Consider the following 244658-nt stretch of genomic DNA (forward strand, 5'->3'; position numbering starts at 1 on the left):
ATCCAAGAAGCTCACTCCTCACCAGCATCCCTCTCCAACCCATGGTCCAGTCCAATCCACGTCTGAAGAGTTGGCTTCGGGAATGGGTCCTGACCTGGGGCAACAGGTCTGGGGGCCATGATCACCGGGGTTCTTCCAGTCTCAGTCAGACCATTAAGTCTGGTCTTATGAGAATTTGGGGTCTGCATTTTTTATTCCACTGCTCTCCTGCTCCCTCAGGGGTTCTCTGTTGTGTTGGCACATCTTATTAAATCTTACCTTTTGCGTATGAAAAAACCAAGACTCAGGGAGGTTAAGTAACTTGCTGAATTAACACAAGGTGCTTTGCACATAGAAGGCACACAGTAAGTATTCGTTGAATGGACGCGTTTGTTTCCAATTTTTCACTAGTACAAGGTTGTAATAAATATCTTTGAACATATATCTTTCAAGGTTTTGCCAACGTTTCTAGAGGATACAGTCCTTTCTATAAGTGGAACTGCCGAGTCCAGACAATCCGGCATATTTAAAAAACTCCTAGTGCGACTTGCATCCGGTCCTCAATAGATACTTCTTGGGCCAATTTTCTTCTCGCGATGTCTTTCGAGAGCTGTAGTCTTTGCGATGCTTGCTGGGAATTGTGGTCTGAGATAGTTCTCAGGAAGCGGGCGTGAACGAGCATTTCACACCGGCGGGCTTTAGGACCTGGAGTGGCACGGCGAATCCGGGTCGGGGGAGGTCGGGAGCGCGCCCGTGAGCCGGGAGTAGCGGCAGTGTTGGTGGCGTCGGGAGCGAGCGGGCCCGGGAGCGGCGCGGGTGGAGGAGGAGGAGCCCGGGGCTCGGTAAGCGGCACTGGCTCGGGCTGGTCCCCGAACCTGGCCACCCCCTGCGAATCTTGCCCTACTAGGCCTTTGCCCCGAGGAGGCTCTGTGGGGCGGCCTGGGGGCGGGGCCTGCGTTTGCAGAAAGGAAGACCGGGGTGATCCGGTGGGTGGGGACGGCAGCTGAGGCGGGCCAAGGCTGCCTATGGCGGCGAGGGCTGACCTGGGGGCGACTAAACTGAGCGAGAAGCCGCACACCCCCCTCAGGGGCAGTCCCTCGGAACACCCGGTGTCAGTCAGTTTCCTCCAGCACAGCGCCTCTGATGGGCCCTTCCCGCACCCGAGGCTCTGACATTTGACCCCAGCACTGGGCTGACCGTGAGCTCTCCAGCTGCCTCTCCTCCCAGGTTGTTTCCGCTCCTGAGTGGACTTCAGCCCAGCTTGGCCGAAGAACGAGGGCGTGAAGCAAGACCTGTGAGGGGTAGAGGAAGGCGTTTGTCTGAGGTCTTCAGGTGGCCCAGAAGGGCCCCATCTCACCACTCTTTTCAGTCTCTGTCTCCACACAGACTCAATGAAGCTACCACGTTTTTTGGGGGTTAGTTGGTGTGATTTAGGGAAAGGAACCCGTTTCCGGGCAAGTATAGGGATGAAGCAAGAGGAGACAAAACTGGCTCCCCGGAAAGGAGACCTATCAGTTGCTGAGGAGTGCTGCTGTTGGAGAATAGGGAAGTAGAGACTTGGGCCAGGCCCCAGGTATGTTTCTGGATCATCAGACCCTCCTCAGTTCTTACCCCCAGAAAAAGTTTTTAGCGTAATGAGATTGGTTTCTTTGCTGTTCTGTGCTCTCAGTGACTTTGTAAACTAGGGCAAATACAGTTTGCGTCTGTCCTTAACTTTGCAGGAGTTAACTGAAATTGTATTGGGTGTGCCATCAGTTGGATTTGTGTCCTCTGTGAAGGCTCTGGGAATATAAGATCAGCCAGAGTCCAGGGAAAGGATTGTTAGGATCCCTCTTGTTAGGCTTGCAAAGGGGGAATTCTCATTCTTCGCTTGGTGAATAGGGGAGCCTTTGGCATTTTCACTGAACTTTTAGCATTATAATTCATTTTCTTGTTCAGCATTTGTATAATGAAAGTAAAACTTGAAAACTCCAAAGCAGCTGTGTGAAAGTTGAAATTTCACATGGGGTCTATCTGGTTCAGGAATCCATAATTTCTGGGAAAACGGTTCAAATAACAAATTGATTCGTTTTGAACTGATCCAAATTGAACTATTTATTCAACACACATTTGTTGAGCACTTACTATGTAACTCACATTGGGGTTAGAAATATGAATACTTTTTCTCAAGGACATTAGAGAGACATATTCAGATGAAAATTTGTAGTGCTCTGTGCTACATATCTATATAAAGAAATTGACACTGAAGAGAATACTGCGGAAGGGCCATTGTCTGGGAGAGTCAGGGAAAATAGTCACAGGGAGGAGATACTTGCATTGAATATTGAAGGTTGAGTAGGAATTTGCACAAGTAAGGAAATGCATTCCAGTCAGAGATAACAATATAAGCAAAGACATGCTAAAAGTGTTGGGGGGGGGGCGGGGAATGGTGTTTAAGTCTCAGAAATTTGTCCAAGATGTGTGTTGGTGAAATTGCTAGGAGTTAAGGCTGTGGGAATGGGGAGCCATCGGAGCTTTCTAAGTTAAGGAGCGACAGAAGGGCAGGTTAAAGTAATGAGAAATAAGGCAGTAAGATTCATTAGAGTTGTCGACGTTGAAAAGTGTGGCAGTGGTAACAGAAAGAAGGGGAATGGATTTTAGACCTATTTCTGAGATAGATGCAACAGGGCTTAGTGACTATTTGAGGGGAGGGACTGTGTAAGGTTTCTAACTTGAGAGACTGGTGGATGAGGATTTCATTGATTAACGAATGATTAGGAAAAGTAGACCAGATTTTTAAAGGGTTGGAGTGGGCATGGAAAGAGATATAGAGGAGATAATCACGTATGCTGAAATCATGTTTGCAGATGTACACATGGAGATGTTAGCAGGCAGCTAGAAGTAAGGAGGCCAGGTGAGCTTGATATTTTGGCAGCAGCTCTAAGTGGGGCATGTATGAATAAAATCTTTGGAAAAGATGTTTATTTGGTTTGTTCATAAAGAAATCTCAGAGTATGCACTCCTCAAGGCAGGGACCGTAACTTAGTAATTAGAAAGAAGTCCAAGCTGCACTGAAGGCATTGGCAAAAAACAAGGCTCCAGGAATTGATGGAATATCAGTTGAGATGTTTCAGCAAATGGATGCAGCGCTGCAAGTGCTCACTCGTCTGTGCCAAGAAATTTGAAAGACAGCTGCCTGGCCAACCGACTGGAAGAGGTCCATATTTATGCCTATTCCCAAGAAAGGTGATCCAACTGAATGTGGAATTTATCAGACAATATCGTTAATATCACACGCAAGTAAAATTTTGCTGAAGATCTTTCAAAAGTGGCTGTATCAGTATATCGACAGGGAAATGCCAGAAATTCAGGCTGAATTCAGAAAAGGACTTGGAACCAGGGATATCATTGCTGATGTCAGATAGATCTTGGCTGAAAGCAGAGACTACCAGAAAGATGTTCACCTGTGTTTTTTTGACTCTGTAAAGGTATTCGACTGTGTGCATCATAACAAATTATGAATAACATTGCGAGGAATGGGAATTTCAGAACACTTAATTGTGCTCATGAGGAACCTGTACATAGATCAAGAGGCAGTTGTTTGGACAGAACACGGGGTACTGTGTGGTTTAAAGTTTGGAAGTGTGTGCTTGAGGGTTGTATCCTTTCACCATACCTATTCAATCTGTATGCTGAACAAATAATCTGAGAAGCTGGACTATATGAAGAAGAATGGGGCATCAGGATTGGTAGAAGACTCAACCACCTGTGGTCTGCAGATGGCACAACCTTGCTTGCTGAAAGTGAAGAGGACTTGAAGCACTTACTGATGAAGCTCAAAGACCACAGCCTTCAGTATGGATTGCACCTCAACATAAAGAAAAAAAAAAAACCCTCAAAACTAGACCAATAAGCAACATCATGATAAATGGAGGAAAGATTACAGTTGTCAAGAATTCTATTTTACTTGGATCCACAACCAACGCCCATGGAAGCAGCAGTCAAGAAATGAAAAGACACATTGCATTGTGTAAATTTGCTGCAAAAGACCTCTTTAAAGTATTGAGAAGCAAAGATGTCACCTTGAAGACTAAGGTGTGCCTGACCCAAGCCATGGTATTTTCAATTGCATCATATGCGTGTGGAAGCTGGACAGCGAATTAGGAAGACTGAAGAAGAATTGACACCTTCAAATTGTGGTATTGGAGAAGAATATTGAATATACCATGGACTGCCAAAAGAATGAACAAATCTGTTTTGGAAACAGTACAACCAGAATGCTTCTTAGAAGCAATGATGGTGAGACTATGTCTTACATACTTCAGACATGTCAGGAGAGATCAGTCCCTGGAGAAGGACATCGTGCTTGGTAAAGTAGAGGGCCAGCAAAAAAGAGGAAGACCCTCAACAAGATGGATTGATAACAGTGCCTGCAACAACGGGGTCAAGCGTAACAATGATTGTGGGCATGGCGCAGGACTGGGCAGTGTTTCGTTTTGTTGTACGTAGGGCTGCTTTGAGTTGAAAGCGACTCGACGGCACCTAACAACAACAACAAAAAACAACAACAAAAAAACCCAAACCCAGTGCTGTTGTGTTGATTCCGACTCATAGCAAACCTATAGGGCAGAACTGCCCCATACAGTTTCCAAGGAGCAGCTGGTGGATTCAAACCGCTGACCTTTTAGTTAGCAGCTGAGCTCTTAGCCACTGCACTACCAGGGCTCCTGTCTTACACTAAGGCTGTATTATTATAAGATCTTCATAGGTGTTAGATATCAACCTAGCATGAAATCAATTTATTTTGCATGATTGCAGTTACCATTTCAGCTTCCTTTAAGAAGATTATGGGAGTCTGTCTTATAATTTTCATTTTATACTTAGGTGGTATTCATGAGGCTTGTATGCTTCAGGAGGAAAGGAAATGAGAAGATATGAGTGACATTATGCTGCTTGAAGAAGTGCAGGACTTGAGCAGGAGATAGACAGTAGTAATTTACAAGAGGCTCCTGTTTACTGAGAAAAGGATCTTACAGTGAATTCTCATTTTGGGAGGTGTCAGAAAGATGTGGTTTTCAATCACAGTTTCCTGAAATCTTGTCACCTTGGGGTTGGTTCCTCCTCCTGAAGGTGCAAGTGTGTTCCTTCTTATGTAAGATAATTTGAAAAGGAAGCTGAGATAGTCATGTTTGTTTAAACCTCTTCATCTGTATTATTAGTTTGTGAAACTAGGCAAACCCAGTAGATACTGATGGGACTGGTTCCAATTCTCTGAAGTTAGTTCACATCTAGTATACAGACTTATGGGTGATATACCTAGAGTAGAGATTTCTTCCTGGTTTTCCCACTTGCTAGTCTTGGGAGTCATCGAGTTACTTCTACTTTCAAGTGTTGGTTAAACACGCACTCTGAGATGAGCATTATCTAGAGCACACATAAGATATGGACCCTGCCCTCTAGTAGCTCATGTGCTCACCTTGTTAGTTTGGTTCTCTCCTAACATCCAGAAAGTAGGGGTGATGCTTGTCAGGCCACATTCTAAGTTGACTGACTTTTGAATAAAGTGGGAATGCTAATATTATGGATATCAGCTTGGAGTTTCTGTAGAATTGTAACTAACTGAGTTTAGAATTTGAATGTTCTGTTAGTTAGCACTTGATTTTTTGCACTAATAGGACATTCTTACAGGGCGAAAGGCCAGCGGAGAGAAAGATTTAGTAGTTTCACCAATCACTAGCTGTGTTACTTTGGCCAAGGTAAAATCCTCATAGTAAAGTAATAGTACCTGCTTCATCTGGTTATTACAAGGTTTAGATGTTCTTTTTGTTAGATGCCGTTGAGTCTGTTCTGACTCAGCAACCCTATGTACCACAGAACAAAACACTACCTCATCCTGCACCATCCTCACAGTCGTTATTATGCTTGAGCCCATTGTTGAAGCCACTGTGTCAGTCATTCTCACTGAGGGTCTTCCTCTTTTTTGCTCACCCTCTGCTTTACCAAGCATGATGTCCTTCTCCAGGAACTGGTCCTTCCTGATAACATGTCTAAAGTACATGAAATGAAGTCTCTTTGTCCTTGCTTCTAAGGAACATTCTGGCTGTACTTCTTCCAAGACAGATTTGTTTGTTCTTCTGGCAGTCCATGGTATATTCAATATTCTTTACTAACACCATAGTTACAGTATATGTAAAGCACTTTGAACAGTACCAACTATATAGTGAGTACTCAGTAGTGTTATTTATCATTATTATCATCTTGGATGGGAGTCTGTGCTCTGAAAGATTAGGAGGAATGAGTGATGAATTCCATCCCCAGGAATTAAAAAAAAAAAAAAAGATGTTGATCTCTTCACAGAGGGAATTCAGACAGGTGGCTTCAAGAATGCAGGCCCCACTCTATCTTCATTTTGGAGATATATAAGACTTGGTGTGACTAGCAGTAAAAACCATTACAGTGGAAAGGGGTTATAGGCTTGTTTTAGAGCCAGTCTGTGGGATGGAATTGGGGGAACCGTTGTCTCCTGCTACTGAGAGAAATCTCAGAGAGAAACCATGTGGAATAGTTGGATGTGAATCCAGTAAGTGATCCAAATCACCGATGCCTTCAGAAAATAGGAAAGAAGCATATAAGGAGCTAGCTTGAGAAATGAGGGGTTGGAGGCTGGAAATAGAAAAACCCTGCATTCTCTTAAATGCTTATAGTGCTAGTATTTATCTCCAGAGAGTGTGGTAGGCCTTGCAGAAGTACTTGAGGATTGGGTAACTTCTACCAAAAGAGGTAAGATTAAAAACAAAACAAACCAAACCCTTGTACCTAGAGGAACTAGGAAACTTTTAGGAGAGTCAGGGCAGGAGAGGGGAGATTGTGGCCATCACGTTTCAGTTTCTGGCTTGATATAAACATGTTACCTTCTCTTGGGTATTGGCTCATGTCCAGGCAATGGCAATATTTGATTTAGGCACAAGTCCTGGGCAGATAGCTACATATGATTTTTATCTCTTTCACTAGGCATTCCATAATATACTATAGTCAGCAGTCTTGTAGCAATCTCCTCTCACAGATAGTCAGAGTGGCTAAGATCCCAAAGGAAAGGATGCCCACTGGTGAGTTAATTGTGAGAGAATGAGATGCGGATAGGTGAAGGTTGCTCCAGTGCCTTTTCTAGAGACTGTAGAAGTTTTAGTCATCCTCTTAATAATCTTCTTTTGTCCAGATGCTTCTTTCCTTTCAAATTCTGGTTTAAAGCTTAGGTGAGTAATTCTCAAACCTTAGTGAGCATGAGAATTACACGAGTTAGGGTTTTTCAACCTTTGCACCATTGACATTTTCAGGTAATTCTTTGTTGCAGGGAGAGAGAAGAGAGGCTGTCCTGTTCATTATAGGATTTTTAGCAGCATCCCTGACCTCTACCCACTAGATGCTAGTGCCGTACCGCCTCCTGTCCAAGCTGTGACAATCAAAAATGTCTCCAGACATTACAAGATGTCTCTGTGAGACAAAATTGCTCCGGTTGAGAACTACTGACCTAGGGTGATTGTTAAAAATGTAGGTCCCTAGTTATGGTTGGTAAAGTAGAGGGTCAGTGAAAATGAGGGAACCTCTCAGTGAGCTGGGTTGACACAGTACCAACAATCATGAAGATAGCGCAGGACTGGGCAGCGTTTTGTTCTATTATACAAAAGGTCGTGAAGAGTCAGAACCAACTCAACTGCAACTAACAGCAACAACAAAAATCCTTATCTTGAAAAGTCTGGCTTAGTAGTTGGGTAAGTTGGCTTAAGAATGAGCATTTTCAGGAGGCAGGCATCCCAGGAGATTCTGAAATAGTTGATAAAGGCTGTGCTGTGGTAAATCCTATGTTCTCCTAAGCTGGGGGCTGTATAGCCTTGTACTTGACTAGCTCTCCATTTCATTTCATGTTTCTGCTTATTACCAAGTTTCAGTGCATTGACTGGGCTCAATTAAAATACAGTAGTATCAATTAAATCCTGTAGTGGATATCAGTGTTTTTTAACTTTTTTTTTTTAATACCGTATTGGACACATATATCAACTTGCCTAGGTGCTCAGATTCTCCCCTTTTCCTCTCCAAGTTTTCTACCACTTCATCGATTTATATGTCCTTCTCTATTTCACTTTACCATTACCTGTATTTATATACATATGTATACATCAGACATTTATCTTTTACTATCTACCGTGGCACCTCTACCCACTGACCAACTAGAGTGATGAATCTCAGGGTAATCTGGACACACCGAAGTTTGTTCATTAAGGTTAGTGATTATATACTCTTTCCCCTTGCTCACCTGGAACTTCTTTCATAGTTTCTCTGCAGGTCCCCAGCTCTGTTTTTGGTGGTGTTTGTTGTGTGCCGTCGAGACGATTCTGTCTCATAGCGACCCTGTAGGACAGAGTAGTACTGCCCCATAGGGTTTCCAAGGAGCGGCTATTTGAACTAGGTTACTCTTATTTCTGCTCATTCCTCTGCGTTTTGAAAGACAATATACCATAGTGGTTAAGAACAGTGAATTTAACATCAGGCTGTCTGGGTTTGAGTCCCTGCTCTGTCCCTTACACGGGGCGAGTTTTAAACCACTCTGTGCTTCAGTTTTCTTCACGTAAAGTTCCCGGGTCATAGGGTTGTTATAAGGATGAAATGAATTAATGTATGTAAAGTACATAGAACAGTACCTGGTACATGTTGTTGTTAGCTGCCATCAAGTCAGCCCCTGACTTATGGCTACCCCTTGTACAAGGGGATCAGACCATTGTGATCCGTAGAGTTTTCACTGGCTGATTTTTGGAAGTAAATCACCCAGTCTTTATTCCCAATCTGTATTTCTCTGCTGAAACCTGTGCAGCATCATAGAAACATGTAAGCCTCCACTGACAAATGGGTAATGACTGCTCTTGAGGTTCATTGGCTGGAAATCAAACCCTGGTCTCCTGTGAGAATTTTGCCATTGAACCACTACTGCCCCCTGCCTGGTACATAAACCCAATACCATTGAGTTGATTCTGACTCTTAGCAACGCTATAGGACAGAACTGTAGTTTTTTTTTTTTTTTGTGATAAAATTTTATTGTATTTTCAGTGAAGGTTTACACAGCAGTTTAGGTTTTCATTCAGCAATTTCTACACAAGTGATTCAGTGACATTGGTTACATTCTTCACAATGTGTGAACTTCTCATTATTTCCATCCTGGTTGTTTCATTTCATTGTACCCTTTCTTACTGTCTCCTTCTGGGTGCAGTTAAAAAAATAATTATTATTATTGTGCTTTAAGCGAAAGTTTATAGAGCAAATTAGTTTCTCATTCAACAATTTATATAAATTGTTTTGTGACATTGGTTGCAGTCTCTGTGATGTGTCAACACTCTCCCCTTCTCTATAGTGGGTTCCCTGTTTCCATTCATTCGGTTTTCCTGTCCCTTCCTGCCCTCTCATCTTTGCTTTTGAGCAACTGTTGCCCGTTTTGGCCTCTCACTGGCCCTTGGCTTCTGCCCTGCTCGAGCAAGTGTTACAGAACTCTTTTTAGGTCCGCCAGTAAGTACCCTGTTCCTCCAGTAAGCCTCGACCCAAAGGAGCTCGGCTCTAGCTCCACCAAGTGCCCAGAGGTACCCTATTCCGCCAGCAAGCTTCCTGCCCCAAGGCACTCAGCTTTCTCTCTGTGGGCTCCCAGCCCTCTGCGCTGTCTCCTGCTTATCTCCTGCCTCTGCTGCCACTGTTTCTCTGCCAGCCATTGCTTCTCACCATCTTCAGTGTTACAGTTCTCTCTGTCTCTCTCTCCTGGTTCCGGGAGTTTCTCAGTACAGGGACCCCGGGTCCAAAGTATATGCTCCATTCCTAGTTATCCTTTTTTGGTGGTGGTGAGATCCTCTCCTCCCTCCTCTGGGATGGCTCATTTTAAGCCTAGCAGGATGGCAAAACTGACCAGTCCCTTCATTAGGGTTCTATAGACCTTATTTGCATGGTCCCACCTACACATGGGTGCTATGAACTTTATTTGCACTATTAGCAAACTATCCAGTCCCCTTGGTATGCTGTGATTACCTTATTTGTACAGTCCCACCCAGTCACTTGGATGGGAGTTACAAGACCATGATGAGAAAGACCATATAAAAGCCCAGACCACCCCCTGGCTTTTCTAACCATGGTTCTTTCATACTTGGAGGTTTACTTCCCCCTTGCAAGCATTTTACCAGTCCAAAACAGCCATAAACAATTAGTGCTTCAATAGGGCAAAAGAGCCCTAGGGTGAGGTTACTCAGGTACCAGCCATTCAGTTCTGCTGCAGGTGTCCATCTGATCTGGTCAGGTTCTCTAAGAGTTATCTTGGCTCCACCCTTTCTGGTGTCTTTTAAAGTTTAACTGAGAGAATATTATTCCGTTGCTTTGAGCCCCCCGAGGTATCAGCATAGCAAAACTTTTAAGGGACTTTAGGTTCGGCTACTGTACACAGTCTACCCTTTCATAGTTGCAGTTTTTATAATCATAATTAATCCTATTAACAGTCATTACTCACAGCTGAATCATATAATCCTATCAACATCTTCCCGCTCCCCCAGTTCCCTAGACCCAACCGGGAAAAAAGGAATCTGTTCAGTGGGGATCCTCCCTTGTCCCCCTCATTTTAAGTATAAGCACACCCATATAAGCATGTAAGCCAGCCACTTCATGCCTTTATCTCCCCCAGTTTTAGATAGCCAAAGTTTTAATTGCCCGTCCCCATCAAACCAGTGGAACCCTGGTGGCACAGTGGTTAAGAGGTCTGCTGCCAACCAAAAGATTCAGCAGTTTGAATCCACCAGCCGCTCCTTGGAAACTCTATGGGACAGTTCTGTTCTCTCCTACAGGATTGCAGTAAGTTGCAATCAACTTGACAGCAGTGGATTTGGTTTTGTTTATCAAACCAGTACTTCGAGGAGACAAGCATATTTGTCAGTCTTGAAGAATCTCCTGTTCTGGTTGGCACTTTGAACATCTGGATCTCTAAGCAAAATGCAATCCAGAGCAAGCCATCAGATTGCTGCAGTCTGCACCAGTTCGTGGTGTCAAACGTCTTTCTCTTCATTCAGTTGGGTTCTGATTAGCTCATCCCTACCCATCTAGGCTAGGTTACGATAGGTACCAGCTGTTGGCTTATACGCACCTCCTGGCTCTTCAGACCAGCCAGCCCCTTCTCTCTCTCTCTCTCATCCCCAGCCCCCTTGGGCTAGGTCAGCCGGCTCCGCCTATAAACTCAGGAGTCTACACAACTCCCTGGACTTCTGAATGGCCAGCCCTTCCTCTTTCTCTCCATCCCTAGCCACTGTGGGTTAGGTCAATGGGTGCCAATGGAACATGTCCAAACTCAGCCCCTCTCTTCATTGCTATACTTTCTGCACTTCTACTCGTGAATTGAACCAGATGGTCACCACAAGTGAATATACCAAGCCGTCTAATCACCGGCTCCCTTTAACTTCCAGTTCTGGAAGGGAATTCCTCTTGATGGGAACTGACTTTTCCTGCTTCACTGCATCTAAAGGCAGATTGCTTACTTGCTTGAAATTAAAAAAGCAAAAAGGTAATTTTTGTTCTTCTCTGCAGGTCCTTCCTTCAAATGCAAATTTTCTGTTCTCTCAGCAGGTCTGGGTAGGTCTGAATGTCTTTTCAAATGTAAAATTTCCTGACTCTCAAGGGTAGGGCTCAGGTATATACAGGGTTACTGCTTTGAAATGAACAACCTGTGTTTCTTTAGGCAAATCTTAGTTCCCTTTTTAGCATATCCAATCAAGTATTGGCTGAAGTTGGAGTTACATGCTTTCTGTAACCTATAATACCCAGTATTTGTTTCTATCATACATTTAGGCTTGTTTTACAGTGCTAGGTGGGGAAAACATTCATTATTCATAGTACATTCAAATAATCCCAAACACATAACCCTTTTTTAAAACATTCCAGTTTCATCTTCTCCATTCCTTGGCTGTCTTTCCCTTCATATGTATATGGCCTTGGGCCTGTGGTTGGGTAGAACCAGAAGACCTTGGCCCCCTATCAGTCATCCTATTTAACTGGCCTGGATTTTGCCCCAAGCTATTCCAGAAAAGGCTTTTCTTCCCTCAGCTGCAGCATAATATTTCTTACTTTCCTTTCAGCCGTTACGGATAACAACCAAACTAACCATCTAAGAATCCAAAGTTTCACTTTCTACACCCCTTCATTCTTTCTCTTCCCTAAGTCCCATGCCCCCATGAGTCTGGAGCCATTACAGTGATCCCCACTTGTTACACCAGCTGTAAAAATGGCATGGCGGAGACATTTGACCGCCTCTGACTTCACGAGAAGGAAGGAGAGTCAAGATCAACAGCCCAGGGCTGACTGCTATGAGGCGGAGGTCAGACATGTGTCCTCTTTTCACCATCTTTACTAATTCTGACACCAACTGTCCCTCCGACAGCACTCTCTCCTTCTCTGCTGAGTTCGAGAATTCATTGCAATGGCCACACAGAACTCATAGACAACACTCATGATTTTGGGGTTTATTAGGGAAGTAACAGGTTACAACTCAGGTTCAGGAATGCTCAGGATACAGTTCTTCTATCAGGACAACCTCTTCTCAGCCATGCCCGCAGGCACACCTCTCACTGGCTCTTGGCCTCTGCCCTGCTTGAGCAAGTGTTACAAAGCTCTTTTAGCTCTGCCAATTAAGTGCCCTGCTCCACCAGTAAGCCTCAGCCCAAAGGCACTCAGCTCTAGCTCCATGGGTCGGCAAGCCTACTTCCACCAAGTGTCCAGAGGCACCCTACTTCTCCAGCAAGCTTCCTGCCCGTCTCCTGCCAGTTTCCTGCTGATCTCCTTGCTAGTCTCCTGATTCTGCTGCCACAGCTTCTCTGCCACCACTTCTTGCCATCTTTAGCGTTACCGCTTTCTCTCGGTCTCCTGGTTGCAGGAGCTTCTCAGCACAGAGATCTTGGCTCTAAAAGGATATGCTCCACTCCTAGTTTTTCTTTCTTGGTAGTGGTGAGATCTCCTCCTCCTGCCTCTGGGATGGCTGATTTTAAGCCTAGTGGGATGGCAAAACTGACCAGTCCCTTCATTAGAGTTCCATAGACCTTATCTGCACGGTCTCATCCCCACATGAGTGCCATGAACTTTATTTGCATTATTAGCAAGCTATCTAGTCCCGTAGGTGTGTCACAATTACCGTATTTGTATAGTCCCTCCCAGTCACTTCGGTCGGAGTTACAAGACCATGGGAAGAAAAGCCATATAAAATCGATCCATCATACCACACATGTTGAGGGAGTTCCCTTCTATTCCTAGTTTGGTGAGTGTTTTTATCATGAAAAGATGTTGGATTTTGTTAAATGCCTTTTCTGCATTAATTGAGATGATTGCGTGGTTCTTTTTCTTTGTTCTATTAACGTGGTGCGTTATATTGACAGATTTTCTTATGTTGAACCACTTTGCCTTGCTGGGAGAAATCCCACTTGGTCGTGGTGTATAATCCCTTTAATACGCTGTTGGATTTGGTTTGGTGTAATTTTGTTGAGAACGCTTGTATCTAGTATATTCATAAGGAATATTGATCTGTAGTTTTCTTGTGATGTCTTTATCTGTTTTTGGCATCAGGCTAATGCTCACCTCATTGAACGAATTAGTAAGTGTTACCTCCTATTCTGTTTTTTGGAAGAGTGTGAGAAGGATTGGTATTTCTTTAAATGTTTGGTTGAATTTGCTGGTGAAGCCATCTGGTCCTGAACTTTTCTATATTGGGAGGTTTTTTATTACTGATTCAATCTATTTCCTACAGGTTAAGATTTCCTATCACTTGTTGAGTCAATTTAGGTATTTATGTGTTTCTAGGAATTTTTCCATTTCATCTGGGTTATCTAATTTGTTGGCGTACAGTTGTTCATCATATTCTCTTATAATCCTTTTTATTTCTATAGGGTTGGTAGTAATGTCCTCACTTTCATTTCTGGTTTTAATGATTTGTATGTTCTTTTTTTCCTTTAAAGTCTAGCTAAAAAAAGTCTAGCTAAAGGGTTGTTGATTTTATTGATCTTCTCAAATAACCAACTATTGGTTTTGCACTAAAAACTTTTGTCTCTACACATTTGGACATGTTTTTAAAATTGAGGAATAACTTACATAACGTGAAGTGTACAACTTGACTTTTTACATATGTACGTATTTGCATGAATTCCACTTAGGTCAAGATAGAGCATGTTTATAAAAAAGTACCCCAGAAAATGTCTTTGTGTTCCCTCTCATTTCCCCACTGAGGGTAATATTCTGACCTCCGTCACCAAAGATTAATTTTACGTTTTTTGAACTTCATAGAAATGGAATCATGCAGTTCGTACTCTTTTTTTTTTTTTTTTGGACATTTTCTATTCAGCATTATCTATGAGATTTATCCAAGTTGCTTCATGTATCAATAATTTGTTCTTTTTCATTTCTGTGTGGTATTCTATTTTATGAATATATCATAATTTATTTTTCCATTCTATTGCTGATCCATATTTATGCCTATTCCCAAGAAAGGTGATCCAACCGAATGTGGAAATTATAGAACAATGTCATTAATATCACACACAAGCAAAATTTTGCTGAAGATGATTCAAAAACGGCTGCAGGAGTATCTCAACAGGGAACTGCCAGAAATTCAGGCCGGTTTGAGAAGAGGACGTGGAACCAGGGATATCATTGCTGATGTCAGATGGATCCTGGCTGAAAGCAGAGAATACCAGAAGGATGTTTACCTGTGTTTTATTGACCATGCAAAGGCATCCGACTGTGTGGATCATAACAAACTGTGGATAACATTGCGAAGAATGGGAATTCCAGAACACTTAGTTGTGCTCGTGAGGAACCTTTACATAGATCAGGAGACAGTTGTTTGGACAGAACAAGGGGATACTGATTGGTTTAAAGTCAGGAAAGGTGTGCGTCAAGGTTGTATTCTTTCACCATACCTATTTAATCTGTATGCTGAACAAATAATACGAGAAGCTGGACTATATGAAGAAGAACGGGGCATCAGGATTGGAGGAAAACTCATTAACAACCTGCGTTATGCAGATGACACAACCTTGCTTGGTGAAAGTGAAGAGGACTTGAAGCACTTACTAATGAAGATCAAAGACCACAGCCTTTAGTATGGACTGCACCTCAACATAAAGAAAACAATAATCCTCACAACTGGACCAATGAGCAACATCATGATAAACACAGAAAAGGTTGAAGTTGTCAAGGATTTCATTTTACTTGGATCCACAATCAACAGCCATGGAAGCAGCGGTCAAGAAATCAAAAGACGCATTGCATAGGGTAAATCTGCTGCAAAGGACCTCTTCAAAGTGTTGAAGAGCAAAGATGTCACCTCGAAGACTAAGGTGTGCCTGACCCAAGCCATGGTATTTTCAATTGCATCATATGCGTGTGAAAGCTGGACAATGAATAAGGAAGACCGAAGAAGAATTGATGCCTTTGAATTCTGGTGTTGGCGAAGAATATTGAATATACCATGGACTGCCAAAAGAATGAACAAATCTGTCTTGGAGGAAGTGCGGCCAGAATGCTCCTTAGAGGCAAGGATGGCGGGACTGCGTTTTACATACTTTGGACATGTTGTCAGGAGGGATCAGTCCCTGGAGAAAGACATCATGCTTGGCAGAGTACAGGGTCAGCGGAAAAGAGGAAGACCCTCAACAAGATGGATTGACACAGTGGCTGCAACAATGAGCTGAAACATAACGATTGTAAGGATGGCACAGGACCGGGCAGTGTTTCGTTCTGTTGTGCATAGGGTCGCTATGAGTTGGAACCGACTCGACGGCATCTAACAACAACAGTTGCTGATGGACATTTAAGTTCTTTATATATTAAACTCACACGCGTAATCACAAAACACCCACTTTAATAACTTTTATAAAATAATTTCAGAAAGAGAATGTTTATGCTGTAGTCTAGGCACATTGACTATTTCTTGAACATAACAAGTTTGTTCAAATCTTGGGGCCTTTGCACCTGCCATTACCTCTATCTGGAATACTTTCCCCAAGTTTTTCACATGGCTGATTCCTTCCTATTAGCCTGACCTCAGTCCAAGTATCACTTCTTCAGAGAGGCCTACTTTAACTTTCCAATCTAAAGTAGTCCACCTAGGCAATTTGTCTTCAAAGCACTTAGCAGTGTTTCAGTTTACCTTGTGTGGTCTGTCTCCCCTCCACTAGAATGGAAACTTGATGAGAGCCGGGATCTTCTTTGTCGTGTTTACTGCCGCATCCTCAGTGCCTGACACATAAAAGGTGCTCAATAAATGCTTGTTGAATGAGTACCTGATCTGTGCACATTTTTTCTTTCTAGATTATGGGCATATTTGCTTTTATTCATTTTCCTTCTGTCCTCTTTCTTTTCGCTTCCCTCTCCTTTTCCTTTTCTTACGCATTGGTTCAAGTGTTTTAGGGTGTTTACCTCAGCACCTAGCTACAGCAGCATTTGGAGTCTGTCTCAACAGTGAAGAGAAAGTAATACTTGCCAACAGTCCATTACAAGTGTGAACCTAGAACCCCAGACCATTAAATTTGGAATCTCAAAGAGCGGTGTCCCATGTCATCTTTTACAGATGGGAAATTGAGGCCGATGGAGGAAAAAGTAACTTAAGATTATAGAACATATAAGCGCTTGGCCTAAAAGCCAAGACTTCTGATAGATTAACTGTGTTAACTTTCTGGAAATTAAAGTGAATTTCTGTTAAATCAGTTTTGCTGATACTGGAGTTGGCATGAAGTGTGCGCTAGAGGACAGTAAAATAAATGAATAACCAACTAGCTAAGTGTAACTAGCATTTCTTGCATTTTAGATGTTGGAAGAGCTTGGTTTTAGGTTTTAAAATCTTGACATTTGGTCACTTCATCCTGCAAGGATGTGAAGTGATGGGCATTTAAGAAGTGTGTGGCTGGATTGCTTTAAGATGTACATCTTGAAAATTGTATGACTTGAGTCTTCCAGAGAGAAGTTGTGGTGCAGGTCATGGGACCAGCAGTCCCTGAGGTTTAGGAATAAAAGGTTTCATTGATATGCTGTCCATCGGGGTAGGGGGAGGGTGTTTGAAGCCGTTTGTAAGTTTGGTGGTCGGTGAAATTAGTATTAAAGAGTCTGATTCTTTTTTATGCTCTGCCTGTGTCTTATTTCTGAGAAACTATGTTAAAGCCTAAACTGACATTTCTGTGGAATTACTGTGCCTTTGCTGTGATTGCTTCTTTGCCAGAAGAATTTAAAAGCCTGGATCAACAGAGGTCATAGCCTAGTCACAGAATGATTTTTTCCCTCTGCGGTGTCTCATAGCGTTTTCTTTGTACCTTTATTTCTCGTGATTTGCCTTGTGTTATGGGTTATTATGTGTCTGTCTCTGCCAGTAGACTGTGATTTCCTAGAGGATCGGGTCTGGATTTTCCTCTGTGTAACCCTCTCATGCCTCGACTAGTGCTTGACAGTATTTGGATGCTTCTTATATATTTGTGGTATTTCAGTGATGTTGAGGGAGATGGTAGATGATATGTCTAATCCAGTTCCCTTGTTTTGCTTACGTGTAAAGTGAGAAGCACAATGACTTAGTGTCATGTAGTTGGTTGGGAGACCTGTGTGCCAGTCTCAGTTCTGCTGGCCTATCTTTCCATTATGCCTTGCAGCTCCAGCTGGTGCTGGTTCTCTGAACAACGGGGAAGGGATGTTAAAGAGGAGAAAAGCTCTGGGAGAATATAAACAGATTACACTCACATTATTGTATGCTAGAATTAACTGCTCGTCAGTCAAGTATTATACTTTTACATTTAGAAGCACAGGTTAATTTCTGGGACCCAAAGAAAAACTTCTGTAAGAATTCTACACTTCTCCACCTCCATTACCCCAGAAAAACCCTTGCTTGCTCTAGACCTTGCGGTAGAACATGTCAGGCAGTTTGGGTAGCAAATTCCAGTTGCCTGTGAGGATGACAGAGAGTAATGTGTTGAGGCCCTTGGCTGAATTTCCTCCTGCTCCAAAAGGAAGGAGAGTGATGAAAAGAATTTAATTTCTTAGGAAATTTGGTACTTTGGATTGGAATTGTTTTTCCCCCTCTCCTGTTCCTTTTTGCTTATTAGAAAGTACTGATTCTGAAGTAGGGAAAGTGAGCTTATTAGATTTTGGGTGGGCATTGATTAGCTGTAACCCACTTATAAATCCTCAGAGGGCGATGTTTGTAAACATGTGCATTTCACACCCGGCAACTGGAGATTCCCACTAATCAACTGGTTGAAGCTGGGCACATGCAAGATCTATATCCACTAAGCTTAGAATTGCATTGCTTTTGATTTATTTTAATAGAATCTTCTTGATTTCCAATTTATTTTTCCCGGGTAAGGACATCTACCTCTTTACTACCTATTTAAAAGACACAGGACTATTTTGAACTGAGGCTGTATTTCATGCTTTAAGGCAAAGCCATGATCAATATAGTGTAAATTGCCCAGAAGTGTTTTCTCTTTTTTGTTGTTGTTATTTTTTCTTTTAGTTTTCTCTGGACCATAATTGAATTTGAGGACTTAGTGAGGCTGTGATAGAAATAGGTCTTATTATAATTTTAGGTCAAACCTGGGATTTTTCACTATTTTTTTTTTTTTTTCCTTATTTCAGAAATCACTCAGCGAACAGCATACACTGGGCATTTTCCATGAGCCAATATTTATAGAAATAGTGTAAGATATAATCCCTTCCTTAAAAAACTAAACCCATCGCTGTTGAGTTGATTCTGACTCATAGCGACCCTATAGGATAAAGTAGAACTGCCCCATAGGGTTTCCGAGGAGCAGCGAGTGGATTTGAACTGCTGACCTTTTGGTTGGCAGCCTGAGCTCTTAATCACTGCACCACCAGGGCTCCAGTCCCTTCCTAGATATGCTTAATATCTAGTTGTGTTTTGATATATGTTTGAAGGTGAATCTCTTTTTTGGATGATGTATTAGAGGAAGACAATGCCTGAGGTATAATTTTTTGTGCTTTTGGGTATATCTCTGCTTTCAATAAGATTTTGATTTTGATTTGAAAGATAGTATATATTTTCTAAAAGTCATTGAACAAAATTAGCTTTGTTGCTTTGGATTTATCTGTAAGTAAAACCAGCCACCTCTTCCCCTCCACGCCCAATAGTTGTCTTTGGATGAGATTAAGTTTCACAGCTACAGCCTAGGATTTAAGAAAAGAGAGAGAGCCTTTGTCAATAATATAAAGAACCTGGGAGGTAAGGGAATCTGGTAAACTCACAGTGGAGACCCATGGGATTTTGAGTTTTCACTTGAAAAATTTTTTGAGAATTTCTTGAAGCAGGATGGGAAAATTTGGGCATGATTCATGGAACTGCTTTTATATAGAATTGAAAAATACATTGAAATTTGATCTACAGTAGGGTTACACATATATACAATTACATTTGAAAGGAATATGTTATTCGGTTATTTTGAAATCACATTTAATTTTTGGCCTTTTAACTGCTATTTTCTGCCCTGGGTCTCTTTCCAGAGGAATTTCTGAAGACAGTCAAGTGCAGTGTGATTTATGAGGCAGTGAAGGCCAAGTACTTCGCAGTGATGTGGACCCACTTACTTTGGGGAAATCAATGGAGCACATCAGTCTGCAGCACACTTCCTGCCTTAATGGTCCTAAGCTAGATCAATACTTGAAATTTAACTTTTCCATCAGTCTGTGGGCAGTGTATGTTTTGCAGCCTTCCTTCCATCAACCTCAAATATATGGCCAAACATTATAGATGGAGCTAGTTACATTTTCCTGCTTTGCTTTGGATCTGCTTTAAGCCTTGTCCACTGGCATGTTTTAAGGATGTAAAATGTGTTGTGCTGTAGGCCAAGTAATGATTTAAACCCAGGCATTACCCGGTGGAAGGCAAGGGTTGGACAGATGCACAAGATCCATAGCATGATTGTTTATCATTTCTTCTTCCTGAAATATTTCCCATTCAGAGGAATTTCAATAGACTGTCCATCCAGCATCTTGGAAGGCATTCTGGCACTGACTGTGGCTTTCTTTTCACAGATTGTGTAACCATGGCACAGGTAGAGAAACGGGGTGGCTTGCTCCGGAAATCTTCAGCCTCCAAAAAACCACTGAAGGAAAAAGTGGTGCTGATGTATGATGAGATCTTCATGGTAAGGCCTGGAGCCCTGTCATTCTGTACAGCTGTTTCTTGACTCCTTAGTTTTTTGTTCCAAAATGTGAAATAACTTCACCCCTGCCTGCCACCTTCATGTTCTTTAGAGGGGGAGAGAGTGAGTCTGAGAGTGAGCTCTCTCATGGTAGGGATTATAATCGTGTGTTAATGAATATAGATTATTGTCATATTGTTCTTACAGTTTGTTGCCGTGAGCTGGGTATAACAATTGAAAGGAGAGAAGAAGGCAGGGGAAGCTTCTTCTCTAAGTATCCTTAAGGCAGACTTGTATTCCTTATGATCTGGCTTAAGGATGCTTCTGTCTTAGATATTCCATGAAGATCCTTTTGGCCCTAAAATTCTGTGATTCAGATATTTTTAAAAGATGTGTTATTATTTTCCATCTGAAATTGTTGGTAGTCAGAGCAATTGCTTACCCTGTCGTATTCTCCAACTATGTGGCATAACTGAGGAATTATTAGCAATTTTATTGGAGTTTTATCTGGGTCTTCAGAACTGCTGATTGATCGTGGTCCAATCCTGTGCTGTAAAATATGAAAGTTAGGGTTATTACGTACCCTTCAAGGATACTTGCCTTCTGAAATTCTGGTTTTAAGTAGGACATGTAAAACAAAATAATACTTACAAGAAGAGTTACCATATATTACATTCCTACTATGTTTCTGGCACTATTCTAAATGAACCACTACATACATTAGGTCTAATTTTGATGGGAACTCTGCAGAGGTACTGCTACTGTCCTCATTTTACAGATGAGGAACCGGGATCACGGATGGAAGGTGATGGAGCCTTGATTTGAACCCAAGCGTCTGACTTCCAAGTTCTTACTCTTTCAACTTTGTCACATGGCTCAGAATAAGTAATGTGATCAAATAAAACATTTAACTATTGACAAGCATTAGAGAATTAACTCTACAGGTGAACTAGCAGATTTTGACAGAATTTAATACAGAATTTCCCAGCTTAGTATCAGTGGTATACAGAGAAAGTGAGTAGGTACTAGGATCTTATTAGGGCTCTTTCTGTGTTAAGCAAGCTTGGTATACATACAACTCCTGCTTGAGTGAGCTTTTGTTATAGAAAGTGCCAACTCCATGAGTTCCCTGAGTCTCATATGTAGAGAACAAAATGATATAGCAAGTGTGAGTGTCAAAATATGACCCTTCTGGGGAGCAGGACTTGAGAGAAAGGGATAGAACTCAATAATTGAAGACCTTATAAGAAGGTCAGAAGTGATGCGTCTGTATAGTAATGCTCCTGTATGCCACCCTCAATTAAAGATTCTTAGTACATTATTTTCTTATTAGATAAGGCGGTCTTAATTAATGAAGACATTAGTTCTTGTTAGTAATTGAAAAAGGTCAACTCAAGGTAAGGTGATGGTGGGCCGTTGATCTACTGATTTTATATCATTAACCTTCCCATGAAGTATGGATTCTCTTTTCTTATTTCACCCGTTAACCAGAAACTTCTGACTTCCTAAAATTTCTATTTGAAAATTATTGCTAAGAAATTTTGGATCCTGGTAGCATAATTTTGCTCATCATTTGGACCAATTTGAATTAAGAGCATATAAAGGTTCAGTATAGAGGACTAAACATAAAAAAACCCAAACCTGTTGCCATCAGGTTGATTCTGACTCATAACGACCCTATAGGACAGAGTAGAACTGCCCCATAGAGTTTCCAGGGAGCAGCTGGTGGATTCGAACTGCCAACCTGTTGATTAGCAGCCTGAACGCTTAACCACTATGCCACCAGGGCTCCAAATACATATAGGAGGACAAATAGAAATAGTCAACACAGGATGTTATAAAAACCATTGCTGTAGTACTTAGGTGACCTGGGTTTTGGCTCCTGCACTTGGGCACATCACTTAACTTTGTGGACCCTCTTTCCTAAAAGGGGGTTGATAATAATATCCATCTTACGTGGCTCACCAGGCCACTGTATTTAATGTATTTAAAAGGTCTTTGAAAATTGAACACCATAAAAACGCAAGGGGGGGCATGTCACAATGGGACTAACTTATTTAGTTGTTTAGGTTCACTGCTTGCTAGAAGAGAAAAGTTTGAGGGTAATTCCTTGAACCATTATGTAATTTTTGGTTCAGGGAATATGTATTCATGCATAGTGTCTTCTGTTTGAAAAAAAGACTTGTTTTCTTTCCCCCTAAGGCAGTTTAGAATGACTAGGCATTTTCGAAGTTAATTTTGAAAGGTAAGATCAACTATATAATGACCCTCCTAAATGTACATTTAATGCTTTCGGTGATAGCTAGGGTTGTTAAACTTGATTATTTTCTGATTTCAGACAGAGGACCCCAGTAAATGCAGTCCTCGGTTTTGGGAGGAGCTCTTCCTCATGAAGGTAAGACTTGGTGGCATCTGTGGATTTTCCTGGTAACTGATATTCTTCTCCTATAACTTCTCATGTGTTCTGGGTACTACACTAAAAATGCACTAAGGCCTTTGTTGTTTCCTTGGCAGGTGAATTTAGAGTACTTAGAAGGCAAGTTGGAATCTCTTGATGGTGAGGAGTTAATGAAGATCAAAGACAATATTAATTGCTTATTTCAACACTGCATCCAGGCTCTGGGAGAGGAGCATCCAATTCGAGTTGTCAATGCATTGCAGGTACAAGTCTGGGAGACTGGGGAAGTCATGTTTAACAGGAGAAAGGAATTGTAACAGAATGTGTTGGAGCCTGAGGAAATTAGAATTGCCCTTAGATACGAGGTTTCCTTCTTTTCTGGCCTCCCCCCTCCCCTCCCTCCCTCCCTTTTCTCATTCCTCTCTCCCTCCACTTTCTTTTCTTTTTTCTTTCTTTCTTCACTCTTTCATCAAATATTTAATGCCATGTGTTTTTAGCCATTGACTTGGTTTAAACAAATTGATGCTTATAGTAGTAATCTTGTCTGTTTATATAATTTGGTCTAACACCAAGGTAGATTGTTTGACAGAATTCTTCCTCTTACTTGAGGAAAGGAAGATATAGAGAGAAAAACTAAGGCAAAGGTGCTTAGTCTACAGCAAAATCCTGAAGAGATTCTTAGTACAGTATTTTCTCACTAGATTAGGAGTTCTTAATCTGAGGTTTCGGGGAGTCCTTGTGCATATGTATGATATTTTATGTGCATATGTATGATATTTTATGTGCATATGACCATTTTTTTCTGGAGAGAGGGCTTTTGTCAGATTCTGAAAAGGGTTTTTAACTCAAAAACCACTAAGAATCACTGTTCTTAGTGGTAAGTGGTATGACCATGAGTAAGATTCATTCAGCAACTATTTCTTGAATGTGCCAAGCATTGAGCTAGGTGGTGGGAATATGTATATTAACGACTTTGATAGTTTCATTTAGTACTTTATTTCTAGGGAATAGAACAAAGTCTGGCGTATAGTTGGCATTCTGGAAGTAAATTATTGTTGAATAAATGTTGAATAAAGCTTCTAGAGTTTATAGTCTAATGGGTTCAGTATAGCCCATGTTGTACTTTGGGCAGTTATTGACAAGTTTAAAATATGAAGAATCCATGGCAGATAAAGGATTTTATTGGAATTTTTGTTAGATTGGGTTTAGGTTTCTAATTTAATGGTTAAGCAAATTGCTTTGTGAGCCTCAGTTTTCTCACCTATAGAATGGGAATAATATTTACCTCTTGAGTTGATGTCCCAGAAAGATGGACCAGGTTTATCCTGTGGCTTTGTTAACCTTTCACGCAGTAAGTTCCACATTGTGAGCATCGCAGTGGTAGGGACTGGATGAAAGTTGGAAATTGTACTTCCAGTAATTGCAGTGGCCTCCTGTGGGGGCAGGAAATGTAAAATGTTGTTAGTTCAGTGGAAATGAATTGACTTGAAGCCACTCACTTGGGCCCCCCAAAATATATTACATTATTATTACGTAAAAAATATAGTATATTATTCTGATATTATAAATGTCTTTACAGTTAACACTTTTCGAGCCTTAACAAAGTTCCTGGAAGTGTGTTCAGGGGCTGTTTGAAACTGTTCAAGTGCTTTACTGCCTTAACTCACATAATCCTCATAGTGTCCCTATGAGTTGGTTTCTATTATTTGTCCTTCTCACTTTATAGATGAGAAAACTAAGGTATTAAAAGTTTACTGATTGGACTTACATAAGTGAAAGAACATACCTTGCTCGTGGATAGGAAGACTTAACACTATAAAAATGTCTATTCTACCAAAAGCGATCTATACATTTAATGCAATTCCAATCCAAATCCCAACAACATTCTTTAATGAGATGGAGAAACAAATCACCAACTTCATATGGAAGGGAAAGAGGCCCCGGATAAAGAAGGCATTACTGAAAAAGAAGAACGAAGTGGGAGGCCTTACTTTACCTGATTTGAGAACCTATTGTACCGCCACAGTAGTCAAAACAGACTGGTACTGGTACAACAACAGATACATGGACCAATGGAACAGAATTGAGAATACAGACATAAATCCATCCACATGTGGGCAGATGATATTTGACAAAGGCCCCAAAACAGTTAAGTGGGGAAAAGACTGTCTTTTTAACAAATGGTGCTAGCATAACTGGATATCCATCTGCAAAAAAATGAAACAAGACCCATACCTCACTCCATGCACAAAAACAAACTCAAAATGGATCAAAGACCTAAATATAAAATCCAAAACGATAAAGACCATGGAAGAAAAAAATAGGGACAACGTTAGGAGCCCTAATACATGGCATAAACAGCATGCAAAACATTATAAAGAATGTAGAAGAAAAACTAGATAACTGGGAGCTCCTAAAAATCAAACACTTACGCTCACCCAAAGACTTCACCAAAAGAGTAAAAAGACTACCTACAGACAGGGAAAAAGTTTTTAGCTATGACATTTCTGATCAGAACCTGATCTCTAAAATCTACATGATACTGCAAAAACTCAACTGCAAAAAAACAAATGACCTAATTAAAAAATGGGCAAAAGATACAAATAGACACTTCACTAAAGACATTCAGGTAGCTAACAGATATATGAGGAAATATTCATGATCATTAGCCATTAGAGAAATGCAGATCAAAACTACAATGAGATTTCATCTCATACCAACAAGGCTGGCATTAATCCAAAAAACACAAAAGAATAAATGTTGGAGAGGTTGTGGAAAGACTGGAACACTTTTACACTGCTGGTGAGAATGTCAAATGGTACAACCACTTTGGAAATCGATTTGGCACTTCCTTAAAAAGCTAGAAATAGAACTACCATACGATCCAGCAATCCTACTCCTTGGAATATATCCTAGAGAAATAAAAGCCTTTACATGAACAGATATGTGCTTGTTTATGTTTATTGCAGCACCGTTTACAGTAGCAAAAAGATGGGAGCAACCAAAATGCCCATCAATGGATGAATGGATAAATAAATTATGGTATATTCACACAACGGAATACTACACATCGATAAAGAAGAGTGAGGAATCTGTGAAACATTTCATACCATGGAGGAACCTGGAAGGCATTATGCTGAGTGAAATGAGTCAGTTGCAAAAGGACAAATATTGTATAAGACCACTATTATAAGAACTTGAGAAATAGTTTAAACTGAGAAGAAAACATTCTTTCGTGGTTACGAGATGGGGGAGGGGGAGGGTGGGAGAGGAGCATTCACTAATTAGATAGTAGATAAGAACTACTTTAGATGAAGGGAAAGAGAGCACACAATACAGGGAAGGTCAGCACAATTGGACTAAACCAAAAGCAAAGCAGTTTCCTGAATAAACTGAATGCTTCGAAGGCCAGCGTAGCAGGGGCAGGGGTCTGGGAACCGTGGTTTCAGGGGACGTCTAAGTCAATTGGCATAATGAAATCTATTAAGAAAACATTCTGCATCCCACTTTGAAGAGTGGCATCTGGGGTCTTAAATGCTAGCAAGCAGCCATCTAAGATGCATCAATTGGCCTCAACCCACCTGGATCAAAGGAGAATGAAGAACACCGAGGACACAAGGTGATTATGAGCCCAAGAGACAGAAAGGGCCACATGAACCAGTGACTACATCATCCTGAGACCAGAAGAACTAGATGGTGCCCGGCTACAACCGATGAGAGCCTTGACAGGGAACACGACAGAGAACCCCTGAAGGAGCAGGAGAGCAGTGGGATGCAGACCCCAAATTCTCATAAGACCAGACTTAATGGTCTGACTGAGACTAGAAGGACCCCAGTGGTCATGGCCCCCAGACCTTCTGTTGGCCCAGGACAGGAACCATTCCCAAAGCCAACTATTCAGACATGGATTGGACTGGACAATGGGTTGGAAAGGGATGGTGGTGAGGAGTGAGCTTCTTGGATCAGGTGGACACTTGAGACTAGGTTGGCATCTCCTGCCTGGAGGGAAGATGAGAGGGTGGAGGGGGTTAGAAGCTGGCGAAATGGACACGAAAAGAGAGAGTGGAGGGGAGAGTGGGTTGTTTCATTAGGGGGAGAGTAATCGGGAGTGTGTAGCAAGGTGTATATGTGTTTTTGTGTGAGAGACTGACTTGGTTTGTAAACTTTCACTTAAAATACAGTAAAAATTATGAAAAAAAAGTTTACTGATTGGCTTAAGGTCACACAGCTAGTAAGTAGCAGATGGGGATTATAATGAATTTAAGATTTGAAGCAACTGGCTGTTACCATATAGGGATGTATATGACTTTTTAAATTTTTAAAAATATAGTTACTAAAAGTGATAAGTTGTAATGTAAATACTAAAATTAATTTTAAACAAAAGAACACACCATTAATCCCATAATTCTAACTCAAGAACTGTTTTTAAATTTTGAATATCACCTTCTAGTCCTTGTCTGCAGTATAATTTTTAAAAAGAGAATGACAAAAAAAATTAATAAAAAAGAGGATATTAGGAGTCTCAGTTGCTGTTTCTCTCTTAATTTCTGGATTATGCACATATTAAGACTCAGACTGTGTTGGAGCTCAGAGCAACAGAAATTAAAATGTCAGCTGTCTAAGAGGTAAGTTGTGAGGTTGCAATATGAGGCTACAGATCCAGTGTCTTTCTAATTTTGAGATTTCCTCTCTGGAAAGAATTCTTTCTCTCATCTCTGCAGACCTTGTGTGCACTCATTCGAGGAGTTCATCAGAAGAATAAGTCTACCTCTGGGTTTGACATTATCAACATGCTGATGGGCTTTGATAAGGCAGAGCTGTGCATGAAGGTGAGGCCTCAGCTGCAGATGTGCCTGTGAATGGCTGCTTCTGACAGCTGTTCATGGATACCATCTGCAGACAGTTAGATGTACAAAAAGATTTGGACTCAGAATTAGATGATTGAATCTGGCATCACATTGAATATTTTGCAGGCTTGGCTTATCTGAATAAAGGGAAATTTCCGAATTCAAATTTGAATTTAGGCATCCTTTTCCTGCAGGATAAAGACTGAGCAGTTTTGTTTATTATTTGTATCATTTGATCATACATTCTCAAAAACATTTATAAATATAAGTACAATATAGCAAGTTAATATGCAAGGGTATCTTTAGTTCTAAACTTTTTTAAGTTTTTTGATTTAACACAGTGACTTAAACTATCTTTAAAAAACTAGTTTTATTGATATGTAATTCACATACAATTCATCCTTTTAAAGTGTGCAATTCAATTAATAGTTTTTAGTATGTTTACCGTTCTCTAACTTCAGAACATTTTCATCACCCCCTAAAGAAAACCTGTACCTATTAGAAGTTATTCCCCATTCCCTCGGCAGCTCCAGGCAGCTGCTAATCTACTTTATGTCTCTTGATTTGCCTATTCCCAACATCTCAGATAAATGTAATCATACAATATGTGGCCTTCTGTGTCTGACTGCTTTTAGTTGACAAAATGTTTTTAAGGTTCATCCTTGTTGTAGGATGTATCAATATTTCATCCCTTTTTATTGTCAAATAATATTCAATTGCATGGCTATGTATAGTACTTTTTGTTTATCCATACATCAGTTGATGGACATTTGGGTTGTTTATACTTTTTTGGTTATTATAAATAATACTGCTATGAACATTTGTGTATAAGTTTTTGTGTAGACGTGTGTTTTGAATTTTCTTGAATATATACCTAGGAGTGGAATTATTGGCTGTGTGGTAACTCTTTTTGACATTTGAGGAACTGCCAAGCCATTTTCCAAAGTGGCTGCACCATTTTGTATAATTCCATCGGCAATGTATGAAGGTTCTGATTTTTTCATATCCTCACCAGCACGTTATTGTCTTTTTTTTTTTAATTTTAGCCTGTTTAGTGGATGTGAAGTGGTATTTCATTGCAGTTTTGATTTGCATTTCCCTAATGACTAATGATGTTAAATATCTTTTTATGTGCTTACTGGCCATTTGTATGTCTTTTTTAAAGAAATATCTTTTCAAATCCTTTGCCCATTTTTAGATTGGACTGCCTTTTTATTGCTGAGTTGTAAGAGTTTTTATATATTCTGGATATAAGTCCCTTATCAGATATATGATTTACAGTGTTATTAAGACACTATTGTAAGTGAATGTTGTTCATAATGTGAACTTTGGAAAACGAGCTACTGTTCTGTCACTTAAAATCTGTTTATGTGCCAAAGAATCCTTATAGTGGTTAGGTTACAAGAAAAATTTATGAATATTCAATTGTAAACAAACAAGAGTTTAGTACCTAGTTGTTGTTGTTAGTTGCTAACAGAACTAAACATTGAAACAGAGCTAAACGTTGCTTGGTCCTGTGTCATCTTCATTGTTGTGTCAGTCCATTGCATTGAGGGTTTTCCTCATTTTCACTTACCCACCATGATATGCTTTTCTAGGGATTGATGTTTATTTATTTTTCATTGTGCTTTAAGTGAAAGTTTACAATTCAAGTTAGTTTCTCATACAAAAATTTATACACACATTGTTATGTGACTCTAGTTACTCTCCCTATAACGTGACAGCACACTCCTCCTTTCTACCCCAGATTTCCCGTGTCCACTCAACCAGCTCCTGTACGTTTTTGCTTTCTTATTTCACCTCTGGACAGGAGCTGCCCATTTAGCCTTACGTATCTACTTGAGCTAAGAAGCACTCTCTTCATGAGTATCATCTTATGCCTTATAATCGAGTCTAATCTTTGTCTGAAGAGTTGGCTTTGGGAATGGTTTTAGTTCTGGGCTAACAGAGAATCCAGGGGTCATATCTTCTGGGGTTGCTCCAGTCTCAATCAGACCATTAAGTCTGATCTTTTTACTAGAATTTGAGCTCTGCACCCCATTTTTCTCCTGCTCCATCAGGGTCTCTTTGTTGTATTCCCTGTTAGGGTGGTCATCAGTGGTAGCTGGGCACCCTGTAGTTCTTCTGGTCTCAGGCTGATGAAGTCTCCAGTTTATGTGGCCTTTTCTGTCTCTTGGGCTCATATTTTCCTGTGTCTTTGGTGTTCTTCATTCTTCTTTGCTCCTGGTGGTTTGGGACCAACTGATGCATCTTAGATGGCTGCTTGCTAGCTTTTAATACCCCAGACACCACTCACAAAAGTGGGATGTGGGACATTTTCTTAATAAACTTTGTTAATGCCAATTGACTTAGAAGTCCGCTGAAACCTTGGCCCCCAGACCCCCGCCCCCGCTACTCTGTCCCTTGAAGTGTTTGGTCGTATTCAGGAAACTTCTTAGATTTTGGTTTAGTTCAGTTGTGCTGACTTCCCCTGTATTGTGTGTTGTCCTTCCCCTCACCTAAGATAATTCTTGTCTGCTATCTAGTTAGTGAATACCCCTCCCCCTGCTTCCCCACCCTCGTAACCATCAAAGAATGTTTTCTGTATTTAAACCTTTTTTTGAGCTCTTATAATAGTGGTTTTATACAGTATTTGTCCTTTTGTGACTGCCTTCCAGATTCATCCATGTTATGAGATGTTTCGCAAATTTATTGTTTTTTTTTTTTTTTTTTATTGTTGTGTAGTGCTCCATTGTGTGACTATACCATAATTTGTTTATCCATCAGTCCATTGATGGGCACCTAGATTGTTTCCATCTTTTTGCTGTTGTGAACGGTGCTGCAGTGAACATGGGTGTGCATATATGTTCGTGTGATGGCTCTTATTTCTCTAGGATATATTCCAAGGAGTGGAATTGTTGGATCATATGGTACTTCTATTTCTAGCTTTTTAAGGAAGCGCCAAATTGATTTCCAAAGTGGTTGTTCCATTTTACATTCCCACCAGCAGTGTATAATTGTTCCAGTTTCTCCACAGCCTCTCTAACATTTATTATTTTGTGTTTTCTGGATTAATGCTAGCCTTGTTGGAGTGAGATGGTATCTCATGGTAGTTTTGATTTGCATTTCTCTAATGGCTAATGATCGTGAACATTTCCTCATGTATCTGGTAGCTGTCTGAATGTCTTCTTTGGAGAAGTGCCTGTTCATGTCCTTTGCTCATTTTTTAATTGAGTTATTTGTCTTTTTGTTGTTGAGGTTTTACAGTATCTTGTAGATTTTAGAGATTAGACGCTGATTGGGTTTGTCATAGCCAAAATATTTTTCCCAGTCTGTAGGTTGTCCTTTTATTCTTTTGATGAGCGTAAGTGTTTGATTTTTAGGAGCTCCCAGTTATCTAGTTTCTCTGCTGGTGTTAGTGCATTTTTTATGGTTTGTATTCTGTTTATGGCACATATTAGGGCCCCTAGTGTTGGCCCTATTTTTTCTTCCATGATATTTATCATTTTAGATTTTATATTTAGGCCTTTGATGTTGGCCCTATTTTTTCTTCCATGATATTTATCATTTTAGATTTTATATTTAGGCATTTGATCCATTTTGAGTTAGTTTTTGTACATGGTGTGAGGTATGGGTCTTGTTTCATTTTTTTGCAGATGGATATCCAGTTATGCCAGCCCTATTTGTTAAAGAGACTGTCTTTTTCCCAGTTAACAGACTTTGGGCCTTTATCAAATACCAGCTGCTCATAGGTGGATGAATTTACGTATGGATTCTCAATTCTGCTCATTGGTCTATGTATCTGTTGTTGTACCAGTACCAGACTGTTTCGACTATCGTGGCAGCGTAATAAGTTCTAAAATCAGGTAGTGCCAGGCCTTCCACTTTGTTCTTCTTCTTCAGTAATGCTTTACTTATCCAGGGCCTCTTCTCTTTCCATATGAAGTTGGTGATTTGTTTCTCCCTCTCATTAAAAAATGTCATTGAAATTTGGATCGGGATTGCATTGTATCTGTAGATTGCTTTGGGTGGAATCAACGTTTTCACAATGTTGAGTCTTCCTATCCACGAGCAAGGTATGTTTTTCTGCTTATGTGGGTTTCTTGCAGCCCTGTCTTACAGTTTTCTTTGTAGAAGACTTTTATGTATCTGGTTAGATTTATTCATAAGTATTTTATCTTCTTGGGGGCTATTGTAAATGATATTGATTTGGTGATTTCCTCTTGGAAGTTCTCTTCGTTGATATAGAGGAATCCAACTGATTTTTGTATGTTTATCTTGTATCCTGATACTTTGTTGAAATCTTCTATTAGTTCCAGTAGTATTCTTGTGAATTCTTTTGAGTTTTCTGTGTATGAGATCATGTCATCTGCAAATAGGGATACTTTTACTTCTTCCTTACCAATTTAGATGCCCTTATTTCTTTTTCTAGCCTAATTGCTCTGGCTAGAACCTCTACCATGATTGGTCTTTTTTGATGATGCGTCCAAAGAGAGCCAAAGTCTCGCCATCCTCGCTTCTTTTTTTAACTTTTATTGTGCTTTAGGTGAAAGTTTACAGTACACATTAGTTTCTCATTTAATAATTTATACACAAAGTGTTCCGCGACATTGGTTGCAATCCCCACAATGCGTTAGCACTCTCCCCACTTCAACCCTGAGCTCCTTGTTTCCATTCCTGTGGTTTTCCTGGCCCTTCCTGCCTTCTCATCTTTGCTTTTGGGCAAACGTTGCCTTTTTGGTGTCATATAGTTGATTGTTCTAAGGAGCATTTTCCTCATGTTTATTTTATAGGCCTGTTTGATATTCGGCTGAAAGGCGATCTCTGGAAGTGGCTTCAGATCCAAGTTAGAAGGGTAACTGATAGGCCTGTCTAATCTTTGGCCGAAAGGTGGACTTCAGGAGTAACTTCAGTTTAGAGTTTGCAGGGTGTCCGGTGGCCATAGCCTTGGCGGTTTCTCTAGTCTCTGTCAGACCAGTAAGTCTGGGCTTTTTTTGTGAATTTGAGTTTTGTTGTACATTTTTCTCCCACTCTGTACGGGACTCTCTATTGAGATTCCTGTCAGAGTGGTCAGTGGTGGTAGCCGGGCACCATCTAGTTCTTCAGGGGTCGGGCTGGTAGAGGCTGTGGGTCATGTGGTCCTTTAGTCCTTAGAGCTAATATTTTCCTCGTGTCTTTGGTTTTCTTTATTCTCCTTTGTTCTGGACAGGATGGGACTAATTGATGTATCTGAGATGGCTCCTTACAAGCTTTTAAGATCCTAGATGCTACTCACCAAAGTAAGATGTAGAGCATTTTGTTTATGAACTATTTATGCCAGTAAACCTAGATGTCTCCGAGGACCATCGTCCCCAGCCCTCAGCCTTAGCAGCTCGGTCCCTCGAGGTGTTTGGGTGTGTCTTGGAAGCGTCTATGACTTTGCCTTGGTCATGTTGTACTGACTGCCCCTGTGTTGGTGTATTGTCTTTCCCTTCACCAAAGTTGACACTCGTTTACTATCTAGTTTGTTTTTGTCTTTTCTTCCTTTCCTGTCTTTTTAATGACCTTTTACTTTTTCATGTATGATGCCTTTGATGGCTTCCCACAGCTCATCTGGTCTTTGGTCATTAGTGTTCAGTGCATCAGATCTGTTTTTTTTTTTTTTTTTTTTAATTTTTATTGTGCTTTAAGTGAAAGTTTACAAATCCAGTCAGTCTCTCATACAAAAATTTATACACACCTTGCTATATACTCCTAGTTGCTCTCCCCCTAGTGAGACAGCACACTCCTTCCCTCCACTCTCTGTTTTTGTGTCTATTCAGCTGGCTTCTGACCCCCTCTGCCCTCTCATTTCTCACCCAGACAGGAGCTGCCTACATAGTCTCATGTGTCTACTTGGTCTAAGAAGCTCACTCTTCACCAGAATCATTTCCTATCCCATAGTCCAGTCTAATCCCTGTCTGAAGAGTTGGCTTTGGGAATGGTTCCTATCTTGGGCTAAAAGAAGGTCTGGGGACCATGACCTCCGGGGTCCTTCTAGTCTCAGTCAGACCATTAAGTCTGGTCTTCAGATCTGTTTTTGAGATGGTCTCTAAATTCAGGCAAGATGTGTTCAAGGTCATACTTTGGCTCTTGTGGACTTGCTTTGATTTTCTTCAGCTTCATCTTGAACTTGCACATGAGAAATTGATATTCTGTTCCATTGTTGGCCCCTGGCTTTGCCTTTACTGAAGATATTGAGCTTCTCCATCATCTCTTTCCACAGATGTATTACCAAGAGTTATCTTTACAGCCCATATGCATGTCATGGTAAAATCCCAGACATCTCTTTCATTCTCATAGTTCTACTACTTATATGCTGATGACTACTAAATCTATTATCTTTAGCCTTAACTTTACCCTATGAGCCTCAGGGTTGTATACCTAAGTACTTGCTAAATATACTCACTCATATATTTCATTGGTACCTCTTACTTGACATCTAAAATAGAACTCATTGTTTCCCCTACATCTCTTCTTCATCATTCATTCCCTATCAGAATAGGCATATCTCTCTCCTTGGTCTCCTAAGCCAGAAACTTGGGAGCTAGCCTTGACTCTTTTCTCTCCCTCATCTTTCATATAAGATGATCACCAAATTCAGCTAATTTTACCCCAGCTCATATTTCTCATGCCTGTGTTGTCTTTTCTTTTTTTCCTCTACTGCCAGTGTCCCCATTGGACTATTGCGGTGAGCTGCCTTCATTCATTCCTTTGAGAAACATTTGCTGAGCTTCTATGTGCCAGGCACTATGGTAGGCCTTGGGGATACAGAGTCAAATAAGACATGGCAGCTGCCCTCAGAAAATTGATAAATTTTTCCTCATTGGTCTCCATCCCCTAGACTTAGAGTCTTTAAATGTGTCATCCACACTGACACTAGGGTGATATGTCTTACACTCAAATCTTTCTTGCTTAAGATCCTTCATTAAATCACTTTCACTAAAAGGATGAATCCCTGGAGAAGGACATGCTTGGTAAAGAAGAGGGCCAGCAAAAAATAGGAAGACGGTCAGCAAGATGAATTGACACCATGGCTGCAACAATGGGCTCCAGCATAACAATGATTGTGAGATTGGAGCAGGACCAGGCAGTGTTTCTTTCTGTTGTACACAGGGTTGGTATGAGTCAGAACTGACTCGATGGCACCTAACAACAGCAACAGGATAAAGACCAAACTCCTTAGTTGGCTTTTTAAGACTTTTGTGATCCTGCTCCCTATTTAATTCTCCAGTCTCTCACCACTGTGCCTCACTCTTTATATGCCTATAATAACAAACTGCTTGTATTCCAGTCCCACACCCAGGGCTGTTTCATTCCTCATGTGTTTTTGGCCACGCTACTACCTATCTATAATCCCTTTCCTCCTCAAGTGTTGTTTAATTCCTGCTGATCTATTTGAGGGGTCCTGGAATAGGTGACCTTTGAGCTAATTTTATTCCTCTGTGTATAGTTCTAAGGAGCCCTGATGGCACAGTGGTTAAAGTGCTCAGCTGCTAACCTAAAGGTCAGTGGTTTAAACCCACCAGCTGCTCCATGGGAGAAAGATGTGGCAGTCAGCTTCTGTAAAGATTACAGCCTTGGAAGCCCTATGGGACAGTTCTACTCTGTCCTATAGGGTCATGATGAGCCAGAATTGACTCTATGATAGCGAGTTTGGTTTTTTGACATGTACATTTCTCTCATAAAAAAACTGTTAAATTAAAACTGCTTTAATTTTCTCTCCGACTAAACTAAAAGCACTTTGAAAGCAAGAGTCACGGCCTTGTTTTTTCTTAAATTCTTTGAAAGCACAATATTTAGCATATTGTAAACTCTCACCACATATTTGTTGTATTGAACTGAGACAGCCTATTTTGAACCTTCAGCTTGACCTTCCAGCATGCTAAATTCTTAATTTTCCATCCATTCTGTTTCTTCATTTCGTATAGAATATTTCTTTTTCTTCTTCCCTCTTTTATAGTGTCTAAGTTTCTGTGTTTTCATTAGTTTGCATCTCTGCTGGTTGTTAGTAAAAGTGATAAACTCTAATCATGCCATCAAGTAGAATTGACCAGGATGGACAACAAACTAGCTTTGTTGGTTCATACGGCCAGTAATAGCCAATAACGATATTGTCTCTTTGTTGTTTGTTCAGTGTGCCTGCATCAGGTGATATGCTTTATCAAATAATGAAACTTATATACAATCACTAACCATTATGTTTCCTTTTTTTAACCTTGGAGCAAAAGTTAATTAATGCTTATCCACAATCATTAATTGTATTAGCCCAGGTTTTAATTATTTCTACCTAATTGTCTTGTTACATGTGTATTTTTGCTTTAAGCCTCAAATTCTTTTTGAAAGAGTATAAATTATAAGTAAACAAAAGAAAAAAAAAAAAACTGGGCCCCAGTAAAGATTATTTCCTTTTTTACTTCCTTTCAATTTAAGGTTTATATGGGGATAGTAGGCTACATTTATTTGATAGAGTAGTGAATTCTTTATTATTCTGTGCAACTGTTCTAAAGCACTTTGAAGTCTTCCTTTACTTTGTCTAATTTTGCAAGGTCTAGGGGAATAATTTAGTTGCGTCGTTGTATGTTAGTTACATTACCCTGTGCCATGTAACCCAGCGCTGGATGGAGACAGGGTATAGATGTTTTTTGATATGGTTTAATTCTTAATGATTCTCTTTCTCAGAACTTGATGGAGAGTTTGGATTCATTGCTTTGTGCAGAAGGTTCTGAAAGTCTGAAGAGTTTATGTCTGAAACTTCTCCTTTGCTTAGTGACCGTAAGTGACCCATCCATGTTTCTTTGTCAGGGGACTCTTTGGAGCAACTTTTAACTTGTAAATCTAGCCTGCAGGAATGTAATATTTATCACTTTAGAGGTACCACTGTAGGAGAACTACTGTCTTCTGGATTGTCAGATTTGCACTTCTTATCAGGCCTCATTTGGAAACGGTTCTCATGATTCTGAGCATTTTTATTTGTTCTAGCTTTGATTTTATGGTTAGAAGCTGGCCTGTAATTTCTGGTGGGAGGAGGGAGGGCAGAGTGTTGTTCATTTACTTCAGTGATTCCCTTTCCCTGCCACCGCTTGAAGACCTCTGGATTCATAAACCTCTTCCTGGGCGTTTGAGGAATGAAACTCAAGAAACTGTTAAGCAAATGCTTGTGTGAGGGTATGAGAGAAACAAAGAGTAGTTCAAAGATGCAGGAAGTTTTAGTTTGCTAATTTCCTCCCCTTCTGGTATATGTCTATTCAGTTCTGGTGGCTTTGGTGTGCTTGTAAAAGGTCTAGTACTAGTAAGTATCTAGTAGAATGTTTTAACCTTTCTGTTTCTCTTAGATGCTAGGGGAGGAGATACACATGAGCTATCAGAGTTCCTCAGTACAAACTTTAAAAAGCCTTTTATTACATTCAGGTGACAGATAACATCAGTCAGAACACTATCTTGGAGTATGTAATGATCAACAGTATATTTGAGGCAATTTTACAGGTAGGTCGATTCTGTTGTTATCTCTTTTTCTTTTGGGTAAACCATCTCCTCAAATTTTCTCTGTCTGCATGTCCAGGAGTCAGGGGTTAGTACTATTATATATTTCTGGTTCTTGTTACAGATACTCTCCCACCCACCAAGTCGTAGGGAGCATGGGTATGATGCTGTTGTCCTCTTGGCTTTGCTGGTAAACTACAGAAAGTATGAGGTGAGTAGACCCCTTAATGGACATTGTTATCGTTCTGTAATTTTTCTAAATATGGCAACTCATAGTAGACTTTGCCAATGTAGGAGGTGTGTTCTTGGTGAATGGTATGTGGATTTACTTTGATAAACCAAATCCTAAAAATATCATATTAAATGCATGAGACAGGGTATATAGCCATTTAAAGGAACCCTGTGGTGAATCTTCTAATAAAGTGAGTAAAACCAAACTAACCTATTGCTGTCAAGTTGATTCTGACTCATAACGACCCTATAGGATAGAGTAGAACTGTCCCATAGGGTTTCCAAGGAGCGGCTGGTGAATTCTAATTGCTGACCTCTTGCTTAGCAGCCTGAGCTCTTAACCACTGCACCACCAAGACTCCAGTAAAGTGAGCAATGGTTCCCAAACCCAGCTGGTCATTAGAATCACCTTGGAACTTTTGAAAAAGAGATTGTTGGGCTGTACCCTGGACACGCTGGATCATACTCTCTTGGGGGTGCGACCTTGGAATCTTAACCTTTTTTTTTTTAAAACGGTCCTCTATAGAGTGTGATGATTAGCTAGGAGCCAGGATTGGAAACCACTGATCTAGTGCATCTGTTTTGAAAGATTGGATTTAATGTGTCAGATTTCCTTAATGTAGTTCACTTGTATAAATATCACTGTTGGTCTGGGAACTCTTGGTGATTTTAATGGAAAACTGAAGGTAGGGCCTTATCCATATCAATTCTGGAGTTCTCTTTGCCCCTGAATTAATCAGGATACAGATTTATAGGTTTTTGAGATAAAGAGCACAACCCAGATATTTATACTTGAGTTGGTGAATCTACTCGATTCCCCTCAAAAGGCAGAATACATAGAAAAGGAAAGGGGACGCCCAGGGAAGACCAGAGGCCTCACTGGGAATTGCTCTGGAGAAGTAGGGAGCATTTGGCATTGAGTCCTAGATATCAGGAGTACTTCACTGAACCCAAAATCGGGAGTTGCATGGAAGCAACCTGACTTTCTTCAGATAAGTAGCATTGTTAGGAGAAATGGATTAGCTGGGGAGAGAATTTTCACTTGTGAGCTTTGGATTGTCACTTAGTGACTTTTGGTGTGATTCCTAGTGTCAGGCTTTATTCAGCCAGGCTAAAAGTGATGGGCAACCCAAAATTTGGAGCTTATGTTATTATTTGGAGGGGGGTGGAAGAAGGAATGAGAGAAAGGACTGTTTAAAGAAGGACTGGAATGTATGGAGCAATGTTAATGTGTTAACTGCTTTCACTGTTTTGGAGGAGCTGAAGAATAGCGTGTAAAGCTACTAATAAATCTGTAATTTATCAGCAACACCTGTTTTACTGGCGATGTGGAGGGGCTGGCATGGTAGCCGTTTTGATTTCTGTCATGTGTAATAGCCTCTGGGGCCTGATTACAACAGCAAGAAAAATAACTGACAAGAATGCGCCATCATCAGTAGTGAATATTTCCAGAACATTCTACTGGATGCAGGCCACTTTGAGGCAATGGCTTGACTTCTTTGAATATGAGTCGAACCCTGGCTCAGCCTAATAGGGATCTCTGAAATGTCAGCCTGAAGAATTGGACAGGGCCAAGGAACTAGAGAAAACCATATTTCTGGAGAGAGATATGCATCTGTAGTCTGTCAGAAGCCCCCAGAAGAATTAATATAGCAGGCAAGGGCAAGCTGGTGGGCATAATTTATCTAGGCTTTGCAGCTTTTGATATAAGTCACTCACCAGAAACCATTAAGGAAGCCTGGTGACCATGGAGCAGGAAAGTTTTTGACAGGAGCATGAGGAATTCCAGATGAACATAGCAAAACCCAAAGGTGATGAAATTTTGTGTAAACTAGTATTGAGGGTATATGGGCTGGAGAGAACAGTATTCTCGCCGACACCACTCTCAATCCTGTGACCAAAGGGAAAGTTGTAACCTTTCCAGAAAGGTGCAGAGGATACCAGAGAGGCTTGGCACCTAGTTATACACTGAGAAAGCGAATAATGTGTTAGACTTAAGGAATAGAAGTGATGGAAAAGATACCATGTAGTGAGTATATAGTTCTTCCTCACTTCAAATAATGCTTTCCATTTTAGTAGATTCATTCATCTAAAGAGATAGAGGAGGCAAAAAAAAAAAAAAAAAAGTCTAAGAAAGAGCAATGAAAATGATAGTGTAGGTTAGAGTAAGTAAAGGTGAAACAAAACAAAAAAGACCAAAACCGTTGCTGTTGAGTCGATTCCGACTTGTAGCAATAAACAGAATAAAACTGCCCCATAGGATGTCCAAGGCTATCTTTATAGGAGCAGACTGCCACATCTTTCTCCTGCAGAGCGGCTGGTATGTTCAAACTGCTAACCTTTTGGTTAGCAGCCCAGCACTTAACCACTGTGCCACCAGAGGTCCTTCAAACACAGTTGAAATCTTAACCATTGTGCCACCAGGGCTACCAAATAAAGGTAGGGCCCTGTTTAAAATTAGAGTGATCCTGTGAAGGCCTACTGAGTTTATAACTCTAATGGGTGAAAGTAGATTGTCTCCAGTTTTAAGAAGTGACCAGCACAACAAGCATGTAGTGTTGAGGAAAATCAGTATATGGTAGAATAGACAATTTCAAAGCATTAAGATCCTGACTTTCTAGGCTGGCCAAGTCTTCTGAAGTGAAGTGACTCAGTCCCCAACTGCTACAACCCTGAGCATAAAGTTTCCTGGGAATTACAAGATCATTTTATCCAGTTGCAAATTGTTCCTCTTCTTTTTTCTCTTAAAGAATTTCCCTTCGAAAGTGATGATAAGGTCAAAGGAGAAAAAATATAGCTACCAATTATTGAGTCCTGACTATATGCCAGATACAGTTCTAAGAATTTGATATGTATTATTTCGTTTAAACCTCATAGCAATCTCAAGGGAGAAAATATTTTCCTCATTTTACAGATGAGGAAATTGAAGCCTAGGTTAATTGATGTGCTTAACTTGTCACGATTAGTAAGTAGAGGAGCTAGAACTCAAACCCTTACTTTTAGTCACCTTGCCTCTTCCACAAGCACCGCTAAAGCGTATGCTGGTCTTGGTAATCAGATGATCCTTATCACCTCAGTCTACTCTTGGGAAGGCTATTGACTAGGACTTAAAAGAACTATGCCAAAAAAAAAAAAAAAAAAATTCTGCCAAGAAACAGTTGCTCCTAGTTGTTCTTGTCATGGTGGCACCTCTAGGTCAGCCTACTGCTGATTTTCTTTTCCAAGGATCTACTTCCATCAGCTCTTGCCTGAAGTCTGTTGCCTCAGCAGGATTTGACTGATAGTTATAGGGAAAAGTGTTGAGAGCCTTCCCTCTGTCGAATCAATTGTCAAATGGAGTGAGTTTTACCTCCTTGAGTTGTGTCTTAGAAAACTTTGTAAACATTTGGGCTGCTAAGAAAGCAAAACTGTCTCTTTTTCTATTCCCAAATGACATGTAAAAGATGCCCTGGGAAACTTGATTAAATAAGGCCTGTGTAGGGGGTTAGCCTTTCAGTTGGGCTTCCAAGTTTCTCAGTAATGAGTTTTCTTGGTAGCCATAAAAACTGCCGATCTGAGAACTATTGTTCCTTCTTTCACTTGGTGCCTAATCTATGAGATCTTTCTTCACATCTCATGGATAGGATGTTTTCAAGGTGAGCAGGTCATTGGTTCTCATCTCACTTGTCGGAGATGGCCCAGCTGCTCAATGAGTTTAAATATATGTTCGTTTCCATATGCTACCCAGCTGGGATTGGGTCTGGAAAAACTCAAGAAATTTTCCAGTGATGTAAGTGATGGGACAGCCATTAAATCCCAGTGTCCCGACCAGATTGTATTTTGGGTAATTATATCCTTTTTTTTGAGTTCCCCCTTGCTGTGTTATTTGGGTATCAGATCCATAAATGGCCTCTTTGGCTGTTAAGCAGCTGCCACTTTCCACCCCCAAGGTGGCTTTGTTTTACGGGTGGGTGAATCAGTTCTTATATATAGTTTGTGAAATGGTTAGGGAGCCTTTGGGGTAAAAATGTGAGTTAGAAACTTATAAATATGTGCTTTGTGGTAAAGAAGCTTTTAAGTCCCTCAAAAGACAGCTATCCCTGTGGACTCAGTAAATTACTGGCAGGGTAGAACCAAGTGAGTTTTGCAGAGTGTTCACTTCTTCAAAATAAATAAGAGGGAAAAAAGGGAGAAGGGGTTGATTAAGCCTAGGGGAAAGTGCAGATAGAAAAGAACTGGAGTGTGTGTGTACGTGTGCAGGCACATGCATGAGTGCTTGGTGAATGCCCATACACAATGAGGGATTTACTGAAAGTGGGGGAAATCAGCTGGCAAGATGGATTGAGCCTGTGTGTGAGAAGTGTTGTCGTAGAGGGTCTTATAGAAGCATTTTTGTTAACACTGTTAAGAAGCTAATGGACTATCTTAACTAGGTCCCACTCACCTTGAGTCCTTTCTCTTGTTTAACAGTCTGTGAATCCTTATATTGTGAAGCTGTCTATTGTGGATGATGAGGCCACGCTCAATGTGAGTATCTGGTTCCCTGTATATTGTCTTACCTCCTGGTCCTGCATTCAGTGGACATTTAGAACAGAGAGCAGAGAGCTATTATGCTGAGTTCATCTGGCTATGAAGAGGAAATTGGTATGCGCTTTTTAGAGCACCAGTGCTGCTGTCTTACTGTCTTCTTATTGTCATAGAAGGGAGATTTGAGGGGATATTTGCTTGCCAACCATGATGAAATGGTTGATTATATTTTGTTTTATAGTGTGCTGAGGTTGATTACCTTACAGAGACAGTACCATTTTCAAGAATAAGAAAGCTCAGATGACTAGATGGTGGGAGATTCCTTCTTGTAGAACTAGCCAGATGGTATTTATAGCCTGACTTGGTGAAGCTGAAACACGGAGGATGATATACATCTGATACATATCCTTGAAAGTTTGGGAAAATAACATTTAATCTCTGAATATAGGGAATAAATGTCAAGTAAAGAAGATGACCAGGTGTCTGTGTTTACTCCCTTTTCATCCTGCCCTCTTTACTTCTTCCAATTTCCCTTATGTAAAATATGCACACACGAGTCATCCTTGTGGCCTTAATTGACCTTTGTGTTATACTTAGCAGGTTCCGGGGGGGAATTGACAAGTCAATTTAACATTTATTGGAACTGTTCCTCTATACTCCTATTTTCCTGTGGCCTGAAAGAAAGAGGCTTGTCTCTAGAGACCTTCAGTTAGCATGGGACTCATTGCCACTTTTATTGTGGCTGTTTTAGAGACATACGAAGGTTTTCTGTTTGAAGATTCTGACTTCTCTTTAGGGGTAAAAATGATCTCAGTACAACTGTCAGTGATTTGGACTGGTCTGTTAGTTTTACCCCTTGTTATTCTATCTGGAAACATTAAGATGATTATATCAGAAAAATCTTTTCAAAGAAGTTCTTTTTATTCTTTGATATTTCCCATTTCTCAGAATTTCTGTTCTTTTTGTTAGCTATCAGGCACAACTTCTTGAGGTTGGACTGTGGGGGTATAATTAGTGTTTTCTTTGGCCTAGTCATAGTGCCCTCCCTCCCCTCAAGGCTACTCACTTATTTCAGCTGTGCTATCTTTTCTTTTCCTAGGGAATGGGGCTTGTGATTGCACAGGCTTTATCTGAGTACAACAGGTAAGTCCACCTTTCCAGAAGGGAGGGGTCAAAGTTTCGTTTGAATTGGTTGACTAGGAAACAGATTTATCAGAGCCCTTGGGTCAACTTCTCATACATATCCTAGAAGAGTATTCAGAGGTACAGCTGCTGGCAGTTGTATTTTTTCTAGCTTGGCTTCATAGGCTTTAGCAGGGGTTGTTTTTAACACCAGGGGAAACAGACCACCAGGTTAGTGTCCATCTTTCGTTTAAGCAGTTAGGCACACCCTTTTTTGCAACCTTCGTTGTTGTTGTTAGGTGCTGTTGAGTCAGTTCTGACTCCTAGGGACCATATGCACAACAGAATGAAACACTTCCTGGTTCCTGCACCATCCTTAAAATCGTTATGCTTGAACTCATTGTTGCAGCCACTGTGTCAGTCCACCTCGTTGAGGGTCTTCCCCTTTTCCACCGACCCTGTACTTTGCCAAGCATGATGTCCTTCTCCAGGGACTGATCCCTCCTGACAACATGTCCAGAGTATTTACGACGCAGTCTCTCCATCCTTACTTCAAAGGAGCATTCTGGTTGTACTTCTTTAAGACAGACTTGTTTGTTCTTTTGGCAGTCCATGGTATATTCAATATTCTTTGCCAACACCACAATTCAAAGGCATCAATTCTTCTTCGGTATTCCTTATTCATTGTCCAGCTTTGACATGCATATGATGCAATTGAAAATACAATGGCTTGGGTCAGGCGCACCTTAGTCTTCAAGGTGACATCTTTGCTTTTCAACACTTTAAAGAGGTCCTTTGCAGCAGATTTACCCAATGCAATGCGTTATTTCATTTCTTGACTGCTGCTTCCACGACTGTTAATTGTGGATGCAAGTAAAATGAAATCCTTGACAACTTCAGTCTTATCTCCATTTATCATGATGTTGCTCATTCGTCCAGTTGTGAGGATTTTTGTTTTCTTTATGTTGAGGCGTAATCCGTACTGAAGGCTGTGGTCTTTGATCTTCATTAGTAAGTGCTTCAAGTCCTCTTCACTTTCAGCAAGGATGGTTGTGTTACCTGCATAACGCAGGTTGTTAAAGAGCTTTCCTCCAATGCTGATGCCCTGTTCTTCTTCATATAGTCCAGCTTCTCGAATTATTTGCTCAGTGTACAGATTGAATAAGTATGGTGAAAGGATACAACCCTGACACATTGTTCTGTCCAAACAACTGCCTCTTGACCTTTGTAAAGGTTCCTCATGAGCACAGTTAAGTGTTCCAGAATTCCCATTCTTCATAACATTATCCATAACTTGTATGATCCACACAGTCGAATGCCTTTGCATAGTCAGTAAAACACAGGTAAACACCCTTCTGGTATTCTCTGCTTTCAGCCAGGATCCATCTGACATCAGCAATGATATCCCTGGTTCCATGTCCTCTTCTGAAACCAGCCTGAATTTCTGGCAGTTCCCTATTGATATACTGCTGCAGCCGTTTTTGAATGATCTTCAGCAGAATTTTGCTTGCGTGTGATACTAATGCAACCTCTACTGCAAAGCGTTTAACTGGTTTTCCCACTATGAGCAGGCTCTTCCAAATCCCAAATGTCATTTTCTATGTGAAAAAGGTTGCGAAGCTCTGCTTTTTTGTACTTTTTAAACAAAAACGCAAGGAGAAAGCATATTAGTTTGACAGATGCTTCTTTTTCATCAAGAATCAACTTTAGCTTTCCAGAATCCTTATCTATTCTGGGGGCTCTCTTTATTGACACTTGTCTTTCCTGTTGCTATGGATGGGGAATGATCTGATATTCAGTGAATGGAGACCAGAAATGGCCCTAATCCTGGCAAGGGACAGGCAGGACCGCACTTGCTCCTCTCCAGACTTTGCTCACACACAATTGGGTGTTGGAATTTCAAATCCGTTCCATCTCCACAAATAGTTTAGCTCACAGATCTCCCTCCTCCTCCTTCAAAAACAAACAAGATTTTCACTGTTAACAGCCTTAAAGTAATTTCACTGTCACACTTTTCAAGTAATAGTCTGTTTGGGAAATAACTAGATCAGCCATATGTTACAGTGGTGTTACACTTTTGTGGCTTGCTTTCTGAGTCTCTCCCAGAGTAGCCAGGCATTTTGGTATACGCTCTGCATTAAGAGCAGATGGATGCCTCTTGGCTTGCAGGGGGAACTGCAGAGGCTAGATTGTTATAATGCTTTTTTTTCCCTGGAGTCAGTGAATTCTAAGAGTGCCCTGCCCTGATTACCTAGAATGCCAACAACAAAGATATACTTGATACATAATTACTAAAGTTGAATTTAGTGTTTTGTGTTCAGGCAGTATAAAGACAAGGAAGAAGAACACCAGAGCGGTTTTTTCTCTGCTTTAACAAACATGGTAAGTTGTACTTGTTTTTTTCTCTTGCCCAGAAATACATGAGGTCTGCAGGGTTAGGCAAATCTCTGCTCAGAAGTTCAGGTGTTTGAGGTGATGGCATGATGAGGGGGGAGAGGCTGCTCAGAGCATATTTTCGTTAGGGGTTTCCAAAACTAAGTGAGATAGGGGAAAGGAGAACTTCGATTTCTCTGGGACTGATTTTTTAAAATTAATTAACGTCTTTTTGAAGGTTGAGAGAAGGTACACATTAAGCCAGACATTTGCTTCCTAAAGAGTTGACCCTGTTTGGGAACTGATTCTGTGGAACACAGAATAGGGTGTTTTAGTGCCAGGTCCTCCCTGAGTGCCCCTCTGCTATCTGCTGTGGCCACTTGATTCCTTGTAGATGGTCCTGGGGTTGAGGGATTGGTGCAGTGGATCTGAGCCACTGCTCTAAAGTCAAGAGGTCCAAGGTTTACGAAAGTTGTTGCTTCTCTTTACAAGACTCCAGACTGCAATACTGCTAAGGTTTCTCAGCCTTAGCACTATTGTCATTTTGGGCCAGATAATCTGGGACTAATTTTTAAGAAATAAATCTGGGAGTATGTCCTTATAAAGGTCCTCAAGTGCAGGCATATTAAAAAAATCTGTCATCTTGGGCATTGATATCCAAGTATTCAGTCCTAGGACATGACAGTTTTTTAGTTCATTGCAAAAAGAGGTAGCCCTACCTTCACAAAACAAAAAAAAGAAAGAAAGCAGTTTTTTTTCCACCCGTTACCTCCCTATTCTTCCCTTCTCCCTTCTCACAGCCTCTTCTCAGGAAAGGACCTGATGAAAACTCTTTTAATTCTGAAGCATAAATGAGTAAAGTCTCTCACAGAGGCTGGAGCAGTGTGGGTGCTGTATTGGTATTTGATTAAATGAGTTAGAGATAACTATATTGCTCCCAGAGATCTTTGCCTTTTAACCAAGGTTAAAAAGCTTTGAACCAAATAAATGAACCTCTGGCTGCAGGGTTTTGTTCATCAATAAACAGATGGAAAAGGTATTTTTAGGGGGGTGGGCATCTTTCTCAGTGCCTCTGATATCACACATATTAGAGATAGCCTACTCCATTCACCTGTTCAGCTGCTCTTGACTAGGACACAAACTAAAAACATTCTGATCTGGTAAAGATGGCGAATGAGCCTAGCATAGACAGTTCTGGTTGGAAACCCAAATATTCCCCTGAGGACGGCTCTATGTAGGCTGAAGTCAGGCTGCTTTCTGTGACATTCTTCATGAATTAGTTTCTGATTTCAGATAAGCAACTTCCAGGAAAGATACAGAATGATGAAAATGTCTAGGCTAACATTTACTTACTGTCAGTGGTAACTAAACTTACACATTGAAAATGAGGGATGGGATTTTTAAAAGCCTCTTTAAGATGATTTATTTCATTATTATTAAGATGATTTCATTATTTCCCCTATTACTTATGATTCTTTTAAGATCTTAGAAGTGGGCTGGTTTTGGTGTGTGTGACTACTGGTCCAAAGTGCTAAGTTTCCTCTGGCTGGAAGCAGCTTGTTTTTTGATTGATGAAAGGCTTGATAGGCACAGAGCTGCGCTCATCTCTCCCTGCTATAAGTCTGCAATTGTTCTTTTCTTCCACAGGTGGGCAGCATGTTCATAGCAGATGCCCATGAGAAAATATCTGTACAGTAAGTGCCTGACATTCTTGTGCAGTGACTTGGATGTTAGTGTGGGCTCTCTAGCTGAATTTGAGAGTGTGAAATGTTACCTCTTGGTAATTTTTAACAGATCCAAACTTTTTTGGTGATTTTTCAAATTTTCGGGGGTTTTAAACAATATTGGACTCTAGAAATTTCTGCTTTGGTCTCACATCTTTTGGGCCCCGAGAAACTGAAGAACTGTTCCCAGCTAGCTCTGGAGCGAAATGGAAGAGGACTGGGTATCTGAGCCAGTTAAAGACTTAATTGGGGTGGAAAAGTGAAAGGGAAGATAGTGAATGAAGTAGATAAAACTGATCCTGAGGAATTGAAATTAAGACCTGTTCTCATCTGTACACCTTTTACATATAGCCAGAGAGAAATAAAGGGGAACATTAGAAACTCAAAGAGATTGGTAATGAGGAGCTGGGGTGCAATCTTATTTTGATGGTTATGCTGTTTTAACTCCTCTGCTATAAGAGGCTCATCAGTTTGTTCTCTCCTTCTTTAGAACCAATGAGGCCATTCTTCTGGCGCTTTATGAAGCTGTTCATTTAAATCGCAATTTCATCACAGTGTTAGCCCAGGTTGGTTGCATTAAAACCCCCCATCCTTTTTCTCTCTGATTTCATACAGATTAATTCCACAGAAAGGCCTGCCTGGCTGTGCCTATGTCAGCCCTGTTTTGCATTGGTAAGTGGTAGTAACAAGGAGTTGCACCAGTTGCCTTTGCTTCTTGCTATCCTTAAATACATATATTTCTATCTGGTGCTGAAGTGGTTCTGATAACTTGCAAAGTTAATGGTTTTGACCAGTTTATGAGGTCCGTTAACCCAGGTGAGTTGAGATTACTTCATTTTGTTCATGGAAATGCCCTGGTCTCATCTGCCTGTAAGAATTTTTATATCAGGCTTCCTGCTTTCCAAACCACTGTGGAATTACAGCTGGGGATAAAATAGGCCAAATCACTTATCTTATTATATCTCACCAATTTCCAGAGAGGAAAAGTGAAAAGTATCCTGTCCAGCATAAGGTTAGCTGTTAACAGACAAAATGGTCAGCAAACATTGAAAGCAGGAAGTGGTAGAATACAGAGTGACAGGTCACATGCCTTAGGAATATCCTCAGGAATTGGCACAGAAGGGGACTAAAATAGGCTGAGAACTCAAGTGCTGTCCATGAAAGCTGTCTTAAAAAATTGATAAAGTGATTTTATCTTAAAGCTGGACTGTTTAAAATATGTACGTAGGGTTCTTTTAAAGGAAAGTTTGCTTATGCTTTTTTTCTCAAAGGGCGGATATGTATGGAATCCATTGATTGAGTTTTACCTTAAAAAATAAAGTCACACTTAAGTGTGCTGCTTTGGGGTCTGCCTAGAAGGACATGTATTTGGTTTCATGACTGATAAAATAAGAGACTTTATTCACTATTTTCACCACATTCTTTGCTTTACAAATTCTGTAACTGATTTTCAAAGAAGGGGTGGGGAAGGTAAAGGGCTGGTAAAGATGTTGGGGAGGAGAAGAAGGGCGATAAAAAGCAGCTGCCACTCAGCTTAATTCTCAAGAGTTGATGTGGCTAAAATTTTTAAGAGGGACAGAAGAGTCATATGCTTTGGTCCCCACTGGGTTTCTCCCATATGCCTCTACCTTCCCATCCCACACACTCTTGTCTGTTGGGGGATGGGAAGGATGCCATCTGCATAGCTTTTTTTTTTTTTTTAACTAGCTCTTGGTATCCCCTTGGCTCTTCTGCATTTATCAGCCAATTATGTGATCATTAGAACAGCCTATAGATTTGTGTTTTAGGTTGATCTGATGCAAGGCTTCCTACCGGTGCCGTGTTTTCAACCCCCTGCTGAGAATTTGCATTTCCACCCCAGATATACTGAATCAGAATCTACATCTTAACAGAGTCCCCAGGTGATTTTTTTTTCTTTTAATTGTGCTTTAGGTGACAGTTTACGGCACAAATTAGTTTCTCATTCACAAATTTATGCACATACCATTTTGCGACATTGGTTGCAATCCTGCAATGTGACAGCAGTATTCCCTTTTCCTTTCCAGATTTCCTGTGTCCATTCGTCCAGTTTTCCTGTCCCTTTTTGTCTTCTTGTCTTGCTTTTGAGCAGAAGTTGCCCATTTGGCCTTGTATATTTGACTGAACTAAGAAGCACGTTTCTCATGTGTGGTGGTGTTCGTTTTATAGGCCTGTCTAATCTTTGGCGGAAAAGTGGGCTTCGGGAATGGCTTCAGCTCTGAGTTAGCAGGGTGTCCGGTGGCCATAGTGTTGGGGGTTTCTCCAGTCTCTGGCAGACCAGTAAGTCTGGTCTTTTTTTTGTGAATTTGAATTTTGCTCTGCATTTTTCTCCTGCCCTGTACAGGACTCTCTGTTGAGATTCCTGTCAGAGCAGTCAGTGGTGGTAGCTGGGCACCATCTAATTCTTCTGGGCTCAGGCTGATGAAGGCTGTGGCTCATGTGGTCCTTTAGTCCTTTGGGCTAATATTTTCCCTGTGTGTCTTTGGTTTTCTTCCTTCTCTTTTGTTCTGGATGGGATGGGAACAACAGATGTATCTTAGATGGCTGCTTGCAAGCTTTTAAGATCCCAGATGTAGGCTGTAGAGCATTTTCTTTATGAACTATTTATGCCCATTGACCTAGGTATTTCCCGAGACCATGGTCCCCAGCCCTCAGCCTCAGCAGCTCAGTCTTTCAGGGTGTTTGGAGTATCTAGGAAGCTTCTATGACTTTGCCTTGGTTGAGTTGTGCTGACTTCCCCTATATTGTGTGTTCTCTTTCCCTTCACCAAAGTTGACACTTGTCTACTATCTAGTTAGTGATTTCCCCTATCCATCCATCACCTCCCTCATAACCATCAACCCAGATGATTCTTATGTCAGAGTCTACAGTTTAACAAGATCCTCAAGTGATTCTTATGTATGAATAAGAATTTATATACAAATTTATGTATAGATAAGAATCACCTGGGTATCTTGTTAAACGGTAGATTCTGATTCAGTGTATCTGGGGTGGAAAGTCAAATTCTCAACAGGGTGTTGAATCAGAATGAACCAATTCGAAGCCCTGATTGATGAGAGCAGTCCTTCCCAGGTCCAGACAGGACTGCCAGTGCCCTCTTTCTTGTAGAATATTCCAGAATATTTGTTTTTACCCCAGTTTTTTATTTGTATGGTTCTGCAGAAAAACTTATGTAATGGGAACCTAGTTACTTAAAGAAAACCAGCCCACAGAGCTTCTTATTAGAATTTAGCAAGCATCAACAGTAGTCAGGCACTCATGGAAGCTAAATGTAGAGGCAGTCCCTCCTCAGTGAGCTTTCTGCCTAATTATGAGGTCAGGAAGACCAGTAAGGATATTAAGCAGAGGATACTGAGGGAGAACTGGATTTTCTGTTTTCTTATGTTTCTTTTTTATCTTTCAGAGTCATCCAGAAATAGGCTTGGTGACGACTCCTGTCAGTCCTGTTCCAACAACCCCAGCCACACCACTTGGGACCACGCCACCCTCCTCTGATGGTGAGCCACCACCCATTTTCTTTTCCTGATGAATATGAGTTTGGGTCATTGAGGGTGAGCATAGCTGTGTTGAACAAAGAACACAGTTGTTAATTCTTTCAGTTAAGAAATTTACCTGAATCAGCGGAGCAAGGGCAGGGGTTTGGGGACTATGGCTTAAAGGGACTTCTAAGTCAATTGGCAAAGTAAATTCTATTAAGAAAACATTCTGCATCCCACTTTGAAGTGTGGCATCTGGGGTCTTAAATACTAACAAGAGGCCACCTAAGATGCATCAATTGGTCTCAACCCACCTGGATCAAAGGCGAATGAAGAACACCAAGGTCACACGATAACTATGAGCCCAAGAGACAGAAAGGGCCACTTGAACTAGAGACTTACATCATCCTGAGACCAGAAGAACAAGATGGTGCCCGGCCATAACCAATGACTGCCCTGACAGGGAGCACAACAGAGAACCCCTGAGGGAGCAGGAGAACAGTGGGATGCAGACCCCAAATTCTCATAAAAAGACCAGACTTAATGGTCTGAATGAGACTAGAAGAATCCCAGCAGTCACGGTCCCCAAACCTTCTGTTGGCCCAGGACAGAAACCATTCCCAAAGACAACTCATTAGACATGGAAGGGACTGGACAATGGGTTGGAGAGAGACTTGTATCAGGTGGACACTTGAGACTGTGTTGGCATCTCCTGTCTGGAGGGGAGATGGGAGGGTAGAGAGGGTTAGAAACTGGCAAAACGGTCACGAAAGGAGAGACTGGAAGGAGGGAGCGGGCTGACTCATTAGGGGGAGAGTAAATGGGAGTATGTAGTAAGGTGTATATAAGTTTATATGTGACAGACTGACTTGATTTGTAAACTTTCACTTAAAGCACAATAAAAATTATTTAAAAAAAGAAATTTACCTGAAGTACTGTCTTTCAGGACTCCTTAAGCTCTGAAGACAACTCTGGAAAGACAGTCAAGTAGTTTTCTCTGTAAGAAAGCTGCATAACCCCAGCTTGTCCTACTCAGAGAATGGTCATAGAGCCATGGAGTGCTAGATCTGAAAGAGACCCTCAGAGGTCGGTAATGCCTAGCCTGCCACACTCACAGGGTACTTGGGAGGCTCTGATGAGATATTTTATGAAAAATACCTCCCCGTGACCATAAAGCACTGAAATAAATGTAAACAGTAATGTTATCCCGTGTTAACACTTTATAAATGAGGGAATTGAGGCCAGAAAAGTGAAACAGTTGCCTGAGGTTAGTGAGAGTTGAGACTAAGGCCCAAGACATGAATCAGGGCAGAAACAATGTCTGTTTTGTTCACTGATCCTCGCTCAGCATTAGTATATATTTCATATTTGTTTAGTAAGTGAACAAGAAAGTGAAGCTCATATTCACTCACGGTTATGTGTCTGCTGGTCTCTCCCAGTTGGAATCGACAGGCTTTAAATTGTATTATAATTAGGAGTTTGGTGGTTATTTAAGACTTCTGCACCCCTCCTAAAAACAATAAAAAAAGTTTCCCCTTTATACATTTTATGGCTAGAACTTAAGAAAAAGGTAAAAGAAAAGAAATTAAGAATTTTCCCCAATAAACTGTGTCACCTGAGGTGCTTCTCTTGTAAGCTGAGTGTGTTTGATGGACTACCTTAACCTGGAAATGATCTACGCTAATACTTGATGTTGTACCTTAAATGTTGGCCTCATTTTGAAGTGCAGGAAATCTAACTTTGAGTCTTTCTTTGTGCCTTCCTGCTGTTTGCATGTGAAATCACCTTCCTTGTTGTGTTTTCTCTCCTTTAAATTTTCGTGTAGCACCTGTGGCAGTAGCATTTCAAGGCAGAACAAGCAATATTGGCTCGGAAGTATGGCAGTGAGGTGCCATTTATATTCAAGTCTATGGTAGCAAATTGGAACTGTTTAGAATTGAAAGCCAAATTCCAAAATATCTTAATGAGAAGGAGCAAGTAGTGAAGATTGCCTACTTACCTCTGCTTTTCAGGTCACTGAATAATCCAATGGAAAGACTGTTCTTTCTCTTTAAGGATGAAGCCTGCCTGGTTACCATGGATATCAAAAGCCATATATATATTTCTGAGTTCCATGTGATGTTGGGGTTTGGATGCTTCAGAGAACTGCCTTTCAAACTGTTCATTGTGAACACTTTCACCCACACACTTGATTATGCAATGGCAGAATTTGTGCTTACTTACCTACAACCAGTGAGCTTTTATTTTTTCTAGTGGAAAGATGGAGTCAGCCCACTTTCAAATGATTCTCTCCCTTGACAAAGGCTGCTAGGAAGGATTAGGAAGCCAAAGATCAAGAAGTGACTGACTCTTCCTTAGGAAGGAGATTTTAATTTGTGAAGGATTTTATTCTGTCTGTTTTATTTTGTTCCTTTTTTTCTCTCTCGTAGTTCAGTTCCTTTCTGTAGAGGTACGAAACATTACAAGCATGTTTAAAATTTTTGGTTTTTAATTATAGGGGTGCGCAGTAGCTCAGTTATATTTAAAGGCATGTCACTGGAGCCATTATCTTTAAAAGTCAGCAGTTTAGCTGTAGCGTTTGTTCTCAGCTCCAACTTGACATTTGACAACTCAGCTTTGTCATGAGAGGACTTTATGGTAAACTAAAAATACATATACTTCTATATTTCTACATATTATATAAGACAGTTTTCTAGTTACTGCTGCGTGTGAGAGGGAAAAAAGTCTCATTAAGCAGTTAGATGTCACTTTGGATTGGACAAGAGAATGATTATGGGTTTTGAGCTTCAAATAGGCTTGTGGTTTGAAATGACAGTCCCAGGCATTAACCCATAACATGAATTAAGAGTGTTTAGTATTTCAACATAAAAATATATTTATCTTTTATTAGTTCGTGGGGCTGAACTGTGGTAAAACAGCCAAGGGTTGGGCATGCTAATTTCTTCTCATAAGGCTTTTTGCTGTGCTTGCTGTGTATTATGGATCCATTATATGCAAATGTTTCCCGTTGTTAATAAACGTTCTCTGCATACATTGTAATAACTCCAGAGGGATCCATTGTTGTTATGAATACATATTATGAGTAATATTCCAAACTCAGCTGAGTCTTCAGGGGTGAAAATACAGCAGTACGCTATAGATTCCCTGCTTGTCTGGGCCATCATGAGTCTCCTTTCGCTTAAATATTATGTCTTAGTGTAAAAGCACTTAACAAGATGTCTACGTCTAATTTAAAGCCTTAGAATCTTTTGGGAAATCTACATTAAGACTGTATTCTGTTGTGGGTCAGCCCTGGTCTTGTCCCTCATTGTTCACTGGGACTGTGGGTGGGGTTGGGGGAGTAGTTTTTCTTGGAAACAACAGCTGAGCATGTAAAACTCAGTTCCCAGACTGTCTCAGCCAATAATGTTCACTCATTTTCAGCCTAATATTCCTTTTCAGATTTTCTTTCAGGTGTAGGCATTAAGGGGTAGAATTTGAATGTGTTCTCCCTTAACTTTTCCCCCCATCTTGGGTACTTCCAGCCTAAAAGCTTGTTCTCAAAAGTGAGCAAGTTTTTTCCTTATTAGGTAGGAATCTTCATTTATTTTAAGCAGAAGGCTGGTCTAAGCAAGGCTTATTTATATTCAGTAAAGATCTTTCCTTTAAGTGCAAATTGAAGGGCCTTTAAGAAGGGCCCTGAACCTTTCTAGGTTACTAGGGGCTGGAAATGACATCAGCTACTCTTCCTAGGATGCTGAGAGAAAAGCACCATTCCTGGAGACTGGCCCTCTTAGATAGGAGAGAAGGTCATTGGGCTTAATCTTGGGAGTAGGAGAGTTTTAGAGGCCTAGGAGGAGTAGAAAAAGGTTTTATAATAGGCATTTGGTCCTCCCTCCATTGTGGAAAAAGCTTATTTAGTGATTTTCTTGCCTGCTGGCAAATTGGCTATGTGGGTAGAAGTGTTAGATGGAATATGTTATAGGCTAAGTGCATTTCATCTGTTCTATTCCAGTTATAAGTTCTGTGGAACTCCCACTGGATGCAGATGTACAGACCAGTAATCTACTGATAACCTTTTTAAAGTATAGCTCCATCGTCATGCAGGACACCAAAGGTAAGGCATGTTACTTTGCAGGCTCAGGAAGCAGGAGGTATAGTGGGCAGTTGCTTAGCTAGAATCAAAGAGTGGTGTTAATACTTTGAAGCTTTGACAGAATGTACCATTGGGGCCTCCTGTGAAGGATGATGGTCCTGATTGCTGGAAAACAGTGATTTCTCACTGCCAGATGGCAGTTAGGTGGTGTGGGGAAAACCTGGAGCTGGAGGGTGGGTGCTCAAAAATAGAACAGGAAAAAAATTGGGCTCTACAAAAACGAGCAAGTGTTCTTAGCAGAGCTGGGTAAGTAGATGCAAAAACTCTTATGTGTGGGAAGTGGGGGGATTAGCATGCTTTAGGGAATTCCCTTTTGAGGACGAGAACTGAAAGCATCAGCTTGTGAGAATTAGAGGACTTGTTGTACAGAATACAGTAGGAAGAGGTGAGATTCAGAGGGACTGTGTTCCTTAACACTTAAACTAGAAGTGTCAATACCTATCCCAGAAATGCAGAGTAGATGTGGGAGAGGACTAGATGTTGCCTGATTTTATATTCTTCCTCTCTTTAAGATTTTTCTATGGTCTTTTAATTGGTAGTCATGTAGTGGAATAGTCAGGACAGGAATAAGGAATTGGGAGGAGACCTAGCAAATTATACCCAGTATATATCCCAGTTTTAAGATTCCCTGGAAATAAAATTTTTATTTCATGGTGACATTGAACTAGCATTTTTCCCCCCATGTTTTCTTTTAATGAAAAATTCTGATATACAGAGAAGTTGAAAGGTTCATACAGTGATTGACTATATGCTCATTAACATTTTCCCATATTTGATTTGTCTCTAAATTTCTTTCTATGTGTTGTTGCTATTGTTGATTTGGCTGAATCATTTTAAAGTAAGTTTTATGTTCCACTCTTTTTTTTCTACTTCACATCCAAGTATTTTAGTATGTATTTCCTAAAATTAAAGACATTTCCCTGGATATCCAGAATACCATTATCATAAAAAAAAAAAAAATAAATAAATTTTTTTTTTAATCATGGCTGAGAAAATCAAAAATTCTCCAAAATCATGTAATATTCAGTCCATATTCAGCTTTCCCCAGTTGTCCCAAAAATATTTTTTGTAACTGATGTTTTTTAACGGTGCCTAGCATTTTTTTTAAAGAATACAGAGGCATTTTTATTTCTTATTTAATGATGCAGCACACAAATGCTGATGATATATATTCACATATAACTTTGTCTCTTATTTATAATCAAAAGATTGATGAATCCAGAGGTGCTGCTGTGTGATGATTAACATTGTGTGGCAGCTTGACTTAGCCATGAATCTCAGTGGTTTGGCAGTTATAATGTAGTTTGGCTGTTATGTAATAATGTAATTTGGTAGTTATATAATCAACTCCATGAGATCTGCTATGAGCAATCAGTGAGTTGAAAGGGAGTGTCCTTGGAGGTGTGGCCTGCCTCCAGTGTATACATGGATATTCTAGCAAGACTTTCGCTCTGGATCCTGCATCTGGCTTGTCATCATCTGACTTTGGTTCTTGGGACTTGAACTAGCAGCTTACCTGCTGATTTTGGGACTCGTCAGCCTCTGCAGCCTGTAAGCCAGCAGCCTGCCATCTGCCCTGCCAGTCTTGGGTTTGTCAGCCTCTGCAGCTACATGAGGCAGGAGAAGCCTGCAGCCTGATGCCTGATCCACAGACTTGGGAGTTGCCAGCCTCTCTGTGAGCCATTTCCTTGAGATAAATTTCTCTCTCTCTGTGTATATGTATATATGTATATATGTATGTATATATATGCCTGACCAGTTTTGCTTCTCTAGAGAACCCAGCCTGAGACATTTGGTACCAGGAATGGGATCCTTCCTCAGGGGGATTTCTATATGATCAGTTGACTGAGGAAGAGAAAACTCGTTTACAGGTGGTTTTGCATGATATGCAGGCACGACTTGAAAGTGGACAGTGGTAGTACTAAAACGCCTTTCTGGGACCTCCCTGAAGGGCAGTGGTGAGGAGAAATCCTCCCAGTGGGTAGAACTTTGAGCAGTGCATCTAGTTGTTCACTTTCCTTGGAAGGAAAAATGGCCAGATGTGCAACTGTATACTCATTCATGGGCTGTGGTGAATGGTTTGGCTGGATGGCCAGGGACTTGAAAGGATCACGATTGGAAAATTGGTGATGAGCAGGTATGGGGAAGAGGTATGTGGATAGACCTCTCTGAATGGACCAAAGAAGTGAAGATATTTGTGTCTTATGTGAATGATTACTAAAGGATGACCTTGGCAGGGGAGGATTTTAACAATCAAGTGGATAAGATGATACGTTCTGCTTGAAAACCAGTCATCCTCCTTCCCCAGCTATTCCTGTCATTGCCCAGTGGGCTCATGAACAAAGTGGCCATGGTGGCAGGGATGGAGGTCATAGGTTCAGCAACATGGACTTCTACTCACCAAGGCTGACTTGGCTACAGCCATTGGTGGGTGCCCAGTCTGCCAGCAGCAGAGACCAACACTGAGTTCCTGATATGGCACCATTCCTTGAGGTGCTCAGCCACCAATGTGGTGACAGATTGATTACATTGGACCACTTGCATCATGGAAAGGGTAGTGTTTTGTTCTTACTGGAATAGACGCTTATTGTGGATACAGATTTGCTTTCTCTGTACCCAGTGCTTCTGCCAAAACTGCCATCCGTGGACTCACAGAATGCTTTATCCATTGTCATGGTATCCCACACAGCATTACCTCGAATCAGAGGAGTCACTTCACAGCAAATGAAGTGTGACAATGTGGCAATGCTCATGAAACTCACTGGTCTTACCATGTTTCCCATCATCCTGAAGCAGCTGGCTTGATAGTACCATGGAATGGGCTTCTAAAGACACAATTACGGTGCCAGCTAGGTGGCAGTTCCTTGCAGGGTTGGGGCAGTGTTCTCCAGGAGGCTGTATGTACTCTAAACCAGAGTCCAATATATGGTGCTGTTTCTCCCATAGCTGAGATTCATGGGTCTAGCAATCAAGGTGTGGAAATGGAAGTGGCACCACTCACTATGCCCCCTAGTGACCCATTTGCAAAATTTTTGCTTCCTGTCCCCACAGCCCTAGCATCTGTGGGTCTAGAAGTCTTAGTTCCAAAGTGAAGAATGCTTCCCTCTGGAAACACATCACTGATTCCATTGAGCTGGAAGTTAAGAATGCCACCTGACAACTTTTGGTTCCTCATCCTCCGGATCAACAGGCAAAGAAAGAGTTATTGTATTGGCTGGTGTGATTGATCCCGATTACAAAAGGGAAATGGGATTGATATTACATAGTGGAGGTAAAGAAGAGTATGTCTGGAATTCAGGAGATCCCTTAGGGTGTCTCTTAGTACTACCATGCTGTGATTAAAGTCAGTGGAAAACTACGGCAACCCAGCTCTGACGTGAATTCTGATGCTCCATACTCTTCAGGAATGAAGGTTTGGGTTTGGGTCACCCCACCAGACAAAGAACCATGACCATCTGAGGTACTTACAGAGGGTAAAGGGAATATGGAATGGGTGGTAGAAGAAGGTATTATAAATACCAGCTATAACCATGTGACCAGTTACAGAAATGAGGACTGTAATTGTTATATTTCTTCCTTGTATGTGTGCATTAAATATTTTTGTTTCTTCACTTATAAAATATAAGATGTAAATGGAGCTAGTGCATTTTTAGTTGTATGCGTGTTAATTGTATCATGTTAAGCACAAATGTTACTTTGCAATTATCTTTATTTAGAGATTGTGTATAGTTTAAGGAGATGTGTACAGGTGCCAAGTTGACAAGGGGTGGACTGTGATGGTTAAGGTTGTGTGTAAACTTGGCCAGGCCATGAATCTCAGTGGTTTGGCAGTTATGATGTAGTTTGGCAGTTATGTAAGGATGTAACTTGGCTGTTATATAACTATGTAATCAATTCCATGATGAGATTTGCTATGAGCAACCAGTCAGTTGAAAAGGAGTTTCCTTAGGGATGGGGCCCTCCTCCAGTATATAAATGGATATTCCAGCAAGGCTCTAGCTCTGGATCCTGCATCGGGCTTGTCATCATCTGACTTCTGGTTCTTCAGACTTGACCTAACAGCTTACCTGCTGATCTTAGGATCAGTCTGTGAGCCAGCATTCTGCCATCTGACCTGCCAATCTTGGGTTTGTTAGCCCCTTTATCTGTGTGAATCAGGAGAAGCCTCCAGCCTGACGCCTGATCCACAGACTTGGGACTTGTCACCCTCTACAACTGTGTGAACCATTTCCTGGAGATAAATCTCTATTTTTCTCTGTCTCGTATATGCTCACTGGTTTTGCTTCTCTAGAGAACTCAGCCTAAGATATGCTGTAATCGCTATTTGAAACATACTGTATTAGTATTTCAATAGTTTATTCCAACCTATGTCATCTTTTATACTCTTAAAACATCTTCATTACGTTGTTTGATGAGATAGACTCACAGGGTGTTGGTGGTGCCCAAAGGCATTCCAACTTTCAGCCAGTCAGGTTTGCTGTTCAGTGGTTCCCAAATGTAAAACTTTGTGCTGAAAGGCTTCTCTGGAGCTCGGCGAGGGCCAGCAGCCAGGAGAAGGGGCTCAGCAACACTGGTGGCACCCTCTTGCTGGTTACCTAGCATTTTGATGAACATTTTTTATTAGCGTTTTGTTTGATACCTACAAACAAAACGCTAATAAAAAATGTTCATCAAAATGGGCTTCTCTCATTTAGAAGGATGTTTTTTTTTCTAATTACATAAGTAATTGAAATATTATGTGTTAAAAATTAAAACATAGTGGCAATGGTTAAGGAAACCCTGGGGGCGTAGTGATTAAATGCTGCGGCTGCTAACCAAAAGGTTGGCAGTTTGAATCCGCCAGGCGCTCCGTGGAAACTCTAAGGGGCAGTTCTACTCTGTCCTATAGGGTCGGAATCAACTCGACGGCAGTGGGTTTGGTTTAGTTTGGCAATGGTTAAGTTAGAAAGTGAAAGTCCTTTGTTATTATGCTCCCTGGAGTTAATCAGCCTTTAACAATTTGATGTGTATTCTTCCTTTATAACTTCTTTGGAAGAAGAAAGGACTCTGGTGGCACAGTGGTTAAGAGCTTGGCTGCTAACTGAAAAGTTGGTGGTTTGAACCCACTAACCGCTCCTTGGGAGAAAGATGTGGCCGTCTGCTTCCGAGAAGATTACAGCCTTGGAAACCCTGTGAGGCATTTCTACTCTCTTCTGTAGGGTCACTATGAGTCAGAATTGATTTAATGGCAACAGTTTGGTTTTGGTTGATTGGAAGAAGACTCTTTAAATCTTATTTTAGGAGCTGTTCTGTCTGCTCAGTAGCAGAAGTTTGGGTTCTTATATTATGATCCATGGATAAGCTTCAGTTTCCCAGATAACTGAAAAAACAGTTCCACTGTAGAAGCAAAATTGCTAAAATACTATTTTTGCCATCTTACTTTCCATGAGGAGAAGCTAATCCCTTGATAGGTGCTTTATTCCTTAGGGGTAAAGTATACTTTAGAAGATTCTGATTTGCCAAGTGGGATAGGCAGGTTTGTGGTATGAGAGTTCACAGGAATCCAAAATGGAGCTGAAAATACAAGAGCTGTATAGCAGGGGAAGACCAGGATTTGGGGGCTTGTGGATTGAGATGGAAACATTAGAACAGAGGGCTAGGAAAGCTAAATAAAGCATAAATATTGGGAATGAAAGATTACGAGAGCTGAAAGGAGCCTGGGTGGACAGAGTCTAAGCCTTGTTACTCTACAACATACTGCATTAGCTCTTGGAGACTTCTGCCTTGCATTCTTTGACCCTTTTCTTATGTCCTGGGAGTGTGCTATTTCAAGAAAGAGAGCTCTATACGGGGATGAGGTAGATGGAAGTAGTCCATGTCACAAACTCCTAACATAGAACAGTCCTTTGGGAGCTACAGAGATGGCTGAACCTCTGAGACTTGGCAAGTGAGACCTGGCAGGCAAGGATAACAAGACTCCTGTGTATCAGAGTTTCCTGAGGCCATTGCTTCCCTTTATGGAAATGGGTAACCTTTTTCTTTCTCTGGAAATATTGCAGCAACCATGGAGTCATAAATGTGACCCAGAAAATGAACTTTTAGCTTTGCTTGATATAACACAGTAAATTGAGGCCCTTGGAACTCATTTTTAGTGTTAGTGGTTATATAAGCCTCTTTGTCCTGGTCACTTAACTATCCATAAAATGGAAGCCAAAATTGAGGGCTGATGGGGTAGACTCAGACAGTATCTCTAAACTCAGGCTGGGGCAGGTCTTTGCCGACGGGCAGCCTAAATATAGCAAGGGCAGGAGTGGTTATGGCAAAGAGTTAATTTCAGAAATGGCACCTGTGTGGCTTCATTGACACAGCTGTCTTCTTGTCTATTAAGCTCTTACCTTGTTACATGCCTTGGATCTTATTATGTTTTTAGGAGCAATATAAGCAACTTTTTCTTGGCTCTGCTTCCCCCCCGCCCCCGCCAGGATATTATCTTTTTCTTCTTTATTATGTATCCATCATTTGAAACCTATAGAAAGATAATTTTAATAGATATATATAGTAAGTTTACAAAATTTATAGTGTAATAAATAGCATAAATTATAAAGTATAATAATGAAACGAATATGTGAACCTACCACCCAATTTCAACAAATAGAACATTGTTAATGCTGTTGAAGCTCCCTTTGTGTCCCGGTCTAATCACCCATCCTCTTTATTCTCTGGAATTTTTTGTTTATCATTCTCTTGATTTGCCTCTGCTTTTAAAGCCTTAGGTTCTTCTGACTTTGGTGTTGTCACCTTAAAGGAGTCTGTGCCCAACCTTTAAAAAAAAAAAGCATTAGGCAAAAATTAAAAAAAATATATATGTATATTTATGCATAGACTTAAAAGTTGATACACTGAAGTCTTAACAGTTTTGCTGACTGAGTGGTATGGTTTAAACAGGTTTTTATTATCTTTTTGTGCTTTTCTGAATTAAAAACATGTTTATTATGAAATATACCTTTCAGAAGCAGTTTTCTTGTGGAAATTTTTTGTTTCTTAAAGTGGAGAGATAGCTGCAGGCTTTTCTGTGGGAATTGCTTATCAGCTTTTGGGGAAAGGAAGATTAGTGCCAGAGAAACTCTGTGGCCATGGATAGGTAGAATCTACTTTGCCTAGCCAAGGATATTTTCTTGCTCTTCTGAGGCTTTGATGTAAGCTATAGGGAAAGCTGAATGGGACATTCCCTATGGCTTACTACCTCGTTACTCTTTTTTTTTTTTTTTTGAGAAATTATTTCCTTTTTTTTTTTTTTTAATTGTACTTTAGATGAAGGTTTACAGAATGAACTAGCTTCTCATTAAACAGTTAGTACACATATTGTTTTGTGACATTGGTTACCAACCTTATGACATATCAGCACTCTCCCGCCTCGAACTTGGGTTCTCTATTATCAGCTTTCCTCTCTCCCCTTCTGCCTTCTAGTCTTTGTCTCTGGGCTGGTGTGCCCCTTTATTCTCGCTTTGTTTTATGGGCCTGTCTAATCTTCAGTACTCTTTTTGCACTGTCTCTAGGGTTACTATGAGTCAAAATTGACTCGATGGCAACAGCTTCTTTTGTTTTAACTCTGAGGAGAGGCAAATGTTTTTCTGGACTACAATCTTCCCACTCCCACCCCCTCAACACACACACACCATGCCTTCTAATCGTCAAGCTTTAGTTGATAGATTCCATCTTCGATGAAGAAACAGGTAAATGTCAGGGTGAGTACTACTAGCCAACTTCTACAGCAGTGTACTCTTTTAATAGATTTTTTTTTTTTTTTCTGGAATGAACTTCAATCTGGACCTTGTCAAATCTAATTTGAAATGTCATGAGACTCTTGTCTGTTTTGGATATGCTGGCATGGCCCTCTTACCTCTACTCCCACCACCTCACCCACAGAGTTCTTGGAAAGTGAATAAGCTTTGGCAGTTGGCAGTGATGGAGTAGCTTTTTCTTGGTCTTTTGTTTGCAGGCTTAGAGCCCAGCTCTCGAGGTTGCCTTTTCCCTTTTTTTTAATAACTAGAGTGTGAATTCTGGGAGACCAGGGACCTTGTCTGTTAAGTTCAGAGCTATATCTCTAGCACCTAAGATAGTGCCTGCCATGTAGTCAGTTCTAAGTAAGTATTTGTTGAGTGAATAACTTTGGCAGAAGAAAGATTAAATTAAGAGTTCACAGCTTTCCAGGTCATAAGTAATGTGCACAGTGCAGGGAGAAGCATAGGCTGTACTCTGGTCTCCAGTTAGAAGTTCTCATTTCTGTTTGATTCCATTGCTGGTTTGCTATCAATGGTTATGAAACCTTTCTAGACTTCGTAGTAGGCGGGTATAGATGGTGATGCTTATAGCTGGTGGATGGGGAGGGATGGGAAAGGGAATGGACCTAGCCATTCAGAAGCAAAGGGCTGCTCTGAAAGTGATTTGAGCCATGACAATAGGAACCATTTTAAGGATTAGATGGCTCTCAGGAAGATGGTCAGCTGTTCATCAAACTACCAGGATACTTAAGAATAAAACTTTATAGGGAATTCTTATGCCTGGAAGGGGAGCAAGGAGAACCCTAGTGGTATCTTGATTTTCATTCATGTATTTTTTGAGGAGAGAAAGTGAGAATTTTTTTTTTTAATGATGCACATCTGTATTCGCTATAGAAACATGGTCTGGGTGATTTACAGAGAAGAGTGTATTTTTTCTTTACAGATGAGCACCGGCTTCACAGTGGCAAACTCTGTTTGATTATCCTTACATGTATTGCAGAGGTAGGTCTTCTGATATTAGCTAATATCTTATAAAGTTCTCTCTTGTCCTGCCATTTTTCCTCAGTTCCTGTGTCTTGACAGAAACTCTTCCCCCTTTGTATTGTTTGTCTCCTCTCACTAGAAAGTAAGCCCTGACAAAGGGACTTTGCCTCCTTCACCACTGCATTCTCAGTGCTTGGCACATAGTAGAGACTCAGTTAATATTTGTTAGCTGAATTAATAATGAATTATGTTATGACAACTGCTGTAATCAAGAGATGAAAGATTTTGGCTCTTAAGAGTTTTAAACAGGGGATTTATACCTCTTTAGGAAAAAAACTCCGCCCCTTTGAAATAGTTCACATTGAGTCTTTTGCATTTAGCAAATTTTAAAAAAGGAGCTCAGGTTTCCTATGGGGGAGTTGAGAGAAAACCAGAGAGGAGAGTTATAAACTCTGTAAAGTTGGCGTGCTTGCATTTTGGTGAAGAACAAGAGCTACAGGGGGAAAAAAAAGGTGCTTTGGCTTTGTAGGGTGATACCTTTGGTTGGTTTAATTTGATTGACTCACCCTGGATCTTGGTGCTATGCAACTATGACAGAACCTGAGTCAGTTTAGAGCTGACATAGCTTCAACCTCCCCCTTCACCATTTCTTACTCTCCTCTTTTCTCTCTTGAGAAAAAATAGTAAAGGTGGTCCACATGGAGTCGAAATCTCTCAGTCTTTTTCCTTTTATGTCCTCTGTGAAAAGATAACCTACTTTTCATAAGGTTAGGGGTAACTGGTTATAAAAGAGCTGCTTATTAGCAGTGGGCCTAGTGTAACTGCTTTTCAAAAATCTTTCTAAGAAAATCTTTGAAGGAGTTGTTTTTCATAAATTGTAACAGTTCCTAGTAATTGGAGTCTGTAGGCATGTCAGATCTTCACAAAAGGTGTTGGGAAAGGACCAAGGGATGTTTATTACCAACCCATGGTGAGAGGTGTTGGATTTTCCATCAGTCTTCAGCAAGGTCAAGGATAGACAGGGTCTTGCCTGCTGCCATGTATCCTGTATAGCAGTTCTCTCCTACTATGCTGAGCCCATTCCCAACAGAGGACAGACCTTTCTTCTTCTTCATAGAGCCTCATGTGGAGCCTGCACATGCATCCTGCAGCCCCTATGAAAACCTTCAAGCTGTCACAAACAGAGCTGGCACCTTGGACAGATGGGAAGGAAGAGAAAATAGGAAAACAGACTCCTCTCAGCATTTGCCTCAAGTCCCTGTGTCTTAATTTTTGTCATTGTAATTTACTGAGAGATTTTTTGACCAGTTAGACGCACTGGGAAATTACATCCAAGTAAGATCTCCTGGCTTTGGCATAAAGACTCTAAGCACATCCCAGTAGCTTTCCAACTGATCTTGAAAGTAGTTCTTAAAGCCCAGGGATTTGTAGGAAGTGTGACAGTTTACAAACTGAGTTTCTTATGTGTAGCTCTCCTTATTTTCCTCTCTATTTTTATTTTTATTAGGATCAGTATGCCAATGCATTTTTGCATGATGACAACATGAATTTTCGAGTAAACTTACATAGAATGGTAGGTGTGGCTTTTGCTTCTTGTTTTTTCTTAGAGGAACCTTTGTGTGTGTGTATGTTTATGAGTGTGTTGGCAGGGGTTGAGGGAAGGAAGAAATTGATTCTACTCGAACAAATGTCGGTGGAAAAGTTGTACCAGGGGGCTCTTGCTTGACTTTGCTGTTTAATAGACCCATGCCTATTATTGGGATTTTTTTGTGTGTGTCATGGAGCTGTTTCTTACTCAAGAGAGAATGGAAAGATCCACGACTGTATACTCATGGCAGTATTACTAGAAATGTATCTGTAACATAGGTTTCAGTAAGGAGATGTGTCTAAGCCTTTTGTCTTCAAAATGTAATATGATTTTTGATTGGTTAGGACTAGATACTACTTTGATTCATTCATCTGCAAGGTGGAGGAAATAGAATATGGAGATTTAGGGAATTTCCTAAAGCTTGGAGATACTTTCAAAAATAGCATAATGAAGTTTAGATTTGAAACTTGTTTTTTGCTATTGCTACTGTTGCTGCCCCCACACCTGCTGCCATCACCTCCTCCTCTTCTTTTTCTTAATTATTTTATTATCATAGAAAAAATACCAGTGTGCCTCTCTTATAGTTAGTAATGTCACTTGTGTAGATACAATCAAAGTAAAAACAACAGCTTTCCATTGGTAGTATGCTCCAGTACTACCCTTTGGAGCTGTTGTCTTGCTGTGAATTGTGTTTTTGTCACAGGCTTGCATTGATAATTGGGAACCATTTACAAGTCCTCCCTGTCCCACCACACTCCCACCACTAGAAAAAAAAAAAAGAAAAGGTAGCATCTCTATAGTAGTGATTTTATCTGCATGAAAAAAATGATGAAGAGCCATTGCATTGCAGTTCAGGTGTCTACTAATTTCTTTTTTTGTGTATGAAGCCTATGAGACACAGGAAGAAGGCAGCAGACAAGAATCTTCCCTGCCGACCTTTAGTGTGTGCAGTACTGGGTGAGTGAGTATCATCAAGATTATCATTTTTCCAAGATAGTTACAGTGTTCCGTGATTAAGATGAGGGATAAATCCTGACTGATGTGCTTCTTCCTCAGAGAAGTTACTAGCTGTGTTTCTTCTCTGGCCTAAGAAACTATGTTTATTGTTACGTTTGTTAAAACAACTCCAATGAGTAAAGTGGTCAGTAAAAGGCATTGTTGTTCAAAGAAAAAGATCTTTCCACGGAGATAAATGTCTGTGACTAAGCTTGATGCATAGTTTAAATTTGTAAAATATATCATTCTGATCAAGATTTCAAATTCTTTCCGCCTTGTCTTGGTCCGTATTGATACGTCAGCTGGTCAGGAGGCTTGAAGTTCAAGGTTCAGATGTACAAGCTTCCTCTGAGTAAATAAAGCTTCGATGAGGCTGACAGAGCTGACAGGTAGAAGGCTGTATCTTGGCTAATTTTGTCTGTCCAGAATTCTGCATTTTCCTCAGGGGAATTATCTGAACTTTTAATCTCATTTCACCTGGATATCCAGCCCTGTTTCTAAGTCTACTTGATTTTAGAAACAGTAATTAATAAGACTATATAATAAGCCTCTATTGACCCAGAACCCCATAGACCTTCAGTCAATTACCTGTCAAATTGAGTGTGATAGTGAGATGGGATAGACTGACATAGCTTTAGAGCTGAGTCTCTGGTCGCACAGATGTGGTCCATAATTTCTTCCTCATAGCTCTGTTCTTAGAGTATGATTTCCCTCTGGTATTTTGCATAAGTGCCACGGTATGAAATATCTGTACTCTAAAATCTTCTTTGTATCTAGGTTTATTGGCAGATCAAGGTGTTCTTATGGAAGTAGGAGAGCGAACTAATTTTCTTGTTACTTTTCAGATGGCAGAGTTGGTGAACAGTTGCACAAAGTGCCTTATATAAAATAAATTTAAGTGTATGTAAATACAGATGTGGTTAGTGGATGCCATTCAACATGAGTGCAAGGTGTACACAGAGGCATTTTTCTAACTCAGAGACATTCTGATTGATCTAATTTTTATCCTTTCCCCTTTCAGACTTGATGGTAGAGTTTATTGTAACACACATGATGAAGGAGTTTCCTATGGATCTCTATGTGTAAGTAACATGGTTCATTTAAAGTGTGAAAATCTATTTTATAGGATCAAGTGACAGGATATTTTGGAGTCACATAAGATTTCTTTATATGCGTCCCTTCAAGAAAAATACATTTGTGTGTGTGGGGAAGAGTCAGGGAACAATATATGGCCTGAATTTGTGTATCTTTCCAGAAGGGGGAAAAGTACAAATTACAGTTTGGATTCTGCACTTCAATATCACTTTTAAGTACACTGCATGAAGAGCAGGGCTGATGTATTGAAGCAGTAATCATGGGGAGCTGTTGTAATCCAAAGATATGGTGTACTAGTAGACCATTTAGTCATTCTGGGCTTTGGTATCACAGGAGTCAGCAGTACTTAGAAGGTAACGCGAGGTCAGAGAGCTTCTGGTCCATTCTTAGCCTCCATGGTCCTAGCAGCCTACCTAGAACCCTGCTGACTGTATAGCCTATGAATACAGCTGGAAGATTCCTGCCTCCTAAGGAGATCTGATTGTCCATCACAATTTTTTACAGTGAGTATAACTAGAGGCAACTGAAAATTGTCCTGTTTTAATAAGGGTTAAGTCTTTAGGCTTTCTTTCTTCTTTGCCATTCCTGTGTTCATCCTATCTTTAATGCCCAACCAAGAACAGCTGCATCAGGTTAGTGTGATCCCAAACATATACATTATCTTTATTCCTTAAAAAGCATATAAATTGAATCTGACAACAGAATGGGTACCTCCATTTTTGTTTTGGCAGGAGAACAGTTTGGTACATAGCAAACTTAGTATACTTTATTCCAATGCCAGGCTGGGGGTCTCGGGAGGTATAAAGGATTTTAGTCTGAGTAGGCCTCTAGCTTTTTAGATGGGTTGTAGACTATATAATCTTAGTTTTCTAGGTCCGAAATAATGATATAAATTTTACTTTTAGGTAAGTGGGTTGCACCTTGCATTTTTTCTTATCTTTTGGGTGTTTAGAAGTCAGTATGATCCTTAATTCAAAGACCATGAAAAGCTGCTTTTTATATCACTTATCATGTGAGTTTTCTGTTTATTTTGTACAAGGGTCTCTGAACAGTATTACCTTAAAGATCAGATTTATTTTTACTACAGACTGATTTCTAGATTGATTAGCTTATGTTCTAGTATTAGGATATGCTATTTGTTTTGTAATATGTATTACTATAGTCTCAGTTTTCTCATTTTATAAGTAAGGAAACCGAGGCTGAAGAGATGAAGTGCTTTGCCCAGGATTATTCTGCTAGTAAGCATCATTGCCTGGAAATGAGCCCAGATTTTCTTATTATGAATCTTAGGCTATTACCATCCTTTTTCAGATGAATTAGTTACCTATTGCTGCATAGCAAATTACCCCAAAATTTAGTGTTTAAAACAAACATTTATTATCTAACAAACAGTTTCTGTGGGTCAGGAACTCAGGAGTAGCTTAGCTGGGTGGTTTTGGCTCAGGGACTCTCTTGAGGCTGCAGTGAAAGTGTTAACTGGGGCTGCAGGCATGTGAGGCTTGACTAGGGCTGGAGGATCTGCTTCCAAGCTCACTTAACATGGTTATTGACAGACATCAGTTCCTCGCCACATGGACCTCTTTATAGCGTTGCTCAACATGGCAGCTGGCTTCACCCAAAGCAAATAATCTAAGAGATAAAGAGAAAAAGAGTGAGAGTCCAAGATGGAAACCACAGTATCTTTTTTTTTGGCTTAGTTTTATATTATTTTTTTAATTTTTATTGTGCTTTAAAGTGGAAGTTTACAAATCAAGTCAGTCTCTTATACAAAAACTTATATACACATAGCTGTATATCCCTAGTTGCTCTCCCTCTAATGAGACAGCACACTCCTTCCCTCCATTTTCATGTCCATTCGGCGAGCTTCTGACCCCCTCTGCCCTCTCATCTCCCCTCCAGACAGGAGCTGCCCGCATAGTCTCATGTGTCTACTTGATCCAAGAAGCTCACTCTTCACCAGTATCATTTTCTAACCCATAAACCCCCTCAAAAAAAAACCAAACCGAGTGCTGTCGAGTCGATTCCAACTCATAGCGACCCTACAGGACAGAGCAGAACTGCCCCATAGAGTTTCTAAGGAGCACCAGGTGGATTTGAATTGCCAACCTCTTGGTTAGCAGCTGTAGCACTTAACCACTACACCACCAGGGTTTCCTTCTAAGCCATAGTCCAGTCCAAGCCCAGTCTGAAGAGGTGGCTTTGGGAATGGTTCCCGTCTTGGGCTAACAGAAGGTCTGGGGACCATGACCTCTGGAGTCCTTCTAGTCTCAGTCAGACCATGAAGTCTGATCTTTTTACAAGAATTTAAACCACAGTGTCTTTTATAACCTAATCTCAAGTGACATATTATTGCTTCTCTTATGTTCTATTGATCACACAAACCAACCCTGATATAGTATGGGAAGGACCTACACACAAGGGCATGACTACCAGGAGGTAAGGATCATTGGGAACCATCATGGAGGCTGGCTACCACAGTTGCACACCTAGCAAGTTGCATATCAAGATTCAAACTCAAGTCTCTTTGACCCCAGAGGCTTTACTCTTTAACCACAACTGTGATCAGTGACAAGGGGAAGATCTGTATAAAGTGCTGTTGGAGTGCCGGAATGACTCATGCTGACTAGGGGATCAGAAGATACCACAGGAGAGGGCATTTGACCTGAGTCACGAAGATACAATAGGAGTTTCCATATAGAGGAGTGGGAGGCCAGCATGTTCAAAGGCTTGGAGGTTTGAAAGTGTGGCATGTTTGGAGACTAGAATGTCATTCAGGGGAGCTAGAGTATACGGTACATGAAGAAACAGTAAAGCGTAGAGGAAAAAGCTTAGAGATTAAGTAGATAATGGAGAACATATGAAGGTGGGGATGACGTGGTAAGATTATGTGTTCAGTAAGTACTATAGAGTTACAGGTATGTATCTGTCCACCCAGATGGCCACATTCCTAGTCAGTGAATATGCAGTACATGTTTTAAAAATCCTGCTTCTATAGTTCCCAAGTTTACCCTCAAAAGAGTTTTTGTACTGCCTTGCTTTCTCAGTTGCTTTTTCCACCCGCTCCCTAATTGAATATCCTGAGGTTGGGGAAGATGGAGAAGATAATGAAGCATCAGGCTGGCAGAGGCTGGGCAGAAGGTCCTACCCTCAGGCTGAATTCACTTCCTGTATTACTACCCATGAGCACATTCCCAGATCTTCCTCTGTCTATTTCCAGCTCTGTTTCTGGTTTTTGGTATTTGGAGCATCAGGTCCTTGTTAGGTGAACTTATCTGCTCCCACCTGGGCATCATGCCAGCTTGCTGCTCACACTTCTCATTATGCACTGCTTTTCAACAGCATATAGCAGAATGAGAAACTGAAAGCAAAATAAATTTCTACCATTTCAGATAAGTTTATAATCCTCCTGCTGAAATACGAAGAAATATGGAGTATAGAAGGACTTAATACTCAAAGCTGGAATCTGGGTCAGAAACGGAACAGTTTCAGATCTGTGTATGAATGCGTAGGTAAAGCAATGATGGGGGGAGGTGCTTATACAAAAAAAAAAAAGAAAGAAAGAAAAGTCCAAGTCTTGCCTGGAGCAGTAAGAGGTAGGAAAACCCAACTAACTAATTTCCACTCTTGGCTGTACTTCTTCGTTCATACTGCCAGGTGCCACCCCTACCACTGTTAAAGAATTTGGCAGTGAGGAGAGAGAGTCTTTGGGAGAGCAGACTCACCTTTAAGTTACTTTTCTTTGGAAAACTTAAACTCTGTCTGTGTGAGATATTCTGAAACCTGTGGACAGGCACCCGAAGAAAGATACAGACTTTGGTGGACCCTACAAGAAGATTTCAGGAGAAAGTGGAACTGTCTTGAAATAGGAAATCAGTACATGCATAAAAGAAACCACCAAGAAGCAGTCAATTTGGAGATATTCAGCCAGTATAAAAACCCAAACCCGTTGCCATCGAGGATGATGGCAGCAGGGATGGGGGTTGTAGGTATTATCTCACTACTGCTGTAGAGTATTTCAGTGTTGATGGGATGGCGTTGTCAGTGGAGCCAAGGTGCGGACTGTCGAGATCCAGGGCAGGTAGGAAGAGCTAGCATCCAGGAATGTAACTGGTGGTGGTGCATGAGCAGCAGCACCCAGCCACTCATGCTGGCTACAACAAAGCACCAGGGACCTAAAAAAAGAAAGAAAGAAACGCCTTTGCTGTCAAGTCGATTCCAACTCATAGCGACCCTCTAGTCGAGTAGGACTGCCCCATAGGACTTCCAAGGAGCGGCTGGTGGATTCAGACTGCAATTTAGTAGGGAAGTTGATAGAAGGGTGCAGATTCCTAAGTCAAATCATGGCTCAAACAAGGGCATCATTTAGCTAATGACAACTGCTACAGACAGAAGATTACACCACAATTTCTAAAAATCAGCAAATGATTTGGAGACTATTAGGGTGATTTACACTATAATGTATATCACTTGGTAAAGTTCTGATACAGTTCAGTTTATTTAGCGACTAAAAGGGAATTATTTAAATGGTTTTGATATATGTATTGATTTATATGTCAATTTATATTACTGTATGGTTTATAAAATATTTTGATATCACTCCTGAAGATACAGAAGTCTTTTCAGTCAGCATGATGTTTTCAGGGTTTATCCATGTTGCAGCATGTATCAGAACTTCATTTCTCTTTATGGCTAAATAATATTCCATTGTGTCTATCTCTCTATCTCTCGCTTGCTTGCTGTCTTGCTCTAATCGCTCGCTGTATTCGCTTTAATCTCTCGCTCTAATCTCTCTCCAGTTGCTTGTGCTAATTGCTCTAATCGCTTGCTCTAGTCTCTAATTGCTTGCTCTAATTTCTCTAATCTCTTGCTCTAATCACTTTAATCTCGCTCTAGTCTTGCTCTAACCACTCTAATCGCTCTCTCTAATTTCTAATCTCTCTAATTGCTCTGATTGCTTGCTCTAATCGCTCACTCTGATCTCTCATCTCTCATTCTAATTGCTCTAATCGCTCATTCTAATCTCTAATCTCTTGCTCTAATCTCTAATTGCTCTAATCTTGCTTGCTTTAATCGCTCGCTCTAATGGCTCTAATCTCTCTCTAACCGCTCTAATCACTAGCTCTAATCTCTCTAATCTCTTGCTCTAGTCCCTCTAATCTCTAATCTCTCACTCTAATCTGTTGCTGTAATCTCTCTAATCACTTGCTGTGATTTCTCGCTCTGATCTCTCGCTCTAATCTCTAATCACTCTAATCGAGTGCTCTAGTCACACTAATTGCTCCCTCTAATTGCTTGCTCTAATCTAATCACTCGCTCTAATCGCTCCAATCTCTCTAATCTCTCACTCTAACTTCTTTAATCTCGCTCTAATGGCTCTAATCTCGGTCAATCACTCACTCTTATCTCTCTAATCTCTGCTCTTATCTCTAATCACTTGCTCTAATCTCTGTAATTGCTTGCTCTAATTGCTCGTTCTAATCTCTCTGATCTCTAATCACTTGCTCTAATTGCTTGCTCTAATCTCTCTACACCACATGTTATTTATCCATTCGTCTATTAATGGAGACTTTTTTTTTCCTTTTGTGTCTGTGTTATTTCACTCAGCATAATGTTTTCAGGGTTCATCTGTGTTGTAGCATGAATCAGAACTGCATTTCTTTTTATGATATGGAAGTCATTTAAGAAAGATCTGTTTACATAGCCCTCTCATTAAAATCCTGTCTGAGAGGCTCCTGCAAGACCACTTAGAGCTGCAGAGAGTGAGAAGAACTCAGAGATAATGAGTAATGGGTCAGGGAGTATAGCTAGAAAGGTAGCAATGTAGGCCTATTACTGAGAATATTCTGAAAACTTTCAGAAAAGAGTAACTTTAGGACTTTAATTTATAAATTTAATTCAACCTGTTTGTGTCTTTGATCTCTTGTCAGGCAGTTTAATTCCTCCAGCTAGTGCATTTGGGTCTAACTCCACAGAGGGAGGCCGGTAGTGTTCTTTCTGCCTTCCTCTTTGCCTCTCTGCTAAGAAGCCCATGCAGTTAGCTACCACCTGTTTTTGATTGATTTTATGAGTTGTCAAACCGATATCCAACAGATTGATAAAGTGTCTGCTGAAGTTAGTAGGGGCTCAGATTAACTCTTTGTCTCAGATTAAAGCCATATAACCTGACAGAGCCTCAGTGCCATCTCTGGAAGTGTCCTTTACTTGAAGCTGCCGTTCAGCTGAATTGCAATTAGGGCATACTAGAAAACTTACATAGACCAGCCAAGGTGGAGACAAGCCATTTTTTGCTTTGCAACATGTCCTTCCTTGCTTATTTTGTCTGTTCCATTTCTGCCTCATTCTTCCATGTCGAGTTTCAAGATGGAGCACTGTCTAAGTTGTCTAAGTGGAAGAAAAGCGTCTTTCATTTGGCTGAATCTAGTTATGTTATCTGGGTCCAGTTTTCAAAAACTTTGCAACTTAGTTATAAGATTTAAATACTGTCTTAGTTAACTAGTGCTGCTGTAACAGAAATATCATAAGTGGGTAGCTTTAACAAACAGAAACTTATTTTCTCACAGTTTCAAAGGGCACAGGCTCAAGGGGAAGGCCCTCTCTCTCTGTTGGCTCTAGGGGAAAGTCCTTGTCTCTTTTCAGCTTCTATTCCTCTGCTCCTTGGCAATTTTTATGTGGCCATGGCATCTATCTTGCCCCATCTGTACTTCTTTCTTCTGTGCCTAATCTTTTATATCTCAAAAGTGATTGGCTTAAGACATACCTTATACCAGTATGGCCTCGTTAACATAACAAAGAAACCTCTATTCCCAAATGGGATTATATCCACACATACAGGGGTTAGGATTCCAATACATATTTTGGGAGGACACAGTTTAACTCATAACAAATACTAAATGTTGAGTTGGTATTCAGTCAATATTTGTTGAATGAATGAATGAATAAATGAAGAAGATAAGTCTGACAGTTTCTTCTGAACCTTTTGGTTTGTGTGATGAACCTAGAGTTCCAGAGGGGATGTAATCCAAGCCCTGGGTCTCTGGGTGAACGAGCCCTTCCTTAACTATCCTAATTTAATTACCTGTAGGGCAGTGAGGATATGACAAAGTGAGGCTTAAGAGCCTGGAGTTAGTTAAGACACTGGATTTTAGGCAGGCAATTTAGAGGCCTCCAAACACTAGTAATTCTAAAGACTGAGATCCCAGTTAATTGAACATCAAATTTGCAAAATAGGAAATATAAAAGCTAATGCCTTAAATGAGAAGCACCAATTTATCTACATTACACAGGCTGAATATTAAAGTGGACATTTAATGGTGTAATCAGGAATCCAAGTATACCTAGCTATAAAAAAAAAATAGAATGTATTAAACTGAACATTGCCGTGAAAACTGTAGCTTACCATTTCCTAACAATTTGAAAGCCCAAGCTACAAATTTTTTATTAAAACAACTTTATTGAGATATAATTCATGTCATACAATTCAGCCATTTAATGTATAGAACTCAATGTTTTTTAGTATATTCCTAGGACTGTGCAACCATCGCCTCTAATTTTAGAACATTTTGTTCCCCTGTAAAGAAATCCCATACCCGTTAGCAGCCACGTCCCACATCTTCTTTGCTGACAAACCTCCCCAGCCCTAGATAACCACGTAAATACTTTCTGTTTATATAGATTTGCCTATTCTTGATATTTTATATAAGTGGAATCATAAAGTATGTGGCCTTTTGTAATGGGTTTCTTTGACTTAACATGATAGTTTCAATTTTCGTCTCTATTTTAGCATGTATCAGTACTTCATTTCTTTTTATGGTGATTAATATTCCATTTTATGGGAGTACCACATTTTATTTATCCATCCATCAGTTGATGGACATTTGAGTTGTTTCTACTTTTTACCTATTATGAATAATGCTACTGTGAACATCTGTGTACACCTTTTTGTGTGGACATAGTTTTTATTTCCTTTGGGTCTATACCGAGTAGTAGAATTGCTGGGTTATGTGGTAACTCTATGTTTAACCTTTTGAGGAACTGCCAAACTGTTTTCCAAAGTGGCTCCACTATTTTACATTTCTACCAGCAATGTATGAGGTTTCTAATTTCTCTACATCTTACCATAGCAAAAGTTTTTGTTTTTGATTGAACTTTTCCCCCTCTGACAAAAGTAGGAGGGACATTAACTTGGTTTAAGAAATGACAGTGTAAAACCTTGAATACTTAGGTTCTTTGTTCACAGATTAACACGCAGGTTTTCTCCATACTATTCTCTCACAACCTGCCTATTGGATTTCTAGACCCTTATTGCCAAGGACTTATAAATGGGATTGCAGTGAGGTGAATAGTTTGATGAGTTTTGACAAATGTATGCATTCTTGTAATATAGAGCATTTCTATTCTCCAAAAATTTCTCTCCTGCCCATTTCCAGAAGATGTTATTAACTATTTTAAATGAATTTGTTTAAAATGGTGTGTTTCTTAGTTGTAAAAGTAAAATATACTTGTAGAAAATTTAGAGAAATCAGAAGAAGAGAAAGACCAGAACTCACCTATAATCCTGCCACCCAAAAAAGGCAGCCACTGGTAACATCAAAACTAAAATCTTTTTACTATGTCTCTGAATATAGTTATGACCATTATCATATATTTAATTATATAAATTTTGCGTACTGTTTTTTTCACTCACCATTATAACATAACATGTTCTTGTGTTGTGAAAAATTCTTCAAGAATATACTTATGTGTAATGATTTACTTGCTGTTCTCTCAGCATTGGACATTCTTTCTACAGTTGTTTCCATTTTTCCTTCATTGTAAATAAGATGACAATGAACATCTTTTTGTATAAAGCTCTTCTTTTTTCATTCTGAATTAAAGCTCAATTCCCTGGAATGGTATTAATGGGTCAGAGAATATAAACATTATTAAAACTATTGAAAGAGATTTCCAGATTGCCTTCTAAAAGGGCTCCAAATCAATTTATACTTTCTTTTATAATGTATGAGTGGCTGTTCTGCTGTACCTTTGTCAGCATTAAAATCGAGACTAATTTGATCCACAGAAGCAGAACCTTGTTTTAATATGCTGTTTTTTAAATGAAGTTGAACATTATAAAAGAGTGTCAACTTTCCATATTTCCCTTTTTTGGGGTATGAGGGACTCTTTTGACCATTTCCTTTGAACATCATTCTTATACTGTTTCTCTTGTTGATTTATATGAACTTCTATATAGTAACACTTTTGTGTCATTTGATAAGAAATATAATTTCCCATATTGTTTGCTTTTTTATTTTAATTATTAAAAACTTTTATCAAACAAAAGATTTTCATTTTTAGGAAGCAAATTTTATCAATATTTCATTTTGTGATTTCAGACATGGCTTTTTTTTAAATCAAACTTTTAATTGAAAAATATTTTTTAATCTTTTTAATTTTAACAATATTATTAACCCTGTCAAAGCAAGTCCTTCAAAAATTGTTTTAAAATGAGATCTGCTGCTAAGTCTGTCTTCATGTCTTCAAGTTGTATTCAACAATGGCTTTTTAAGCTTTCAAAATCCTGCCCCAGTAAGAATGAAAAAAATATTTTTGTGTTTATAATTTTAAAAATATCATTCATCTCGACCTTAAAAACAGACATTGTTAGGATGTGAATAACTTTGAATATTTTAATGATCTAGAGTAGCACTATTCAATAGAACTTTTTGTGATGATAGAAAAGTTCTGTATATCCTGTCCAGTATGGTGACCATTAGCCACATACGGCTATTGAACACTTGATGTGTTGTTAATACAACTGAGGAACTGAATTCTTAGTATTTTAAAAAATTTATTTAGTTGTTGTTGAGAATATACGCAACAAAGCATACACCAATTCAACAGTTTCTACATGTACCGTTTAGTGACATTAATTACATTCTTTGAGTTGTACAGCCATTTTACCCTCCTTTTCTGAGTTGTTCCTCCTGGTTTTAGGCTGGGTTCTCTAGAGAAGCAAAACCAGTAAAGCCTGTATAGAGAGAGAGAGAAAGAGAGGGAGATTTATCTCAAGGAAACAGCTTACACAGTTGTGGAGGCTGGCAAGTCTCAAATCCGTGGGTCAGGTGTCAGGCTGGAGGCTTCTTCTGACTCTAGTGGTTGCAGGGGCTGACGAATCCAAAATCAGCAGATCAGATAGAAGGCTGCTGTCTCACGGGGTTGCGGAAGCAGGCGAATCCCAAAATCTGCAGAGAATGATGAGTTTGATGCAGGATCCAAGGGAGAGCAAAAGCCAGTGAGCTTTGACAGAACATCCACATACATCAGATGCAGACCACACCCCTGATGAAACTCCCCTTACAACTGTTTGGCTGATCACATCAGATCACAATAGGGAGGTGATTACATTATATCACAAAATGGAGGATGACAACATCATTATATAACTTCCAAATTACGTCATTACAAAACTACCAAACCACTGAGAATCATGGCCTAGCCAAGTTGACACATAACCTTAACTATCTCACTCCCCCATTAACATAAATTCACTGCTCCCAAAGGTTCCTATCTAATCTTTTTTTTTTTTATTAACTTTTATTGAGCTTCAAGTGAACGTTTACAAATCAAGTCAGACTGTCACATATAAGTTTATATACATCTTACTCCGTACTCCCACTTGCTCTTCCCCTAATGAGTCAGCCCTTCCAGTCTCTCCTTTCGTGACAATTTTGCCAGCTTCCAACTCTCTCTATCCTCCCATCCCCCCTCCAGACAGGAGATGCCAATACAGTCTCAAGTGTCCACCTGATATAATTAGCTCACTCTTCATCAGCATCTCTTTCCTACCCACTGTCCAGTCCCTTTCATGTCTGATGAGTTGTCTTCAGGGATGGTTCCTGTCCTGTGCCAACAGAAGGTTTGGGGACCATGACCGCCGGGATCCCTCCAGTCTCAGTCAGACCGTTAAGTATGGTCTTTTTATGAGAATTTGGGGTCTGCATCCCACTGGTCTCCTGCTCCCTCAGGGGTTCTCTGTTGTGCTCCCTGTCAGGGCAGTCATCGATTGTGGCCGGGCACCAACTAGTTCTTCTGATCTCAGGATGATGTAGGTCTCTGGTTCATGTGGCCCTTTGTGTCTCTTGGGCTCTTAGTTATCGTGTGACCTTGGTGTTCTTCATTCTGCTTTGATCCAGGTGGGTTGAGACCAATTGATGCATCTTAGATGGCCGCTTGTTAGCATTTAAGACCCCAGATGCCACATTTCAAAGTGGGATGCAGAATGTTTTCATAATAGAATTATTTTGCCAATTGACTTAGAAGTCCCCTTAAACCATGTTCCCCAAACCCCCGCCCTTGCTCCGCTGACCTTTGAAGCATTCATTTTATCCCGGAAACTTCTTTGCTTTTGGTCCAGTCCAATTGAGCTGACCTTCCATGTATTGAGTGTTGTCCTTCCCTTCAGCTAAAGCAGTTCTTATCTACTAATTAATCAGTAGAAAAACCTCTCCCTCCCTCCCCCTCCTCGTAACCACAAAAGTATGTGTTCTTCTCAGTTTATACTATTTCTCAAGATCTTATAATAGTGGTCTTATACAATATTTGTCCTTTTGCCTCTGACTGATTTCGCTCAGCATAATGCCTTCCAGGTTCCTCCATGTTATGAAATGTTTCACAGATTCGTCACTGTTCTTTATCGATACGTAGTATTCCATTGTGTGAATATACCACAATTTATTTACCCGTTCATCCGTTGATGGACACCTTGGTTGCTTCCAGCTTTTTGCTATTGTAAACAGAGCTGCAATAAACATGGGTGTGCATATATCTGTTTGTGTGAAGGCTCTTGTTTCTCTAGGGTATATTCCGAGGAGTGGGATTTCTGGGTTGTATGGTAGTTCTATTTCTCCTATCTAATCTTTTGAGTTGCTGTTGTCAGTTTCATCCCATATAGATAGTTCTTAAAAGAGCATAATACTCAAGGCTGACATTTTTTTACTAGTCAAGCTAAACTATTATTCGGTTTTAACAAGACTCCAGGGGATATTTTTGGTTTAAGTTTTAAAGAGTATCTCAGGGCAAGAGTTTCAGGGATTCATCCAACTTTCATTGCTCCAGTAAGTCTGGAGTTCATGAGAATTGTAAATTCTGTTCTGCATTTCCTCCTTTTGATCAGGATTCTTCTATAGAATCTTTGATCAAAATGTTCAGTAATGGTAGCCAGTACCATCCACTTCTTCTGGTCTCATGGCAAAGGAGGCAGTTGTTCATGGAGGCAGTTAGCTACACATTCCATACCCTCCTCTTGTTTCTGATTTTCCTTCTTCCTCTGTTGCTTCAGGTGAATAGAGACCAATTTCTGTGCCTTGGATGACTGCTTGTAAGCCTTTAAGACCTCAGGCACTATACAACGAACTAGGAGGTAGAACAGAAGCATTAAACATGTTATTAGGCCAGTTAACTGAGATGCCCCAAGAAACCATGACGCTAAACCTCTAAACCAAGGAACCAAATCCTATGAGGTTTTTAATTGTATAAAAGCAACCTCAGCAGCTACTGTTTTTGTTGTTGTAAATGTATCTATCACACAACTTTTGCCAGTTCAACTTTTTACAGGTGTACGCCTTATTGACAGCAGTTACAATCATCAGCTGTGCAACCCTATCCTTAATCAATGTGATTTTTCTGTTACCATTAAGCCCTTCTTTCCCCCTCCCTCCTACTCCTGGTAACCACTAAGAAACTTTGTTCTCTATACATTTCTCTTTTCTTGTCTTTTTATATTAGTGAGGTTATATAATATTCGTTTTTTTGTGGTTGACTTATTTCGCTCAGCATAGTATCTTCAAGCTCCATCCATATTATAGCATGTATCAAGACTTCGTTTCTCCTGGCTGAGTAGTATTCCATTGCATGTACAACATTTGTTTATCCATACATCTGTTGATGGGCATTTAGGTTGTTTTCACCTTTTGGCTATTGTGAATTGTGCTGCAGTGAACATTTGTGTACAAGTCTCTCTTCGAGTCTCTGCTTTCAGGTCTTTTGGGTATATACCTAGGAGTGGAGTTGCTGGGTCATGTAGTAGTACTATTTTTAGTTTTTTTGAGGAACTGCCACATTGTTTTCCATAGCAATGGGTAAGGCTTCCCGTCTCCCCACATCCTTGCCAGTATTTGTTATTTTGTGTTTTTTTTTTTTTTTTTTTTTAATCTTAGCCATCCTAGTGGGAGTGTAATGGTATCTCATTGTGGTTTTGGTTTGCATCTCTCTGATGGCTAATGATGGTGAGCGTCTTTTCGTGTGTCTGGTGGTCATTTCAATGTCCTTTTTGGTGAAATGTCTATTCAAGTCCTGTTCCTATTTTACGATTGGGCTATTTGTCTTTTTGTTGTTAAGTTGCTGAAGTTTCGTACTATATATTTTAGTTATTAGGTTCTTGTTGAATATGTGGTTTCCAAAGATAATCTCCCAGTTGGTAGCTTGTCTTTTCACTTTTTTGGGAATGTCTTTTGGTTAACAGAAGTTTTTAATTTTTATGAGGTATTTTTTAATGTAAATAAAATGTAAGTTAACTATAAATTAAATTTAAATTTTGTTTAAATAAAAAACTTAAATTTAAATAGATCTAGAAGCTTAAGATCTATAATTTTGTGTTTTTGCATCCTGTGTCTGCCACATCCTTCCTTCCCGGAAAGATGCTTAAGGGAATTTTATCAGTGGTGCCTAATTGGCTATTGATCTATATAAGTGGTTCCAGCCCCTTTTTCTCCGTGGTAAAGGGAAAGGGTAATGTAAGCATTGTGTATGTATTTATCCATCAAAAGAGCTGCAGGTAGAAGTTCCTTGTTTTGCATGTGTATATTTATATCCAGTGTCTTCAGTGGCTTAGCAAAACTGCTGCCTCACTAAAGAAAGTAATCTGTGGTGAGTTTGCACCATGTTCTCAGGCTTACCCCAGTTTTCCTGTTTCTCTCTTGTAGACGCTGCATTCAGGTAGTACATAAACTGCTTTGCTACCAGAAGAAGTGTAGAGTACGCCTGCATTACACCTGGCGGGAGCTCTGGTCAGGTAACTTTTTCTTTGGAATTTATTCTCTCTTCCTATACCTCTTACGATCCCCTAGGGCTGGGTTCAAGATAAATTTTTAAAAATCTTTTTAGTTTGTTTAGGATGCTTCTTTTTTCATTTATACTTTTCATCATTTTTTGACATTTCAGCCTTTTCCTAATTCACACCTGGGTGTGTTGCATACCTATTCCACACTTTCTCTCCTGTTCCTTGTCCTCCCTCTATTTTTTGTCAGCTGGGTGGAGACGATTGAATACTTCTTGAGTTCCCTTGAGGGAGCGTGAGTTAGAAGGAGTCAGTACAAACCTGGATTCTCCCTCTGTTCCATTTGGTAGTAGCATATGGACTATAGGGAGCTTCTGTGTGTTTCCTCAAGATGAGTAATCTCAGGAGGAATGTCATAGGGAGAGGGGGTGGAGGTGGGGGTGGGGACATGGGGGGAATCCTGTTCTTTGTGTTACATCTGGCATTATTACTGTTTACAGACAGTGTGGATTATACCACTCCCCCTGTGCCAGAGACAAAAACAGCAAATTACAGTGTTTACTTTTGTCTTCTTATCCATTTGGTAGCCCAGTAAAGTCACTACCACCCCTACAGGCGGGAAGTGGCACTTCTCTAAGGGTATAATTAATGCTGGCTTGCCACCCCTTTCTTTTGTGTGACTAAATTGGGGGTTTCAGGAAAGCAGGGGCGACATGCTTCCTGAGGCAGTTGCTTGCTGATGGGTCCTGTGGCTTTTGTGACCCGATGGTACAATAAAATTTTCTCCAGAAGATTATAGTGATAAATCGTTGCCACACCCATGAGAGGGCTTCTTTGTATTCTCAGCAGAGGAGTGTGTGTTAGTGTCAGAGTCTTTACAAGAAACAGGCCAGCACCCCAGCCCCATTCCATGGAAATTGTCTTGCTTGTTGTGACACATGGTTTCCTTCTAACCCAATTTGGCTTTCTAAATTTAGTCCTCCATAATGGGAAGTAGAGATCTTTAATTAATGGATTAGCAAGTTCTTTGCAGTTACTGTCTATGGTGGTGAACGAGGAGTAGGAGAATAACACTAATTGGCAATAGCGATATTTTGCTATTTTAGGAGAGAAAAGTATGTTTTGTGATTGTGTCAGAGTTTGAGATTGAGGGATGTCAGAAGAGCTGAAGAGAGATCAAAAGAGATTAAAATGACTAAAGTTAGAAGTTTTTAAAACCAAAAAAAACCAGACCTGTTGCTGTCGAGTCAATTCTGACTCAAAGCTCCCTATAGGACAGAGTAGAACTGCTCCATAGGGTTTCCAAGGCTGTAATCATTACGGAAGCAGACTGCGACATCTTTCTTCCATGGAGGGCTGGTGGGTTTGAACTGCCAACCGATCAGTTAGTAGCCGAGTGCTTAACCAGTCTGCCACCAGGGCTCCTTAGAAGTTTTTAGGTAGCAGCAATTCTTTTTAATATAAAGGACTACTGTTGCCAGTGGATACTTACGTGGTTGTCAAGCTTTAAAAGCCTAGGATTAAAGAAAAAACTAAAAAATGATGCTTGTTTGTAGATTATGGCATAGTTGTAGGATTAAAACAAGTACAAATGGTTTATGTTTATAGCTGGGATAAAGTTACACTTTGTAGTTATTAAGCAATTGGTAGTACAGTGAAACCTGTGAGAGTCACAACTTGACGGGATGGCCTCGTTTTTCCAAGTCTCGCAAGTTTTACGTCTTTGACAGGGCGCAGTTTTATCACTTTTCTATCGCTTGTTTTAGTAGAAAATATTTGAGTTTTCCTTCTCTGACAGGTTTCTGCTTTATACAGGTTTATACTGGTTTTACAGTCGTAGTTGTTTCTGCCTGCTTCTGATTCCTTTCTGGTTTTATTTTCTCTTTATTTAAAAAAAATTTTATCTTTTTTCTCTCCTTTCTGTCGTAGCTATTCTACCTCTGGCCTCTGTGATTTCTGTGGCTTTTCTCCCATCCTCATACCTGTTGTCCACTTCCGTATTGTCCTATTCCGTTGCCTTCTCCTGTCACCTTGGTCTGTCTCCCTGGACTTCCCATTACCCTCCTGCCTTCACCTTGTATCCCTTGCCCTCTTGATAAATTTGACCCCTTTATTCTTATGAAATGCTTTTCCTGTCCTATGTGCTATTATCATCATATATTTTACTTTTACATATGTTATAAACCCCAGAATACTTGTCAATGTTTTTGCTTGAGCAGACATTATCATTTAAAAAGATTTAAACATGTCTTTTATATTTATCATTTTTGGCACTTGGCATTTTTCCTTTCGGCTAGAAAATTTTTAAAGAAAGAGACCATTCTTTATTCTGTGTTGGTCAGCTGACTTTGTCTTTGAGTACCTTTTTTCACATTCAGCTTTGTAATTATGTGCTATCTCAGAACTGATTGGTTGGCTTTCTGAGACCCTTGATGGATCAAGAAGAAGGGTATGTGTCCTTAGTGAGCCATAGATGACTGCTTGTTTTTAAGGCATAGGCATTTGACCAGAGTTCTCTGTCAAGTGAGGCTATCTCCTTTTCACATATAGACTGGGTGAGCCCTCCTGGAACCCTGGGTCCATTGTTCATACGTGGAGTGTACAGTGAGATGCTGAGCAGCAGGTGTTAAGGAAAGCTGCAAAATATAGCACTACCTCTGATGCAGTCAAAGCCTGTAATAATGTATAATATTGCAAGCAGCGAATATAAGTGTGGCTACCATAAAAAAATTTTCTTTTTGTGGCGGATACACCCACTCCTTGGCTGGCACTACCCCTCGTATGTTGGTATGCCCATGTTTTTACTCTTTCTTTGCTTGCTAGACGTACGGATTTGAGGGAAGTGTGTAAAACTCATCATGATAAGTATACTTACGTGTATATATGCTTGTCAATGTATGTGCTGCAAACTGTAATTGAAAATTGAATTTTATTAATGAATAAGATTGTTAAGGCATATGTTGTTAGATCGGACACACAGACAGAAGCCCTTGGGTGTCTAGGAAGCAATCCACTAGGGTCCAAATGCTGTTTGTCAGTGTGGGTGTTTAGTATCACTGCACTTTGAGTTTTAATTTTTAGTCGTAAGCTGTCTGACTACAGCAGCTCTCTATTTCGGGAGGCAGCCAGAAGTTCCCTTCTGAATTCTTATGTGGAATTCCCGGAGTTGGTCGTATGGGTAAGGAGGAACCAGCTGTATTAGTTGGGGGTTCAATCTTGTCTAATATGCTTTCCCTACTGTTGGTTTTACAGATTCAAGCCCTGACTTAGCCCGGGCTGCCGCTGTCTATTTATAATGTTGCTTATCACCATGGTATCTGAGTACGTGGGAAATATATTTAGGCTCTCTTCAACTAGAGTATGGAAAGGAGGAGGTCCTACCTGTCTGCACTGGCCTCTTTTCCAGCAATTACTGTTTTTCACCACATCATGGAAAGTTCAAAAGCTCTTGCCTGACCTCTAGGCTACCCAGATCTCCTGGTGTGAGTAAAGAGTTAGGTCTTAAAACTCTCCACTGATGGGTATGAGAAAACTGGGTATTAGAATATTAGGATAAGGTCCAAGTGAAATCGTTCTTTACTTTTAAGACTACGATGAAAGCTATGGTCTCTGTCCAGAAAAATGCCCATTTACACATCCACACATTTTACAGATCATTTGAGGTAGCAGCCCATCCATGACCTCATGTTTAGAAACCCTGTCTTAATTTTATGTTCCATAGCCTCCTGATGAATTCTGTTCCCACAGAACATCTTAGCATCTGGTGAAATATTTTTATTTACGGTCTTACTGCATTACTACTGGGAGCTTTAGCAACCTTTTCTCTGAACTTCTTGAGGCTGAAGGCCATTTTGTTCACTATGTTTTATTTCCTGTGTGTTCCTGTAGCACTTTGTGCCTCTATTTTAGCATATCACATTGTTTTGCTGTGTTTGCATATGTTTATGCAATGGTTTGTTTAAATATCTATCTTTCCTCTAAAAAAAGTTCCTGGAGAACCGGCCCTGTGTTTTAATCATTGTTTTTCCCCAGCAGCCTGCTTGACTTTTAGTAGAGGCTCAGAAAACATTTAAATGAATAAATAAATGACTGAATGGTTACATAGAATTTCCACTAATAAGAAATCAACATTTTCTTAAAGCAGCACAATATTGTGTTTGGTCCTCAGAATAATAATAATAAATAATGATAGAACCCAGTAGGATGTTTGTTGTCATGTTTCTCTTGAGCTGAGACTATCACCTTTGATAGAGACAGCCATTCACCTTAGTTTTACTCATGTTGTTGATATGAAAGGAAGCAGTGGGTAGTTTCTCTTTATCTTTTTCCTTACCTACAATGTATGTATTGCTTTTAATCAAGTAAAAATGGAAACCTTAAAGGTTTCCAAGCCGTTAACTGAAGGATGACCAGACTGTTTAGAGAGAAGCGTGTAGTTGCTGGAGAGGGAAATACTTGGACAGAGCTTTACAAAGTCAGCTTATTTTACTTCCACTGATGGCAGAAGGGGCGCTGGGGAGGCAGCCTGCATTTAAATAGTGTGGCTTTCCACAGCCTGAAAACATGGGTTCATTTAAAGGCAGATTTATACTGGTATTTCATACTCGACATTTATCTATGGATCACAGTCCTTACTCTTTCATTCTGCCATATCCCTGGGTAATAAGTCATTATTTTTATCCCCATTTGTTGGGGAAGGGAGTGGAGATACAGAAGGGTTAAGTGACTTGCCAAGGATAGTAGAACAAGATATTAAATAGAGTCGTGATTAGAACTTAGAGTTCCTGACTCCTATGCTCAGACGCAGATCACTGGGCAACATTTGCCTCCCTGCAGGAAGAAAGGCCCCCAAAGCCCCCAAAACAACCTGTTCAGCTTCACTGTGCTAAATAGCGTCCAAAGCATTCACAGCTTTGTGAAAAAGAGAAATTGCACAAGGCCTGACCTTTCAGATACCTACTGGGGAAAAAATCAAAAACGTAGAGAGTGTTACAGCTTTCTGGATCCAGCTGACTTTCCCATCACTGGCAGAAGCCTTTGACTTCGTGGTTAGGTACACCTTGAGACTGAGAATTGAGAGCCTTTTGTTGGAAGCTGGTTATACTGCAGGTGTTGTCATACAGGATTGAAATGTTTTAAGAGAAAGCCTGAACCATTGATTTATCTGGCAGTTCTTGTGTAGATTAAGTATAGTTTTGACAGTTTGGCAGTCCCCCCTGTTTTGGGGAAACTGTCCTTTGAACTGAGGAGTCCTGGCGGCACAGTAGTTAAGTGCACAGCTCTTAACTGAAAGGTCAGCGTTCAAACCATCCAGCTGCTTTGAGGGAGAAAGATGTGGCAGTTTGCTTCTGTAAAGAGTATATATGGCCTTGGAAACCCTATGGGACAGTTCTACTTTGTCCTGTAGGGCCACTATGAGCTGGAATTTGCTCGATGTCAGCGGGCTTGGTTTTTTGGGGGAATTCCTTGAACTTTTAATTGTCTGCCTTTTTTTAGTTAAGTTTTTTAAAAAACTTTATTTTAGTGTAATTATAGACTCACAGGAAATTGCAAAAATAGTACATAGAGTCCCATGTGCCCTTCACCTAGCTTCCCCCAAGGGTGACATCTTATATAACTGTATAATATTGCTTCTTTTAGTTTTGAAGAGGGTATCTAGGTGGGAAAGAACATAACAGTAAAAAGATAGGTTAAATGAGAACAGGAATTTTGGCAGCTGCTGTTGTTTATTTTTTACATTGCCTTTTAAATTGTTCTCCCCCTTCCCTCTAAATTTTCCGTGATTTAGGGGATATCTTGGTTACCTAGTGCTGCTGTAATACAAATACTACAAGTAGGGGGCTTTGGAGAACGAAAATTAATTTTATCACAGTTCGAGAGACTAAAAGTTTAAATTGGTGTCACGGCTGTGTCCGTTTGTTCTTTGTCAGTAGCCCTTGGCGTTCCTTGGTTCCTTGGCATTTTTGGCCTGTAGATGACCTTCACATGGCATCTGTCTTCCCTGTGCACGTCTCTACACCCATTCTGCTCTCTTTTTTATTGCACTTTAGATGAAGGTTTACAGAGCAAATTAGTTTCTCATTAAACAGTTAATACATATATTGTTTTGTGACGTTGGTTACCAACCCCACAACATGTTAACACTCTCCTCTTCTCGCCCTTGGGTACCCCATTACCAGCTTTTCTGGCCTGTCCTGCGTTCTCGTTCTTGCCCCTGGGCTGGTGTGCCCATTTAGTCTTGTTTTGTTTTATGGGCCTGTCTGGTTTTGGCTGAAGTAAAGCACTACTGAAGAAGAAGAATAAAGTAGGAAGACTCTCACCACCTGACCTCAGAACCTCCTATATAGCTGCGGTAGTCAAAACAGCCTGGTACTGCTACAATGACAGACACATAGACCAATGGAACAGAATTGAGAACCTGGATGTAAGTCCATCTACCTGTGGTCTCCTGATCTTTGACAAAGGCCCAGAGGCCATCAGATGAGGAAGACACAGTCTTTTTAACAGATGGTGCTGACAAAACCAGACGTCCATCTGTGGGAAAAAAAAATGAAACAGGTCTCATACCTCATACCATACACAAAAATTAATTCAAAATGAATCAAAGATCGAAATATAAAGCCCAAAGCTATAAAGATATAGAAGAAAAAATAGGGTCAACGCTAGAGGCCCTAGTACAAGGCATAAATAAGATACAAACCATACCTAACAATACACAAATTCAAGAAGATAAGCTAGAAAACGGGGATCTTCTTAAAAAAAAAAAAACCACTTATGCTCTTTTAATAAGTCAGAAGTGATTAGATTTAGAACTCACCCTACTTGGGTATGACCTAATTAACACAACAAAGAAAACCCTATTTCCAAACAAGATCATATTTATAGGGGCCAGGATTTCAATACATATTTTTGTTGGACACAATTCAATTCACAACAGGAGAATATGTCACAAGATCTGTTCCAGTCTTGAAATGCCTAATTAAGACTGTTCTAAGCTTATGTGTGTAAGAAGAGAGAGATTTTTTCTTCTAAGGATAATAAATTCTCTCTTAAAATTAGAATGCTCTAACATAGTGGGCTGTATTAGCTTCCTGGAGTCCCTGGGTGGTACAGATAGTGTACTTAGCAGCTAACCAAAATATTGGAGGTTCGAGTCCACCCAGAGGTGCCTTGGAAAAAAGGCCTGGTGATCTACTTCTGAAAAATCAGCCATTGAAAATTCTGTGGAGCACAGTTCTACTCTTGACACGTGAGGTTGCCATGGGTCGAAATTGACTCGTCAGCCACTGGCTTTATTAGTTTCTAGGGCTGCTGTAACAAAGTACCATAACGTGCGTGACTTTTAAAGAACAGAAATTTATTTTCTCGCAGTTCTGGAAGGCTGGCTGCCAGTTCCTTTTGAGCGCTCTGAGAGAAACTGTCTCGTGCCTCTCTCCTAGCTTCTGGTACCTCCAAGGTGTTCCTTGAGTTGCAGCTGCAGCATCACATGGCATCCTTCCTCTGTCTCCCTGGCTCTGATGTCTCTCTGTCTCTGTGTATCTTCTCCCCTTGTATCAGGACACTGATCATACTGACTTAAGACTCGCCCTACTCCAGTATGAATTCTTGTTAACTGATAACATCTTCAAAGATCCTACTTCCAAACAGGGTCGCAGTCATACATATTGGGGTTAGGATTTCAACATATCTTTATGCGGGGCACAATTCTCTCTATAATAGGAGCATTTCTCTCCATAATTTAGTTACGAAAGATTCTGTACAGCAGTGTACAAAGCCCTAAGACTGAAAAAGAGTACCAGAAAGTTTTTTTCCTTCAAATCACGTTTGGCTAAAACCAAAATTTTACACTACTTTGAATCTTTCTCCCTCAGAAACTTGACAGAAACAAAAAATAAAATCTCTAACAGGATTAGCCTATTAGAGGGAGAAAAAGATTCCTGACCTAAAAGCCCCTAGAAAAGTGAGAAATCTTTCCTTGTTCATTTCTCTGCAGTAGAAATCCCTTCCTAGCCAGAGAAGTGTCAACTCTCTTAGGCCCATCAGCATCTTTTCAAGTGGAAGGGACAGAGGAAGAAGTAGCTGATGTTGCTCTGCCTGTCCTAGTTCCAAAGGAACATAGCATTTGGTATAATAAGGAATCATTCTTCCTTGGATTTAGAGTGACCAGGACAGGTCTGTTATTGATTTTCCCTCATTCTGGCAAAAACAAAGTTCTTGGTCCTACATCAGATGGCTCAACTAAGACATTAAAAAAAAAAAACAAAAAACTAAGACATAGTCTCCTTAAATATTAGATTTCTGCAAGGGTGATTTTGTCTCTCAGCTGGGCAATGTTGGAAAAAATGAGCAGGTACTATACAGCCTGAAAGGAGCCATAGTGGCGCAGCAGTTAAGCGCTTGGCTGTTAACCCAAGTCGGCAGTCTGATCCACGGGAGAAAGATGTGGCAGTCTGCTTCCGTAAAGATTTATGGCCTTGGAAACTGTATGAAACAGTTCTACTCTGTCCTACAGGGTCGCTATGAGTCAGAATCTACTCAACCGCAGTGGGTATGGGGCCTGAGAAGAAGACAGTTGCTCCTGAGAGGTGAAAAAAAAAAAAAATTTTTTTTTTTTTTTAAGAGGTAGCTGAACAAAAATGAGGTATATGGTATCCTGCCTTTCCCAGTGTCTGGGATATGAGAACTTTCACGTAAAAACTCATTTTCATTATAAAGAAGAGGGCTGGTGGTAATTGTGAGAATTTCCGTTTTCCCAAGTGAATGTGGAATCGGAGATGTTGAAAGCCTTATTTCCGCTTTTAGCAAATACTACATCAAGAGCAAGGAAAATGGTGAGGATAGAACCTGACTTCCATTCAAAAGAAAGGATTTGCTTTGTTTTCTGGTTCATCTAGAAGGGTGTGGAACATTTAGGCAGTGTAGCCTGTTGACATACTGACTTTTGTGCTCTGTTCACCTGGAGAGGCTCATAGCAGACAAACAAAACCCACGGCTGTCAAGTCGATTCCGACTCATAGCGACCTTGTAGGACAGAGTAGAGCTGCCCCGTAGAGTTTCCAAGGAGCACCTGGTGGATTCGAACTGCAGACCTTTTGGTTAGCAGCCGTAGCACTTAACAACTATGCCACCAGGGTTTCTGCACACAAACAAAGCCATCCCATTTTCTTGTTTGATTCATTAGCCTCTATTTCATTGAGGCACTTGGGTTTGCAGCCAGACAGATGCCTGTATTCTGAGAAGCCACCCAGTATATTTTTAAATTATTCTTCTGGCAGGTGTTGGCTTCTAAATCCTTCCTGCACCATGGTGCTGATTGACAGCGAGCTTGCTGATTACAGGGACTGTCCCTAGGTAATTGGTGATTTTGTCCAGAGATGCTGGAATTGGCTGAGTTTATAGTGCCTCTGGGGTTTTGGTGGCATTAGCTTGTTACACTGGTGCTATTTCCAGCCTGTCCTTTGAGTTCCTTGACTTCCCTCCTAAGCAAGTAAGATGCTAATATTTTTCATCTATCAGTCACTGTGAAATTATTTATCTTCCCTAATGAGCTTTGATTTGGGATCTGTGGCACCTCATTCTAACTCCATGCCGGGCATCAAAATAGGGCCCGAGTGCTGCTTTGCGTTCTGCCTCTTTCTCTTCATAGCATGTAAAAGCTGCTCAAACAGACAGCTCTCTCTGACCTGATTCTGTGGAGACATTTATTTGTGCTCTGCTGGAGGCACTCTGTCTCCTTCCTGTTTTTAATCTTATTTAAATGTCATTCACTTGGTTTTGTAATTAAGCCTCCCCTCTGCTTCTCTGAGGCAGGCATCTGAGCTACCACTTAATTGTGTCTTCCCGTGGTTGGCTTGTTCCTCTCTGCACCTGGTTTACCTCAGTGTAGGGGACAGGTTTTAGTCCTGGAGAAGTTCCCATATTCATTATTCATTCTACTCCTACATGGCAACACAATTTGCTGTTACCTTTTTTCCCTCCCTCTGAATTCAAAGTAGAATAGAAAAAATCTGGGTAAGTCCACATTGTGTGGGGTACATTAATGCTAGGAACAGCTCTGTAAATAAGGTTCTTTGTGGGGGAAAGGGAGACTTTGTAAGGTGTGGCAGGATTTTCAGGTGATGGTGCTGAACCCTATCCATTTAAAAAAATAGATTGGCTTCCCCTGCCTCTGGAAATCCCCTTGAGTCTCAGGGAACCATCAAGGTATCTGTTCCCGGGTTCAGCTTCCCAGAACCTGCACACTAGGCTTTATTCCACCAGCATCTACATGCATAAAAGTCAGAATTTCTGCATAGCTATCCTACTGTTTCACCAAGCATGATGCAGAAGACTCCCCAAGGAATGGCGATGGGCCAAAGCTAAGTATGAGACTAACAGTTGCTTCTAGTATAGAGTTAAAAGAGGCAGCAATTGCAGCCATTTGGCAGTTCCTGAAAAAGAGCCCAGGAGCTAAGTTTTCAAGGGACCTGGTAGAAAAGAGTTTCCAGTGAAGAAACAAGTGTTAGTGGAATATTCACTTACACTTGGACCATAGTAGCTTAAATGTATTTAATGTGTAGTATAATACCTTTTTTTTTTTTATAATACCTCAGACATTTCACTGACATAACTCTATTTTCATAGATAAAACTTTATTTTTTACTTAGCACAGTAAAAGTATTTGGAGCTGTGTATCTGGAGCCTTATTTAGTATGATGAGACAGCAAAGATTCAGAGTCAAATCCAAGATCCCCAAGGATTTCTTAGGAGGTTGTTGGTACTCCGTGCATTGGTAGCTTTGGTGGCAAACCTGGAATATTTTTCTGAAGATTGCCATTGTATGGTCTTGAAGGCTGCTGAGGGTTCATTTTGAATTTGCATTCTTGCCCGAGAGACCATGGACTCTCTTGACTGAGTATATTTGGCTCCTTTCCTTTTCCCCATCAAAGAGGAAGCACTTTTGTATGTTTAGCCCTGTACTCAGTACAGTGTACCACAATGTAAGTATCAGCCAGTTAGTTATGCTGAGGTTACAGAAAGTTGGGGTGGAGTGTTTGTGGGGCTCACGGTAGCATCAATGGAAAGAAAAACGTTGACCTCTTGTTTTTGTTTTTTGAGGATATGGAGGTTAAACTACCCCAGGCTAGTGGAATAAAATCCCAAGATGGTTAGAAGAGAGGTGCACCCTGAACTTAACAGAATTTTCCATTTGGCCACTTGGACATGTGAAGGGCTGGTTAGTGGAGTCCTGACTAAAGTATAGGTATTGGTCCTGGGTAGCTTAAAGCACTGCCTCCAAAAAAATTTTTTTGTTAAATGGAAGTTTACGAAGAACCAGTACAGTTTCACATACCTCAGCAGGAAGAGTCATGCACCTTCTCCCTAGTATGGTTTCCTTAATGTAAAGTAGCTCCAACCAACTATGTGACTTTGGGTAACTTAACCTGTCTGCATTTCAATTTCCTCATCTGTAAAATGGGGAAATAATACCTCCTTCATTGGCTATTTAAGAGGATTCAGTGAGAATAATGTACCTTAAGGCTTTACATAATGCCTAGCGCACAGCAGGCACTTAATAAGTGTTACCTCCCTTGCCATTTATGACTGTTGTGTTTCTCACTTTGAAAAGAGATGAATCAGTTTGGAAAAGGTGATTCCTGTAGCTAAGTGTCTCTTTTTAAGGTATCAGTAGGGTACAGTAGAAAAGAGGAAGGCTTGAGATGCTCTGTTATCTTCTGGCACAGTTATTGCCATGGTGATTGTTGCTCTGCAGGAGAAAATGATGCATTCCTCTATAATATGCCTATATGGCATTGGTGTTTTGGCAGCCCACTGTCCTGGAGCTGTTGGAGAATGGAGGCCTTTTGTCTCTCAAGTCCTGGAGGTACTCAACCACCAAGCTCATCCTTATCCCCAAAGGATACGCTCTGCAACAAGCTGTGCCATTCTGTTTTGTGGAAATGAGCAGCCATTACTCACCTAATGGGCAAAACTCTTTTGCACATTATTGAGTTCCTATTATATAAGGCCCTTCTGTGGAAATCCCCCAGACCAGTGGGCCAGACCTTTGGTGAGGAAGAGGCTTGTGTTAGCTCCTTATCCCCCACTCCCTTTTTAAGCACCATTATTTAAAAATGAGCATGATAAACCAAAGGATCAAGTTAAAAAGAAAACAAAGTACATCCTGCCCCTGGTATCTTCATAATGACTAAAACATGTACTGCGCCTGTTAGCAAACTATTACGACATATGACTAATTAACAATACTATGTTTATACAATCAACCCCTTATTTTTTATCATTATCTTCCCTCTTCCCTCTATGTACTGCTACTTCGGTGACTGTCCTTGGAACAGTTTGGCTGGTCATGTGCCCAGATGGCACCAAGTGGACAAGTGGATCAAGGGCAGTTTTCTAAAAATGTGTGTGGGGAGGGTACAGGGGGTGAACTAGGAGCCAGCCAGCATGAGCACCGTGCTACTTGTGTGCTGGCACTGAGTTCCTAAGTGCCAGTTCTGTCTGTCGTTGAAACTGCTCTGACATGAGGGTAGTCTCTTCTTTGGCCGGCTCTCTAAACCCTGTGTGTACTCTACACCATAATGGGTTATGAATAACCTGGTTATTTTTTATATTCATGTTTTTTTGTTTTGGTTTCCATTTTGCATAAAGAAAAGGGGATCTTTACTCCCTTTAAATTCCAGGTCCAGTCACATTCCATGCCCAGTACAGAATTGTGAAGGAGGCAACGCCGAGTGAGGGAATTAGGAACAGTTTTAGTAGGCAGTTATGTGCTGGGTTTTTAAAAGATTCTAGAGAGTAAGCAGAGACAGAGAGAAGGGGAGCGGTATGTGAGTGGCAAGATGTAAAAAAGAGATGAGAGCAGATGTAGAGGATGCCAGGGCCTGCTGAGGTGGCTTGTGAGGAGAAGAGCTACTGGGAGTCTTTTAGTGTTGAGAGTGGGTAGTAGGGAGTCTTTTAGTGTTGAGAGTGGGTAGTAGAAAGGTAATAACGAGATATTAAACAACTGTACTCTAATAAGTAAATGAAGACCAAGAGAAAAAGGGGACTAAATATATGAAAATAACCTGGAGCAGCCAGTAGGTGGAGAAGGTTATAAACTAGAGTCTAGAGAAGTGTTGGTAAGAGTACACATAGTCAAAAATCTAAGTACACCATTTATATGTAGGTTTTTTTTCCCCCTCCTTTAACATTTAACTCCATCTAGCATCTTTTTTGTTTAATTTTTATTTTAATGGAATTGGTAGAAAGAACACTAAATGGGAGATCAGGTTTTAGTCCCAGCTTAATCACTAGCTAGTTTGGGGGAGGGAAGGTTTTCTTTTCTAAAAATGAAGGTGGCACAGTGGTTAAGAGATTCACTGCTAACCAAAAGGTCACCAGGTTGAATACACCAGCTGCTCCTTGGAAACCCTATTGGGTAGTTCTACTCTGTCCTATAGGATCGCCGTGAGTTGGAATCGACTTGATGGCAATGAGGTTTTTTTTTTTTTTTTTTTGTCCTTTCTAGGTCTAAAAATTTATAACCAGCTATATCAAAGCCTCACAGACTTAGAACTATCATCACAGCAGGTCAGAAGACAGAAGAGAATGCATGTGTAGTGGTGTACAGGACACAGAACAGTTTGATGTAATGAGTGCAAAGTCAGGGTGCCAATGAAAGGAAAAAGCATTATTTCACAGGATATTTGGGACATTCTCTCTTGCAGAGAAATTGTGGTCTCTGATGTCATGGGCTTGCGAGAGCCAAGTTTAAGGTTGCTTTGTTCATTTTAACTGCCTGTTAAACTCCTTCCAGAGACAATTACTACTTCCAGGTGAGAAAACACTGGTCTGATGTAAATTATCAGGGGCAGAATGCAAGTCCCCCTTGGTAGTGACTATTAGAAAACTGTAGTTCTGGACTCTTTTCAATACCTTTTGGCTCCGCCAATGTCTGTGGCAGTTGGGACACAGGTTGCTTCTTGGTCTGTGCCAGAAGTGCTCTCCTCCTCCCCTCATATTTATCACTTTGTCATCCCTGACTCTGAGTCCCAGAGATCAAGACTAGCTTTAGTCCAACAGCGGAGCAATAAATCATTGCTCCCACTTCCTTTTCTCCAGGTTTCCTGCCCCTTAATTACCACATAGTCATTGCTGAGGCTGCATCTCTGTGTTGTGTGTGCTGGGGACAAAAAGCCCATGTTGACTGGATGTGTGCAAAAGCTGTTTTGTCTGCAGGCATCACATTTTACAGAGTGCTACTTGTTCTACCCATCCCCTTCTTTTGTCTTTTGTGAGTTGATTGAGTTTGATTGTCAGGTGTTTTACCATTAATGGGACTTGTCTAAGCTTGTGATTAGGAAGTGGGTAGGCAGCCATTAAATTACTCCGCAAGGTGATCTTCATTAAGGAAGGAGGCTTGGGCTGGGGTTACTCATATTTATGTGGATTTTTGCTAGTGCTCCCTTGGGTTCCCTAACTAAGCTCCTAGCAGGAGCTAAACAGCTTGTGTGATCCAAAATGTGTTCCCATGGAGCTTTTTTCTGGGTCCAGTCCAACAGATCATTTGTTAATGGACAACATCAAAAGGGCCAGCTGCCTATCACTTAACTTTCCATGATGGGACACTAGAGAACTAAAGTCAGGGCAGGGGTGAAGCGTTCACGTGAGGATGTCTGCCTCCTTCATCCCTAGGAAAGCTTTTTGCTATTTGAGGGGAGAGATTCAGGCTTTAGAAATGGAATGTACTTGCCAGGCTCTTGTACTTTCCTTGCCTGCTGTTTCTTTTCTGTACCTGTGCTTTGAGAGGCTGGAGAGTGAGGGCTGTTGTGTGGCAGGCAGCAAGTATCTGGAGAGTCTTACTCCTACTCATCATTCCCTGCTGTTCCAAATCAAAGCTCACATCTATACTCTAGTAATCTTCACACAAACCTCAGACAGCGTGGGGAAATGGTTATCATATCTACTGGTAGAGAAGCAGATATGATCTATCAAAGAAAAGGTCGGACATTTTCTTGGGTTCGTGGGAGGGAAGGATTGACGGGGAGAAGACAGAAGAACTACAGATTGCTTGCAGCTGCTCTTTATATTTTCCCATCAAGTTAGGAGAGCTGCACAATAAAAATTAAAAAAAAAAAAAAAAAGGAGAGCTGGGTACAGAGACATTATTCAGAATGGGCACAGAAACAGGATTTATTTCGTGGACAAATGTCCTAGGTAAAAGAGAACAAGGCACCTGGTAATTTTTGTTATGCCTAAAATTTATTTGCAGAAATGTCCTTAAAGCTGTACTGTTAACCTAAGGACTTGACAGTCAGTCTCTTTACTGAGATTGCTTGGGTTTCAGCAGTTTCTCCCCTTATTAAAAATTGCCAGGCAGAGAAGGGACCTTTCTGGTAAATATTGTCACTGTCGAGAAAGAACGGACAGAGCAAGCTGCACTTTTGTTTGAATAGCTAGAACAGTTAAGGGCTTTTTTCTCACTGTGAGCTTTCCTCCCATGCATAGCTGAAGCCCAGTTGTAGGTTATCCAGTATAGCTGACGCATCTAGTGACCAGCTGGAATTGATAGATGGCCCTCTTGGCAATGATGTTTGAAATAGACACATGGATAAAACTTGGTAACATGAGATGCTAGCAGTCTAGGGTAGGAGGTGGACCCTCATTTTGACTTATAAATTGAGCAAATTTGATGGGGAAATCACCATGTGGGAGTAAATTTGGAACACTAAGATGTCAGTTTTATAGTCAAATTTCTGAGCTTAATTGCTATTTAAGAAGTAGCAAAAAGTAGATTTTAAAAAGTCCTTCTATGGGCAGATAAGCAGACAATTGCTTGGGAATTTGTCAGTGCTTTCTTCAAACATATCTACCTTACCTGCTTTTTTTTTTTCTTAATTTATTTCGTTGTTGGTGTTGAAACTATACTCAACAAAACATACACCAATTCAACTGTTTCTGTGTGTACAGTTCAGTGACATTGATGACGTTCATCAGTTGTACAACCATTCTCATCCTCGATTTCTGAGTTGTTTTTCCTGCATTAACATAAACTCACTGGCCCCTGAGGTTCCTGTCTAATCTTTCAAGTTGCTGTTGTCACTTTGATCCCATACAGATAGTTCTTAAAAGAGCATAATGGTCAAGGCAGACATTTTTACTAATTAAGCTAAATTATTGTTTGGTTTTAAGAAGACTTCAGGGGATATTTTTGGTTTAAGTTTTAAAGATTATCTCAGGGCAGTGGTTTCAGCAGTTCACTCAGCCCCCTTGGCTCCGGGAAGTCTAGAGTCTGTAAAAATTTGGAATTCTGTTCTGCATTTTCCCCCTTTTGATCAGGATTCTACTATAGAATCTTTGAACAAGATGTTCAGTAATGATTGCCAGGCACCATCTAGTTCTTCGGGTCTCATGGCAAAGGAGGCAATTGTTCATGGAGGCAATTAGCCACTCATTCCATATTCTCCTCCTCTTCCTGATTCTCCTTCTTCCTCTGTTGCTCCAGGCAAATGGAGACCAATTGTCATGCCTTGGATGGCTGCCTATAAGCTTCTAAGACCCCAGAAACTATACAATGAGCTAGAACCTTACCTACTTTTTAAAAGTCCCTGGCAGCTGATACTCATTTTAGCCCCGTCTGAATTTCTGTAGAACTAGTCTGCTTTCCTTTAGCCTTATTAATTATGCTTAAATAATTTGTCATTATCTTTTTTTTTTTAAGCCTTGATCAATTTGCTGAAGTTCCTTATGTCAAATGAGACCGTACTTTTGGCTAAACACAACATTTTTACATTAGCCCTTATGGTAAGTAATGAAAAAAAAAATTTCTTTCTCTGAAATAGGAACTGGTGGTCTGGGGATTAAGACACTAGGAGAACCAGGCCCATAGTTTCCTCTTGGATCAGAATCTCTAGACTGGTGCTCCCTACTCTCACCTGTGTCTTTGGCAAAACCTGGGACTCTTTCTCCTTTATAAGAGTGTGTTGTCTGGTAGGGGAGGATATAGATCAGATCTCTGTATGAATGGAGAGCCTTGGGCCCAGTTAAGAGACAGTACTATGCTACTATATATAGTCTCTATGTTGGTAAATAGCAAAGCCTCTATGAGATGTCCCAGTCATATGAGTGGTTGTACCACGGTTGCTCTTGGTGTCCTAGGGACATTACAGATGCCTGTTTATCTGGTTGATTATTTGGGGTAAAAGGAGGTCATTGTGCCTTTTAACTATCTTCTCAGGATAGTATCTAGTGGTGTCTTGGTAAATGTTCAGCAATTGGCTCTCTAGGTAGTGGGGGAGAAGCCCTGATTTATAGCATTTTTTACAAATTTCCATGGTATAACTATTTCCACCATGGCCAGTTTCAGGCTATCAGCATGACATCATTGAATGCAGATTTAGGAAGAGATGTGTAGTAGCACACCATTATATGGTATTCCCACCATGTAGATATGAGATGTAAATTAATATCAAGAGCATAGATAATAGTAAAAGGTAAAAAATAATTGGAAAGTGATGAATTTTGAGTATTTACTTCTTTTAAGATAATTTATTTAACTGTAAGTTTATAGAAGTTGATTTTTAATAATAGTTGTGTTTAACAACCAGCTCACAAAAATCTTAAAAATTTAACGATCAGCTTTTGGAAGTCAGCAAGAGCTGGCTCCAGCATACCACTGATCATACCCTTCTGGCCTTCATAGCCTGATGCCTGTATATGGGGCTTTTGCTTCTTTCCAGATCGTGAACCTATTTAATATGTTTATTACATATGGCGACACATTCTTGCCTACCCCCAGCAGCTATGACGAACTCTACTACGAGATTATCCGCATGCACCAGAGCTTTGACAACCTCTACTCCATGGGTAAGCCGTCTCTTCTTTTTACTCCATTCTCTCCTTCAACTGTCTGGTTTTTGACATGTAAGAGGAAAAACTACAAAAGATTCTTCTCTAGTTGCTCTATGCATTTGCTTGGCATAGAAGCATAGTAGTCTTCTCAGGTATATATGGACCTCATTGCCTTTAGGAACTCGGATTTCATCTCAGTGGAAAGTCTGTTAGCAGCCTTATAGCCCTTTGTAGATGTGAGTGAAAGAGAGGTTTGTGGATTTAGTGAGTTATCAGTGAGATGGAAGTGAAATAGTGTTGGGAATTGACAGTGGCAAAAAGAGAAGCTTGGATCCCAAAGGTACCAAATTAGAAAAAAAAAAAAATTGTGTAATTTGAGAAGATACAGGATTTTAAGGAGTCTTAATGAACCTATGTATTTTTACAATAACTTATAAGAGGAAGTGGGCACTAGATAAAAATCTTTCTTGCAGACCTTTTGGTGATTGGCTCACTAAAAGTTTACTGTGCATCCATAATGAGTATAACTTATTTCTGAAAGAAGCCATACACCCCCATAAGTTTGTGTAAAGAGCCAAGTCACTTCTACCATTGAGTGGTAAGGAAAGGTCCCTGTAGATTGAACAGAAATAGAAAGCCACTCAGTAAAACTGCTTTATTAAAAAAAAAAAAAAAAAAGCAAAAAACTATCAGCTTTATTTAGGTATAATTGATATACAATAAATGGCACATGTTTAAAGAGCACAATTTGAAAAGTTTTGATGTATGTATGTACACCTGAAAATATAGTCAAGATAATGAGCACATTTATCACCTCCAGAAGTTTCCTTGTGTCCATTTAGAATGTCTCTCCTTGCACCCTTTCCCTGTCCTTGTCTGTGTCCCTGGACAACCCCTAATCTGCTTCCTGTCACCATAGATTACTTTGTTTTATTCCTTTTGATAAGACTACTGGTGAAAAATCTGCCTTATGCTTGGGACTGCCGTATAATAAGAAAAGTAGAGGGGACTAATAATGAATACCAAGAAAAAGAGAAGAAGTAAACAGTGGGAAAAAAAGGATTACCTGGGAGGAAAACTTTTAAGAGAACCACATATAGCTTGGCAGTATGATGTCTTAGGCATTGATGTAGGGGCTTGTGTTAGTAGGATGTTTCCAACTGCAAGTATCAGAAAACTCTGACTTAAACTATCTTAAACAACAAGAAAATTCTCTCACTTTACAAGAACTGTAAGGGAATGACAGTTCCAGAATGGTGTGATCACTTGCTCAGTAATGTCTGCAAGGACCCAAATTCTCTCTATTTCTCTGCTCTCTCATATACATTACATTGTAGTGGTGTTGGCATCATGTCAGCTCCCCTCAAGTTAGCAAGTTCCAGTTGTCATAGCACAACACATGTCTTTTTTTTTTTTTTTTTTTTAAAGAAATAAGAAGTCTTCTGTGAGAACCTCCAAATAGATTTCTTATTGGCCAAATACACTCAGTGTACCCTAGTGTGATGTCCTTCTGTTTGGCTTCACCAGTGTTTTCTGTGAATACAGAATTTTCCAAGGGTAAAGAGCTGTTCCAAAGGCTTTAAAAAAAACAACAACAAAAAAAACCTGTTGCCTTTGAGTCAATTCCTTCTCATAACAACCCTATGCGATAGAGTACAACTGCCTCATAGAGTTTCCTAGGCTGTAAATCTTTAGGAAGCAGACTGCCATATCTTTCTCCCATGGAGTGGCTGGTGGGTTCAAACCACCGACTTCTTGGTTAGCAGCTGAGCGCTTAGCCACTGCACCACCAGGGCTCCTTCAGAGGGTTTAGGACCCATCAAAAAGATGAATGAAGATAACTTTCGATAAGGAAAGGGAAGAGAGTTAGAGTGAGGGAGAATTTTATAAAAGTCTGATTACGTATTCAGCTGGGCCATGTACCCATTGTCAAATGAGATAAGCTTTTATAACTACAGCAACAAGGTAAGAAACGGTACCTGGGAATGCCCATACCTGCCAAGGAAATGAAAGGGTAACCAGGAGAGCACAAATATGAAAGTAAAAATTTCATTAACTGAAACATGACAAACAGGAAATAGCATGTTTTAGGTGTTCTTCATTTTGTATAAAGTGTGATCAAACTTCTGGTGGGAAAGACATTTAATTTTTTAGTCAGGTTTTTTTTTTTTTTTTAATTTTGGTGGAAATATACACGGCAGAACCTACACCCATTTGATAGTTTCTATGTGTACAATTCATTACACGTAGAATGTGTAATGATGACACAACATTGGTTACATTCTTCATGTTGTGTCATCATTCTCATTATCTCTACCTGTATTGTTTCACCACCATTGATTTAGACTCACTACCCCCTTAACTTCTCGTCTGTGCTTTAGAGTTACTGTTGTCAATTTGATCTCATACAGATAATACCTTTTTTTTTTTAAGTTTCTTTTTTATTTTTTTTAACTTTTTATTGTGCTTTAAGTGAAAGTTTACAAATCAAGTCACTTTCTCATATAAAAATTTATATACACCTTGCTATATACTCCTAGTTGCTCTCCCCCTAATGAGACAGCACAGTCCTTTTCTCCACTCTGTATTTTCATGTCCATCTGGCCAGCTTCTGACCCCCTCTGCCCTCTCATCTCCCTTCCAGACAGGAGCTGCCCACATAGTCTTGTGTCTACTTGATCCAAGAAGCTCACTCCTCACCAGTACCATTTTCTGTCCCATAGTCCAGTCCAGTCCCTGTCTGAAGAGTTGGCTTTGGGAATGGTTCCTGTCTTGGGCTAACAGAAGGTCTGGGGACCATGACCTCCTGGGGCCTTCTAGTTCTCAGTTAGACCATTAAGTCTGGCCTTTTTACGAAAATTTGAGGTCTGCATCCCACTGCTGTCTTCCTGCCTCAGGGCTTCTCTGTTGTGTTCCCTGTCAGGGCAGTCATCGGTTGTAGCCGGGCACCATCTAGTTTGTCTGGTCTCAGGCTGATGTAGTCTCTGATTTATGTGGCCCTTTCTGTCTCTTGGGCTCGTAATGACCTTGTATCGTTGGTGTTCTTCATTCTCCTTTGCTCCAGGTGGGTTGAGACCAATTGATGCATCTTAGATGGCTGCTTGCTTGCATTTAAGATCCCAGTCTCCAGTCTGCAAAGTAGGATGCAGAATGTTTTCTTAATAGGTTTTATTATGCCAATTGACCTAGATGTCTCCTGAAACCATGGTCCCCAAACCCCCGCTCCAACTATGCTGGCCTTTTCTGTAATTTTATTGTTAATCTTCTGAATGTCTGATTGCTGTCTATGGATTTTTCCAGTTCATTAAATTTTTCGTTATGTTCCTGAATAGCCTTTTTAATTTCTTCAACTGCTTTATCTGTGTGTTCCTTGGCTTGTTCTGCGTATTGCCTGATCTCTTTGCTGATCTCGTTCCTAATGTCTTGAAGAGGTCTGTATATTAATCTTTTGTATTCTGGATCTGGTAATTCCAGGAAGGCACCTTCATCCAGAAGATCATTTGATCCTTTATTTTGAGAACTTGTTGAAGCGATAATAGTCTGCTTCCTTATGTGATTTGATATAGACTGTTGTCTCCGAGCCATCTATAAGTTATTGTATTAATTTATTTTGTGTTTGCTTACTATATCTTAGCTTCTTGCTTTGTTTTGTCTTGATATGCCCAAATAGGTTGCTTGAGTGAGCTAGCTTGATTATTTTTGCTTTCGAAGTGCTAACGTCCTGTCACCAGTTGGCTAGAACTGTTACCAGGTATATGAACCTAGAAGCCCATTCACTTTGCCTGTATGGATTCAGCTCAAGTGTCCAGGTAGTTCCTCATCAAGTGTGTGGTACAGGCTCTGTCCTCAGTCTTAGAGGGGCAAGGGTGTTTGGTGTGGGTACTGGTATCTGGTTGCAGCAGGGGGTCACACTCTGAACAAGGCAGGGTGCTGACAACCATCCCCTGAGTGACTGTGAGGAAATCGCGTCCCTGTTCCCTAGACAACACAGGTGGGTGGGTTCTACATATGGACCATGGGCACCCAATGCTTTTGGTTGTAAGGGCTGGGAAGTACCAGTTATCCTTGGACGCCTGTCACAGGTGGCTGGGTGAAGTGAGTGGAACCACCAGTCCTTAGCCCCATGATGTGGGTAGGTGAGGACTCTGTTTAATAGGGAAAGTGGTGTCAAACATCAAACACCCACCTCTCCACCACACAGCTGAAACAGTTGCAGTCAGCCACCAAGGGTCTATTCTCCTGAAATAGGTCCACACAGGTCCATGCAGCTGGGAAAGGTATTCAGAGCCCACAGACCGTTTATGCCTGGACAACAGCCCCTTCTGTCCTGAGCTTCCCAGGTTAGTGGAGCTGGCAGATTATCTTTTCCCTCAACTGTGAATTTGTTCCTTCTCCAAGGCCAGGAGAATGGCTCAGGTCGCTCAGCAGAGCCTGTCTCAGGCCCAGGGAAATCGACAGCCACTGAAGCTGGCTTGCAGTAAAATATACACAAGTACTTAGCTTTTGCCGAGGGTAATTCAGGTTCGGCAACTACTCTCTGGTTTTGAACCATCTCTCCCTCCCCCGCTGCTCAGTCCATTTTCTAACTTTGCCTTTGATGTTCAGGGCTCCCAGCTTGTCATGAATATAATCGTTTCACTTGTTTTGTCAGGTCTTTGTTGTAAGAGGGATCACCAGAAGTGTCTGACTACTCCACCATCTTGGCCCTGCCCCCAGATTAATTCATTAAAAGAGCACGGTGCTCATGGTGAATATTCTTTATTAATTTAGCTGAACTATTGTTTAGTTTAAAGTTGACTTTAGGGGATAATTTCAGTTCATGGTATGAAGATTTTCTTAGAGCAGTAGATTTGGGGGTTCCTCCAGTCTCAGTCCCGCACGTGTCTGTCAGTGAGTGCTGGAGGTGCTCACTCGTCTATGCCAAGAAATATGGAAGACAGCTTCCTGGCCAACTGACTGGAAGAGATCCATATTTATGCCTATTCCCAAGAAAGGTGATCCAACTGAATGTGGAAATTACAGAACAATATCATTAATATCATATGCAAGCAAAATTTTGCTGAAGATCATTCAAAAACGGCTGCAGCAGTATATCAACAGGGAACTGCCAGAAATTCAGGCCAGATTCAGAAGAGGACGTGGAACCAGGGATATCATTGCTGATGTCAGATGGATCCTGTCTGAGAGCAGAGACTACCAGATGGATGTCTACCTGTGTTTTATTGACTATGCAAAGGCATTCGACTGTGTGGATCATAACATATTAGGATAACATTGCGAAAAATGGGAATTCCAGAACACGTTATTGTGCTCATGAGGAACCTTTACATAGATCAAGAGGCAGTTGTTCGAACAGAACAAGGGGATACTGATTGGTTTAAAGTCAGGAAAGGTGTGCGTCAGGGTTGTATTCTTTCACCACACCTATTCAACCTGTATGCTGAGCAAATAATCCGTGAAGCTGGACTATATGAAGAAGAACGGGGCATCAGGATTGGAGGAAGACTCATTAACAACCTGCAGATGACATGACCTCGCTTGCTGAAAGTGAAGAGGACTTGAAGCACTTACTAATGAAGATCAAAGACCACAGCCTTCAGTATGGATTGCGCCTCAACATAAAGAAAACAAAAATCCTCACAACTGGACCAATGAGCAACATCATTATAAACGGAGAAAAGATAGAAGTTTCAAGGATTTTATTGTACTTGGATCCACAATCAACAGCCATGGAAGGAACAGTCAACAAATCAAAAAGACACATTGCATTGGGTAAATCTGCTGCAAAGGACCTCTTCAAAGTGTTGTAGAGCAAAGATGTCACCTTGAAGACTAAGGTGCTCCTGACCCAAGCCATGGTGTTTTCAATCACATCATATGCATGTGAAAGCTGGACAATGAATAAGGAAGACCGAAGAAGAATTGATGCCTTTGAATTGTGGTGTGGATGAAGAATATTGAATATACCATGGACTGCCAAAAGAATGAACAAATCTGTCTCGGAAGAAGTACAACCACTATGCTCCTTAGAAGCAAGGATGACAAGACTGCGTTTTACATACTTTGGATATGTTGTCAGGAGGGATCAGTCCCTGGAGAAGGACATCATGCTTGGAAGAGTACAGGGTCAGCGGAAAAGAGGAAGACCCTCAACGAGGTGGATTGACACAGTGGCTGCAACAATGAGCTCAAGCGTAACAACGATTGTAAGGATGGCTCAGGACCGGGCAGTGTTTCATTCTGTTGTCCATAGGGTCGCTATAACTCGACGGCACCTAACAACAACAACAACAACCAGTCTCAGTAGATCCTGTAAGTCTAGATTCTGTAAGAATTTGAAATTCTATTTTCACTTTTTTTCCCCTTTTGATCATGATTTATCTATTGGTTCCTTGATCAAATTGTTCAGTAATGGTAGCCTGGCACCATCCAGTTCTTCTGGTCTCATGGCAAAAGAGGCAGTAGTAGTTAATGGAGGCAGTATTACCTGCAGTCCAGTTCCTTCTCTGATCCTGGGCCTCCTTCCTCTGCTGCTCTCTAGGGAAATAGAGGCCAATTGTTATATCTTAGATGGCCACTTTATTGTGTTTTAGGTAAAAGTTTACACAGCAATTTAGTTGCCCATTCAACAATTCGTACGCAAATTGTTCTGTGACATTGGTTGCTATTCCTGCACTATGTCAGCACTCTTCCTATTTCCACCATGCCATCCCCATTTCCATCCCTCCAGTTTCCTTGGCTCTCCTTGTCTTCTCATCTTTGATTTTGGGCAAATGTTGCCTGTTTGATCTCATGTAGTTGCTTGTTCGAAGGAGCACATTCGTCATGGGTGTTATTCTTTATATCATAGGCCAATCTATTATTTGGCTGAAAGGTAACCTCTAGGAGTTTCTTCAGTTCCAGGTTAAAAGGGTATCTTACGGTGATAGTCTCAGGGTTCCTTCCGTCTCTATCAGTTTAGTAAGTCTGGTCTCTTTTATGAATTCGAGTTTTGTTCTGTACTTTTCTCCCATTCTAAGTGGGAGAATTATGTGTCCCTGGTCAGCAGTCAGTAGAGGTAGCTGGGCATCATCTAGTTCTTCTGGTCTCAGGCTAGAGGAGGCTGTGGTTCATGTGAGCCATTATTCCTATGGATTAATTGCTTCCTTGAATTTTTGATTTCCTTCACTCTCCTTTCTTTGCTCCAGATGATAGAATAGTTGTGTCTTAGATGACTGCTCTCACGCTTTTAAGACCCCAGATGCTGTTCACCAAACTAGGATGTAGAACATTATCTTTATGAACTATGTTATGCCAGTTGACCTAGATGTCCCCTGAGACTGTGGTCCTTGGCCTTTAAGCCCAGTAACGCAGTCCCACGAGGTGTTTGGATATGCCTCAGAAGTTTCTATAACTGTACCCCTCATGTGCTCTCTTATGTATATAAATATGTATGTAGCACATATAAATATGTATATATAGATGCCCACAACTGTACCTATATATGCACATGCTTGTACTCCCGTATGCCTCCCACACCTATATAGCATACATATCTATCTATGTAACCACTCACAAATTTTTGGTTGTTATTACTGTTGTTACAGAACTGTATATGTTATAGCTATGGTAAGCCGTAGTTGTCCTTTATTCTTGTGTACCTCTCAGGATCTTCATTTACTTTGGTCACGTTACGCTGACTTCTCTCATAATTGTGTATTGCCTTTTCCTTCACCAGAATTAACACATGTCTACTATCAGAGTAAGTGATTCTCCCTCCCTAACTTTACCTTTCATCCCTGGTAACCATCAAAGAATGTTGCTTTCTGTGTGTAAACCTATTCTTGACTTTTTATGAAAGTGGTATCATACAATATTTATCCTTTTGTGATTAACGTATTTCTCTCAGCATAATGTCCTCCAGATTCATTCGTGTTATGTTTCACAGACTTCTTTTGATTTTCTATCATTGTGTAGTATTCCATTGTGTGTATGTATCACATTTTGTTTTTCCATTCATCTGTTGAGGAACACTTAGGTTGTTTCTGCCTTTTTGCTATTGTGGATAGTGCTGCAATGAACATAGATGTGTGTTTGTCTGTTCATGTCACTGCTCTTATTTCCCTAGAATATATACCTAGGAGTGGGATTGCTGGATCGTATGTTAATTCTATTTCTAGCTTTTTGAGGAAGCACCGTACCATTTTCCATAGTGATTGTACCATTTCACTTGCAAACTTTTGAGACCCCAGGCTTAGTCAGGTTTTTTGAGGTATAATTTACATATAGTTAAATTTAGACTTTCTAAAGTACAGTTCGGAGTTTTGACAAATGCATGTAATAGTATAATTAACACCAAAATCAAGAGATAGAAGTTTTATCACTCCAAAAATTTCCCTCATGAATCTGTGAGGTCAGCTCCTCCTCTGACTCTCAGCCCTTGGCAATAGTGTTCTATTTCCTGTCCCTATAGTTTTGCCTTTTCCAGAACGTCATATAAATGGAATCATATAGTGTGTAGTCTTTGAGTCTGTCTTTCACATATGATACAATTGAAATTTATTAATGTTGCATGTATCAGTAGTTCATTCCCTCTTATTTCTGAGTAACATTTCATTGTATGAATATGCCACACTTGGTTTATCCAAGTGTCAATTGAAGGACATTTGGAAGATTTCCAGTTTTTAGCAATATGCCAGTTGCTGTCAAGCCACTTCCAACTCATGGTGACCCCATATATGTCAGAGTAGAACTGTGCTCCGTTGGGTTGTCAGTGGCCAATTTTTTAGCAGTAGGTAGCCAGACGTTTCTTTTAAGGCACCTCTGGGTAGACTTAAACCTCCAACCTTTTGTTTGGCAGCTGAGCACATTAACTATTCCCATCTAATTATAAATAAACCCCCTATAAATATTTTTTTTTATTAACTTTTATTGAGCTTCAAGTGAACGTTTACAAATCAAGTCAGACTGTCACATATAAGTTTATATACACCTTCCTCCGTACTCCCACTTGCTCTCTCCCTAATGAGTCAGCCCTTCCAGTCTCTCCTTTTGTGACAATTTTGCCAGCTTCCAACTGTCTCTATCCTCCCATCCCCCCTCCAGACAGGAGATGCCAACACAGTCTCAAGTGTCCACCTGATATAATTAGCTCACTCTTCATCAGCATCTCTTTCCTACCCACTGTCCAGTCCCTTTCATGTCTGATGAGTTGTCTTCAGGGATGGTTCCTGTCCTGTGCCAACAGAAGGTTTGGGGACCATGACCGCCGGGATCCCTCCAGTCTCAGTCAGACCGTTAAGTATGGTCTTTTTATGAGAATTTGGGGTCTGCATCCCACTGGTCTCCTGCTCCCTCAGGGGTTCTCTGTTGTGCTCCCTGTCAGGGCAGTCATCGATTGTGGCCGGGCACCAACTAGTTCTTCTGGTCTCAGGATGATGTAGGTCTCTGGTTCATGTGGCCCTTTGTGTCTCTTGGGCTCTTAGTTGTCGTGTGACCTTGGTGTTCTTCATTCTCCTTTGATCCAGGTGGGTTGAGACTAATTGATGCATCTTAGGTGACCGCTTGTTAGCATTTAAGACCCCAGATGCCACATTTCAAAGTGGGATGCAGAATGTTTTCATAATAGAATTATTTTGCCAATTGACTTAGAAGTCCCCTTAAACCATGTTCCCCAAACCTCCACCCTTGCTCCGCTGACCTTTGAAGCATTCAGTTTATCCCGGAAACTTCTTTGCTTTTGGCCCAGTCCAGTTGAGGTGACCTTCCATGTATTGAGTATCGTCCTTCCCTTCACCTAAAGCAGTTCTTATCTACTAACTAATCAGTAAATAACCCTCTCCCACCCTCCCTCCCTCCCCCTCCTCGTAACCACAAAAGTATGTGTTCTTCTCAGTTTATACTATTTTCTCAAGATCTTATAATAGTGGTCTTATACAATATTTGTCCTTTTGCCTCTGACTAATTTCGCTCAGCATAATGCCTTCCAGGTTCCTCCATGTTATGAAATGCTTCATAGATTCGTCACTGTTCTTTATCAATGCGTAGTATTCCATTGTGTGAATATACCACAATTTATTTAACCATTCATCCGTTGATGGACACCTTGGTTGCTTCCAACTTTTTGCTATTGTAAACAGAGCTGCAATAAACATGGGTGTGCATATATCTGTTTGTGTGAAGGCTTTTATTTCTCTAGGGTATATTCCAAGGAGTGGGATTTCTGGGTTGTATGGTAGTTCTATTTCTAACTGTTTAAGATAACGCCAGATAGATTTCCAAAGTGGTTGTACCATTTTACATTCCCACCAGCAGTGTATAAGAGTTCCGGACCCCCTATAAATATTCTTGAAGAGATTTTTATGTGAACATAACTTTTCCTTAAATTACATACCTAGAAATGAGAATTTTGGGTAATATGGTAAGTGTATGTTTAATTTCATAAGAAAACACCTAACTGTTTTTCCAAAGTGAATGTCCTATTTTATATTCCTTCCAGCAAAGTATGTAAGGTATAGTTGCTCCATATTCTAGTCAACACTTGATAATGTTCTTTTTTTTTTTTGGCCATTCTTATAGGTATATAGTGATGTTTCGTTGTGGTTTTAATTCCCTGATGAATAATGATATTAAGTATCTTTTCTTGTCCTTATTTGCCGCGTATGTATCCTTTTTAGTAAAGTGTCTGTTCAGATATTTTGCCCGTTAAAACAAAACAAGTAAACTTGAGACTTTATTTGGATTTCACTTTTCTATTAATGTCCCGTTTTCATTCCAGAATTCCATCCAGGATACCACGTTATATTTAGTCTTCATGTCTCCTTAGTCTTCTCTGCTCTCTGAAGGTTTCTTAGTGTTTTCTTGTTTTTCATGACCTTGAACTTTTGAGAAGAGAATTTGGGTTTGTTGTTTTACTCATGGTTAGCCTAGGGGTAGAGTTCTTCTAATTCAAAATTGTTTTGGCTATTTTAGGTCCCTTATTTTTCTGTATGAATTTCCATATTTTTCCATATGCTTTTATCTTTAAAAAAAAGTTTACTAAAATTTTGATTTGGAATGTAATGAATCTATAGATCATATTTTGTAAAATTGGCACCTTCATAATACGTCCATGAACAGAGTGTATCTCTGTTTATTGAAGCCTTTTTTGATTTTTTATATCAATGTTTTGTAGGTTTCACCATGCAGATCTTGTTCATATTTTGTTATATTTATCCCCAAGTATGTCAAGTTTTGGTGCTACTGTAAATGGTAGTTTTAAAAATTTTCAGTTTTCAATTGTTCATTGCTCATACGTAGAAACACTGTTGATTTTTTTAATTTGACCTTGTATCCTGTGACCTTGCTAAACACACTTGTTAGACTTAATAACTTTTTGTAGCTGTTTTGAGATCATCTATTTAGATAGTCATGTTGTCTGTGAATAAAACTCTTTTATTTCATTTCCAATCTGTATGCCTTTTCTTCTTTCTTTCTGTCTCTCTTACTTTCTTGCCATATTGCACAGGCTAGGACCCCCCAGAACTATGTTAAATTACAATGGTGAGAATGGACATACTTGACTTGTATCTGATCTTAAGGGAAAAGTGTCCTGTTTTTCACCATTAGCTATAGATGTTTTGGAGATACTTTCTACCAGGTTCAAAAAAAAAAAAAAAAAAGGTTCCCCACATGCCTGTCAGTTTCAAGTATTGTGGTGGCTTGCATGTTGCTGTGATGCTGGAAGATATGCCACCAGTATTCAAATACCAGCAGGGTCACCCATGATGGACGGGTTTCAGCTGAGCTTCCAGACTAAATCAGACTAGGAAGAAGGACCTGGTGGTCTACTTCTGAAAAAAATGAGCCAGTGAAAACCTTATGAATAACAGCAGAACATTGTCTGATATAGTGCCAGAAGATGAGCTATCAGATTGGAAGTCCCTCAAAATATGACTGGGGAAGAGCTGCCTCCTCAACGTATAGTCGATCTTAATGGCGTAGATGGAGTCAAGCTTTTGGGACCTTCGTTTGCTGGTGTGACATGACTCAAAATGAGAAGAAAGAGCTGCAAACATGCATTAATAATAGGAACATGGAATGTACAAAGTATGAGTCTAGGAAAATTGGATATCGTCAAAAATGAAACAGAATGCATGAACATTGATATCCTAGGCATTAGTGAGCAGAAATGGGCTAATGTTGGCCATTTTGAACTGGGCAATCATATGGTCTACTATGCCAGAAATGACAAATTGAAAAGAAATATCGTTGCATTCACTGTCGAAAAGAACATTTCAAGATCTGCCCTGAAGTACGGTGCTGTCAGTGATAGGATAATATCTATGGGCCTACAAGGACGACCATTTAATATGACTATTATTCAAATTTATGCACCAACCACGAGGGCCAAACATGAAGAAATTGAAGATTTTTATAGGCTTTACAGTCTGAAACTGATCAAACATGCAATCAAGATGCATGGATAATTACTGGTGATTGGAATGTGAAAATTGGAAACAAAGAAGAAGGATCTGTAGTTGAAAAACATGGCCTTAGTGATAGAACCAATGCCGGAGATTGCAAGACAGAATTTTCTAAGACCAAAAACTTACTTATTCGCTGCAAATACCTTTTTTCAACAACATAAATGACTCTACACATGGACCTAGCTAGATAGAATACACAGGAATCAAATCAACAGCAGCTGTGGAAAGAGACGATGGAGAAACTCAATATCATCAGCCAGAGCAAGGCCAGGGACTGACTGCAGAACAGATCATCAGTTGCTCCTATACAATTTCAAGTTGAAGATGAAGAAAATTAGAATAAGTCCACAAGAGGCAAAGTATGACCTTGAGTATATCACACCTGAATTTAGAGACCATCTCAAGAATAGACTTGACGCTTTGTAATCTCTATGGAAGCCAACTGCTACATCTTTCTCCCTCGGAGTGGCTGGTGGGTTCAAACCACTGACCTTTCTGTTGGCAGCGGTGTGCTTAACCACTGTGCCATCGGGGTCCTTCTTTATTACTAGTTTTCAGTAATCTGATTATCACATGCCTTGGCATGATTTTTCTTTATGTTTACGCTGTTTGGGGTTCCTTAAGCTTCTTGGATCTGTGAATTCCTAGTTTTCATCAAATCGGAATTTTTTTTTTGGCTGATTTTTCTTCAAATACTTCTCTGTTCTCATTTCTCTGGTCTCATTTGGAATTTCAACCATATACACACGTGCACACACCTGGTAGACCTCTTGACAGTATCCTGCACGTCATTAAAGTTCTGTTATTATTATTATTTTTTGTTCTTCTCACTGTGCTTCATTTTGGATAATTTCAGCTCTTTGGTCTTCAAACTCACTGATGTTCTATAGTGCTAAATACGCTGTAATGTCAGTTTAGCCCATCCAGTGTGTGTGTGTGTGTTTCCATTTCAGAAGGTGTGTGTGTGTGTGTGTGTGTGTTTTTCCATTTCAGAAGGTTTTTCTTCCCTAGAATTTCTATTTGGAGTTTCTTTTTTAATATTCCCATTTCCTTCTTCATCATATTTATATTTTTCTCAGTCTTCCTGAGTATATGGCACATATTTATAACAGCCGTTTTAATGTCTTTGTCTGCCAGTTCAGCCTCTCTCTTCATGTCTTAGTCCGTTTCTATTAACTAATTTTTCTCCTACATATGGGTCATACTTTTCTTTGCATGCGACACGCCTAGTGATTATTAATTGGATTTTGAAATTGTGGGTGCTGGATTTTTTTTGTGTTTCTTTAAGTAATGTTGGACTTCATTCTGGTATATGGTCATGTTGTATGGAATCTGGTTGAACCTCTCAGGTTTTGGTTTTAAGAGTTGTTAGAGCAGGTCCAGAGCAACCTTTAATCCAGGGCTAATTTGGCCACACTACTAATGCAGTGAAGGAGCCCTGGTGGTGCAGTAGTTAAATGCTCATCTACTAACCAAAAGGTCAGTAGTTTGAACTCACCAGCTGCTCTGTGGAAGGAAGATGTGGCAGTCTGCTCCCGTAAAGATTTATAGCCTTGGAAACCCTATGGGGCAGTTCTACTCTGTCCTATAGGGTTGCTATGAGTCAGAATCGACTCGATGGCACACAACAACAGCGATAAAGAGAAAATACTAAAAACATCCAGAGAAGAAAGACACATAATATGCAAAGAACCAAAGATAAAAATGACGATAGACATTCGACTCAATGACATACAACAACAACAGTGAGAAAGAGAAAACCATCAAAATGTCCAAGTTTACTAATGCAGTACCATCTGCAGACTCTACCTGATACCCCCTCTATTAGCAGGTCTTTCTACTCTGGCTGGTAAAAAAGCTAATTATTTTAGTTGTGAAGCCCTGCATAAGTTCCACAGTTTGTTCTCCTTTCCAATTGTTACTTGTCCCCCTTTCCAGTGGCTCCTTACCCCCAACCTTGGGTAGTTTCCCATATGCACAGATCAGTGTACAGCAAAACACTTAAAGGCAGACCTCTGCAGATCTCCAGTGCTCCCTGTCAAAACCTCTTCTCCAGTACTCTGCCCCATAAATTTTAGATGCCTTGGCCTCTCCAAATGCTGATCTCTGTGTCCTCAACTTGGCAAGACTGCTGGGTTCTGTTTGAGTTCCTGCTCCTTGCAGTAACTTTTCCATGTAGTAAGCCGGGGTAATTGTACAGCCCACCTTGTTTGTTTCTTTTTTTTCAGGGATCAGAGCCCTGAACTGCTTATTGTCCAATGTCTGATAACTGTTGTTTCATCTATTTTGTTCAGTTTTCTATTGTTTAAAGTAAGAGGGTAAATTCTGTCTTTGTCATTCCATCATGGCCTGAAGAGAAAGTATCACTGAAACGCGTTTATTAAAGGCATACACTTAACTTTCCTATGGCATTAATTTATGTAGTGAAGTCCACTGAATGGAAACATCCGCCACAGAAGGTACCCTGAACCGTAAATGACATCATGTTTTAAACTGTTTTTTCATTTAAAAAATAAAGATAATTACCAATACTAAAGAAAAAGCAGTGGGAAAAAACATAAAAATCTTATAATCTTCCCTTTCTCATACTACCACTGTTTTCATTGTATATTAGTCCATATGCTTGCATGTTTTTTCATAGTTGTAATCATAGTATCCTTCCATTTTGTGTTTTTTAACTTAGCATATCATAAAACATTTCCCCATTTTTCAGTAATTTTCTTGTTTCTTTTTTAATGACTGCATAGAAAAATATAGAATGTTATTTTTATGTATTATTTGCTACATAAATGATTGCTTTAGTTGGAGGCTTTTAGGGCATTTGGAAACAATTGTGTGTTTGAATTTGGTTGCTTAGAAAACAGTGTAAAAGCCTCTGGCATTTCCAAAGAAAATGCAGTGATGAGGTCATCTGGGTGCCTGTTCACTAAGGAACAAAGCTGACAGGATGTTACAGAGAAATAATCCGTAGAGAGAGTTGAATGCCTCTCTGAATGTGTGGTAAGGGGAAAACACAGTTCAATTCTATAAATGTTTAGGTTTCTATCATTGGAGAACTTATGATCTAGTGAAAAACTAGTGCTCCTAAAGAGATTTTACAATTGAGTTGAAAAAAAAAAATGTCTGGCTCACTGAAACAATTTTGTCCATTATGTGAATAAATTTGCAGATACACTGGGCAAAGCCTGAGTTTAGACTGTAGAGCTCTAACTTGGAACTATACCAGATTCCCCTGCATTAAATCTTATAAATTAGAAAAGCAGCATTCTGATAATATGTTTTATTAAGGTTTCCATCTTCTCTTTCATAAAATTACATGAATTTATGAAAATGAGGCATTGTGAGAACAGACACAGAGCAGCCCAATGAGTTTTCTTTCCCCCATCACAGCCGTCGGCCCGCCCTCTGATGGAGCTGCAGCTGTTGTTCTTGTTGTCAGAGGAATACTGGATTAGGAGCAGATAGTGATGATGCTCAGATAGGAAGTTTCTATGCAAATCAGTCCCATATCTCTTAGTGTTATTTAGGGAATCTAGGTCCCATTCTCCTTCTTTTGAGAAAGTCTCAGGTATATTTGTTCATTTGTTTGGGAGGCAGTCTGTTTAAATTAATTATAGCTAATACTTATGTGGAGCCCTGCTGGCTCAGTGGTTAAGAGCTACAGCCGCTAACCAAAAGATCAGCAGTTAATCCACCAACTGCTCCTTGGAATCCCTTTGGGGCAGTTCTACTCTGTCCTGTGGGGTCCCTATGAGTTGGAATCGACTCAACAGTAACGAGTTTGGTTTGGTTTTTGGTCGCATAGCATCAGAGGGAGGCATGGTTTGCCCCCAGCCAAGGAGGCACTAGAGAAGGCCAGCTGTCAATGAGGCAGGGCTGGTGGGGGGCAGGGGGACTTAGAGATTGTCCCTGAGTATTTGTTACCCTCACTGTGCCTCTGTGTATCATTTACTGTATGCTCGGCACTGATCTGAGGACTTTATTAACTTACTTAATTCTCACAATTACTTCATGTAAGTATTATTATTATTCTTCAGTAAGTGGCAGAGGCAGGACTTGTACCCTGAGGATTGGCTTTAGAGATCATGCACTTAGCCACTACTCTACATTAAGTATAGGCTCTAAAGCTGTTCTCTTCAGGTTCAAATCCCAGCTCAGTCACTTACAACTTGTGTGAATGACCTCAATCAATTACTTGTCTCCTCTTTGTCTCGGTTTTCTCATCTGTATACTATTGTCTTAGTCATATAGTGCTGATATAACAGAAATACCACAAGTGGATGGCTTTAACAAAAAGAAATTTGTTTTCTCACAGTCTAGGAGGCTAGAAATTCGAATTCAGGATGCCAGCTCCAGAGGGTATCTTTCTCTGTCAGCTCTGGAGTAAGATCCTTGTCATCAAGCTTCCCCAGTCGAGGAGCTTCTCAGCTCAAGGACCCTGGGTCCAAAGAATGCACTATTCTCCTAGTTCTTGTGTCTTGGTGGTATGAGGTCCGCCCTGTCTCTCTGCTTGCTTTTCTCTTTTATATCTCAAAAGAGAGATTGACTCAAGATACACCTAATCTGGTAGATTGAGTCCTGCCTCATTAACGTAACTGCCTCTAATCCTGCCTCATTAACATCATAGAGATAGAATTTACAACATACAGGAAAATCACATCAGATGACAAAATGGTGGACAGTTACTCAATACTGGGAATCCTGGGCTAGCCAAGTTGATACACGTTTTTGAGGGGGACACAATTCAGTTCATAACAACTATATTGCAGATAACCTGAGTTTACCCAGTGCCTGGCACATAGTAAACTCTCTACACCTTCAGCTATTATTAGCTGTTCATTCCTTAGGAAAACATAGAGTGCCCACCATGTGCTTGCTTTTTCAAGGAGCACTTGTGCTGTTTTGTCTCTTTTCTGAAATGGCACAGATACTTGCATGTGTGGTCCTGAAGCTTTATTTATTTCTGTCATCTCTCCTTCTATGGTTGAGTTGGGAAAAGACATAGAACTTGGCTAGAGAAGAGAAGATTCCTCTGTTGATAAATGCTGCAGGTCTTACAGTTAAGTCAGGGGAACTGAAACAGGTAATCCCTTGATTGAAGCTTGACCATCCATCCTGTCTCTGGAAAGGTTACTCATTCTATTTGACTGAGCTTGCACCTTTAGGGAAAAGATACACGGGGAGCAGGAGGGGACACCAACTCAGCCAGCCAGCTCCACTAAATCAGCCCTAGCCCTTAGGGAAATGATAAATTTGCCAGCCAGTTTACCCCCACATCCCTACCTTAGTGTAGATTTTCAACAAGTAGAAAAACTTAACTGTGGAACCCTGTTAACAAACTGAACTGCACCCATTGCCATCGAATCAATTCTGACTTATAGTGACCCTGTAGGACAGAGTAGAACTGCCCCATAGGGTTTCTAAGGCTGTAATGTTTATGGAAGCAGACTGCCGTATCTTTCTCTTGCGGAGCTGCTGTTGGGTTCAAACTGCTGACCTTTCAGTTAGCAGCCGAGCACTTAACCACTGCACAACTAAGGTTCCTCATGGAACCCTATAAGTAGGGTGGGGAAAAAAAGAGTAGAGTAGTTTGATAGAAAGTAAAAAGAAGTTAGAGGAAAAGAACTCACAGTGAAAATAATTGAGAGAATCCTGTAAGCCCTTACATTTTCTCTAGACTGAGAATGTTTTTAACAGAAGATTGACACAGGATCTCTTTGGTTATTCTAATAGTGCCATTCTGAGATGGGGGGCTCTGGTGGCACAGTGGTTAAGTGTTCAGCTGCTAACCGAAAGGTCGACAGTTCGAATCCACCAAGCTGCTCCTTTGAAACCCTATGGGGCAGTTCTACTCTGCCCTATAGGGTCATTAGGAGTCGGAATCAACTCAACAGCAGTGGAGGTTTTTTTTTTTTAATTCTAAAATATGTCTTCATTCTTCATATTAGGTTTTATACACGGGGTCTTGACAGATCTGTGTTTTTTCCTTCCTTACAGTCCTGAGGCTTTCTACTAATGCAGGCCAGTGGAAAGAAGCAGCTAGCAAGGTGACCCATGCATTGGTTAATATCAGGTAAGGAATGAGAATTTATCTCTTTCAGAGTTCCCTGGCTCATCTTGAGGATTATTGTACCCTTTAGGTGGAGTGTGTTGAACACCACTACTACTATTTTAAGTCCTGATATCCGTAGGAGTGGAAGAAATTGTCATATTTGATCAAGAAAAGCAGGAGTGCATGAGACTTTTATTTTTTCATGTTGAAATAGCTCAAAGTACTGCTGTTCTATGAATTTCCTTACCAAGAGGTGGTCTTTTCAGGCATCTTTGTTGCCAAAGCGTTTTCTGTGAATAGGCCGTCTGAAAGCTTTTCTCTGGCATTTCTTTCTGCTGTTCTCCATGACTTAAAGGATGACTCATCGGGATCTGGAACTTTGACATTTTGCTTTAGGTGGCAATTTCTATTTGTGGTAAACAGAGGCAAAGGGAACCTGTGGGGCTAAGTCATTTTCGTTGCCTTACGGAACAGCAAGGCAATTACAGGTTGCCGTATGTATTGGATGAAATTGTGTCAGGCATGGAAGTGGATCAGGGTCTTGAGGAAACACCACTCCCAGGAGAAAGTGCTTTCTACATCTGACTTTCTTACGTTCTTTGCTTCCTCTATGCCAGTGATTTTCTATTTTCCTCAACAGTTATTAAATTGTTCCTTGCAAACAATTGAAAAATAAGCGTTGAGAAAAAGAGACAAACCCAACAGATGGGGAACTTGGTTTAGCTCCAGATGTAAGCCTTGCCAGACATTCCCAGTAATAGTAATGCACATTTACAACTTCATATAGATTCTGCTGTGTGACAGAGCTAGGATGCAGTGTTTGTTTTGGGGTCTCTTTTTTTTAAGGTAAAATGTCCTGTCCTTGCAGTGATTTACTACAGTGTTAAATCATCTGGGAACAAAAGGAAAAGTGTGAAATATGTGGGAAAGGGAGGGCTGAGATGAGAGAGGACGGGAGTGAGATGTGCTAACAAGACTGCATGAAGGTTGGTCTGCCTTACCTGTCCCCAGAGACATTTTGAAGCAAACACAATTTTATAAATCTCACAAATAAATGCATATCTGCACCTAGCAAATAAACCAGATACTGTGGCAAGATCTTATGATAAATGTGATTTTCTATAAGAATCAGGAATTACACACTGCCTTCTCCCAAATATCCCTTTGTGACCCAAGGGCAGTATGATAAATGTGGGTGTTTGGATGAAGCTCTAGATTCTGGGCCAGGGTATGAAGCACATATGGGTATAATTTATGTTTTGTTCATTTATTCATGTATTTACTTACGCTTTTCAGGCAGCTCCTTTTCATCTGGGGCCTGTTTCCTTGATCACATTCCTTTATGCTTGCTTTATCTGCTATTGTGTTGCTTTTCCTTTCGGTGGTTTCTGGCTTGGCTGCTGTCCTTATTCTTCCCAAGGGGCATCAAGCAGCTGATTTAAGCTCTTGGCCTCTCCTTTTTCTGAATAGTCTAGAAAGGACTGGGCTGAGCCTTAAACAGATGCCTGTCATTGTGACCTCTTCTTTTCTCTTTGCAAAACTCTCTCAAGTCTATACCTTAATTTTCATTCCTCGAATTTTTCTGATGAACTTACTCTAGAGAGTAGTCACATCATCATCACTGCTTCCAGTGAATTAGACTTGAAGTGTATGCTGAAAGTTCCAAAGACCTAGTTAGTTTTCTCAGGAGATTACTGGGTAGAAGTGTTTGAATGGCACTTATCACACTAAGGCCAGATCAGGGAAAAATATTGGTGATGATAAACCCGCAGAGCTTTCCCTTTTTCCTTGGAAGACAGGCCTGGTGAACTGCTTCTGAAAGGTCACAGCCTTGAAAACCCTGTGGAATAGTTCTACACTGCACACATGGGGCCGCCACGAGTTGGAGTTATCTCAACAGCAACTAACAAAAACAACATTTATTTTCACTTACTAAGTGTCAAACCTTGTGCTACACTTTCATTTGTATTATCTTCTTTAATTATCACAACTCTATAAAGTAGGTAGTAGGTAGTAATATATACTTTTTAAAAATATACTTTTTACCAATGAAGAGACAGAGTCTTAAAAACATTGTAAATTGCAGAAGGTCCCACCATTGTTGAGTGTCAAAGCTGAGAGTTGACCACTGGTCTTCTAATTTCAAGTCCAGGGCTCTTTCTTTCATACCACAATGCTTTCTTTTAAAGAGTTGCATCAAAGGCTACCATGGAGGTAAATGGAAAACTCAGCATCGTGTACTGGAAAGAAATTTGAGTTAGAAAAATTAGATTTTGTTGTTTTTGTCTCTAGCACTTACTGTGTAACCTTGAGCAAGTTACTTCTCTGTGCCTCCTTCCATTATCTATAAAATGGGGGTGATGGTAACATCAGCCATTTCACAGGGTAGTGATTGTGAGGACTATATAATGTAATGTATGTGAAAGAGTTTTGTAAACCATAAAATACTGGTCAAATGTTAGTTTTTGTTATCTGCAGGTTTCATAATATTTCTGAAGGTTAGCAGTTTCACTAACCTTAGAAGGTCTGAGCCTTCCTTAGGTTGTTTCCTAAGTACCTCTTCATTTTTCCCTTTTATAAAAGTTGAAATGTGACCCTTCACTTAAATGTTTTGCTCTCCTTTGTAGGTGGACCTTGATGCATTTAGGTAAGGATGGCCCAGGGAGTTTCTTTTTCTCCTCAGTGTTAGCATTCTTTTTGACTGAGGGCAAAAAAGTGGTATACCTAGGAAGTCTGCATTCTACTTTGCCAACAGTAATGAGCTCTGCCGTATGATCCGTTGCTTCTCCAAGAACTTGTGTTATGCATCCATGACACTATTAACTGTGGTTGGTATAGAAAACAAGAGCCTGTGTCAGAAAGTCTGACCTGTGAGGTCTGCCAGGGATACTATTTATCACCTAGTTGATTATCAAGGATACAGTATAGAAAGGCCTAGCATTAAAATTGTGATTATATGCAGTATTCTGTTGTTTATAAAGATTATTTGCGCTCATCCCACACTGGAAAGGATTTCTGAGGCACACTGAACAAACTCTTAGCCACCTCTTCTGTAGTATTGTCTTTGATAGCTATGGGAAGGGATTAGGCTGCATGTGAAATTTCCAGATCTCTTTGAGCTGGGAGGGCCTCCCAGGCTGGTTTGCTAGTTGATGATGGCTACAAGTTAAGTCTTTGGGATCTTCTGGGATGCAGTGCATCTAATGACTGCCCTAACATAACATCTCCCCAGCAGGTGAAAGACAGCAGACAGGCTGCAGACCTTTCTGTTCTTTGGAGCTTAGATTGTGACACTAAAAATTAAAAGATGCTTGGAGGCCTAAACTTGCTCAAGTGCCAGTCTCTTTGCTTTTCACTTGTCTTTCTTATCTTAGTCATGCCAGTTCTTTAATTGTCAAAGTTATTTGTGTTTAAACAATTTGTTTCTCTCTTCCTGTTTGATCCTTCAGCAAGGTTCTTTAAATGCTGCTACTTAGAAACTGCTATTTTTATTGGAACACATGATATCACCAACATAGAGGACTGTGTGCTTTTTCTTGCTCTCAAGAGGTTTGTTCCATTTGTTTGCCATAAGAAAAATAAAATATTATTGCCTCACCTTTAGGATTCCAGTGTAGGCATAATTGTTGCTTCAGTTGCCTCCACAGATCTAATGGTTCGAAAGGGAGAATACTCTGAGGGATCATATGCAGGGCAGGAAGGAAAATATTTGGAAAGGTTTGCTTGGAGACTGTGCGAAATGTCTCCTGCCATCACTTAGCTGATTACCTCAGGGAGAACCTGCATTCCAGGAAGATGTATGCTGACTACTAACCTAACTTGTCAAAAGAGAAAAATAAAAATGTTAGACTAAAGTCCAGCCTTCATCTAATCAAACAACTTTCCAGGTAAGTAATTTAAGGCCCTTAATGAATCTCTCGGCATACAGACTGCATAAGTATGGTGAAAGGATACAACCCTAACGCATACCTTTCCTGACTTTAAACCAATCAGTATCCCCTTGTTCTGTCCGAACAACTGCCTCTCGATCTATATGCAGGTTCCTCATGAGCACAATTAAGTGTTCTGGAGTTCTTGTTCTTTGCAATGTTATCCGTAGTTTGTTATGATCCACACAGTCAAATGCCTTTGCATAGTCAATAAAACAAAAGTAAACATCTTTCTGGTGTTCTCTGCTTTCAGCCAGGATCCATCTGACATCAGCAATGAAATCCCTGGCTTCACAACCTCTTCTGAATCCGGCCTGAATTTCTGGCAGTTCCCTGTAAACGTACTGCTGTAGGCACTTTTGAATGATTTTTGGCAAAATTTTACTTGCTTGTGATATTAATAATATCGTTCAATAATTTCCACATTCGGTTGGATCACCTTTCTTTGGGATAGGCATAAATATGGATCTCTTTCAGTCAGTTGGCCAGGTCACTGTCTTCCATATTTCTTGGCACAGATGAGTAAGCACTTCCTGCACTGCATCTGTTTGTTGAAACATCTTAATTGGTCTTCTGTCAATTCCTGGAGCCTTGTTTTTCGGCAGTGTCTTCAGTGCAGCTTGGACTTCTTCCTTCAGTACTATCGGTTCCTAATCATATGCTACCTCTTGAAATGGTTGAACATTAACCAGTTTTTTTTGGCATAATGATTCTGTGTATTCCTTCCATCTTCTTTTGATGCTTCCTGTGTCGTTTAATATTTTCCCCATAGAATCCTTCGCTGTTGCAACTCAAGGCTTGAATTTTTTCTTAGTTCTTTCAGCTTGAGAAATGTGAGCATATTTTTCCCTTTTGGTTTTCTATCTCCAGCTCTTTGCACGTGTTATTATAATTCTTTACTTTGTCTTCTCAAGCCACCCTTTGAAATCTTCTGTTCAGCTCTTTTACTTCATCATTTCTTTTTTTTGTTTTAGCTACTTTATGTTCAAGAGCAAGTTTCAGAGTCTCTTCGGGCATCCATTTTGGTCTTTTCTTTCTTTCCTGTCTCTTTAATGATGTCTTACTTTCTTCATGTATGATGTCCTTAATGTTATTTCCACAACTCATCTGGTCTTTTGTCATTAGTGTTCAACGTGTCAAATCTATTCTTGAGATGGTCTCCAAATTCAGGTGGGATATACTCAAGGTCATACTTTGGCTCTTGCGGACTTGGAAGCTGGGCTGTATGAAGAAGAATGGGACATCAGGATTGGAGGAAGGCTCATTAACAACCTGCGTTATGCAGATGACACAACCATGCTTGCAGAAAGTGAAGAGAACTTGATGCACTTATTGATGAAGATGAAAGACCACAGCCTTCAGTATGGATTACACCTTAACATAAAGAAAACAAAAATCCTCACAACTGGACCAACAAGCAACATCATGATAAATGGAGGAAATGACTGATGTTGTCAAGGATTTCATTTTACTTGGATCCACGATCAACACCAATGGAAGCAGCAGTCCAGAAATCAAAAGACACATTGCATTGGGTGAATCTGCTGCAAAAGACCTCTAAAATGTTGAAAAGCAAGGATGTCACCTTGAAGACTAAGGTGCGTGTGATCCAAGCCATGGTATTTTCAATTGCATCATATGCATGCAAAAAGCTTGACTGTGAATAAGGAAGACAAAGAATTGACCTTTTTGAATTGTGGTGTTGGCGAAGAATATTGAATATGCCATGAACTGCCAAAAGAATGAACAAATCTGTCTTGGAAGTACAACCAGAATTCTCCTTAGAAGCAAGGATGGTGAGACTACGTCTTACATACTTTGGACATGTTGTCAGGAGAGATCCGTTCCTGGAGAAGGACATTGTGTTAGATAAAATACAGGGTCAGCAGAAAAAAGAAAGACCTTCAATGAGATAAACTGACACAGTGGCTGCAACAATGGGCTCAAGCATAACAATGATTATGAGCATGGCACAGGACCAGGCAATGTTTCCTTCTATAGTACATATGGTCGCTATGAGTCAGAACAACAGTGAATCTCTGCAAGTTAGCATCTTAACTCATTTTACTTGATGGGCATTTTATTAGCACCAAGTTCAAAATCCTACTCTCTGATTGCTCACAGAGAGAAATAGTGGCTGAATTACTGCAAATAGGTTTTTCTCCTGATTTGTGATTTTCTTAAGGTAGATAAATAGTTTTAACTCAATGATTAATAATTCACATGATAAACATAACTAAAGTTACTAATTGTACATGTGAACAATGTTGAAAAGGCGAATGATTTGTATGTATTTACCACACACACATACACAAAGACTTTAAATATGTTTAGTGAAGTGAGAAGCCTGGGGTTTGGAGTGAGAATTTAGTACACTTCTATTTAAGTCTTTTAGTTATTCATTCAGTAAGTTTGCCTCTTGCCTTCCTGTCTTCTCCGTGGTCTTTCTGTTCTAGCGCTGAGGTGGGTTTTTTTCCCCCCTTCCTGCTTTTTTTTAGTCCTGCTTACATGCTTATGTAGTTGTTTTCCTTTGCCCTAAAATAAATAAATAAAGACAAAACTCCTCTTTAAAAAAAAAGAAAAGTAGAAGGAAAGTTTTTTTTTTAAATTGTGCTTTAGATGAAGGTTTAGAGAGCAAATTAATTTCTCATTAAACAATTAATACACATTATTTTGTGACACCAGTTGACAACCCAGCAACGTGTTAATACTCTCCCCTTCTCGACCTTGAGTTTCCCGTTTCCAATCATCCAGCTTTCCTGCCCCCTCCTGCCTTCTCGTCTCTGCCCCTGGGGTGGTGTGCCCATGGTTGAGGTATGTGTATTATTGTTTGTTTTATGGGCCTGTCTAAACTTTGGCTGAAGGGTAAACCTTGAGAGTGACCAGTACTGAGTTAAAAGGGGGCCATACTCTCAGGGTTTCTCCAGTCTGTGTCAGACCACTAAGTCTGGTCTTTTTTTGTTAGAATATTTTTGTACATTTGTCTCCTGCTCTGTCCAGGACCCTCTATTGTGATCCCTGTCAGAGCAGTTGGTGATGGTAGCTGGGCACTATCTAGTTGAGCTGGACTCAGTCTGGCAGAGGCAGTGGTAATTGTGCCCCATTAGTCCTTTGGACTAATCTTTTCCTTGTGTCTTTGGTTTTCTTCATTCTTCCTTGCTCCACATGGGGTGGGATCAGTGGAGGATCTTAGATGGCCTCTCACAAGCTTTTACCAAAGTAGGATATAGAACATTTTCTTTATAAATTATGTTATACCAGTTGAGCTAGATGACCTCCAAGACCATGCTTCCCAGCCCTCAGCCCAGTACTTCGATCCCTGAGGGAGTTTGGATGTGTGTAGGAAACTTCTATGACTTTGCCTTGGTCAAGCTGTGCTGACTTCCCCAGTATTGTGTACTGTCTTAGCCTTCACTGAAGTTACTACTTATGTGTTGTCTAGTGTTTTTCCCTTGCCACCTCTCCCCTCCCTCGTAACCATCAAATATTGTTTCTGTACGTAAACCTTTTCATGAGTTTTTACAATAATGGTCTCACGCAGTTATTTGTCCTTTTGTGATTGACTTATTTCACTCACTATAATGCCCCCCAGATTCATCCACGTTTTGAGATGTTTCGCAGATTTCATCATTGTTCTTTATCTTTGCGTAGTATTCCATTGTGTGTATGTACTATAGTTTGTTTATCCACTCATCTGTTGATGGGCACATAGGTTGTTTACATCTTTTTGCTATAGTGAATAATGCTGCAATGAAAATAGGTGTGCATATGCCTATTCGTATGACAGCGCTTATTTCTCTAGGATATATTCCTAGGAGTAGGATTGCTAGATCGTATGGTATTTCTATTTCTAGCTTTTTAAGAAAATGCCATATCATTTTCCAAAATGGTTGTACCATTTTGCATTCTCACCAGCAGTGCAGAAGAGTTCCAGTCTCCTGAAGCCTCTCCAATATTTTTTTTTTGATTCATGCCAGTAATATTGGGGTGAGATGATATCTCATAGTAGTTTTGATTTGCATTTCTCTAATGGCTTGTGATTGTGAGCATTTCCTCATGTGTCTGTTAGCCACCCGAATGTCTTCTTTGGTGAAGTGTGTGTTAATTTCCTTTGCCCATTTTTTAATTGAATTGTTTGTCATTTTGTTGTAGAGGTGTTGAATTATCCTATAGATTTTAGAGATTAGACTTTTGTTGGATATATCATAGCCAAAATTTTTTTCCCAGTCTGTAGGCTCTTTTTACTCTTTTGGTGAAGTCTTTTGATGAGCGTGTTTAATTTTTAGAAAATCCTCGTTGTCTAGCTTACTTTTGGAGTTTGTGTATTGTTAGTTATAGTTTGTATCCTATTTATGTCATGTATTAGGGCCTCTAGTGTTGACTGTTTTTCTTTCTATGACCTTTATAGGTTTTGGTTTTATGTTTAGGTCTTTGTTCCATTTTGAATTAGTTTTTGTGTTTGGTATGAGGCATGGGCCCTGTTTCATTTTTTTTTTTACAGATGGTCATTCAGTTTTGCCAGCACCGTTTGTTAAAAATACTGTGTTTTCCCCATTTAATGGACTTTGGGCCTTTGTCAAAGATCAGGTGATCATAGGTGAATGGATTTATTCTTGGGTTCTTGCTTCTGTTCCATTGGTCAATGTATCTGTTGTTGTAACAGTACCAGGCTATTTTGATTACCGTAGCTGTATAGTAGGTTCTGAGGTCAGGTAGTGTGAGGCCTCCTACTTTATTCTTCTTCAATAGTGCTTTACTTATCGGGGCCTCTTTCCTAGAAGGAAAGCTTTAAGTGTTCAACTCTGCTGCGGAGACTAAGAAACAAGAATAGATCTCAGCATCCTCTAGATAAGGAGATTCTTTGAACGTAACACCCTCTGGAATAGGCTGTGTATGGAATTCTGAAAGTCAAAGAAAATAGACCCTCAGGCAGTAATGAGAGCAAGTACATATTGACCCTCAGCTAGAGTTGGAAAGGAAATGTGAAGTCTCAGCTAGCCCAGATCTCCCTAACTCCTCTTGCCCATGTACCTGTTTGGGCTATAGTATTTGCCTCATAGCCACAGTTCTCTTATCAAAATGGCTGCTGATGAGTTGAGAGAAGGAGTAGTTTGACCCCCAGGCATTTTAGTTGAAAGATGGAGCTTAGTCTAATGAAAAGTAAACATAGACTACAGCAATTAATGATAGGAACAGAGGCACTGGGCTGATGACTCTTGAGTAGCAGGGGATATGAATATAACCTTCCATTCCAGTTGTCTGCTCTAAGGTGGCAGGTAGGCTCAGATTATCCCAAGTTAGAATTTATCAGTAATGGCGTTTCTCCTGTGAATCAGACCCTGCTGGCCTCTCATTACAGAGAATGAAAAGCATTATGCAGATTAAAACAAAGCACCAAAATGAGGATGCCATATTATCGCTTTCCCAATGACTGGGGGCATTACATATTATTCTAATAGTTGCTATTCCCTAACCTCTTAGGACTATAGCTAGAAATGAAAAAACAAACACCGAATTGCACGCGGTTAATAATCTGTCTTGCCCTAAGTTGGTTAATGCTGTGAGGTGAGGTTTTGCGTTAGGTCGCAGCTAGGCTCAGCGAATCTGCACTGTATTAAAGAAGTCTTGGTTTAGGAGATTCAGATACTTATAATGAAATATTAAGATTTTCAATTGAAGGCTACTGTGATTTTAGGTGAGTGTGACTTTAGCATATAAAACCCCTCCTGAACTCAACCTAAAGTTCCCTTGAGGTCTTCTTCCACTTTGCTTTTTTGAGATAGCCTATCTCTGATTTCATAACTTGAGTATCTCTGATTTCATAACTTGAGTCAGGTTGCCCGAGTTTGAGTCCCAGCTCTACCATATACTTTGGGCAAGTTATTTAACTACGCTTTGCCTGCATTTCTGATTTATAAAGTGGGGATAATAATGGAACCTGTGTCATTGTTGTGATGATTAAATTACAACATGTGTAAAGCACTTTAGTGTGTGGCACATAGTTAATGCTATATAGATGTTCATTGTTATTATTTTTTGTTTGGTGCAAGTCTAGGGTCCTTAGCAGCCTGTGTTCTGATGTTCTGTGTGAGACATCGTTCTAGACAAATAAGCCCCTTATACATCCACCTTTGATCAGTTCCTTGGCCCCACTCATGTGGACCTAGTAGGGACCAGAGGTACAAAATGATATTCGAGGGACAGCACTGGAACTTACGTGGCTGGTCTGTGCTTTGACATCATTGATGGAAAACAATTTGAGTAGAGAGAGTTTGTGTTTTCTATCACTTCCAATCCTTTGAGGATATATTTCAACATTAAACCTTGACTTTATTACTTTTAGGTGAGAGTCAGCTTTCTGGCCTTCACTGTGGTAAAAGAGGGTATACTTCCTGAGCTTCTGTTAAGGTTGGATAAATTTGGAAAGAGTGGCGGTGGTTGCACAATGTGATGAATGATTAACGTCACTGAATTGTGCATGTAAAAAAATGTTGAAACGACAAATGTTGTATGTATTTTTACCACAATGAAAGAGAGAGAGAAAAAATGTGGCCCAAATGAGTATGTGTTTAGCTGAAAGGTTACTCACTGATGTGTTTTTATCTCTGTTTGGAGGGACTATATGTGGTTTTAAATTTTCTGCCTTATGTTTTAATTTATTAAAAACATTTAGGTATGGGTTTTTCATAGATGCCCTTTATCAGGCTGAAGAAGTTCTCTTCTACTCATAGTTTGTTGAGTGTTTTTATCATAAAAGGGTGTTGAATTTTATCAAATGCTTTTTCTATACCTCAAGATGATATGTGGTTGTTGTTTCTTAGTCTATTGATATGGTACATTACATTAATTGATTTTTGGTTGTTAAACCAACCTTGCATTCCAGGAATAAATCCCACTTATCATGGTGTATAATTCTTTTTATATGTTCCTGGATTCAGCTTGCTAGTATTTTATTGAGGATTCTTGCATATACTGTATATTCATAAGAGGTATTGGTCTCTAGTTTTCTTTCTTGCGGTATCTGTCTGGTTTTGGTATCAGGGTAATTCTGGCTTCATAGAGTGAGTTATTCCCTCCTCTTCTGTTTTTTGGACGAGTTTATGAAGAAACTAGAGTTGGTATTAATTCATCTTTAAATGCTTGGTAGAATGTACCAGTGTGGCCATGTGAGCTTGGGGGCTTTTCTTTGTAGGTAATTTTTTTTTTCAATTGTGGAGAAATATGTGTATGTCTGATATATATATATTTCTGAGTTCTGCATGTAAAAAAATGTTGAAATGGCAAATGTTATATAATTTTTTACCACAATAAAAAGAAAATGTGGCCCAAATGAATACGTGTTTAGCTGAAAGGATACTCACTGATGTGTTTTTATCTCTGTTTGGAGGGACCGTATGTGGTTTAAAATTTTCTGCCTTATATTTTAATTTATTAAAAACATGTATATAAACCAAACCCGTTGTTGTCAGTTCGATTCCGACGCACAGTGACCATATAGGACAGAGTAGAACTGCCCCATAGAGTTTCCAAGGAACAGCTGGTGAATTTGAACTACCGACCTTTTTTTTTTTTAAATAATTATTTTTATTGTGCTTTAAGTGAAAGTTTACAAATCAAGTCAGTCTCTCACATAAAAACTTATATACACCTTGCCACATATTCCCAATTACTCTCCCCGACAAGAGACAGTCTGCTCCCTCCTTCCACTCTCTCTTTTTGTGACTATTTTGCCAGCTTCTAAGCCCCTCTACCCTCCCATCTCCCCTCCAGGCAGGAGATGCCAACATAGTCTCAAGTGTCCACCTGAACCAAGTAACTCACGCCTCACCAGCATCCCTCTCCAACCCATTGTCCGGTGCAATCCATGTCTGACAGGTTGCAAACTGCTGACCTTTTGGTTAGCAGCTAAGCTGTTAACCACTGCACCATTTAAACCATTTTTATGTGTACAATTTAGTGACCTTAGTTACATTCACCATGTTGCGCAACCATCACCATTATCCGTTTCCAATTTTTTTAAATCACCCTTTACAGAAGCCCCGTACCCGTTAGGCGATAACTCTATACTCTCCTATTTTCCTCTCCTATTCATGCCTGGTAAAAAAAAATTAACCACTGATAAACTTTGGTCTCTGTGCATTTGCCTATTCTAGGTATACCCTAGGGGATCATACAATATTTGTCCTTTTCTGACTTTTTTCATTCAGCATGATGTTTTCAAGGTTCATCAATGTTGTAGTATGTACCAGAATTTCATTTCTCTTTATGACTAAATAGAATTCCATTGTATGGCTGTAACACATTTTGTTTATCCATTCATCTGTTGATGAGTACTTTGGTTGTTCCCGCTTTTTGGATTGTCAATAATCTTGCTCTGAACATTGGTGTATAAGTATCTGCTGGAGTCCCTGCTTTCAAGTCTTTTAGGTATATACTTAGGAGTGGAATTGATGAGTCATATGGTAATTTTATGTTTAACTGTTTGAGAAACTACCAAACTGTTTTCCATAGGGGCTGTCCAATTTTACGTTTCCACCAGCAATGTAGGATGGTTTCAGTTTCTCCACATCCTTATTAACACTTGTTATTTTCTGTTTTTCTGACAATAACCACCCTAGGGGTTGTGAAGTGGTACCTCATTGTGGTTTTGATTTGCATTTCCCTAATGACTAATGGGAAACCCTGGTGGCATAGTGGTTAAGAGCTACTGCTGCTAACTGAAAGGTCGCCAGTTCGAATCCACCAGGCTCTCCTTGGAAACTCTGTGGGGCAGCTCTGCTCTATCCTATAGGGTCTCTATGAGTCAAAATCAACTCCACAGCAACAGGTTTTGGTTTACACGTAATGACTAATGAACATCTTTTCATGTACTAATTGGCCATTTGTATGTCTTTTTTGGTGAAATATCTATTCAAGTCCTATGCCCATTTTTTAAAAATTATTTTGTTTCAGTTGTTGTTGAGAATATACACAGCAGTGTTGTTGTTGTTAGGTGCCATCGAGTCGGTTCCGACTTATAGCGACCCTATGCACAACAGAACGAAACACTGCCCGGTCCTGCACCATCCTTATAATCGTTGTTACGCTTGAGCTCATTGTTGCAGCCACTGTGTCAATCCACCTCATTGAGGGACTTCCTCTTTTCCACTGACCCTGTACTCTGCCAAGCATGATGTCCTTCTCCGGAGACTGATCCCTCCTGACAACATGTCCAAAGTATGTAAGACGCAGTCTCGCCATCCTTGCTTTTAAGGAGCATTCTGGCCACACTTCTTCCAAGACAGATTTGTTCGTTCTTTTGGCAGTCCATGGTATATTCAATATTCTTCGCCAACACCACAATTCAAAGGCGTCAATTCTTCTTTGGTCTTCCTTATTCATTGTCCAGCTTTCACATGCATATGATGCGATTGAAAATACTGTGGCTTGGGTCAGGCACACCTTAATCTTCAGGGTGACATCTTTGTTCTTCAACACTTTGAAGAGGTCCTTTGCAGCAGATTTGCCCAATGCAATGCATCTTATGATTTCTTGATTGTTCTTTGCATGGCTGTTGATTGTGGATCCAAGTAAAATGAAATCCTTGAAACTTCTATCTTTTCTCCGTTCATCATGATGTTGCTCATTGGTCCAGTTGTGAGGATTTTTGTTTTCTTTATGTTGAGGTGTAATCCATACTGAAGGCTGTGGCCTTTGATCTTCATCAGTAAGTGCTTCCAGTCCTCTTCACTTTCACCAAGGAAGGTTGTGTCATCTGCATAACGCAGGTTGTTAATGAGCCTTCCTCCAATCCTGATGCCCCGTTCTTCTTCATATAGTCCAGCTTCTCAGATTATTTGCTCAGCATACAGATTGAATAAGTGTGGTGAAAGAATACAACCCTGACGCACACCTTTCCTGACTTTAAACCAATCAGTATCCCCTTGTTCTGTCCGAACAACTGCGTCTTGATATATGTAAAGGTTCCTCATGAGCACAATAAAGTGTTCTGGAATTCCCATTCTTCACAGTGTTATCCATAGTTTGTTATGATCCACACAGTCAAATGCCTTTGCATAGTCAATAAAACACAGGTAAACATCCTTCTGGTATTCTCTGCTTTCAGCCAGGATCCATCTGACATTAGCAATGATATCCCTGGTTCCACGTCCTCTTCTGAATCTGGCCTGAATTTCTGGCAGTTCCCTGTTGATATACTGCTGCAGCCGTTTTTGAATGATCTTCAGCAAAATTTTGCTTGCATATGATATTAATGATATTGTTCTATAGTTTCCACATTTGTTTGGATCACCTTTCTTGGAAATAGGCATAAATATGGATCTATTCCAGTCAGTTGGCCAGGAAGCTGTCTTCCATTTTTCTTGGCATAGACGAGTGAGCACCTCCAGCACTGCATCTATTTGTTGAAACATCTCAATTGATATTCCATCAATTCCTGGAGCCTTGTTTTTCGCCAGTGCCTTCAGAGCAGCTCAGACTTCTTCCTTCAGTACCATCGGTTCCTGATCATATGCCACCTCTTGAAATGGTTAAATATCGACTAATTCTTTTTGGTATAATGACTGTGTATTCCTTCCATCTTCTTTTGATGCTTCCTGCGTCGTTTAATATTTTCCCCATGGAATCCTTCACTATTGCAACTCGAGGCTTGAATTTTTTCTTCAGTTCTTTCAGCTTGAGAAACACCAAGCATGTTCTTCCCTTTTGGTTTTCCATCTCCAGCTCTTTGCACATGTCATTATAATACTTTACTTTGTCTTTTCGAGAGGCCTTTTGAAATTTACTTCATCAATTCTTTCTTTTGCTTTAGCTGTTCAACGCTCAAGAGCAAATTTCAGAGTCTCCTCTGACATCCATCTTGGTCTTTTCTTTCTTTCCTGTCTTTTCAGTGACCTCTTGCTTTCTTCATGGTTGATGTCCTTGATGTCATTCCACGACTTGTCTGGTCTTCGGTCACTGGTGTTCAATGCGTCAAATCTATTCCTGAGATGATCTCTAAATTCAGGTGGGATATACTCAAGGTCATATTTTGGCTCTTGTGGACTTGCTCTGATTTTTTTCAGTTTCAGCTTGAACTTGCATATGAGCACTTGATGGTCTGTTCCACAGTCGGCCCCTGGCCTTGTTCCGACTGATGATATTGAGCTTTTCCATCGTCTCTATCCACAGACGTAGTCAGTTTGATTTCTGTGTGTTCCATCTGGCGAGGTCCATGTGTATAGTCGCCATTTATGTTGGTGAAAGAAGGTATTTGCAATGAAGAAGTCGTTGGTCTTGCAAAATTTTATCATTCTATCTCTGGCATTGTTTCTATCACCAAGGCCATATTTTCTAACTACTGATCCTTCTTCTTTGTTTCCAACTTTCGCATTCCAATCGCCAGTTATTATCAATACATCTTGATTGCATGTTCGATCAATTTCAGACTGCAGCAGCTGATAAAAATCTTCTATTTCTTCATCTTTGGCCCTAGTGGTTGGTACGTATATATGAATAATAGTCGTATTAACTGGTCTTCCTTGTAGGCATATGGATATTATCCTATCACTGACAGCGTTGTACTTCAGGATAGATCTTGAAACGTTCCCTTTGATGATGAATGCAACACCATTCCTCTTCGAGTTGTTATTCCCAGCATAGTAGACTATATGATTGTCCAATTCAAAATGGCCAATGCCAGTCCATTTCAGTTCACTAATGCCTAGGATACTGATGTTTATGTGTTCCATTTCATTTTTGACGATTTCCAGTTTTCCTAGATTCATACTTTTTACATTCCAGGTTCTGATTATTAATGGATGTTTGCAGCTGTTTCTTCTCATTTTGAGTCGTGCCACATCAGCAAATGAAGGTCCTGAAAGCTTTACTCCATCCACATCGTTAAGGTCAACTCTACTTTGAGGAGGCAGCTCTTCCCCAGTCATCTTTTGAGTGCCTTCCAACCTGGGGGGCTCATCTTCCAGCACTATATCAGACAGTGTTCTGCTGCTATTTGTAAGGTTTTCACTGGCTAATGATTTTCAGAAGTAGACTGCCAGGTCCTTATTCCTAGTCTGTCTTAGTCTGGAAGCTCAGCTGAAACCTGACCTCCATGGGTGACCCTGCTGTCATTTAAATACCAGTGGCATAGCTTCCAGCATCACAGCAACACACACAAGCCCCCAAGGTACGACAAACTGACAGACACATGTCTGTCAGTTGTCTGTCTGTCAATCATGTCAATCATACACGGCAGAGCATACACCAATTCAATTTTTAAATGTATAATTCAGTGACATTGAGTTGGCAAACATTCTTACTGTCCTTTTCTAAGTTGTTCCTCACCCGTTAACAAACTCACTGACCCCTAAGTTTCCTATCTAATCTTTCCAGTTGCTGTTGTCAATTTGATACTGTATAGATCTTAAAAGAGCGCAATTCTCAAGGCAGATTTTTTTTACTGGTTGAGCTAAATATTGTTTGATTTTAAGAAAACTTCAGGGAATATTTTTGGTTTAAGATTTAAAGCTTGTCTGAGGGCAGTAGTTTCAGAGGTTTACTCAGTTGCCATGGCTCCAGAAAGTTTGGATTCCATGAGAATTGAAAATTCTGTTCTGCATTTTCCTTCTTTTGATCAGGATTATCCTGTAGAATCTTTGGTCAAAATGTTCAGTAGTGGTAGCTGGCCTATGCTCATTTTTCAGTTGGGTTGTTTGTCTTTTTGTTGTTGAGTTACAGGAGTTTTTTATACAGTGTGCATATTAAACCCCTTTCAGAGTGTGGGTCCCAAATTTTTTATCCCATTCTATAGGTTGTCTCTTCACCCTATTGATAAAATTCTGTGATATACAAACAGCTTTAATTTTGATAAATCCAGTTTATCTATTTTGTCTTTTTTTACTGGTGCTTTTCGTATCATATCTACCAATCCATTGTTGAAAACTAGGTCCCAAAGCATTACTCTTACGTTTTGTGGATAGACCTTCGATAACTAATTTAATCACTTTACTTGTTATAGGTCTATTCCAATTATCTATTTCTTCTTGAGTTGATTTTAGTAGTTTGTGTCTTTCTAGGAATTTCCCATTTCATCTAAGTTGTCTAATAGTATACAGTTGTTCATAGTTTTCCTTTATAATCATTTTTATTTTTTTAAGATTGGTAGCAATATCCCCTCTTTCATTTTTCATCCTAGTAATTTGAGTTTTCTCTCTCTTTTTTCGTGGTCAATTTAGTTAAAAGTTTGTCAACTTTGTTGATCTTTTTAAAGAACAAGCTTTAGTTGTATAGATTTTTCTGTTCTCTTTTATTAATTTCCACTCAAGTCTATTATTTCCTTCCTTCCTCTTGCCTAGGTTTATTTAGTTTGCTCTTATTTTTTCAGTATTTAAGGTGGGTGGTTAGGATGTTGATTTGAGATCTATCTTCTTTTTTAGTATAGTCATCTACAGCTATAAATTCCCCTCTAAGCACTACTTTAGCTGCACCCCTTAAGTTTTGGTATGTTGGATCTTCATTCTCACTCATCTCAAAGTATTTTCTAATTTCCCTTTTGATTTCTTCTTTGACCCATTGGTTATTTAGTAGTGTTGTGAGTTTCCCAGATTTCTTTGTTATTGATTTCTGATTTCATTCCATTGTACTGGGAGAACATACTTTGCATTATTTCTATCCTTTAAGTTTTTTTTTTTTTTGAATTGTGTTTTATGGTATAACATATGATCTATCTTGGAGAATTTTCCATGTGCTCTTGAGAAAAATTTATGCTCTGTTTTTGTTGGGTGGAATGTCCTATAAATTTCTGTTAGATCTAGTTGGTTGGTAGTTTTGTTCATATTCCCTTTCCTTGTTGATCTTCTGCCTAATTTTTCTGTCCATTATTGAAGTCTCCAATTATTACTGTTGAGTTATCTATTTCTCCCTTCATTTCTGTCGGGTTTTGCTTTGTGTATTTTTTGGCCATTTTGTTAGGTGCATATGTGTCTATGATTGTTATATCTTCCAGATCAATTGATTAAAAGATTAGCAAATTAAAGGACACATTAAAGATGATTCATCTCAGGTCCCCATAAAAAATTAACGGTAAGTTTAAAACTTAATTTAGTATAGTACTATGAAAGTAACACTTTTTTTCTTTTTTTGACTTTTTAAAATAATTTTTATTGTGCTTTAAGTGAAAGTTTACAAATCAAATCAGTCTCTCACACAAAAACTCATATACACCTTGCTACACACTCCCCACACACACTCCCAATTACTCTGCCCTTAATGAGACAGCCTGCTCTCTCCCTCCACTCTCTGTTTCGTGTCCATTTCACCAGCTTCTAACCCCCACTACCCTCTCATCTCCCATCCAGGCAGGAGATGCCAGCATAGTCTCAAGTGCCCACCTGATCCAAGAAGCTCACTCCTCAGCAGCATCCCTCTCCAACCCATTATCCAGTCCAATCCATGTCTGAAGAGTTGGCTTCGGGAATGGTTCCTGTCCTGGGCCAACAGAAGGTCTGGGGGCCATGACCACCGAGGTCCTTCTAGTCTCAGTCAGACCATTAAGTCTGGTCTTATGAGAATTTACAGTCTGCATCCCACTGCTCTCCTGCTCCCTCAGAGGTTCTCTGTTGTGGTCCCTGTCAGGGCAGTCATCAGTTGTAGCCAGGCAACATCTAGTTCTTCTGGTCTCAGGATGATGTAGTCTCTGGTTCATGTGGCCCTTTCTGTCTCTTGGGCTCGTAATTACCTTGTGTCCTCGGTGTTCTTCATCCTTGTTTGATCCAGGTGGGTTGAGACCAATTGACGCATTTTAGATGGCTGCTTGCTAGCATTTAAGACCCCAGACGCCACTCTTCAAAGTGGGATGCAGAATGTTTTCTTAGTAGATTTTATTATGCCAATTGACTTAGATGTCCCCTGAAACCATGGTCCCCAGACCCCTGCCCCTGCTACACTGGCCTTCGAAGCATTCAGTTTATTCAGGAAACTGCTTTGCTTTTGGTTTAGTCCAGTTGTGCTGACCTCTCCTGTATTGTGTGTTGTCTTTCCCTTCACCTAAAGTAGTTCTTATCTACTATCTAATTAGTGAATGCCCCTCTCCCACCCTCGCTCCCTCCCCTCTCGTAACCACAAAAGAATGTTTTCTTCTCAGTTTAAACTATTTCTCAAGCTCTTATAATAGTGGTCTTATACAATATTTGTCCTTTTGCAACTGACCAATTTCACTCAGCATGATGCCTTCCAGGTTCCTCCACGTTATGAAATGTTTCACAGATTCCTCACTGTTCTTTATCAATGCGTAGTATTCCATTGGGTGAATATACCATAATTTATTTATCCATTCATCTGTTGATGGGCACCTTGGTTGCTTCCATGTTTTTGCTATTGTAAACAGAGCTGCAGTAAACATGGGTGTGCATATATCTGTTTGTGTAAAGGCTCTTATGTCTCTAGGGTATATTCCAAGGAGTGGGATTGCTGGATCGTATGGTAGTTCTAGTTCTAGCTTTTTTTTTTTTTTTAACTTTTATTGAGCTTCAAGTGAAAGTAACACTTTTATCATTATAAAATGTCCCTCTTTATTTCCAGTAGCTTTTTTCTTTTGTATTGAAGTCTGTTTTGTCTGATGTTAGTATAGATACTTAAGCTTTGTTTTTTGTTGTTGTTGCTGTTTGCATAATATATCTTTTTCCATTTCTTTGCTTTTGATCTCTTTGCATCCTTGAATGTGAAGTGAATCTTTTATAGACAGCGTATAATTGGATCTTGTTTTTTATCCAGTATGATAGTCTCTGGCTTTTGATTGGATGGTTTAATCCATTCACATTTAATATTATTATTGATATAGTTGGGTTTATGCCTGCCATTTAGCTTTTTGCTTTCTCTATGTCTCAGGGCTGTTTTTTCCCTCGCTTCCTACTTTGCAGCTTTGTTTTGCATTAAGCGCGTATTGTCTAATGTAGCGTTTTAAAATCTGTGATAGTTTTTTCACAATTTTTTTGTTGTTGTTACTTCCATAATGGTTGCTCTAGGCCTTACCATATACATTTTAATTTATCAGAATAAGCTTCAGATTTATACAAACTTAATCCTAGTGAAATATAGAAATGTTACTCCTAAAAACCCAAAACCAAACTCACTGCTGTAAAGTTTATTGCATCTCATAGAAACCCTATAGGACAAAGCAGAACTGCCCCAAAGGGTTTCCAAGGCTGTAAATCCTTACTGAAGCAGACTGTCACATTTTTCTCCTGCGGAGCAGCTGGTGGGTTCGAACTGCCAACCTTTTGGTTGGCAACCAAGCGCTTTTACCACTGCACCACCAGGGCTCCTCATGTTACTCCTCTGTAGCTCTAAATAACATAACACATGGAATACCCATTTAAGTAAACTTTATTTACAAAAAACAAACAAACTAAAAACGAGGAATTTCATATCCCCATGTTACAAACATCTGACCTAGGACAACTTGGACTTGCCCTTTAATATTATGTAAATTTGCCTTCTCTTTGAAATGATTGAACCAATAGGTACTTGCAACAAATTCTCCATCACAATCGCCTTCACTTGCTGCACATACAGCTTTTAAGTCATTGAAAAGGCTTCAAGCCTTTTCTTGCAGTAAACCAAACCAAACCAAACCCACTGCTGCCAAGTCGATTCCATCTCATAGTGACCCTATAGGACAGAGTAGAACTACCCTATAGGATTTCCAAGGCTGTAAATCTTTACAGAAGCAGACTCTCACATCTTTGTCCCCCAGAATGGCTGGTAGATTTGAACCGCCCACTTTTTGTTTGTCAGCTGAGTGCTTTAACCACTGTGCCACCAAGGCTCCCTTCTAGCACTAAAGTAGGCTAAATAAGAATCATATGTATCCATTCTGACTTACCTACAAATTTTTAAAGACACACTTAGGAATGGATCTCTTTTTATAACTCAGAGGTTGTATTTCCTGAGAAAGTGAGGACTCATTTAAAAGAGGACTCTAAAGTTGCCCACTGTATGATATCTAGTGCTGAAAATAGATGATAGTGAGGAAGAAGTCTGTATTTAAACTTCAGATACATACTTCCTTCGTGGGAGATTTTCTTCGTATCCCATTGAAACCCATTGCCATCAAGTCGATTCTGACTCATAGCAACCTTACAGGACAGAGTAGAACCACCCTATGGAGTTTCCAAGGAGCACCTGGTGGATTTGAACTGCTGACCTTTTGGTAGCAGCCGTAGCACTTAACCACTACGCCACCAGGGTATCCATATGTATAGGTGTTAAACACAGCATTCCAGACCCTGTTTCTGTTGCTTAGTGAGCTGATAGTCTACAGCTATTTCTTTTCCTGTACTCAAATGTGAACAATCAGAACTTATTGGCTTTTGATGCCTGCAGCTGAGCTTTATAGCAAAGAAAGCGTTCAGGTACAAAAGTGACCGGGCTAATTGGTCAGCATTTGTTTGAGAGGGTTTATAATTTTGAGAGAAGGACACAAGACTTTGATGTGGGATTGGTGAAGGAGTTAGTTGTTCTCTGTGTTCTTTTATGTTTGAAATCAGCAGTTTGTATGTTTTTGTCCTGTGCCCTGTCTTTTACATCCGATTTTCTCCCAGTACCGTAGGGGCTGCTGATTGTGGCCTGTTTTTATTGGGCCAGATTAAGAACTATTTCTGGATATGGCTCCTAGGAGAAAAGGAGTCAGCTTTGAGTTAACCCTCTGTTCTGAATCAAGTTTACTGGACTGTGAAATAGAAGGATCTCCTTAGTGGTTTCCAGGTGCATGCTCAGAGAGTGTCAGTTGAGGCCTTATGGTGTGAGGCCTCACCCTTTGCAAAGGCTTGGGTTTCATAGGAATATGAAGGGCCAACTTGAAGAATTTTATAAGAGCATTTTATTGTGAGTTAGCAGAAAGAGATTTTATATGTCTCTAAAAACCACCACTGCCATCAAGTCCATTCCAACTCATAACGACCCTGTAGAACAGAGTTTCCAAGGAGCACCTGGCAGATTCGAACTGCTGACCTCTTGGTTAGCAGCCGTAGCACTTAGCCACTACGCCACCTGGGTTTCCTGTATGTATCTAGTGACCTTATTTTGGCAAACAACTAAACAATCTTTTTGCTTGTTAATTGCATTGACATTTTTCTCTTTCTTGATGAATTATGCCAAATACTTGAGCCTTTTGGATGTGGTTCGAAGAACTGCCTTTGTGACTGAGCCAGTAACAGTGGAGTAGCTGCTTCCTGCTGACTAAAGGTAGCTAAGAATCCTGGAGCTTGAGGTAAATTGGAAGGGCTTTGTTCTAAGTAGACATTTGCAGGTGAAACTGCAGAGAGCACTAGAGGAGAAATGGATGATTCACAATTTCCTCCAGAATGTCCTAGCCTTTGATCCCAGATATGTGAGTGAATGGCCCCCACGTGGTCAAAAAAAAAACCAAACCCATTGCCTTTGAGTCAATTCCAACATGGATGTCCCTATAGAACAGAGTAAAACGGCCGTATAGGGTTTCCAAGGCTGTAAATCTTTTTTTTTTTTTTTAATTGTGCTTCAGGTGAAAGTTTACAGCTCAAGGTAGTTTCTCATTTGAAGATTTATGCACACATTGTTAGGTGACCCTAGTAGCTATCCCTATAATGTGACCTCATATTCCTCCTTTCCACCCCATATTTCCTGCATTCATTCAGTCAGCTCCTATCCTTTTGTGCCTTCTCATCTCACCTCTGGATAGGAGCTGCCCATTTAGTTTCATTTATCTTCTTGAACTAAGAAGCACACTCTTCACAAGTATCAATTTATGTCTTATAGTCCAGTCTATTCTTTATCTGAAGAGCTGGCTTCAGAAATGGTTTTAGTTCTGAGTTAAAGGAGTGTCCAGAGACCATGTCTTCTGGGGTCCCTTCAGTCTCAGTCAGACCATTAAGCCTGGTCTTTTTACTAGAAATTGAGTTCTGCACCACACTTTTTTTCCTGCGCCGTCAGGGACTCTCTGTTATGTTCCCTGTCAGATGGTGATTAGTGGTAGCCAGGCACCGTCTAGTTCTTCTGGTCTCAAGTTGGTGGAATCTCTGGTTTATGTGGCCCCTTTTGTCTCTTGGGCTAATATTTTTCTTGTATCTTTGATATTCTTCATTCTTCTTTGCTCCAGGTGGGTTGGGACCAGTCGATGCATCTCAGATGGCCACTGGCTAGCTTTTAAGACTCTAGATGCCACTCACCAAAGTGGGATGCAGAAAAATTTTCTAATAAACTTTGTTATGCCACTTGACCTAGATATCCCCTGAAACTGTAGTCCCCAGACCCCGACCCTTGCTATACTGTCTCTTGAAGTATCTGGTTGTGTTCAGGAAACTTCTTAGCTTTTGGTTTAGGCCAGTGGTGCTGACTTCCCCTGTATTGTGTGTTGTCCTTCCCTTCACCTAAGATAATTCTTGTCTACTGTCTAGTTAGTGAATTTCCCTCTCCCTCCCCCTCCACCCTCATTCACAGAAGAATGTTTTCTTCTGTGTTTAAACCTTTTCTTGAGTTCTTATAATAGTGGTCTCGTACGATATTTGTCCTTTTGTGACTAATTTCACTTAGCATAATGCCTTCCAGATTCATCCATGTTATGAGATGTTTCTCAAATTCATTGTTGTTCTTTGTTGTTGTGTAGTACTCCATTGTGTGAATATACCATAATTTGTTTATCCATTAGTCCATTGATGGGCATCTAGGTTGTCTCCATCTTTTTGCAGTTGTGAACAGTGCTGCAGTGAACATGGATGGGCATATATGTATTTGTGTGATGGCCCTTATTTCTCTAGGATATACTCCAAGGAGTGGAATTGTTGGATCGTACGGTACTTCTATTTCTAGCTTTTTAAGGAAGTGCCAAAGTGATTTCCAAAGTGGTAGTACCATTTTACATTCCCACCAGCAGTGTATAAGTATTCCAATCTCTCCACAACCTTGCCAACATTTATTATTTTGTACTTTTTGGATTAATGCTAGCTTTGTTGGGGTGAGATGGTATCTCATTGTAGTTTCGATTTGCATTTCTCTAGTGGCTAGTGATCGTGAGCATTTCCTCATGTTAACCACCTGAATGTCTTCTTTAATGAAGTGCCAACGCTGTAAATCTTTATGGAAGCAGACTGCCACATCTTTCTCCCACAGAGTGGCTGGTGGATTCAAACCACTGACCATTCAGTTAGCAGCCGAGCACTTAACCACTGTGCCATCAGGGTTCCCCCCGACATGGCAGGAGAGCAGATTCTCGCTTCTCTCTTTAGGTTTGCAGCCTGTGCCAGTCTTTGTTTCCATAAGTATATATTTACATAACAAAGGCCTCTGGTTTACACTTGTCTCATTAGGAATTTTTTGGATCTCCTACCTATAATTTTATGGTATAGTAAGTGCTTAACATTAACTTTTTATGGGTTTCTGAGATGAACCAGCTGTCATATGTCCTTTAATCTGCTAATCTTTTAATCAGCAAGACCTACTATATGCTATTTCCAGTTTCTTCAGGTAAGCATCAAACACCTGGGAACAGCAAGAATAAGAGAGAGAGAGAATGAATGAGAGAAAGTATGGTGCGTTTGTGTGAGAGAGACAGAGAACACACACCAAAAAAAGAACAAGAACAAACCCAGAAAACTTAGATTCTTCTTTGGGATCCTTTCTTTAGAAGCCTGTGGTTTGAGAAATATTTCTGTATTCTTCTGTTTTTGTCACCGTTTCCTTATCTTTTTAACTGTTTTTAAATTCTAAGAGTTGAGAACCAGAGGGACAGTCAGGGTGACCTAGAACTGCTTCCCTGTCTTAGCAGGTCAGGAAAAAAGGTATTCCTGGTTGACTCATTATGTAATGGGGTAACAGGTGGGAAGGGATTAGAGTCTACAGCGGTCTGAACCCTGTCATTTTGGGGCTTTTGCTCTTTCCCAGGCAACTCTCCATAGGATAGGCTGTCTTTGCAGGCACCATCGTCCCTGGTCCTTTCGGAATGTGCTAATCCCTAATTATTATTGAACCCAAGGTAAGGAAAAAAAATTTGTTTTCATCTGAGAAAAGGTGAATTTTTTCCTCCAAAAGGAACCTTTGCTAGGAAATGGAGCCCTAGTAGCGCAGTGGTTGAGAGCTACAGTGAGCTACAGCTGCTAACCAAAAATGTCGACGGTTGGAATCCACCAGCCGCTCCTTGGAAACCCTATGGGAGCAGTTCTACTCTGTCCTGTAGGGTCACTATATCTCAGACTGGACAGCAATAATTTTTTTTTTTTTATCTTGGTAGGCATATAATAATATGGCTTAGTTTACAAAATACTGGTTTCTAATTATAACCTATATAAAGCCTACTCACAAATGAGATCAATAGGCATAGCTTAGGTCCCTAATTCCTTTTCTATTCCATACCTAGGGTACTTATAGAGAAGTCCTTTTTAAGCCATGGACAGTTCTTCATCTTATCCCTTATTTTTCTTTCTCCGTTTATCTTTCCCAAAAATCAGGTTGGAACTCCCGTCATATAACTCAGATATTTTAACCATGTTCAAGAATAGACTGCTGATCTGCTAATGGCAAGAAGATGCCATTACTATTGGGTAGCAATATATTATCTTGTCAGCAGACACACACAGACAACTCTTCAGCAGACAAAACTTTAGGTTTCCTGGGATTCTTAGGAACAACAAGAGAAGTCTTCTTGCCTTTACAGGAGCCTAGTCATTCCACATTGTCTGGCCAGGGAACAGGTTTATACTAGAATGGCTAAGGTGCTAGACCTCTTTTTTTCTGTTGAACTTTGACTAATTATCAGTGCCTAGATCACAGAACCATAGAGCTGAAAGAACCTAACCTGTCATCTATTCCATCTCTTTCTCATTTGTTGGGGAAACATCCAGCCTCTATGTTTGAACACTTAACGATATAGCACTTATTATTTTAGGCTACAGACTGTTCCATTTTAAAAATGATAGGATTCTCTTCCTTACCTTAAAAGTGGTATGAGTGTTTTCCCCTCAGGTGCAGCACCAAAAAGTTTACTGTGTCTTCTACATGTTAACTTCTTCAGCTATCTGAAGGGCTAACATGTACACTACTGGCCTTCTGTAGGCAAAACACCCTTTTTTTTCCTTGCTCGTTCTTCATATGTCATGGCTTCTAAATCTCTGGCATACTGTGATTGTTCTTTGGTCATGTTCTAACTTCTCAGTTTATTTCTTAAAGTATGGTGTTAGGATTTGCCTTGTATCAAATTAAAAAAAAAATTTTTTTTTTTAGCATTCAATAAATACGTACTAGATTGATTGATACCTAAAACTGGGGCCAGATGTGATCTGACTAGCTGATATTACGGGGAATTATTAACACCAATGATATGGACATATTTTATTTGCAGCCTCCAATTGCATTCGATTTTCAGCAGCTGAATCACATTGCTGGCTCATAGCAAGCTTGTGTCCCACTAAAACCTTCAAATCTGCTTAAAGTGATCTGCTGTTAGGCCAGCCCTCTCCCGTCCTCTACTTGTTTAGTTGGTAATTTTTTTTTTTTTTGTGGTGGTGGGTTTTTTTTTTTTTAGTACTAACTGCTCATTATAAAAAATTTAAGCAATAAAAGAAAATACAGAGAACAAAGTAAAGTAAAATCATCTGAAATCTCACCATCCAGAGATAGCTACTGTTACTGTTTTGATGAATCTTCTTCTGAACATCCTGTTTATTTTTTTTAAACTAACCTAAATTCAACTCTTTATCCTTGTTAAAATGTGTCCTTTTGGTTTCAACCCAACATTCTAACCTGTCAGGATATTTTTCGAATCCTGATTATGTCATTCTTTGTTTTGGTTATCTTTTGCAGTTTTGTATCATCAGCACATTTGGGAAATATGCCTTCTGTATCTTTGTCCAGAGGCTTTGATCTGATCCTGACTCTATTACTGATTTGGTGGAAGGTTTGGGACTAATCCCTCTCCTTTCTGGGCTTGGGCTTGCTGCTATTATATAAAATGGCCTTGAAGACTAAAAAAATTCCTTAAGAAACAATTGCAGACTAGAAGGACCCCGGAGATCATGGTCCCCAGACCTTCTGTTAGCCCAAGCCAACTCTTCAGACAGGGATTGGACTGGACTATGGGATAGAAAATGATACTGATAAAGAGTGAGCTTCTTGGATCAAGTAGATACGTGAGACTATGTGGGTAGCTCCTATCTGGAGGGAAGATGAAAGGGCAGAGGGGATCAGAAGCTGGCCGAATGGGCTCAAAAATAGAGAGTGGAGAGAAGGGGTGTGCTGTCTCATTAGGGGGAGAGCAACTAGGAGTGTATAGCAAGGTGTGTATGAGAGACTGACTTGATTTGTAAACTTTCACTTAAAACACAATAAAAATTAAAAAAAAAAAACTGCAAAGCTCTTTGTAAGGAATATGTGTTATAAGAAAAAGATTGTGGGTGGTGAATCATCAGCCAGGGCCAGACTAGAAAAATAAGATCCTTTTATAGAAAAACCAGGGGCAACAACCTTCAAAGAGTAGCTCAAACCTCCCTCTAGCCTCCTACTCTCCCACAACCTCAGCAGAGCAATTCATTAGTTGAGGAGCTAAAAGGGGAGAAAGGGATATAGCAAGCATTCTTTTTTATTTTTTTAAATTGTGGTAAATATATATGTAACAAAAAAATTGCCATTTTAACATTCGTCACTTGTATAATTTGGTGGTATTCATATAAAAGCATTCGTGTTTATATTGAGAAATTAGAACATACACGTAAAGGGCAGTGAACAGGCGGCTTTCAAGTGAGGGTGAATGGGAGAGCTTTAGCAAGAAAGATGCTCTTTATTGTTTTCTCTTTTAATTAGAAAGCTTGGTGGTCACAATAAAGGCTCTTCTGAGTTGGGGTCCTTAGGGAGAGAAAAGTGTGAAGTTCACTGCTGCTTGCTGGTTCTCTAAACAGGCTTTGCCTTGTGCATTCCATTTCCCATGGGTTCTTAAAGGTGTCTGATAATCTGAAACTGAGGCAGTGCTTTAAGTAGGCAATTAATGACATGGTAAGAATTTTTAGCTCCAGTAGATTAATTGTTAAATGAATTGTGTCTACACTTTACTGTCATTTTGCCGTGATATCAGCCTAATTATAAATACAGTGTTACATAGTGAAAGGTAATAATAAGCAGAATTATGTACTCAGTGATCAAACTTCAGGAATTTCTAACTCTAAGGAAAGATTTTCATCTTAAACTGTCTCTTGTTGTTCTTTTTATGTAGGTTTTGATTAATTTTACCTGATTATACCTTTCTCCCTGGAGCCTAGATACTGTGCGTGCTCTAGCAAAGTGGGCTCCTGTTGTAAGAGGTTTAATGAGATTTTTTGTTCTAATTGGTTTCTATATAATTTCTTTTAAAACCAATAACATGTGAGTGGGATGTCAAACAGGGGGTGCTAATGCATTTTCACCACGCTGTGCACCAAAAAACATTAATTTCTTTCTCATTTGACACCATTTTCATATGATGAAAATTCTCAATCTCAGGGAAGCTCCACAGAGACATTTGGTTTCCATTGGTCTCTTCCCTCATGCATTCATCTTGGTGATACCTCTGAAAAAAGCAGCAGTAATAACCATCCCTGATTGGAGCTCATTCTGGGTAGCGGGAGGCAGGACATTTCTGGCCAGGATTTTTTTTTTTTTTTTTTAATAATTTTTATTGTGCTTTAAGTGACAGTTTACAAATCAAGTCAGTCTCTCACACAAAAACATGTATACGCCTTGCTACACACTCCCAATTACTCTCCCCCTAATAAGACAGCCCGCCCTCTTCCTCCACTCTCTCTTTTTGTGCCCTTTTCGCCAGCTTCTAACCCCCTCCACCCTCTCATCTCCCCTCCAGGCAGGAGATGCCAACGTAGTCTCAAGTGTCCACCTGACCGAAGAAGCTCACCCCTCACCAGCATCCCTCTGCAACCCATTGTCCAGTCCAATCCATGTCTGAAGAGTTGGCTTCGGGAATGGTTCCTGTCCTGGGCCAACAGAAGGTCTGGAGACCATGATCACTGGGGTCCTTCTAGTCTCAGTCAGACCATTAAGTCTGGTCTTATGAGAATTTGGGGTCTGCATCCCACTGCTCTCCTGCTCCCTTGGGGGTTCTCTGTTGTGTTCCCTGTCAGGGCTGTCATCGGTTGTAGCTGGGCACCATCTAGTTCTTCTGGTCTCAGGATGATGTAGTCACTGGTTCATGTGGCCCTTTCTGTCTCTTGGGCTCGTAATTACATTGTGTCCTTGGTGCTCTTCATTCTCCTTTGATCCAGGTGGGTTGAGACCAATTGATGCATCTTAGATGGCTGCTTGCTAGCGTTTAAGACCCCAGACGCTACTCTTCGAAGTGGGATGCGGAGTGTTTTCTTAATAGATTTTATTATGCCAATTGACTTAGATGTCCCCTGAAACCATGGTCCCCAGACCCCTGCCCCTGCTACACTGGCCTTCGAAGCATTCAGTTTATTCAGGAAACTGCTTTGCTTTTGGTTTAGTCCAGTTGTGCTGACCTCCCCTGTATTGTGTGCTGTCTTTCCCTTCACCTAAAGTAGTTCTTATCTACTATCTAATTAGTGAATGCCCCTCTCCCACCCCCCTCCCTCCCCCCTCTCGTAACGACGGAGGAATGTTTTCTTCTCAGTTTAAACTATTTCTCGAGTTCTTATAATAGTGGTCTTATACAATATTTGTCCTTTTGCAACTGACTAATTTCACTCAGCATAATGCCTTCCAGGTTCCTCCATGTTATAAAATGTTTCACGGATTCCTCACTGTTCTTTATCAATGCGTAGTATTCCATTGTGTGAATATACCATAATTTATTTATCCACTCATCCGTTGATGGGCACCTTGCTTGCTTCCATGTTTTTGCTATTGTAAACAGAGCTGCAATAAACATGGGTGTGCATATATCTGTTCGTGTAAAGGCTCTTATTTCTCTAGGATATATTCCAAGGAGTAGGATTGCTGGATCGTATGGTAGTTCTATTTCTAGCTTTTTAAGGAAGTGCCAAATCGATTTCCAAAGTGATTGTACCATTTGACATTCCCACCAGCAGTGTAGAAGTGTCCCAATCTCTCCACAGCCTCTCCAACATTTATTATTTTGTGTTTTTTGGATTAATGCCAGCCTTGTTGTTGGAGTGAGATGAAATCTCATTGTAGTTTTGATCTGCATTTCTCTAATGGCTAATGATCGTGAACATTTCCTCATATTATCTGTTAGCAGCCTGAATGTCTTCTTTAGTAAAGTGTCTATTCATATCTTTTGCCCATTTTTTAATTGGGTTATTTGTCTTTTTGCAGTTGAGTTTTTGCAGTATCATGTAGATTTTAGAGATCAGGTGCTGATCAGAAATGTCATAGCTAAAATCTTTTTCCCAGTCTGTGGTAGTCTTTTTACTCTTTTGGTGAAGTCTTTGGATGAGCATAGGTGTTTGATTTTTAGGAGCTCCCAGTTATCTAGTTTTTCTTCTACATTCTTTATAATGTTTCGTATACTATTTATGACTGGCCAGGATTTTGACTGTACCTCATCTTTCTGTTGGGTCAGTTTACTAAATGGAATTCATGTAGGGATGGATTAAAATCTCCTTTTGCCCATTTATTCTGAATTAAATTCTTATTGGATAAATTCTGAAAGTATTATTAATATATATGTTATAAAGATTGATCAAAAAATGAACATCTGTGAATCACTTGCCTTAAGAAATAGAATGTTACCAACTCACAAAGCCCGATTTTTGTTTCTTTAAAATTGAGGTATTATTTCTTGTTGTCAGGTGCAGTTGAGTCGGTTCACCCTATGAACAACAGAATGAAATGCTACCTGGTCCTACACCATCCTTACAGTTGTTATGCTTGAGCCCATTGCTGCAGCCACTGTGTCAGTCCATCTTGTTGAGGGTCTTCCTCTTTTTCACTGGCCCTCTACTCTACCAAGTATGATACCTTCTCCAGGGAGTGATCCCTCCCGATAATATGTCCAAAGTATGTGAGATGTAGTCTCCCCATCCTTGCTTCTAAGGAGCATTCTGGTTGTACTTCTTTCAAGACAGATTTGTTCATTCTTTTGCCAGTTCATGGTATATTCAATATGGTTTGCCAATACAACGATTCAAAGGGGTCAGCTCTCCTTCGGTCTTCCTTATTCATTGTCTAGTTTCTGCATGCATATGAGGCAATTGAAAGCACCATGACTTGGGTCACACACACCTTAGTCTTCAATGTGACATCTTTGCTTTTCAACACTTTAAAGAGGTCTTTTGCCCCAGATTTGCCTAGTGCAGTACATCTTTTGATTTTTTTTTTTCCCCCTTTCTGGAAAACTTTTTATTTTAATTCCTAAGCCTTTTTTTTTTTTTTTTTTAATTTTTATAGTGCTTTAAGTGAAAGTTTACAAATCAAGTCAGTGTCTCACACAAAAATTTATATGCACCTTGCTACATACTCCCAATTGCTTTCCCCTTAATGAGACAGTCCGCTCCCTCCCTCTACTCTCTTTTCGTGTGCATTCCACCAGCTTCTAACCCGCTCTACCCAGTCATCTACCCTCCAAACAGGAGATGCCAACATAGTCTCAAGTGTCCACCTGATCCAAGAAGCCCACTCCTCACCAACATCCCTCTCCATTACATTGTCCAGTCCAATCCCTGTCTGAAGAGTTGTCTTTGGGAATGGTTCCTGTCCTGGGTCAACAGAAGGTCTGAAGGCCATGACCACCAGTGTCCTTCTAGCCTTAGTCAGACCATTAAGTCTGGTCTTTTTCACCTTTTGATTTCTTGACTGCTGCTTCCACGAGTGTTGATTGTAGATCCAAGTAAAATAAAATCCTTGACAACTTCAGTCTTTTGTCCACTTATCATGATGTTGCTTGTTGGTCCAGTTGTAAGGATTTTTGTTTTCTTTATGTTGAGGTGTAATCCATACTGAAAGCTGTGGTTGTTGATCTTCATCAGTGCTTCAAGTCCTCTTCACTTTCAGCAAGCAAGGTTGTGTCATCTGCATATCTCAGGTTGTTAATGAGTCTTCCTCCACTCCTGATGCCCCATTCTTCTTCATATAGTCCAGCTTCTCAGATTATTTGCTCAGCATACAGATTGAATAAGTATGGTGAAAGGATACAACCCTGACATACACCTTTACTGACTTTAAACCACACAGTATCCTCTTACTCTTTTAGAACGACTGCTTCGTGATCTATGTACAGGTTTCTCATGAGCACAATTAAGTGTTCTGGAGTTCCTGTTTTTCGCAATGTTATCCATAATTTGTTATGATCCACACAGTCAAATGCCTTTGCATAGTCAGTAAAACACAGTCAAACATCTTTCTGGTATTCTCTGCTTTCAGCCAGGGTCCATCTGACATCAGCAATGGCATCCCTGGCTTCACGTCCTCTTCTGAATCCAGCTTGAACTTCTGGCATTCCCTGTCAGTGCATTGCTATAGCTGCTTTTGAATGACTTTCAGCAAAATTTTCCTTGTGTGTGATATTAACGATATTCAATAATTTCCACATTCTGCTGGATCACTTTCTAGGGAATAGGCATAAATATGGATCTCTTCCAGTTGGTTGGCCAGATAGCTATCTTCTAAATTTCTTGGTATAGATTAGTGAGCACTTCAGTGCTGCATCCATTTGTTGATACATCTCAACTGGTATTCCCTCACTTCCTGAGCCTTGTTTTTTGCCATTGCCTTCAGTGCAACTTGGACTTCTTCCTTCAGTACCATTGGTTCCTGATCATATGCCACCTCCTGAAATGGTTGAACATCAACCAAATCTTTTTGGTATAGTGACTCTGTGTATTCCTTCTATCTTTTAATGCTTCCTGCATCATTTAATATTTTCCCCATAGAATCGTTCAGTACTGCAACTCAAGGCTTGAATTTTTTATTCAGTTCTTTCAGCTGAGTGTGTTCTTTGCTTTTGTTTTCTACCTTCAGGTCTTTGCACATACCATTGTAATACTTTGTTTTCTCCAACCTTCCTTTGAAATCTTATATTCAGCTCTTTTACTTCATTATTTCTTCCTTTAGCTTTAGCTATTTACATTCAAGAGCAAGCTTCAGAGTCTCTTCTGCCATCCATTTTGGTCTTTTCTTTCTTTCCTGTCTTTTTAATGACCTCTTGTTTTCTTCATGTATGATGTCCTTGATGTCATTCCACAACTCGTCTGGTCTTCGGTCATTAGTATTCAATGCGTCAAATCAATTCTTGAGATGGTCTCTGAATTCAGGTGGAATATGCTCAAGGTCATACTTTGGGTCTCATGGATGTGTTCTAATTTTCTTCAGTTTCACCTTGAACTTGCGTATTAGCAATTGATGGTCTGTTCCGCATTTGGCCCCTGGTCTCGTTGTGACTGATGATATTGAGCTTTTCCATCGTCTCTTTCCACAGACGTAGTCAGTTTGAATCCTGTGTATTCCGTCTGGTGAGGTCCATGTTTGTAGTAACTTCATGTTGGTGAAAAAAGGTATTTGCAATGAAGAAGTGGTTGGTCTTGCAAAATTCTATTATGCGATCTCTGGCATCGTTTCTGTCACCAGGGCCAAGTCTGTCTCACTCTGGAAGCTCAGCTGTAACCTGTTTGCCATGGGTGACCCTGCTGGTATTTGAAAACCAGTGGCATAGCTTCCAGCATCACAACAACATGCAAGGCCCCACAGTAGGACAAACTGACAGACATGTGGGGGGAAGTATTATTTACATATGGTAAAATGTGTAAAATCTTAAGTGTATAACTGAAAAACTTTTTGCATGTGCATACACCATCACCCCCAAAAAGTTCTCTTATGCCCCTCCCTTTCCAGTCAGTAGCCCTTTTTTCCTTTTCTCACTTACCGTATATTAGTTTTGAGCTTTTCCATCCTGTGCTTGTCCCCTTCACTGGCTTCCCCATCACCTGCAGAATAAAATTTAAGCTCTGTGCCCAAGTCAGAATCGACTTGACGGCACTGGGTTAGCCTAGGATACAATTCCATTCACATTCTCCTTTGTGGAATCTGTCTTATCTGTCACCTCACTGCAGCTATCTGAGATTACCTAGAGTTCTCCAAACAAACCATGCTGTTTTATCTTTTGGCCCTATGTATACATTGTTCCTCCTGCCTGGGATGTCCTTCCCTACCTTATCAACTTACCTCCTGAAATAGCGCATCTTGAGCGTCACCTTATCCATAGAGCTGGGCCTGGTCCTACTACAATAGTAACTCTCTACTTGTCTTTCTCTTTTACTAGGCTGTGAGCTTTTTGGAGGCAGGTAGTATCCAAGTCTTATTTATCTTAGTAGCACGGTGCCTGTGTTTGTTGAACATAGATCAATAGATGTAGAGTTCCTCTCTCTCACAAGTGGGGATTCAGTGTCCTGATTGGGCCTGGTCTGGGGTAGGCTGGCTGGGAGCAGTGGTACTTGAGTTACTATTGGGCTAACCCAGAGTCAATAGGGTAATTCAAAGGCAGCATCTTAGAGGATTCTGAGCAAAAATGCAAGGCAGACTATCCAAAAGAAAAATGGACTGAAGGGGCTAGACAGAGTAGAAGAATTCAGGTACAACTAGTGGAACAGCTACCAGGGATACTAGACCAAGAAGGTTTGAAGGAGAGGATAAGGGTTAAAATCTAGAGCAAAATGTCCTGAGCCAAGTAGGATAACTACAGTAGCTTTTCTCAAATTGTAAGCATAGACAGTGTAGGAGTATGAAAAGCACAGCTTTCTTTATACAGTTGAATAAGTATTGAGTGTTTCAGCAGACCCAGTATTGGAGGTTGTACAGGTCAGTAAAGAGAAAACCCCTTTGATTGCAGCCATCAAAGGCCTGGTGCTATTCTGCCAGGTTCTTTAATCTACAGAGGCACCCCTCTTCAAGCTCAGAACAGGGGAAAGCAGTGTCTCAGCATAAGATGGGAATATTAAAGGAAAGGCTTATAAGTGCCATGAGCTTCCTTGGCAAAGAAAAGGCAGTTCATTTAGTCTCAAGTAGAGTCAAGCAGAAAGGGTAGCTGAGAAGGAGATGAAAACAGTTTCTTGTACCTTCTTAGCTAAGGCATGGCACTATGTCTTTGGAAATTGAGGCCATTCAAAAAAATCAGCCTATTAATGTTCTTCAACTGGTGAGGCTGTTGGGTCTCAGGGAAAATGGTCAGTGTTTAAATGAGAAAGGAAGGGAGGAAGAAAAGAAGGGAGGTAGTAAGGGAGGAAGGAAGAAAGCAAGGAAATAAAGAAGGAAGAAAGGAGAGAAATTTCTTTGAGTGAAATCTCATTGCATTGATACGTGCTGTACCCTGCCTCCCTTGTTCTGAAGATCAAAAGCTCTACCGTTCCCCTGTTGTCAGCTACTAAAGGTCCTCCCTTTGGAGTTTTGATAATATCTGTGACCTATAATTGTCACTCCTAATGCTAAGTGTTTTCTCTTCATGAGTCATTTAGCAATTATCTGTGGATTTGACTGAAATGACCTAGATTGAGACCTCTTAAGGACAAGACCTCTGTCCCTTATTGCCACATACTTCATCCTCATAACCTTTAACTCTTTAAAGGCTCAGGGACTGTAACAATTTGAAAAGCACAATTTTTTTTTTTCCATCAAAAATCAGTGTTCTAAGGCTGCCAATTCATTGTCTCCTGCACAATTTTGAGTTGGGATAACAAATTAGAGTTTGGGATACATTACAGATGATAAATGTGACTTCGTTAAAGGGAAATCCATTTGTTTTGCTTAGCATTTCTGTGATTAATTACTTGCCAGATTAAATTGCTCCATAAAAATGCATAGCATTTTATTTGATTGCCCTTCATGGTGATTAATTAGGCCGTACTGTTGCTGTGTATGTTAACTATGCTGACATTTTTGTTGTTGTTGCTGTTGTTCTCTAGTTTAATTAATAACAGCATTTATTTAAAGGACTGTTTTTAGGACAAGACACTCTGTTTTAGGACTAACAAAGCCCAGGATTGCTTTTAGACTAGAATTAAAAAAAAGGAGTAACAACTCAAATTTTCTGAGTGTACTCTGTATCAGTCCTTATCTGCATTCATGATTTCTAAAAAGTGCACTGACTGCAAATGACTTGGAAAGAGTTCTGTTTGGTTTTCCTGTAGTTATTAAAGTTGATATAGTGAGGATTCTGGGCTCACAGAAAATTGATTAAGAATATAGAGGAGAAGCTATGGATGCAACATGAGCTGTAAAGCAAGTGTGAATCTAAATGGTAGTGTGCGTGAGTCGAGAGTGTTATTTCCTAGGATGCTGCGGGGTGCTGGTGAGGAAGTCAGGCATATTTAGCATTTTTATTAATGATCTAGAGCTGAAAATAAACAGTGTGTTAATGAAGTTGGTAAGTGATACCGATTTGAAGAAGTTTCTTACATCCACAAGGGCATAGAAATGATATAGAAGGGCTAGGAGAGAAGCATCACAAAATAACCCAGCTATTCCGTTGGGAAAATGACATTCTGGAAATGGCAAAACCGTAGGGAGAGAAAACAGATCAGTCGTTGCCATGGGCTGGAATTGGGAAGAGGGATTGACTACAAAAGGTACACAGGGGAACTTTTTGGAGTGATGGAACTGTTCTGTATCTTGATTGTGGTGGTGCTTACATAACTGTATGCAGTTTTCAAAACTTAGAGAGCTGTATACTAAAAAAGGTGAATTTTGCTACATAGGAATTATACCTTAATTTTTAAAATTACAAAAAGTATCTTCATAGGGCAGGGTAAGAGGTTCAATTTCTGGTCATCACTAGCATACTTTCTATGTGGCAACCTTTCGAAAATAAATTTAGCGATAGGAACTAAAATTGAAAGATTTGGATTTTTTTCTTGTTGTTTCTAAATTCCAAGGTTGTTTTGTTCTTGTTGTTTGGGGGAGGGGATTAGGGATGGGGGGTTTACCAAGATAGCTTTCCTAAGGTGTCAGCATTGTATAAACCTGTTTACTGATGAGAGGCTTATTTTGAGAAGGAAAGCACAGTTAAGGAACTCTTGGATCTTGCTGGTAGCCATCAGACATAGTTAGAGGATCATTTCCCCGATTTATGGATTGAATCCAATTATTTGGGGTTCTGCAGATTTAGTTTTTGTTTTAAAGCCTTGTTTATTTCTTCTGTCTGGGCCCTCACACTGTCAAACTATTATAAGACCTAGAATAATACTAAGGGATATTTCTGCCCCAGAACTTACCTCAGAGACAGCTTCCACACTCCTCTGCACTTGGACTGGAACAAAAAGCTTCATCACCCTGTGGGTTTGTAAGGCAAGTTTGCACAATGTCAGGGGCCCAGGGATAGGTGAGCCACAAATGCCAAACCGTTGCTGACAGCTTCCGTGTCTCCTTCCACCCTTTCTCCATTGTCTCCGATGATCTGAACTGTGTGTGTGTAGTGCTTGTTTCTCATGTCCAACTCGAAGCACCTCCCTGAATGCCAAACTATCTCTATTCAATCGCAAAAAATAGCCCAGTGGGGGAAATTATGTGGTGGCAGTATTATTGCATTACTCGCAGCAATAATATTGAATATAGCTCTATGGCTGCAGCATAGTGTGCTGACTGCTGACTGCTCTGAGCAGATGTGTGGCCATCATTCTGACCCAGACCGGGTCAATTACATTTAGCAAGATGCTGCCACCCTGAGTGACTTGCCAAACAAATGTCCGTGGGTCTTTCAGTGTTTTCAGCTGAATGGCTTTCAGTGCTGGACTTAAAGGGGCTGCTGCGGCCCCCAACCAAGACCCCATCTGTTAAAACCTCATGTTGATTTGTATCCCTCTTTATAAAAGTCTGCCCCTTGTCCTCCTTCTAGTGTGATAAATAATGCAGATATACTAGATGAAGCTTGCTCTTGGAGCAGAACTCTAATCGTTTTGCTCAGGCTTGCACTAAACGAGTTTAATCAGAAGTGGGACTTTCCTGAATAGCCATATATATCAAGGGGCTTATTGTTTTCTTATCTTGACTTAGTATGTTCACCAATACTCTCAGGGTCTAGCAGGTAATAATTAAAAAGCTGTAATTAACCTTGTAAAAATGACAAGTTTTAATAGGGAAAGAAATTACAAGATGACCGTTGAAATTTTTGATTGAGCAAATAGGTGATAATGAAACATTATGAGATAAAGGCTTGTCTCAGCAGTGGATCATATCTTAATCCTTTGTTTTTATGCCCCTTCAGCCCAAAAGAGATTTAAAGTGCAATTTAGTGACCATGCATAGCAGACACACAACTCTTCATCCAGCTGAGAAATGCAGGCTAGTCTTGGCCTTGATTAGTCATTATGTACTTATTGTTCATATCATGTGTGCCTAACCCTATGCCCTTAACTCCTAACTTGCATCAGTGGTACACATGGCAAGATTCCTTAGGGTAGAGTACTACTACAATTAAGACTTTGGGGGAACATGTGAAAGCCAAGGTAAAATCATGCCGTAACCAAGATAAAATGTGACCAGGACGGTTGCCCCCCCAGTACTATTCCTTTCAAAAGCTCCAGGAGGTGACAGATTACTACTGACCACCCATGTAGTGATGGGCTCCAGGAAGGAGGAAGCCACTTTAAGCACTAAACCAAACAGGTCTACTGGGACCATTTGCCCACTGGAGTCTGGGGGCCTTTGGCATTTGTCAAGACTGGTGTGCTTCCTTCTGTCTGCCCTTTCAAGCAAAAACTTCTTCTTAGAGCAATAATTCATTTTTTTCCTTCCTCCATCTTGGGTATCCTTCCAGAAATAGTATGTACATATGGAAGTGTGTTTTGTTTCAGGGCTTTTGTTTGTTTACACAACTGATAGTATTCACAAACACTGTTCTGCTGCTTGCTATTTTCACTTAACAGTACATTTTGGAGATTGTATCATTTTTTAATTGTTGAAGTTATCTTAAAGCAAATCCCAAACATCAGGTCGCTTCCTTCCTAAATAGTTAGGTTTTCACCTTTTAAAAAAGTGATTTTCTTCTATAATCACAATGTCATTATCGTACCTAACAAAATTAACAATATTTCCTTAGTATAAAAAAATACCCAATCCATCCTAAAATTTATATGGAAATGCAAAGGACCCAGAAAAAACAAAATAATTTTGAAAAATACAAAGTTAGAAGACTTACATTTCCCAATTTCAAAACTTAGCATAAAGCTTCACTGAGACAACACAGTACTGACATAGGATAGACATATAGATCAATGCAACAGAGTTGATAATCCAGAAATAAACCCTTATGTTTACTGTCAATTGATTTTTGACAAAGATACAAAGGTAATTAAATGGAGAAGGGATAATTTTTCCAACAAATAGTGCTGAGACAATTGAATATCCATATGCATAAAGATTAATAACCTTACACCATATGTAAAAATTAACTCAAATATCTGGTAAAGGACTTGTATCTAGAATATAAAGAACTCTTACAACTCAATTCTAAGAATTCAAACAACCCCCTAAAAAATGGGCAAAAGATTTGAATACACATTTCACCAAAGAAGATACATGGATGACTAATAAGCACATGGAGACTTGGGGGCACAGTGGTTAAGTGCTATGGCTGTTAACCAAAAGGTCAGCAGTTCAAATCTACCAGCCACTCCTTGGAAGGCCTATGGGGCAATTCTCATCTGTCCCATAGGGTCGCTATGAATTGGAATCGACTCAACAGCAATGGGTTATTTTGGTTTAATAAGTACATGAAGAGGCATTCAATATCAGTTATTAGGGAAAGGTGAAATCTAACATCTATTCCTGATAAAAACTCGCAGCATACTAGGAATAGAAGAGAGCTTCCTCAACCTGATCAAGGGCATCTGCAAAAAGCATACAGCTAACATCAGACTTAATGGTGAAAAACTGAATTTTTTTCCCTAAGATCAGGAACAAGACAGGGATCTTCTCTTACCACTTCTATTCAGCATTGTACTGGAGGTTCTTCTATACAGGGCAATCAGACAAGAAAAAATAAAAGGCATCGAGATTGGAAAGGAAGCTAAACTGTCTTTATTCACAGACAACATGATTGTCTATGTAAAAAAGCTAATGCAATCTATAATAAAGCTACTAGAACTAATAAGTGACTTTAGCAAGTTTGGAGGATATAAGACCAATGTGTAAAAATCAACGGTACTTATACTAGCAATGAACAATCAGAAATTGAAGTAAAAAAAAAAACTCTTATCTACCTCCAATGATGCCCAACAAATTTTTGCCTCTATTGATTAGTATCATAATGAACTCATAGCATTTTATGCGTTTAATGTGTTTCAATCTATTATAGTTTGATTGATGCTCAAAGTGTCCTCTCTTTGGACAGGGGGTAGATTTTCATGCTGGATCCTATGTACTTTTGACAAGACTCCAGTAGTCTTTGTTAGCCTCCCTACTTTCTGGGACAAGATTTCTCAGGCTCATGTTTTATTTTTCTTGCTCTCAGCCATTTCTTCACAGAAAACTGGATTCTTTTACTACGGCGGTTTCTAACAGCAGAGCAGAGAATTGTAACTTGGTACTCATAGATTATATCTGTGGAAAGAGATGATGGAAGAGCTTGATAGCATCAGTCAGAACAAGACCAGGAGCTGACTGGAACAGACCATCAGTTGCTCATATGCAAGCTCAGGTTGAAGCTGAAGAAAATCAGAACAAGTCCACAAGACCCAAAGTATGATCTTGAGTATATTCCACCTAAATTTAGAGACCATCTCAGGATTAGATTTGACTCAGTAAATATTAATGACCAAAGACCAGATGAGTTGTTGAATGATATCGAGTACATCATAAATGAAGAGGTCATTAAAAAGACAGGAAGGAAAGAAAAGACCAAAATGAATGTCAGAAGAGACTCTAAAACTTGCTCTTCAACGTAGAGTAGCTAAAGTGAATGGAAAAAGTGGTGACGTAAAAGAGCTGAACAGAAGATTTCAAAGGGTGGCTCGAGAAGACAAAGTAAAATATTTTAATGAAATGTGCCAAAACCTGGAGTTAGAAAACGAGAAGGGAGGAACACGGTTGGCATTTCTCAAGCTGAAAGAACTGAAGAAAAACTTCAAGCCTCGAGTTGCAATATTGAAGGATTCTATGGGGAGAATATTGAATGACACAGGATGTATCAAAAGAAAATGGAAGCCTTTTTAACAAATGGTGCTGGCATAACTGGATATTCATTTGCAAAAAAATGAAACAGGACCCATACCTTACACCATGCACAAAAACTAACTCCAAGTGGATCAAAGACCTAAACATAAAGATTAAAACGATAAAGATCATGGAAGAAAAAATTGGGACAACCCTAGGAGCCCTAATACAAGGCATAAACAGAATACAAAACATTACCAAAAATGATGAAGAGAAACCCGATAATTGGGAGCTCCTAAAAATCAAACACCTATGCTCATCTAAAGACTTCACCAAAAGAGTAAAAAGACCACCTACAGACTGGGAAAGAATTTTCAGCTATGACATCTCTGACCAGCGCCTGATCTCTAAAATCTACATGATTCTGTCAAAACTCAACCACAAAAAGACAAACAACCCAGTCAAAAAGTGGGCAAAGGATATGAACACACATTTCACTAAAGAAGATATTCAGGCAGCTAACAGATACATGAGAAAATGCTCACGATCATTAGCCATTAGAGAAATGCAAATTAAAACTACGATGAGATTCCATCTCGCACCAGCAAGGCTGGCATTAATCCAAAAAACACAAAATAGTAAATGTTGGAGAGGCTGCGGAGAGATTGGAACTCTTATACACTACTGGTGGGAATGTAAATGGTACAACCACTTTGGAAATCTATCTGGCGTTATCTTAAACAGTTAGAAATAGAACTACCATACAACCCAGAAATCCCACTCCTGGGAATATACCCTAGAGATACAAGAGCCTTCATACAAACAGATATATGCACACCCGTGTTTATTGCAGCTCTGTTTACAATAGCAAAAAGTTGGAAGCAACCAAGGTGTCCATCAACGGATGAATGGGTAAATAAATTGTGGTATATTCACACAATGGAATACTACGCATCGATAAAGAACAGTGACGAATCTGTGAAACATTTCATAACATGGAGGAACCTGGAAGGCATTATGCTGAGCGAAATTAGTCAGAGGCAAAAGGACAAATATTGTATAAGACCACTATTATAAGATCTTGAGAAATAGTATAAACTGAGAAGAACACATACTTTTGTGGTTACGATGGGGGGAGGGGGGGAGGGTGGGAGAGGGTTTTTTATTGATTAATCAGTAGATAAGAACTGCTTTAGGTGAAGGGAAAGACAACACTCGATACATGGAAGGTCAGCTCAATTGGACTGGACCAAAAGCAAAGAAGTTTCCGGGATAAAATGAAGGCTTCAAAGGTCAGCGGAGCAAGGGCGGGGGTCTGGGGAACATGGTTCGCAGGGACTTCTAAGTCAATTGGCAAAATAATTCTATTATGAAATCATCCTGCATCCCACTTAGAAATGAGGCGTCTGGGGTCTTAAATGCTAACAAGCGGCCATCTAAGATGCATCAATTGGTCTCAACCCACCTGGAACAAAGGAAAATGAAGAACACCAAGGCCACACGACAACTAAGAGCCCAAGAGACACAAAGGGCCACATGAACCAGAGACCTACATCATCCTGAGACCAGAAGAACTAGTTTGTGCCCGGCCACAATCGATGACTGCCCTGACAGGGAGCACAACAGAGGACCCCTGAGGGAGCAGGAGATCAGTGGGATACAGACCCCAAATTCTCATAAAAAGGCCAAACTTAATGGTCTGACTGAGACTAGAGGAATCCCGGCGGCCATGGTCCCCAGACCTTCTGTTGGCACAGGACGGGAACCATCCCCGAAGACAACTCATCAGGCATGAAAGGGACAGGTCAGCGGGTGGGAGAGAGACGCTGATGAAGAGTGAACTAATTATATCAGGTGGACACTGGAGATTGTGTTGGCAACTCTTGTCTGGAGGGGGGATGGGAGGATAGAGAGAGAGAGAGAAGCCGGCAAAATTGTCACGAAAGGAGAGACTGAAAGGGCTGACTCAAGAGGGGGAGAGCAAGTGGGAGTAGGGAGTGAGATGTATGTAAACTTATATGTGACAGACTGATTGGATTTGTAAACGTTCACTTGAAGCTTAATAAAGGTTAATAAAAAAAATAAAGAAAGAAAGAAAATGGAAGGAATACACAGAGTCACTGTACCAAAAAGAATTGGTTGACGTTCAACTGTTACAGGAAGTAACATACGATCGACCCAAATATACTGAAGGAAGAAGTCCAAGCTGCACTGAAGTCATTGGTGAAAAACAAGGCTCCAGGAATTGGAACATCAACTGAGATGTTCCATCAAATGGATGCAGTGCTGGACGCCCTCACTTGTCTATGCCAGGAAATTTGGAAGACAGCTGCCTGGCCAACTGACTGAAAGAGATCCATATTTGTGCCCATTCCAAAGAAAGTTGATCCAACAGAATGCAGAAATTATCAAACAATATCATTAATATCCCACAAAAGAAAATTTTGCTGAAGATCATTCAGAAGTGGTTGCAGCAGTACCTCGACAGAGGACTGCCAAAAATTCAAGCTGGTTTCAGAAAAGGACATAGAATGAGGGATATCATTGCTGATGTCAGATGGATCTTGACTGAAAGTTGAGAATACCAGAAAGATGTTTACCTGTGTTTTATTGACTATGCAAAGGCATTTGACTGTGTGAATCATAACAAATTATGGATAACGTTATGAAGAATGGGAATTTCAGAACATTTAATTAGGCTCATGAGAAACATCTACATAGACAAAGAGGCAGTCATTCTAACAGAACAAGGGGTACTGAGTGGCTTAAAATCAGGAATGGCGTGCATCAGAGTTGTATCTTTTCACCATATTTATTCAGTCTGTATGCTGAGCAAATAATCAGAGAAGCTGGACTATATGAAGAAAAACACGGCATCAGGATTGGAAGATGACTTATTAAAACGATCTGCAATATGCAGATGATGTAACCTTCCTTGCTGAAAATGAAGAGGGCTTGAAGGACTTAGTGATGAAGATCAAAGACTACAACCTTCAGTATGGATTACACCTTAACGTAAAGAAAACAAAAATCCTTACAACTGGACCAATAAGCAATATCATGATAAACAGGAAATATTGAAGTTGTCAAGGATTTCATTTTACTTGGATCCACAATCAGCAGCCATGGAAGTAGCAGTCAAGACATCAAATGACGCTTTGCCTTGGGCAAATCTGCTGCAAAAGACTTCTTAAAGTGTTAAAAAAAAAAAAAAAAAAGCAAAGATGTCGCTTTAAGGACTAAAGCGCGCCTGATCCAAGCAATGGTGTTTTCAATTGCCTTGTATGCATCTGAGGCTGGACAGTGAATAAAGAAGACCGAAGAAGAAATGATGCTTTTGAATTATGATGTTGGCAAAGAATATTGAATATATCACGGGCTGCCAGAAGAGCAAACAAATCTGTCTTGGAAGAAGTACAACCAGAATACTCCTTAGAAGCAAGGATGGCAAGATTTCGCCTCACATACTTTGGATATTTTGTCAGGAGGGACCAGTCCCTGGAGATGACATCATGCTTGGTAAAGTGAAGGATCAGCAAAAAAGAGGGAGACTCTCATATGATGGATTGACACCGTGGCTGTTAACAGTGAGCTAAAGCATGACAACGATTGTGAGAATGGCACAGGACCAGGCAGTGTTTTATTCTGTTGTACATAGGGTTGCTATGAGTCAGAACAACAACAACCCATAGACAACCTTCAGGGTGTCTATAAATCCCCTGAAATTGTGTATACACACTCATTTTCTGAGTACTGAATCTATGACTTTGATCAAATTCTCAAAAGGATTCATTACTCAACAAAAAAACAGTCTTATTAACATGTGTGTGTTCACATATGAGCTTGGGCTTCACATGGATGATGAGAAAAATTACCCTTCTTTTATTTACTGTTGAGATTTAAGGCTGCTGTTTCAAGAATTCAGAATGTACATGGTGTGAATGATAGCAAAGAAGAACACAATCTGAATGTTATCTTTAATATTTATTCTCTCAGTTCAATCTGGAAGATTGCATTGGGAATAGATAGACTGTCTGTCAGTTGATAAGTTTTGGAAACAGATGGGAGAAGCTATTCTCCCTGGGTAGTAAATTCCAGGGATGAAGTTCAGTTCCATTCTAACTCTGTTAGTGTCAGTAGTCAGTCAAAGACAACATTTATTCACCAATGAATATGTCAGAATTGTCTAATCTACCACCAAGGACTAGGCATTTTTAAGAGAATTTCAACCTTTAGTGTCTTTAATGTATCACGGCCCTATCATTGCAGTCATTTCCTTCACTGATTATAGTTATAGGAGGTGCAGATGGAGTAGAAGGGAGAAACATTTGCAAAAAGGTCTACCAGCTGTAATAACATTTTTCAGAAGCCACATTAGCCACATTAAAAAGGTGGAAATAATTTTAATAATATCCTATTTAACCCAATATACCCAAAATGTTATCATTCCAACACATAATCAATATAAAAATTATTAAGGAGATACTGCACATTCTTATACTAAGTCTTTGAAGTCCATTAGGTATTTTACACTTAAGCACATCTCAATTCAGGTGGTAAACTTTAGTTGAAAATATCAGACCTGTATTTAAATTTCATAGAATGGTGAAAAAAGTAGAGTCACATATCTAAGTTATTCCCAAACATACTTAAGTTTTCCAGTATCATAAAAATCAAAAACTTTTGTACATTAAAGGACACTGTCAAAAAGAGTGAGAAGATAGCCTACAGAGTGGAAGAAAATATTTACAAATCATGTATCTGATAAGGATTTAATGTTAAGAATATACAAGGAACTCCTACAACTCAACAACAACAAAAAGTTAAAAATGGGCAAAGGGCATGAATAGACATTTCTCCAAAAAATGGTCAGTAAGTACGTGAAAAGATGCTCAACATCATTAGTCATTAAGGAAATGCAAACCAAAACTACAATGATATCTATGAAAGATGAAGAATGATTAGAATAATTTAAATGTATGCACCCATATTTAAAATGGTAACAACAAAAAAGGCTTGTACCAAAATATTCATAGAGCTTCATGTGTAATATTGCAAATAAGGATATATTGCAATGTCCATTGACAGAGAATAGATGCAGTTTCTATATACCCACGCAGTGGAATACTACTCAGCAATGAAAAGAAACAGACTACTGATACATGTAATAACATGGGTAGATACAAAAGAATACATACTCTGTTGTTCCAGTTATATGGACCTCTAAAAAGAAATAAAATCTAATATTTACTGACAGAAAGTATATCAGCCTTAGGGTTGAGCATAGGAGTAAGAGTTGACTTGAAAGACTATGAGGGAACTTTTTGAGGTAGTAGACATTTCCGTATCTTAATAAGAATTTGCATCACACAGCCCTATGCACTTGTCAAAACTCACTGAAAGGTACACTTAAGATTTGTGTATTTCATTTTACCACACACAAAAAAATAACAAAACTATAAACAAATATTGAACTATAGCTAATAATATGCACAATGAAGTGTTTTGGGGAAAAGTATACTAAAGTCTGCAACTTAACTCTGAAATGCATCCAAAAAAGTAGGATGGATTGATGGATAAACCAAAAAAGTCCCAAACCCACTGCCGTCGAGTCAATTCCAACTCATAGCGACCCCATAGGACAGAGTAGAACTGCCCCATAGAGTTTCCAAGGAGCGCCTAGCGGATTCGAACTGCTGCCCTCTTGGTTAGCAGCCGTAGCACTTAACCACTACACCACCAGAATTGATGGATAGATACCTATTAAACCCATTGGCGTCAAGCCGATTCCAACTCATAGCAGCCCTATAGGACAGAGTATAACTGCCCCATAGGGTTTCCAAGGAGCACCTAGTGGATTTGAACTGCCGACCTTTTTGTTAACAGCCACAGCTCTTAACCACTATACCACCAGGATGGATTTGTGGTAAAGCAGATATAACAGATTGTTAATTACTAAATCTAGGTGATGGGTGTATGGTGTTTGCCCTACATTTCTTTCAACTTCTTTGTACGTTTAAAATTTTTCATAAGAAAATATTGGGAGGAAAAAAGCAATGATATACCACTTCATACCTACTAGTGTGGGTATTATTTTGAAAAAGGAAAATAACAAGTGTTGGTGAGGATGTGGAGAAATTAGAACCCTTGTGCATTGCTAAGTAGAAATGTAAAATGGTACAGCCTCTGTGAAAAGCAGTTTGGTGGTTCCTCAAAAAGTTGAACATAGAATTACTGTATGACCCAGTTTTATGGATTGAATTGTGTCCCCCAAAAAGTATCAACTTGGCTAGGCCATGATTCCTAGTATTTTGTTGTTATGTACCCTTTTGTGATCTGATGTCATTTTCCTCTGTGTTGTAAATCCTACCTCTATGATGTTAATGAGGCAAGATTAGAGGCATTTATGTTAATGAGGCAGAACTTAATCTACAGGATGAGGTTGTATCTTGAGTCAATCTCTTTTGAGATATAAAAGAGAGAAGTGAGCCGAGATGATAGGGACCTCATGCCACCAAGAAATTCGTGCCAGGGGTAGAGGTTGTCCTTTGAACCCAGTGTCTCTGTGTGAGAAGCTCCTAGACCAGGGCAGGATTGATGACAAGGACCTTCCTCCAGAGCCAACAGAGATAGAAAGCCTTGCCCTGGAGCTGGCGCCATGAATTTGGACTTCTAGCCTCCTAGGCTGTGAGAGAACAAATTTCTCTTTGTTAAAGCCACCCACTTGTGGTAAGACACCCAGCAGTTCCATTTCTAGATACATACCCAAAAGAATTGAAAATGAGGACTCAAGCCGATACTTGTACACTGTTGTTCATTGTAGCACGAATAACAATAGCCAAAAAATGGAAACAACCTAAATGTTCATCTATCTACAGATGAATGGATATAAAAAATGTGGTACATACATACAGTGAAATGGTATTCAGACATAGTAAGTAATGAAGTTCTGATACATGCTGCAACGTGGATGAGCCTTGAAAACATTGTGCTAAGTAAAATAAGCCACACACAAAGAGCAACTATTTTGTGACTAAACCCAAAACCGAACCCATTGCCGTCAAGTTGATTACGACTCATAGCAACCCTATAGAACAGAGTGGAACTGCCTTGTTGGATCTCCAAGGAACAGCTGGTGGATTTGAATTGCAGACCTTTTGGTTAGCACCACTGAGCCACCAGGGCTCCATTTTATGCCTAAGCTGTAACTTGTTGCCATTGAGTGAATTCCAACTTACGAGAATTTTATGCCTAGAATAGGCAAATTCATAGAGACAAAAAGTAGACTAGAGGTTACGAGGGACTGGGGCAAAAGGGAGAATGGAGAGTTATTGTTTTAAAGGGGATATGGTTTATGTTTGAGGTGATGAAAAAGTTCTGGAAATAGGTAGTGGTGATCATTGCACATCATTGTGAATGTACTCACCACCACTGAATTGTACACTTAAAAAATGGTTAAAAGTGTAAACTTTATGTTAAACATATTTTCTACAGTAAAAAATATACAAAAAAGTTTTCCAGTAACTGAATTGAGTACTTAAAAATTATTTCCCTATCATATTTGCATCCGCATTGATAAAACTGGCTCATCTGTGTTAGAAGAATTCATTTGAATTTGAAGCAAAACCATATCAGTTTCAAAACTATGTGTAGGTTAAGTAAATTCACTAACTCTCGTGTCAACATCAAATTCAAAAAGAAATGGCATAAATTGTAAAGCAGTAAGCATACTTAAAAATTTTCTTGTAGTATTTACAGCCAGCTTATATAATGCTGGAAACCCTGGTAGCATAGTGGTTAAGTGCTATGGCTGCTGACGGAAAGGTCTGTAGTTTGAATCCACGAGGTGCTCCTTGGAAACTCTATAGAGCAGTTCTGCTGTGTTCTGTAGGGTTGCTATGAGTTGGAATCAACTTCATGGCAATGGGTTTGTTTTGGTTTTTTTATAATGCTGTCAATTACAATTTAAATCTTTGGCATATTGATTTACATGAGAAAATGTGTTAATTATTATTGGATCACATTATTAAAAGCTACAATTTCAACTTAAATACTTTGCAAGCTAGGTCATAAAATAAACTTTTCTTTTCCTTAGAGCTTCAAATTTAGCTCATTCACAGGTGGTGTGGTACAGGTAAGAAAAACATCTTCGAATATTGATTATTTGGCTGGCGTACCTTTTGTTTCAAGAAAATTTTGACTTGGAGTTAACAACATATTAAATCTTTATAAACTTTTCCACAACTCAACTAATGAATTGCCAAGGAACTTAGGATCATTATATTCATTGTCTTCCAATTCTTTCAGTCTTTCATAAACTGGTGATGGTTCATAGCATATATTTAGGACAGAGTAGAACTGCCCTATAAGGTTTCCAAGGAGCAGCTGGTGGATCCAAACTGCAGGCCTTTTGGTTAACAGCTGAGCTCATAACATCTGTGCCACCAGGTCTCTTAGACATGACAAGTTGACTAAAAATTCCTTATGCTGTGGGGCAGGGGGTGGGGAGAGTTGACTTCTTACTTACCTTAGAGTTTGAAGTGTGGCATATGAGCCTGGTTTAGGCTAGTTTCCCCAGCTACTATGTCTATTTTCTTTCCAGAAATAAAGAGCTCAGTCCATTATTTTATTAGAATATAACTGGGCTTTTCACCCTGCATTTTCCAGGATGAGTTACTACTGAAAAATAGGCCTGGCACTGGTGTGGTACAATAGATGCTAACTATTCATGTAGCCCACAAGGATGAAACTGGTGGATCACAACCATTGTCCCAGTTCCTATGCTTCTATTCACACTTTGTTGAAATTAGGCAGAGAATGGAGACGTAGTCACCATAACTTCTCAGTGAATACTTCCTTCTTGCTTAAAAAAGTGCCTTTCCATAGATCTGGAAGAGCAAGAGGTTAAACACATAGCAAATTACAGAAATGTTTAAGTGTATCTGAGTAGGAGGGGACTGAACCAAGGCTTGTTTCCTTTGTTAGACAGGATGCCGGGTCGTCTCCCCTTTGGTGATGACATTTAGTGCACAGCTTGATAGCTCTCTGAGGTCTAGAGTTATGAAACTGCCTTCTTTCATCCCTGCTTATTCCACCTTAGGCTGAAGGCTTTAGTCTAGACAGGCAGAAAGTCAGATATAGAATTAGTTCAAAATGAGGGTATGTTGTATCATGGGGCACTTAACTGACTTTTTTTTTCCTGGAAGAGAGAAACCAGTGTTACCTGGTAGAAAGTGCCATTCTCTTTATTTTGTCCTTAACTGTCTTGAGCCTGCATATCTGATTCTTGTAGCTCCCAAGGTAAATAAACTTCATTCTGACACCCAGTTTTTACCACCAGCATGGCCTTGTCCCTTGAATTCCACACCCTACCCTAGGAGTCCCACAAGTATCTGAAACTCGACTTTCTGAAAAGCATGCTTTATTGCCCTCTGTGCACAACTTGGAGCCTTGGTGGTGCAGTGGTTAAGAGCTCAGCTGCTAACCAAAAGGTAGGCAGTTCGAATCCACCAGCCACCCACTCGTTGGAAACCCTATGGGGCAGTTCTACTATAGGGTCACTAAGAGTCAGAATCAACTTGAAGGCAATGGGTTTGGTCTTTTTTTGTTTTGGTTTGGTTTATGCACAATTTACCAGGCTTCTTCTCCTCTGTTTACTACTTCAATTAATGATAGCATTATCTGTTCAGTTGCCTCAAGTAGAAATCTCAAGGTTGTCTTAGATTATTCTTTCTCCTTCACCCAGTGAGTCACTAAAAAACCCATTGACCCATTGCTGTCGCTAGGCCCTTTTGATTCTACCTCTTAAATATTTATCAAGTAAATTTTCCTTTTCCATTCCTGTTGCCACCATTTTAGTTCAAAGCCTCATAACCCCTCACCTGGAATATTACAAAAGCCTTCTAACTGTTCTCCCTGCCTCCAGTCTTTCCCTTATAGCAGCCACTATTAAGTGCTGCCAGTCACTAGAGTTGGCATTCAGAGGCACATTGCTGTTGGAATGCGTGTTGGTATCATCACTTTGAGGGCAGTTTGGTCATACCTAATACAATCAAAAGTTGCCCAAACTGTATGACCCAGTGATTCCATTATTGGAATGCTGAAGCCACTTTGGAGTGAGAGAGATATATATATGTATACTTATATTTTCTCAATAAACTCCCAAATGACCACAAGGATATATAAACAAGAACATTCATTGCAGCATTGTTTGTAATACCAGAAAGGTTAAATACAATCTATATTTCTATCAACAGGAGAACAGATTATGGTATATTTACACAATGGAATATTATACAATAGTGAAAACAAATGCCCTAGAGCTACACAAATCATTATAAAATCTTACAAATATAATATTGAATGAAAAAGTAAGTTTCAGAATACATGTAAGATAACATGCACATAAGTTTAAAACACAAAAAAACAGTAATATGTTATTGAGAGATACATTCGAATTTAGTGAAAGAATAAAGTTGTGTATAAAAAAAAAAAAATAGGAATGATAAATACCAAATTCAGGGAGTGTTTACCTCTAGGAAGAGAGGGACAGGTAGGTATGCAATCAAGGAGGGTTTTGAAAGGTAGTTGTAATGTTTCCATAAGTTGAATGGTGGATGCACAAGCACTCAATATATTATTTTCTACACCTTTTCGTATGTCTGAAAAATTTCATTAGAAAAATCAAGATTTTAAATCTTCTCTGAGTCCGCATCACTGATAAGATAAAATAATGTCCAAAGTATTTTGCCTGGCACCTGACCCCAGCCTACCTTTCTAGCCTTATTTGCTGTCACTCTCCCGCCTATCCTAAGTTCTGGCTAAATTATACCTGGCCACAGAGTTTCAAATGTCACACCTCTGTGCCCTTGCACCTGCTTTTACCTAGAGTGCCTTCCTACTCCTCTTTTCACCTAGAAAAAATCCTGTTTATGCTTCAAAATCTAGCTCAGATGTCACTTTCTTTAAAAGCTTTCTGGATTCTTTGAGGCAAAATAATTCACACCTGCATTGCCACAGGACTTGGTACATCTCTCTTTTACAGTATTTATCACATTGTGTCATGGTTGTTTATATGTCTGTCCATCACTAGATGGTGATCTCCTAGGATGGGGACCATTCTCTTTTTACTCCTGTAATCTGCTCATAGTGTAGTACAGTATGGTGCAGTAAATACTTGAGTGAATGAATGGGTGGATGGAATGAATGGTTATATCGTCTAAGACCTTATATCCTCACCCTTGTCTTCCAGGATCATCAGCTTACCTGATGCCCTAAGCTAAAACCAAAAAACTAAGGAAGTAGATATTGAGATGCCTAAGAAGTGCTTGTAGGGCTCCCGCTCTGATTGCGCTCCCCAAATGTGTCTGTGGAACTCTGCTGTCTTAGTTGTCTAGTACTGCTGCAACAGAAATACCACAAGTGTATTTATTCTCTCACAGTGTAGGAGTCTGTAAGCCCAAATTCAGGGTACCAGCTCCCAGGGTAGGCTTTCTGTCTCTGTCAGTTCTGGGGGAAGGTCTTTGTCATCAACCTTCCTTGTCCTAGGAGCTTCTCGACACAGGGACCCCGGGTCCAAAGGATGCTCTCTGATCCTAGTGCTTCTTTCTTGGTGGCATGAGGCCCCTCTCCTCTCTGCTCACTTCTCTCTTTTATATCTCAAAAGAATTGACTCAAAATACAACCTCATCCTGTGAATTGAGTCCTGCCTCCTTATATAACTGCCTCAAATCCTGCCTTAACATCACAGAGGTAGGATTTACAACCATAGGAAAATTACATCAGATTACAAAATGGAGGACAACCACACAATACTGGGAATTGTGGCCTAGCCAAGATGACACACATTTTTGGGAGACACAATTCAATCCATAACACCCACTATAAAAGTCTCTTTCAAATCTTAAATAGACAATAGGAAATAAAGCCTTGACAGCTCCTGGGTTAACCTAGTATAACCAGGAAGTACGCTTTAGAATTGTTACCAGAGAGCCTGCTTTCTCAATGATGAGCTCAATTGCTATCCCAACACAGTAGAATTTACTGACTTCCAATTCCCTGCAGGGTAACAAGAGGACAGCCAAAAGGCTTTAATTATCCAAAATGGAACTTTGAGACAACTAAAACCACTTTGAAGTGAATTATTGATAGCACTATGCTTTGTTTTTCTTTCTTTTTTTTTTTTAAGTAACAAGTCAAGGCAATTAATGCTATTTTTATCTTTGCAGATTCACTGAATTATAAGTGATTTTAAGAATACCTTAAAAAACCTCTCATTGGCTGAGTGGTAGGTTGCAATCATTTGTGTAAACTAAAGGCCTTGCTGAAGGAATCTCTGTGTGTTCTGATGCTCTTTCATGTGCCACTGTTGTAGGTATTTGGATACCTACTGCTCTTGGCAGTAAGGTGTTTGCTCAGGTTCTTCATGGGTTAAAGATTCTCCACATACCCAGGTCTCTTGTGTGTTTCTCACTGAGGACCTTCCCAAATGTATATTTTTGTCTTACAAGCCAAAGAGAACCCAAAAAAGTGATATAAAAAACTGACAGCTGCAAAGCAGAGCCATTTAGTCTCTTCCGTGTGTTTTGGTGGAGATCAGAGACTATAGAGTCTTCAGTGTGGCCTTAAGGGAAGCAGCTGCATCACCAGCTGGAGACTGACACATTGCAGAGAGCAGGCACAGCACAGCTCAGTGCCATCCACTCCCATATGAGACTGAAAGGCCTATCTTCAATTTAGACAATTACTTTGTGTTTATATTTAGTTTGGGGAGAGAAGGTACAGGAACCTGCCATAGCCTATCTCAATGAGCATCCTTGAGCCAGCACCGAACAAATAGGTGCAAACAGGTCCCCAGCCAGCAAAGGTCTTGTGACTTTCACAAAGGGTATCCTACTACCCCTTAGGTGGAAAAGATTTAAAATGAGACCCCGGGAAAGAAAACTATCACTTTTCTCTTTGGTTTACTGGGAAAATTTGACTGGCTGTTTACTGAGTGCATGAACCTAATTTAACTTAACTAGTCTTTTTTTTTAGTAAATGAGTGAAATTAGTAAATCCACTAAATTTTGTTTGGATTTAGTAAAAGTTGGGTATTAGTCTCTGTCCCTATAAGAAAATGTGCCAACACATTTTCACCTTTCCTTGCCTGATGAAATTAACTCACATGTCAAGACTTTGATCAAGCACTGTCTTGTTTCAGGATGCCTTTCCTAAACCCCCAGGTTGCTCCTCTTCTGTGCTACCAGGGTACCCTTTGTCTACCCTTCATCGGTCTTAGCTCTTACCACATCATAATGACATTATCTATCTATGGTGTGTGTCTCTTCCACTAATCTATAAGCTCCTTGATATCTGGGATCAGATCTGACTCACCTCCCCCATTGCCTAGCATAGTGCCTACACATAGTAGATATTCAAATGTTTATCAAACGAACTTATCAGGAGTCATGAGCTGTGCTGGCAAATCCTTAGCTTCAGCTGCCATAGCACTTTCTTCTAGGGACAGAGTGTTACTTGATGATGTGAGAAAGCAGTCAATGTGGAGAGTAAGGGAGGAGGAGAGAATATAAAAGTTCTCTTTTTCTAAAATGGTGCTTATAGTATAAACAAAGTTCTGTAATCACTTTAAATTTCTCCTTTTGGTAGCATCACTTTTTCAGGAGGGGAAAAACTTTCACTGTCTTATTTTAGCAGTTTTTGTGTTATTTCTTATTTCTGGTATTTTGAAGAGAAAGCTAATAACCTCTTTGTGAGCATAAAACAATTATATCCAGCCTCCCATGGAGACAATCTGCCAGAGCCAACCGCCTCACCCTCCATGCGGGCTTCATTTTCTTACTCCGGAATTTCATAGACTCTCCCCCAAAGACGTTCATCTTGTTGCACTATTATGATGAATGTTTGGAGCTGGCTCTCACCCCCTGCTTTATTAGCTATTGCTGGAGATGGTGTCAAAGAATTGGGCCCCAAATTTATCCTCCCATTAAATCCCCTCCAGGCAGCGCTGCTTGGCTCTGAGTAGTAGTCATCTAATCTCCCCTCCTTCTCCCACCTCCCACTGCCTTTGAATGTAAGGAAACTGCAGGCCCTGTTGCAAACAAAGAGCAGTGGTAGAAAGTGAGGTTGCAAATCACTTCCTACCACCGCTCTTTGTTTGGTCTTGCTATAGGCCCAGAGAGGAGTGTTTGTGTGTGAGTGCGTGCTCCACCATGTACTGTGAGGCCTCCAACATCAGTTTCAGTCACACACTAGGTCCATTCTCTGTCACTTCCTCAATTGACTGGTCATGTCTGTCTCCCAGCAATGTCTTTAAGATCTCCTTTCTATAAGGAGTTAGGAATTTATCATTTCTGAATACAGGGGCCTTACCTACTTACCTATGTACTCCTCCGAATGATAGACACAAGTCCTTTGATGAATTCATAAAATTAGTTATGTGATTTTTTATTTTGTCCCAGCAGCGACTCTGATAGCCTTCCTCTTGTGAGAGTTTCTGTTGAATAAAAGCTGTCTAGGTCTCTGACTTAGTAGGTTGGCCTTCATCCAATTTGAGACTTTAATTTTTGCTTTCAAAGCTGCCTTACCTTCAAAGAAATAGGGCCAAAAGGTGCTCCAGGTGCCATTTGCAAATCTTAGGTTAGTTTGTAAATATCCATTTCCTCTAGCAAACAGTCAACTTTCCTCTTGATTTCTAGGCGAGAGACAAAGGGTACCATGGGAGCACAGAAGAGGGGCATTTAGTCCAACCTGCAGGTTTAGGAAAGGCACCCTGAAAGCATCCTGTTCAATGATAGATTGTTGAGAAAATCTGACCCTGTGTTAGCTTTGCTGCTAACTCTCATTCGTAAAGCTCACTTTGAGGCCACCATTAACATTGGAAAAGCAGCATTGCTCAGTAATTTTTCTTTTCTTGAGGAGAAAGGATATTGTAATGAAGTTTTTTTTTTCCTTTTCAGTGAGGGAGATCCTGTCAGCTTCACTTAGGCAAAATGGTTCAATACTTTGAGCAGTTGGCTTATTCTTCATTTACTTGGTGATTTGCTAAACCATCTCATTCTCCTTACCTTACTGACAGAACTGCTACCCAGCTCCTCAGCCTTCTCCCACATCCATCTTTTCTAACTCTCAAGACTTCTTTCTCTAGCTAACTCTACCACCTGCCCCCAGTATTTACACCTGGGCTTCTTACAGGAACTCACTTGTGCTGGGGCTTCTTTGAAGGCAACATAAGTCACTGCCAGAGCAGGTGAAAGCAGCCTGCTTTTTCAGAGCTGACTAGAGGAGTACAGCCCTTCATCACAGTGGGTGGGCAAGCAGCTAGGGCCAAGTAATGCCACATTCCAGCGGTTAGCACCTGCAGGCTCGAAGCTGATAGTGCACTGTAATAAGATTCATCTCTGTTCACTTAACTGATGTGGGCTTTATGGAAATGTTCACTTGCTTAATTACTTTGGCAGACTCACTGATTGCTTTTCCCAAGGAGTTCTAAAAGGTCCCTCTGGGGTGGAGCATAAACCTCTTTCTCTGTCTTTTAATTTCAATCTTTACTTGAAGCACTTGAAAACCAGTATGTGATCCATATGGCCCACCATCTCCTCTCACCTGTGTATGAACATCAGGACCACTCCTATCCAGCATATGATCCATATGGCCCACACGGGATTACTCAGAAATATTGACAGCCTTCTTTCTCCTTTGTCAGCATGAGATCCCTGTTCCTCCTCCACCACTGAAGTGTATGCATGGCTCTTCTGATTTAGTCTGGGATCCATATGACTCTTTTTCTCTAACTGGTATGGAGTCTACAGAAAATGTTCCTCCCTTCCCACTCTAACATGTGATCCACTAAATTTCCCTCCATTTTTACAGTGACAGGAAAAGAAACCTAAGCTAGTCATTTGCTCATTTTTCACCATCCTGCCCCCAGGTGTTTAAAATTTAAATGTGTTAAAATAAATGGATTAATTAGGCTAATGGGAATGAGGTGTAATTAAAATACTTCATTTGGCTCATGATGCCAGTTTTTAAAAAGTTCTCACATATTCAAGAGATTAGAATGTTCACTATTAATTAAAATTAGGTCACTTCTTGGGGATTTAAGCTAATCTCCACTGCTGCAAAATTCCTTCTAGGTATAGATTAGGTTTTTCTTGTGTCCAGAAGTGGAACAGGAAATCTGTTACACATTTTCATATGACTTATTTTGTTCCTTTATATTCACTAGGTATTTCTGAGAGTATCCACCACTCCCACTGCCGTCGAGTCGATTCCAACTCGTAGCAACCCTACAGGACAGAGTAGAACTGCCCCATAGAGTTTCCAAGGAGCGCCTGGCGGATTTGAATCGCCGACCTCTTGGGTAGCAGCGGTAGCACTTAACCAATGCGCCACCAGGGTTTCCCCTCTGAGAGTACAGAGGGACGTTACTTCTGGAGATAGGCAATTGAGGGCCAAACTGATTCCAAAGGCTACCAAAGGTTTGTATTTATAACCCCTAGGAACTCTGTCAGCAGCACCTGCCACCAGAGATAGAGTAAGGGAATCTGAAACAGAGTATGGGATCTGAGCAAGGATAGCTTAACCTTGTAGGTATTTCATCATTAGGAAAGTTTTGGAGCCACTGGTCACTTATTGACAGAAAGCTGCAATTACAAAATTTCTAAGGATTAAATGATGTCTTTTATGGAAATGAAGATTATCCATTTGACTTGTGTGGTTCCGTCAACTTTTGTGGTTCATTCTTCTCCAGGTGCATTCATTGTGACTGTGGAAACGGTGTGAAAAAATGTCAGGGAGAAATTTCATTCCTCTCTGGCAGTGCTAGAGGAGATAACTTAGGCAAAGTATCTACTTGGTTTAAATATATGGTTTGGGGCCACAGTAACTAGAAGTTAGCTCATTTTTCAAGCAAAGTAGCTATAACCAATTGCTTAATTTCCAGCAGGTGATGAGGTGGAAAACCTACCCTGGGCAAAGTCATGCATCAAGGTAGAAAGCCCAGCTGCCAGAATGTATAGTCATGTACACAGAAAATGAGGCACCTGCCCTTAGGCCATGTGCTATACAGTTCATACACAGTAACCCTCTCCTGTTTCCCTCCAGTTTAATGAATTGTGAACCTTCTTCATCCATCCAGTACAGAGCCTGGATGAAAGCATAGTCCAGTAGGTGAATAACTTACTGGTGTGACAGATCTATTTCTTACCTAGAAATCAAGAGGAATGCTAACTCAAATCATCCCCCAGGTTAAAATATGAGGGCTGCTATGGTGTAGTCAGTGATACACATTCTTCATTCTACCCCTTTCAACCAATAAATTTGTGTGTACAAATAAATCAAGTTCTCTTTAGTAATTACTTAGGCCAGTTTGCATAACTGGGTCATTGGGTAAAGCAAGCAACTAGATGTCCTGGCTAGTAGCTCATCCTTCCTGATGGTTGTCAAAATGCCTTATGTACTAAGGTTCCATTTTTATGTCTCTGGTTCTGAAAAGAACATACTGGCCACGGGGCAGTAGTATAAGGAAGGGGATAACTGGCATGAAGAAGTTAAGGCTCAGTACTTATGGGATAAGTTAGAGGGATAACCCTAGTAGGTCAGTCACTAAAGTTTTGACTGGATACTTTCAAAGTGAAAAGGTTAGAAGGTTTTCTTATTTGAGGCTTTATTTTGTTTAATGATAATCAGCAGAGTCTCTGAGGCTTGTAATGCACTGCTGTTAACAGGCATCAAGGGAAATTGCTTTTTTTGTTGTTGTTAATGTTGAATTGGATGGGCTGAAGATTCATTGACTCCATGAAGAGGGAAGCTTGTTACTGCATGAAATGGGAGTGTGTGAGGCAATTCTGAAGGTGAAAAGAAATGTTAGTTTAAAATTAAGTAACTCAACCTCAGATGAACCGTTTTAACCACTGCCATGTACCACTCAGTCATACTTTCATCCCTTCTCAGAAGCCAGTCTTTTACCTGTATGTTCGAAGGTTTCTCAGGTAGACGCAATTGTGAATATGATGGTTTTCTGATCTTTAATCCCCAGGTATCTGAGAATATACTCTGTAGTGTAGATCATTGGACTGTGCTTTTAGGCCTAGGAAAGGGGAAGCTGCTTGGGAAAAAAAATCCCTTAGAGGAATTTTCTTCTTTGGGGGAAAACACAGGGGAAAGCTTTGGAAAGCAAAGCCAACCAGCTGAAGAAACTGATTCTCAGAGTTGGGGAATCAGAATTTTAACTCAGGTCTACTGATTCTACAGCCTTGCTTTTTCCACTATATATATCATTGTTTAGGGAAGCAATGGTACTTTAACAGGGCCTTCAAGGAAAAATGAGACTTAGGCTTTTTGGTAATAAAGAGAAATAGCATTTCATGTGCAGAAAACCATGTAAACCAAAGCATTATATCCAAGTGTACGTGTCTAACCAGCATCTGAAAATACAGCGCTATAGTTCTTATGAGGCTGGGACTTAGGAGCCAAAGTTATTTTTATCAAGCTTCAGGTATTCACCTATAATCAGACTTTTTAGGGTAAAACTTTTATGAATCTTCTTAGTATATACCATGTTAAATTTAACCAGTTATATTTCCTCCTTTCATGGAATGGCTAAAGAAACTTTTCCTCTAAACAATTTTTGTGGTTTTTCTATCTGAAGGATTTACATAGCAACTTTTAGAGACAGTGTACTTCCTGCAAGTATCCTAGTAAGGAAACAATCACCATGTTCTAGGCTTCTGGATGAAACTTATTTATTGTTTCATAGAAGACTCTTAAATGTCTCCAAATGTGGGAGGTGACTGTGATTATGGAAGTTGTATCTTTGGAGGGTTTTCTTTAGATTCACATTGGATATGAGAAAGAATTCATATTTTGCCTAAGCTATATAAAAAAAAAATTTTTTTTTATATTGTTTACATTGTTACGGTAACATTTCCACTCATATCTTTGGTAAGTTGGGCGTTAACTATGTGTCTTATCCATCATCCACCCAACACGAGGGAAAAGAGAGGCTGCTTTGCAGAATAATGAGTCAGAGAGAATAAGTTAAAAATGGACCAAGAAATCCCTAACTACTTTGAGGTTCAGCCTTGCTGTTCCATCTGTCCGCTTCATTTTGCTTCAGTTTGTGTAAGTGACCCCTGTCTTCAGAAGTCAGAAGTTGATGACTGCATTGGGGGGTGGTCCAGATTCCTGCCCTGAAAGGTGCTTTGGACATACCTCACTGTGGCTAGCTTTGGTAGTTTGCCTTTACTTAACATTGTCTGTTTCTTTTTCCCTTCCCCTTTGGGACTTTCTAATTCATTAACATTAGAAGCCCCAGTGCCAGCGTGCAACATACTCCCCTAGTCCTCTCCCCATGCTCCCCCCTCTCAAAAAAAAACCTAGGCTGACTTTTAGACAATATTAGATTATTTTAGTAAGAAATGTCAGAAAGCTTTCCTCTAGCCTCTTTGGTATGACTTAAGAGGTTAGAGAAAGCTTAATTGTCATCAGCAACAACTTGTATTTCTTCTTGGGGGACAACTGTTCATGTCTGAGCCATCTCTCCCCCTGGAATGGGGATAAAACATTTTTATTGTTATTTTCATATTTCGGGGAGTAACTGATGATCATGGACATCCAGAGGCAAAAGCTTACTTGTGGTTAGACTGGACAAAAACCTTCTTTAGACTTAGATTTAATTATTCTTTCAGTTTTTAAATTGAATCCCTCAGTGTGCTAGGCATTTTGCCGAAAGACTGGCAATATATTGGTGAGTAAAATAGATCTGGTCTCTGTTCTTGTGGAGCTTTTAGTCCCAGCTTCAGGAAAACTTCAGAAATTATATTCCTGTTTCCTACTAAATTCTGCCTCCAGTTTTCTTTTCCTTCCCTTGGGCCTTGCTATCTGTGCTTCTTTAAGTTCTCTTCCTAGTTCTGGATGAATGGCTTTCTCAAAGAGTAGTGTGGGCAGCTCTAGCCATTGCTAAAAAAAAAAAAAAATGGTAGAACTGTTGAGGATGAAGAAATCTTCCTTCTCCTCTACCAATTCTAACAGCCCATTCCAAAGATTTCTTTGTTCAACAGCCAAAAGTCAGTGTCCTTTGGCAAATGCAGAACTTTTCATCTAAGGATATCACGCATGTTACGAGGAGTTACTTCTTCCACCTGTATGCACAGTTCGTTCTCCCTGCACATGTGCCTTCTAGTGCCAGAGTCTCACCTACATCACTGCCACCCCTTGTGGTACTGCACCACAGAGGCCTCTTCAGAAGTTCCTCAAGCTCCATCTGCTGTAATTTCCCAAACAGTTAATGGCTCAGTGAAGTCCTTTTCCTCCTGCCACCAGCATTCTAGAATATGCAGGCTCTGTAGGATCTGTGAATTCTGTGTGGAGTTGGTTGCTGGGGAAAGCAGCCTGCTCAAGAACTGCTGGGTTCAGAGAAGACTTTTTTTAAAAAAACAGCTTTATGCACCTATGATGCAATTTGCCCACTTATACAATTCATCGTTTTTTAGTATATTTAGTATGACTATATTTTTAGTATAGTGTATTTTTAGTTTTTTAGTATGTTTATTAGTATATGACATTGTTTTTAGTATATTTAGTATATTGACAGTATATTTAGTATATTGATATTTAGTATATTGACATTGTTTTTTAGTATATTTAGTATATTGACATCACCACAATCTAATTTTAGAATATTTCATTCCCTCTTAAAAGAAACCCCATACCCATTAGCAGTCAATCCTCATTTTCCCCTACCTACCTCCCAAAAAAAAAAAAAAAATTTTTTTTTTTTTTTTTTTTTTATTTTTTACCTCCCCAGCCCTAAGCAACCACTAGTCTACTTTCTATCTCTATAAATTTATTCTGGACATTTCATATAAATAGAATCATATGATATGTGGTCTTCTGTGTTTTGCTTCTTTCATTTAGCATAATATTTTAAAGGTTTATCTGTGGTATAACATGTACCAGTACTTCATTCCTTTTGATGGCTGAATAATATTCCCTTATATGGCTATACCACATTTTGTTTATCCATATATCAGTTGATGTACATTTGAGTTGTTTCCACTTTTTGGCTATTATGAATAATTCTGCTATGAATATTGATATATAGGCTTTTGTGTGGACATTTTCTTGATTCTTTTGGGTATACATTTAGTAATGAAATTGCTGGGTCATATGGTAAATCCATGTTTAACATTTGAGGAACTGCCAAACCATTTTCTACAGTAGCTGAACCATGATACAGTCCCATCAGCAGTGTATGAGGGTTCCAGTTTCTCCACATCCTCACCAGCACATGTTATTGTCCTTTTGTTTATCACCATCCTAGTGGGTATGAAGTGGTATCTCATTGTGGTTTTGATTTACATTTTCATAATGATGTTAAGCATCTTTCATGGACGTATTGGCTATTTGTATTATCTGCTTTGGATTGAAATTGGGTTATTTTTCTTTTTGTTGTTGAATTGTAGCTATTTAAAAGTTCTTTATCAGATATATGATTTGCAAATATTTTCTCCCGTTCTCTGGGTTGTCTTTTCACTTTCTTGATGGTATCATTTGCAGCACAAAAGTTTTTAAACTTGATGAAGTCCAAATGATCTACCTTTTTACTTTTGTCACTTATGCTTTTGATGTCATGTCTGATCATTGCCTAACCCAAGGTAATGATGATTTATTTACTCCTATGTTTTCTTCTAGATGTTTTATAGGTTTTAGATTTTACATTTAGATCTAGGGCCCATTTTGAGTTAATTTTCGTGTATGATGTGAGGTAGGGCTCTAACTTCATTCTTTTGCATGCGGATATCCAGTTGTCCCAGCACCATTTGTTGAAAAGACTGTTGTTTTCCCCAGTTGATTTTCTTGGTGCCTTCCTCTTCCTACACTTCTTCCTTTCAAGTCAGTCTCCTTTACCAAAATACTCTATCATAAAAGCTTTTAGAGGGCACAAGCTAGGTTTTGCTAAATTACCTGAAGGGTGGAGATTAGATGAAAATCTCAAGATGCCAAATAAAAGAGAAAGTGCATAGCCCACCTCCCTGGACTGGGCCACTGAACCTGTGGCTCCAAGGCCGGGAGAGGCCATGTAGTTCCTCCAATGAGGTGATGAGGGCTTCTGCAGTAAAGCCCACCCAGCCATAAATGGACCCTCTGCACTGCCGCCCACACAGCTGTTCATTCAAATATTGTCTCTGTGTTCAGTGTTTGTGTGTCTATTTTTGTGGCATAGGCCTATGCAAGGTCTCTCTTTGTGTTTTTCTCTTAGTAAAGACCAAAGGGCTAGGTCCATTCTGCTTGAGAAGCTGGTAACCCATGTGGCTACATTTGTGGCATTTGTGGTTGGAACTTTTGTAGCTTAGAAACCTCAGAATGATCTTCTTCTAGAAGAGAAGGAAACACTAATCCACAATGTAAAGGGTACAAAGAGAGGATGAGAAACAAACTTTGTCCCACTCCTTTGCTGAAGACTGGCTCTGACTTGGGGTCTAGTTTGCCCAAATGTCAGGGTCCCCACAGTGAGTTGAACATCCAATACAAACCTGGTAGGGATAACCTGCTCTAGCCTCATACTCATGCAGTATTCCTCTTCCTGACCTCTTAAACCAAACCCACTGCTGTCCAGTTGATTCTACCTCACAGCAACCCTATAGGGTTTCCAAAGCTGTAAATCTCTATGGAAGCAGACTGCTACATCTACATCTTCCTTCTGTGGAGCGGCTGGTGGGTTTGAACCACCGACCTTTCAGTTAACCACCTTTTCTTACTGAATCTCATTTTCTACCAGGGTAGTCAGGGTTAAAGAACATGTGTCCTGCCTTCTCTGAACTGTGTCCTTGTTGGATAGTGGGTGTTTGGATGGAATGGGTAGAAAGGGAAGTGACTAATATTTTGCTCATTCATTTTCTGATGGGGAAAAAAATTGCCATTTCTTCCTTGCTGGGAGACCCAAATTTTAAGATTTCAGCACTGGACAGTTGCTACTTATTGGATTTTGATCAGTAAAAATGAGAGAGCTGCTACTGGAATTTCTCAGGAGATCCCTCCACCTCCAAAAAAAAAAAAAATCCAAAAGAGATGTAGCAAGTCCTTTTGGAGGTGATATTAGTGGGAAGAAAAGGCTAAAGAAGAGAGAGAGACTGTCATTTTTCCTGTCCTCCCCCATCCATAAATCTGAGACCTCATCTTTCTCCCACTGAGTCAGGCAAGAGTCCTATTATAGGGCCATGGCCAGGTGGGTAGTGCAGGAGCGCAACCCAGGAAAGCCCTAGTAACCTCCAGACCTCCTAGGAAAAGAGAGGTCTTTGGTCACTTCCATTTGGTCTGGCTTAGCCTGTTTTGTTTTTTTTTTTTTAGCCTGGTTTCAGTGTTCTGTCATTTCTGTGCTCTCATATTTCCATTTCAAAAGTATAGAGTCCTAAGAACTTTAATGGGGAGCCTCCAAGCCCTCTGAAATTCCTTGCTAAAGAGCCTGAAGAGAAAATAGCAAGTCTCAGACTATTTTCCTTACCCCTTAGGCTTAATACCCTGCACCTGGTAGCTCTAGTAGATCAGCTCGGTACTCAGGTTTTGCAGATAACAGAAACAGCAAGAAAAGTAAAGCAGAGGGTACTTTATGGGTACTAGGTTAGAGGTTACTAGCTAGATGTAGACTATTCTACCTTCCTCGGGTTTCCAAATAGTCCCTTGTGGGAGACCTTAATCATCTGCTGAGTTCTGAAGCTTTGAGATGAGAATGTTACAGGGCAGGTTGGAGGACAATTTTATCTTCACTCCAAAAATATATTCCCAGAATGACAAATCTGTCGTATCCCCAGGATGAGTTTGCCCAGACAGTATCAGCATAGATGCCCTGTGATATCAAGACCAGGGCATCCATAGGCCCAGCTGACACTTGGTAGATGTACTGGTGAGAAAGGAAGGGAAGTATACTTTTTTAAAGATAAAACCATCCATATTTCCATATCTCTTTCTCCCTGCTTCCCTTACCCTCTCTTTATCTCTCTCCCTTCTTTTTCTCTTTCCTTTCCCCTTTTACCCCTTTTACCTACTTTCTCTCTTTTTCTGCTGCTTGCTTTCTTTCCTGGTGAGGTAACTTCTCAGGTAGTGACGGAACAAAATTACAGCATTCCCAGCTATTCCATCCCCAGAGGTTATTTCATTTTACCAGCCAACTAGGCCACAGCGGCTGCTACCAGCTCACCCAGACAGACACTAGAGTACTTTGGAGCTCTGTATTCTCCAAACCTAGGTAAAAGGCCCTAGTTCGTTTGAGATAGGATTTTTTTTTTTTAATTTCTTATCAAAAAACTTAAGAAATTTAAGGAAGCCCTATAAAAAAAAAAAAAACCTATAAAAGCATGAAATGGATGCATTTACAGAGTGCAGATTCTCTTTTCCTAAGATAACTAAGTTCTAATTCCTTTCCTTCACATCTATTGGCCTGAGATGCTAAACCTTATGACTCAGATTCCTATCCTGAGTTAACTCTGAGTTGGTACTGCTGCTAGGTTTGTTGTCATTGAGTGGATTCCCACTTACAGTGACCAGGCCCTCTCAAGACCTGCTTCCCCTATATTCTTAGTGGGTTTAGGCACCTGGTTTTCCTTTCTGCTGTTGGACTGAGGTCATCCCTGCAAATGTCGTCAGCCTCTGAATGAGAAAAATATTATCTAAATGTGGAAAATATTTGACCACTTGGTCACAAAATTCTTTTCTGCTTTGGATTTAGACCAACCCACAACCTTAACTTGCAGATATCATCTCTTGTTAATCTCTGGAAAAGTAAGTTACCAGAACTCTCCTCTTGCTACTGACCCATTTCTATCCTATTTGATTTATTCATTCATTGAATATTTATTAATCACCAGCTGTATGCCAGGCATTGTGCTAGATGTTTGACGTTGCTGTATTATATAATTGTAAGAATTCTCTAAGACTTAGTCATTCTTTCAACAAACATTTATTGTTTGCCTACAATGTAATATCCCCAGGTACTGTGCTAAGTGCTGAGATAGGTATTATTATCCCTTCTTTTCTCCTCTGGTGGAACATGTAACTTGCCAAAGATTATTCAGGATAACAAGTGGCCAAATCGGGATTCCAAACGATGATTTTTTTTTCCCCCCACTTTTCTGGCTTATATTTTTATTATCTGAGTTAGATTAAATGGTTCTATAATTCTTTACTATCAAAAAGCTATATTTAAAGAAAATCTTGATTTCTTTATAGTGCTATCTTATACACATACACACACACATGTTTTGATAAACTATTTTAGATTTACAGCCAGATGGATAGACTCTATTAGTCTATCAGTTGTTCCCTCACTTTACCATGATACATTTATCAAAACTAAGAAACTGGCATTAATACATTACTATTACCTAAATTCTAGATTTTATTTGGATTTCACAATTTTTCCAATCTTTCTGTTCCAGGATCCAGCCCAGGGTACCATGGTGCATTTAGTTGTCATGTTTCCCCAGTGGTCTCAGGTCTGTGACAGTTCCTCAATCTTTTCTTGTTTTTCATGACCTTGACAGTCTCGAGAAGTAGTGGCCAAGTATCCAGTAGAATGTCTCCATATTTGGGTTGGTCAGATGTTTTTCTCTTGATTAGACTGGGGTTATAGGTTTTTAGAAAGCATACAGCAGAGGTGAAGTGGTCTTCTCACCAGATCATACCAGGAGTTACATGGCATCGCTGATGTGGTAAACCTTCATCACTTGGTTAAGGTAGTATTTACTAGGCTTCTTGTAAAGTTACTATTTTTCCCTTTTGCTATTCTATTTGGAAATAAGTCACTAGATCTATCCTACCTTCAGTGGGAGTGGAGGGGGAGTGGGAGGAATTAAACTTCATCTCATATAGGAGGGGATATTTGTACATATTATTTGAAATTTTTCTGTGAGAAAGATTTATCTCTTCTCCCCATTTATTCATTTATTTAATAATTTCTTTATACCAGCATGGACTCTTGCCAAACCTTGGTTATTTAAGTCTAAAACCTCTGCTCTTTCTGCTACACCAGGCAAGAAATGACAAGGCCTTGGTTTCAGAGAAATTTATTTCAGGTTTTAGAGATGTTTAAGAGGTAGATTTGGTAAGACTTGCTGACCTTGGATGTGAGGGAGTGGTGGAGAGAGAGTGATTAAAATGACACTCAGGTTTTGGTTTGAGTGGCTAGAAATAAATTTTTGGTTTGAAACATATTTACTAACTAATATGAAGGTTGGTTCTACGCTTTGATGATGCTCAGCTTCTTCAGAGACTGTTTAGTCTACATTTGGACCAACTTTACTGACTGCCCTGTTCACCCAAGTCAGAGCAGAGGAAACTTCTTTTCTTTCTGATTAAAACACCAGGGCCCCCTAGTGGATAGCCAGCCCCCTGATGTCCTGGGTCCTATTTCTTGTCTAAAGGACTTGTGGTTTGGGGGGTTTGGTTGTTGTCATTGTGAGTTTTCTCCCTAGTTCATTTGCAGAGTAGACATACTTGATTCTGTCTCTGTCTGATAAATTATTAAACCTTTTCCATTTCAGAGTTGTCAGTTCACCCTCATTTGTGATCTCCTCAGGTTCAATAAAAGGGCGTTTACTCTCCAACACTCACTCCCATGCTCCAGTACTCTAAACCAGAGGGTAATCAATCCTTGTTTTAACTGATTTTATCTTCTTCCATCTGGTGCTATAGTAATGTTAATTCTTTGTTTCAGAGCCATCATCAACCATTTTAACCCCAAAATTGAATCCTACGCTGCTGTGAATCACATATCCCAGCTTTCAGAGGAGCAGGTAAGCCACTATGCTCCCTAGAGTTACCTTAGTTAGTGGCTAGGATTAAGCAGTTGTCTTCTCTCTGATGGCACTGAGATTCTGTGACTGAGACTTCCAGCGGGGGCGGCAAGAGCCAGGCTACTGGGAGAGATTAGTAAGGGATTGACTGATAGTGCATTGAATAGAGAGTGATGGTTTCTCCTTCTGTGCTACCTGATGGGCTCATTTAATTATATAGAAGATACGTAGGTGAAAATTTGGTGAACTTTTATTTTATAGTGGGTGATAATGCATTTCTTTTTTAAATTTTAGGCAGAATCATTTTGATTTTTTAAAATAAATGAGAACTTAGAAATGGATGAAACTGCCAATTAGAAAAACCCTGAGTTTGGCTTAATTTGAGGCAGTTTGGCTTATTTTAAAGCATGAGCCCTCATTGAGACAGATTTTCTTTAGTAATTGAATTCCCTTTGCAGTTATTTCTGAGCAGGTTTTCCTGTGGTATGGACTGAGTTATAGATGCAGATATAGTGGTATGTTTGTTTTCCTTGAGTCTGGCCTGATTTCCTCTTCTCCCAAAGCGCCTGCACTTGGTTCTGCATTATATAAAAGTGCAGATGGGGCTTTAGTATGGCCTCGGGGTGAACTTAATATTTCAGAATGAGACTCTGAGTTCTGTTTTTTTAAAAAAACACAAAATGAAACATCCTATTCACACAATCCCCTTTCCTTCCCATCCTACTCCCAAGTTGGGGGGGCGGGGCGGCAGCAGAGTATTCATGAGTTGAGGGTACGAGCATAGGTTCCAAGCCAGTAAGGAGACCACATATGCGCTACTCTCCTTTTTTGCCAATGCATCTCATTTTAACCCTTTTCTGAGCCTCTTGCTGGCAGGGCCACCAACCAGCTATGGTGTGACCATGTGTTCCAATGTTCCTAAAAGCTATCCAGCTTCCCCAATGAGACACCGAGGCTTTTGCCTATCAGACAAGCTTCTCAGTATTCCTACCAGTGGCTCTTTCCTCAGCCAGATGGATAGACTCTATTAGTCTATCAGTTGTTCCCTTTGTGACATATTTGTTCTCTTTTGTGAGCCCAGCTGTGAGAATCCATTTTCACATTTAAAACTGTTTTTATAGATGGCTTTCATTTGCTTTTCTCCTCTTCTGCCTATGGAGCAGTCGTGAATCCTGTTCTTTGATGCCACTGTGATCTGTGATGTGTTTGGTGATACTGCCTTTACCTGGCAAGCCTGTTCAGGTCAATTTTACTATATCATTTTTATGCAAAAAGAATTCAACATCTTGAGTTTTGCATGGTGAGAGAAAGGGTGACTTTCCTACCACAGTGAGCTCTAGTTAGTCTAGAAGCTTTAAAAAAAGGAAGACACATTTTCCCTGTCAGCCACGTGCGGTATTCTTCCCCCAGCAGCTTGGGAAGGTCAGGCTGAAATCATTCTCCAGCAGTAGCAGCCACAGACCAACAATAAAAATCCATTCTGGCACATGAGGCAATCTGGAAAAGGATGATTAGCAAGCACGTGTCTTCACCCTCCTCCAACTTCTTTCAAAGTTAAATGAAGTGACGAAAGTGCCTCTCCAGAAGAGTCCACAAGCCAAAGATGAGCCGATTTCGATGGAGAGGGAGAGCACTCATCCTTCTGCAAGAATGGGGAAGGGACAGCAACTCTCGGAGATTTATTTAGTTAGTAAATAATTATATGCCTGCTGTACTCAAGACGTGGTGCTGGGTAGTGAGGATCCATGGTGGATAACCTAAGTCTAACCCTTGCTCTCGTAGAGTTTTTATACAGTCATTGCCTCTCTTAACAATCTTTTTCACATGGCAGGTGGAGGAGGTTGATACTATTCTGGGACCCTTTTCAAAACTGCCCTCAAAATAGTTGCTGCTTCTCTTCACCAACTGACTTTGAGGGGCATTAAATGACAGCATTTGGGTGTACTTGGTTTTATTCTCAGTGCTCTCAGATTAGAGGTATTTGACTGCCTGGTTAATCTCCAGCATGTGTTGGAGCACTTCTCTCCCTTCACTTATAAACATTAATGCTAATGTCACTTAATATTAAGAGTGTTCACAGCTTCCCAAAGAGCTGGCTTTAGGACACAGTAGGGCCCTGCAGTTGTTAGCAGCAGATTCAGTAGAAAAAAAACCAGGAACTTTATCCCCAAGTCAATTCCCAAGTACTCCTAAAATAAAACCCAAAGACCAGGAATAGAAGTTTATTTCACTTAGTAAGTTAGCAGACGACACAGAGGGCTTGGCTACATCTGCCTGCCCAGTGTGCCATTTTCTTTTGGCAAGAGATTTGTGAATTCTTGAGTCCTGACAGCCCCAGACACATTCCAGCCTCCGTTTGAGGCATTTGAGGTGATGCTTGTAAATCCATTATTGCTTATTAAACAAAGCCCAGTCTCTCACACTGGGGTTTCTTTTCAGATGTCCTGAAGATAGATAGCATTTTTCTGTTGAATTCTCATTGGCTTCATGGAGGGCAGAGCATTTTTCAATCAGTTAATACCATCACCGTGACTGAATGGTCGTGCATTTTCTAGCCTAATAAACTGCGTACATTTTTATAACATATATGCATGTGTCCTTTTGTCTGGGGCTGATTATGAAGTTTGTTCATTTTGACCTCTTTTCCTATTTGACACATCTTTGTAAATAAAGATGAGAAGAAGATACAGCTTGCTTTCCCAAGAACTGTGAAACTATCCCAGTTTATCCCCTACTAGGTTTTGCTTGTCTCTAGTACATCTTTAAAAATTGTCTTTCAAGGCTCTTGCCCACCCTCAGCTGAGATTTACCTCCCTCTCCCCACCGTGGCTTTTTGGTAAGCAACCATATGCCCAGGTAAACTTGATCATCAGGAAATAACGATTCCCAAAAAAGATGAGGCTAAAAAGTCAAATTGGAAGGTTTAGAATCCATAGCAGCCTAAGTGGTTTCTGACTTAGGGAACTTTGAATCTACTTTGATTCCTTTTATTTTCCAAGGCTACTTCCTCTCTAGCTTTGATTGTGTTCACCTCCTGTAACCTTCTCCTTTTAGGGAGGACCACAAATAGTGCCACCTCAGCATATCACCTTTGTAAACCTTCCTAAATTCAGGTCTCCAGCCCTTCCCCGACCAGTGGTCAGCCCCCTGATTTTCATTCCCCCAGGAAGATAACTAAGTCACACAACCTGGGTGTGACAGATTGAATTGTGCCTTCTCAAAAAATGTGTTGGAACCCTAATTCCTATACCTGTGGGTGTAGTCCTAGTTGGAAACCCTGATGGCGTAGTGGTTAAGTGCTACGGCCGCTAACCAAAAAGTGGGCAGTTTGAATCCACCAGACCCTCCTTGGAAACTGTCTGGGGCAATTGGGGATAGGGTTATCTTTGTTATGTTAATGAGTCCATATCAGTGTAAGCTGTGTTCTAAACGTAATCACTTCTGAGTTACAAAAAAGAGCAGATTAGACACAGAAGCAAGCAAGCACAAATGGGGGGTAGCACAGGGTGGGAAAAGATAGAAGCCATGTGAAGATTGCTGAGGAACCAAGGCACACTGGGGCTACAGAAGCTGAGACAAGGATCCTCCCTACAGCCAACAAAGAAAGAGCCTTCGCCTATAGCCAGCGCCTTGAATTTGGACTTCTAGCCTCCTAAACTGTGAAAAAACAAATTTCTGTTCTTTAAAGCCACCACGTGTGGTATTTCTGTTACAGTAGCACTAAGAAACTAAGACACTGGGTTTCACTGATAAATCCCAATGACCATTTTGCCTGTACTGAATAAATGTGGGTGGAATGCATTTAAGAGGAACTCTTGACCCCCAAGGGTAAAGCTTGGGTCCTGATGCTTCGAGGACATCCCTACCCTGTCCTATCCTCAACTCTTTTATATACCCTCTCCTCCTGTTCCTGCTTTTCTAATTAGCAAAAGGCCTTTCTATTATTACTGGCTACATCATATTAGAGATGGATCCACACTCAAGAGGTCTGCCATGAAATTTCTGGAACAGAATTAACTCACAGGCTCTTGACCTAAGATTCAAGAATAGACTTTTAGAGAGTTAGTGCACACCCTGAAATTGTGTGTGAAATTATGCATATGTGCTTTTTCTTCCCCTAGAAGAGGGTCCATAAGATTTTCAACCAGTCTTTGACTTAAAAAAAAAAAGTTTTTTTGTTTTTTTTAAGGATCACTGGCTTAACTCCTTTGAGTTAACCTAAGCCGTTAGACTTTCGAAAATGCCCATTGAGGATCTCCAGTTCCTTTCAAACTGTTTGTTTTGGTTTACAAATGCTATGAAGTATTGATTTATATCAGCTCTAATTGCCCTTTTAGGCAGGAGAGGGCTTCATAGCAGACCTTTACAGAAGATTCTCTGGAGCCCTGAATATCTAAAGTACGGAATGGCAGTGTAGGATTCAAGGCAAACATTCCCTGAGCACCTGATTTCTTAAGCTCTCAGTCACATTCATGACCAATTTTATGCCTTTGAAATATCTCATTGGGAAACAAGTAAATGATTGGCCCCCTCGTGTTCTCTTTCAACCGTCAGTCGTCTATCAGTATTTTAATATTCAGTGCCTATTCTGCATCTTAGACTGTGCTAGGCATTTGAGGGATATAGAAGTATGATAAAGGGCCGCAGCTCTCAAAGGACAAAACAGTGCAAAATATGGGTTAAGGCAACTTATTGTCAGCTGACCAGTATTAGCAACAGGATCTGTGAGTTCCTGTGAGAGACAGATCTCTTCAGATTGTGCTGGTCACGAAAGGTCATGTGGAGGGGAGAAGAATTAAGTTGGGCCTTGAAAGAGGAGGGGTAGGGATTGGATAGATGGATAGGCATACTCAAAGCCAGGACCTAAAAAGGACAGAAAGAATGGAGGAGAGTCTCTGGGTTCCTGTAAGTCATGTCCTTGGGTCACAGAGCACCCAGAGACTGGATCACTTAGAATACAATCCAGTCACTTGTTATCACAGCCTCCATAATTCCTAGTGCACTGACTCTCATCTCTTTCCCAATTTGGGTTTTTTTTTTGTTGTTGTTGGTTCAATTCACAAGCATTTATCAAGGGCCTGGAATGAGCCAGGATGAAGGGTAGGCATGTGATAAGATTTAATGGGCAAACCTGTCTTGAAATAGGTCTTCCTTTCAAGCAAGGACCCAGGAGCTCGCTGAAAATTTCTGTACATACAAATTCAGGAATTTTCTGGGAAGATCAGAAAGGTGGCCTGCTGGCACCCCCATATGCTACAGGGCCATGGGGCAGTGTAACCAGATTCTTACATTTTCTACATTAGGAATTTGGGGGAAAAAAATTTTTTTATCAGGTGTCACCTCACATCATTTCTTTAAGTCTACACTCTCAATAGGGCTTTGAGTTTTTTGATTCAGAGGAGGCCTGTATAATATTGTATATTACAAGAGATATATCTGCAAAAACATTATGACAAAGCAAGGTATCAATCATTTGTGGGAGTAGGTTAAAGAAAATTAGGGAAACAAACAAAAAATATTTCACATCTGAATGAGTGAAGGTTAGGTTGGAAGCTGCTAAGTATTTGTTTCCATGTATTAGTAATCTTTCTAAACTTTTTTTATTTTCTCATGATCCTAAAATAAGAGCCACTACAGATAACTGCTGAGTGTTTAGAAATACTAATGAAGGCTTGCTTAATTTTCCCAGAAAGGAGTGAGCTACTAATAAGAGGAGATCCCCAAGTTTGTGGGGCACAACATTGTTAAGGGCCCTGGGTGGCACCATTACTTGGGACATCTAGGAGAAAGCATAGAAAGATCTTGGGAGAATGACCTAAGGGCTTCAGGGCTTATGAGGAAAACCAAGCCTGATATTTCAGCCTTAGGGTTACTGGCCAATAGCATGCTAGTAAATGTTTACCAGCTTGAAGAGGTGAGGGGAAGGAGCAGGCTGATTTGTAGTATTTTCCATGTTCCATAGTGTGAATACTCCTACCAAGTCTACCAGTGTGAAGTAGTTAATTGGCTCTCAGAATTCCTGAAAATTTAACAGTCATGTCTCACTGGCTGAGCCTGTGCCAGCCAACTCCAACACACCCCTGGTTGTGGCAGTCTGGGAGAAGAGGACTGTAACCATGCATGGCAGGGTTTCCTGACTAGTGGGTGAGTGTGGCACACTCTTCCCACATATACAAAAGATCTCTCATGGCAGCCTGGGATCTCAAAAAGGGCGTTGAGGCCTCTGAGCAGCTCACTCTGAGAGCCCTAGGATGCTTTCTTATCTTAGAACAGAGCCCTTACCATCATGCAAGACAGCCTTGGCAGAGACATGCTAGAAAACTGAGACTTAATACTCCCACGATAGCCATATCTCAGTTTCCCGTACTTGGCATCGTATTTTTCCACAACGGCATGTAGTTTTGCACTGCCTCGCTGTAGCCTTGAGTGATGGTTGTTGTGGGAACTCTTACTGAGTGCAAGCATGTGACACAGCATTGCTGTCTGACCCTGCCTTCCTTGTTGCCTTTGTTTAGATTCTGGCATTACAGTTGCCTTGTTTGGCAGAGAAAGTTTGGTATGAGTTGTTTGTTCACAGGGCTTTATAGCTGGTCACAGATTCACTAAAGCAGGAAGGGCACAAAGTCAGTGGCAGAGGGATTTTCCCCCAAGCTGCTTTTCCTCTGAAATCAACTTTAGGTAATAAAGGGCATCCTGAGAAGGCGCACATAAGAGGATCAGTTGATTGAGTATGTGCTGCTAGGATGGCCTCTCTCTTATCTGAACCAGGAGGTAAACTGTGCTACCAGAGGCCCTGGGTAGGGGAGACAGTATTTTGGATTTAAAATAGACATAAATAAATTGGTAAAAGGAAAGGAACAGCTAGTAGTTATTGAATGCCTACTATGTGCTGGGCACTTTTATATGGGTTATTTGCTCAATTCTTATAACAACTATTTAAAGTAGACATAATTACCCTCATTTTGCAAATGAGGATGCTAACAAGGCTGATTTGTGTAAGGTCACACAGCTGTTAGTAGTAAAGCCCATAACGGGAGCCTAGGTCTGTCTGACTCCAAAGTCTCAGTTTTTTCCCTTTCATCAGGCTGGGGCAGGGACATGTGTGACAACCTGAGCTTGTCAGGTATTCTGAAGGAAGAGGCAACCCAGGAATAGGAAGGTAGAGGGGGAAACAGGGAGAGTGAAGATAACAGGTCTAATTCCTAGAGAATGGAAAATAGCCTGGATTAAAAGAGAGCCATTCAGTAGAGGATGACAACCTCACAGAAAATACACCTCTAGGGCTGCCAACAAGAAAGAAAGTACTGAATAGGGGACTGAAGAGTTTGTCTGCTAGTTGAACAGAAATGCCTAAGCAAAGGCTTCTGGCACAGTAACTTTATAAATGAAGCAAAAGTTTCTTTATTCCAAACAAGTATATCAGGAAGGTCACTGTGAGAAATAATGCTTTTCCACACACCAAAGGGGCCTAGTGCCTTTTTAAATATTTATTTTCATAGATATTTATATGGTTCACAATCTTAAAGGTAGCACACTGAATTTTAATTGTTTTTAAAGTAGTACTCCCATTTTATGTTTAAAAAAAAGACAAAACCCAAAGACTCTCAAAATTAATGTCCCACAGCCAAGCTGGATGAATACAGAGGTCACTGGTAGAGAAGAGCTCAGCTTACTCATCTCTGTCACTGTCAGCATTTTCTCCAATTAGGTATGAATTCTAAAATGTCCATCAAATAAACTTCTGGTCTTCCTCACTCAGGCAACTGTGAAACTTTATTGGCAGTGCAGAGGAGGAGCAGAGTCGGAATTCCAGTAATTGTCAGCTTTTGAAGAGATTACAGGAGACAGCAGTCTTTGCTTTCTTGGTTTTACCTAAGAAGGAGCCTTTGCCCCAGTTATTAGACTAGAGAGTACAGGTAGGGCTTCCCTCTCAAATGACCCACCCAGCTAGAACGCAAGCTGTGGATAGCCCACAGATGGGATTTCTGTTAAAGGATTCTGTCTGTTGGGTGGAGAGAAGGAATGTGCTGTCACATTATAGGGAGAGCAACTAGGTCACATAATAATGCGTGTATAAGTTTTTGTATGAGAAACTGACTTGAATTGTAAACTTTCAGTTACAGCACAATAAAACAAATGAGCAGAAAATAACAAGTGTCGGTGAAGATGTGGAGAAATTGGAAGCCTCAGACATTGCTTGTGGAAATGTAAAATGGTACAGCTGCTGTTGAAACAGTTTGGCAGTTGCTAAAAAAGTTAAACATAGAACTACAATATGACCTAGAAATTCTACTTGTAGGTATATACCCAAGAGAACCGAAAATATATGTTCATACAAAAACTTGTACATGAATGTTCATAACAGCATTTTTCATCTTAGGCAAAAGTACAAACAACCCAAATGTCCATCAACTGGAGAACTGATAAACAAAATGTAGTATCCATACAATGAAATATTCAGCCGTAAAAAAGAAGGAAGTTACAACATGAATGGATCAATCTTGATGACATTATGCTAAGTGAAAGAAACTAGGCACAAAAGGCCACATACTATATGATTCCATTTATGTTGAAATGTCCAGAATTGGCAAATCTATAGAGATAGAAACTAAATTGGCTGTCTCAGGCTCGGGGGTTGGGAGGAAAAGAGGAGGTGATTGTAAAGGGTACAGAGTTTTTTTTGAGGTGATGAAAATGTTCTAAAATTAATTGTGGTGGTGGTTGCAGAACTCTGAATATTAAAACCCCAAAATAAACCACTTTGAATGGTGTTATGATTGAATTGTTTTCCCCCAAAATACATGTCAGCTTGGCTAGGCCAAGAGTCTCAGTATTACATAATTTATTCTCTGTTCTGTAATCTGATGTAATTATCCTATGTTATAAAACCTAACCTCTATGATGTTAATGAGGCAGGATTAGAGGCAATTACGTTGACGAGACAGGATACAGTCTACAAGATTAGGTTATACCTTAAGTCAATCTCTTTTGAGATATAAAAAAGATTAAACAAAAAAGCAGAGATCAAGGACCTCCTACCACCAAGAAAGAAGACCCAGGAGTGGAGTGTGTCCTTTGGACCTGGGGTCCCTGCACCAAGAACCTCCTAGACCCAGGGGAGGATTGATGCCAAGCCACATGGAGATCTCCAAGGAATGCCGTTCCCACAGATGTTGAAAGGAGTGAAAGACCTTCCCTCAGAGCCAAAAGACAAAGAAAGCCTTCCTCCAGAGCTGGCACCCTGAATTCAGACTTCTAGCCTCCTAAACTGTGAGAAAATAAACTTCCGTTTATTAAAGCAAAAAAAAGGATTCTGTCTGTTAGGGTTAGGTAACTGAGAGCTGGCAATGGGACAGAGACCCCATGTCAAGCTGTCAGTGATTTAGAAGCAAAGAGATGTTTTTTCTGTCTCCCTCTCTGAGATGTGATCTGTTCCAAGGAGAGAAACCTCAGGTGAGGAGGACAGAGACAGCTGTCTCTTGATTTGAGCTGGGCAGAGTGCCCCACCTACAACAAGCCATAGAGAAGGAGAAGGCCCGATGTCATGTTTGTGTATCATGTTTCCCCTACTCCCATCCTTGGCTGCCTCTTAGTGTGATTGGATGCCTTGCTTGCACAGGGTAAGGACCTGGGCATGTAGGATCTGAAATTAGTGCAAAGAATAGCTTTACAAGGGGTGTTTAGGGCTTCAACCAAATAAAGTCAGGGAGGTGGAACAACTAGGCAGGGAGAATAAGGTCACTGTCACCACTCCTTTAACCACCTGATGGCCTCTCACTAATTACCCACTATGAGGCTCATTATCTGGTCTGCCTTGCTAAAGGGTAGAGCCCTCCTGTCAGATCAATAAATCTCAGGGCAACAGAGAGCCTTTTGGTAGAAGGCTTGAAAGACATGGATGGACTGAGAGAACTGGCCAGCTTAAATTGGTTCTGAAGTTGAATTTGGTCCTGAAGAATACAAGATGAAAATGGAAAGAAAAAAGCACCTCTGCATGCTATATGCAGAGTGGCTGTATAGAGGCAATAGTTACCATTTAAAAGGTAATCTTTCTGTAGCCTAGAAATTTGTATCCACCTTTCAGATCGTTTTTTCCAAAGAACTATATTGAATGATTGTGCCCTAGAGAAATATTCAAGTTATCTTGGATAGAAAGTCACTGTAAGCACCCAGTGGAGGGAGGGATGCTCATTCAATTGGAGTCTGTGGTTTTGTAATCAGGTTTCTATTTGTTCTAGTTCCTGTGCTTTTGACTCCCCCTCCCCCAGCCCCCAGGTATTTTGAGCTAAAGTATTATGAAAAAAAAAAACTCGATTTTTGCCTACAAAGGCAGCCCTCAGGACCCCATTTGGTCTAAAAATTCTCTTGTTCTTGGTGTCCACAGAAGTTCAGTAAGACAGGAAATGGATGCCTTGGCTTGAAATTCCCCAGATTTCTGTTCTGTGCTGCAGTGCAGTGATTTATTTAACATGGCCGTTTTAGTCATGGTCTGGTGACTCCCATAAAATTATTGGGTAGGACTATGCAAATTAGGTGCTTGTGGCACACCAAAGGGATTGAACAGCCTGCTAATAATGCAAATAAAGTACATGGAACCCTTGCAGGGGTGGGTCTCTGCAAATAAGCTATATGGAACCCCTGTAGGGGATTGGTCAGTTTTGCCATCCCACCAGGTTTAAAAAGAGCCAATCCCAGAGCAGGAAGGGGGCCTCACTAACATCAAGAAGAAGAGCCAGGAACAGAGCACATCATTTGGACCCAGGACCCTATGTTGGGAACCTTCTAGACCCAGGAAACAGAGCTGTAACCCCAGAGATGGCTCAAGACAGTGAGAAATGGTGGCAGAGGACCAGCAAGAGCAGAACCAGGAGACCAGCATGGGACAGAATGGTGGGCTTCCCTGCCCACAGAGCAAGGGGGCTACAGTGGGTGTGCTGACCAATGGAGGGAGGAAGTTGAGTGCCTTCGGGCAGGAGACTGCTGCAGAGTGGAATGCCTCCAGGCACTAATCAGTGGAGCTAAAGAGTTTTGTAACACTTGCCTGAGTGAGACAGAGGCCAGGCCAAGAGTGGAGGGCTGCCTATGGGCAACTGAGAAGAAGCTGTCCTGATTGAAGAACTGTATCCTGGGTTGTTCCTGTTACTTCCAAGTTAATTCTGATCCTGAACTGTAACTTGTTACTTCCCTAATAAACCCCATAACTGTGAATATGGTCTATGAGTTGTGTGCGGCCATTGCAATGAATTTTCAAACCCAGCAGAGAAGCTCAGAGTGGATGGCTGGTATCAGAATTGAAAAAAAGGTTGGAGGGGAGATACGTCTGACCTCCCCCTTACAGGAATCAGCCTTGGGCTGATGTTGATCTTGATTCCCCTCCCACCTCCTGAAGTTGGAAGAAGCCTGGCTTGCTGCCGTTTTTACACATGCAGAAGCACAGAAGTACCTTCTGGGTGCCCAGCCAGGGGCTACAAAAATGCAAAAATCATAGCTGTCCCTGAAGACTTCACAGTATACGGTATCAGGATCACTACTTTATTGCCTAGACCTTTGCCTGTGTGCTCTCTTGGAGACCTCTCTCAGCTGATATATTTGGAATGCTTCCAAAAGCCCCACCTGACCCTTTATAAGCTGAAGAAGGACAGATAAACCCACTGCTTGTCCTTGAACTCCCAGTGAAATATTGCCTCATTACAAACCCATAAATGGTTGGCTGATGATTTTACGTGGAGTGAGTTTCCACAAGGAGGGCCATGATCATTTAATATCTTTCATCCATGCCTCAGTTTCATAGAAATGGCAAAAGCAGAACCATTAATAGATGTCCTTAGTAATGGCAGGACCCTACAAGTCACTCAGCTTGGCAAGTGATTGAGTTTGTCATCCACTTAAAAAATAAACCTTATGTGGCCAATGCCTGGCTGAATTGAATATTTCCAAACACTGTTAATTGCTACCTGGAGTCCATTTAATTTGTTGGGGAGGATTGTGGAGTTGTCCAGAGGTGGAAGGGCGCACAATGAGGGGAATCCTTGACATTGTCGAAATACAAAGAGCTCCTTGCTTAGAGTTACTAATATATCAGTCTGAAATGTTCTTGCCCCAACCCAAAATGGAGTAGTTAAACCAAAAAAGACATAGGCTTACTGTCCATGGCCACACATCTTTTTTTTTTTTTTTTGACCAATCATGATTTGCTGAACTTATTTTTAAATCAACTTTATTGAGGTATAATAAACATACAAGAAAATGTATTTATGTAACCACCACCACAATCGAATTATAAGAATTCTATCACCCAAAAAAATTATTTTATGCTATTTTACAGTCAGTCTTCATCCTGAGTCTGTGCCCTAGGCAACCACCAATGTGCTTTTTGTCACTTTAGAGTTGATTTTATACTATATTCTGCCTGGCTTCTTTCTGAGATTGATTTACACTGTGACACACTTAACGTATTTACTCAAGAGAAATGAAAATATATGTCCACCCAAAGACTGGTACAAATGTTCATAGTGCATTATTCATAATAGCCAAAAAATGGAAACAACTCAAATGTGAATCAACTGATGAACGATGGATAAACAAAATGTGATAATATCCATATGATGGAATGTTATTTGGAAATTAAAAGGAAATGAAGTACTGATACGTGCTACTACATGGATGACCCCTGAAAACATTATGCTAAGTAGAAGAAGCCAGTCACAGAAGACCACATATTGTAGTATTCCATTTATTTGAAATGTCCAGATAGGCAAACCTATAGAGACAGAAAATAGATTAGTGGTTGCCTAGGGCTAGGGGCAGGGAGCAGGGTGGGAAATGACTGCTCATGGGTTTGGGGTTTCTTTTGGGGTTGGTGGACATGTTCTAAACTTAGATCACGGTGATGGTTGCACAACTATGTGGATGTACTAAAACAATTGAATTGTGCATTTTAAATGGATCGATTTTATGGTATAAAAAATTATATCCCGACAATGGGTTGGAGAGAGATGCTGATGAAGAGTGAGCTACTTGTATTAGGTGGACACTTGAGACTGTGTTGGCATCTCCTGTCTGGAGAGGAGATGGGAGGGTAGAGAGGGTTAGAAACTGGCAAAACGGTCATGAAAGGAGAGACTGGAAGGAGGGAGCGGGCTGACTCATTAGGGGGAGAGTAAATGGGAGTATGGAGTAAGGTGTGTATAAGCTTATATGTGACAGACTGACTTGATTTGTAAACTTTCACTTAAAGCACAATAAAAGTTACTTAAAAAAAAAAAATTATATCCCAATAAAGATGTCCAGAGTAGAACTGCGTCATAGGAAATCTGCCAAGGTAGTTTTTGAAAGTAGTTTGCCATTTTGCATTCCCACCATCAACCTGTATGAGTTCCAGCTGCTCCACATTGTTGGCAACCTTGGAATTGTGAGTTATTTTAATTTTAACCATTCTAGTAGGTATGTAGGAAACCCTGGTGGCATAGTGGTTAAGTGCTACAGCTGCGAACCAAAGGGTCGGCAGTTTGAATCCGCCAGGCGCTCCTTGGAAACTGTATGGGGCAGTTCTACTCTGTCCTATAGGATCACTATGAGTTGGAATCGACTTGATGGCACTGGATTTTAGTGGGTACTTAATGCTATCTCACGACAGGTTTAATTTGCATGGTGACTAATATGTTGAGGAGTTTTTCATGTGCTTATTAGCCATTTGGATATCTTCTTTTTCAAAGTGTGTTCAGATCATTTGCCTAATTTTAAAATTGAATTGTCTTTTTTTATTGTTTTTTTTTTAAGAGTTTTTTATATATACTACATGCAGGTCCTTTGTCAGGTATATGTATTGCGAATATTTTCTTCCAGTCAGTAGCTTGCCTTTGCATCTTCTTAATGGTGTCTTTTGAAAACCAGACATTTTTATGACGACCAATTTTAATTTAATTAGATATTGATGAAGATGAATTTATTAATTTTCCAATTGTGCTTTTAGTGTTTTATTTAATAAATTTTTGCCTACTTCAAGGTTGTGAAAATTTTCACCTATATTTTCTTAGATGTTTTATAGTTTTAGCTTTTGCGTTTAAGTCCATGATCCATTTCAAGTTAATTTTTTTGTATGGTGTGTGATAAGAGTAAATGTTTATTTTTTTTCACAAATGAATATGTAGTTGTTCCATCTCCATTTGTTGGAAAGACTCTTCTTTTCCCCCCTTGAAATATCTTGGCACGTTTGTAGAAAATCAATTGATTGTGTCTGTGTAGGTCTATTTCTGGACTATTGGTTCTGTTCCATTGAAGTCTGTGTCTAAACCTGTCTTATGTCCCACACTGTCTTAGTTATTGTAGCTCTATAATATATCTTGAAATCATGTAATATAAGTCCTCTGACTTTTTTTTATTGTTTTGACTATTCTAGATCCTGTGCATTTCCTTATCAATTATAAAAATTGCTTGTGCATTTCTATTAAAAAAAAATCCTGCTGAAATTTTGAATAGAATTGCCTTGATTCTATAGGTCAATTTTGGGAGAATTAACATCTTGCTAATACTGTTTTCAGATTCATGAACATAATATAGCTCTGTAGTTTATTTAAGTCTTTTAAAAATTTCTCTCATCAGTGTTTTGTAGTTTTGATTTTTTAACATACTGGTTGTCTTAGTTATCAGGTGCTGCTGTAACAGAAATAACAAAAGTGGATGGCTTTAACAAAGAGGAATTTATTCCTTTATAGTCTAAGAGGCTAGAAGTCCGAATTCTGTTGGTTCTGGGAGAAGGTGCTTGTCATCAGTCTTCCCTGGTTGAGGAGCTTCTCAGCACAGGGACCACAGGTCCAAAGGACATGCTGTTCTGGTTCTTGTTTCTTAGTGGTATGAGGTCCCCGTATCTCTCTGCTCGATTCTCTTTTATATCTCAAAAGAGTTTGACTCAAGATACAACCTAATCTTATAGATTGAGTCCTAACTCATTAACGTAACAGCCTATAATCCTGCCTCATTAACATCTTAGAGGTAGGATTTACAACACATAGGAAAATCACATCAGATGACAAAACGATAGACAGTCACACAATACTGGAAATAAGGGCCTAGCCAAATTGATACACATTTTTAGGGGACACAATTCAATCCATGACCTGGTCTTGCACCTATTTTGTTAAATTTATCCCTAAGTATGTTGTTTTTCTATGTAACGTAAATGATATTTTAAGAATTTCAAATTATAATTATTCACTGCTATTGTTTTTTATTGTGTAGAAACATAGTTGTTTCCAAATTGACCCTTTTTTCTGCACTCTTGATAAACTCATTTATTAGTTCTAGTAGCGTTTTTAATAGTCTCTAAATTTTTCTACACTTATAATCATGCTGTTGACAAATTAATTCAGTTTTACTTTCCAATCTGTATGCCTTTGATTTCTTTTTCTTGCCTTACTGGACTAAGACCTTAAGTACAATTTGAATAGAAGTGGTAAGAATGGACATCCTTGTCAGATCTTAAGGGGAAAGCTTTCAGTCTTTAACCGTTACAGCTAACGTGTTAGCTGTAAGTTTTCATAGATTCCCTTCTTAGGTTGAGGAATTTCCCTTCTATTCCTAGTTAGCTGAGGATTTTTATCATGAATGGATGTTGAATGTTGTCAGTGTTTTTTCTGTATCTATTAAGGATTTTTTTTTTTATTAAGGATTACATAGATTTTTTTTCCTTTATTCTGTTAATATAGTCATTGATTTTTAAAATATTAATCCAAACTTACATTCCTGGGATAAACCCCTCTTGACATGATATAATATTTATCTTATATGTTGCAAAATTTAAGTTGCTAATGATTTGTTAATTATTTTTGTGTCAGCGTTCATGAGGGATATTGGTTCATTGTAGTGTCTTTGTCTGCTTTTATATTAGAGTAAGGGCTGGCTTTTATAAAATGAGTTGCAGAATATTTCTTACTCCTCAATTTTTCACAAAGCATCTGTATAGGATTGGCATTATTTTTTACTTAAATGTTTGATAGAATTCACTGGTGAAGTCATCTGGGCCTGGAGTTTTCTGTGGGAACCATTTTTTACGCAACATTTTCTTATGAAAAATTTCAAACATATAGTTGAAAAAAATTATACAGTGAACAAACACCCCATATAACCACCACCTAGATTCTATCATTTACATTTTACTATACTTGCTTTGAGGATTCCTGGTGGTGCAATAGTTAAGCACTCAGCTGCTAACTGAAAGGTCAGCAGTTCGGGCCAACCAGCAATTCTGAGGGAGAAAAGACCTGGCAATCTATTTCCGTAAAGATTGCAGTCTAGAAAACTCTATGTGGCAGTTCTGCTGTATCATATAGGGTCGCTATGAGTCAGAATCAACTTGAGAGCACACAACAACATATTTGTTTTATCACATATTGGATCCATCCCTCCGTCAATCAATTCATCTTGTTTTTCTATGCATTTTTAAGTAAATTGCATGTATCAGTACACTTCTGTGGGAGACATTTTAATTATTAATTTAGTTTCTTTAATAAATTTAGGGATAGTCAGGATTTCTATTTGATCTTGAGCCAGTTTTAGTAATTTGTCTTCAAAGAAGTTGTCCATACATGTAGGTTGTTGAGTTTTCTTGGCATAAAATTGTTCGTAATACTCCCTTTTTTTCTTTGTAGGATTTGTAGCGATGTCCCGTTTCATTCATGATTCTTTAGTTCTTGATTAGTCTGACTAGAGGTTTATCAACTTTATTAATCTTTTCAAAGCATCAGTGTTTAATGTCATTGATTTTCTGTTTTCTATTTTATTGATTCTTATGGTTATCTTTATTGTTTCCTTATGTTTGCTTTGGGTTTAATTTGCTCTTTTTTTCTAATTTCTTAAGATGGAAACATAGATCATTATTTTAGCTCTTTATTTTTCTAATATAAAAAAATTACTGCTGTAAGTTTCTCTCTAAGCACTGTGTTAGCAACATCCCACAAATTTTGGTATGTTGTATTTTCATTTTCATGCAGTTCAAACTATTTCTCATTCCCCTTGTGATATTTAGAAATGTGTTGTTTCTCTTCAGTATTTGGGGATTTTCCAGATAAATTTCTGCTATTAATTTTTAATTTAACTCCTTGGTGGTCAGAATATATACTCAGTGTGATTTCAGTCCTTTTAAATGTATTGAGGTTTATTTTATGGCCCAGCATATGGTCTGTGTTGTTGAATAAACAAGACAACATAGATCCTGAGCATTTTTATGTCCTTTTAATTTGCTGAAAGGAATCATTTCTTCCCTTTCCCAATTTTTCCTTCGATTCTTGGGTCCAGGACCTAACCTTGATCATTCACAAAGGCTTGCCCCTCAAACCTCAAAAAAACGAGTAGAATTGAAACACTAAGCTCTTGAATCTCTGACATTTTGCCCTTTTAACTGTCTGCTTGTTCACTGTGCCTCTTTTAGACCATGTCTCTCCAGACATAGGCCAAGCTTTGTCCTGTATAGGAGAAGGTTAATCAGACGGCATCTAAAGAAAACCAGTAGTCTTCTCTGAGTACTAGTTAGCCCTGGAGCTCATGGATCTAATTGTTTCTTCTCCTTGTCTTCTGAGGTGAAAATCTGTTAACTGCAGTATGCAAACAAGTGCTAAAAATAGCTCAGCAAGACTTTGAACCTGGCTGTTCAAAGATCACCATGTGTGTCTGCTTACATTGTTTTGGACAGTTATCTAATGGGCACACTGCACAGTTGAGCAGATTTTATGCAGTTTGAAATGTGTTGCTAAATTGAACACACCTTAGAAGGGCATTTCAAAATGGATCAAATCTGATTTCTGAGAAATTGGAACTATGTGTTTGGGAGCAATGTGACTTTTCTCCCACCATTTCACCTTTTACTCCTCCCTCGTGCAAGACGTATTTTATTAGAATATCAGGGTTAAGCCTGAACAATGTGCTCTTCAGGTGATAGGTTCTGATGGAGGCTAAACTGTCAGTGCCCTGGTCACAGACCTATCTGAGCTAATAGCCCTCCCTGCAGCTGCTGTCTCAGGGTACCTGCTATGCTGGGGGAGAATTTTGCACTCACAACTAGCTAACCCATTAATGAAGAGTGGAGGAGGTGGTAGACAAAAGATAAGAGACCTAGAATTCCTATATTTTCCTTGTCTTAAGAGATGTGAAGCTATCTCAACCTGGCACCCACTTCCTGGTCAATTACGCAGCAGTCTCCAAGCCATACTTATGCTACTGGCCCAACCCTCTATCTGTGTGTGTGCCCTTCAGTGATAGTTTATCTTGATTCCCCCATTGCTCTGTGGGCTTTAGAAGCCTATCAGAGTGCTGAGAACAGTGCTGGGTGTACTGTCAGGCCCTCACTCTCTAATCTTGCCATGTGACCTTGATGAGAGATTCCTTTCCTTTTTGGTTGGGTCCCTGTGTGTGGACTACTAAGTTAGTCCACAAACATGTTGAATGTTTACTGTTTCTTAGGACTCTGTTAAACATTATGAAAATCCTATAATGTAACACTGGGTCTCTTCCCTCAGGGTGCTGAGAATCTAGCAAAAACATAATTTCACTGACTTGATTTGTAAACTTTCACTTAAAGCACAATAAAAATTATTTAAAAAAAAAAAATTTCAGTGAAAAAATTAGTAGTAGTAGCACATTTGTTTCTTAAGGAGAGGGCCTGCCGTTCTGCCTGCCTATCCCTGCTAACGCACAACCCTAAAGCAGTATGTTCTTCCATCCATGGGAAATCCCTCACTGGGCACTCTGTAGAAGATGGATCTCTTCCAGAAAGGAGGGAGGGGAGAGCACTCTGCTTGTTAATGTTTGAGGTTGGAATGGAAACTATGGAAATGGGTCAGTTTTCCCAATTCCCAATTCCCAAATAGGTCAGCAATTATGCATAAGATCATATCAGAGTGATAGGGAAGAAGAATAATAACAGCTATTTACTGAGCACTTTCTGAGTGTCTAGCACTTCATCTACATTGCCTTTAGTCCTCACGAACAATTCTATATGATGAGTGTTATTGATACCTTCATTTTACAGATGAGGCAACAGGCTCATCTAGCTCCACCCTGCTAGTAAGTGGTGGAGCTAGAATATGAGACCAGGCAGGCTGACTCTTATTCTTAACCACTATGCTATCTTGAAAATTACTAGCTATTGGTTGAAACTTTTTTTGGTACCTAGATGCAACTAGACCCAGCAGGGACTCATCAAGGTCTTTACTTAGCATCTATACAGTGCTTCTTGTTTAACTGGTCCTGGTTTTAGAAGAATAAATATGGTTTGTGGGGGAGGAAGAATTGGCTTTTTGCTTCTTTATCATCAGAATTCCTCTGCCACGCTGTCCAGTGCCCAACCATCACTTAGCTTAACTGTGAAAGGCTATTCTTGGACCAGTGAAATTGCAAGGTTAGGAACAGACTTTGATAGCTTCTGACAGAAAAAAAGGGGTGTCCCTCACTGGAGACACATAACCAGTTCTGAGGAAGGTCTGGTTTTAGAAAAGTAAAGGTGGGAGGCTAGATTAGATCCTTTCAGAGGAAATGAAAGATCACTTCCCCTATTTCTCTTTCAGTCTCCTGCCAAAGTTTATAGAGCATTTCAGCCCTCTAACAAATCCAGAGAAGGGAGCTAGGCAGTGCTCTGAGTAGGAGACTTTCATTTTTATAGGAAAAGGCATCTTTCATTGAGTTTGAGGAAGTTTACTGGGTATTAGAAGGAAAAAGGCTTCACCCTTCCTGGCTGGTAAATGGTGTATTTGCTTTGTCATGTTGTCCTTACCCAACAATGAGAGGGAGACCTCAGATGTCATTTACCGTAAAACTGCCTGCAGCTACTTGTACTTCTTCTCTAGCAGTTCATTTGTCGCTAACGGTTATTGAAGGCCTACTCTGCGCTCAGCACAATTTCTTTTAGTGATAGGACATTATGCTAGCACCAGGAGGTCCGAGCAGTGAACAGTTTAGGGGGTGACATGAGAAACAAACCTGATTATTCAAACTGTTTTCATTCTGTGGCCACCAGGATAGGTTTGTCCCAAATTCTGAACCATTATGACGGATGAATTTCTTATTTCCCCATTACTTGTCAGGGACCAAACTCTCTCATTATCAGCTTGTAGAATAAGCATACTTGTTCATCCCCTTCTAATTGATGGGAGACAGTGGACTATGTCCAGACTTAATTAAGCCTGGCGATGTTCTTGTTTATGGTTTCACAGCTTGATCCTTTAGGCTGTCCTTTCCTGCTTTGTGAGAGAAGTAATCACGGTTCTCTAACTAGTAAGGAAACACCTGAAATAGAGCAAATGATTAGAGTCCAGTGGGAGAGATGGATCAAGATTCTCTTACATGAAAATACCTTTTAAAAGAATTTTCATCTTCAGAATAGCTTTTTAACCCTCCCCCCTCCCCCCGATTCCCTTGTAACTCCTATATCTGTTTCAAAGCATCCAGAGATTAATTTCACTATGATTAGGAGGTTGGAAGGGTTAAAGCAGACTTGCATGGAAGTGGAACAGAGTGGTTGCAGACTCTTTGGGAGAATGGAATGAAGGCCTTGAGGTATGTGCATTCATCGTAGAAGAGATTGATTGAACCCCTTTAACACCTCATCCCAAGCCTGGAGACCACAGGATAGCTGAGCCTGAAGAAGGTCAGATGAAGATTAAAGACCTTTGGATTTCAGCTTCTAAACGAGTAACCAAAATAGCACGTAAAGCTAGATATTGCTGCTGATGAATTTGGAAACGTCTGTAAAGTGTCATTGGTAGTGTTCCGCTGCTACTGGTGGAAATTAGCAAGCCCTGAGGAGCCTTGTAATCAGTAAAACTGCAGCATCAAACCAGGCCTTGATTATGCTTCCTATTTCACGGGATAAATCAGCCAACTTGACCTCATAGACATATATAGAACACTCCACCCAACAGCTGCAAAGTATACATTCACTTCCATTTCACAGGATGATTGAGTTTGTTGTTGTGGTTAGGTGCAGTTGAATCCATATCAACCCATAGTGACCTTGTGTACAACAGAATGAAACACTGCTCAGTCCTTAGCCATCCTCACAATCGTTGCTATGTCTGAGCCCATTGTTACAACCACTGTGTTAATTCATCTCTTTGAGGGTCTTCCTCTTCTTCACTGACGCTCTGCTTTACCAAGCATGATATCCTTCTCCAGAGACTAGTCCCTCCTGATAACATGTCCAAGGTATATGAAATGAAGCCTCACCACCCTCACTTCTAAGGAGCGTTCTGGTTGTACTTCTTCCAAGACAGATTCGTTCATTCTTCTGGCAGTCCATGGTATATTCAAAATTCTTCACCAACATCATAATTCAAAGGCATCAATTCTTCTTCAGCCTTCCCTGTTCATTGAGTTTGAATTCCTCAAATCTTTCTTCTCTGGACAACCAAGTTTTATCCTGTAAACACAGGAAGATGCCCTACGGTAAACTAGCCTGCTAGTATAGGAGGACTGCTAGATTGGGAGTCAGAAAAATCTGGTGTGACTTTGAGGAAGTTACAATCTTTCTGGACTTCTATTTATTCATCTGTGAAATGGACTATGGGCTAGGTAGGTAATTTGAAAGGTTTGTTCCAGAAGTATTATTTCTATTGTTAAGTCCCGGGGGCACTTTGACACAAAGAGTTATGGTTGCCTTCCATTACATTGGTAACTTCAGACCCTCCTGACCACCATTTGACTACCTGATAAATCTTTTTTTTTTAACTGTGGTAAAATATATATAACAAAAAAATTGCCATTTTAAGTGTATAATTCAGGGACATTAATTACATTCACCATGTTGTACAACCATCTCCATTATCTGTTTCCAAAAGCTTTTCATCACCCCAAACAGAAACTCAGTTTCCCTTAAGCAGTACCTCTCCCATTACACTTGATTAATCTTATTTTAATACATCAAATACTTTCTATTCCATTTTTCTTCTTTTGTTCCATCTCAAAAGCCTTCACTCATTTGGAACCTTCTATTTACTAGATGGAAACCCTGGTGGTGTAGTGGTTAAGTACTACAGCTGCTAACCAAAGGGTCGGCAGTTCAAATCCTCCAGGTGCTCCTTGGAAACTCTATGGGGCAATTCTACTCTGTCCTATAGGGTCTCCATGAGTTGGAATCAACTCGACGGCACTGGGTTTGGGTTTTTTTTGTTGTTGTTGTTTATTTGCTAGATTGTATCATTTATATTTTTATAATTATTTCTAATCTTCATACTATGTTCTCTTCCTCACTTGGCAACCTGGCCTCTAGGGAAGGCCATACATGTTGCCCTGGCTGGGAGTGGGCTGATGGCAGCTTTAAATGCTTTCTTCAAATAGGTCATACTGTAGATGTCAGCTCAAATTGAGAATAAGGTTGTGAACATAAGTTTGCAGTCAGGTCACACCCTATCACTTAGTTGTCCTCTCATTCAGCTGGAAATTCAGTCTAATAGAGATTTGAGACTGTCTCAGCAATTTTTTAAGCACAGGGCACAACCCAGTGGCATCAAGGGTGGATAACCATTGCCAAGAACTTTTCTAACTTGATGGTTCTCGTTTGCTGCTATCTCCAGCCTAGAAGTTATTTCACCTCTCAATGGTCCTGCTAAAAACTGGGACACAGTCTTCTGAATAGTTTACAAGGAATGCCCATTGTGTATGCTAGAGGAAGAGTGTGTATGTATCTGAAATCTTTTCAACAAATTTGAACTAACCTCATACACTGAGTTCTCTCTCCTGTCAGCAAAGACCATCCTGATCCTGATGTGGCCACGACCGTCACAACCTTCGTCATGCAAGGCCAGGCCTCTGTGGGCCTCTCTACTGGCACTTTCTTTAGTATAACCTGTATTCCCTTGCACTACTCAAGGTTGTTAAGTTTGGCAGTGTGTACTGGGTATTCTCTGACTTCTGGATGATGTATTACGAGCTTTATTCAGGACAGTGAGGTCATGTGGGAGGCCTGCTTTCATATTGAGTAGAGAAGTTTCTTTTCCTCTTTCTCAGAATCTGCCATACACTGAAAGAAGATGAGTGGGGCAGTAGCTCCTAACTTATCCATAGAACTATCTGGGGACAACAGGAACTTCCAAATTCCCCTTGTCACCAGAAAGAGAATTTCATTATAAGATTAAAAAAACCTGTTGTCATCAAGTCGATTCCAACTCATAGCAACCCTAAAGGACAGAGTAGAACTGCCCCACAGGGTTTCCAAGGAGTGCCTGGTGGATTCTAACTGCCAGCCTTTTGGTTAGCAATAATAGCCCTTAACCACTATGCCCCACAGGGTTTCCAAGGAGTGCCTGGTGGATTCTAACTGCCAGCCTTTTGGTTAGCAATAATAGCCCTTAACCACTATGCCACCAAGATTAGCAACCATTTATTGACTAGTCATTATGTGACACGTATTAGACAGTCATTTAACATGGATTATCTCGTTTCACTACCACTTGTCTGTCAGTTTGTCATTCTGTGGTGGCTTGTGTGTTGCTGTGATGCTGGAAGCTATGCCACAGGTATTTCAAATGCCAGCAGGGCAGGGTCGCCCATGGTGGACAGCTTTCAGTGTAGCTTCCAGACTAAGACTAGGAAGCAGGACCTGGTGATCTACTTCCAAAAAAAAAAAAAAAGGCCAGTGAAAACCTTATGAATAGCAATGGAACACTGATATAGTGTTGAAAGATGTACCCCTCAGGTTCCAGCTGGGGAAGAGCTGACTCTTCAAAGTAGAGTTGACCTTAATGATGTGGATGGAATAAAGCTTTCAGGACCTTCATTTGCTGATGTGGCACAATGCAAAATGAGAGGAAACAGCTGCAAACATCCATTAATAATCGGAACGTGGACTGTACAAAGTATGAATCTAGGAAAATTGGAAGTCATCAAAAATGAAATGGAATGCATAAACATCGATATCCTAGCCATTAGTAAGCTGAAATGGACTTGTAATAGCCATTCTGAATTGGACAATCATATGGTCTAGTATGCCGGGAATGAAAAGTTGAAGAGGAATGGCATTGCATTCATCCTCAAAAAGAACATTTCAAGATATATCCTAAAGTACAGTGCTGTCAGTGATAGCATAATATCCATACACCTGTAAGGAAGATCAGTTAATTCGACTATTATTCAAATTTACCCATCAAACACTAACGCCAAAGATGAAGAAATTGAAGATTTTTACCAACTTCTGCAGTCTGATAATGACCAAACATGCAATCAAGATGCATTGATAAATACTGGTGATTGGAATGCAGAAATTGGAAACAAGAAGAAACAGTAGTTGGAAAATATGGCCTTGGTGATAGAAACAACGCCAGAGACCACATGATAGAATTTTCCAAGACCAATGACTTATTCACTCCAAATACCTTTTTTAAACAATGTAAACAGAGACTATACACATGGACCTCCCCAGATGGAATACACAAGAATCAAATCAACTACATCTGTGGAAAGAAATGTTGGAGAAACTCAATATCATCAGTCAGAACAAGGTCAGGGACCGACTATGGAACTGGCCACCAGTTGCTTATATGCAAGTTCAAATTGAAGCTGAAGAAAATTAAAACAAGTCCACGAGAGCAAAAGTACGACCTTAAGTATATTCTACCTGAATTTAGAGACCATTTCAAGAATAGATTTGACATATTAACACTAATGACCAAAGACCAGATGAGTTGTGGGATGACATTAAGGACATCATACATGAAGAAAGCAAAAGAAGGACCAAAATGGATGTCAGAAGAGACTCTGAAACTTGTTCTTAAACATAGAGTAGCTAAAGCAAATGGAAGAAATGAGGAAGTATAAGAGCCGAACAGAAAATTTCAGAGGGCTACTGGAGAAGACAAAGTATTATAATGAAATGTGCAAAGACCTGAAATTAGAAAACCAAAAGGGAAGAACACACTCAGCATTTCTCAAGGTGAAAGAACTGAAGAAAGAAATCAAGTCTCCAGTTGCAATATTGACAGATTCTATGGGCAAAATATTGCATGACACAGGAAGCATCAAAAAAAAGATAGAAGGAATACAGAGTTACTGTACCTGAAAGAATTGGTGGTTGTTCAGCCACTTCAGGAGGTAGCCTATGATCAGGGACCTATGGTATAGAAGGAAGAAGCCTAAGCTGCCTTGAAGGCATTGGCAAAAAACAAGGACCCAGGATTTGACAGAATACCAATTGAGATATTTCAACAAATGGATGCAGTGTTGGAAGCACTCGCTCATCTATGCCAGAAAATTTGGGAGACAGCTCCCTGGCCAACTGACTGAAAGAGATCCATATTTGTGCCCGTTCTAAAGAAAAGTAATCAAACAGAATGCGAAAATATCAAACAATTTTGTTAATATCATACCCAAGTAAAATTTTGCTGAACATAATTCACAAACGGTTGCAGCAGTATATCGACAGAGAACTGCCAGAAATTCAAGCTGGATTCAGAAGAGGACATGGAATGAGGGATATCATTGCTCATGTCAGATGGATCTTGGCTGAAAGCAAAAAATACCAGAAAGTTTTTTTTTTTTTTCCAGAAAGATGTTTACCTGTGTTTTATTGACTATGCAAAGGCATTAGACTGTGTGAATTATAATAAGTTGTGGATAACATTGTGAAAAATGGGAATTCCAGAACACTTAATTGTGTTCATGAGGAATCTGTACATAGATCAAGAGGCAGTCGTTCGAACAGAATAAGGGGATACTGCATGGTTTAAAATCAGTAACGATGTGCGTCAGGGTTGTATCCTTTCACTATACCTATTCAGTCTGTATACTGAGCAAATAATCTGAGAAGCTGGACTGTATGAAGAAGAACGTGGACTCAGGATTAAGGAAGACTCATTAACAACCTGCGATATACAGATGACACAATCTTGCTTGCTGAAAGTAAAGAGGACTTGAAGCACTTACTGATGAAGATCAAAGACTACAGCCTTCAGTGTGGATTAAACTTCAACATAAAACAAAAATCCTCAAAACTGGACCAATAACGAATATCTGATAAACAGAGGAAGTATTGAAATTGTCGAGTATTTCATTTTACTTGGATCCACAATCAATGCCCATGGAAGCAGCAGTCAAGAAATCAAATGATATATTGCAGTGGGCAGATCTGCTGCAAAAGACCTCTTTAAAGTGTTAAAAAGCAGATATGTCACTTTGAGGACTAAGGTATACCTTACATAAGCTGTGGTATTTTCAATCACCTCATATGCATGCAAAAGCTGGGCAATGAATAAAGAAGACCAAAGAAGAATTGATACCTTTGAATTATGGTGTGGACAAAGAATATTGAATATATCATGAACTACCAGAAGAACAAATAAATCTGCCTTGGAAGAAGTATAGCCAGAATGCTCTTTAGGAGCTTTCTGCCTTGGAAGAAGTATAGCCAGAATGCTCTTTAGGAGCTAGGTTGGTGAGACTTTGTTTGATGTACTTTGGACATGTTATCAGGAGACCAGTCCCTGGAGAAGGACATTATGCTTGTCAAAGGAGAGCGTCAGCAAAAAAGAGGAAGACCCTCAACGAGATGGATTGATACAGTGGCTACAACAATGGGCTTAAACATAACAATGATTGTGAGGATGGCATAGGACTGGGCAGGGCTTCGTTCTGTTATACATAGGGTTGCTATGAGTCAGAATTGACTGCATGGCACCTAACAACAACATCTCACTTCATCTTTATGAGATAGGTAGTGCCTACCCCGTTTTACAGATAAGAAAACCAAGGCTCAAAAAGTCAAATAACAACTCTTCAAACATGGATTGGACTAGACAATGGGTTGGAGAGGGATGCTGGTGATGAGTGAGCTTCTTGGATCAGGTGGACACTAGAGACTATGTTGGCATCTCCTGCCTGGAGGGAGATGAGAGGGTGGAGGGGGTTAGAAGCTGGCAAAATGGACATGAAAAGAGAGAGTGGAGGGAGAGAGTGGGCTGTCTCATTAGGGGGAGAGTAATTGGGAATGTGTAGCAAGGTATATATGGGTTTTTGTGTGAGAGACTGACTTGATTGGTAAACTTTCACTTAAAGTACAATAAAAATTATTTTTGAAAAAGGCAAATAAATTGTACAAATTTACAAAGGTAATCACTGGCAGATATGGGATCAAATTTTAGGTGTCTCTGACCTCACAGCTTATATTCTTAATGACTTTGCTGTCTTCTCAGGCCCTTCCCCTCCAGAGACCTCAAGGTCAGGTATTTAGGGCCCCCTGTTTGTTTTTCCTTCTCTTGATGCAGAGTGTTTCAGGGCAAATAAGAGGGCATAGGATATTTGAACTGAGACCATTTGTGTGTCCCTTGTCTTTCACTTAAATTCAGAAGATCTTTCTTTGTAGTGAAGAATCTTTTGTGTACATAGGAGCTTTGGGACGTTTGAAATAGGTAGATACTTCCTGGACTGTGAAGGCAGGTCTTCTTGAGTTGCAAGAGCTGTCCAGGTAACAGCTATGTAGCCATTGGGATAATAGTGTTTCACTCAATTGTATTTTACCTTTAGGAACTTAGAACATCTATTCCCATGTCATTTTAGGAAGGTAAGTTCAAGTTGCATTTTATAGAGAGAAGGGTTGAGGCTCAAAGAGGTTAGGTGAATTGTCTAAGGTCTCATAGGAAGTGTGGGGCTCACAGTTCTCTTTTTTTAGGCTCTTTGCCAGCACCCAAGTTCTTGTCTACAGAAGGTCATAGATGGGGGTGTAAAGATTTCTTAGAGAGCATGTGACTTGCCAGTGCTTCACTGGCTTTGGAGCTACCTTGCGCTGAGGTAGTAGGCATGGTTCTGGGAAGCCCACAAGCCCAAGGACTGGTGAATGAAGGTGGCTTGTGCTTGGGGAATAGACTGTTCCTGATGAGTTAGAGAAGGATCCCAATCTGGGAGAGGACTTTGGAGTTGCCAGAAAGCCAGAGGGAAGCTACAAATTTTGGTAAAACCTAAGCCTTTAGGCACAAGGGCTCTGGGAGATTGCTTTCTACCTAAGTGCTGCCCTTGCCGTGTTCCAGACCAGGGCGGCATGTGAGACTCAGACAGGGGCATGTTCCTAAAGTCTGGAGCTACAGTAAGCAAAGTCCCAGACTAGGAAGGAATTCCTAGTGCTCCAAAGTCCCAAATGAGCTGGTACCTAGACCTGAGCTTAAAATGTCTTCTTCCCTTGGGCATTAAAGAGAAGTGACAAGGGTGGGAGAAGACAGAGGCTGGATAAATTGACAAGCAGCTTTCCCCTGGGTAAAAGAAGATACAAGGGAGTAAGCCCACAAGAAGAAGCCCAAGAGAAGGAGGTGGCAATGGGCAGTGTCTACATAAGAGGAGAGCTAAGATCATTCCTTCTCTTAAGTCCAGCCAGGTCTCTGGTTTCCTCCCAAGGAGCTAATAGCTCAAGAATCTTCTGTGATTTCACCTCTCTGTAGCAAACTGGACTTTACTGGGAAAGGAAAAACCCCTTTTCTGAGTGAGATCTAGACTTTGCACTCTGCCCTAGCGAGAGGAGTAAGCCCAGGTGATCAAGTCAGCCTTACCTGAGGCCTGAGACTCACAGGATGTATCAGAGATACAGTTCTTCTGTACCTCCTCACAGAAATTGGTTTTAACATGAGGTTTGTCTTTTGGCACCTGACACCCCTCGGGGAAGACAGAGCCCAGGTTCCTGGGGTATAGGCATTACTGAGGCTGCCCAGATTTCTGGGCTAGGAAAACACATATTACTCTATTCTGCCTCATCCCAAGGGGCTGGTTCCATGTTGGAGGGAATTATGCCTTTTTCTGGGCTTGAGCCATTCATATCTGAGCCAAGACCTTGGCTGCAGATATTCTAGCCACGAGTGCAGCCCATGTGTAAGAGAGGACCAGATTACTTTGTGGGTGACTGCCGTTGCTGGGTACTGGTCCTCCTGTCTACAGAGCTGGCAAATGGAATTAGAAGCAGAGGAGTCAGCCTGTTCTAGGGTCTATGGGACACAGCCAGGCAAAGTGACCTTGTGGAGCTGGGTGACTGGAGGGAAGGAGCCTGAGCCAGCAACCTGGGCCAGACCTTTGCCCTAGCTTTCCCTTCCCCCAAAACTCAGAGGCTCTTCCATAGGATACAAGCCATCCCTGTGCTCTGCAGCCTCCCTGGATTCTTGGCAGGCAGAAGTGTTTATTACCAAGTGAAGTCTGCCCTGGCACAAAACAGGACTGGTGAAGGGAACAGCCCAGAGGCACCTTTGCCACCCCTAGGAGCTCATCCCCAATCCTTCCAACCTGTCCTAACTCCAGCTTGTTTCCTTTACCTCCACCTTCTGTCAGAACTAAGCCTGTCTCATCACTCACTCACCACCCCACCCCCTACAAGCTCCCTACCAAGCAGGAAGCTCTCCATGTTGTCATAGAGTTTCCTCCCAGGACAGATCAAGTTGCAAAATAGCTGTCATCCAGATTCCCAGACTAAGCAGTCCCTCTCCTGGTCTCTTCTTTCTGCCCAGCTTACTTCTTCTGACTTGATGTAGTGCCTCTCCTCCCAACAATCCTAGCCTCTGATTCATGGTCTTATATGCCAGAGTCATATCAGGCCTGGCCATGGTATCCCCTTCCTACTGGAACCATAGAGATCCAAAGTTCCTGTAGTCAGTGGAGATCTGAATCCCTACCCCTTTATACACACACACTGAAAGCCAGAGAGAGGCATCGTGGGGGAGAGACCCCTCATCATAACAAAACAAGATGAGATTAGCTCTAGCTTAGTCTAGAAACTGTCAAGGCCAGGATGCCCAAAAGTTCCATCCAGGCAAGGATACGAAGACTGATTTGGCATTGAGAAATGAAGACAAGTGGCAGATGATGCTCAGGAACATCCCAGGGCTGAAGAAATGTGGTACCCAGAAAGGGAGAAGGAAGCAGACATGGCAAAGTCTTACTCAATAACTGTGACAACCTGGACAGAGAAAGCTTCAGGATAGGGCAGAGAACACATTTATGATTTCAGGGATACTATTTTTTTTTTTATTGAGGGTTAGTGAGCTCAATACCCTGTAGTTACCTCTATTACGTTGTCTTTCCCTCTGTATTTGACTTTCTTGTTTTCATCCCTGTCTCCCCCACTGGACTGTGATCACCTGGTCACCTGGAAGTCAAGTATCATGTCTTAATTGTCTTTGAATTCTTGATGCCTAATACAGTGCCTGGAGCCCTGGTGGCGCAGCCGTTAAGAGCTATGGCTGCTAACCAAAAGGTCAGCAGTTCGAATCCACCAGCTGCTCCTCAGAAACCCTATTGGGCAGTTCTGCTCTGTCCTGTAGGGTCACCATGAGTTGGAATCCACTCGACGGCAACAGGTTTTTGTGTGTGTGTGTGTGTTGTGTGTGTGTGTTTGGTGAGCTTAGACACGCACTGTTCTGTCTTCTCTTTCCATGCTGTTTTACCAGTCCCGGAGTAAACTGTCTGGATGGCCAGGTTGGGCTGGTCAGGAAAGGCAGGGAGTGGGGGAGATTAGAAAGCGTGCCTAGAAACCTGAGGAATTGCTCCCTGTGGCTGGGTTTTTTTCTAGGTGGTAGGTAGTGAGCAATGAGCTCTGGTGGTGCGATGGTTAAGCACTTGTCTACTAACCAAAAGGTTGGCAGTTTTAACCCACCAGCTGCTCTGTGGAAGAAAAGACCTGGCGATCTGCTCCTGTAAAGATTACAGCCTAGGAACCCCTATGGGGCAGTTCTGCACTGTCATATTGGGTCACTATGAGTCAGAATGGATTCACCAGCACACAGCAACAAAGTAGTGAGCAAGGCCTCTTGGAGGTGTTGCCCTAGACTGAATCTGACCCAAGAAGGGCATGGGAGCCGAGAGGCCTGGCGTTTGCATGGCCTAAGTTCTGCCTGATCCTTGACCTCCCCCAGGTGCTGGAGGTAGTACGAGCCAACTATGACACACTCACACTGAAGCTGCAGGATGGCTTGGACCAATATGAGCGCTACTCGGAGCAGCACAAGGAGGCTGCCTTCTTCAAAGAGCTGGTGAGTCTGTCCTTCCCTCATCTCTGCCTGTGTCTCTTGGCGGCACTTTCCTAGCCATCAGGTTCTACTGCACAAGCAAGCATCTAGGGAATGACTACAGTTTGCTAAAGGCTGATACAAGAAGATTTAAGGGGTCTGCTGGGATCGAGTATGCAACTTCTCTCCCAAGGCAGCCCAGGACCAGGGATGAGAGAGGAGCCTATTCCCCAGGGTATTGGTGCCAGGCTGGGAAGGGTGAGAAGCCCGAGGTAGCATTGCCCACCTCTCCTCTGTGGAGACAGCCCTTGCACAGTTCCAGCTGGACCTGGGGTTTGACTTGTGTTCCCAGTGGCAGCTCTGGCTCATTACTCCTTATCCTGTCTTCAGAGCAACTAATGAGAACAATTGATTCATCTCCTCCTTATGCAGTCACTTCTTTATAAATTCCTAACTGGCTCCTAGTCTTGAGTGCCCTCCCAGTCGAGTTCTTCAGTCTTTCCTTTTACTCCCTACCCGCATTCTCACTTTCCAGTCACTCAGCTTCCTGCTGCCCCAGCTTTGGCCATCTGGGACCAGTGATCATTTTGCTCTGCCTCCTGCTCCACCCCCAGTCAGTATCTCCACAGAACTCAGCTTTCCTTATTGATTGTCCCTTTCCTGCCCTGTGCTCAGAGCTACTCTCAGGAAAAGCTCAGCTTCCTCATAGCCCCACCACCCCAACCCCACCTCCTTGGTTATATACAAGCATTCTGGCTGGGGGCTGAGACCAGGACACACAAGCCTCAGTTCCCACTTTCCATGTCCTCAAACCTCCCTCTGCTGGGCAGAACTTGCGTCAGCTCGCCTTTTACTTCCTTGTGCCGAGTACTTGGTGAAGGTGCTGGATTTTAGATTGGATCTGTCTTGTGTTAGACACAGCCCAACTCTGGCCCTGACATGACATTCCTGGGATTTTGGACTTCGGCTGCCACAGGGTGAGGAGTGCATCCTCTGAGGTGAGTTAGTTGGGAGCAAGGAAGCCATTAGTGTAAGGAGATAGCAGGGTAGAGTATTTTTATGGAGTGGTTAGCAAGGTCTCTAAGTTGATGTGGGGGAGTTAGTGGGATTCAAGAATTAACAACGTTATTAAGACATGAAGAGGGTGAGAAAGTTAGAGGAGCTATGTCTTGAGGCTTTTACTCAGTTCTGCCTTGCTTGGTTCTACCCATACTGTACCTCTGGCACAGGGGAGCCAGAAGAGTCTGGTCCACTTTGGAGCTAATGAACTCAGCTGCCTGCTGTTTGCCGTGCTGCCCTTCCTTCTGAAGCTCCCTGCCTGGTGACTTCATTAAGTATCTCATAGCAAAGCAGAAATTGAAGGAAAGCTCCCCAGACTGTGGGACCCAGGACAGAGGAACATCTTTCCTTTTCCCTGCCCCCGCCCACCCACTTTGCCTGTCACAAACCTGTTACCATGGATGAATCTCCTTCCAGAGTCTGCTGGAGCCCTCTTGCCACCCACTCAGAGTAGAGTGTGTCCCTCTGGCCCCTTCCCCATAGGTCTTTCCTCCAGCTGACACAGGCAAAACTTCCTGCAAGGCTGTCAGTCCGTGGGTAGAAAGTATGTGAGGTGAGCAGTGGGGACACAGCCAGGATATATCCTAGACTTGAGCCCTGGTGGCCCAGTGGTTAAGAGCTTGGCTGCTGACTGAAAGGTCGGCAGTTCAAATCCACCAGCTGCTCCTTGGGAACACTATGGGGCAGTTCTACCCCGGCCTATAGGGTTGCTATGCGTCAGAATTGACTCGATGTTTTTCCTCTAAAGTGGGGAGGCATCTTTGTGGTATGGAAAGAGTGCTGGACTAGGAGTTAGGAAATCTGGGTCCTGCTCCCCAGCCTGGGACTCATCAGCTCTATGACCTGATCCTGCCCATTGGCCTTCTTGGGCTACATCTCTAAAAGTTCCTTCCAACCAGAAAAATTACATAAACAGAAAGTGAGAGGAGGAGGCTAGAAAACACATCTGAAGAGAGGTAGACTTAGAGTGTGAGTCCTCTGCCTCAATTTTTCCTCCTCCACAGACCCCTAACTAGACCAGTCTCCCTTCTGCATGGCCAAGGCAAGGACAAAGACCTGACCTTCTTGTCTGTGCCTGCTTCCACCTCCTCCAGAACTCTGCTGCTCTTCTTGCATCCACTAGAATTTCTTTGTTTCTCAGCCCCTCTTCTTTTCGTCCTGCTGTCGTGGAACAGTTTGCTAATTTGTCTGCAGGGTTCATTTCCTAAGAAAGAAACATCTAGCTTTGCATCTTGGCCCTGTGCCTCAAGCACTGCCCTGTGCTGTTTTGTAACTGACTCTCTCGTTTTTCTCTGCTTGTGCCCTCCTACCTTGCCCCCTTTCCCAGGTTCGATCCATTAGCACCAACGTCCGGAGAAACCTGGCCTTCCACACACTCAGCCAAGAGGTCCTGCTCAAGGAGTTCTCCACCATTTCCTGAGGCCACGCGCACCTGAGCAGCCTCTGACTGCCCTTACCCACAAGGCTCCTGGGCTGGAGGGGGAGTGAGGGAAGAGAAGGCTCCCCCCAAGATTGGAGAAAAACACCTACTGAGTTCTCTCCGTGAGGGCTGCACTTTCAGTGGAGCTTGGACACCAGGGGCCAGGAGGGACAAACCAGGGATAATCTTATTTGGGGAGGGATGGGTGGGCACAGAGAGGCCTCCAAGAATGTGGGGATTTCCATGGTGTGCACCTGGACACACCCTCATATTTCCAATTGACATTGCAAGTTGTGGCCACTGACTAATTTTCAGGAGCTGGTGGGGCAAGTCCCAGTGATGCCAACACCATGAGAGAGTCAATGGTTTTCCCAGGCTTTTGAAAACAGATCAACTCTCAGATGAAGGTGGAACCACATCCTGCTGCCTTTGGGCCTGGGGCTGAGCTGGGCTTGAAATCTCTGTCCCCTGTTCCCACTGATACTCTGTCCAGTCATTAGGACCACTAGCTCAGGCTTAGGGTAGGGTAGGAGTGGGGTGCCTTTTTTCTGTTTTGTAAATCCAGAGCTGATTCCTCTGATAGACTGGAGATTAGAATCTCCCCAATACTCTGCTATCTGGCCGCCACTTTCCGGATTCAAGTTTTGGCCACCAGGAGCATCCATTGACTTTCCCCCTTCCAACCCACTCATCAGCACAATAGGGTCACTACCTTAGCTTTCATTTTTAATCTGTTTTAAACTATCTTCAGGGTATGTGTGTGAAATAAACACTGATAGGTTTTCTGGAGCCCTCAGGTACCTACTTTGCTGGTTCCCTTTCCAGCAGCTTCCCCACCTTCGTACCCACCTCCTCCTCTGGGAGCTCCTCTGTGTTCTGCCCCCTCTCCCGGCTGTTGTTTACACCCAGCCTGCCTGAGAATTTCCTCTGGGGAGGAATCACTCCTGCTGTGGTCTGGTGCCTGGGAAGGAGAAAACCTGCTGGGGACTGGGTGCCCTCCATCTGAAAGAGGCCAGATGAACATCATAGGTAGGGCCTCCATTCTGCCTGCCTGTATTCTGGGTGGGGGCATGGCAAATCTGGCCTTTCGGAAGTTGGCCTGTGATTCTTCCTTTGGATAGCCTCCATGGGATCATTGTAGGTTTTCCCTACACCAGTGTTGCCTCATAAGTAGCTGCTGCTCTGAGATCTTCTCTTTCCAAAACACTTTCCGAAGCTGTCAGGATGCAGAGAGCAAGCTGCACAGGAAGAATCTGGGAGTGAGTGTAGGAACTAAACAGTGAGAACAGGTCTGGGACCTCCCCAGCTCGCTATTTCACTTAGCCTCAAATCTCTTTGGGATGCTTGCCCTCCTAGGAACCAGAATTCTGGCCCCAACATTGAGCAGATCTGCACTTGTTCCAGAGAAGCCACAATATGCTGCTGTGTGTAGAGTAGACACTTAGGAAATCAGGGGCTGGGCCATCTCTGATCACTAGATGGATAGCCCAGCCTGGGACAATTAGTGTTTTCCACAGTGATAAACCTCCGAGGCGCTGGAGCTGGAGCTGGTGGCAAGTTGAAGTTATTAAAAATTGATTCGAATGGGACAGTCTTTTTAGTGTCTTTTTTTTTTTTTTTCTCAATCTCTGTTGCCCAGAACTCATTTCTCAAAGAGTTAAGGTAATCTCCCAGGTGCTGGTCCCATCTGGCTGGGGAACCCCTGCCTATCCTTGCATACGCTCCTGGCCCTAGTGGAGGCCAGTCCAGTTCAGAGAGTTGTAGCCTCCCTTACCCTCTGGGTGGAAGGGAGGAAAAGGGAGTTCGCTTCTCTCCAAACTTAATGGTGTTGAGGAGGCCAGCCAGCCCATTTGGACCACTTCTGGATTCCTGCCAGCCTTTCCTATAGGCTGAGCAAGGCCAGGTCTAAGGCATGGGCTAATATTCAGAAGACTCCTTGCCCTGCATTGTAAAGACTTGTCTCTTGGCCTCTTCACAAATACCCATTCTAAGAACTGAATAAGATTCCCATCCTCTCCTAGAAATCAGCCCCAAAAGGAGCTGCCCATGCTCTGTCCATGCCCAAGCCTCTGTGCCAGGTCCGTGGAGGCTCCAAGAGAGCCAGGAGAAAGTCAGGAACAGGGCGTTGCCCTCAGAGATAGGCCTCCCTTCTGCTGCTTGTCCCCCTCTCATCCCTGAACACCCACCACAACTCCTGCTGGGTTAATTACGTCAAGTGGTTGGAAATTGAATCCAATTGAAGAGATGAAATGTGCTGAGGTCACTTTAGCTGAAGCTTTTGGTCTCAGTAGATCACTCCTCTGGAGGAGCTGCTGGGCTGGCAGGGTTATCTGGGACACTGCCACCACCCCATCCAGACCTCCTCCCCCTCCCCATCGTCTTGCTGGGTGGGGGACTCATGAGCTAGGAACCCAGAAACCATCCTGGGAAAAGTCAGACAAGTGGGGCTTAGCCATTCAGTAGCCATTCCTGAGTGAGGTAGCCCAGCTCTGCTAGTTCCTGAATTCAGAAAGGGGGCTTCACAGCAAGGGCATTTCTGACCCCACTCTGTGTTCTTACCCGGATCCCACAGCCCTTCAGTTGCTCTCCCAAATCTGCTGGAAAACTGGGAATCTAGGACAGGATAGGTAACAGAACAGTAGGGAAGTTGAAAGAAGGAAATGGGTGGGGGGAGCAAGAAAGTCTTGAGAAACTGACCTGGTCCGCTCTTTTCCTTATCTTCCCACTCGGCTGGCTGGGACCATCAAAGCAAGGAAGAAGGCACTCTGAGAGTGTATAGGGCCCAGAGACAGGGTCCTGAGGTGGGTGAGGGTTGGGGTCCTTCTGGAACTTGAGAAAATCATAGTCTGCTGGCCTGAGATGAGCCCGGTACTAGAGGCTGGGGCGATTTTTCCTCCGCATCTCCAGCCCCCTTCAAGCTGTGGTGGAGACTGGCTGGGGCCACAGAGGCGGATATGGGGAAGGAGGAACGACGGAAAATAGAGGGTGGCAAACACGGGACTTAGAGACATACTCCAGGCTCTAACCCGGCCAGAACCGCGCTGGCGGTGGGGGAGGAGGGCCTGAGAACTGGGGCGAGGGTCTCCTCACAGTGGAGCCTTTCTGGCCACATTCCCTCTCCGACTCCCAAACCCCCGCAGCTTCAGGTTTAGGGGGAAGGGTTGCTAAAGCAGCAGCCCCCTCCCCGCACGTCCCAGCTCACTCCTTCCCCTGGTGCCTCCCCCGAGCTGCAGAGAGGCGAGGCGGGGTAGGGGGAGCCAATCCCGGCAGTGCCGAAGGGGGAGGCAGTGGTGACAGCCGCGGGGAGGGGGCGGGAGGAGAGAGGCGGCTCGGCTCCGGCTCAGCGCTCAGCTCCACTCGGGCTCCGGGTCTGCGCTCACCTGCTACCCAAGCCTCCTGCTCCTGCCCCAGGACCCCCGGGTGGGCCCTAGACCCCAGCCCCGGCCCCTACTCTCCCCGCCCCCAGCCCCGGCAGCGCGCTACGCCGCCAGGGGGCACCGTGTGAGTGCCTGGCCCCAGCCACCCGGCGCCCCCTCCCCCGGCCCAGGTGGGACGGGAGGGGGTCGCCGGGGGCCATGCGGGGCCAGGGCCGCAAGGAGAGTTTGTCCGATTCCCGAGACCTGGACGGCTCCTACGACCAGCTCACGGGTAAGTTGGTGACACGGGGGTCGCGGGTGGGAGGGTGAATTACATCCCCCCAGACCCTTATACCTCTCTGACCTGGCCCGCTCGCTCCCTCAAGCCCAGGCTCTGCCCCATCCCCAGGTACCCTCCAAGCTGGTCTGGGCAGCAGGACGCTGGGGTTCAAGCCTCGATCCCACAGAGGTGGGGGGGTGGCAGGTGGGGAGAGGCAGCAGATGTGGGCGTGTTTGACACAGGACTGGGAGGGTGTCTGGAGTGGGAGGTGTCACGTGCATGAGTGCCTGTCATTCTTTGTATGTGTCTCTGTATATGTGTGTGCACCTCCCATCTGGTTGCCATGTGCCCTGGCTTTGGTGACAGCCAGGGTGAATGTGGTTGCTTGTGACTGATTGTGGCCATGCAATTGTGTGATCTTGTCAGATGTTTGAGTGAGGTTGTGTAGGATCCTGTTTGTACAGATGAGGTTGTTTTGACCATGTGTCTCTGTTGTATGTGCAACTATGTGCTTTGAGTGTGTGATTCTGTATCAAGTGGTATGTGCCTACCAGAATGTGTCAGGGCTTGATTTTATGGTGGTGTGTCTCTTTGTAAGACTTTATGACTGTGAAACTCCTGGGGTGAGCCTTTGTTAAGGTGTGTTGTTTTGTGTTTTGTGATTATGAGACTATATGAGTTATATTGGCATTGAATGCTAGCTGTATACTTTTGTGGTCATGTTGGCAGTGGGGTTCTGTGTGTGTCCATGACATGTCTTACCCTTGCTACCTTTCTGGCTTCCTGATGCCGATGGGGGTCTTTAGTAAACACCACTGCTTACCCAAATTTTCCACAAATAGCCCAAGTGGATCCAAGGAGGGGGACTCTAGTGTCTAGCTGCCCAGCCTGACTCCTAGGAGCATCCTATAGTCCCAGCACCTGGCCCTCGTGGGAGGCTTTGGTTAGTAATGGGTCAGTCTCCCCCCCCCCCAAAAAAAAAGGACTAGAGATCATTCTTACAACTGAAGCTCCTTCAACCCCCAACGACCCTTCCAAAATTTCACCCCAACCCTGAGGAAAACATATCTTCTTGCCTCCCCTCCAGATCCAGAGATAGCTCTAGGCCTGGCAGGCGGGGGGAGAGAGTACCCTGTTGCCTACCCTTATGTGACCCAAACCACTCTGCTGTCCTGGCATCCTCTTTCCTCTGTGGGGAGGTATGTTAGACCTGTACACTGTGCATGTGCGTATTTCTGGGTTTAGTAAGCAGCTCCATGTGTTTGTGTAGGTGACTGTGTCACCTTGTGTACATTTCCATGTACTTGTGTGTTTATGTCTCTCCTTGTGCAGCCTGCCCTAGTACTCCCAACAGAGTGTGAGAGGAGGGAGACTGTCTCTCCTGCAGCTGAAACGAAGCTAGGGAGAGGGGAGAGGCTGTGATCCTTGTCCTTCCTGAGGGGAGTGAGGCTAATTAAGACTCGGGGATGGAGGAGGGGAATAGGATATTGTGCCTGGAGACCTGAGTGTCTCCCCATCACTGAGCCTGGGGAGGTCCTAGTCACTATGCCAAGACCCCCAGAAGGGAGAGCTCAGCTCCTAGGCAGGCCCCCAAAGGGAAAGAGACCAGGTTTCAGTGCCTCAACCTAGATGGGATCCAGAGGTCTGGCTGTCCAGCTCTGCTATGACCTCTGTTCCCACCACCAGCTCAGAGGATCCTTGAGGGTATCGAGGTCCCCAAGGCCCTCATTAGCACCTCATTAGTCAGCGTTTGCTCCCTGGTTTAATTGATTTTCTCCATTAGTACAATTATCCCTTCCCCACTTGGCTATTTGAAGCTTCAGTTGGGTGGGGGTGAGTAAGCACTTGTACTGGGAAGGTGCACTGCCTCAGGAGTTGGGAATGGGAGTGTGAATACCAGCTCTGGCTGACTTCTTCCTCTCTGGGCGTCACTTTTCTCATGTGTCAGACGGAGCATACTACTTCATGCCTGCCTGCTCCCAAGGGAAATAGAAGGGTCAAATGTTGGCAAGTGTCAAGAATCATACTCAAAGCCATCAGGATTCTTGCTGTAGACACACGACTTGGAAAATAGAAATAGGGCTACCAGGGGTCCTCTTCTGGAAAGAGGACCTATCAGATAGCAGAGACAAATGAGTTTGAGAGACCAAAGTAAACGAAGACTCTGGCCCTGGCAGGCAGGCAGGCAGGCAGGGCCAGCTGAAATGCCAGAGATAAAAAACCTAAACTAAGGGTCGTTGTCCACGGTGCTGAAACTCCCTCGGGGCGGAGGTGTGGTTGGTCTTCTGAGTTCCCAAATGACAGCAACCAAAAAAACCAAACCTGTTGCCAAAGAGTGATTCTGACTCATAGCGACCTTATAAGGCAGAGTAGAACTGCCCATAGGGTTTCCAAGGAGAGCCTGGTGGATTCGAACTGCCAACCTTTTGGTTAGCAGCCATAGCTCTTTAACCACTTCCCCACCAGGGTTTCCATCTGAATGACAGCAGCAGTCAAGAAATCAAAACAGCATTTTGCATCGGGCAAATCTTCTGCAAAAGACATCTTTAAAATATTAAAAAGCAAAGATGTCACCTTGAGGACCAAGGTACGCCTGGCCCAAGCAATGGTGTTTTCAATTGTCTTATATGCTTGGGTAATGACTTGACGGCACTGGGTTTTAATGAATAAGGAAAACTAAAGAAGAACTTTCAATTCTTCAAGATGCCTTTGAATTATGGTGTTGGCGAAGAATATTGAGTATACCATGGACTGCCAGAAGAACGAACTTTTTTGTGTCTTGGAAGAAGTACAGCCACAATGCTCCTTAGAAGTGTGGATGTACTTTGGACATATTCTCAGGAGGTACCAGTCACTGGAGAAGGACTCCATGCTTGGTAAAGTAGAGGGTCAGCGAGGAAGAGAAGACTCTCAACGTGATGGATTGACACAGAGGCTGCCAACAATGGACTCAAACAGCAACGGCTGTAAGGATGGCGCAGGACAGGGCAGTGTTTCATTCTGTTGGACATAGGGTTGCTATGAGTCAGAACCTACACCACACACCTAACAACAGGAGTCGTTGTCCGTGGTGCTGAAGCTCGTGCAGGGCGGAGGGGCGGCCCAGCCTTCCGAGTTCCCAAAGTTCGCTCCGTTCCCGCCTAATGCAAGCGAGATTCCAGGGACCAGAGACAGGGGAGGTCTCCAGCTCTCGTCATCCCAGCCCATCAGGCTGACAGGGAGGGTATTCTGGGTCCCCTTACTTCTTGCCTCCAGCACACCATCCTCAGGATTTAAACAAAACTGGAGAGGCTTTTTTTAGAGAAAAAAAGATTCAAGTTTCTCTCCCCTCCCGTCCCCCCCACCCCAATCTATCCCCTCTGGTCTTCCCAGCCCGGCGAGGGCTCTTGGCAGTGCGATGGACTGGGGAAAGGCAGCGATCAGCGGCAGCCCTCTCCCAGCTGGAAGCACAGAAAAGACCTGGCTGGCTAGGCCTGGGCTAGGGACCTCCAGAATCCGGCCCCTGTGGTTCGAAGTATCTTTCCCAGGACTTGGGCGCCCTCGTGTGGCTGAGCGGAGCCATGCATGGGGAGCTGATCCTGGATGGAGATTGTCGCCAAGTGAAACCGGGAATTACTAGGTGACTTAAAAGGTCGGCAGGTTTGCATCCATCAGGCGCTCCTTGGAAACCCTATGGGGCAGTTTAACTCGTCCAAGAGAGTCGCTATGAGTCGGAATCAACTCGACGGCAACGGGCGTTTTTGGTTTTCCATCCGGGAATGTAGAGTTTTCAGCCAAAAATACGGGATCCCAGTCAGAGAGTGGGACTGTGTCCTCTCTCCTGCAGGCTCTTCTAGGAGTGTGAAGGAGCTAGAAGGTCCTGGAAGGGCTTACTTTAGGTCTAACCACGTAGGGACGAGCCTAGGAAAGGGGTCTGGGTCTGTGAAGGGCTTCTCGGTGCATTTGGCTGGCAGCCAGCGGATCATAGTAAGTCTGTGAACCCGTTGGACCAGGACAAAGATAGACAAACAGTTTGACAGAAAGACATTTGGAGCCAGGAGATGTACCAGTAAGGGAACATCCCTACCGCCTCTTCTTTGCCACTCTAATACACCGGCCCCTTCCTGCTCTTCCCTCCTGCCCTCCCTCTCATCGATCCAGAAAGTATGGAAGTGTAGAGGGATTGCCATGACAACGATGTCCTTTTACCCTTTCGTAAAAGCGCCAAAATGGTGGGGGGAGGAGCGACAGGTGGAGGAGGGACTGAAGAGGGTAATAAATTATAAGGTTTATTCCCCTACAGCCCCTTTTTCAAATCCCGTGTCTGCTTCCCCTCCCCACTAGAAATCCAGAAAATATTCCCAGAGAAGACTGGTGAGGAGAATCCCCCACTCCCGTGCCTCCGTCCCGTCTGGGAGCTTTGGGGGCGGGTGCTTCAAAATGATGGGGCCAAGGTGAGTGCCCCTAGTGCAGCCAGGAGAGGCTCCACCGTCTGCGAGTCCGGTCCTGCCGCTCCCACTCTCCCACGCAGCCCAAGCAGGGCCCACACGGGTGGGGGCGGAGACCGGACGGCCCCAGGCCTTGGGGGCGGAGCATCGCCACTGTGCTCGCAGCCGAACCATGAACCGATGCCCCCGCAGGTGCCGGAGCCCGTTGGGGCAGGCAGCGCGATCCCTCTACCAGCTGGTGACTGGGTCACTGTCGCCAGGTAGGAGGAAAGGAGGGAGGAGCAGGACCCCTCAAATAAAGGGCGAAGTGGGATAGGAGCCTTACAGAGGTGGAGAGGGGGGTGGGCCCCTCACAGAGATGGGGGGAGGGAGCAGGATTCCTCAAACAAAAGGGTTTAAGGAGCAAGACCTCTCACAGAGATGGAGGGATTAAGTTGCTTACAGAGGAGGAAAAGCTAAGACTCAGGAAGGGCATGGTCCCTCACTATTGTGGGAGAAGGCAGGGCTTCTCCTTGAGGGCAAAGGAGGGCCCTCAAGCAAGTGGGAGTAAGAGGGCAAGACCCCTCACAGGGATGAGAGGAAGAAGCTTGCAGCAGAGCAGGGAGAAAGCGCAGCCCTCTACTGCATTGCTAGGTCAAGGGGGGCTTAAGATGACTGGAATCCTGAGACGGGCTGGACCAACAAGAACTCAGCTAGTGAGCTCTGACGGATAGACTTGTATGGCATAAACACTGTATGTCACTCTTCTGTCTCTCTGGGAGTCTGGATGAATGGGGTTATGATCACTGGGGCTGTGCATCCCTGGGGGTGCCTATCCCTGAGATTCTGTGACACTGAGATTGCATGTACTGGAGTTCTATGCCATGGCATGGGTTGGGGGTTTCTGAGTTGTATAGCCTTCATGAAGTTGTACCATGGTGTGGAATTTGCAAAATCTGTGATCTGTGGAGTGTAAGATTTGTGTACACTTGGGTTCCCTCAGGGTTACCTGAAAAGGGCCCATAAAACCCAGCATTCCCTCCCCACCTGGCCTCAGGACAGCCTGGCCTCATGGCATTCTGGAATCTGTAGTTCTTTGGCTCTCTCCATGGATATTCATTTGAGTCCCTGGGATGTAGTCAGGGCCTGTGATCTCTCATTGCCGTGTGTCCCCCAGAAGGAGGGGAGATGGGCCTGAGCCAGAGCCATGTTTAGAACTCTCTTGGGGAGCACACGTTCCCCCAAGTCCCCTTCCTGGGCCTGTCTTTAGTGACAGATGGCTGGAGCCAGGCAGGGCCAGCTCTCAATCATTGCAGGCATGACTTCCAGGCCCCAAAATAGCCCCAACGTCTAGGGAGGTCATTAATCACCTGATACAGCTGGGGGCTGCAGTAGCTTCTGGCCTGGCTTGAAATGGAGTGGGGCTGGGGGGCTGAGAGAAGGGCTTTGGGGTTTTCACTGGCTGGTCCTCCACTGGTGGAGAAACAAGGGTAGACTGGGGAAGGTGGGCAGCTGCATAGGGTGGGTGCCTCCACAGGGCAGCATTACTCCTGGGTTTGAATTGTGGAGTTAAAGAACTGAATGATAAGATCTCCGTGGTGAGATTTAAGGGACCTGGGAGGGCCCACCTAATGCCCCAAGATAGATTTTCCTTGGGCACTCACTCTGCCTGAAGTGCTTCCATTAAGACTTCACTCCTTTGGGTGAAGAGCTAAGTCCGGGGGCACAGGGGTGCTTGGGAAGGACAGATCTGGGCAAATTTCCCACGGGCCCTGAGACGTAAGAGGTCACTGAGTAGAGAGAAGGGAGAGCCTGAAAAACAACTTACTCTTTCAGTTCTGGCAGACTGTCCCACCAGGGGCCCGGTTGATTAGAACCTTGAGCTCCTATGAGGCTGGGTCAAGGTCTTAGAGAGTTGAAGGTGGGGTGAGGGAGGGAAGAGGAAGTTCAGAAACAGGGCAACTGCCTGCAAATTTGTCATTCTGTCCATCTGTGAATCAGCAATGTGGAGCAGGGAGCTGTTGCTGTGGTGTCTCTTTCAGTCCAAATAGCCTGGCTTGGCGTTCAAGGCTCCAAGGAATCTGACCCTTTTTGCTCTTTCACCCATGACTCCTCCAACATAAACTAAGCTATAATCTTCCAGCACTCCTTGACACCCCACACGCATCGCCCTTTCCCTGGAGATAGCCTGAGGGAATCGGCAGAGCATGGGCTCAGGTTCAAATCTCCATCCACCCTTTATCAGCTATGTTATCTTGGGAAAATCACTTCCCTGAGCTTCAATTCCTTCATCTCCAAATGAGTGTAAGGCTACTCATTCTGACCGTATCAGCTGTAAAAAAGGGATAATAGACCTAGCATCTCAGGTTTATTGTGAAGTCTAGATGAGATAGTACATGTAAAGTGCTCACAGTACACAATATGCTTGATAAATGTTGATCCCTTTTTTAAGGCAGACTGTTGAAGTTTTAGCCATTCTTTAAGACCCAGCTCAAAAGGTACCCTCTCCATCGAGTTTTCCCTGGCCTCCCAGTTAGAACTGCACGTGGGGTTTTTACTATAGCTCATTTTATGACCTGTCTACAATGGTTCCTAATGAATAGTAGGCACTGTTTGTTGAATGAATAGATGTCTTATAGCATAGTTATCTCAGTGCCGATGTCTCTCCCTGCCCAGTGCTGAGAGCCAGAACCGTATTTGGTTCATCTTTGTTTCACAGGCACCAGCTCAGAGCCTGGCACTCAATTCGTGAAGGCACAGTTTTTAACATCTTTGCCCTCAAGGAGCCTGGGATCTAGTTGAAGAGACAGGAGTGACCCAGAGAGAAGATCTGGGTTCAGATCTCGGCCCCATCCCCTCTTAGCTGGTTGGCCTTGAGCAAGTCCCTTTACTTCTCTGTACCTCTTTTGTAGAAGTGCTCTGTGAATCCCTAAGAGCTATAGAAATCTAAGGGGGGACGGTTTGCCATGTTAGCAGTGATGGTTGTTGTTGTTAGCTGCTTAAGAGTAGCCCCTGACTCATGGTTAACCCACAGACAACGGAATAAAACACTGCCTAGTCCTGCGTCATCCCCGTGGTCGGACCATTGTGATCCATAGGGTTTTCACTGACTGATTTTTGTAAGTAGATCGCCAGGCCTTTCTTTCTAGTCTGTCCTAGTCTGGAAGCTCTGCTGAAACTTGTTCAACATCGTAACAACACACAAGCCTTCACCAACAGAGGGGTGATGGCTGTGCATGAGGTACATCGGCCAGGAATTAAACCTGGGTCTCCCACATGGAAAGTAAAAGTCCTACCACTGAACCACCACCGCCCCTCCAGCAATAATGGTAGGAAACTTATTCAGCAGTTACTCTGTGCCAGGCAATATTCTAAGGTCTTTCCGTGTATTAATTCATTTACTCCTCCCAACAACCATACGAGGTAGTAAACTGAGGTACGGAGGTGTTAAGAACTTGCCCAGTTAGTTGCAAGTGGTAAAGCTGGGATTTGAACACAGGGAATATAGCACCTGGGCCCATGCTATTACCTAACATGCTACACTGCCTCTTTTTACTGTTCCGGCTAATAACATTACAGAATTGAGTGCTGAATTTTGAGGGCCCAACAATGAGTTCAGTAAGAATTCAGGTAACTGGGAGAACACTGAGGCCTGGAGGCTCTGAAGGGAAGAGTGGAGGGTTTAAGCTGCCTCTGAATGATAGATAAAAATTGTGGGATAAAGAAGGGCATCCCAGGCAGAGAGAATAACAGGAGCAATGGCACAGAGATAGGACTGAGTTTGGTGTGTCTAGGAGGCAGTGAAGAGGCCAGACTGTCATAAATGAAGGATTCTGCTGATGAGGGTGGGGGGAAGAGTATTAAACCCCAACTGTGCAATTTAGACAGTCACAGGGAGATAGTTACTGATTTCATCTGTAAGTCTGTAACCTTTAAGGTGTGAGAGACCAAAACTAGCCACTGAATTGACTTTTTCCTGGTGGGGGTTGGGGGCAAGCAGAAGACCATGTCTGTATGAAGCTTACCCTTTCCTCAGGCTTCCCTTCCACACCTACCCTGGAGGTTGCCCTTGGGGAAGGGGGTAAATATGGTGCGAGGTGGATACCTGACCCCCAGTGGTTAGCATAGAAAACTGCAGATCGGTGAACCTCAACTGGAGCAGTAAGGACCAGCCTCCACCCCACAGTTGGAACTGACACCTATTCATCTCAGAGCTCAACCAGGGGAGGGGGCCCTCTGGAGTAACTTCCATACACTGGACCTCCTGAGTAGGCAAGCTTTCTCAGAGGGGAGCCAGTGTAGCGTGGTGGTCTAGAGCACAGGCTCAGAGGTCAAACTGAGTTAAAACTGAGGCTCTGACACTGCCTGATCTTGGGGATTTGCTTAACCTCCTTTTGGCTCAGTTTCCCTACCTGTAATATGGTCATAATAGTACTGCCTCCATAGATTTATTGTGAAAATTCAATGCGATAATGTCTGTAAGCACATAACCCAGTATCTAGCACATAGTGAGTGGTCAGTCAATGTTAGCCGGCAGTGGTAGCAGTGCTGTTATTAACTCTGGCCTTTGCTTCTGGCTCACTGGCCCTGCAGGCCTCCCCTCCCCCTACAGCACCAGGAAAGAGCCAGGGAAGAGGGGGAAGGGCCTCCAGGAGTGCTCTAGGTGGTGGGTGGCTGCTGTGGAGGGTTCAGGTTTCCCTCATACCCTGGGCTGCTCCATCAGCTCAATTACGGTTCCCAAGGAGTAGGCAGGGCTTTGGCAGCTCCTGGGTGAAGTCATGGGGATGGGGGAGCATGGTTCCCCCTTTCCTCACAAGTAATTTAGGTCTGCTGTTCCCAAAGGCAGCCAAACTAAGGCCCCTCCTCAGAGGGTTGTGATGGGGCCAAGCCCTCTTCCTGTCCAGGCTATTGTATCTAATCCTCCCTCTCTTGGGCCTCAGTTTCCCTGCCTGTGGCCTGCGGGAAGAAAGTGCTTCCTGCCTCACAGTCTCCATGGCAACCGCAATCAATGCTGGTGGTGTCCTCCTGACGGGAGAGGTCACTGCCTCCTCCACTCCTGCCTTATATTCTCATACACACAGATAGACAATTCCATGCTGATACGAGTACACAACTATAAATCCATACTCCTGATTTTACAACACACCCACCCCTACTAATCCTCAGACCCACTTCCCACAAACCTACTAAAACACAAATACCTCGTGCCCTATACACACTCAAATACTGATACACAAGAGGAGAAATTTGTAATTATACACAAAACACACCTAATAGACATGTGCACACTCAAGTGTACACACAGAGACACACGTAAGAGTAGACACACTCCCATACAGACCAACACAGGAATATACACCCAGGAAAACACCCAGACACCCATAGCATATTCTGTTCCATAAAGCTATTAGAGTGTCTCACATACACACCCACACTGCCCTTCAAGGCTTTCTCCTTCAGGGTAGCTTCTCTCTCTGCCCCCTTCTCTTGCACAGTGAGGCCACAAAGGTTTCTGGGGAGGCTGTCCTCAGAGACAGAAGCAGGTCACTGCCTCTCTCCTCTGGCTTGGCCCAACCTGGCCAGTATCCTTCACACCAAGGGTTCCCAAGGAGGTGCCAGTCCAAAGGCTGAGGTGACCCAAGGAAGAGGGGAAGAGGAAGAGGCGGCAGCTGTGGCTGGGATGCGTGTGGGGCAGAGGCGGGGTGAGGGGAAGAGGGAGGAGACCCAGGGCGGGGAGGCGGAGGGAGGCTGCAGGCGGTCCTACTCTCCTGCCGGGGAGTCTGAGGAGAAGGTGGTGCTAGGCTGGGGCTGGCGTTTCTGAGCCTCAGCCGGTGGGGGCCATGCCCCAGGCCCACCATGAACCTGGAAGGGCTGGAGATGGTCGCTGTGCTCGTGGTCCTCGCTCTGTTTGTCAAGGTCCTGGAGCAGTTTGGCCTCTTTGAGCCCGTCTCCTTGGAAGGTAATCCAGGTGTCTGAGTGTGTGTGGGCTGGAGGGACAGCTGCCCTGCCTTTATGGGAAGGCCTGGGGAGGAGGTTACTATACCCTCATGGCTGTGGCAGGAGTGAACAGGAGAGTGGTGGAATGGGGCATCTCCAAGAGGTGAGGAGGGGCCTTGAGAATAGGATCTGGGGGACCCTGTCTGGGGGAAGCGATGAGGGGTGAAGAGTGGGGGGATGGATGTGGAGATGAGAAGGTGAGGGAATCTGGGGGACATGAGGAGGGGCCTAAAACAAGAAGGGGCATCTGGAGTGGAGGGAGGAGGCTCCAGGGGTCCTGAGATAATACCAGATTTCTGGGGAGACCCTTTTGGAGCCCAGGACCCATGACAGCTCCGAAGATGTGTGTGGCTCTTCATACTTCCAAGCATGCAGGGGTAGGTTACAGGGTGTGTGGGGGCCCAGTGTGTGAAAGACACAGGGGTGTGACAGTGTGTTCATGTGTGTGAGAAAGGACAAAGTATGTGACTGTGTGTGTGTGTCTGTGTGACAGGGATGTGACTACATGTGTCACAGTGACAGGGTGTGTGTGGCTTGTGAGATGGTGGATGGGAGCGTACCTGAATGGGACAGGGTGTGTAGCTGAGCCTCACTGGTTTTAGGCTGTGTGTGTGGCTGTTCCTAGAGCTTCCTGAGGATGTACCAGCTCCACCCAAGGCTTGGGATGGAGGTGAAGTCTGGAAGGCCAAGAGTGGGAACACTGTGAAGGAGACATTTATAGCTCAGCTCCAGTTGGGGGTGCGTCAGATCAGGTACCCTGCTTCTCAAGCCCCCTTGCCTCCCCTCGCTTCTCCCAGGACCCAGGGGCAGAATGGTCTCTAGGGCATTAACATTGGAAGTGGGAAATCAATTCCCCATCCCACCACACCCCAAAGTCAACTCTTTTGAGTGATATTGCAAGTGGAAAGGGGACCATGTTCTGCCTCCCCTGGAAAGGTTGGCCTCCCCCTTTTCTTCACACCAAGAACTGTGTAGCTCCATAGCATGGCTGTTCCTCAGTTCCACCCAGGACAGGGAGACAGGCAAGAACCATGCTTAGAGGGCTGCAGGGTAGACACCTGGGAGAACTGGAAAGATGTGGACGATGCTGGGGACATGGAGAGGTCCAGGAATTGCTTGTTTTAAGGTTTAGTAAGAGCAGAAAACTAGCCCACCCTCCACCCTCTGTTGCATTTATTGGGGTATGTGGGGAGCAGGGACTGGGACCTAAATGAACTCGGGAGGCTGGACTGAGTTTGTTCTCACCCAGTCCCAAGAAGGTGAAATCAACTGGGTTCTTGCCATCCCCTTTAGACTGTTTGGTGGGGAAAGAGGCCACCAGAGAAAGCCAGGCATTCTGTAGACTGAAGGCAGCCCCTTTATACTACCTTCTGAAGAATCAAGAGAAGACTAAGTCCTGAAGGAAGGTAGTTGGTCTTAGGGGAAGAGGCACTTGAAGCTTCCCCCCCTTCCCACCCACCAGCGACTACACCACCCCAGGCCCCAGATGCAATTCGGGCGTCGGGAAACCAAAGTCCAGACTAATGGAGCCCTGGGCCTGCGGCCAGGTTGACATCGATCCCCAATGCCCAGCATGGCCCACTGCCTCCCTCTCACCTCTCTGTATCTTCTGGGGTTGGGGGACCGGCTTAGGGGCAGGGAAGATGGTGACGTCATTAAGTTACCTCTCCCCGGGAGCAGGGCCTGGCTGGGTAGGGTAGGGTGGGTGTGCATGGGGTCTGAAGTGGGGGAGTTACCTGCAGCTAAAGTTGGGTCTCTTCTAGAGTGGATGACACCACCTTTAGCCAGTGTGCCAGGTTTGGTACTAGGTCTTGGAGTCTGGGATTGGGTGCAGCCAGGAGATAGACAGGTTTGTTATTGCCTCAAGTTATGCTACCATTTTGCCTCCAAATAACAAGCCATACTGGGAAAGCTGGGAAGGCCGACACTTTTAGGGTGGGTGAGTTAGCTGATCAGACCCTTTTCCTCTGATAGAAAGATACTGGGTGCCTTGGAATGAAGGGTTACAGGAAGGAAAGGTAATTGTGCTGAGGACAAACAAAAGCTCTGTGGATGAGGTACAGCCTTGGGTAGGTGGATGCCATGAGCACCTAGGTCACAATATGGTATGGGTAATTTTCATGGTGACCCTGGTTTGTGTGTCATAATGTTATGAGATCATAGTGTGTGTGTCATAGTGTCCTTAACACACTGTGTCATGATGTTCCAGGGTCATTGTGTGTTGTGTGGTTTGATCATGCACTATGTAAGATGGCCTGTATGGATTCCTATATGTATCATGTTTTACTTAGGTCATGTTAGTATGTGTTTGTGTTAAGGAGTGCTAGGTCAAAGTGTGTGCGTGTTTTGGGCCCTACCTAAGCCATCAGGTGTGAGTGAGTTACTGGGTATCAAGCTGTCAGTGTATGGCATCCATCTGTGATTTATCATTCTACTTGAGTATCACTATATGTCACTGTGTGTGTGTGAGAGAGAGCAGTGTTCCTATCCAGGCAGCCCTTGGGTTGGACCTCACCCCTACCGCCCCTGGCTTCTGGCTGTCCTGCTGTCCTCAGGCTGCGTCCCATTATACCAGCGGCAGAAGCCGCTTTGATGGACTTCCCACACTAGTGAGACCCACTGGGCTTCCCTAACCCGGCCCCCTGCTACCCTGCCATTCCACTCCCACCCCCCTCAATGCCCTCCGCCCAAGTGGGGTTGGCTTGTGACTGGCGGGGAGGGGATAGGGGACGGAGGGACCGTGGGGGTTAATGTGCCTTCCTGGGGTCTTCTCTCTTCCCAGGCCACCCTCCAGGCCCCACTAAAAAAGCGCTGAAGCAGCGGTTCCTCAAGCTGCTGCCTTGCTGCGGGCCCCAAGCCCTGCCCTCAGTCAGTGAAAGCAAGTGCCTCTCCTGTGCTGCTTCCGGGGGCGGGGCCCGAGTGCGTGTGGGCGTGGCCAGTGTGGAGGGGTTGGGGACAGCGCTGGCCCAGCCGGAGTGTGAGCGTGCGTAGGTTACTGTGCACAGAGGAGACAGGAATGTGTAGGAGAGGTCAGTTTGGGGACAGGGCCGGAGTGTCTGGGCGTCACCGGATCTACGAATCTGGAGGGACCGCGTGTTTGCGCGTGGCCAGCGTGGCAGGGCTGAGGTCTGAGCCTGTGTGGGTGTGGTCAGTGTGGCGGGGGCGGGACCAGGAGTCTGCGAGGTCCTGTGCGTGGCTTAGCTGGGCTAGCGTCTCTGACTCTTGTGTGGCCGCCCCCCCTTGGGTACATTCTGGGCCTCGAGGTGTATGTAGCCAGTAGGACGGATGCAAGTGTAGAGGACGGAGCCCGCCTTCCTCCAAAAGCCAGGATACCTGGATTTTCTAGTCCCAGTCTGGCCCCCAGTTGAGTGACTTCGAATTGCGTGACCTCGCTTTGTCTCTAGATCTCAGGCTTCTCAGCCGGGCCTTGCCCACTTCAGAAGACCATACTGCATTTTGCAAGCTATGAAGGCCCGTTTTGTAATTATTTGAGCGTATCGTTATGTTTGATGCCGCTGGGTCCCACACAAGAGTAGATTTAGGAAAAGGAGGGGTGTGAGTCTTGCAAGTATGGGTGCGTGGGGTCCGTTTCGTGTATGTCTGTGCTCGTTATGTGTGCCTTTGTGCGCGGGGCTGGGGCGTGTGCATTATAACACTCTTGTCTGTGAGAAGTGCTGAGCGTGAGTGGCGAGGTGTGTGTCTGCAGTTGCCCAGGTCTTCCGCTTTCTCGGTGACAATTCGCTCCCTTCAGCATTAGCCGCCCCAGCCTCCCTCCGCCCCCACAGACCCCGCCCGCTGGACCCAGGTGACTTACTCTCCTGGTGGGGGCGGGGGCTTCGGGAGCACCTGGTGGGGGCACTTGCCTGGGGACTAAATGTTGGGGGCTGGGGTGGGGCTGATATGAGGCCGGGGGTGGAGCCCTCACTTTGGCTTCTCCAGAGGCCAGTGCAAGGCAGGAATCTGGCCGGGGCTTGGCTGGAGCTGGGCGGGGCTTGGCTGGAGCTGGGCGGGGCATGGCTGGGGCTGGGTGGGGCATGACTGGGGCTGGAGTGGGGTGGTGGGGGCTTGTCTGGAGGAGGAGGCTCTGCGAAGGGCAAGGCTAGAGTTGCGGGGTTCTGAGGTGATCTGGAAAGGCCTGGAGCTCGGACTCCCAGACATCCGCTCTTCAGTCCTCTCGTCTTGTTCCTCTTCTTCTGGGACAACGATGGGACAGGGGGCCATCCCCTCCATCCAGGGATCAGGGGTCCAGGGGTGAGCGTCGAGTCAAACTCCTGGCTCTGGCGCCAGGCCTGGCCTAGGGCCAGGCCCACCGATAGACCTTGAAGCTGACCAGCGCCTTTTCTCTTTGCCTTGATGTCTTTGGCCCTGGGTCCAGGGAACAGGCAGACTGGTCTCCGGTGTTGGAGAGTGAGGGGATGGATGGGTCGATAAACTTGAGGAGGGTGTGTGGGGGCTGGGCCTGAGGCGCGGCTGTCCCCCCCCCCACCGCCTCCCGCAGACAGCGTGGAGGATGAGTTTGAACTGTCCACTGTATGTCACCGGCCCGAGGGTCTGGAGCAGCTGCAGGAGCAAACCAAGTTCACGCGCAAGGAGTTGCAGGTGCTGTACAGGGGCTTCAAGAACGTGAGTACAAGCAAGGCAGAACTGGGGGAGGGTTGGGATGGGGTGGGGGGGAGCTTATCCAGAGTTTCTCAGAAACGGTGAGGGGGAAGGGAGGGGCAGGGAAGGCCCCCAGACTAAGCTACTGGATGTGGCCTTTTCGAAAAGGATGGGGCCAGCAAGAGGCGGAGCCTATAGATTGGCAGTTTAGTTTTTCATTTGTGCAATGGGGAGAAGTCTTGCCTCCTATTAGAAGAACTGTGTGGTGGGTCCCCTAGAGACATGAAGATTTTCCCTGTCTCTGGGAATCTCTAGACATGAAAGGTGGGGGGTGAGTGGAAGGCAATTTTGTCTGCCTTCAGCCTGGTCTGCCTCCCCCCAGGAATGTCCAAGTGGAATTGTCAATGAGGAGAACTTCAAGCAGATTTACTCCCAGTTCTTTCCTCAAGGAGGTGAGGTGGCAAGGCCGGAGGGGATGTAGCTGTCCATTTCTAGGCCAAGTGGGAGAGAGGGTTCTGGAGGGGCTAAGAATGCCAAGGTGATGAGAGGAGGGCTTGAGGAGCCCCACAGAGGTAGGAAGACCTCTCCTGTCTGAAAGCTAAGCTTAATTCTCCACACTCATCCTACAGACTCCAGCACCTATGCCACTTTTCTCTTCAATGCCTTTGACACCAACCACGATGGCTCGGTCAGTTTTGAGGTGAGCTGGGAGAGGTGGGCTAGGGAAACCTGTTTCCTGGGGCTTCAGGGCCAGGATTTCCAGACCAAACACAGAGATGGGTTGGTTGAAGGGTACCTGAAGATAGCTCCCCCTGCCTCTTTCCTAGGACTTCGTGGCTGGTTTGTCGGTGATTCTTCGGGGAACCATAGACGACAGGCTAAACTGGGCTTTCAACTTGTATGACCTCAACAAGGATGGTTGCATCACCAAGGAGGTGTGGAACAATTGAAGGCCTGGGGACTGTGTGTATGTGGGGTGCAAAAGGCCCATGGGAAGGAAACACGACCCATATATGCATCAACAGCAACGGGTGAGGTCTGCTCTAGGCTCCAGACCTCCTGATTTGGAGGCTGGAGGCTCTGAGGATGGATCCTTTTCTCTCTTGGCCTAACAGGAAATGCTTGACATCATGAAATCCATCTATGACATGATGGGCAAGTACACCTATCCTGCACTCCGGGAGGAGGCCCCAAGGGAACATGTGGAGAACTTTTTTCAGGTGCCTGGAACTGGGTAGGCGGGAGGGTCTTGAAGTAAAAGGAAAGAGACACGGTCCTAGCAGGTAACTTACCTAAGTTCTGCCTACCTTTCTCCTGTCGTCCCTCCTGTTCTCCTATCTGACCACCTTCTTACAGAAGATGGATAGAAACAAGGATGGTGTGGTGACCATTGAGGAGTTCATTGAGTCTTGTCAAAAGGTACAGGACCCTACCCTCCACACTTCCCTGGTCTAGACTCAGGGCCTGATTCAGGGATGAAGGGGAAGTTTCCTTTGGGCAGAGTATAGCCTCCTCAGCTCACCCCCACAACCTAATCCTGTTCCTCCCCTGTTCCTTCACAACTAGGAGAAGCCTGCCCCCTTCCCCACCTCAGGTCTTTCTGGGCATCTCCCTCCTCTCTGCCTTTCTATCTCTGAATGTCCCCATCTCTGATTCAGTGTCCCTCTCCCTGTCTCTGACAAGCTCTTTCTCTTTCTCTCTCTCCAATCTGCCTCCTTGACACCATGGCCACAGGATGAGAACATCATGAGGTCCATGCAGCTCTTTGACAATGTCATCTAGTTCCCCAGGAGAGGGGGTCAGTGTGTCCTGGGGGGACCAAGCTCTAGCCCTTGTCCAGGTGGACCTCACCCATCTCTTCCCAGGTCTGTCCCCACCCTAGCCCTGTCCTGGGGGCTGTAGGGCACCAAGAGCCTGGGAATACAGTAGCCCAGGTCACTGAAGCTGAGGGGGCCGGGGAGTGGGCAGACTACATCTAGGAGATGCTGCCCAGGGTCTAGAACTCCCAACAACTCCCACCCCCTTCCCACCTGATACCCATGTGCTGAGGGCACCCTTGCTGTAGGAAATGAGTGGTCCCCCCAGCTCCCACCCCCACTGTAGAAACCATGACACTAGACAGAATGTCTCCTGCTATGGTGCTCCCCTCATCCCTGATCTCATAAACATTTCCCCTAATACTCCCTTCTCAGAGAGGATGATCTTTTCTTGGTACTGGCTGGCCTTTGAGACCAGCCTTTGAAAGCCCTGTGAGAGGAGGAACAAGAATGTAGAAGGAGGAGTCCTGGGCTTGGGCCAGTGGCTAGGTCCTAGGAGGTGGCTGGGATAGAGGGCAGAAAGACCTGGGTTGATCATCAGTGAGAGCTAAGACATACTAGGCCAAAGCCCCACTCCCCCAGACTATCGGAATATGAGTTTCCAGGCTCTTCAGAAGACCCTATCTCCTTGGAAGTGCTCCAGAAGTTTTCCATATCCTCTTCGGTAGAGGAAAGCCTGAGATCCTGATGTTTGGCTCATTCCTGAAATTCCTTCCTCTCCTTCCTTCCTGGTGGTGTTGTGGTGACGATGGCAAAGGAATATGTGTGGGGCGATGTCCTTGCTGATGCCTGCTGAAGTTTCAGCCTACCCTCTCTGCTCATCACCCATTTTAGTTGCTCTATATTTTCATTTACCATGGCCTCTAGATTTGGAGGCGTGGAGTGAGTCAGGGACCTTCCTGAACTTGGGTTTCTATCTCTTCCCCCAGTGAATGCTTTAGAAGGAAGGAGGAGGAGGGAACCAGGCATAGCATCTGAACCCAGGTGTGGATGCATTCATTAGAATCTTTGATCAACCCAGGCTCCATTCCCAAACCCTACATGACCTCCTCAGTTCCCAGCTAGGGTTTCCTCTTGCTCTACTGAATCTGCCCAGAGATGCCCCTGAGCACACTTAGAGGGCAGGGACCATATAACCCAGGTCCCATCTCATTGTCAGCACTCCTGCCATGCTGCCACCCCTTAATATACCTGCTTGTCCCATTCAGTCACCCTCCCAGCCAGCCAGGGTCTGAGGGAGAGAACCCCCTTTTCCCATCAGAACACTGTTGGCTGTTTTGCATTTTTGGCTCTTCTGTATATTTTGTAAAATAAGAGATACACCAGATCCAATAAAACACAATGGCTATGCACAGGCTGCTGTCTCTGCCTTTTTGTTCCTCCCACTCCACACGTAACACACAGCTCCTGACTCCTGCACTTGCAGCCTCATAGGTCCCCAGGGAAGTTCCTCTGTCTCCAGGGGAGCCATAGTCTGGCCATACATTGGTAGATTGAGACACAGGTTCTGGAAAGTTGGAAACTCATCTGACTTCAGAGAAACCCCCATGGGAATTTCCTGCCCACTCAAATCAGAGTATTTTTGTTTCCTATCCTGTGAGGAGACAAGGAACATTAATATCCCAAAGACTATGCCAAGCAAGCTGTCATTTGGCTAGACATTCTTACAAGTTGAATCAAGAATTTCGACTCTGCAGACTTCTTAATCTCAAAGTGCTTTCTTTTGAGGAAGGGTACCTTTTAGTTTCTAGTGAAAGTTCCTCTGTGTAAATATCCCAACCTTGCCTCTAGTATGGATGTGCATTTGTGCCTACATCCCACTCAGGAATGATGGAGAGAGCATATGGGATGGACCCAGGACAGATTACCATGGGGCTAGTGACACAAAGGGTGATAGAGATTTCCTATACGGGGTGGGAATCTTTCTTCATTTGGCTCCTGGAGAGGGACCACCAATGGTCCTCTGGGGTACCATTATATGGTGACTAAGCATCATCTGCAGAAGGAGGATTAGGCCCTTTCCTCCCCCACTGTACACATTGCCAAGGGAGAAGTATAGTGTCCAAGAAGAAAAAACTTACTCCCAGAGTCCATCATTTTGTCATCTGTGTTCCCTGCTTACATCATCACAGAGCCATCTGCTTTTCTAGTCCTTGAGTTTCTTTGATCCTCTTAAATTTCTGATGAAATCTGTGGGCCACAGTCCAGAAGGAAAAAAGATGTAATATTTTCCATATATTTTTAGGAGCATTATGTATCCTTGAAGCATCCATGGGCCCTAGGTTAAGAACCTGTGATCTAGTCTACCCCTCAGCCTTAAAATTTTATAGAAGATAAACCGGCCCAAAGAGAGAAGAGGACTTACTCAAAGCCACCCAGTGAGTTTGTAGCAGGATCAAGACTAGACCCAGTTTCCCAATGTCCATTCAGGGTGACCCTGGGGTACAGTAAATATCCATGTGTGAAGAATGCATTCTGTGCATGTCACTTATAATCTAAACAAGGTGATACTGTGGCAGGCTGTCATGGTGCCTTCTGCTTTTCCTTCATGGCACTTTTCAGTTTGTAACCATGTATTAAGTGATTATTTGCCTGTCATCTCCAACATACTGTAAGTACCTGAGGACACCTTGAGTACCTGGACTAGGTCTTGTTTCCTATCTCCAGGGCCTGGCACATAATAGACATTCAATAAGTAATTGTATGATATGTGGTTAATTGCCTCCATGAACAACTGCCTCCTTTGCCATGAGACTGGAAGAACTGGATGGTGCCCCGCTACCATTACTGAACATATTGATCAAAGATTCTATAGAAAAATCTTGATCAAAACGGGGAAAATACAGAACAGAATTTCAAATTTTCATGGAATCCTTCCCCTGAAACTATTGTCCTAAGATAATCTTTAAACCTTAAACCAAAAATATCTCCTGAAGTCTTCTTAAAACCAAACAATACTTTAGCTTAACCAGTAAAAAAGTCTGCCTTGAGCATTATGCTCTTTTAAAAACTATCGATATGGGACCAAATTGACCACAGCACCTCGAAAGATATGGTAGAAACCTTAGGGGGCAGTGAGTTTATGTTAATGGAGGGGGAACAACTCACAGAAGGAAGGTGAGAATGTTTGTACAACTCAAAGATTACAATCAATGTCACTGAATTGTATATGTAGAAACTATTGAATTGATGTATGTTTTGCTGTATATATTCTCAATAACAACAAAAATAAAATAAAAATAAATAATGCTGTGTGAAATAAGTCAATCACAAAAGGACAAATATTGTATAACCTCACTTATATAAAAAGACAAGAAAAGGCAAATGTATAGAGAATAACATTTATTAGTGTTTACCAGGGGCGGCCGGGGAGGGGGGGCGGGGAAGGGAGGTTAATGGTGATGGAAATATTGCATAGATTAAGGATAGGGTTGCACAACCCGTTATCGTCATTGCTGTCAATAAGTTGTACCTGTAAAATGTTGAACTGGCAAATGCTGTGTGATAGACATACAAAAAATTCTTATTAAAATTATTTTTTCAATTTGAAAAAAAAAGTAATTGCATGATTAGATGAATGAGCATGAGTATGTATATATAACTGGATCAGGCATAGGGACAGTCTCCATCTTTTAGGGAAGAATCCGGCTTAAGAGATAGAAGTTGAAGTCTGAGACTGAGAATTGCTAGGGGGTGAGAAGTGCCTCAGAGCCAGGGCACACAGATGGGATCCAGAAAAAAACAGCCGCTCGGTATTGAGATCATTCTGTCTTAGCACTGGCTGGAATCTGAATGTTGGCAGCTGCTCCATCTCAAAACTTTCCTCTCTTATCCTCCAGTGTGTCATACTCAAGGTTTTCCTCCTACTTTTTTGGGGTACCCTCGCTCAGCCCTTCCTTGCAGATTCATCCTTCTCAATAGAAGGCCCCGTGGCTTGACCTGAGCCTCTTCAAATAACACCCAATTCCATGACTTCACCTATATGCAGAAGATTCTCAAGTTTGTATTCCCAGAACTCTTCTATGAGCTCCAAGACTCATATATCCAGTTTCCTATTTGACATCTCCGTGTGGACCTGCAATGGATTCTCAAACTTAACATGTTAAAAATGGAGCTTTGGTTCATGCCCTCTCAGTCTTTCCAATCTCAGCAAATAACACCAACATCCACCTAGTTGCTCAGGTCAAAATTTAGGAGTCTTCAAGGAGCCCTGGTGGTGCAATGGTTAAGCACTCAGCTGCTAACTGAAAGGTTGGCAGTTTGAACCACATAGTGGCTCCTGGGCAGAAAGACCTGATGATCTGCTTCTGTAAAGATAACAGCTAAGAAATTCCTATGCGAAAGTTCTATTTTGTTATATGGGGTAGCTATGAGTCAGAACCGACAAGACGGCACTTAACAACAGCATTGAATTAAGCCAAATAAAGTATCAGTATGTTGAAAAAAACAAAACAATTTAGGAATCTCCATTTCTTCCTCTACTTCACTCTGCCCCCACCCCCATTTAATCACTCACTAATTCCAAGACCAAAGGTACACCTCCTCTCTATCCACTGCTATGCCCTAGTCCAAGCCACCATTATCTTTCACTTAGATTCCTACTAGGAATCTGGAACAGCCCCTTCTTGCTGCAATTACTCTGCATCACATTACTCAGTTTCCTCCCTTCATAGCACTTATTATAAACTGAGGTCTTGTGTATGTGCTAAGTTTGTTATTATCTGTTTCCCCAATTAGAATACAAACTCTGTGAGGGCAGGGCCCCATCTATTCATCTAGTGCTGCTATAACAGAAATACCACAAGTGGATGGCTTTAACAAAGAGAAATTTATTTTCTCACGGTCTAGTAGGCTAGCAGTCCAAATTGAGGGCATCAATTCCAGGCTTTCTTTCTCTGTTGGCTCTGGAGGAAGGTTCTTATGGTCACTAGGAGCTTCTCCGCACAGGAACCGTGAGTCCAAAGCACACTCTCTGCTCCTGGCACTGCTTTCTTGGTGGTATGAGGTCCCCCCTCTCTGCTTGCTTCCCTTTCCTTTTATCTCTTGAGAGATAAAAAGTGATGCAGCCCACACCTCAAGGAAACTCCCTTTACATTGGATCAGGGATGTGACCTGGGTAACGGTGTTACAATTCCACCCTAATCCTCTTTAACATAAAATTACAATCACAATGCAATACTACACAATGATAAAGAACAGTGATGAATCCAAGAAACATCTCATAACATGGATGAATCTGGAAGGCATCATTCTGAGTGAAATTAGTCAATAGTAAAAGGACGAATATTGTATGAGACCACTATTATAAGAACTCAAGAAAGGGTTTAAACACGGAAGAAAACATTCTTTGATGGCTAGGAGGGTGGGGAGGGAGGGATAGGAGTTCACTAACTAGTACCAAAAACAAAAAACCAAACCCATTGCCATCAAGTAGATTCCAACTCATAGTGACCCCATAGGACAGAGAAGAACTGCCCCCTAGGGGTTCCAAGGAGCACCTGGTGGATTTGAACTGCCAAACTTTTGGTTTAGCAGCCTTAGCTCTTAACCACTACACCACCAGGATTTCCAAACAAGGTAGTAGACAAGAATTATCTTAGGTGAAGGGAAGGACAACACACAATACAGGGGAAGCTGGCGCCACTGGACTAAACCAAAAGCTAAGAAGTTTCTTGAACACAACCAAACACTTTGAAGGACAGTGTAGCAGGGGCAGGGGTCTCGGGACCATGGTTTCAGGGGACATCTAGGTCAATTGGCATAACAA

General features: G+C 41.5%; 2 protein-coding genes across 14 annotated transcripts; both read left to right on the forward strand.

The window, feature by feature from the left end:
* The first annotated feature begins 707 nt into the window (after window positions 1-707).
* On the forward strand, window positions 708-220025 carry ARMH3 (armadillo like helical domain containing 3). Of its 10 annotated transcripts, none has more exons than XM_023546793.2 (27): window positions 708-821; window positions 20041-20153; window positions 20929-20955; window positions 22489-22545; window positions 22665-22811; window positions 27270-27377; window positions 36075-36167; window positions 36804-36878; window positions 37000-37086; window positions 41556-41612; window positions 42712-42755; window positions 45056-45116; window positions 46755-46801; window positions 47322-47397; window positions 50253-50346; window positions 54320-54421; window positions 63164-63222; window positions 64712-64777; window positions 65680-65749; window positions 66810-66870; window positions 80842-80930; window positions 97615-97697; window positions 98633-98759; window positions 117188-117263; window positions 184929-185007; window positions 215865-215981; window positions 218344-220025. In XM_023546793.2, the coding sequence occupies exons 2-27, from the start codon at window positions 20052-20054 to the stop codon at window positions 218434-218436; spliced, it is 2097 nt and encodes a 698-aa protein (XP_023402561.1). In that variant the 5' UTR covers window positions 708-821; window positions 20041-20051; the 3' UTR covers window positions 218437-220025. The 10 variants fall into 10 exon arrangements, with proteins under 10 accessions (XP_023402561.1, XP_064125472.1, XP_023402562.1 ...); XM_010589042.3 differs by lacking the exon at window positions 708-821 and adding an exon at window positions 936-1552; XM_064269402.1 differs by lacking the exon at window positions 27270-27377.
* A 1986-nt stretch (window positions 220026-222011) lies between these two features.
* On the forward strand, window positions 222012-242241 carry KCNIP2 (potassium voltage-gated channel interacting protein 2). Of its 4 annotated transcripts, XM_064269408.1 has the most exons (10): window positions 222012-222084; window positions 235258-235353; window positions 236182-236280; window positions 236974-237098; window positions 237457-237526; window positions 237704-237774; window positions 237902-238009; window positions 238190-238294; window positions 238431-238493; window positions 238809-242241. In XM_064269408.1, the coding sequence occupies exons 1-10, from the start codon at window positions 222012-222014 to the stop codon at window positions 238854-238856; spliced, it is 858 nt and encodes a 285-aa protein (XP_064125478.1). In that variant the 3' UTR covers window positions 238857-242241. The 4 variants fall into 4 exon arrangements, with proteins under 4 accessions (XP_064125478.1, XP_064125479.1, XP_064125477.1 ...); XM_064269409.1 differs by lacking the exons at window positions 222012-222084; window positions 235258-235353; window positions 236182-236280 and adding an exon at window positions 222127-226759; XM_064269407.1 differs by lacking the exons at window positions 222012-222084; window positions 235258-235353; window positions 236182-236280 and adding an exon at window positions 226812-232437.
* Window positions 242242-244658: the final 2417 nt, after the last annotated feature.

This window comes from Loxodonta africana, chromosome 16, assembly GCF_030014295.1.
Source record: "Loxodonta africana isolate mLoxAfr1 chromosome 16, mLoxAfr1.hap2, whole genome shotgun sequence".
Classification (NCBI taxonomy): Eukaryota; Metazoa; Chordata; class Mammalia; order Proboscidea; family Elephantidae; genus Loxodonta; species Loxodonta africana.

Coding starts and splice junctions, on each gene's coding strand:
- KCNIP2 (XM_064269408.1), top strand. CDS start 222,012: ATGCGGGGCCAGGGCCGCAAGGAGAGTTTGTCCGATTCCCGAGACCTG. Junction 237,099..237,456: donor TGTACAGGGGCTTCAAGAAC/GTGAGTACAAGC, acceptor GCCTCCCCCCAG/GAATGTCCAAGTGGAATTGT. Junction 238,494..238,808: donor TCATTGAGTCTTGTCAAAAG/GTACAGGACCCT, acceptor CCATGGCCACAG/GATGAGAACATCATGAGGTC.
- ARMH3 (XM_023546793.2), top strand. CDS start 20,052: ATGGCACAGGTAGAGAAACGGGGTGGCTTGCTCCGGAAATCTTCAGCC. Junction 42,756..45,055: donor GCTTTATCTGAGTACAACAG/GTAAGTCCACCT, acceptor TTTTGTGTTCAG/GCAGTATAAAGACAAGGAAG. Junction 185,008..215,864: donor CCCAGCTTTCAGAGGAGCAG/GTAAGCCACTAT, acceptor GACCTCCCCCAG/GTGCTGGAGGTAGTACGAGC.